General features: G+C 39.3%; 18 protein-coding genes across 37 annotated transcripts; 3 read left to right on the forward strand and 15 right to left on the reverse strand.

Annotated features, from left to right (window-relative positions):
* Positions 1 to 2823: 2823 nt before the first annotated feature.
* On the forward strand, positions 2824 to 5454 carry LOC121641405. The gene is made up of 3 exons (XM_041987513.1): positions 2824 to 2883; positions 3165 to 3354; positions 4170 to 5454. The coding sequence occupies exons 1-3, from the start codon at positions 2862 to 2864 to the stop codon at positions 5452 to 5454; spliced, it is 1497 nt and encodes a 498-aa protein (XP_041843447.1). The 5' UTR covers positions 2824 to 2861.
* Positions 5455 to 6228: 774 nt separating this feature from the next.
* myh14 (myosin, heavy chain 14, non-muscle) lies at positions 6229 to 34308 on the reverse strand. 4 transcript variants are annotated; one of them, XM_041987518.1, is made up of 45 exons: positions 34010 to 34308; positions 30985 to 31165; positions 29391 to 29597; positions 28419 to 28575; positions 27413 to 27440; positions 26425 to 26539; positions 25305 to 25316; positions 24131 to 24223; positions 23954 to 24017; positions 23490 to 23588; positions 23263 to 23406; positions 22946 to 23160; positions 22707 to 22859; positions 22390 to 22563; positions 22007 to 22180; positions 21772 to 21886; positions 21320 to 21388; positions 19890 to 20095; positions 19660 to 19781; positions 19408 to 19477; positions 19164 to 19324; positions 18046 to 18154; positions 17672 to 17803; positions 17353 to 17559; positions 17113 to 17250; positions 16869 to 16992; positions 16397 to 16568; positions 16088 to 16300; positions 15808 to 15952; positions 15527 to 15733; positions 15246 to 15350; positions 14881 to 15033; positions 14508 to 14756; positions 14284 to 14397; positions 14105 to 14203; positions 13807 to 14019; positions 13552 to 13713; positions 13334 to 13462; positions 13123 to 13211; positions 12913 to 13036; positions 12605 to 12813; positions 12308 to 12416; positions 11677 to 11849; positions 11425 to 11448; positions 6229 to 10198 (listed from the first exon to the last, which is right to left on the reverse strand). In XM_041987518.1, the coding sequence occupies exons 2-45, from the start codon at positions 31150 to 31152 to the stop codon at positions 10012 to 10014; spliced, it is 6132 nt and encodes a 2043-aa protein (XP_041843452.1). In that variant the 5' UTR covers positions 31153 to 31165; positions 34010 to 34308; the 3' UTR covers positions 6229 to 10011. The 4 variants fall into 4 exon arrangements, with proteins under 4 accessions (XP_041843452.1, XP_041843453.1, XP_041843454.1 ...); XM_041987519.1 differs by lacking the exon at positions 25305 to 25316; XM_041987520.1 differs by lacking the exon at positions 21320 to 21388.
* A 2272-nt stretch (positions 34309 to 36580) lies between these two features.
* Positions 36581 to 40853, reverse strand: kcnj14 (potassium inwardly rectifying channel subfamily J member 14). Its single transcript, XM_041988109.1, has 3 exons — positions 39792 to 40853; positions 38320 to 38637; positions 36581 to 38105 (listed from the first exon to the last, which is right to left on the reverse strand). Exons 1-3 carry the CDS (start codon positions 40851 to 40853, stop codon positions 37878 to 37880), a joined length of 1608 nt encoding a protein of 535 aa, XP_041844043.1. The 3' UTR covers positions 36581 to 37877.
* A 22995-nt stretch (positions 40854 to 63848) lies between these two features.
* LOC121641938 (urotensin-2 receptor) lies at positions 63849 to 66484 on the forward strand. Its single transcript, XM_041988337.1, has 2 exons — positions 63849 to 63893; positions 65222 to 66484. The coding sequence occupies exon 2, from the start codon at positions 65281 to 65283 to the stop codon at positions 66421 to 66423; it is 1143 nt and encodes a 380-aa protein (XP_041844271.1). The 5' UTR covers positions 63849 to 63893; positions 65222 to 65280; the 3' UTR covers positions 66424 to 66484.
* Positions 66485 to 76218: 9734 nt separating this feature from the next.
* On the forward strand, positions 76219 to 84681 carry khdc4 (KH domain containing 4, pre-mRNA splicing factor). Of its 3 annotated transcripts, none has more exons than XR_006010812.1 (14): positions 76219 to 76370; positions 76789 to 76972; positions 77458 to 77586; positions 77686 to 77765; positions 77857 to 77909; positions 77992 to 78170; positions 78632 to 78843; positions 78973 to 79033; positions 80057 to 80117; positions 80344 to 80648; positions 81995 to 82138; positions 82665 to 82746; positions 82864 to 82952; positions 83837 to 83888. XR_006010812.1 is itself a non-coding variant. In XM_041988213.1 (14 exons), exons 1-14 carry the CDS (start codon positions 76342 to 76344, stop codon positions 84061 to 84063), a joined length of 1863 nt encoding a protein of 620 aa, XP_041844147.1. In that variant the 5' UTR covers positions 76219 to 76341; the 3' UTR covers positions 84064 to 84681. The 3 variants fall into 3 exon arrangements, 2 of the variants coding, with proteins under 2 accessions (XP_041844147.1, XP_041844149.1); XM_041988213.1 differs by having other exon boundaries at positions 82637 to 82746; positions 83837 to 84681; XM_041988215.1 differs by lacking the exon at positions 83837 to 83888 and having other exon boundaries at positions 82864 to 83051.
* On the reverse strand, positions 84677 to 88581 carry LOC121641872 (NADH dehydrogenase [ubiquinone] flavoprotein 1, mitochondrial-like). The gene is made up of 10 exons (XM_041988216.1): positions 88357 to 88581; positions 87510 to 87592; positions 87270 to 87440; positions 86990 to 87173; positions 86718 to 86907; positions 86374 to 86586; positions 86119 to 86285; positions 85920 to 86001; positions 85177 to 85322; positions 84677 to 85068 (listed from the first exon to the last, which is right to left on the reverse strand). The coding sequence occupies exons 1-10, from the start codon at positions 88441 to 88443 to the stop codon at positions 84973 to 84975; spliced, it is 1419 nt and encodes a 472-aa protein (XP_041844150.1). The 5' UTR covers positions 88444 to 88581; the 3' UTR covers positions 84677 to 84972.
* A 914-nt stretch (positions 88582 to 89495) lies between these two features.
* zbtb7b (zinc finger and BTB domain containing 7B) lies at positions 89496 to 109800 on the reverse strand. Of its 4 annotated transcripts, XM_041988991.1 has the most exons (4): positions 109425 to 109798; positions 107739 to 107841; positions 92565 to 93640; positions 89496 to 92451 (listed from the first exon to the last, which is right to left on the reverse strand). In XM_041988991.1, exons 3-4 carry the CDS (start codon positions 93632 to 93634, stop codon positions 91836 to 91838), a joined length of 1686 nt encoding a protein of 561 aa, XP_041844925.1. In that variant the 5' UTR covers positions 93635 to 93640; positions 107739 to 107841; positions 109425 to 109798; the 3' UTR covers positions 89496 to 91835. The 4 variants fall into 4 exon arrangements, with proteins under 4 accessions (XP_041844925.1, XP_041844926.1, XP_041844927.1 ...); XM_041988992.1 differs by lacking the exon at positions 107739 to 107841 and having other exon boundaries at positions 109425 to 109800; XM_041988993.1 differs by lacking the exons at positions 107739 to 107841; positions 109425 to 109798 and adding an exon at positions 97315 to 97400.
* Positions 109801 to 114660: 4860 nt separating this feature from the next.
* Positions 114661 to 129990, reverse strand: LOC121642450 (potassium/sodium hyperpolarization-activated cyclic nucleotide-gated channel 1-like). Its single transcript, XM_041989199.1, has 9 exons — positions 127888 to 129990; positions 122564 to 122770; positions 122038 to 122251; positions 121731 to 121892; positions 120671 to 120889; positions 118838 to 118984; positions 118496 to 118736; positions 118129 to 118293; positions 114661 to 117953 (listed from the first exon to the last, which is right to left on the reverse strand). The coding sequence occupies exons 1-9, from the start codon at positions 128577 to 128579 to the stop codon at positions 115468 to 115470; spliced, it is 4533 nt and encodes a 1510-aa protein (XP_041845133.1). The 5' UTR covers positions 128580 to 129990; the 3' UTR covers positions 114661 to 115467.
* A 220-nt stretch (positions 129991 to 130210) lies between these two features.
* On the reverse strand, positions 130211 to 149408 carry pklr (pyruvate kinase L/R). 2 transcript variants are annotated; one of them, XM_041989203.1, is made up of 12 exons: positions 149324 to 149408; positions 143778 to 143942; positions 141599 to 141690; positions 141366 to 141497; positions 140620 to 140806; positions 137850 to 138123; positions 136994 to 137144; positions 136135 to 136287; positions 135846 to 136012; positions 134130 to 134196; positions 130814 to 130928; positions 130211 to 130720 (listed from the first exon to the last, which is right to left on the reverse strand). In XM_041989203.1, exons 2-12 carry the CDS (start codon positions 143914 to 143916, stop codon positions 130614 to 130616), a joined length of 1584 nt encoding a protein of 527 aa, XP_041845137.1. In that variant the 5' UTR covers positions 143917 to 143942; positions 149324 to 149408; the 3' UTR covers positions 130211 to 130613. The 2 variants fall into 2 exon arrangements, with proteins under 2 accessions (XP_041845137.1, XP_041845136.1); XM_041989202.1 differs by lacking the exon at positions 149324 to 149408 and adding an exon at positions 147192 to 147332.
* A 79-nt stretch (positions 149409 to 149487) lies between these two features.
* Positions 149488 to 158328, reverse strand: LOC121642451 (cytochrome P450 11B, mitochondrial). The gene is made up of 9 exons (XM_041989201.1): positions 157766 to 158328; positions 157507 to 157662; positions 155980 to 156194; positions 153772 to 153975; positions 153510 to 153691; positions 153203 to 153369; positions 151288 to 151366; positions 150977 to 151189; positions 149488 to 149752 (listed from the first exon to the last, which is right to left on the reverse strand). The coding sequence occupies exons 1-9, from the start codon at positions 158089 to 158091 to the stop codon at positions 149642 to 149644; spliced, it is 1653 nt and encodes a 550-aa protein (XP_041845135.1). The 5' UTR covers positions 158092 to 158328; the 3' UTR covers positions 149488 to 149641.
* A 1022-nt stretch (positions 158329 to 159350) lies between these two features.
* Positions 159351 to 162595, reverse strand: LOC121642453 (complexin-4-like). Its single transcript, XM_041989204.1, has 3 exons — positions 162310 to 162595; positions 161515 to 161598; positions 159351 to 159961 (listed from the first exon to the last, which is right to left on the reverse strand). The coding sequence occupies exons 1-3, from the start codon at positions 162547 to 162549 to the stop codon at positions 159749 to 159751; spliced, it is 537 nt and encodes a 178-aa protein (XP_041845138.1). The 5' UTR covers positions 162550 to 162595; the 3' UTR covers positions 159351 to 159748.
* Positions 162596 to 168762: 6167 nt separating this feature from the next.
* On the reverse strand, positions 168763 to 176767 carry clk2b (CDC-like kinase 2b). 2 transcript variants are annotated; one of them, XM_041986780.1, is made up of 12 exons: positions 176646 to 176767; positions 176039 to 176231; positions 174502 to 174592; positions 174355 to 174421; positions 174158 to 174274; positions 173901 to 174067; positions 171936 to 172030; positions 170497 to 170626; positions 170328 to 170410; positions 170175 to 170254; positions 169998 to 170088; positions 168763 to 169920 (listed from the first exon to the last, which is right to left on the reverse strand). In XM_041986780.1, exons 2-12 carry the CDS (start codon positions 176102 to 176104, stop codon positions 169738 to 169740), a joined length of 1170 nt encoding a protein of 389 aa, XP_041842714.1. In that variant the 5' UTR covers positions 176105 to 176231; positions 176646 to 176767; the 3' UTR covers positions 168763 to 169737. The 2 variants fall into 2 exon arrangements, with proteins under 2 accessions (XP_041842714.1, XP_041842713.1); XM_041986779.1 differs by having other exon boundaries at positions 174355 to 174433.
* An 89-nt stretch (positions 176768 to 176856) lies between these two features.
* Positions 176857 to 189271, reverse strand: LOC121640956 (meiotic recombination protein REC8 homolog). Of its 2 annotated transcripts, none has more exons than XM_041986778.1 (17): positions 189216 to 189271; positions 186836 to 186904; positions 186625 to 186767; positions 186473 to 186548; positions 186276 to 186396; positions 184818 to 184902; positions 183718 to 183785; positions 183552 to 183630; positions 183385 to 183463; positions 183136 to 183298; positions 182239 to 182440; positions 181743 to 181918; positions 181604 to 181646; positions 181409 to 181493; positions 181244 to 181333; positions 181045 to 181154; positions 176857 to 177201 (listed from the first exon to the last, which is right to left on the reverse strand). In XM_041986778.1, exons 1-17 carry the CDS (start codon positions 189269 to 189271, stop codon positions 177098 to 177100), a joined length of 1749 nt encoding a protein of 582 aa, XP_041842712.1. In that variant the 3' UTR covers positions 176857 to 177097. The 2 variants fall into 2 exon arrangements, with proteins under 2 accessions (XP_041842712.1, XP_041842711.1); XM_041986777.1 differs by having other exon boundaries at positions 183130 to 183298.
* Positions 189272 to 189749: 478 nt separating this feature from the next.
* On the reverse strand, positions 189750 to 207117 carry setdb1b (SET domain bifurcated histone lysine methyltransferase 1b). Its single transcript, XM_041988441.1, has 25 exons — positions 206995 to 207117; positions 203981 to 204184; positions 203733 to 203899; positions 203582 to 203625; positions 202605 to 202731; positions 202342 to 202512; positions 201978 to 202179; positions 201808 to 201881; positions 201509 to 201699; positions 199953 to 200082; positions 199512 to 199719; positions 197317 to 197424; positions 196585 to 196888; positions 196238 to 196499; positions 194534 to 194624; positions 194313 to 194429; positions 193982 to 194151; positions 193654 to 193878; positions 193154 to 193324; positions 192302 to 192432; positions 191602 to 191621; positions 191364 to 191491; positions 191009 to 191265; positions 190820 to 190908; positions 189750 to 189894 (listed from the first exon to the last, which is right to left on the reverse strand). The coding sequence occupies exons 1-25, from the start codon at positions 207009 to 207011 to the stop codon at positions 189777 to 189779; spliced, it is 3726 nt and encodes a 1241-aa protein (XP_041844375.1). The 5' UTR covers positions 207012 to 207117; the 3' UTR covers positions 189750 to 189776.
* Positions 207118 to 208149: 1032 nt separating this feature from the next.
* LOC121641406 (cortexin domain-containing 1-like) lies at positions 208150 to 208335 on the reverse strand. Its single transcript, XM_041987514.1, has one exon. It carries the CDS (start codon positions 208333 to 208335, stop codon positions 208150 to 208152), a length of 186 nt encoding a protein of 61 aa, XP_041843448.1.
* A 1160-nt stretch (positions 208336 to 209495) lies between these two features.
* On the reverse strand, positions 209496 to 221796 carry LOC121641325 (aryl hydrocarbon receptor nuclear translocator-like). Its single transcript, XM_041987396.1, is given in 22 exon segments — positions 209496 to 211206; positions 211291 to 211427; positions 211502 to 211684; positions 211833 to 212014; positions 213760 to 213941; positions 214459 to 214519; positions 214521 to 214547; positions 215006 to 215128; positions 215355 to 215506; positions 216088 to 216162; positions 216267 to 216401; positions 216689 to 216765; positions 216869 to 216954; positions 217090 to 217155; positions 217234 to 217336; positions 217459 to 217672; positions 218878 to 219091; positions 219719 to 219766; positions 219970 to 220020; positions 220515 to 220553; positions 220721 to 220814; positions 221475 to 221796. Coding segments are annotated over 22 exon segments (2370 nt in total). The 5' UTR covers positions 221512 to 221796; the 3' UTR covers positions 209496 to 211122.
* A 2072-nt stretch (positions 221797 to 223868) lies between these two features.
* cers2b (ceramide synthase 2b) lies at positions 223869 to 239038 on the reverse strand. Of its 3 annotated transcripts, none has more exons than XM_041988672.1 (11): positions 238529 to 239038; positions 232275 to 232448; positions 230832 to 230949; positions 230622 to 230740; positions 229200 to 229257; positions 228914 to 228964; positions 228150 to 228242; positions 227555 to 227683; positions 227079 to 227185; positions 226832 to 226985; positions 223869 to 225635 (listed from the first exon to the last, which is right to left on the reverse strand). In XM_041988672.1, exons 2-11 carry the CDS (start codon positions 232445 to 232447, stop codon positions 225483 to 225485), a joined length of 1155 nt encoding a protein of 384 aa, XP_041844606.1. In that variant the 5' UTR covers position 232448; positions 238529 to 239038; the 3' UTR covers positions 223869 to 225482. The 3 variants fall into 3 exon arrangements, with proteins under 3 accessions (XP_041844606.1, XP_041844605.1, XP_041844607.1); XM_041988671.1 differs by lacking the exon at positions 238529 to 239038 and adding an exon at positions 234696 to 235066; XM_041988673.1 differs by lacking the exon at positions 238529 to 239038 and adding an exon at positions 232692 to 233339.
* Positions 239039 to 240435: 1397 nt separating this feature from the next.
* On the reverse strand, positions 240436 to 264074 carry LOC121642158 (CUGBP Elav-like family member 3). Of its 7 annotated transcripts, XR_006010850.1 has the most exons (14): positions 263738 to 264074; positions 262735 to 262957; positions 261260 to 261342; positions 247616 to 247664; positions 246955 to 247083; positions 246767 to 246846; positions 246458 to 246613; positions 245927 to 246071; positions 245274 to 245600; positions 244512 to 244616; positions 244231 to 244374; positions 243890 to 244053; positions 243452 to 243550; positions 240436 to 241476 (listed from the first exon to the last, which is right to left on the reverse strand). XR_006010850.1 is itself a non-coding variant. In XM_041988669.1 (13 exons), the coding sequence occupies exons 2-13, from the start codon at positions 262877 to 262879 to the stop codon at positions 243926 to 243928; spliced, it is 1317 nt and encodes a 438-aa protein (XP_041844603.1). In that variant the 5' UTR covers positions 262880 to 262957; positions 263738 to 264074; the 3' UTR covers positions 240436 to 243925. The 7 variants fall into 7 exon arrangements, 5 of the variants coding, with proteins under 5 accessions (XP_041844603.1, XP_041844602.1, XP_041844601.1 ...); XR_006010849.1 differs by having other exon boundaries at positions 243452 to 244053; XM_041988669.1 differs by having other exon boundaries at positions 240436 to 244053; positions 244291 to 244374; positions 245274 to 245339; positions 245454 to 245600.
* Between the last annotated feature and the right edge of the window lie 1794 nt (positions 264075 to 265868).

Below are 265868 nucleotides of genomic sequence, written 5' to 3' on the forward strand. Positions count from 1 at the left end.
ATGTCACATAACCTTATTTATCTGTTTTAGTGGTGTTACATGTGTGCTATAGTTACTTGTCTCTATCAGATTTGAAAATATCCAGCTCAGTGTTTATCTTTGTCAATAGGACAGCCTATTCACCCACCTGCTGCTACAGATATGCAAAATTCAACATTTAGGAGGTGTGCTATTGCAATGTAAAGGTCAATTAAAGCCTCTAGCAACCGTCTTAGCTCTTCCCTCTGAGAATGTGATAATTGGGGCCAGAGTTTAAGCGGACCAATTAAGGGCTTGTTAACCGCTTCAACTGGTGCGTTTATGTTTCTCAGTGTTTAACAAGCTGCTTTTAGCATGGGACACAATGAAGATTTGCGCCCACACTTCCTCAAGCGGGTGACTTCTCAGATAATTGCTAGTTTCTTTTCATCACCTCTCATCGTGTCTCACTTCCTCCATCAATTTACCAATGTGGATTCCATTCATACTGCAAGAGAAAAGAGAATTCATACATTAGAAATGAGCACTGATGTTTCCTCACTTAATCTGTGCACACAGATCAACAATAAGTGCACACACACACATTTAAAAAATCTACTTGCCACACCTCCCACTGACGCAGCCCGCCTCCTCAGTCTTCACTGCAGCTTGTAGAGAGAAAGCTAAGACAAACAGCAGCCAGAAAGCAAAAAGGTAAGAGAGATTTTCTAATTGTTTTTAAATGTTAGAGAATATAATCTATGTGCAATAATAATAATTAACAATAATTATATGTCTTTCTGTAAGTACAGGTATGTTTATCTGACAGTAAGTTCAGCAAACAGATAAAAACATTTTTAAAATGTTATTAAAATTATGTGGGTTTTAATATGTCTAAATCAGTTTATTTGTAAAAGGAATGTAAATATCTAGACAAATGTGATTTTCCTTTTCCTTCTCTATCCTGTCTTTAACCTGATTTTTATATCTTCTATAAACAAATTCATGAAACAGGAATGTTTTTCTTACTTATAGTACAATAAATGTTTCTTTGAAATTATTTAACCTGAATGTTTTCAGCACAGAAAATATCTAAATTTCAACTTGTAAAACAAACAAATAAAAGATGGAGGAAAATTGTATATGAGCATTTTGACTACAAATTTCCACAAGAAGGAAAACATAGTCACATTTTTTATCAAATATGAAGGTGTGACTTGTTGTTTATATGCTTTTAACATAAATACACTTCATTTGCCATTTAGTAGAGCAGTGGTTGTCTGTGCTCTGTGTTCTCTGTGTCCAGTTTTCAGGTTTCTCTACACTTAGTCGTTTGATGGTTAGATGTAGACCTGGTGAGGCCTATAAGCCACAGTGTCTCACACTGACTGCTAAATGTAGAGAAGGATCAGTGATGATGAGACAATGCTTCAGCAAGGCTGGAATCAGACAGATGTGTCTTTGTGAAGGATGCATTAATAAAGCCACATATATATTATCCTAGAAAATCATTTACTTCCTTATGCTAAGACTGTGCCCCCCAACTTAGAGGATTACAGCAGGACAATCCTTCAGGCCATATGAAGGGGAATATGTGGCCTGGGGGAGATTAAGGTCTGGATGGAGGATCACCACATCAAGCAAACCTGAACAGTTAGATTTTTTTGTTTAAGCTGTAGTCTGTTTTATTTATTTGTTTGTTTGTTTGTTTATTTATTTTTCAGATGTATGTTTTTAAATGTTGTTGAGATTTTGATGATCCTCATTTTTTCACTTTAGGACTTGGTTTCAAAAGTTTGTGCTTTCAGGCTACCAAAACACTGCTACCATGTGAACAAAACAAAATAATAAAAACAAACAAAAAACCTAAGCAGATACACCTGAATGTGGACATGGTCTTAATTTTAACAATCACAGGCTCTGTACAGTGAAATATTTGTAGACCCTCTTTAAAGAGCCCAGGTTGGGAACCACGGTATTGAGCACTCACTGCTCAACTAGGAGGTAACAGAGCAAACAAAAAGCATCTGTTTAACTTTACAATATACCACATGATAATGTATTTTGTTTTAGAGGTGGAAATCCAGAACTACATGTTAAAAACATTTTGTGTGTTATGTTTACATTTTTAGCCTAGACAGATCTCAAGCTTTTAGGAAGGAAAGAACAAGAATATTATTTTCTTTTAAACCTACAAATATTTTATTTTTACGTGTAATTAACACATTTACTTTTCATAATATTACAATAATTTTCCCATCCTGCTTCCTGGTTCTTGAGGAGTAAATGTCCTTGAGAGAAAGCAGAGGAATTCCAAAGATTTTTATTCATCTGTCTTTGCTCTCCACTACAGATGTTCAAGAAAGCTCATAAGAGAGGTGAAGAGCTCAGTTAATATACAGAATTACTATTTTCGATGAATCTGCTGACTGTAGTTTTATCTGATCATTTGTACAGTGAACTGTTGAGAGTGATAGTAAACAATCTGATTATAAACCTTACAAATAGTAATAAATAAATAAAACGTTTTTGTTTTGATGTTTTTAAGAGGTAGATCAACAGATTACATGAACTGAAGGAAAGGTCTAAAAATGTATAAGTGCAATAATAATAATAATAATAATAAAACATTTTATTTGTATAGCACTTTATATTGCAGTAATCTCAAAGTGCTCACAGAAAAAAAAAATACTATTTAGCAGAAGGAAAAAAAAAAGGAAGGTTTTCAAATTTTGCTTAAAAACTTCTAAAGTCTGTGGACTTCTCGGGTGGTCTGGTAGGGTGTTCCACAGTCTTGGGGCAGCAGCTGAAAAGGCCTGATCACCCACGCTACGAAGCTTGGTTCTGGGAATTTGGAGCGTGTTTGTGTGAGGGGTGAGGAGTTCCTGTAGGTAAAGAGGGGCATGTCCATGAATGCACTGCTAGGTGAGGAGGGAGACCTTGTATTCTAGCCTGGGTGGGATGGGGAGCCAGTGAAGAGTGCAGCACTTTTCAAACTCGACTTTTATCAGTTAAAGCTTCTAAGTAAAAAGGACATTTATTTTTTGATCAGAGTTTTTGCAGTTGAACAGCCTTGGTAGATTGTAAAATCTAGAGATAGATTCTACATAGTGGTGTATCTTCTTATTTTATCTATTTATTCATGGTGAAGCACTTGATGCAATGAAAGTGCTGTATAAACCTGCTTACTTGCGTGCATTTCTCAGCCATGCGGCCATCCATTTCTGTCAGTCTTGAGCCTGGTCTGGACCGAGGTGTGCCCTGGGGTCGTGACCTCTACACCTTTGTGACTTCAGCAGCAGGTCATATGATGAGGACCCTGCAGAAACCCCGCAAGAACCGACCATCCAAGCGGCAGGTCAACCACCGTCGCTTCTTGCACAACATGATACAAAGGTGTGTTGGGTCATCAGCAAACACTGAGGTGGAAAATGTAATACACTTGGTTTCCTACAGTGTCTTGAAGTTCTTCCCAAACTGGGAATTAATACCAAGAAAAATATCAGAAGTTACAAGTCTTAAAATAAACCATAACAAGCCAGAAAAAATGGAGAAAGAGAGAGAGAGAGAGAGCAAGAGAGCCATTACTGTCACTTGACATTAGGCTATTGTGTTTTGTTTTTCTTTCTGTATTTTAAAGACTAATATGTTTACCTCATGAGGTTTCTAAACTGTACATATCATAGAATGAGGAATTAAATAAAACTGAATGCATTGGTGAAATTTTTAACTGGTTATTATAAAAAAAATGTTAACTTGCCCTCTGTCAGAGGTTGAGATGATCCCTGATATAGCCTTGTGTCCCTGGCTAGCAGCCTGTTAGCTTAGCATTAAGATAAGCTGCATGGACACTAGAAGAAAAGCATATAAAATGCCATTAATTCTACAATGTATCAAATTTAAAACTTTTTCAAACATATAATGTGCATATGTTTTATCACTTAATTTGAATACAGCTAGCTTAGTTGTTGTTGTTGTTTTTTTTTTTCTAGTTACTGCGGTAACGTAATCTAAACAGTCGCTATTTGTAGCATTTTGTCCACAGAACAGTGGCGCTTAAGTGAACATAGATCATTTTTCTAGAATGGGGCTACAAATCTTTTATTTGAGAATACTTTAGTTAAAATAGTTGTGAACGTTTTGATTTCTTAAAACAACTCCTTTGTTTGTCTCAGTGTGTTATCTTTTCTTTCATATGCCTCTGTCAACAGAAAATTTGCAGATATAGAAGCAGCGAACCACAGACTAGCATCGGCTCTTTATTTTAAGGAGGGAGACAAAACCACATCCCCTCTTTTATCACACGTGCCAGAGATACCTGACGCATCAAGTCACACAAGTCAACAAGATCCTGAGATCTCAACTCAACAGGATCATAAAGACACAGACGGCAAATCAAAGTCAAGAAACAACAGCTCCAGTGACTTAAATGAAACTGAGGACAGTGAGAAGCATCTCTATTTAAGACATCTTTGGAAACGTCACCCCAAATCACAGTCCTCCACTTCGACCACCTCAATAAGCAACCAAAGCAAAAGAAGACAGAAAAAGGAGAGAAGTCACAAGCTTGATGAATTCTTATTTATGAGCTCCCCAGAAGATAAAGACTATATTCACAAGGCAGAGCTCTTTCATTCTGAATATTACCTTAATGAAAGTCAACTTAAGCCAATCAGCAACCTCTTAAAAGAAATTCAGACACCTCTAAACAACTCTAGTCCCGTTTATCTAGGACAAAATGAGGACATCCTTCCTTCCTTTTCCCCAGAGCTCTCTTCATTGTCACTTGACTCCTGTGATTTCTCTGTTCAAATGCTGACGGACCTTTCAGTCTGCACACAGTCTCAGAAAGACACTGCTGAGGGTCAGCTGACTGACATAATGGACCTCTTCACTGCTGCCAATAAGGACTCAGAAAGTTGCTTGGATGTTGAAAAAGACGTAGAGTGCTACTTTGACAGTATTGGTGCATACCAAGGAGATGGCGGGCTTGAGGTCAGTGCTGATGATGATGTTACATTTGCCGTCTTGTCTCACAGCTTTACTGGGGTGGAGGATCTGCACTCTGAAGGAGATGAATATAGATGTGGATATGGATATAGTTGCTATGGAGATCAGGTACTTGCCACAAACTACTTACAGGGTAACCAGCGGAACTCACAGACACTAAGACAAAGTGAATACACAGCAGAAAAGCAATTTACTCATGTAAAACCAACACAAAGCACAAACACAAACCAGGATCAGCTTTTCGCCTCCATCAGTTATCACTGCAACATCACACAGCTGCAGACTAACCAGCACTCTCAGGAGGAAAGCCCATGCATGCTGGTGAACAGTGAAAACAACTTAAATTTTACACCATTCGAAGGCGTGGCTCAGTCATTCTCTGCTCCTCCTCACGACCCTGAGTACCGCCCCATTCCAACACCACCCGGTGAGGATGACTGGCTGTTCACTGATATCCTGAAGGACAGAAAATCACCTGGGTTCTAGATAAATATGGCTCATAATCGTAATGAAGTTTGCTACTTATTATATAAACAGATTTAAAGCAAATAATTGAGCCAAGAATAAGTCTGTTTAAAGAAAAAAAACAATTTGTTATTCTACCATTTTGTTTTATAGTAAATTGTTTTCCTTTCAAGATTTGATGTTTTATGTCACTGTGAATTAAATATTTAGTCTATGAGCTCTGCAATTATTGCATTCCACAGTGTCGTAACATTTTAACTAGAATTGCATTTAAATTAATATCTAAATGATTTTGTACAGTTGAAACATGTCAAACATTACATTCATAAAAACTTGTTTAAATTCAATTAAATGTCTTTACAGCTATTTGAAATGTATTTTTGAATAAGTAAAGGTATTTTAGGGTGTTTTTATTAAGGTGTATGACTGCAGTATAAAATGTTCACACTGGATATGATGTCATATAGCCATAATGTGACTCCAAGGAATAGAAATGCTTTGTGATAATGAAAACAGTTTTTTTTCTGGGGTGTGGACATTTCTTGAATAATTTCTGAGTCTGTCTCGAGTGTGTGTCTACTTGTTTTTCTGTCATGATGGCAACCAAAACCTGACTGCACATAATCATATGGTACTTTCTGCAAACATGGTGACTACAATTTTGCAGCCATGGATACAGAGTAATTTTTAACTATTAAGACTTGGTTTTAAGGTCAGGGTAAGGGTAAGGCGGAGTATCCCAACGGGCAATATACATATAATGCGTGTGTATAACAAAATACACAGACACAAAGATCAAAACCAATGACATATATTAAAGTTAACCCCAGTCAGATGTTTTATAATTACAGCATAATTAACAAAAGGAGAAGAAAAGAGGCTAAAACAATCAAACATATTTTCAAAATGTTTCAAGTTCAACAGTAGCCATAAACAAACAAGAGAAAAAAACGCCTCAGAGAAGCACCAGCCTAGTCTCTATGCTACAGGCAAACAGAACTCAATCATCCTCGTTCCAGCGATTCAATCTTCGTGTCACCAGATTTTTGGTCTATTGAACTAATTTGCCACATCTCAGACACTGATATGACAGTAAATTGTTAAAAGAAACACACTGTATCGTTATGACTTGAGATCTCAGCTCATCTGGCTTAAGGCTCTGTCAGCCTTTCTGAGATAAACTACCTGACAATGCAAATATGATGAACTGAAAAAGTCTGTCTGCTTTTATCTCAGTTGGTAGTGTGTAAAGTGCAGCTTTTTCACCATTCTGTAAAACAAACAAAAAAAACAAAAGAACAAAACACAACAGCTTTGCATACTGCCAAAATGAAGAATTACACATACGATACATACAAATAAAAACCCTCTAGGGTGGTAAATATGATGTCAGTAGTCGTTCTTGACCCAGATATTTTGAACTTTCTTCACCTGTCCCTGTGTTACATTGCCTGGCAGAAAGCATGGATATAATAAGATGAGTTGTGTACTACACACACTTGTTTAGTCAGTACAATGTACACCTGTTATCTAAACAGAAGGAAGTTTGGGGAGCAGTGATGGTAACCCTGATAACCGGAAACTACTGTCGCATTTATGCGTGTTATTCTAATGGTAGACATTAATCATTTTCCATAAGATATAGATATAAATTTATATCCAGAGTAAAAAAAAAAAAAAAAAACATTCAGAACAACTTTAGAAACATCATTTGTAATTTCAGCTTCACATTCTTTAGTTTTCATTGCTCCAATTGAAAGCTACAGTGTCAGTGACATTCTTTCAAACTGGGAAATCAGCTATTTGCCAAGAGCTTGATGTGAGGATCGCTGACACTATGTGTGATTAAACTCTAAACCAGGGCTACTCAATTCGGTCCTATGAGGGCCGCAATCCAGCAGGTTTTCCATGTATCCCTGCACCAACACACCTGAGTCAAATTAGGTGGCTCTAACAGCCAATCAGGTTCTACACAATAACTCATTAATTTGACTCAGGTGTGTTGGTGAAGGAATACATGGAAAACCTGCTGGATTGCAGCCCTCGTAGGACCGAATTGAGTAGCCCTGCTCTAAACTATAGCCAGCAGAATGTTTGTTTAGCTTAGGATAAAGACAGGCAGTAACTTTTTGAACAGCTGATGGTATATATATATAAGTAACCACTGCGGTTCTGCAGCTTTATTTTCCAAATGAATGAGTTACATCTGTTTAATGTGTGCAAAAAGGCAAAGGGCAAAGCTTGTTTTATGGTAAGTTATGTGCAAAAGCATTTTTTAGCCATAGGCAGTAGTAGGAGTTATTGCAAACTGTGCCTGGCCAAGTTAGTTTTGCACATAACCTGCCTATAAAACCTTCACTCTTTTTCCAGTTTAGCTTTTGTTAAGTTTAAAGATAAATATAAGTGTTGGAATGCTAATTTTAGAGAGCTAGGTCAGCTGTTTGTCTGTTTCCATTTGTTGATGCAAAGCTAAGCTTAAGGGCTGAATGTTTATATTCAGTGTAGAAGCATGGGGCTGGTATCAACCTTTACATCCAGCTCTCAGCAATACAGCTGGTAAGCATATTTCCCATAAGGTCAAACTATCCCTTCATGCAATGTCTGCCAGTTAGTTAAGACAACTCATTCTGAGTCTCCTGAAAAGGCTAAAACTTTTCACAGGCATACAAGTGCAGCAGAAGTTCACAAACAAACAACAAAAGACCCTCGTGTTAAAAAATAAAAATAAAAAAAATAAAAATATGTGCCAAAGAAAACAGAGACAGTGAAGAAACACATTTTTAAAACCAGGTTTTACAGCAGGGTCATCAAAGTGCCTGTGTTTGGTTGACGCCACACAGATAATGTAATTTGGAGTTCATAGCAAAGGTAAAAAAGAAAAAAAAAAAACAAGTGTGGTCTACTTGCCATTAGCTTCATAAAAAGTCTTTCATCAGTGCCGCCATGTTCATTTTATTTTATTTATCTAACACTACTAGTATTCGAAAAATGCTTCGAGCCCGTTTCTCAGTTATTCTACAGTTTTCTACACAGCTGTGAGCAGAGACTATGTTGATTCTACTCAGGTTATCCAGCAGACTCACCGGATGAGAATAAAAAACTCAACAAGCCTCTACTCACGCGATCTACTTTGTTCTACAGCTATTCTACGTTTACTACAAATTTAAGTCCCTTTTCTCATCCGTACGCCCACCATTTGGTTTAACACAAAAGCTTTGTTTGAGCAATAATTTACACAATGAATGAGTAAAATCAAAACAGCAGCGTACCAGATGCTTGTTAAAATATAATGTTTTGCTTTTATCAATTTAAGATAAAAAAAGATGACTTGCTTTGGATGAAAAGATAAACGAATACATTTCTCAGTGGGTTGTTTCTAGTTATGTTGCTGTCACAGACTGTTGTTACATTTTTTTCAAGCCAACAATATTTACTTGAGAAATCTACCATGAAAATGTAGCTGTGAGACCTGATGCTTTGATAGACCAAGCTGAGCTGTTCATGAATGTAACCCTGTTCAGTGTGACACCAGAACCAGCAGGAGCAGAAATAACCAGACTCACAAGCTTAACCCACGAGAGGAGACACAAAAACAAGAAGTGATCAATAACTTAAGTTCATGTTTGATATAAATTATACAAATTTCTGAAGCAAAATTTTAAGACTTAAGTTAAAGAAACTATCTATTACTAGCTGCTGTCTACTAACATGGTTTCATATCTATGTAAAAAAAGGATTTATCAGTTAACACAGCCTTAATGTTGAGTGTTTCTACAGGTTGTCTGGCTTCGTAACTGCGACTAGTGAGATGAAAATTAGAATTGCAATGCATCCCCGTTTCTCATCAAGAATTTAATCTCAGGATCAAGTGAATTTTGGTAATTAACCACCATTTATGTAATGCTAACATAGAAAATGTGCAGCTCTGTGTTTGTATTCTCTTACAGTTTTCCTTCTGTTTTCCAGATTATTCCAAGTTTCATGCATATTTAAAGAGTTATCTGACACACAAGTTAATTGTCCAGTCTAGTTGACCATGCCATGTTACATGAATATACATGGATTGTCGTAACACCTTCCATGAGTATTTTCACCCTCAGAAGCCCTTTGTGATATCAGATTTAGACATTCAACCATCATGAAAGGTGTTGAACATGGCTTCATTTGGAAATACATCCTAATGTAAAAGACGTGACTGTTTAAATTTATTTTCTGCTCTTTATTTACTGTACAGCATCATGAAATTAGCTGATAATTCACTTCCACTTAACAACGTATAGATGTAGTTTAGTATCTTAGACGGCTTTAGCAAGGTGTAATGTAGAAATTTCCAGTCTTTGAAATATTAAAAATAAAAATCAATTCAGAAGCCTTTGTAAAACCAATTTTATACGTTTCCTGTATTTGTTGAGAAAAATTAGGCAAATCTTCAACAGTTTTGCATCAGGAGGTTGCTTCATAATTATAGTGCCTGATGTTTGCATCCTATAAGTTTAGACTAAAATTTCTCTTGTTACGAGCTTGTCATCCATCACCCCTGAGTGGTCGAGGCTGTGTGATTGAGCCAGTGTGTGTGCGTCACTCCGTGTTGTTGACGCTGTAGGGTGGCGGAGGATCCAGACTTTGTTCTGAAGGAGTCAGGGTACCCGGGGGCCCAGAAGAGGGGGTGGGAGAGGCAGGGGGCTCCTCTGAATCTGAGTTCTCCAGCGAGAGGTCATCAACCAATGCCCTGCGTCCACGCATTGCCAGGGGCAACGGAGCCCGTCTAGACAGGACAAGGGAGAGAGTTACAGCATGTTCTGATGTGAACCAGCTGTGTGAAGCTAACATGAGAAACAGGGACAGCTAGTTTATATAATAAAGTTACTGCTGTTATTAACTATTCATTTATTATGGCTTCCTTTTTATTCTTCAGTGTACTTGAATGGGTGGTTTATAAGATGTTTGAAAATAGTAAAAAAAACAAAAAAAACAACAACAAACAAAGTTATCACAAGTTCCTAAATACTGTGACCCATTAGGGTAGTGTTTCACTTTGGAAAGAGCTAGCTTCTGTCAAAAAGATTCTAAAAAAAATTCATTGCCTATGTGCTTAAAATTACAGTATTGAGTGCTTTTATATCTTTCATTTCATTACATTATTTTTTTAATGTTAATTGTTATATTTGCTTCAGAGGTACTTTCTTATCATGGGACAGAACCAGGGATAAACAAAGCTGATCTACACTAAGCTAAATGACTGACAGAAGGGTATCTGTTATATAACTGTAACCAAAAAAACCAACACAACAAACATACAAAAAAAAAACAAAATCCCCCCCCAAAACTTAGAACTATGACCATAAAAAGAGCTCCAGATGTACAAAAGCAATAAAAACAATTGTAAAATGTCCAACCCAAAAACTACATTGATTATGTATTGCCTAGAAGCTTAAAGGAGCAGTGTGTAGGATTTCATGACATCTAGAATTAAAGTTTCAAACTGAAAACTTCCTCGAACTCTTTACTGTTCTAAGCATGTAGGACAGGTTTCTTTAATTGGGGTCCTCAAGGGCCACTACCCTGCAGGTTTTAAATGTTTCCCCGCTCTAACACACCCAATTCAAATAAAATTATTCTCCTTGTCTTCAAATTCTGCACAATGACCCCATTTATTTTATACAGGAGAAACAATGGTCGGTGCTGCAAATGTGAACAGCCAGAGACAAACCAGGTGGCTGATTTGTCCATTCTGGACGACTGCATGTCAATGCCTAATGGTTGACATGGAGAAACCTGTTGCATCTGTAGATATAAATGACTTGTTCTAAACTGAAAACAATGTTTTGCATTTTCATGTGATTTTACTTTAATAAAAACACAGTGATGGATATCATGTTGAGTTTCTGACAATAAAGCTTTCTAAGTATTACACACTGCTCCTTTAAAGGCTCCAGCCTTCTACACAGACCTACTTAAAGAATAAAAAATGTATCACACACAGCAACCTACTTCTCTGGTCTCCAGTCAGGGATGCTGGATGTTGGTGAGATGCAGACAGATGAGTAATGTGTCAGTGTTAGATGGATGCAAAAGGACATAACAAAAGAGCAGAACAAAACAAATTATATCATGTTAATGGGATGTTAAAAACAAAACAAAACAAAACAAGAAATGATGATCAAGTAAATACATACAGAAGAACCCCCGCACACACACACACACACACACACACACACATTGACAGCTTCACCGCATGCCTACCTGAGCTGGCTGCGGAGGGTGGTGATCTCTCGTGTCATACTTTGACTGCTATCTGAGATCTCCTCCAGCTCTCTCTGCAGCTTCCTCTTCTGAGCATTGGAGCGAGAGTTCTCCTCCTCTACCTCCTCCAGCTGCCTCTTCAACTGCTTCAGTCGCACCATCGACTTGTCCAGCTGTAGCAGTAAGAAGAAGGATGTGGGTGGAAAAGAGATTGAGGGGAGACATAAGAAAGAAGAGAAGAAGACAATAGAGGATGGATAGATATTTAAAAAGGTAGATTAGTCTAGGAACAAGAGGACTGATAGGGATCAGGAGTCAGATTAAACCTAGCAGATTATTACCGATGATGTTTTGGGAGGAGAGTTAGTGTCTCTGCTTTGGCTGTGAGGGATTTATTTTTTAGGGGGAGGGAGGGGAAAGCGAACTTCCACTGATGTCAGAACAGGATTAGGATTAGTTTGGACTAGGCTGGATAAGTCATTCATTTTAGGATGATTTGTCAACACTCTCTTTGTGCCTTAATGCACAATTAAAGCTGCCCCGACCTCCACTAAACGATCATTGTTTTTGCTCCATTCGCTGTTGGTCTCCTGAAAGATAAGTGTGACTGACCTGGCTGGTATGGTCTTACCTGTTCTCTGTACTGGTCTGCATGTCTCCTTTCGTCATCTGCCTGCATCAACACCTCCTTCAGTTTTTTCTCTGTCTTCCTCACTAGTTTGTTGGCAATAGCTCGTTCTCTGTTGGGACAGGCGAATCTGTTAACCACTACACCAAACAATTCAAGATCACGTACACCTATCAAGGTAAAATCTTAACCTCTAATCTTGTTTCTTTTGACACTCTGGACATTATATTTGACTAAAGTAAATGTAAATATAAATAAGGCACAGAAACATCTGAACTGATGTCTGTATGTTTTTCTCACTGTCTCTCCTGTTCCAGCTGTTCCTCCATTGAATCAATCTTAGCCTCCAGGGCGGCGACGCTGAGCCTGTGTTTGCCCCTCACTGCTCCCTCCAGTTCTCCCAGCCGGGTCTTGAGCTCCTTGTTCTGCTTCTCCAGCTGTTCTCGAGATGTCTCTGCCTTCTGAGCCAGAGTTCTTTCTCCTTGAAGCTGCACAGTCAAAGTCTCCACCTGCAACACAAGCAGAGCACTGGTAAGAGTGTGTGCTTGCATAAATGTGTGTTAAAACTGAAGTGTAAGGGCACTTATGCATGTGTCCATGTACCACACCTGCAAAGCTGTCTTCCTTTGTCTCTCTGCCAGCAGTTCAGAGTTAGTCTGCTCCTCTTCAAGCTCCTCTTCCAGTTGACTGACTCGTGCCTCCAACCTCCGTTTCTCTTCAAACAGTGCATTCCTGTGCAAACACACAACCTTCAGTAGTACCAACACAAACGGACAAGTGACAAAACTCTAATGATATAGAAGACATAAAGTACGAACTTTCCAGTGCTGCTGTTGACCATCTCATCCGCCAGCTCATCTCTCTCCTGCTGAGCCTGTCTCCTCTGCCTCTCTGACACAGACAGCTCCTGCACAAAGAAATCAGTGCAGACATAGAGGCCATGTGAACATGTACAGTTACTACAGGGGCAGTAGGATTATCGTAATATTTATAGAGGATTACTTTTAGAACAAGCATAAGCCCATGTACCTCAGTAAGGTGCAGCACCTCTGCTTCCAGTGTTTGTATTTTCTTCTCAGTGTCTTTCGACTGTGTGATCACCTCCTCCCGAGCCAACTTGGTTTCATCAAGCTCGCGCAGGATTTCTTTCATTTGACCCTGTAACAAATGAATAAGATATTTTAAACTCATGTCTGTTGACGAGAATAAAAATAAAAAATATGCATTTGTGTGGATTTCTGTTTTACCTGCAGCCTTCGTAGCTGCTTAACAGCTTCCTCTTTGCCACGGCTGGCTGCCTCCACCTGGGCTTCGGATTCCTGCAGTTCTGCTTCCAGCTGCTTCTTGGTCAACACAGCCTGAGACCGCTGAGTCCTTTCCTCCTCCAAATGGATCTCCAATTCCTTTACCTGGATTAGACATGAATAAAAAATTAAATGGGTGTAACTTTTACAAACATCAAAAGCCATGTCAGTGCTCTTCTCTGTCTTCTCCCTTTCTACCTGCTTGCTGAGAGCCCTCCTCTTCTCCTCTCCCTTCTCCTCATTGGTGCTGATCTCCCTCTCAAACTGAGCCTTGAGCGCCTGCAGGTTGACCTCCAGCCTCAGCCTGGAGTTCTCCGCCTCTGACAGCTCCTCCTCAAGCTCCTGTGTCTGAACTCTCAAGTTCTGTACTTCAGTTTCTAAGGTCCTCCGGGTACGCTCAAGCTCATGGACCTAATGCAGAAGAAGACACAAAACAGTGACTCACTGAAAGCTGAAAGTGATTAAAAAAAAGAAGTCAGAAAACTCAGATTCTTACATTTTTGCCAACATCATCCTGTTGGTTTACAAGCTGCTCCATTTCCAGACGGAGCTGCTTGTTGGTCCTCTCTAGCTCGTCTCTTTGGTCCTGGACTTCCTACATATGGCATTATAGAGGGTTAGCCATAAAATGACCAATGCCTAAAAAACATAGATGCATTCTCTCAAAGATTTTACCTGGAGGGATCGGGAAAGTGCTAGATATCTTGTCTCTTTCTCTCTGTTGTCTGCTTCTGCTCTGTCCTTCTCCTCTGCCAGACGAGCACTCACAGCCTTCTCCTCTGCCAGACACTGAGAGGATGATGGAAGAAAAGTTACAGACGTGGAAAATTGCCTCGGGAATATCGGCTCTGTATGATTTCTACAACCTGCGCGTAAGAGCTAACAGTTATGGCTCTCACCTGGTCAAATTTCTTCTGCCGCTTTTCAAGGGCTGTACAGTTCTGCCTCTCTCTTTGCAGGGCAATTGTCATGTCCTCTATTTCCTCCCTTAGTCGCTCCCTCTGCCTTTCCACTCTTTCCTTCTCTTCCTCCTTCTGTCGCTCTCTTTGGAGGGTGCTGTCCAGCTCCCTTTGGAGCTTCCTGCGTGTCTCCTCTCCAACTTCTACTGCCGTACTCACCTCCTCTGACTGCTTACGTAGCTCTGCAAGCTGTAGAAGTTGAGCAGAGGTCGAAGTGATAAATGTCATTGTTACATCTATTTTAATGATTTATATGGATCTATGTTAAAGGATATCTACCAAAACATAATGTAACATTTTTATTTCTATTTACCTGCTGGGTGTGTGTTTGAATCTGCCTGGTGAGCTCTTTAGCTCTTTCCTCCTCCTCCTCGAGTCTTTCCATCAATCCGTTCTTCTCCTCCTCCAGAGCTCGCACCCTTGAGGCCAAAGACATCTTCTGACGAGTTTCATCTTGCAGCAGCTCCTAATAGCAGAAAAAAAGGACAAAGGCCTCCGTGAAACAGACTGTCCATGTGTGGGTGTTTTTGAAACAGAAACTGGAGCAAAAAACCCTTTTCCTAAAAAAAAAAATACTATTTTCCTCATGATTTTATAGAATTGTGCCACTTTCACAGTAAAAGTTGTCAAAAAGTACCTGTACTTGAGTTAATTCAGCTGTTTATGTATTTTTCTTACCTTTGCATCATGCAGCTGACTCTCCAGGCTGCTGACTTCTTTAGCAAGGCGAAGAGATTTGTGGTCAGAGGAAGACAAATTGCTGGAGAGAGACTCAATCTCAGACTGAAAGAAATAGAGTTAAATATAAGAGTTAATTCCTTTCTAGAAAAGGACTTGAGACTATCTTTCCTTTACTGCAGTGTAAGAAGCATTTGTAAATACAAAAACATACAAATAGAAACAAAGGAAAGGAACCTAAATGTCATGTTTAATGTAGGGGAATTTGTGTCCATTTGCACCTGCAGCTTCTGCAACCTCTCCTCCCTGTCCTCCCGCTCTCTGTCAGCCTGGGTCAGTCTGGCGCTGAGCTCTTGCAGCTGACCCTCAGCCCTCTTACGACCTCTTTCGCTCTCTGTGCGGCTCGCTTGAAGGCTTTTAAGCTCAGAAGACAAATTCTGCCTCTCCTCCTCCAGCAAGACTTTGGCTTTCTCAAGGGACTGACGTGCCTAAAAGATACACGTGGTTGGTGATGGTTCATTTTTGGCTATGCATTTTTTGCTTGAATACATGTTTCCCCTACTCTCTTGCTGTTGTCAAGCTGCTCCTGAAGGTTGTCTATGGCAGCACTGTGTTTGATTCGGAGTTCTGATAGTTGGGCCTCGTGGCGACGGGTCTCATCTTCAACACATCTCTGAAGTTCACTTAATTCTGCCTCACGACGAGACCTGTGGAAATGTAGAAAGATTGAAATAAGTCAATAATTATTTCCCCATTAGTAAACAATTCAGTCCTGATCTTAGAACAATAACACAATATGCCAGAATTTCTATTTCATAGCCTGAATTTCAACCCATGTTTACCTTAGCTCCTGCTGTGCAGCTGTGGTGTCCAGTGTGTCCTCTAGCTCAGTTCTAAGAGCTTCCAACTCCTCGCCCAGATCTCGTCTCTGTTTCTCTGCTCTTTCCCTCATCCCTCGTTCATTCTCCACTTCCTCCTTCAGCTCAGACACTTGGGATAAGGCCTCCCTCAGTGCCTTCTGAGCTTCAGCACGGCGTGCACCTTCTTCCTCCAACCTGACGGAGTGAAAAACAAACACAAGAGAATGAAACAGGAGTATCAAAGGGTTATCACAGACTCTTATTTGTATAATACTTTCTACTGAGTCTCACCTGCCCTGCAAGGTTGTGATTTCCTTCTCCTTTTGAGCCAGAGTGCCCCTCAGCTCAGCAACCAGCATACCCAGGTCGGACAGCTGCTCCTGAGCCTCCAGCGACTCATTCTCCATCCTCCTTTTCCACTTTTCCTGTTCTAAGCGGCCCTGCTCCTCACGTTTCAGACGCTCTGCAAATGGTGATGGAGAGAAACTGATATTAACTTGACAATTACAAAGTGGTTAAGCCTTTTATTTTTTTTTTTTAATTAACAAAATAAATGTAATTTTGTAATAAACTTTAAACTAGAAACTAAAATCAGAGCCTCATTAGGGGAATTGTTTACTGTCATAATAAATCAAAACAATGCGTAGGGTAATATTTTTATATAAAATACGTTTTTCTTTTTAAATATAATTAAAAAAAAGTCTAAAGAGCAAATATTAAAGATGCTTCAAGATGCTTCCCTAAAGTCATGGAGAACGCTTACCCTCAAGGTCAGCAATGACAGCCTCCTGTTTGTTTTTAAGTTTATTGAGACTTTTTGTTTTCTCTTCCTCCTCAGTGAGTTGGTCGGTCACCTCACTTAGATGCTCCTCCAACAGTTTCTTCTCCTGCTCAGAGAAAAGCATGCAACACATAGAATATATGTGTTTAAGTCATATGTACAGTACAGCTACACTGCAACACACGTAGACACACAAACAATATCAAAGTTTATACGTGACGTCCACCTTGATGAGTCGGTCTCTCTGCTCCACGGCAGTCAGCAGATCTGTCTCAAGACTCTTCACTTTGGTCTCCAAGGTAACCTTCTCCAGCAGGAGGCGCTGTCTGGCACTTTCCTCTTCCTCTAGCTGCTCCTCCAGGTCCTGACAAAAAAAACCAAATGCACCAAAGGGACCAAATGTACATTCAGCCCCAATTTCAACTTCACATTACAAACCATTAAACTGTATATCTCTCCTCCTAACCTGTACATTCTGCTGCATTCTTTTCTTCTCATTGGTTAGCTGTAAACTCCTCTCCTCTTCCTCCTCCAGTCGACTCTCCAGCTCCCCCAGAACTTCCTCCAGCTCCTGCTTCCGGCTGGCCAACCTGGCTCTCATCTCCTCTGCCTCTGCAAACAGTTCTGCCTCCGCCTGCAGCTGGTCAGCCAGCACAGATTTTTCCTCCAAAAGCTAGAAAGTGTGAAAGAGTGAGGGAGGAGGAGTAAGGAGTGATACTCTAATTGAAATGCAAAGAGGTAGGTAGAGGAGGAAAGGCAGCAGAGCACGGATGGGGTTAATTTACCTGAACATGCTTCCTGTCCAGCTCGGTGTAGTCTTGTTCTGCTCGAGTGAGTTTATCCTTGGCCTTCTGGAGCTCGGCTTCTCTGACCTGGATCTCCTCATCCTGGCGGGTCACCTGCAGCAAGGGCTTCACCTGTTTGACAGAAATCAAAGGCCAGATTTTAAGTCTTTTTTGGGATTTTCACTATGCCGACCACACACCTTCTGTAAATATTCTTAGTCAGATCTCAGCACATATTTATATTTTTGCAACGAGAATAAACAAAGTTCAAGCAAAATATATTTCCAAAGTTTCTAAATATGCTTAAAAATATACCACTTAAAGAAGCCTGTGTTACTTATTTCATATTAATCTTGTGACGTGGTTGTGTGCACCTTGGTAAACAGCCGCCACCACTGCCAGTTCCTGAGCTTAAGGTAAGCAGCACAGTTCCTCTGCATCACCCTCAGAGCACTCAGCTGCTGCTGCTTCTTCATAAAGGCCCTGAGACAAAATAAAACAATCAGCAAACACACATGGCCATATCAAGGTAACATGTGACACATCTCAAAGCAGCAGAGAAAAATTAAATTAGTTTAATAAATGCATAATTACAGAAAATATTTTATTTCTTCAATATAATTGTAAAACTTTAATCACTTTTATTTCACATGCCTTCAAAAGCTTTAAAAATACCTTTTTATGCAGTTGCAACTCTGCCACTAACACATGTTGACAAAAGATTAAATATTAATAAGTCTTTAGGAGCAAAATACACAACTGCAACTTTTGCAGCAACAACGCAGCACTTATGGAGAAAACCACGTCTGTGCTATGTGGCATGTATGCTTTCATCTGTCCCTTTAAAAGATTTAGAAAAAGATTGCCAATTATTCAAGCAAGGTCCAGTTCATCTTTATTTTTGTTTTCTGTCTTATAAGTAAAATTCAATGTAAATATAAGAAATTCCAAAAAAAACAATGATGTGTCACTATTTATGCAAAACAGTACTGTGCATTTAATAATGCTGAATTCATTTTAGCCTGAGCACGAATGGTCAGTCAGTGCGGATTCTTCTAAGGTCGGTAATTACTATTTATAGAACAATGGATTTTATAGTGTCAGTGCCATAATATTACGGTTATTTGAAGGGAAAACAACCTTTTAATAACAAAAACAACACACCTAAAATGACCTAACATTAATACAGCATCCTTATGTTGACATTGTTTCTTAAGTAAAGCTGTGCTAGTAGCATCCTACCGCTTGTACATACATTTCATATGAGGATGTTAATCAACTGAATAAATGTCAACATAATTTCATAGCTGTAATACTTACAAGGCTATTTGCACTGAACATCTTAATGTTTTGTTTAGAAAGCCTTGAGAATAAAATGCCTGATGCCCATTATCTAAAAAAAATTAATCAGCCAGATTATTTGATATATTGATGGGTCTATCTTAACTCAGTCGATCTCTCTGCTAATGTTTGCTCTCAACCAAAGTCGTACTTGCGTGCAAGAAATCCTCTGGAAGCGCTCTGGAAGCGTATGATGGTGTCTGTGATCTTCAGGTCTCTTTCTTCCTCCAGATGACCCAGAACTCCAGCTCTGAAGAAGACTTTACTCTGACCCACCCTGAACAGGTTGTGATCCAGCTCAAGAGCTTTTATCTGAATGGGGAGAGTTAACAGCAGTTAATATCAGTCTCCATGATTGCACATCACATTATGAGTTTAGAGTTCTTTTTACCTACCATGAGCTCTGAAGCCTGTTTGCCATCCATGAAGGTACGTGGGATGGCATTAGGAGTGAGAATCTCATATCTGAAAGGAATAGGTTAGAATATACGTGTGTGTTTGAGTGAGGATTTGTAAAAAGGATTATTAGAAGATGTCAGCGATGTTTTTTAATTTTGTATCATGTGTGAGAAACAGAAAGAAGAAGAGAGAGAAAAAGCTAATGTGTTTAGCAAAAACTCATAAAAAAGGCAATCACAAACACACACCTCTGTCTGAACTCCTGGAATGCGATGCGGTTCGGGAAGCCTTGTCTGCAGATACGAATCCCCTCCAAAACACCGTTACACCTCAGCTGGTCCAGAACCAGGTGGGGGGACAGCTTTCCAGCCTGAGGAATACAGAAGAAGGCATTAAGCACAGGAGCAAACAAGAAAAACAAAACAGTCAGATATTATGTCAGCTTTACTTCAGGTTTCTTCTATTTCAGCCTTCTCACCCTCTTTTCATGGTTGGGGATAATGCAGCGCAGGAAGTTAGGGTTAGTGTTTCTGAGCGTGGCCATCAGCTTGGTGAGAGACTCTTTGTAGAGTTGACCAACAGTCCGAAACATTCCCTTCTTTGTCTTCAGTCCAGCTGCTCCAAAAGTGACTGGCCCACTATTCTCCCCTGATGACACCTGGTCCAGACCAATGATCCTGTCCACTGGATGAAAGCAGAAAACCAGGTATAAGTTTATTAGCAATTATCAGTAAGTTTAGGTTGGAGAGACATGATTGGAAATTTTATGTCGGAGTGTATTACATACTGATTGCCTGTCACATCAAGATTGTGAACAAAGAAGGATATCCATGGATTTGAAACTCAAATGGTTTTAAAGGCAGTACTAATAGCGTACTTTTGTGGACCCAGTAAAATACACACACAGGCTTTGTTGTTTGTAAAGCCTTTCAAGCTTAACCTGTTAGCTTTGGGCATGTTCAGACAGGCATGACTAGATGTTTGCCTGAAAAGGATATAACAGGATTTTTATTTTGTTCCTGATGTCACCTGTGTTGAGATTGCTACTTTAAATAATATAGAACTTAAAAGCAAGTAATACTGTCTCATAATGACTTGTTTATTGTGTCAATAGTTATACATATTTTAGTTCATTTAAGGTAGCAGAAGACAAAAAAACAAAAAAAAACTGTTTAGCATTTTTGTTTAAACACAGATTCTACACAACAGGTATTCTCTGCATCATCAGATGCAATTTTAGGTAAATAATCGCTTGACAGTTTTCTTTCATAATTATATTTCCTTTTTCAAATAACTTCAATTTCTCAGTCAACCAAATATTTACAAAAAAATGAGCACATCGATGCTATGGGTGTCTAAAGAAACACAAGTTTAGAAATAGAAATTGCCGGTAAATAGAGCTAATTCAGGATCACATTGCTGGCTGTGTGGTTTGTTTTGTTTATTTGTTTTTTCCAGGGATAATGCTATGTTAGTCAAAATCAGCCTGCTAGCCAGATAACTAATCTTTTTACTGTTATCCTTAGCCAGATGTTAAATTAGCTTTAATAAAACCTCCAGTTGTAGTTTGTAGCACTACTGCATAGACAGCTTTTATGTAATCCCGAACGTACCTTTGGTATGAGCATGCTGTTACCTTGACACTATTCTATTTCTACAAAATGAGGGAGTTATTTATCTTTATGAATGAAAAAAGCATCACGCAGTCACAGCACTGTTACTATAAGCCAAATCTTGTGGAAAGAGCAAGTAGAGAGCAGCACACCAACAGTATTATACAAAATGTATGATACTAAAATATAAATATCAACAAAAACAGAGACAAACATGACAAAAAAGTCACGCCACAATCACAAACGGAGCAGGGAGAAAACAAAAAAGTTATGGCTGGCAAGGAAAAAAACCTACTGTCAGAGCCATTAGTCTGTAGCGTGGCATAGGAGTCAAAGAAGTAGACACGAGGAAGAGTTTGAATATCTGATGCAGGAAGCAGAAGAGCACAGGGACCAAGATTTGAGGAAAGAACAGGAGGAAACCAAGTGGGCACCAAATTAGTGCAGAGGGAAGAGAAAGGCAGAGAAGAAAATGGGAAAACAGCAAACAGGAAGAAGACAAATGGAGGAAGAACAGAGGAAAGTAATAGCAGTGAGAGCAGCATGATAAAGAGGGAAAAACAAAAATGCAGTAAAGTTAATACAGTTTCACCTGAAAAAAAACAAACATCATATCAGACTTCTAAAGATGGAAATATTTTGCTTTTAAAGTTAAAGGTAAATAAAATCTTATTCATTGCCAAGTGATGAAAGTTGAAAAACTAAATGTAGAAAGCAGTGAGTGAAAGTCTGAGTGATTAATCTCACCCTCCTTCCACAGCTCAGACACAAAATGATCAGATGACTGATGGAGAAGAGACGCCACGTTGTCGTTCAGAGGATCCATGTTCTTCACTAACCACTCATCGGACTTGTAGTCCACCTGAGGTAGAGGAGGTCATGTGGTAGAGACCAAAGGTGAGATGTAACTTTACTCAAGATACTCGCAACATGGTTTGTTTTAACAGCAAAAAGGTGGATGAAGGGGAAAAGTAAGGGTTACCTTTCCAGCATAATGAATGATAGAGAAGTCAGCTTCTCCACGTGGCTGCTTTGATTTGAAAAATTTTGGATGGCTGCCTTGCTCAGCAGACAGTTTCTCCACAAATGAGCGGTCTGTAGCCCGGGGGAACCAGCACTCTTCATCCAGCAGGGCCAGAACACCAGGTGGGTGAGCCTGACAAGAACAGCGAAAGAATTATCGGGAAATCTGGGTTTCATCATTAAAAATAGCAAACAGAGAATGTGCTTCTTTCTTCAATGCATGCAATTAACCACAGCGAATCACATAAGGCATGACTCTACATTGGAGGGCACATTTCAGGTCTTAGCATCTACATTCTCATTAGTTGACAGATAAGAACATTTTTAGTGTGTAAAATGTACTGGTCTCTCAATGAGGTCAATGCAGGGTTGAAGATCCAGGCCAAAGTCAATAAAGTTCCATTCAATGCCCTCCCTCTGATACTCCTCCTGCTCCAGAATGAACATGGTGTGGTTGAAGAGCTGCTGCAGCTTCTCATTGGTGTAGTTGATGCATAGCTGCTCGAAGGAGTTTAGCTGTAGATGAGGGAGTTAGGAAAGCAAACAAAGATTCAATAGGTATAATACAACTATAGCAGAGCATGCATAGGCCTGTATTTACATAGATACCTGCCCACTCCACTACATTCCCCAAACAAACCATAATCACAAAAATTTACCTGGAATATCTCAAATCCAGCGATATCAAGGATGCCAATGAAGGAGGCTCCCTGTCTCTGTCTGCGGTCAAGAGCTCTGTTGATTCTGTGGACCAGCCATCTGAACAGACGCTCGTATGTTGCCTTGGACAAGGCCTCAATGGCAAAGTCAGCCTATATGAGTAGATATACACAGTTAACTAGACTGTAGAGTCACTTTACCTGTACGGGCACAGATGCCTTGCAGATAAAGATCATACTTGTTCTTTCGTCTGGGCCTTCTGCACATATTCTCGGCCCACTTTTATCCTTGGTGTGAGGATGGCACGGGTGAACTCCAGCACGTTGATGCCCAGCAGATGGCACAGTTTCTGAGCAGCTGTGTTATCAGGCATGGAGGCCTGGTCCTGGTTCTTCTCCTTCATAAAGGATATGTTTCCAAACTGGAGCACAGCAGAGATCACCTTCAGCATGGCTGAGGTGAGATAAGACAGGGAGATCAGAAGTGATTAATAGCAAGAAAGAAATATGATAATTAATTTTATCTTTTTCACTTTTCTTTAATCCTCTTTCTTACATAGTAATTCCTCGGGGGTGAAGCCCATTATAGCCATGGAGTCCATGGTCTGAGTGAAATTCTCTGAATCGCTCTGACCAGGAACAGGAATGGAGCCTCCACTGAGGAAACGATACTCATCAGCACTTCCAAGGAGCAAGTCCGCTAATGAAGATGAAACAGAGAGATTAAATCACACAAGATGAACATGCATTTTTAGTACAATATATTCTTTAGTATTTCCTCACCCCGGGTTTCTTCTGAGGCTCCACATAATAACTGGTAAAAGATATGAAAGGTCCGCTCATCCTTGGCCTGACGGGTGGCCCGGGACTTTTCAAGGAGGTCTGGATTTTAATAGTTATGGATATGGCCAGTTGAAAATGGCCTTCCTGTTGGGAAAGACCCTGTTGTACTAATTTCTTTGTCAGTTCAAAACAAGCATGCAGATCATCTAAACCTTTTTTTTTGTTTGTTTTAATTTAGTGCTTCTACATACAGGCTTTTGCAATCTACAAGCATAATCAATAATCAAAATGTTGGTTTTAGAAAGCACCAAACTAATGAAATTAACATCAAACTATTGTTGAAATATCTTTTCAGAAAACTACAGATGTTGTAAAAGCAAAAAAAGAGCTTAATTTGAGAATAAATGTGTATAGTTCTTTCAAAACGCTTTAGTAACATACAAAGGGGAAGAAAAAAAGGATACAGGTCTCAATGTTGGCACCAACAATGTATCCCGCCACATCAAAATTAATGCGGATGAATTTACCCTGACAAATAAGGAGAAGCGCTTTATATTTTAGGACATTTAAAGTTTGCAGTTATGATTAAAAACCCCTCCTTAAAAGATGGAGGTGACTCTTTGACCAGTGACAGAGCTTACAAATCTAGAGGAGTTGTCGTTCTTGACAGTCTTTGCATTGCCAAAGGTTTCCAGTATGGGGTTGGCCTGCAGCAACTGTCTCTCCAGTTCGCCCTGAGACACACAGGAGACATGTGATCAGCTTCCCAACACCACAGAGATGAAAACAACAGTAAAAGACCATAAGGCCCATCCACTAAAATGCACCATTTAAACTATTGATTTGTTACGTAAAACACACACACACACACCCAAAAAAAAATGCATGACTCATCACTAAAGAGTGATGGCATGAACTGATGCATTTTAAGGTCCCAAAAAAGCACCCAGAGCAATCATGTCATTCTCAGATTGAAGAACAAATGATTCTCAACATAAATAAGAAGAAATGCCTCATTTTTTGGGGGGCACTTAGAAATAAGAGCGTGGAAATAATTTCAGATATTATTTAGCTATATTCTATAAACTGTTATTTTAGAGTTTCAAATCAAAATTTGACTTATTATCTTAAAATGGGTATGTATGAAGACATTGTTGAGAACCACTTTTAAGCTGCAGCTGCATACTGGCTCATTCTAGCAAGCTGCAATGCATTACTGCAGTCGTCGCATTGCCAGTGCAGCAGCTGTCGATGCAGCAGCAGCCAGTGATCGGCACGAAAGGAGCTTGCTACAGAAGATGCTTATACTGTAAAAAAAAAAAAAGCTGTCAAGATATGCCGACCAACACAGATATACAGAGCAACAGGCCAACAAAACACAAAGCAAACAATGTGTGTACAGCACACATTGACAAAGCCAAATAGTAAAGTATATAAATTTCACCCGCACCCACTCACACACCCAAATCTGCAATCATTAAACTGTAGACACACATACATTGCAGTAATTAAAACCACATTTTCAACAGAATTCCTCCCAGTTCAGCATTTACGTGTGGCTCTCGAAAGTCATTTAGAAAAGGAAACAAACCCTAAACCCAACGAACCAGAAGAAGCCGACAAAACTTGACAAACTAGAAACCCAGAAAACCCGGAGCTTTCAAATGAAAGTCTGAAAGATGGAGGATATGATTTTCATTGTGTTTTAAAGAAAATCATATCAAGTACAGTAAATTCTACCAGGAAGGTTTTCATTCTACAGAATGTGATTCCCCACGAGTAAATCCCAAGATTTCTAAATACTTTCATACTCACATATTGCATACTCTGGCGAATTGTGGAAAAAAATAAATGAAGTATAGGAGGGGGAGAATATTTGGTGGATGGGTGATCATATGGATGAAATAAAAAGAAAACAAAAAGACAAATAAGACAACAATCACAGGAACAAAAAAACAAATAAACAAAAAAAGAGTACAAACAAGATAAAAATCAAATATACAGCACAAGGCTTGACCATTAATGAAGAACAACATCAGTAGTGGCAGTCTGAATGTTTTAGGTTACTCTGCTGAGTTAATCAGAATCACTGTAGGGTTCATTAGGCAGAAAATAGGACAGAAAAAAGCAAAGGGAAAGACAGGGCAGCAGGACAGAGTTAACTCACCCTGTTCACCAGAGTGCTGCCTCTTGTTAAGGACCTAGAGCCATCCATCTAAGCATGCAGAAAGAAGAGAATGAAGGGAAACAAGTGCAGGAAGGAAGGATGGTAAGAAAAAAGAGAGGAAATGTAGAAAAAGAAACCCCACTTTGAAGTAAACTACAGAAAGCTGCATGATATTTTAAGTATCAGCTAGTATAAAATGAACTGGAAAGTGATTATATATGAGAAGATCCTGCAGACTGTAGAAAACTGAAAATGAAAATTCCTTGTGGAGTTTTTGAGCTCCTTCTTAGAGCTATCCTTTTAATAAGCGGTGGAAAATGTTTCATTTCAGTCCAGCTAACCTTCACAAGAAGCTCAGGAATGCAGCAGAAAAGACAAGGAAGAAGACTGCAAGCTTCTTAAATATTTGTAAGAAGATCCACGAGGAAGAAAACACAAGGTGTCACTATTAGACCTGAAGGACATGTACAATGCTTTTTTGTCTATTTTTTAAGGAAACATTGGCTATAAACAATACTAGTCTTTGACTAACCTCACGGGTCACTTTAAGTCATCAATGAAAATCCTTAAACAAAAGTCAGTGATAGTCAAGCAATGGTTTTAACTTTTTTTTTTTTTTTTTTTTTTTTTCATTTTTTACCTTCTACACAAACAGTAAAAAGGAATGAGTCCTCAGTAAGTCAATAAAATATCTGGGCTCCTTCTACATTAATTTTCCAGCTGCCACACTCCCAGTCTTACTTCTGTGGTGTTCCAACAGTAACTTACCTGTACAGCTTCCTTGTTTCTACCCAAAGTGCCGCTTTTATGGGAGGAGGCAACATGAGCCAAATACTGGATTACTTTCTTTGTGTTCTCTGTTTTGCCAGCTCCAGACTCGCCTCTGGAATACACAATGGTACACAATAAATACTACTTTAGATCTAAATGGTTGACTTAAAAACATATGGTCTCAGTAATGGAAGTTGTTTATAATGTTATAGGGAGAGAACACACAAGAGCAAGTAGCCAAACACAGTCTTTAAAACAATAAACATGGAGCCCATGTGGTGCATGCAAAGCCACAGATCTAAACAGAAAGCAGGTGTGAAGGATGTAGTCTGTGTCAGTATTGTTGCTTTTGGTGAGGAATAAAGAAGAAAGGAGCAAAAATAGCAGCAGTAAAAGATCTAAAAGAAGCAGACTTCTTATTCCAAATACAACTTCAGACTGTTGTAAGATGGATTTAAAGAGGGATTCTTGACAATGCCAGGAAGATTATGGCAGGAAAACATGACTGGCAGGCCCACAGGCACGCATGAGGCAGACAAACTGTAAGACTGAAAGAGTGTTCCATTCATATTTCAGGTCTTTGCATTGACTTATAACTTAAAATATTTTTGTTATAAAGAGAACTCTGTCATAGGCTTTCATTAGTGCATTTACAGTGACAATAAAATATGTCCTAGATAGATTTCTCTAACTATCTCTATAGAAACGGCATTCATAAGTGAGCTCTTGTAACAAATATGTAAAAGCCTCAGAACAGATAAAAGTCTTAGTGCTAAAAATAAAGCATTTGCTTTCTGCAACATGGACATAAATATCTTGCACTTGTGAGAATCAAATAAACCCAAATGACAACAGATAGATGATAGGAGATCATGAGGACAACACACACTTCAATAATGTTAGCGTGAGCACACTAGAAATATTCCTCATGTTAACAACAAAGCATTCACATAGAAACACCAGAGCCCCCATTTGAGCTACTCACGTGCAGAGGATTGACTGATCTTCTCTGTCTGTGGAAGGGAAAAACATCATGAAATTAGATGGACAATAAAACGTTGTATAGATCTTTAACTCATTACAAATCATCAAAAAAATCTTATACAAGATCTATGAATCCAGCTAACATGTGATTCCTTAAATAATACACTGTACACACTGTAATACACAGTACTGCTGTACTGCTATCTCTCATATTGGCTCATATTACACTAAAGCTCTAACCCCCTAGCTGGGCATGAGAAACTATAGGAAGTCCCACAAGGACTCGTGCCTTAAATTTTGAGGGGTAATAAATATCATGTAAGTAAATAGAACTTCACCTGTGTTTACATCTCTTATTGTTCTATGATTAATGTTGTCCATTCACCAATTAGTACTATAGGTCAGAAGCTGGTTGCCAGTTGAACTGGTCTCTCCAGGTTGCAAAACCATGCAACTCTGGTAGTCAATAGGTGGACATTGTTTCTAACTCTGCTGGTATTTACCTTTCAGATTCCCACATGTTGTCTTCTCAAGAATTAATACTCGTTCTACAAGTTCATTCCCTGTAGTACACACCTACAACCTACCCCGAAGGTGCTCGGGGTGGTATTAATTACTACAGGCACAGACTGTCATCTGTCCTGTCTTATTATTTCAGGTAGACATTACACCATCAACTCTTAACTGCTTTTAAATGCTTGATGGGAATACTCATGGCATCATGACAGATAGGTTGCCCATTAAAATAATGAGTTCAATTCTTGGCACAAAATGCAGAGTTGTAAAATTGGCTCCAAGGTTTGCTGCAAGGAGTGGTGTACTCTGAAATCTCAGTTGTGAAAAATGCCGTCTTGCCCAGTTTTTTTTACACTTTTAAAGCTTCTTGATAACAGCCACAAGTCAAGAATACAGTCACAGATAATACTGAGCAGCACTCTGAGTTGATATGAGATCTGTAGATTAGCTACAGAGTCAATTAGTCACAAGTGACAGATAGTGTTGATTACCTTGAAGCATGCTGCGATAGGCCGCTTCTGATATGGCATAGATGTGTGGTGGCATCTCATGGCGTTTTTTGCCACGGTACATTTCAACAATGGACTCTGTGTAGATTGACAGGTTCTTGTAAGGGTTCACCACCACACAGAATAGCCCTGAATATGTCTGCAAAAGAACACAGGACAGAGAGGTTTGCACTGATTTCTGGCTCACTATGCTGTTTGGTAACTGGATCAGTAATACTGCATTCACATTTTGCTTCAGTAGTGTCTCTGGAATTCTTGTGAAGCCTGGACACTCAATAAATACTGAGAATATGTAATGCTAAATAAAATATTTTTAAGAGTTCTTAGCTGAGGAGAAATAGGACAGTATAGAAAGACAACGTACCATATTTCTGATTGGTCATATGTCTGCAGAGCATCAAAGTAAAGAAGTAAACAAAATGACTTGTCCATTCAGATTCAACTACTAATATATCTGCTTTTTTAGTCCATCCCAACTGTGTTGAAAGTCAGAAATGTCACTGACAAGCATAACCAGTGCTGTATTATCTTATATTGTCCGATGCCTGTCTGAGACATTGGAATAATCTAACCCTCTCTATCCCTCTCAATAATCATTCCATTAGTAGAAAGTTAAACATTAAATACATTTGACTTCCTTTACATTATTCTATTCAAACTGTACATCCAGTTATCAGCTGAGTTTCTTACACCCCGATCATATCTGGTGTTTTAACTTTTGTCCCGTTTTTCTGCAACAGAAACTAGAGACGTCCCCACTGCCACCATATGTGCTAACCAGTTTGTAAACTGAGTCCTCACATCTCTTATCACAGCATATCAGTTACACAGGAGATGCCATATGCATGTGCAACACATAATAACATCAGAGACTGCACACATGTGTGTTGTGATAGACTCAGTGTTATGCTGAATGCAGTCATCTCTACATGTCTTTGCTATTTCATCTCTTACATAGATTAGGCCGGAGAAGTATCTCTCCCTCAGGTTGTGCAGCACCGAGGCCTCATTGAGGCAGGTGAGGTCGGCCATGTCCTCAACTTTACTGAAGCGTGGCGGGTTCATCCGTTGCACCTCTTCCCTGGACAGAGTCAGCTTTCGCTGGCTGTCTGTGAGCTCTACCTCCACCTCATCACCGCGCTCTTCTCGAATACTGGCCGACTGAGAACAAGAGAGTAAACAAAGAAAAAGTTACAGATAGTGGCAGGGGGTCGTTTTCTCTATATTCTTTGACGTTAAAGAATCTTCATAATGATCATCATGTTTTCATTTACTCCAGTCAAAAAATTAGGTGGCAAAATACAGTGAATGGGATCACAACAATCTTCTGTAAAACACAGATAATTTGTCATTAATAGCTTTATATATCTTTAAAAAGAGTCTGTGTGGCAACTTCAGATCTTATTAGAGAAACTCTCCAGTCACCGCTTCTATTAAAAATGACTGACTAAAAATGATTCATGAAATGTGTATGAACTTACTTGTGTAAAGCAAGTTACATTTTAAATTCAACTCTGAGTAGAACAGAAGCTAAAGACCATGTATAAAGTGTATATATCAAACAAAATAGTGAACTATGTGACCTACACAGTATGTTTGTAAAAATATACTGTGTTCATACTGTGACAAAATAGATGGTGACAGAGAAGAGCAAGGAGGACCTCTTTTCTTCTGGGTTTTGCTGCACAAGAAGAAGTGAACTATGACTATGACCATGACACAGGACCCTGCTCTACTACACTTTATTCTCTCTGCTACTTGGCATGCACAACAAGTAAAATAAAAGTGTGTGTCTGCATGTGTGTGGGTGCATATTAGTCAGACAGAAGTACGAGCTCAGAATATGAAACTGTGTGATGATGGGAACCTTTCATTGTGTAATCTGTGTGTGTGTGTGTGTGTATTTGCCCAACAGCTCCATTCTCAGAACATGAGTGTAAAATGAAGTCAGTGTCTCTGTTACGGCCTCCTTAACATTGGGAGGCTGAAGGAGTGTATTGTTCTATTCATAGAGCTCTTTATGAAACCAGTCCAGCTGAGAGAGGGACTCTCAGAGACAGGACATCAAATTCATGTGTCACATCCTTAAATATGCATGCTGAAAACTTCACCAAGTACTTGAACAAATTACTTGAACAAATCAAAATCATAACAAGGGTTTTGTGATAGCTATGTGCCAGTAGGGAATCTGACAGGAGGACGAAAAGTTAAAGAAATGGGGCACTTTCATCTTCACATAAAAAGACAAAGCTGGTCACACACCCTATGCTGCTTTATGTCCCCAGTCTGACACACCTTTAGTTGAGGGAGCACACTTGGGGCTAATTATTTACAAGATGAGTAATACCCAGACATAAGAAAGTAAAAACACGAGGAAAGGTTGTAAAAACTCCCTTTAATCCCTGAAAAGTGTTTATTCTCACAACTCCTTTGTAAACAATTAAGACCTGATGCAACACATGAGAATAGAAGTGTCACTGCTGAGAAGGTGATAACAGATTAAAGTTGGATGTTTGTGATAAATCCGACGCTTCTCAGCATGACTCACCTCAAAGCCATGCTTCTCTGACGGCACCCACACCAGCCTCTTGGCTGCCCAGTCGGCCTGGCTAGCAGCGGAGAACACGGAGGAGCTGGAGTTTGGGGACCCAGATCCTCCGCCTGATGACAGGAAGCGGGTGACATCATTGGCACCGCGCCCTGTTGGCCTGGTCATGGTACTACTGGCACTGGATGAGGAGAGAAAACAAGAAGAAGCGATAAGAGGTGAACCCCAGTTTGAACCATTTCTGAGTGGCTGACATCCAGGACTGGTGGATGATGACACTGATGTGATTCTGTGTCAAGATATCACACACTTCATGCACACCCACTCATGCCTTTAGCAAGAGCTGTAGTAGCACGCAAGTAGCATGCAGGCCATATCCAGCTGAGGTTGTGCCGGGATGGCCTAATTGAGAGACACAGCAAATCAAGGGGAAGACAGAAATGGAAGACAGAGAGAGAGGTTTCTGGGTGCAAGGGTGGATGCACAGCGAGACACATCAATCGACTAAGTAAACTGACATGACAGTAGGGGAAGAAGGGGGTGGTGAGGAGCAAGGAAAGTCAGTGAGAAGAAAGGTTTAAAATGAACTGAGTCTATAGTTAAGCGATAGAAAATGAAACACTGTTTATCTGCAGGCCACTGAACCCTATAGAGGTAAACTTCCTAAAGAGGAATTCACAGAGGTCAAGTGGACAAAGTAGAGCCAAAATGCTGAGTCGCCTTTGGAGGCCAGTGTCCTGTGAGGGCAAGGTGTCAGTTGCTAAAAGTGTTTACAGCTTGGACACATGAAGGCACCACAGTCAGACTAACAGCAGCACTACAACAGGACGTTTCTATATTTGATTCGACAAGTAAGAATACTGCACAGCAATAATTCTGAGAAAGCTTCTCATGGTGATACATAGTCCTCTGTTATGATAAACTGAATATGGGTAAGTTTTGAGATTCAGTGGGACAAAAGGGGACATTTCTAGATGTCATTGTGTTCTCCTTCAACCTCTACTTTCTATAGACAAAACAATCAAATGAATAACAATATAATTATTGTATAATAGAAATGAGGATCATAAAAAATGATTAATTACAGTTCTTAAAAAAACCTTCTAAAGATTAGAATTATTTAAGCATATACACATATTAGCCACTACATCTTAAACTATTTTAGCGGACTGGAGAAGTAGCTCATACAAATTTGTGGTACCTTGAGGTGTGAACTGCATGTGGTTGAATGGTGAGCCAATAAGCTCTGGGGACAACACAAACTTCAACTTTGATCTGACAAGCAGTCTATTGTGCTGGCTTGTACAAGTGAATGTGCTATGAGGCATCTCAATACCTCTGCAGGTATGTCATCAGGCCTGATTCTTGCTATGAAGCTCAGTCTCAGTCTTTTCCTGTCTTTCTGTCTGTTCCCAACCTTGTTGTCAGCACACCTGTTAACTCCAATACAACTCTCTGGGTGTGGAGTAATCATGTTGACAAAAGAGTTGCCAACACCCAGCCAGTCAGCTTGGAAACTATGCAATCCCAGTGACATTAAAATGTGCATCTCTTTTTAAAAGTTATTGTTTTAGAATATGAGTCAATGACTTAAAAACAAAAAAAGGGGGGGGAAAGATGAACAGTGTGCTGATTCTTTTTCAGTTTCCGCGCTCTTCCAGTTGCGCTCAGATCAAAAACTGTTAGAGGCAAAAATCACAAAAATCAGATCTCAAATGCATAGTTAGTTCACATGTGCCCAGGCAGCCGGGCACCACAGTATTTAACAAATGTTAACCTAAAGGTAGGTTCTGTGAATATTATATAGTTATCACATCTTATGTCATGTACTTAAGGAGTGGAAACTCTTGTTTGCTACAAAATAAGCCCTATCAGGTTTGGGGTAATACTTCCTTTACAGGATAAATGAACAGTTTTCCCATTTCAGTAATGTGATTTATTGATAAATAAATGAATTTAAGGAATTGGTCTTCCTATGTCTTTATAACAGAAACAATTCAACAAAACTATTTTTGACATTTACACTGAAAGAATGTTTCAGTGCAGCTAAATTTGATCAGTTTTATCATCTGATGCTGCTTAGCCCCATCAATGCGATCTCAAGCAACACACATACACATGGCCTGCACACAGAGACCTCAGGTTGTCGCAGTACAGCGTGGACTAACCAGCAAACTCCTCCTGCAGCAGCTGGAGTTGCCAAAATCTGACTGCCCTCCTCCATAGCAACACCCTGAACACTAAGCAGCGGCCCACAGACAATACCTTCAGAGTGTGAACTGAGGTCATTCACTGCGGGGGTCTCTGTGTGTAATTAATGTGTGGGTGCCTGCGCGTGACTGTGCGTGTTTTCAACGGGTGGGGGAGATGGAAACGCCTTTTCCTCAGCTTTGATGTGAAGTGGCAGTGCATCGAGGGTGTTATTGAGGCATCTGCGTAGTTAAAGCAGACAGTGAGGGAAAGTGACATTATTAAGCCACTGGCTGTGAGAATTACAGCGCAGCTGCAGAGCCGTACAGATGCGGCGTGACCCCTATAAATATCCCGCATATTCAACCTGGAGCTCCAGCACAAAAACTGACGAACACAACCACGCCTTCAACCGAAGATATGATCCACCATATGAGCCACAGCCCTTTAATTGACTCTGTAAGCTGCATGTGGCACCCAGAAAAATCAGACATTTTCACATCGTCACTATTAATATTACTTAATTCTTCTTAGAATAACACATGATAAAAAATATGCCCATGCTTATTATCATTATATGGGTCCAAATCGTTTACAGTAAAACAGACTGTTTTTCAGCTATTTACTTCGATGTAAGCCTCTCACCGAAGGCGTTAAAAGATCAGGCCAACATAAACGTCTGTCGTCCCCCTAATGTTTCATGTTTAGACGTTAAGCCACCGCATATAGACTAACCAAGCGAGGCTGGCCAGCTTCGCTGAAATATGATACGTTAAAGGATATTGCACTGGTTATTTACGAGTTGGATTAGGTTAAAGGTAATTAGATGTCTCACCTTCAGGTTCTGCTCTGAGAAATGGATAAGGCTGTGTTGTGAGAAGAACCAGGATGAGTCTGTTTCTTGGATATTTTCCTGCCAGAGAGGTGTGTAGCCTACCGCATATGCGGCTTTTATCATTGCCTTGCTGTCTCAGTGAAGCCGCACACACTTCTCGGTGAGAATAAAGTAGAGAGCACTGAGGGCAAGACGACGGCTTCAGCTCCGAAACAGGGCTTCCTGCTAGCAGACCAATCAGGTACGACCAGACAGGTTTTAGTCAAACCTCAAAGAGAAACGACTCCAATCAAACCATGAAAGCGAGTCTCAGACCCGCCTCATGAATATCACGGAGGCTTTCCGCCCTAAAACGGGCATAGAACTGGTACTGTGACGAATCGCGGTAACGGTAGCGCAGACATCTGCGCCGTTGACCAATGATAATCATAAAGAGGCGGGGCTAAGTGTAACTGACATATCAAATAGCCAACCGGAGTGATGCAGCAGGTGCCGTGCGGCGCTCTCGCGCTAGAGTAGGGAGATTTGCGCGCCCTTTGTTTACCACTCTGTAGCGGCAAACGTCTGCAGACACCGATCTGGGATCAGATTCGTTTGACTTTACTTACCAACGGTACAGAACGTTTGGCTGGAATGATCTGACCCCAGACGCGTGATTCAGATCATCCTGTAAAATCCGACTGAATCCGAATATCTGCGGTGCCAGGGTTCCGACTTTTGATAAATGCTTAAATACTTACAACAATGTAAACATATAGAATCACGGATAATCTTCTAAATTGTTTATGTCATAATACCTAACGTGACATTTAAAGTATTTTTTATCGCATAAAAAACTCATAATAAATAAACTCACACTAGAATCTCTCTCTCTCTCTCTCTCTCTCTCTCTCTATATATATATATACATTCAAGGATCAATTCTATTTACTAAGCACACAATATAAAACTGTAGATGTAATCTGTACTACACTTTAAAAGTGAGTATGTGACACTTCGAGTTGGAAATTAACAGAACTTATTTCATTGAATGACTTTAACTCCAGACTGAGAGCACATGAGACAGCATCTTTAACTTGTAACTGTTTTCATAATTTGTTAGTAATTGTAATTGTTTATTTTAACTGTTAGTTGTTATAATTAATACTTTAGTTGTAACTGATACTTTTTGCTGCTTCTTGGCCAGGACTCCCTTGCCAAAGAGGTTTTTAATCTCAATGGGACTTCCTGGTTAAAAAGAGGTTAAATAAATAAATAAACAAACAAACAAACAAATAAATAAATAAAAAACTAACAGTCAAGAGAGTTGCCAGAAATATGAATAAACAAGCAAGCAGTGATTGCAATTACATCCCCTTGTTTTATTTGTTTTAACAACACAGTTGTGTTTTATTTGGAAGTGTTCTGTGCCTGAAGCCACACTGAAATTTCATGTTGATATTATATGATTACATGTTAAAATGGAGGGGTTTAATCTTCAGAATATGACATTGGAAAAGCAGTTTATATATATATGTGTGTGTGTGCGTGTGTGTGTGTGTATGTGGTGTGTGTGAAAGCAATCTTTTTCCTTTGGTTTAAAAAACACTATTAAAGTGATGGTGCATTGGACTCTCAAGTTACATTTCATGGAGGAAGGGTGAAATTACATGAGCCACCATGCAACCTATAAATAGAACATGGTGACCAGGAAGGACAAGTAAAAAGGGAGACAAAAATATAGTCCAGAATTAACATTAACTGTATTACATAGTATCAATTATTAACTCCACCTTTACTTCACTTGAGGTTACAGGGGTGTATCTCTGCAATGACATGTGTGAACTACTGCGACTGACACACTGAGGTTAACTTGTAAATCCAGAAACACCATTGTGCTGCTGCAGTTCTTCATCTGTGATATTGGCCTCCATATTTTACATTTGTGCAAAGTAAAAAGAACAACTTTCCAGGTTGTGCTTCAAACAGGCTGATTATCAGTAAACACTGAATGCTCAATATGTTGCACCCTTTACACTGATTTACATTTACTTTACCAAAACATACTGTAATTAAATAATTATATACGCAGGTGGTATGATGTATTGTAAATTATTACAAGATTTAAATGAACAAAACATTCCAAGTGCTTTTTAATCTAACTACAAATTGGAACTATTGAATAGTATAATACAGCTAAAAGCTTTTTATGTCATCAGTGAATGCATGCTGTGACCATTCACTTCCTTAAAAGTCTCACAGTCATTATTTGTGTATTCCGAATACATATTAAAGTGATCAAAAACAACACTCTGGCATGAAATGTGCACAATGAAAATACACTTTAAACATATTTAAACATGAAATAAACTGCTGTTAATGAAGAGAAAGTTAAAAAATCTCTGCTCTTTTATGAAGGCACCACCTGCAACGCTGTTTTTATATTTTTAGACAGAAACCATCTGTAATGCATTCAAATTAGTGTGTGTGTGTGTGTGTGTGTGGGGGGGGGGGGGGGGGGGGGGGTGGCTTACATGAGTTATTAAACAAAGAACAAAGGAAGAAGATTTTTTCTGTGAATTTCCAGCAATTTCCAGTTCTGTGATCGTCCACATGTAGAAGGATGGAAGACAGTTGTTTTACAGATGCAGACACAGCAAGTCACCCCAACAATAGCTAGACTAGACAGTCTTTCTCACTTCAGTTCAGCTGAGTCACATTGTTGTGATGTTGGAGGTGACTAAGTCTCTGGTGCATTTACAGAGTCAACAACAGCAATTCCTTCTGTTTCAGAGTCAGTCGCAAGGATTATCACACTTCCAAGACACTTAAAAGATTCCAGTGTTGGAGTTCAGTTAGTTCAAGAATCCAAAAGTTAAAGAGCAAAACAATATCACTTTTGGTTTTAGTGACATAAAACATGAACAGCCTATTGCAGATATAAGTGCATGAAAAATGCACAGCGATTACACAGCCAACATCATCCATCCTGCTGGGTACCTGCTGCACTATCCTTTGAACACCAAAGTCCACTCAACACAAAAAGTTACATTATATAAAGCTAATATTTAAAATACATGAACATTTACTAAGCCAAAAAAACAAGCATAAAGTATGTTACATGAAAAGAAACAGCTCAAAAACCGCTGCTAATTTTTAGCTGTTTCTACATGTTACGGTTGTTTTGCTTTGGCTCAAACAGGTCACCTGCTCTAATACTCAAATATACTCTGAACAGCCCCCCAGCATCACAGAAAGTGCATTATCCATACTTACCATAGGAAGATAAAACAATGGGGTGATAAGTCAACATCATAGTGGAAATTCTTTCCTGAGTAGCAACTACATTACTGTTCACTCAATACAGAAGCCACATCAAACAGAGTTAAAAAAAAGTCTCCAGATCACAAAGATGGAAGGGCAATTATAGTTTGCATCCACATGGTGGCGCTGCTGCCTTTCCTGGCAGACAGAAACTGGAGGCAGATGATCATGCTGTGGTAGTGATGGGCCAGATGCGAGACTTAACTGACAAGTTTTCAATGATTCTGAAAGACTGCCAGGTCCAATCAGACAACTAGGTCAGAGCAGTGACCCAACTCCCCAGCTTTTTCCTCTATCTGTCCATTTCCTCTCTCTGTTTTTGATCTGCACAGGACAACCTAACTAAATCTAAATAATTTCAAAAGTCTATTCGTTTGGCTTACTACCATACTGGATGTTCTTCCCTTTCTCATATTTCGACCCACACTGGTATATTCATGCCTTTACATAATTTTAAATCTCTTAGTCTGTTCATGTCCACCTGTTTAATAATCTTTTTCCCATTTGTCATTTAAAACTCCCTGTCAACTTCCTGTCTTCCTACGAACCCTTCTACTCTTCAGGTTCAGTTGTAGTGAAAATGCTTTGCCAGGGAAGGTCTTCGGGTTGGTGGAGAGGGACACTTGAGGTCTTGATCTGGCTCATCAGGTGAGACCAGCTGCAATGCCACTTCGTTCTCATAACAGAATGATGAGCGTGAGCTGTCAAAGTATGTCTGTTCAGCCAGGTCTTTAGCACTGCAAGAAGGTGTGTTTGGGACCTCATATGTCCGATGGAAAAATGAGTAATCCACCTGAAAAAAGGGCAGAGAAAGAACTTTTTAGCTGAATGCTCAAAATGTAAATACTAACCCTAACTACTAACCCTAAACAAAGACATTCATCATTATACATCCTTCCTATATGTATGCAACTGTAATGAATACTACTTTACATAAGACAGAATCAAGAGAAATAAATGATATATGCAGATAGATTAAAGGGATCATCTCATCCCTCCCTCCTGACCTGGTAGCAGTCTTTCCTCTCATACAGCACTGGTTCAAAGCGGTGTCCCCAAAGGATTTCAGAGGCCAGATAAGAGCTACGGCACTGTGTAGTCATTGCTGTTGCCTCCACCATACCCTCGAGTATGACCACCACCTCCAACTCAGAGTCATTCTCCAGGGTTTTTTGATCCATCTCGAAGAAAGGCGACTCTTCATTAATTTCATGGACAATTGTCACAGGAGAGACCAAAAAGATGCGGTCGGTGCCAGTGTCAAAACCCACGTTGATATCTGCATTGTCCAGTGGGAGGAACTCTCCTTCTGGTGTCACCCTGGGCTGAGAGCAAGTTGGGAGAAGATTGTTGTAATTCTGGATATAAAATATATTGGTATAGAAAAGTGTATGTGTCACTGTTTCCTTACAAGTGAAAATGAGAAAAGTTTTGTAAATTAACATTTTTATCCTGGCCTAAAAGCTTAGCATTTGGTCATTGTGTTGAGCTAAAATTAACATTCAAGTCTGTAGTCACACAAGCAATGCATAGGCTTATCACTCACTCAGCCCTTGCTATGGAGCAATATCCAGTCCTAGCATTTAGAATTGTATTTCTTTCATCCTCAGAACATTAATCCCATCTGCCCTGTTTGGACTTTGATATGGTCATGCTATTAAGAGAAATCAAATATTCTCTGTGCTCTGCAGACTTTGTGCTGTTTTTGGAAACATTTTGAACCTGAAGCTAAATAGAAGGGTTCATATATCTATATGCAAGAAACAATCATCTAACCCACATAGACACAGTTGACAAGGGGAAATGAGATGAGGAAGGACAACAGCTCTCAGTTAAATAATTGTAGGCAAGTTAATCCATGGTAAATCTTCCAAACCCCTGAGGGAAAATAAAACAAGCTCTCATTAACTACGGTCCACAGAATACAGGCCAGATGGTCTAAGCACTCTCTCTCTTTCTCTCTGCAATAAAATATTTTCCTCTGCCATTCTTTCCTAGTGGTAACCTTTTTTCATTTGGCACAAATGGGCTCAATATAAAGTCATAAAGATGTTTAAGTTGTAAATGAATGTTTGCTAATAATTTCACAGTTTGTATTTGTAAATCAAGTTTTGTCATCCTGTAAAAAAATCTGTCTGAGGAATTTAAGTTTGTGAATGTGTAGAAAAGAAATCACATGGATGTAAAAAAAAGATTTGTATACGTAAAAAAAAAAAACAGAAGTGCTTTTGCAAACATGTTTTCATGGATGCAAAGCAAAAAAAACTGCATGCAAGATTCATAATTAAGTTGCAGATGGCAATCTTTTGCCATCTCTATCTGATTGGATGATGACAAATCAAATTGTCCAATCAGAGAGCAGACAGCTTCCTGTGCTTCTGCAAAGCTACAGGCTTTTAAAGGGGAGTATATAGTACTTCAATTTTCTTTACAAATCTTTTGTCTTCCATTATGCTCATCAATCATGTCGTTCACTCACCTTTAGCAGTTGCGCTCTGACATGTGCCTCTACCAGGTGGCTCTTTCTTAGGTTTCCGACCCTCCACATCATGCAGAGCTTCCCATCTCTCAGTGCCACCACAGCTGTGTCCGAAAACACCAGTGTCTCGTTGCGCTTCTTGGGCTTAGCAATCTTTGCCATGACTGCCCCAATGATGAAGGCGTCAATAATGCAGCCCACAATGCACTGCAAAACGACCGCCAACACCGCCAGGGGACATTCTTCGGTCACGCTTCTGAATCCGTAACCGATGGATGTTTGTGTCTCCAAAGAGAAGAGGAAGGCTGCCATGAAGCTGTTCACCTGTAGGAAGCAAGGCTCTTTAACCACTGCCTCTCTATCAGACTCTCCTCCGGAGCCAGCTTCTCCTGATCCTGGAGAGGAACCTGAGCTGGGGGTAAGCCTGATGGAAAGGTCCCCATGCGCGGAGGCAATGAGCCAGAAGGCAAAACCAAAGAGAAGCCAGGAGAGAAGAAAGGAGAGGGTGAAGATGACCAGCATCCAGCGCCAGCGGATGTCCACACAGGTGGTGAAGAGGTCACTGAGGTACCGCTGGCCCCTCTCGCTCATGTTGACGAAGGTGACGTTGCAGCGTCCGTCCTTGCCCACAAAGCGTTGTCGGGGCCTGCGGCTAGAGCGTCTGTTGCGTGGGCGGCTGGTAGTGGAGGGGGAAGAGAATGAATCCTGGTCTGATGAAGAACGGCCTTCCCCTCTCCCTCCTGCACTACTGCCTTTAGTACTCCTTGGTCCCTGGTATTTTCTTTCTGCCCTCGCTCTGCCTTCTCCTCCTGCATCTCCCCCAGCTGGCTCTCCAATGGCACTCTGCCTCCGTGCATTGTTGGTGTTACTCTGAAGAGGTAGAGCTTTGCCGTTGAGAGCATGGGTCGGGGAGGGACTGGTTGGGGTCTCTGACCCCGTTGGGCTCCCTCCTGCCCTAGCAGTATCTGCAGCACTCTGTGCCAACCTCATGACCTCCTCCTCCTCAACTGGCCCATCCACCACGGCACTGAAGCGACGTTTCACACGTGCCGCTCCCATCATCTGCAGTTAAATCTCTGTAATTCTCAGTGCAGCTTAATGGTAATAAATACCTCTACACAGTCACTGAAGTAATGTGTAGTATTACCAACACAGTCCTTCCAATCTGTCTTAATAAGATAACTGTGGGTCCAACAAATCCTTCAAGGCCATTGGTAAGTCACTTCTTTCAGCGTCCACAATTAGTACTTCTGTTTTCAAGTACACTCTATTTGTTTTGTTATACATCACCCGGCAAAAATAAAATAGGCTTTAGATGCATTCATTAAGAACTTTGTCAATAGGAGCTCAAATAGTTTGATTCTACAACTCCTGTAGTGCAAGAATTCATTCAAGGGTTGATAGGACTGGACTGACCTCCACATACATCACAGGAGCATGCAGGATTGGTTGTGTTCAGTTCAAAACAATAAAAGGAAAATACTGAGGTCTTGAGCTTGTGCAGGCATCATTTGATCAACACTATAAACTGTACTGGAGCGGTAGAATGGAGATGGAGGTAGTTTCAGGACATTCGACTTAGAGCAAATCTTTTAAGTGCAATAAGAATACAAGACAGATGGGGAGAAACTAACATTAAATTTCATTAAACATGCAGTAAAAAACAAACAAAAATACAAACAAACAAAAAAAGCATGCAATATCTTACAACAAAAGTTCTCTCCAATTTCACAACCCCTTGGTATGTGCATGAAAGAGCAAAGAATACAGTAAGATCAAATTTTAGTTTCTATTAACCATTCAGAATTCAGCATGTCTTCAAATAATATCAAATACATTACACAAAGCTTAAGCAGTCTACTGACTTTAACTAATATAACTTGCTGTTATCCACATGAATCATGGAAAGGCCACTTCTGCTCTAAAAGAGGAGCCAAACTGAAAGAACCATGTCTTGTTTGTCACTTCTTGTTTCATCATGTTACTGCTTTAACAATTTCACAAGTTCTTTCTAAGTGTCTGCATATCTGTTTGGGAGCCATTGTGAACTTGTCTTGTATTCGGACTGCTTTATGGAAAATATTTCCTCCAACAACTCTCCTTTTAACAGTTACCTGCAACAGTTAGCGTCTCAAAGCAGCTATACCTCATTACAGCTGAGGCATCACTTATACCTGACAAAAAATAACAAGAGGGGAAGAAAACAGCATGGAAAGATTACTATGATCTATCTCTGAAGTGACTAATAATTTTTAGCCTGGCATCACTGTTTATATGGTGGGAAAAGGTAAGTACACAGGTCACCTGAGGAAGCTCTCTGCATCTGTTGGAAGTCAGGAGCCAAAGTTGATAAATCAGTACACCACCGAAGACGCATGGTTTAGCTACCCTTTTGGATTAAGTCTCTTAATCAGCATCCCCCACATGAGCCAGATCAGAAAGGGCTACTTGAGCATCAGAGAAAATTTCCCCTAAAATAAAAACAATCATAAAATACAGAAGAAATGTGAAAAATCACAGCATATAGAGCAATCTTTGAAGTGAAACACAAACCACTTTAAAATGAGCAAATATTCAAAATACAGACATTATTCTTAGAAAAATCAGATAAAATAATGAAAACAGATGCTTGTTGTGCTAGTATTTACCTTGTCAAATCATTTCCAGATCATCTTACAAAAGAATCCTGACAAAGTATAAAGAGTGTCATGAAATCATTTAGGAACCAGGGGATGGACAAAGTCCCTCAAATGCTGCATTATTGCAAATACAAAGAGAACAGCAAGACAAAAGGGAGCAGCTGCTGCTCTTTGCAAATGCAGAAAAAGACACTTCAACCAGCAACAAAAGAAAGAGACAGAAGGTTTACAACAAATGGAAATGGGGGAAGAGATCCCTCCGGAAGTGAGAAGTGACATAAGGATTCATTGTCACTTGTGTGTTGACTTCCCTTTCTGACACATTTTTGGAAAAATTATTAAAACTTCTTGATGTGGGGAGGAGGGAAGAATCACAGGAGAGGATAAAGATAAAGTCTGCTGGTTGTCTTGCTCCCTTTACTCAGGTGTAGATGTCTGCTTTGCATCCATTTGCTTTAGGGTCTACATCCATGCTGTGCTGCCAGTCTTGCAAAGAAATTTGGGTAAACAAAAAGAGAGAGATAATGTGAGAAAATTTTCAGAAATAGCAAAAATCCTGGAACAGAGGCTATGAGGCAACAATTATCTTACTTATATTTCTGTGTATATTTTGTGACAGACATTTTCTAATGTATACATAGAAGATTCTTGGTAATTTGAAACCTACCAGTAGCGATCTGTCTGTTTAGTGTCTGGCATGCAGTCCTTTGCTTGTTTCCTGTGGTCAGTTTTAACTTGAAGAATGAAAGTCCCCCATAACTTCATCCAGACACACCTGCACAGCCATACAGAATGGGAAGCAAAACACAGAAATACTTTAATCTCTTTAGTTCTGTATGTTTATGATTTAGGCCTGAATCATGAATTTGTAGTTTCAATGATGTTGGAATAGTATATGAAACATCCCAAAGGGCAATCTTTAGTACAGCTAATGTTCATTTGTCAATTATGGCATGTCTGACTTCCTATAAACTGGGCTCCCATTGAAGTTCAAAGGGAAAACCAAGTTGCTAAACAAGCCGAGCTATCATGAAGACACTACTCATCAATCCCACTTCCACAACGGCAGGTCGCTCTTTTTGGCCATGATACCAAGTGAACATGATAATTAATATTTGATTAATAGTGATTTAAGGGCATAGACATGAAGAGAAAGTGGTGGGATTTTCAGGCCGAGGCTGCAACAACAGTTCAGATGAAGGGCTGGGATAAACTGGAACTTTATTGGGGGTGAATAGGCGGTATGTCTTGCTGTGACTGTGGTGAAATGCCGTGGATTACAGCTGCACTCGTGACCCTGGTAATCTTTGCTAATCCACAGAAGACTTGCGTAACTACTATTATTGAAAGAAACGCACTCAGGTATGATATGTCATGGCGTGCACAGGGTTTAGGAAATCTTTGTAGGGGGGGAGGGGTGAAAGTCACGAAATCTAACCAATGTCACCCCACAGACATTAAGCAGTCTGATTAACACACTTGCACTAAAACAAGTCGCTTATCTGCTGATAACAAGTAAGTTACAGAGAGTGTTTTTGGCCAGAGCATATTTTTTCTCTCCAATGTATACTTCAATTTCATTTCATTTCACTTTCGATTAGAAACCACAGTTTAAACAGCACAAATCCAAACAAATTGTTTTACAGTAAATATACCAACAGAAATAAAATAACATTCCACAAAAACACAGTAAAAACTAATGAGCGAAATCAATAAAATAATAAATGTGTAAAATGCCGTTCCAGATTAAACTATAATATATAAACGCCAATAGATCAAAGTATCAAATTCCACTAAAATTGAGTGACACGAGAAGAAATTGTTCTTAAACAGGTTCTTGAAAGTTTCAAAGCTCTCAGCAGTTCTTATATGAACAGGTAAGCTGCTCCAAACATGAGATCAGTCACTGCAACGGCATGATGAACCTCAGCATTTAATCTGAGTATATAATGGTACAAAAGTTCCTTATGATAAAATGGAGACAAACCACACAAAACCAAGACAAAGCAAACAAATTTTAGAATTAATCCTGTAATACATTAGAAGCCACCAAGGAGAGGTAAAAACTAGTATTATATGATCACACTTAATTGTTCCTGTTAAAAGATGAATGGCTGCATATTTTGCCAGCTGATGAAGAAACAGCTGATCTCTGCCCACATATGAGGAATTACAAATAACTAAATATGTTAACAAACATTTGTTTTTCTAATCTCTGGCATGAATGTCCAGGATATGGCTTTACTTTGGCAAAATGGCACAACTAAAATGAGCCTATTTTGATAAATGAGCTGATCTGGTTAACACATTTTAAGGCTGATTGATTATTTGAACAGATGGCAGATGATATGAAACCATAAGCTTAAGACATTTATCAGGGTAATCTAATAGTTATCATACAATTAAAAAAATCTTTAGCTTTTATTTCTGTGGGCAGATAGATTTATATATAATTTGGAAAACAGTGGAAATTAATTCAGTCTTTACTAAAAATAGTTTAATTCTGATAACACCATCATCATATAGCGAGTAATGGACACACAGAACGATAACATGGCAGCATGGGTTTGCTGCATGATTGTTAGAATCAAACATGACCAAAAGCTACTAATGGAACAAGGATATTATTGATTTTTATTGCACAAAACTGATATGTAACTTCTAAGGCAGTCAGGTCATCTTTTACACTATGAAAACTTAATCTCAGAAGTGTGCAAATACAATAAAGCTGAAAGAACCAGTCCAGACTTCAGGATGAAATAAACCAAATAAATAAACAAACCTCCAGGTGCCAAAACATGGCAGCAGATGGCTCAAAAGCAGAGACTGATTTTCCATTTGAGACTAATGAAGCAAATATTATTGTTATTATGTTATTTTTAAATAATGAAAGAAAATTAAATGTTAAATTGATACCATTTTTTTTAACAGTATAACTCTTTTAAGGCCTTAAATTTCACAAGATTGTCTGTACTAGGTTTGTTTGCACAGTAAATGAACAAATATGAGGGGGCAGTCGTGACCTTGGTGCTTGCCAACGCACTACCAAATGAACAAGCTCACAGGTCTGCATTGTGTTACTGGACTGGCAACTGTGCTGGACAACTGACAAGAGTAGTTAAAGAAGGTGATGAGGGAAGATTATGTGTGTGTTTGTCTATGATTGTATGAACAACATGAGAGTGTGCGAGCCCTTGTGTTGCCACACCTTATCGTGTTGAGGTGGCAAATATCTCAAATTGCTCTTCATAAAAGAACATTCATGGAGGGGCATGTGAGAACCTTATTTATCTGAAGTCTTGCCTTATATGTGGGAGGCTGGGAGAAAGGGTCACATCATCACTGTCTTTAATAATGTTTGATGGTATAAAGAGACTCAACAAGAGATTATACACAGAGAAACTAATTGTATTAGGTTCACTGAACTAAGTAAAATCACCTTAAAGTTTATGTGTATGTGTGATAAGGCATAGATGCATGATGTTCTGTTTTTTAAAGCATAATTATAGAAATTCATCAATAATTAGTCAATCTATAAGAACATAAATGACAAATATAGTAAAGATGCACTTTTATTTCTTCAATTATAGTGCATGCAGGTACAAACAATCTCGAATTCCAACAGTCAGAGACTCTTAAAATAAGCTTCACATCTACAGTATCAAACAATTTAAAAAAAAACAATGCATCATCTCCTGCCCACTGCCCTCCCCCAGTTTTGGAGATATCATATTCAGATGACTGCAACAGCACCATATCTGGCTTAAACATTACTGCAATTCCATCAACATACAATATACGGACAAATTCTATACAACCATACCTCTTTAAGCCAGACAGCATACTGTACACCCAAACCGAACACGGTCACAACTCATTTCCACGAACACTGAACTCACACTCTGCTCCTACAAATCATTCACAGATTGACGGTATCACAGCCAGAACACATCTGCAGTCAAACCCGTCTCTTCTGCATATCACATTCCAGTACATATCAGCAAGAGCCATTACAAACACCCTCAGTCACATAACTCTATCACCCAATGTCTCCATCCTTTAGCTCCTGCAAATTCTAAATTAATTACCCAACAAAAGGACTCACCTACAAATTTTAACATTGACCTTTTAAATGTCCATTCTCTTTTAAACAACATTTTTTCTTTATTATCAGTGATCTGATATTAGAAAACAACATTAACTGAAATTTGGCTTGGCACTGACACACCTGTTATTCTCACTAAGGCTTACCCCCCAAATTTTATTTATTTTATGCTATTAGATCGAGCTTTTTATCACAACAAAATGTTGAATTTTACTTATCTGAAGCATTGTTTTTTACCTCAGGAACACTGGAGTGTTTTGTTCTGGCTCATGCAAAGATGCTTGGTTGAGCTGTCTTTTTTTTGTTTTGTTTTTTTATCCCAGTTAAAGCCAACAACCTGCTTTTTAGATCAAATTCCCACATCACTTTTAAAAACATTAAATTGTTTCTTTGAGTTTGAACTTCCAAACATAGTAAAATTTTCTCTTCAGACAGGGGCTTTCCCATCTGCCTTCAAAACAGCAGTGGTGGGGCCCCTTCTGAAGAAGAGTAAATTAGATCCAAACATTCTTGATTACAAGCGACCTGTATCCAACTTACAGTTTTTAAGTACAATTACAAAAAAAAAGTCTGTTTTTATTCAATTAAATGAGTTTTACACAAACACAATATTTTAGAAAAATATCACTCTGGTTTTAGGACAAACCACAGCACCGAGACAGTTCCTTTTAAAGAGTGTCAACGACCTCAAGTGTAGCTTGGATTCTCAGAAACTTTCAGTCCTGGTTCTACTGGATCTTATTGTCGCCTTTGATACAGTAGATTTTTAAAATCTGTCTAATAAACCCTTCTTCAAGGGGGAGAGAAGTCTGGTGGGCGTCTCAGGTACTGTTCTTAACTGGTTTTACTCTCACACAGATCGAGTATGGATACATTCTCATCAGAAATCCATAAAATCTAGTGTGGGGTTCCCAAAGGTTGAATTTTAGGCACAGTTCTGTTTAATTTGTATTTGCTGCAACTCAGGGAAGTCATCAGGAGGCATGTCATTGATTTTTACAGCTATGCTGATGATACACAGCTTTACATCACTGTAAAGGACAACTGGCCTAGAACCAGTTGTCCTTGTAAACTGTATTTTAGATATAAAGTCATGAATGGCAGAGAATTTCCTACAGATAAACCAGCCAAAACTTAAGTTTTAATTATCAGTCCTGAAGACAAAAGAGAGCTCATTTAACCAAAATTACTAAATTTTCATCCTTTTCTGCATGTGAGAAATCTAATGTCCTTTTTAACTTTGAGCGGGATTTTATTCCACACATTAGAAATGTCACAAAGACAGGATTTTATCATAGCATATATTTATCAGAGTCCACCCATTTCTCTCTCTTGCCAGCATGGAGGTGCTAATGCTTGTTTTTATTTCTAGTAAAATAAATTATGATAATGGCCTGCTCTCTGGTCTTCTTAAAAAGAATATTTTTAACCTACAATCAAACCAGAACTCTGACATGTGTTCTGGTGAGGACCAGAGGGTGGGAACACATCACACCAGTTTTAAAATCACTGCATTGTCTCCCCTTGCATTTCAGGATTGATCTTAAAGTTATTTTAGTAGTTTATAAATGTCTTAGCGGTCTTGGGCCTTCATATTTATCAAAAGTGCTTTTAAATTATGAGCCCTCAAGGACCTTGAGGTTTTAAAGAAGAGGCTCAAGACCTACCGTTTTTAGCTTAGCTTTTAACTCATTTTTAGTTAGTTTTGTCTTTCTCTTTTTTTATTCATTTGGTTTTTTTATTTTAGTACATTATTTTTATGAACTTTTTTATGTATATTTTTTTATTTCTGTTGCCCTTATCTGTTGTTATTGTTTTTAGCTTTATTGTTTAGCACGTGCACGCGAGTGTGATTGTGTTAAAGAGAGTCTACAATCAGGTGTTTTTCAATTGCTGTTATGTACTTTGGTGTGTGTGAAGGCTTGTTATTTATTTTTTATTTACAATTTTGTCTTTGCAAGGTGACGTTTTTACATGTATTTGTGGATGCAGCAACAAATTGTGTTCACTGACAATGATTTGCTGAAGTGTTCATAAACCCATGCAGCTATTCCCACAATAGCATTTTTGTGTAGTGCCATCTGAGAGGTGAAAGTGTTAATTTTCAGCCTTGCTCAATTAGATAACTTATTTTATTTTTTTAGTGAGCAAAAATTCGATTCTTTGCTGCTGCAGGTTGATAAATATTCTTAAATTGTATCTTTCCTGCAATTTTTCAAAGCTACACCGCATCCTATCTTGACTTCTGAGAGACTCCGCCTCTCTAGGATACTCTTTTTCAAACAAAGTCTAATGTTTTGGAGATGTGGACAAACTATTAGACTTTGTTTGAAAAAGAGTATCCTAGAGAGGCTGAGTCTCTCAGAAGTCAAGATAGGATGCGGTGTAGCATTGAAAAATTGCAGACTTAGACTAGGGCCATTAAATAAACAATGTGTAAGCTGAAAAGCATAAACCTATCCATGTACATTCATTTTAACCCCAAGTTTGTATTTTAAATACATAAGCCTAACCATTTTCTAAACAAAGTACAAAAGCAAAAGGTATGCAGAAAATATTGTGTGGGGTCCCAGATAGCAAAAAATGTTTGGCCCAAATATGGCCCACATCTTCACTTTTGTTTGGCCCATTTTTGACCTTGACTTATGTTGTTGACTTTCTGTGAGGGTGGCCACCAAAACTCCACCACCACATGTGGCTCACAAGGAAACTACTGCAGTCAATGTCCAAGCCAACTCCTCATATGCAGACAACTTCTGGCCCACACAACACTTTCCATAATCTGTGTCCATGCTGACAACTGATAGCAGAACCACATCTGGGGAACACAACACTAGCCAGTGCTGTAACTGAGCATTAAGTGCCAATAGTAATCCATATAAGGCCCAAACAGGTCTGCTATCTGGGATATTGGTCTTAAACTTGAGTGTTTATATGGCAGTCACAGCTGTTTTATTATTGCAGATGGACTTATATTCAATTCTCCAAAAGAACAACCTTTGAAATTACACTTCGGGTAGGTCAAATGCTGACTGATTAAAAGTTAGCTTGAGCTGGGAGGGGCTAACGACACACAAATCACAAAGAGGTCAAAAATGGCAAAAATCATTTATGAAGCAGCAGTGACACACATGTGAAAAGCAAAGACAAATACTACAATGAACAATCTCAATTTTTAACGTTTACTGTAACTCTGCCACAAAGAAGCTCAGCATCAACAAAACCAAGAGAGGCTCATACCACAGACTAATCCCATATTACTGAGACTGTCCACAAGTGGCAGCAAAACGTGTTTTTTTTGGGGGGGGGATTCATAAAAAACATTAGTCTCAGATGCATTTTACCAGATTTAGCTACCAGCTAATTTCCATCTGCGGTCACAGGGTAGGTAATATGTACATGGCTCAGAGGGTAGAGAGGTAGTCCTGTAACCCAAGGGTTGCCAGTTTGATCCCGGCCCATTAAGCTCATGTCGAGGTGTCCCTGAGCAAGACAGTGAACCCCAAACTGCTCCTGATGGGTCGTGGCAGAGCGCCTTGCATGGCAGCTCCTGCCATCTGTGTGTGTGAATGGGTGAATGTGATGTTTATGTAAAGCGCTTTGGCTAAAAGACCATTAACCATTTATTAAATGTAGATAAATGTTTACGAAGCTGAAAGCCTGCAGAACCATGACTGTTGTGACAAACAAATTGAAAACTCAAAGATCTACAGCATCCTGAGCAAGACATGATGAAATGTTGAATGTTGACCTTCTCACATGAAAAGCTCTCTTATGTGAGTGGACATCAAACAACAGCTATTATTTTTTACCTGTTACCTGTTGGAAACATAGTTTGATTGATGCCATTAACTCATGTTCTGCTCTCTACTTTGTTGACTTTACTGCTGCAACTCTCCTGCTTTTTTAAGCTTAATTGTAAAGCTGCAATGTTTTGCATATGGACCAACACATCAGTCCATATATCAAACACATTTTTGTATGACATTTAGCATCTAATATAACCTTTTAAATGTGTTGCTGACATGATGAAGAAAGAAGAAAGATCTAATTACTCAGTTTTTAACAGTTTGTATGTTGTCTTTGTGGGATTTTTCAAATAAATACAGAATTTGAATATTTTTATTGCAATTTCCCTCTTTACAATTATAACATTTTACAATTTCCCTTAATAACAATGAATAATTGTATTTTCCCCTTAGGATAAATAAAATATTTTTATTTAATTTAATTTGCAACTCGTTGCAGTATCATTTTAATTTTAGACATTGTCCTAAAATCTTTAGTTACAGGATTGCATCTGCAGCTGTAGGATCAGTTCAACACAGTCACCAAGGCTTGAGTCAAACTTGTTGCAAAGAGTTACAAAGGACTACATAAAACTGAAGTCAGTCTATTTTTATTACAGTTCTCACTCTTATATGAACTTATAAATTGGGTATAGCAACTTATTTGTTTAAATGACTGCAGCCATAACTCTCCAACTCAACACCGAGAGTACCTTCCTCTTCTCTGCTTCACAACAGGTCTCTCACTGAGGATTCTCTCCCACTCTGGCACCTCCCGCGTACTCTTTATATCCAGATTATCTGACCATATTAAGGTGTTATATGGACAGATTAGAGTTGGAGAGAATTTGATTTGAGTGTCATTGAAAACAGCACTGAATGAGCTTCATTCTGCACCGTCACATCATTGGTCTGTCACTTTGCTTGTTTTCATGCTTAAAAACAAACTGATAGATATGTTGTGAACAATACTTTCTACTCTGTACAGAGGACATGCACTTAGATAGATCTGCTGTTGTCATTGCAAAGTTGCCATTGCACCCTGACTCAGGATAATAAAGAACCAGGCCAGTGTGTACCTGACAGAAGAAGAACAATGTGTGGACAGCTGATGACGTGATCACTGATAACTATTTGTGTGTACAATGAGACCTTCATTTCTTGTGCTAAAAATGATTTGACAGATTCTTTCAGCCTGCATACTGGAAATACTGAACTGTCTTCTGTCATATATGCACCCTGATCAATCAGTTTTATAATAAAAGCCAGAAAGACAGTTAGACTTGAGATTCATTGCCTAAGGCTTTGCCCGGTATTAAATAATTTCAACTAGTTTCATTAATATTAATAGGCTGATGAATAGGAAGTTCTACAAACAGTATGTACACGTGTACAACACAGAACACTACAGCCAAAATGCAAACATGGAGAGGCCAATACCTCATATTGATCGGCTGAAGCCAGAAACCAGGCCACGTATTGGGTCTCTGTCTCTCACTGTCACATGGATCACAGTCAAAGCCATTCCCCCTCCATCTCTCTGTTTTTAAGCTTGGTTAATCTATTCAGCTTTTCTTCAAGGGGGCGATATTAATTATGTTTTGTGCTCACAAAGGGGCTTTTGCAAAATAAAAAGCAAAGCCTGAAAATATCAAATAAATGCGCAAACACATGAAATCACTGCAATAACTTTTCTTTATCTGACAGAGAGTACATATGTTACAGTAGCTACAGCAGACTGCAGAGGATCAGAGTACTAGACAGCGATTGATGCCAAATCCGACAAAATACGAGGTGATATGATTTAGTAGAGCATTGCTAGACTTGCAATGCTAAAAAAAAAACAAACAAATGCAACAGGATCCAGTAATGTTTTGGCTTTTTTGTTTTATTTAATTTATTCCATATAATCATAATTTTGTCTAAGCCTGGAAACATCAGAACTGTAATTGACTGTAACTGATTCAAACCTTTGTAAAGTTAATATTTGGTATGGCTAAGTTTGTGCTTTAACACAGCCTGAATTCTCTTTTTTTCTTGTAATTCCTTTATGTAGTCTTCAGGTATAAATCCCCAGGCTTTTTGAAAGATGATCCAAATATTTTCTTTGGATTTTGCTGTGTTTTGTTGTGCTTTCTGTCAAGAATGACTTCCTTTTCACACCACCATGGAGATCATTTCTGATGAGACTTCTGTGAACAGAGGATGGATCAACTAAAGGGCCAGATGTGGAATGTCTTTGCTGGATTTTTTTCCCTATTTCTTATGGATACAACTTTCAGATACTATTCACCTCTTGTAGATTTATTTTATTTAGTCCTTTTTACATCCACTTGCCCAGTTTCCGCAAATCTTTTTAAAGCTTTATGTGAATCCCCTTGTAGGTACAAAAAAAGCCATTTTGTCTGTTAAACTGTGGTATCATTCTAAAGACATGGGAATAAATCATGAGCCTGTGCAACAGACTGCTTGTAACAAAAAGATAAAATTTAAAATGGGTTCTTTGGTAAGTTGTCTGATGTGTTCAGGGACACACAGGTTGTGCTTTTTTATGCTTGAATAATTAATCAGTTGTGGCTTAACAAACAAAAAGAAACATAATTCTTAAAATGATCCAGTATAAGGACTGGACTTTTAATAATTAAAAAAAAACTTTGGAAAGACCTTTAGAAAGTCTGCAGAGGTGTTGTTCAAGAAAACTTCTAAAGATTACAAGAAATAATATGTCATTGGGTGAAATCTAAAGAAAATACTTGTAGCATTTACCAAAAATGCAGCTAAACAATCACCAGTTTAGGTACCAATCAGTAAATGTTATGGAAACACCTGTAAATGTAACCATATACCTTTATCCTGCACCACAGATCAGAACAAGACTATAACACGACTTTAAGCCCACAATAAACTGGGAGTGAATAAGTGAAAGAGAGGAGTATATATATATATATATATATATATATATATATATATATATATATATATATATATATATATACACACAGAAGAACTAATAGGGAGCAGGTGGAGCAAATTGGCTAATTAAACCAGGTGTACAAACAAACAGGAAGCAGAAAGCAAGACACAAGGAAAACTCTACAAAATAAAGCAGGAAACAAGACAGTAACTCAGCCACAGCTAAACTAACCCAAATCCAAACCAGAAACCCACAAGGCATGACAGCCATTTCAAAAATCGGACCAGACAAGGAATTTAGCCATTTCCTGATGAAGAACACACACATGCAATGACACACACTGTTTTCTGACAGTAAGCACAAGTGTGGAGGGATCTTGGCATTCAGCCTTATTCCATCTAATTGAAACTTTCCATTGCCATGCCTCCCTCAGCTGCGTGCAGTGACAGAGGTCTTTGTGTGATGACAACCAAATGTTAATCTGGGGAGTTAAGATGTGCGAGTTGCAAAACTCTGCATGACCCTTTTCTAATTAAAAAAATTCTCAGAACTCTGAAAAGCACACAGGCAGGACTGATATGCGGTTTAGACCGCATATCATTCAGTTTACACAGGGTGATCTTACCTCCAAAAATGACACAACAAAATGCATCTGCAAGTTATGTCTGGAGAACCTAGGTTTGAGTCCCTGGCGAGCCAACAGATGTGAACTATTGTGGACCCTTGAGCAAGGCCTTTAACCCCTCCCATCTGATCCCTGGGCACCTAAACATGGCAGCTCACTGCTCTCTAATACATCTAGAGATGGGTAAGATGCAGAGCTGAATTTCCCAATTAGGATTAATAAAGCAAATACAAAAAAAATTCTATGACATTAAATCCTTTTCCTTTTCTTTTTTTAAACAAAATATAATAGAAAAATATCTGCCTGTGCAGCACATGTTGCATAGTATGGGGGTGCAGGTGGTGCAACTGGTAACTAATTTGTATAAGGAATCACTAGAAAGTTTAAAAACTGAGAATATGTCAAATCTTCTAGACTTTCATATCAGTTTTGCTTTACCTGTGTTTAAACCTTTTTACAAAATAGCAATTTCCCCTTGTGATTAATAAAGTTTTTTATTTTCATTTACTTTAATTTTATTTCAATTAGATGCAGCATTTGGTTACTTGCCTGGTTTGTCTCTGTATTGGCCCTGTGATGGACTAGCAAACTGTTCACAATGTAAACTGCCTTTCACTTGACAGCAGCTGGGATAGATTCCAGCCCCTCCCTGCCCAAACCTGAATTGGATTAAACAGAAAATGGATAGATGGATTTATAGCTCCTTAAGCCTAAACTACTAGAATATGTTTAGGGAATACATTGTGGTTTGGGTTAACATATTCCCTTTCAGAGATTGTAATGAAGGTTATCTGCAGTTGTGTTAACCCAGTCAAATAATTTAACACCATCTTCTACTGTTAATGTCTGTCTGATGATATATTAATATGTTCAGATAATTTTCCATTTTCTGTATTATTTTGTGTTGGATTACACTGTAATATAGAGCATTTTTAGTTTTGTAGTAAGTGCAATCTGTGGGAAAACAAAATCCCAAAATGCTTGGCGCCACCTGCCACCACTGTTTCAAATGTGCTTGAAAATCTAAACATCCAATCGCAAAGGTCCCATAGCAAATCATCATCAAATCAACTGCCCTCATCCAATCCATTCAGAGCATACAACAAAACTAGAAATGAACAAATCACAATCAAATAATCACATGACCATGGCAACAGTAGTACAAAGATACACATGACAAAAGAAGAGGAAAGTGGACCAGACCAATGACGTCTGGCTGTGACGAAAAACATGCGTCAGACACTTGTTTGCTGGTTAGTTCCTGCTTTTGACATCCTGATTTGGAATCAAGACAAATGGGTTTGGGTTGAATTTCATGTTTTTGTCTGAAAATCTGCAGAAAGCAGAGCAGTGAAGTGAACATGACATTTATTTATTCCACCTCTTCTAAAAATCCTAAATGAAATTAGATTCTTAGTAAGAAAAGCTACTCTTTTTATTGCCATGTAGTACATTTAAAGACTGAATATAGAAATTGGAGATTACCAGCTAAACGTGGACAAAATATGGGTAAACTTAAAATAGAATCAGCTGGGTAAGAAACTGCTGAAATCTTATAATCCGGTCTGTCCTACCCGATGTGTCTCACTGAAAAATCCTAAGCTATGCTCTGCTATTTGATTTAAAGTTGCTTTATCCATCAACACTGACACAGCTGCAATAAATGTACCTAAACAAACTTGCCTGCGTTTAAAACTGCTAAAAGACATTCAGAATCTCAACATAGCCTGCCCTATCGTTGCTGAGAAGAATTACATCATTTTAAAATCCATTTTAAAATACAGCTGTGTTTTCTCTTAGGTCACAAGAACTCACAAAAACAAAAAAGGATTAAAGTCTAAATCATCATAGCACGCCAAGCCCTCTGGCCACCTTATCTGTCCAACACTCTCACATTGCTTCATTACTCTCTCAACACTGGCATCTTTATTTTCTCAATTCATGCTTTAGTCCTGCACAGCAGACTACGTAAAGTAAAGTTAATGCAATATGTCAGACTTTGCAGGTACGGCATTAAAGCATCTGAAAATAACAGTTTGGAGATACTTTTAGTAACAGAGACACGTTTTGCCTTGAAATGTCCAAATACTTGCTTAAAATTGAGAGAGAGAGAGAGAGAGAGAGAGAGAGAGAGAGAGAGAGAGAGAAACCACACATATAAGACCCATTTTGAGCCAACAACAACTGTACAAACCACAGTTCATAAGCAGGTAACAGGCCAGTTACACAGTGTTATACCTCAAAATTAGAAACCACAGAACTTCTGATGCTTTTCAGGTCGACTTTTTTAAGTTCAGCTACTTTCAGATCTTTAGCTAATGAGCTTCTTACAGACATACGCTGAATGACATAATATTAGGCCTAATAATAATAATAATAATAAGAAGAAGAAGAAGATGACAGAGTTTTGAATCTGCCTGTGAAGTGAAATTCAGCAGCACTTACCATCTGTTGGCATTTTCTCTTTGTCAAAAGCAGCATGAAGTCATTTTCTTTGTTTAACTTGTTGTTAAATTCGAGAAGAAAGGAAAAGAAACAAAATATATAAGAAGAAGGAAAGTACGGCGCGAGATAACCCGTACTGGCGTTCTGTTCGCGAGACCTCAGGTCGCGACAGAGCGCGCTCACGCTGAGGCGCTATATGTCCACAGTGAGAGGCTGGCACGCGCCTCTCCTTAGTGCCAGCGCTTGTCCCTCCAGTGTCTGATTAAGTGACGTTAAATAATTTTTTTTATCGATCGTTTATAGTCATTTTTAATTTAAATGTATTTCTTTTTGATTGTTGTTTCTACTAAAGATGTTTGTTTTTGTTTGTTTTGTTTTCTCTCGACAGGTTTTAATACTCCGTTTTTGACATTCTGAACTATCCTGTTCAGAATTAATACTTAAATACAGGATCTATTGTTAAATTAATATAATTTGAATTGATAAAAACTAATTTAAATAAACAGAATTTTAACACATGCATGCATAGCAAATACACCACAGGCTACTTTCAGTTATAGCCACTTTGAACCAATAAAACCAATTTGAATTTGGATGTGAACAGACAGGCAACAAAAGACTTTGCAGCCAGAGCACTGAGTTTGCATCTGTGAGAAACAGGAAGTGAGAGAGCGCACTGCTGTATGTATTTTGATTAATACTTAATCTGATTTAATCTCAGTGAAGGAGGTCAGAAGTGTCCTATGGTGTCATGAACTCATTCATATAGATATAGGGATCAGAAAAAAGATGACTGAGGTTATATGGCAAAGCCCAGTAATGCAGCAACCAATCAGTTGCCAGCCAACAGCGAACATGAAGATTGCTGTACATTTAACAGTTTCACAATGAAAACACTGATCCAGTTCATATGCTGCATATGCAACCAGTCAGTGTGTGCCATTTCAAATTGCATAAGTGTTGTGTAAAACATTGCTGTGATTGTAATTGACTTATGGAAAACTGTCTGGGAGGAGGGGGCAGAGAGAGAGAGAGAGATGTGTGAAAGCTTGATGATGTCAGAGGATGATCAGAAAGACAAACGTTTCAGAAAGAACAAAATGAGGTTCAGTAATACAAAACCTAATATAAAACCATATTGACCTTTGATCCCACCTATTTAAGCGGTGCATGTTTTCATGTTTCTTACTGATACTGTGCAATCCTGGTTTGTTTCGGTCCACTATATTTGATACAATACAGACTCAGCAGGTTGGGTAACAGAACAACCATAGAAAATAAATTAACAGGTCTTTGCAATTCTTTCTTTAATAACACACTATGGGACACCCTCAAAATGTCGAAAAATTGTGAGATGATAATGTTTTTATTTTAAATAACATCTAAACCTAACTGTGTATTTATTTCATGCTAAACTGGGACCAAAATTGAAAAGTTAAAGTGAATGCACAATATTGTATCCAATAGAACTTGAACTGTGTGTGTTTTTTAAGCACACACAGCAGTGTAACTTCACTGCCTGCCCCTCATTTACTACAATAGATGTGGAATGTCATATTTGTGACTGTCTCACTAAATGCAAAACTAGACTGCTGCTGGTGTGCAGGTTTAAAAACAAACGCTCTGATTTGATTGTGGTTTTATTGCAGTAACTTCATCATATTTATATGTACAGAGCAAGTTCTCAAAGGCAATCAGAGGTATAATTAGTCAGAAAATACTCCTACACTAAACTGTTATTATTATTATAACCTCCACCGGCGGAGGTGGAGGTTATATTTTTGGAGCTGTATGTCTGTTTGCCCGTCTGTGTGTTAGTAGCATAACTGAAAAAGTAATGGACAGATTTTTATTACATTTTCAGGAAATCTCAGAAATGGAATAAGGAAGAAGTGCTTAGACTTTGTGGGTCATCTGGATCACTGCCTGGATACAGGAATTTATTTTGACACTAGAACCGCCAAATTCCAATACTCTCTAGAACCAGCAGGGGTCATTTTGACACCATGATAAAGGTGGTGTTTACAGTCTTCTGCTTCTGTTAATTCTTTTACTAAGTTTTTGTCAGAGTTAGTTTGCCTGTCTGTCTGTCTGTTAGCAACATAACTCCAAAAGTTATGGACAGATTTTGATTAAATTTTTGAGGAATATTTTTAAGGATTCTTTACTATTGGGAGATAGGGATAATTTTGCCATTAACAGCTTCTAACTTATCAGATAATGTCCAGAATCACTGAAAAGAAACAAACAAACAAAAAAAAAACAATATGACATCAAGGTAGATGTTATAATGCAACATTGTTTGACCTGGATCATGTTGATATTCTGGTTCTGGTGGTCCAGAAAGTTCAAAATACAGAAGGTACTGGGTGGGCTGTTGGGCCTCTTGGGGTTTTTCTCAGATGAGTGACCCTATACACTCTGAGTGCTTCTAGTTAATCTTCTTTTTATCTGTTTGTGCCAAATACAAAATATCTAATTTTATTTGATTTTTTGTGGCTTAAAACAAAGTATGAGAAAAATACACATTTGGAGCAAAACTGCTAAATTGTCAGCCAACATTTCTACTGTTCTACCTTCAATCATGGCTTATCCTTCTTTCATAATTTTTTATTTAGCAGCATTTTGGAAATTCTATATCAAGTTAGCTTGAATTGTTATATATTTTTTAATGTTTCATAGAAAAAGAGTGGCAACATGAAAAGAATAATCATCCTTGATTTGGAGATTAAACTTTTGTGTCCCTGCTGAAATGCTAAAGAATTATTTCATTATTATTATATGGCTCAGGTGGGGATGCAGTACTGATTGTGAGCCACCAGTGGGCAGATTTAAACTAGTTTATGGATGCAGCAGAGAGCCTGAAGTTAAAAGGACTTGGATGCTTTCAATTCTAAACTGGTGGTTGGCTAATGAGACTGGGTGGAGATGCACAACTGGTTTTTGAGGTCATAATTACAAGCCAAATTTTTAAATTATCAGCTATGCAGATAGTTAAAGAAGTGCTTCACACCTATGTTGTTTTATGGCTTGAGAGGTGCTACACAGACAAAAGAGACAACACTAGCTCACACATCTATTTTTTGTACAGCTCCTTTAGACATAATGGAGTTTTTGAGAGCAGATTGTGTGAATTACATTAAAACTGCTTAATAAGCAGTAGTCCAGCTCCCTGCCTGATGGTTAGGTGCTTGCTGCTATGCTAACTCTCCACATGAACGGCTGATCTGATTTCTGTAGGTAGTGCAGCAAATGTAGGCTCATAAATAATATCTTCCAGATTGTATCATGGTCACACAAAGTGCAAATCTAATGCTCCGTGATTTCAGGGGTAAGTGCATATTGGTTCAGCGTGTGGTGTCTGCCCTCTGCTGACTTGCTTCAGGTGCCTCTACAGAGGACAAATCTGCTGCACAGTGCTCACTAAAACCAGACAAACCTTTTCATATTGAAACTGCTGAATCAGCTCAAGAACGAAGGGCCCACCAAACCTAAAAATGAGATCAGTAGATTTATATTTCTAAATCAAGTTACCGCAAGTTATTTAATTTAAATTACTGACTGTATTTTTCTTTAAACACGAAATACATATTAAAGGTTTAGTTTTCTTCACCTGAGAGTCCAGACATAAAATACATTTTGTTATATTTTATAAAAATCAAAAACGGACACAGATTTTTGTGAATTTTTCTTTAAAATATATAAACACGTATCAAATATCAGAAAAGTAGATTTTTCATTTAAGCTATTTCATTAAAGATTATTTTAACAACCCAGTAATACTTGAATCATCTCTCTCTGAAAGCAGGTAGGGCCATGTAAATGAAGGCTAATCTGGGCGCACATATATGCTAAACGTGGATCATGCAAAAATTCTTGGCTCTTTTTTGAGGCAACAAGAGAAATTTGATGTAAAGCTGCAAACGCACACAGGCAGGGGGAGTTGGAGGTGGGTTGTGGGGAATCAATAACTCATCACAAGCTGTGAATCAGCCTGGTCCAACAACCATTTGTCATATGCAAAAACTGTCCACCCATTTAATCAAGGCTACGATACTAAGGATGATCAACCTGCTGGCAATTTGTCAGTCAGTTTGCTCAGAAACAGTTAAGCTAATTAATGAAATGAATGAGGAAAGCAAGGACAGCCAGGAGGAGGTTAGGGAGCCGTTAAGATTTTACATGCAGGGTATTTATCATATTGTGACTGCCTGCTGATTGGACGTGTTACAGCCCCTTCATTTGAGTGTGTGTTGCAGAAATAAATAAAGATGTAGAAAATAGTGAAGAATGTTCTTGCAGGAATGTGTAAACGTGATCTCAGTCTCCATTTTGTTTTTACACACTCAGCCTCTTGTAAACTCACAGCCACACAGTAATTCTTCTGGTATCTTTCGATCTGATGATATCTGGAAACCTGAGAATGTAGCATGTGGTAGATAACATTTCCATGTGACAGGTTCACAATTACAATAATGAAATATGTCATTTCAGTGTAGTGGATAAACTTAGTTGTGCAGCTTTCACTGTCAGTGATTTTGATGAAGCAATGATCAAAATTATCAGTTGAATAATATATAAATATAATAAATAACATCATTAATCAGCTGCTCAGTATAATAATCTGTAGCATTTGAAAAAAATATTTATACTAATTATGTATTGTTTGATTGACTAAATTATTAATAATGAAAATAATCAGCATGTTATTTGGTAGCGAAAATAACAGAAATAAAAGAATACTGGCCGCATGTAGTTATTTATATTCTAGGTTAATAAACTATTATTATTATTCCTTAAAACCACCAAAAGATCCAAGTTGACATGTTCTAGTTTTTTAGTTGTAAAGTCATAGTAAAAGACAGGCAATCACAGCTGGCAGAAAGTATTTTTGCCTAAAAATGAAGTAAAATACTACAAACATATACATTGTATTTGTGGGGTTAGAATATGGTTAACAGTTACAATAATCAAATGCATGTATCACAGATGCTTGAATGTGGCAACAATCGCCCTCTGTCGTCTTTCTCAATGCTGTATTTTCAAGAACACACAAGAAAGCAAAGCAGTACACGAGACATTGTCTTTTCTCCCTTTCAGACCTCAAATATTTGCATATAAGATTGATGCTGCCAAATTACCAAATTAAAAAAAAGACAACCATAACACCCAGTCAAGGTCAGAACAACAGAACACTGCCCAGACCTCAGGTAGATTTAATTAGAAACAATATGGGGTGTCTCATAGCTGAGATTGATGCGTTCTGACAAATGCAAATAAATAGCACAGAGCTCACACCCTGTTCTTTCCCTCTTGCTCTTATTTTTGCCATGATTGCATGTTAAAGTTAAAGAATAATTCACTGCAATATTGCTCTTTTCTTCTTCCAAATTCTTGTCACTTTGATATTTAATTTCACTTCATTATAGGTTTTTTTGTCACCTTACCACTCCTACCCTATCCTCCTCCTCCAGCTCCATCCATAAGTCTTTATACCTGCTCATCTCCACGTACAAGGGAGTCTGGGCTTCTCATGCCTCCACAGCCTGGAGTCTCTCCTATTTTGGCATGCCTGTGCCAGGTATTTGTTGAAATTCCTCACACCCCGTGGGGATAGGTATGCCCCCCCCCCACCTTTTCCCCCATTCCTCTTTAGTCTTTACTGCCTGTCTCTGTCCATCTCATGTACACCAGCACATGTATGAAGCAGCCAATGTGAACTCCCCCCACTACCAACAAGAGGCGCTCAGCCTACACATTTTACTGGCTGCAGTCACAACTAAATCATTTCCAAGTTGTCCAGCCTCTTGAAGCTGGCAAACCACAGCTGTGGGTTCGACAACTGCAGAGCCAAAAACAACTCAGAGGATAGCAGGCAACTGTGAGTTGCTTTTGATAACTGCTGAAAGACCCGTTTATTCAGCGATGTTGTTAGAGTGTCTATCAGTTAAACTTTGCTCTGACATGGAAAAATGTTGATACAGGAGAGTATACTGGATAATTAATTTCCTCTACAGTTTGAACAACCCGATCACCATGTAAATCCCTCGTGGCGCTCTGAGATGCTGCGCATTTGAACTCGAGCTGTTGTGGTATTGACATTGGGTCAGAGTTGAAGTGCATTAGTTATTGCAGTGTGTCACGAAATGACAGCAAATACCAGTGATGCGCTGGCTCAGTTCTGTCTCTCTGGCCTTCCTACAGAAACTCAGTTCAACTTCAAGCTTACTGGAAGATTTAGTTTTGTATACAGTGATTACGTTTTCCTGAACAAAATCAGATACTCACAAAGAAAGACATGGCAAAGACCATTTGAGACTGATTTTGACTGACTTCCTCTGCTTTTGGAGTAATTCACTAAGATGCAAATCCAAAATATTTTGCTACCAGGCTTACATTTTGTGTTTAATAATTCTGGATGTTGATTAAAAAAAAGAGAGGGAGAATTAAGGGAGCATCAGATCATCTCTCTATCCTCTGTTGAAACATACAGGTCTCAGTGATGTACTGTTTTTAAAGGTAATTATCATTTAATCGCCACTTTTATTATTGTTTATATATATATATATATGTGTGTGTGTGTATTTGCTTTTATGTAAGTTGCCCTATAAAAAGTGAATCTACAGTGTTAAAACTAATAAACCTGCTCTCCTCTGTTATTAACCATCCAGGTTTCATAAATCGGCTGCAATAAATTGGTAGCTTTCAAAATTTAATGCAGCTGCCATACCTCTGACTTACACAGCATGTGATTATTTGCCAAAATATAATATTATGATACCATTTATGGTCAGGATATTGACTTTTATGGAAAGGTCTTGCAGTGGAATTTATGCTTGACCTAATATTGACACCATTATAAAGTCATCAAACTATGATCCAACATGTGGTTAATCCACCTTAATGTGACCATTAAATATAATAATTAAAAACAGACAATAATAATATTAACGTTTTGCATTCTTTCACCACTGCTCAGCTCTGCTGTGGACAATCTGACTCCGAATGCTTTTGTAGTCATAATTCAAATCAATGGAAATAAGCACACTGCAATTATTAGAAATATGTAGTATAAAACCTGCCAATTTCTTTTTAAACAGATTTCAACCACAGGTTGAATAAATTGCAAATCACTCCCCTGCAACAATAATTAGGATTACGTTTTGATCAGAAAAGAAAATAATTTAAATTATGTGAATGTTAAACTTTAAATGTGAGGGGGGAAAACAAACATTAACCTTGGGCAGTTAATATTAATATTCAGTTTGCAGGATAAGCCCCTCCACCCTTGTTCCATCCCACCCATTTGCCACTCACTCTCGCTCCTCGGGGTGGACTCAAGACACATCAGGGACTGAGCTGAGGACACAGAGTTGCGCTGAGAACTCAACAAGACGGACGGCTGAGATCACATGAAGATTTTCCCCTCCTAACTGCAGATAATCACCTCCTCCTGCTGCAGATGACGAGGTCGGTTGGATTTAAAGATGACGAGAGGAAGATTTCAAAATGGGAACTGACTTTTTCCACCCAACAAGTCCAAGGAATATTGTCCTTGTCAACATCCGGGATTAAATTATTCTAAAGTAAGATGCTGAATCATTAATTGACACATACATCAGAGTGGAGGCCTGAATACATGTTTTGTTTTTTGTTTGTTTTTTTTGTTTGTTTTGTTTGTTTGTTTTTTTCTCAGCACTGATTAGTATCCAGCACGGCCTTTGCGTGTAACTAAACCTTTCTTTCTTTTTTTTCTCCCCCTTGGGACAACTATCTCAATTGAAATCGCCGGCTGTGCTTTCACCCGTCAATTTAGTGTTTTTCTCTTAAAATAATAATTAATGTGAACAACAATGTCAGATGATCTTTAAGCCTTAATCTTAGCCATAACAGTTTTAATCGGGGTGTACAATGACATACATGTCATTCTTAAAATGCTGCGGTTTATGAAGTCATTTTAATTAGAATATTAAAATCATTTAAATTCCATTCGAAGCTAGATTAATGTAGCTGTAACAGGAGCCTATATGTGGGCGTGAAGCCCTGTAAGGCCAGTTCAACAGTAGCTCAACCCCAGTGCCGCCTGGTTCACAGGCCGTCTCTGTCCGGAGTCCCGACCCGGCTTTGATGTCGCTTCTGATGATCTCTTCTCTCTGATCTCCAGAAAATCATCAGTTCTAATGAAAATTCATTAAACTTGTCTCAGAAAATAAATAAACTGCTGAAACATTACTTTTTCCATTGAACGCAGCGCCAGACTTCGGTGCTTTCTGGTTATGATTCGGCAGATTTTCACGCACCGCTCCACATCCAAACCACTAGTGCGCAAAAGCGCACATGGCACGCACCAGTAATCTAAACAAAAACTTGGCACTTTATAACCGGCTTGTTCTTCCAACTTCCACAATATTTCTCCTCTGATGTCCTTCAACTTATTTTGCTGTTAAACTATTACCCAATTGTTGACCCTAAGGGGGAGGCTTCAGGCGAGATTTACGGTCTTTTATTTGAGACCCCCACTCTGAAAATCCAGTTATTTTACTAAAACCATAACAACGTCGCTGGACTGAAACTATAAAACTGAGATGGCTGCGCCAACTTGCGCAGGTTTCTGGTGAAACATAAACTATCCTGGTTAAACTGACATTTTTATTTAAACATGTTTATGTGACTTTATTTGCTTTGTCTGCTGTCACAATTTAAATACACATAAATCATCCTGCAGCCCCTTTAGATATACAAATAAGGTTTGACGCTTTGTTGTTCTTCAGTGTCAAATAAATAAAATCTCCTGAATCAGGAGAATACAAGGCTGTATGTAACAGAAAACTAACCCATATTATGTCTTCTACCTTTTGTCTCCTTCTACCCCAACACTCCCCTCTCTTCATTTTTATTTAAACATTATAAACAGTTTTACATTTCATCCTTCTCTGCCATCCTTCTAACCTAAAAATCTAGTTAACATTTTACATGATGGACCTCTCAGGTTCCTTGCCTCCACCCTCTCCATACACCGTCCCTATTCTCCCTAATTTCTCAGTGCCTTCCTCCTCTCCCTCCATCTCTCCATCACCTAGCTTAGCTTCCACAGCTCTCTTCTGCTCCTTCCTCTCACTCCTCTCCCTGCTGGGCATCACAGGAAACCTTTACACTTTGGGCCTCCTTCTGAGGCGCAGCAGAGGTAGGAGAAGACGTGGAGCAGGACCAGCCTGCTGCTTAACAAGAATACCCATACCATCCTGCCTTTCCAACACTACCTCCCCCTCCTCCTCCCCAACCTCCTCTCCCTCCTCTTCCTCTCTTCACCTCCAGGTGCTGAGTCTTGCTCTTGCAGACCTGCTCTACCTTTTCACTGCTCCGTTCATTGTGTATGACAGCCTGGCATCTGGATGGGCCTTTGGAGAGCTGGGTTGCCGCCTCCTTCTAAGTCTGGATCTCCTCACCATGCATGCCTCCATCTTTACCCTCACCGCCATGAGTCTGGACCGTTACCGGGCTGTGGCACATCCCCTGCATACCTCCTCCTCCAACTCTTCCAGTCTGTTGCGGGTAGGCTTGGCGTGGGGACTGGCAGTAGCTCTCAGCTTGCCCATGATGATCACCCTGCATCTGGAGGATGGGGAGAACCATGAAGGCCAGCTGTGTGTCCCGGCATGGGATGAGCAGAGCTCCAAGGCCTATCTGAGCGTGTTGTTCTGCACCAGCATTCTTGGTCCAGGGCTGGCCATTGGGGCACTTTATGCCACTCTTGGGCGGCTTTACTGGGTCTCACAGACCAGACCAGCCTGGGCCAGTGGAAACAACTCTGCTTGTCCTCCCCGCGCACCCAAACCCAAAGTCCTGCTACTCATTCTGGGTATTGTCCTGGCCTTTTGGGCATGCTTTCTCCCTTTCTGGATCTGGCAGCTGCTCCCACTTTACCAGCCTGACATGCTGAGGACAGTACCAGTGGGGACGCAGGTGACAGTGAATCGTATCCTCACAGGGCTGACTTATGGAAACTCTTGTGTCAATCCATTCTTCTACACGCTATTGACTGGAAAACGAAAACACAACCGGCAAGTGCCTACATCAGCAAATCACCTCTGCCGCAAAAGCAGTCCACCGCAGTAGTGTGTGTTTCTCTCTAACAGTAGAGACAATAAAGTGAGTGTGCATATATAAGTGCAATTAACACAATACACACATATGAGAAGGTACATGAATGCATTATGACTTGTATGCACCAAAGACCATTGACAAAGCCTTAGTCTGCAAACTGAGGAAGTATATTGAACAAATGTTAGCACTTTGTATAAATGCTTTGTAAAAGGACAATATTTCCTGTTTGGAGATTATAAGTAAAATGTATTTAAATTTTACCAGCATATAATGGCAATTTCTGTAAGATTTATTACTTGATGATGGCCAATGCAAAATATTCCAAACTGATGATAAATTATATTAAATAATGCAATAGCATCAGAGTTTACATTTAGATTAATTAGTTTTAATTATAATGTTTTTCTAATAATGGTTAAGTTATATATTGTCACCTTTACACAAATGGTTATTACAAAAATGAATTATTCCTATAATAGCGATGAGTGGTTTACTTCATATTATCATATAAAGAAAGCAGATTTTGTGCCATATGTTGTGCATGAACAAGCATTTCGAGTGAAACACTGATACACTTCTGCTTGTTTTCAGAGAAATCTCAAAGAAAATGTTTGTTTTAGAATAAATGGTTATGTCTAGGAAGGAGCTCAATGGGATATTTTTTATGAGATATTGTTTGTTGACTTAATGAATTATGTTTAAGCAGGTCCAAAGGCTTTTTGTTTTATTCTCCTGAACTCTGAGATATCTTTTGTAAAGGACTTTTCTTATTATGCATGTTGAGCTTGAAAATCTACTTGTTATTGTAATTCATGCAATGCTTTGCAAGGTTTTATCTGGTGTTAAAATGACATAGAATATAATATTGAATAAAGAGTATGCTTCTGTCATGTATTGTGTCATTGGATCTTTAACTACACAAGAGTAAGAATACACTCCTTAGCAAACACCTGAGAATGAAGTATATATATGAAAATAGTATTTTAGTTGCAGTCATACTTTTATTTGTGTGTCTGTGTCATCATGTCAGTGACTCAAGAGGGTCTTCCCCATTTGAAAAGGCCTGTCTCTGTCTGCCTAACTCAAAAGCTGCACCATACTGTAATACAAACCCTGCTGCTCTTTGACGTAGATGAGCAAATATTGTTGCATGACGGAGAGGAGTAAAGACAGGGATGGGATGATAGGACAAATGGGTTGGAATGGTTTTGCACAAGCCTGGTCAGGACGGAGTCTTACGTTTGAGGCCACAGGGTTTAAGACACTGACTACGTAATTATGCATTCCTTGGTTGAAGTCTGCTGGGGAATTATTCTCCCTTTTTTTCCTCTACATTGCATTAAACTACATTCTCATAAAATAAAATGTGGGGGTGTCACTTTCCTTAGAAAAACTAAGAAGCATGAGGAAAATCGACTAAATCACACAAGTAACAAGACAAGATGCAACAGCATAATAATTTTAGAGTTAAAGTATTACATAGAACAACACTGAGCAACGTGTTGCTGTTTTAAAATCTTCAAATGTTGGTAACACTTACTTTTCAAAGATGGCAGCATGTTTGAAATTTCACTGCTAAAAGTGAACTTTCCCTAAAAGCTGACTAAACTATCAAATTGTTCAAGACACCTGGAAAAAATTCAAGACAAGAAACGAACAAATAAAAATAAATAAATACATTAATGAAAAGGCAGAAATTTACACGTCAGAAAAAATGCCTTTCCAACAACAGGAGCGTTGTCCACTGTGGAAAGAACGTGACAGGAAGATGACTGCTCTGCACAGCTTTTAATTTTATCACTGGATTTAAGAACCTGAGACTACCTTGATAGAATAATATAGAATCACCACTCGATTTATCTTTGGCTTTATTGTTTTACAGATAAAGAAAAGCTCACAGATTACAGATTTTAAAAAAGGCTTGAGAATAAATGATTGAATGAATGAATGAATGAATAAAAAAAACTTTAATAAATGGCTCTTTTTAAACCAAGTGGAAAAAGAAACGAGAGAACTATTGTAAATTGCATTTAAGTCATCATAAGTCTAAACATACAAATTAGTAATAAGTTAAAAAGAGCACTTGTGGCTAACTGATAGGAAACATGGTCCAATAAGATGGCTGTCAGTTGGAAATTATGGAAATAATTGTAATATTTCTTTAGGACAGTAATTCAACTGAAACTGTGGCATAAGATGTTGGTTGTTTCCATGAAGTACAGAAAATAGAAAAACTGCAAAGGGGAAATTAACAGGTTGATCAAGAAAAAAAAAACAATGGAGACTTGATGAGAACAGAAAACATTAAAGCAATATATGAAACCAGAAAATACTCACAAAAGGAAAAATAAACAAACAGAAACAGTCAATGTTTGTGAGTGAAATGTAAGCAATCAACTAAAGGAAAATGATTTATATGCAGAAAAGCTAAAAGTAAACCAGCACAAACTGCTTCCTTAGGATAAACATAAAATCAATGATATGACCAGAAAACAAATCTTAGCTTTATGAGGGAAACAAGGAGCATCTCTGACAAGGTTAGTGGGAGATTTCACTGAAGTAGCAATAAAACCGCTGATGTTTTAGTCATAATGCACATTAGGTCTTTCTGGAGTGACCACCGTCCATAGTTTCACTTTAGGCTTTAGTGTTTCATTATTATTGGAATAACTGAAAGGTCTAAAAAATCAAGCTGTCCTTAAAGCCAGAGGAGCTGCAAGAAAACAGTAACTATTGTTATTTGTGTAATTTTTGGTTCAGTGTGTTCTTAATTTTTTCTGTATTTAAATAAAAAAAACATCATTAATTACAACCATTTTATTCCATTTGTCAGACATGATTTTTCTGACAAAACCATGTTCAAGTTCAGCTGGTAATTTTTTGCATCATATCTGTGTTTTTTTTTTCCTCTTCTATAAAATAAACCAGCTATATAAGCATCCTCTTAGAGTGGTGATTTTACATTTTGATGGTGTTTTTCTTACTCCACTCAAATCACACAGAAGGACCATTGAGCTCTACTAACTGTGGTTAACTGTGTTTTGACTAGAAATTCAATAACCTCTGGAGTATTTAATCTCCAGGTACTATATAATTTAAGTGATTTCCCCTTAAAATGTAAAATGAGACTTTAATTATGTTAACTTTAGGCTTGTGTGTACTTATTTTGCAGATTGGGTGCATACATGTTCTGAAAGATTATTACAGAAGAACTGAAAACTTAAGGGCTGCAGCAGAACCTGTGAAGTGGCGACAGGTTGAAGAGACCGATACCAAAGGCATTTGTCAAAGGAGTTTGTGGATTTCTTTGCAGTGTGATGCCATAATTCCTGTAGTCCATACTGCTTACCATGTGTTTCCATTTACTTGACTTGGTTACCTTTGAGCATAACGTTCCCACTGCAGTTATTACCCACAGCCATGTGCAGGCACACCACAGGGGGGGCTTCTGTTGTGAAGTTAATGCAATATCCATCCACCTTTCACAGACAGCTGAAACTCACACAGCACATTTGTCCATTTAAATGGAATTTTTTGCAGACAAAGAGCCAGCTACTTTTATAATCATGTGCCTTCATATGAGGCTTTGTGATTTTTGGACCCTTGGGTCATACCAGAATGACAGAAGATAGAGGGTGTATCTTATGTAAAGATTAAACTTATCCAAAAACCACACTTAGAAGTAATGTGAATATTAAAGCACAGAGAGAGTGTGTTGTTCAATTTACTGAGTCTGCATAGTGGAGAGGTTTTGGATGTCTATGTATTCTTAAGGCCATATATCAGATGATTAAGTTCTCCCTCAGGTCTACAAGGATGACTGAGTGTCTGATAAACTTCAAATACATAGTGTTTGGTCATCCCAACAAAATGAATGGAAAATGTAGTCTCAGCAGGCAGGCTGGCTATTCTATAAACTTTGTTATTTTTGGCTGATAGTTGCCAGCAGCAGCTGACCTGCTCCAATAATAACCTTTGTCCTCCCCTGCAACAGAAGCTTTTGATTTCATCCTGAGATTACAGGCAGCAGCTTCCTCTCAAGGCCACAGAGAAACGCAAGGACAAATATTTTCTTTAGAGAGCGTGGTTATGTTCTACCTGAGGATTTCATAACTCCAACACATGTCAGTTTCCTGGAACCGTCAACTGTCTTTCCATCCCAGCCCCCTCTCACCCCGCCCACCAGGCTCTCCTCCTGACCAGTGTTTGGGGCTGCTGCAGGTGCCCCTCCCCTGGGCAGCTCGCTCAGGAAAGCACCCCACTGCGTAGACGAGACGAGGCCACAGCCCGGGCTAAATTCATGCTGTGAGGTGTATAAGAGGCTCCCATTCTCCCTAGACATACACACACAAAAAAGATTCCCCTCGCACTCTGCGTTCCCTCCTCTAAAATTCAATCTCCCCATCTGTTTTTCTTCTCTCAATCACTTCTTGTCCCCTTTACACTTTCTTTCCTCTGCATGGTCTCACCTCAAGATTTAGTTATAACAAAAAGTCACACTCATAAGAATAACCAGTACTAGCCCAGACTTTCAACATCTGCAACATCAGAGCAGCTGGAATCAAAGACTTTCAAGTTTATGATGCCGCACGTATGATACTCACACCCACATAATAAAAAATCTGCTTGTAATTGCTGGTTTGACAGCAAACAATGAAACCCAGGTATTCACAGTGTGTTTTTGTTCAACCCCTGGAAAGCTGACCATGAGACGCCCTCCTCCCATCACATCCACTAATCTCGCACGTCCGTGTCAGCCGCCAGGATCAGGCGTGACCTGGGATTGAGTGCCTCGAAGGCCGGAGGTTATATCAACCAACATACACGATGCGGTTCACACTTGGGCTCTTACTACTGTCTGCCCTTCTTACTTCTTCTCCCTCTCCCTGTGGTTCAGCACTTTTCTGTGCTTTTCCTCTCACAGTGAACCTCCTGTAAATAGTCATCCCTGTCAACACAGGCGTCAAAGATCTGCTGACCTCTGACACCTCACTCATGGGAACCCCATGATTTGTTCGTACAGGAAGGTTATGTCTGAGGAGCAACATGAAGTTTTTCAAAAGAACTCACCAATGGAGCCAAAGTCTGAGAAAATTAATGTGCTACTCTTTGAAGAAAATATGTGTTACAATACGTATAGATGGGTGATAAATTGAGGGAAAAAACCCATATCAAGTTTTTCAGTGAGGCGTCAGTCCACTATGTGCCACCAGAAAAGTTTCAGTGTGTCTTGGGATTGATTTCAAAGTCTGTGAAACTCAGCTGAAGGAATGACAGCTTTTTCCCTCATTAAGGGGTTTTGACTGTCAGCACTGTCTCATACATCAGTCCCAAAGATCTGGTGACTTCCATCACAGCACGATTTACATCAGTTTCACATTCATCAAATCATTCTCAAAGACCTTTGTGCCCCACAGTTGGGCACACTTTTACAATTTAAGAGGCTGCTTCTGTAAGGACATTAATGTATCCTTATAGGATAAATTGCAGTGAACACTCCCTTTCAAGGTGAAAGTGGACCATGCCAGCAAAATACACCCCATAGAGCCACCAGATCCCCTCACTGTGAAGTCGAAGGCTCAGGTTTTTTCCTTGAATCTGTCAAGCACATGCAGTTCCACCTCTAAGCATGTTAAGATTTGTAGCTTTTCTTTGTCTTGGGTGATCAGGAACAGAATGTGCACTTTTTGGCAGACAAAACAAAATGCTGAAAGCATTGATTTAAGTGTAATTTTGGACCAAATAATTAATAAATTAGTCCATAGTGTAGCAAATAAAGAAAATAATAATAACAGTAAAGCTTGGTACAGAGTTGCAGTCCTTACTGTAACTCTGTACTAAGATTACTGTCCTTGTCTGGGTAGTCAGGGTCTTGCACTGCACCCTATGGTTGCAGTGTGGACCTGATCTGTCCTGACCTGGGTGGTCCCTGTGGTGACAACCTCTTTGGTCATGTGTGGGGTGACTCTTGATGTGGATGGACCCCTAGGTTATTGTTTCCTCACCTTCTCACCTGGTTCATCGTGCCCAGACATATGTCTGTTTATACTGTTATTTTTCTTAGTTACAGTTTGTTTTAGAGTGGGTGTCGAGGGGTGGGAGGTAGGGCTCTATGGCTGTGTGTGTGTTTGTGTGGCTATATGTCTATGTGTGTGTTTGAAAGAGAGTATGACTTGATGTGTGTGTGGGCTTTGATTTGTTTTGTAATAAACTTGGGTGTGTGATTCCTTGTGTTTTTAAGATGCAAAAACTGTTTTTATTATGCAAAGCCCTTTGTGCAGCTGTTATGCATGAAAAGTGCTTTGTAAATAAAGTTTGATTTGATTTGATTTAATTTGATACAACACAACTTTTACCACTGTACAATCAGGCTAACTTTGTGATGTTTGTGAAAAGGGGGAATTTGCAATCATCTTGGTTTATGTTCTTGGGTTTTTGTCATGTTTAGTTCTGTTTCCTGTTTTATTTTTGGAGTTTCTCCCTTGTGTGCTCTGTGTTGCTTTCTGTTTCCTGCTCATTAGTTCACCTGGTCTGATTTGCTCATTTACTTCACCTGTTCATAGTTAGTCATTGCCCATGTATATATACCCCTTGGTTTAATTTATTCCCTGCCAGTCCATTGTTGCTGTTAGAAGTGTTCATGCCATGTTTAGTTTATAGCCTGTTTTCCATGTTTCACAGTCTTTTTTTGTAGGTTAGTAGCGTATTAACACCTTTTATCTGCACTGGTCCACCTCCTGCGTCATCTGCCTGGACTGGGGTCCTCATGTCCATGGTTTCCTGACAGGATTTATTCAAAGAGTTTGGTCAAACAGACTTTTTTGCTTTGGAAGAATCCTGAGTGTTATGGCTAGAAATATTTAAGTGGCAGCCATTTCTTTTTCTTCACCTTTTAGAATAAGAAACACTTGACCATATTTTATGAAAGGAGGCATTTCTGTCTCATACTTCTTTATGACAACAACCTTTAAAGCAGGACTCAATTATTTTGCTACAGTTGTACTAAACACAGCCCAGTTTTCCTCTTCCAGGCGAGGTACCTAATCTGTCTTCGTGCTGATCTATTGAGGTCCGTGAATCATTGTCAGCCTGTACTGAAACTACATTACCGCATATGAAATCGCTCACTTCTGTTGCTCTTTTTTCTCTCTTTTATGAATTACCGTTCTTGCTGGTGTAGTAATAATTTGCATTTTGTCTTGTATCAATATTATAAATAAAATACAGCTTCCAATAAATAATAAAAATATATTAGGCAAAGTGTTTAATGTGGGTTTGACCTTGTTTTGAATAACTATAGTTTAACAATAGAGCCACATCACCGCGAAGTGTAAGGGTAGTCAGATTCTTGTTGAGTCTGGTTGTCTTTTCCTAAGTCCTTACAAATTTCTCCTAACATCTTTGCTCGACATCACATCAAAACATGTTCCAGCAAGGTCAAGAACAATATTAAAAGCTATAAGGGATTTAGAGTAGAGAATTAACTATAAACTGGTTTGGCCCAACAGGGAAGAAATATCAGTGTGGCTGAAATCTGTGTTGGAGGTTAAAGAGTGAACGCAGCGGCCTAACATGAAGGACACAGAATTAGAGTGCCACCTGCAGGTGAATCGAAAGGGCTAGGGCTAAATATTTGCAAGAGTGTCTTCATTAACTAGCAGAGCTTACTTCAAAAATTTATTTAAATCTGAACATTACTCTTTTTTTGTCTTTACAACTGTTACAGTTTCAATTTAATGTTTATTTTAAACTTAACATGAAAATCTGTCCTTATTTGATTGTCTGGCATTTCTTAGAAAACTCCAGTTACCAAACATAGAAGAGAGTTGATACCCACGGTTTTGAATCATATCAGCTCAGTCTATATAAGACAGTTTCTGGCTGTTTAGCCATTGTCTAAGCTGTAGATTATATTCCGAAAGCTGCTGCTCTTGATTGCAGTCGTGAATATTTTTTTCCATAAACTGGTATGTAGCACAGCTGACTAAACATGCAGAAGACATGAAGTTTGATTTGACATTTTAAACTTGTTTGCTTGGTCACCATTGTTGTGCTACAAACATGATGCCCTACACAAAGAGCTGCTTAAAAATGGCAGTGTTGAATCTACAGTATGTTACACAACATATTCTTCCACTTGTCTGTCTTTGCTTCAGCTAAACTTCCAGCTCGGGTGGCTCAGTAACTGACCCACCCCACTAGCCGTGTCCCTAGCAGGGAGGCCACCTCCCATCCCGATGGCTCAAAGCTGCAAAACAAGCTCAGCGCACCTGGCAGATGACAGATATCTTAAAGAAAGAGATTATTTAATGGTAGTTTTATAAGTTTTTAAAGAAGTTTGATAGTGATACACTGACAATGAATCAATGGTTGGTTAATCAAACTATTCAAAGTGTATCTTTAAACTGTAAAAGTACTATTACACAACAGACTGAGTGCAAATTATTACTTCAATTCTTAAAAACAACAACAAATAATAATAATCATAACATCAACAATGAACCATATCAGGAAACTAGAAATACAACACCTTTAAAACAACTCACTATCTCTTTATGTAGACATGGCCAATCTTAATCCTAATCAAATTCAAGAAAGCAAAGTTTTGAAGTCTGCTTTCAACACTTAGCTACACAGAACAAAAGAAATTCAACCAGGGCTGCTGGTTGTTCAATCTGTGGTCTATGTCGACCCCACACAACGTTCTCACCTTCCACAGTAAGGAAGCCATGTCTCTGAGCCCCTGGGTGTTCAGTAACTGTACACCTGCCAGAGTGACTCTAAGTAACCCAATATATCAGTACAGCAGGTATGATGCAGGTATGATGCTGAGGCCAACATCGAGCCACCTGTGTAGGATGTTGGCCTCTTCATGCGTCGGCCTCTGGGTCAAAGTCTGACTCTCCTCGCCTGCTGTTCTGAAGGCTCCTAACCAAACTTAGAAAGATTTGATATCCATTCACTTTGGAATGAATGAATGATCTAATAAATGAATGAAATAAAATTAATGAAACCCAGACATCCACAAGAAAATATAACAAACTAGTCTTTTTTGGATAATTTGACAAGTTGTTTGTACATTATTTTAAGCACTGTAACTGATAAGCTAAATCTGTGATCATTCATTTAATGTCTGAAGAACTTGACTAAAAATGCTTATTTTATTCATTTTTAGTCAATGTGCAGCTTCCACGGATGATGCAAATTGCTCTTCAATGTAGTTTTAAAGATATATTTATTTTTTATCTTACAATGAATAGATTAGAAAAATTAAAAAATATGCAGACACAAAATCTCGACCTGTTTGCATTTTTTTCGAAACTTTTCAAGAAGAAACAGAACAGCTTAAACTTACCTTGCTCATGATGCATGTCCGGCTGCTCAAGGTTGTTGTCTCCACTGGAAACTTTGATGCTGCCTCTTGAGAAATCCACCGAGTGTGGTAAGGAGGTGATGACATGCAGGACAGGTGAGGTAGCGGAATCGCTCTTGAATTTTTTTCTACACACGTGCTGGTGTCTGGCGCCACCTTGCGGTTTTCTTCTGGGTATGCAATGGTCCGCAGCGGAAGCAGACATGAGGTAAACGACAAGCTGGCAGTAACCAACGTCGCTAAGATCAATGACTATTTATTTATTTATTTATTTATTTATTCAGTTAGTTAGTTAGTTAGATAGTTAGTTAGTTAGTTAGTTACTTATTTGAGTTAGCTTTCCAATCTAAGCCCAATTCCAGTTGGTGGCGGTAATGCACCGCACCAAGACCTCGCTTGCCAACCTCCACCAAAAAAAAAAACAAAAAAAAAAAAACGTAGAAGAAGAAGAAGACGGCACCCAGCACCGCCTACTAAAGGAGCTATCCAGAATTTAAGGGATAATTCTCACATTTATTTTTACACTGAAAGGAGAATTTCTATTCGACGGAATTTTAATGTCATTTTGTGGAACACAAAATAGCGGGTAGGTGTCATAACGGACTGTATATGTATTTTTTATGGTTTTTAAGCCGTCGTGCATTCAGTTAGTTAGCTAGCTTGCTAATTTTAGCTTCTTATGTAATCATGGCGGTGTACTGTCGGGTTTATTTTGTTGTGGTTAATGTTAATTATCCTGTAGTTACACAAAAAACTATAATATTTCCAAATAATGCTCAAAGGCTCACATAAGTCTGCTTATGTTGGGGGAAAAAAACAACATCATCTGCTCAACAGTTTCTCTCATTAACCACTGTCCTTAATGTCAACAATAAGAGAGTCGGCTTCGCTGTAGCAAGTATTGATAAAAATGAAAGTTAAACCAGCAACAACACAGAGTTCTTCGACACCCTCCTTTCTTTAATTTGTCGTATTTCTCCTTTCCTGACTTGCTTCCCTCCTAGGCGCCGCAGCAAATGGGACCAGCCCGGCCCCGGGTCTGGCTCCAGTGGGATGGGGGAGGCTGAGTCTGCTCCTACCGGGGCTCTGGATGCTGCAGCTGCTGTGGCTGCAAAGATTAACGCTATGTTGGTGGCCAAGGGCAAACTCAAACCCTCACAGATAGGTATCCCGGGACCACCTGAGAAGGTAATGAGCTAAAGGATTGCTTGTAAACAATTATTTGCATTGGAATCACAGCATGTAATAAGGGTTATTGCATTATAAAAACTGAAAAGCCAGGACAGTGTGACCAACCCCTCTCATCATGTAGGTTTGAGGGTGTCATGAAGCAGCTGGCACAGGGGAGTTATTGAGCTGAGGGGAGGGGTTTTTGTGGATTGGGCATGCTTCTCACAGATGACATCAGACCTCATCAGATCTCATTGTAATGTACAGGAATTCTGCCAAAGTATTCAGATAATTTTTTGAAAATGTAATTGGTATAAAAGTTATTTGGATATACCAGTGCACAAATGTGAATGCTACAGAGTGTTTTTTGGAAATATGTTTACATCAGCTACATTTGTTTGTTTGATTAGTTTTTATTATGCATATCTTTTTAGATTGAAAAATTAAATAAATCTGAAATAGTTTACCAGCTGTACTTAACATTGTCACCCTCCATCTTTCAGGTTGTGGGTGTTGGGAAGCCTTCAGTGCCAACAAAAGCCAAAGATGACTTGGTGGTTGCTGAAGTTGAAATCAATGATGTCCCGATAACCTGTCGAAATCTCCTGACCCGCGGGCAAACACAGGATGAGGTCAGCGAGAATAAGAAAACATGTATTTTACAGATATAAGCACATCACCTGCCTTGTGGATTATTCTTTAATATGTTTTGTCATGTGACCTGTTTTCAGATCAGTAAAGTGAGCGGTGCTGCGGTTTCAACCAGAGGCCGTTACATGACTACAGAGGAGAAGGGCAAAGCACTTCCAGGGTGACGTTTCAATCATTTACTTTGAGTGACTGAGCATAAATTTAGTAGTTTGTCATGTTAACACCGCTGTGTGTCTGCTGTTTCCACACAGGGATCGACCTCTGTATTTGCATGTCCAAGGACAGACGAGGGAGCTTGTTGACAGTCAGTAGTTTTATAAAGTTATCATTTTGTTTTGAATATATGTTTAAAATTTGACTGATTGTCTATTTCTCTTTCCCTCCAGGAGCAGTCAATAGAATTAAGGAAATAATCACCAATGGCGTAGTAAAAGCTGCAACTGCTTCCTCATCCTCTTCATCTTTCTCCCCAAGTGGGGCTTCAGTCACAGTTTACCATCAGCAGAACCCACTTCCACCATCCTTGCCTCCTGTAACCAACCACAAACCTCATTTTCAGTCAGGGGTAACACTGTTCATCTGTTTAATATATTTTGCAAACAGTTTTTGTGTTGAATCAGTTTTACAGTTGCTTTAAGGCTGTTTTTAGAAAGTTTAAGATGCTTTCCAAAATAATATAAATTGAAGTTGCTTTAATCTTTGAACACAAGCATTGAGTTGTCAGATCTTTGTGTTACCAAGCAAACCCAACTTAAAGAAAAAAAAAGAATTGACGGCTTGTGAAACAAATGTTATGTTTGAACAAAGAGAATTTCACTTTCTTAATATCATTTGCATTAAGGTTTAAATCGCGTTGGCCTGAACATCTGGAGCAGTACTGTTGCTAATCTAAAGTAGACAGTCGGTTAGCATAAGTGTGTAGAGACATCTCTGCTGTTACCTGTGGTCAATCAGAAGGCAATTTCATTTTGCAGGTGGATGTAATAACACGCTGTATTGGCTGGATATGTTTTTCTCATTTCACAGATGCATTATGTTCAAGATAAAGTATTTGTGGGTCTGGAGCACGCTATCCCAGGATTTGTGGTCAAAGAGCGAGTTGAAGGCCCCGGCTGTTCATACCTTCAGCACATTCAGGCTGAGACTGGGGCCAAAGTCTTCCTCAGAGGAAAGGGATCAGGCTGTTTAGAACCTGCATCTGGGCGAGAGGCCTTTGAACCCATGTACATTTATATTAGGTGGGTCCTGTCCAATGGTTCAGAACATTTTAAGAAAGTGTTTTTTTATTTTTGCTGTTATGAATTAAGCCACCACCTGTAGCTTTTTTTGTCGCTGTGTAGACTCAATGCAAGCATTTTTCTCTGTAGTCATCCTAAACCAGAGGGACTTGCTGCAGCAAAAACCTTGTGTGAGAATCTACTGCAAACGGTGAGTAATTTCCTGTGACTAAAATAATATTTTGTCTGGTCTTTTTTTTTTTTTTTACTATAACTGATGTTTACTTAGATATGTACAGTTTTACTTAAGTTTTAATCCATTAATAATTGATTTTTTTTATTGGCCACCCTGACATAATAAATTCTGATATGATCCAAAATACATGCTAATGTTACAAATGGTGCACCGCACTGGTGACTAAAGATTTAAGATGTTTTCAGCAGGTTACTGCTATCTACTGAAAGAGGCTTGAAAAAAAAAGTAATCAGTACACATTCTCATGCTAATGAGGTGATATTTACTCTGGTTGAAGCTATTATCAGGATTTAATATGGGTGACATCCTGCTAGCTTGTTAAAGTTAGATAAAATCTATCTTTTTACCTGCAGATGTAACAGTAAAATATAAATACATGCAGGATAAAATTGGTTGTTTCCTAATGAATGTGTGCATCTGATTCTTCATGTGGCTTACAGCAGACAGGAAATTAGTAGGCGTAATAATTTAATTCTGCCTCTAGAGAGTGATGATGGTGGTGTTGTTTAATGGAAAATGCATATAAATATCAGTATTGGCCTGGATGAGTAGGAAAATAATTATATCAGACTCAAGCAGAAATCCAATATCATTCCTGTTTTTGTCAAATGGATGCAGAATATTTCTGACAACACTTAAACTACTGCCACTACAACTTAAGTGTGACAAAGCTTTCACTTCCTTGTGGCTTCTGCAGACATTCTGCTGAAGAAATCATTTGCATAGATCAGTAGCAAAACTGTAGATGTTGATGGAAATAAATATTCTTATTAGTCTGTCAGAGCAATAGGTATTTTGTGCAAACGGGCATCTTGAAATTACAACTTAATGGCTGGAATTCAAAAGAAGAATTACATGTACAAATTATGTTTATCTCAAAATAAAGAGATTAAAGAGATACAGTTTACCTTTACACCACTGTGGATTTGTTGTTGTTCTATTTCTAATAAGTTTTATGTGCAATGTCTCTTCTTCCAGGTCCATGCAGAGTATTCTCACTACCTTAATCAAATGAGCACTATGATGCCAACACAGCAAGGTACAAAACACCTTATACATTTTGTTGTTAAGACTGGCTGGGCATTATTTAACTATATCAGGAATGAAACATTAAAATTTGTGTAGGTGTTGCTGTTTTAAATGACCTGTTTCTTCTATGAAACAGTGTTTATATAACTACTTTCACTCTACAATGGTGGTGTTTCTGACAGCTTCGATGTTCTCAGAGCATCATATCTACACTTCTGCTCATTTTCCTTTTCCAGGTTTTGCACAGCCTCCAGTAGTGAATGGGATGCCTCCTCAGCCTACTTATTACCCCTCAGCTGGATACCAGCAAGGATACCCCATTCCTGTACCTCAACCTCAGGCCCAGCCTGTTCCTCCACCTTACAATGTACCACCTCCAATACCTCCAGTTGCCCCTGCGAGCGCTCCTTCTCCATACCCTCTACGCCCAGCCCCTGCCCCTGTTACTGCGCCAGCTCTTACCCCCGTTCCTGCCCCTGTTCCTGCTCCTTCTGTTACACCTGCGTCTGCTCCTGCTCCCACTCCCAACACTCTACCACAGGTAGGATTCACCAAACTCTTCCTCATCATTTATGTAATATGTATAGCTTCTACGTCTTGGTCAAATAATGGCATAAATTCTTCATCAAAATGATTTATATAATTTTTTAAAAAAGGAAAAGAATTTTTTTGCAAATGTTGGTTTTGTTCTTTTTTGGAAAACTTGTGAATATCTGTCTGGATTTTCTAAATGTTACCCAGAGGGAGCTATACTTTATATCTGGACTTACTGAAATGCTGCAGAATGAATTGGGGACAGATTAAACTCTTTCCTAATGATATTATTTAAAAAAATAAATATCTAAAATGCCAAACACTTTTGGCTTAGTCTCACAAGTCAAAAATCTTGATCTACCCCATTTTCTTTACATTTATTGCCAGCAACACAGGCAGTTTATTGAAATGTACAAACATTATGACCACCATTATTCTTCAACACAGCCTGAACCCTCCTAAACAGGTTTTCTTGTAAATTCTTTAAATAGTTTTTATTCTAAGTCCTCCAGACTACATGAAAAAAATATCTGCTTTGCTTCATTTTATGTCAAAATGATCCCAAATACTTGGCATATCTCAGCCTTTTCTCCCCATTTTTCTTGCTTAACAATGGCTTTGTCACTGCCACCCTTTCTATGGAGATCATTTCTTCTAGGCTTCAGTGAATATTAAATCAACTGTAAGTCCTCATATTTATATCTCTCGGGTTTGTGTCAGGTCTTTGCAGTGTATTTTTTTCTTATTTTTAAGGACATTACTTTCAGTTTTTATTTTGTGTTGTTTTTTTTTTTCTTCTTTTGTCCTTAACTCATTCTGTTTACTCAATTTTTTTTTTCAAGGACACACTGCACACCATGCTGAGATATGCCAAGTTTTCTACTAGCTCTTTGTGATTCACCTTGTTCATACTAAAATACTAATTCCTTCCTGTCAAACTGTTATCTTTGACATTTTATAAAGACAGAAGACAGGAATAAACGGTAAGCCTTTGAAACAGGCTGCTAGTTAAAAAGTATCTACAGATACAATTTAAAATTTCTTCTCTGTTGTCTGTAATATGCGTTAATGTATTATTTGGGTTTTTTTATGACTTCAACACAAAAACATTTCCACAAATGATCTGATTAAGGACTGGAATGAGAATGAGTGTAAAAGCAGCTGGTGTCCCAAGACAATCTTTCTAAGTCCCACAAAGTCTTAAGAACTCTTGAGACCACTTTGACATTTAGAAAGAGCATGGCTCATTGGAAGCTAAATATAAAATGAGTTGTGGTTTAAGACTGTTGTAGAGTACTGTATATGTTGTGAACATAAGCAAAGAAATAACAAGCTTCTGTTTTTGTTTTACAGACTATTGTTCCTGTACATTTCCCTTCGTCTGCTGCAGTGCCACCTAAAGCTCAACCACCTGCCACCCCAGCGATCCCACCACAGAAAAGACGCTTTACAGAGGAGGTACCAGACGAGAGGGACAGCGGCCTACTTGGATACCAGGTGATTAAAAAAAAAAAAAAACTCCTACATTTACAATCACTCATCATTCTCCTATTTTATTCGTTTTATCCTTCTTTAATTTGCTCCACTTTGGATATTTTTTCCTTTTGTATGTTTTTCTTTTTTTTTTTTTTTTTTTACCTAAGGGGCTGTTTCATCAAAACGTTTCCATCAGCCAATCATGTTTAAAGTCTTTCAACATACGTTCGATTCACCATCTGCAATTTTAAACTCAACCTTTCATCCTTCCTTCCCTCAAATGTTTTATGTACCTAGACTGAGATATGACCTGCTTTTCCTGGTGATGCTCACTTACAGTTTATCATTGCATTTCAGAGAAAGGTATTTTATCACATGAGCTTCAAGTAACTCATAATGGATGAGTGTAATCAGACTCTGGGAAATCTTCATAATGTTGCTGGGAAAGTTATAATAATTTACATTAGTTTCGCAGCAGGGCTGTCTGCTAATCAGGCCTGTGTGTTTTTCTGCTCATAGCATGGACCCATTCATATGACTAATTTAGGTGCAGGCTTCTCCATGGGTGGCCCAGAGACTTCAGGACCACCACCATCGAGTTCCTCTGGCCCGGCAAGTGAGAGGGACAGGTACATGGAGTTGATATTGTTTTGATTTTATCATTAAGATGAATTTGTATATGAGTCAGAAGTCATGGTTCGTTAACTATGTTTTTTTGTGTGTGTGTGTGTGTGTGTGTATGCCAGTCGGCAGCTAATGCCTCCACCACCATCCCTGCCTGTAAATGGAGTGAGACCCAAGATGGAAGAGAGGAAGGCACCACAAGGCGTTGTGGGTAAGGGTGTTATCCCTGTGGATTGACAAATCCTCACAGTTCACGACAGTGCACAGCGACCCTTTATGAGAATATCCTCGACTGATGTTCAGCCATAGTGTAAAGCTGCCAGAGAAAAATTTAAATGTGTAAACATTATACCAGAAAACTAGACTGTCTAAATTTTAGTGATGCAGCTGGGGATAGTTGGAGCAATGCTTGTGTCACATAGAGGCACATTTGACCTAAAAATAAAATAAAAATACGTGCAGTATTTCACATACTCAACCACTCAGCCTGAAACTGGCTGCATCTTATGATTCTTACAGGATTCTGCTGGAGTGACTTGAAATCTCCAGATAATGAAGTGGAGCTATGACATGACATTTTATGTGTATTTGTCAGTCACATGACAAGTCAAGTCCTCCTTACCTTCGAGTTGATGACATCATCAGTCTGGACTGTTTGTAGTTTTTCTCTTCTCGCTAACAAGAATCTCTCCTGTTTTTGTGTTTTTCTCTTCTTCTGTGTTTTTTTCTCTTCCATGTGTCTCTGGGGTGATGCTGGATACTGATTGGGGGTGGGGCACGATTCCACCTGTGACGCCATCCTGATGCTCGATTGAACGGCTCTATCACTGTCGCTCCCCACCAACCAATGTCTGCTTTCAAATGCCCCCCCCCCCCCACCCCCCCACAAAAAAAAATCTGCTCCACTGATATAAACTTTGATCTGAAACCATTAACTCTTTGTTTCTCCCAAAAAATGTTTGAAAAAATTAACTTGAACCTGATTTGAAACATGTTGTTGGTGTTGTTTTGTCTTTTTTTTTCCTCTCTCTTCTCTTCCCTCCATATGCGCTGCTCGTGTGTCTCCTCTGTTTGCTCCCCCTCTTCTTCTTTCAGAACCTGCAGTGAAAAGACTGAAAACAGGTTTGGTGGCGTACACCGGAGACTCTTCTGATGAAGAGGAGGACCACCCCACCTCCAAGGTCTCAGGGCCAGGTAACCCTGGGACAGTTCCTCCAACCTCCACCACTTCAGGGTGGGCACAGGGCTATCGCTGCCCAGCACCGCCACGTGCCAAAACACAACCACAACAGCAATCTATGCCTTTCTGGATGGCACCTTGAAAATATATTTAAAAATAAATCCAATGTCTCAGTGTTTTCCACAGAGTCTTAAAAAGATCACCCAAACTGAACCTGTTGTTTTCCACCACTAATTACGTGTTGATCACATGGATCATTCTTGAAAGCGATGTGTTGGTTTCAGGATTTAGTTCTTGGGTCCAAATGGAAACATTAATGGTTGGGACAACTTCAGTTTTTTTGTTTGTTTGTTTTTCCTGTATCCTATTATACTTTGGAGATGGAACATTTTCAGAACAGCTAACTTGATCCTATTTTATGGATAAAAGGTGATCAGAAGAGCAAAATTCTGCCTCCAATTTTATTTTAACTTAAAAAAAAATTACACCCAATATGGTTTTTCAATATGGTGTCTTTGTAAATAAATAAATAAAAATATCAGTGGGCAATATTGTTGTACATCACTTATCAGTTTTATTTTACTTTTGAGCACAATTTTTCCCTGCTGTTTGCACCCTTTTATTTTTCCTCCCGATCTCCTTGTCACCATTTTTCCTGATCCGTTCGCTCTTCTTTTTGTACAGATCATATTGGAGTTAAATGTAGTAAACCTGCTGAATTTATTTCATGGTTTTCTTAAATAAACTTAATTTATTGTTGTGTTTGAGTAGGTTTTATTACACTGTGAGTCATGCCATATTTTGCAAATAAGTCATTAGAAAACTGGATGTCAATTAGCAGTTACATCAGTACATCTGAAATATCAGAAATAAAAGATCCATTCACACACGGAAAAACAATTTAAATAAGGTTTTGCAGAGGCAATAAAATTAACTTCTGCAGGAAGCCTTGCTCTAAAAATATTTTAATATGTAAAACTGTTAAAGAAAAAATGGCGTAAGATATGTACTAATATTCTTGTGGAGGATTATTTGTCTGAAATGTACCACTTTAGAGCATCTCAATCAGTGGCTCTCTTTGGGGATTTTTCTTGTTATACTGAGCAATACGGCTCTCCATGACTGGCCGGAAGTGACGAATTAGACCCTGAACGCGGGGAGGAAAAAAAAGGGGGGGGTTACAATCCATATTAGTAATAGTATCTTTTTATTATTTAATTTTTTTTATTATTATTTTGAGTTCAGTGCATGTCACCTGCACAGGCCAGGCAGCTCCGTCCCCCAGAGCACAAATGGTATGTCCCTCAATCTGTTTGCTGAGCTCCCAAATCATGTCAATCTCTGAAACTGCTGCATCTCCTCGCACAAACCTCCACATCATTTTATCCATCCAGTCAACTCCTGAGGGATAGACCAACAACAGAAAAGGTCAATATTAAAGTAGAAAACTGACTACAGGTCTTTTCTCTTGCCATATATCCACATAGTTTAAAAAAAGTCTTCAAGTTTGGGAGATGTACAATCAAGTTTTTAATCCAAATATGTGAAACTAATATTAAACTATTTAGGAAACATTACTTTTATAATATAAAAATGATCTATATACAGTCAACTTCATTTCGTACATGCAGTATCATGTTGTATTATGCTTTGTAACAAATGCAGGCTAATACATACACCATTACTCCAAGTAAGACTCTTAAGGATTGCCTTCTCTAAACCAAGAGAAGAAAATACACATACTGTATTATAAGGACATTTTTAGGTAAATTACCTACTACCATTTCTAGCCAATCACATCCGCCAGAGTGATAGTAGAAATAAGAATAAATTATTTCTCCTTTATATTCATCAAATTAGCTTCAACATATCACCAGATCACAACTTACTTATTTACATGCTTTAAAGGCATTTTAAGATCTGGCCTGAGGAAAAAAGGTTCCTCCAAAAATGTAAAATCCTGTGAGTTTATCATAAAGTGTAAATGAAGTTCCTTACCTTCCCTGCAGGGGGTGCACTGACCACAGCTCTCATGCTTGTAAAACTCCACCAAACGTGCAATAGCTCGGATCACATCAGTCTTGAGGGAAAATACATCACCCCGTTTTTGTTTTATTATTATTATTATTATTATTATTATTTGTTTAATTGTAACTGAAAGTGCTGTACATGTTTGGTATTTCAGCCAGTTGTTTACCGATTTATCCATGACTATTACAGCTGCAGTTCCGAGGGCGGTTTCTGCACGAACCAGGTCATCAAAATCCATCAGAACATCTTCACACACGTGCTGAGGGATGATGGGAGTTGAGGACCCTCCTGGGATCACTCCTAATAAATTGTCCCAGCCGCCCCTCACTCCTCCTACACCAGTTACACAAGACCAGTAAGCAGAAGTTATGTCATCATAAGGTAAACAACGTCAACACAGAGGTGGACTGTAAGCACACACCTGCGTGCCTCTCTATTAACTCTCTCAGAGGAATAGACATCTCTTCTTCCACTGTACATGGGTTGTTCACATGTCCCGAGATGTTGAACAGCTTCGTCCCAGAGTTCCTCTCCCTCCCAAAGCAGGCAAACCAAGCCCCACCTCGACGACAGATTGCAGGCGCCACAGCAACTGTCTCCACATTGGACACTGTTGTTGGGCATCCAAACACGCCTTACAAAAGAGAAAGAGATGGGTGAACAACAGTGGATAACTAAAATGCCAAAGTTATGTCCCTGCTTCTTAAACCACAAATAAGGACTGTTGGAAAAAGGGTGTAGGGGACAGGGTAGCGTGTATTTCACCAATGTCTGCAGGAAAAGGTGGTTTGAGACGAGGTTTCCCTTGTTTGCCCTCAAGAGACTCAATGAGAGCGGTCTCCTCTCCACAGATGTAAGCTCCCGCTCCTCGCATCACAAACACATCAAAATTATACCCTGAGCCGCAGGCGTTCTTCCCTATCAGCCCTGCTTTGTAGGCCTCATTAATAGCCACCTATACCAAGAAAAGAAAGACAAACCATAACAAATAAACAACACACCGTAGAAAACACACTTTATCTGAGGACTGTTCCTACCTGAAGATTTGAAGACTCATTATAGAACTCTCCTCTGATGTAGATGTATGCAGCACGTGCACCCATGGCTGTTCCAGCCACCAGGCAGCCTTCTATCAGTTTATGGGGGTCATGACGCATTATCTCACGGTCTTTGCATGTCCCAGGCTCCCCCTCATCTGCATTCACTACCAGATACTTGGGCCTATCACACAAGAGATAACAGCATTGGTATGGACGGTGGAGCTGAAGATATCCTCCCAGACAGAGCAGATGTTTATTTTTTTGTTTTTTCTTTTACCTGCCATCACTTGGTTTGTTCATAAAGCTCCACTTCATACCAGTTGGAAATCCTGCGCCCCCTCTGCCCCGAAGACCGGAGATTTTCACTTCGTTTAGGATCCAGTCCTGCCCTTTCAGTATGATCTCCTTTGTCTTGTACCAGTCTCCTCTTTTTAGCGCTCCCTTGAGTCTGACGACAAACAAGTCTTATTTATTTATTTTTCAGTGGTAAAAAGGGTTTAAGAATAAAGTGTTTTACCTCCAGTCATGTCGACCATATAAGTTAGTAAATATCCGGTCTTGGTCATTCAAAGGACCAAACTTAGTCTTTTTGGGCATCACCTGGTAAAAGAAGAACAGAAAAGAAGAGCAATAGAAGAACATAAGAGCAACTGCTATAGTTTCAAGATTGAAAATGTTGTCCAATTCCTTGATGCACAATTTCAGCTGCTGAACAATTTAATCCCTCATATACTTTGTTCAATAATGCAGCAAATGTTTTTGGTGAGTAACAGGTCTGGACTGGACCCAGGTCAGTTCAGCATGATGACTCCATCCTGCTGAAATACTAGCAGATTGTCTTACTGAAATAAGCAAGGCCGTCTATGAAAATATGTCAACTGGATGGCAGCATTTGTTCCAAAATGTTGTTCAGAGATAATACTTTCATACCATCACTAATGCTGGCTTTTTTTTCTCTAAAAGGAAAATAATTTCAAACAGTTTTCAGCTTTGCTTCACTTCAAATTAATGAAACATACTTTAACAATCCCAGAGAAAACTTATGTCGCAGTTTTTGTTTGTTTTGTCCTGTTTATTTGTTATTAAAAGTCATAAATATTAAAAGTTTTTTTAAAGTTAGTCAAATAGGTTCTTGTTACAAATAACTATTGTTATTAGCCGGAATGGACTTAAGAAAGCCTCGTACGAATATACCAATGGCTTATTTATAAATTTCACTCAGTTTTGATTCAAATTGTTTAAATTGTTGGCATAACTATGATTGTTAAAGCCACAGTCAAGGTTAAATTTATTCAAATACCACATTTCCCACAACCCGTGCTGTTGAACTACAAACTGCATATTGTGTTTGAACGCAGGCCTACCTGCGGCTGTGCTGCAGTGCTGTAGGTCAGACGCGGAGGTACCTGCCGCACCACAGCGCCCCACAGCATCCGCGGAGGCAGCAGCATCCTGCACGGGCTGAACACCTCCAACTCACTCTAAAGGCGTCCAGACACCAAAACTGTTCACCTTGGGACCTCCGTTTGGCTTCTCATACGAGCTGATGAATATTTAGTTTCAGGTCAGTTGCTGCAGGAGTTGAAGTGCAGGCCGGTTGGTTCTGCTTAATTAAACTAAGAGGATTACGGAACAACATACGTCACATCCTGTTCCAGCAACACACGCGCGCACAGGAGCCGGACAGGTATCCAATCTTTTACGCACGCGCATATTTGCACAGCAAAGAGAAACAGCTGATAGCGTCAGGGCCACTGTGGATCATTTTCATACAGGACTATAAGGGATCCTTAATCTATGTAGATAATATTTACATTCGCCCAAGACCCTCAAACACAACTACATAAATAGGATTCATTTCATTATTCACATATATTTTTTTAATACTGGGGAATGTTTTCTTCTAGGTTAGAAAAATAAACTAATTAATTAATTAATTAATAAAACAAAAAGAAAAAAAAATCTTCCATGAAAACACATTGTTTCAGTAGTCACTAAAATACCTTCATATACAATTAAACTAAGAAATAATCGGGGAAGAAAGTACACACATATTAAAGTGTCAAGTTTCTTTCTAAAGTGAGCTGTTAGAAAGTTTACTTTTTCCCACAGGAAACTTCCGCTATCTTAAAAAGGAACAATCAGTTTAGATTAATATAAATTTAAGATGAATCTTGAAAGTTTTCTTGTAAAGTTTTATCAGTACAGAGGGCGACTGTGTCAAAGTAGCACATGTAGTCAAAAAAGAAGTGCACCTTTATCTCACCAGATGGTACAAGTTTTTCAACCATTCTATTTCATAGGTCTATGATATGTCATCAACATGTATTTATATTATATTTAATCTCCTCGTATACTTATTCAAGCATTTATTTGTTTGTTGATGAAATAGCATTACAAAAGTCATGATATTTGAGGTTAAGACTATTTTTGACATCTTAAAAACATCCACTTATATTGATATGCTACTAGATACCTAGCAAAACAACACAACACAGAAAAGGCAAGCTTATATCTTTATTTGTTTTCTTTACATTAACGAAACAAATCATGGGAAATTGAATTCTAATTTCTGAAAAGGTTTTCTAAAAACTGAAAGACAAAAATGTATCCCTGATAGTGGGGTCTCTACTCAGACCATATCCCATGTCCCTTCACCGAAGCCAAGAAAAACAAACAGCTCACATCGAAACATACACTTCACAGCTGGCATCAGTTAAATGTTATTCATTTATGAAGCTCTGACTGGGAGTACCAACACCCTTCATGCACAGGACCAACTGTCATACTGCCTTTCCAGTAAGACAGGTTCCAGCAAGGCCAGTAGTTTACTTTCATGACTCTTATTTACACGTAGGTTTACTTCATTTTATTTTTTTACAATACAAAATCTATAAAATCTAATATTTTGAAACTACTGGCATTACACTTGCATGAAGAATGTTCACCACCCTACAGCACCGGTTTCTTCCCATTTTACATTTTGTATAATCATTTAGTGCATTGCTCAAGATTTCCTGAGAATAGTTGCAGCATGAAAAACACAAACAAAAAAAACCTAAGGCAACTTCATCCCAATATATATTTGTATTTAACTCTGTACTAATATGCAAAAGGAAGAGTATGTACGAGAGTTTTACTTTTTTTAATCACAATCTAAAAAGATTAAGAGTAAGTTAATGGACAAGATACTGAAGAGAAGGAAAACGCTTGAAGCTCTCAAATCTCATAGTGCAAATAAACTGGAAAAAAAAAATTAAAGAAAGAAAAGAGCAGATAGTACACACAAGCCCAGACCAGTATGTCAGCTACATGGATTTCAGAAGAATTGGAAAAAACAAATACAACTGCTGTCATTTAAAGCCATTAATAGTTGCATAACACCCTGCTACAGGGCCATGGAAAACAGCATAAAATTTGAAGTTTTTGGTCAGAGATGGATATACTCAAGAGATAATGGCCCTTTTAGTCACAGCGGTGGCCGATCTTTAAGAACTGCCATGCAATAACGTGATACAGTACTATACATGTTGAGTTCACAACACAAAAGCATGCTGAAAAGTCATTTCATGTTCCATGAGAGTTACATTAAAGGTTTTAAACCTACTCATGTCTTTGCTCTGTTCCCCTCTTGCTACCCTGAAGTTTGGAATGTGCCTGTGTTATTGCAAAACCTGGTGGGTTAAATGTGCAAAGAATGCATTTGAGGAATAATGGTCAAAAGAAGACAATCACCCTGCAACAAGGTGCTCAGGTTGACGGCGATGTTGAGCTAAAAAATCTGCAGCATCACACAGCTTCTTGCAATTTTTGGATGACAAGTGGATTGTAATCTAAGTTCAACCCTGGATTTGGGCTTACTAAAGCAGAAGAGCCACAATAAATAAAAATAAATAAATAAATACAAAGAAATGGGGCACATCATTTCAACCATCTCATCACCTTGTTTTCTGTTTTAATTTATTTTTTCAAAACAAGGAATCCAAATGAGTGCACTGGAAAACCGAAGTCCACAGCTTCTGGGAAATAACAAAAAAAATTGTTTTCAACATTAATCAACATCATCTCATTGACCCAGACTTTGTCTCTTTTGGTCAGGCATTTAACACAGAGCTCTACAGCTCTGAGACACTCAGACATGGAAGCAGAGTCTCTCTCATGGCTATCAAAACAGTTGGGAAGAGTCTTTGTCAAACCCAACCTTGGCTACAATTCCCCTTCTTCGCTCCTCATTTTAGAATAAAATGCAGATCTTTGGTTAAAGCACCAAATCAAAGCAAAGATTCTAGCACTAAAACCAACAAAAACAAGTTAAGATTATTGCTTACAACACAGAACAAGTTTGATTAGTTAAGACTGCATTTCCACTGATAACCACCAGAGGACAGTGGGGACACAAATCATCTTGTAATAGGGAAAATTCATTCTAAATTGCACCGTAATGCATGTAAGTACAAAATATATACGTCTTCAAATATCCTTCCATTCTGCACCCCTGGATTTTAGTTTGCATAGTGAAAAGCATTCCAGTGACCACCCACTTGACACACACCAGCAAGGAAAAATAAGTCATTAGAGAGCTCAAACCCTAAATACTCAAAATCAAGAGCCAAACTAGAAACAAAATTGAAGGAAAATTTAAATAAAATGCCAACAATCAGAAAACAAACTTAAGATATCTCTGAAAACCCGTTTTCCTTTTTTTTTCTTTTTTAAAATTTTTTATATTAATTTTTTTAAGTGCTCTCTGTATGGGAGCAGCAGATCATGAGTCCAGCCACCTGAGTGAATTATTATTTTTTTTACTGTGGATACTTGACCACATAAATACAATCTCTGTTCACTATTCCCCTTCTTCCACTTCCTCGTCTCCAATTTCCTCTTCATCTGCCCATCTGTCGCATTGCAGAGCCGGTGACCGGGTTCTTCCTGGATCTTCTCCCTCCGTTTTTCGGCCTCCTCGCATTTCCAGACTTTGCAAGAAAAGCTCAGGGTAGGCAGCCAGCCTTTGAGGCCCAAGATGGGCCAGAGCCGGAAAAGCAAGAGAATGCTCCCTCTTTATGTCGCCTGAAAATATAAGTGAAGGGCCACCACCGGACCCACCTCCACCGTCCAGTACCATACGGGGGTGGAACACAGACGAATGGACCTGTAAAGACAGAGGACTGGACTGCTCCCTCTGGGCTTCGTCCCCTCGTTCATCCTCCAGCAGCTCCGGGCCACGCCTAGGACGGCGTGTCCGTAGCTCCAAGCAGCTGTGACCCTTGCGATGACGCTGGAGGTGGTCCTCTCGGGCAAAGGCCTTGTGGCAAAGTGGGCACTCAAAGGGCCTTGCTCCGCTGTGGAGGGACAGGTGGTTTTTGAGATCATATGAATGGAGAAACCGGGCGGGGCAGTGGGGGCAGGGGTAAGGGCGTTCGCCTGTATGTTTCCTCATGTGGATCTTCAACTTATCGTTGCTACAGAAAATAAAGAAAGAAAAAGATTTACAATCAAAGAAGTACAAGACAAATATAGAGACAGAATGAAAATATGATAAAACAAAATTTATACATTATGGAAGTTTTCATACCGTGTGAAGCGAACCCCACAGGCAGAACATTGGAATGGTTTCTCTCCAGTGTGCGTCCTCATGTGTCGTGGCAGTTTTCCTGCTCCATGGATGATTTTCTGACAGACAGGACACTGCTGAGGGGTCTGAGACTTTCTCTTCCTTCCTCCTCCTGCTAATGTCGTAGCTGCACCTCGATCAGCAACAGAGGTAGGTAGGGAGCTGCTCTCCATCAGCATAACATCAACACCTAAACCCTCCATCTCGTCATCCTCAGATATCTTGTCATTCAAGGGTTGCACAGGAGGTGGGTGGGCTATACGTGGGCGCACTTGTGGCCATTGAAGGAACCCTCCATTTATTGTGGCCCCTTTCCCTGGTTCCCTGACTGCCCTGGGATCCCCGTTCTGCCCATGTTTAGGGTGAGGCTCCTCTGGTTCAGGAGTAGGCGGTCGGGTAGAGGGCAAGGAGCGAAGGCTGTCAGATGCAGGTGAAGGGTGCGAGGTGGGAGAGGCAGGCAGCAGGTTCAACGGTGAGCAGTTAATGTGAACTGATCCAACTTTTTTCACCTTTTTTTTGTCCGTTTTTCTTCTGGAAGCTTTTTCTACCACGCTACCTTGTTCCACCATTCTCTCTGTAGCTCTGTGTTGGGCCCTCTGTTCCTCTGCCGTCTCTGCTTCTGCCTCCGCCGTCTCCCCGAGGATGTCCCTGCAGGCGTCAGCCACACACTGGATGCCCAGAAGCTGAGCTCCTCGTAGCACATCTCTCATTCCAGAGCTGGGGATGGTCAATGTGGCAGTATAGGCAAACTCCAGCAGGGCATCCAAGGCATCGGGTGCAACACAGTCCAGCTGGCAAACGCTAAAGCCTCCTCCACCCTCACCACCCCCTTCCTCTGTTCCAAACAAACGGCGGAAGTAAAGACTGACGGCAGCCATGACAGATCGGTGTGTGGGGTAACGAGCCCCACGGGAAGTAAGGGTAAGGTCACACAGGAGTCCTGTCCTCCTCTGGTCATTGAGGTGGGACAAGAGCTCGTTGCTATGCTCCGGGAAGGGGATCCCAATCAGACCGTCCTCTCCTGGAGACATTGCCACCTACATGACAGAAAGGATAGATTAGATACATGGAGGAACTGAGGGCAGAACAAATGACCTATGCCTGACTTAATTTTGAAAGGCTTGATTAGGAAGAAATGTTTTACATTTTCCTAAGAATTAAAGATCAGTATTGTCTTTATGTCTTTGTATTTTCTAGGAAAGTGAGATTATCCTTTCACTTTTTTTCTTTCTAAGAGCCATACTTAACTGGTCCAAAAGTAAATCTTCAATGGCGTGGCTAACATGAGGTGCTCCACATCACGTGAGGGACAATTTAAACAGGGCTTAACAACAACTACCCTATGATCCTGCCTTACTTTTCTCTCCAGATTACTAAGCGAATAGTAGGCGATTTAAACCGGTGATATGGGGGTTGGGTCATCGCAGAAGAACTGAGATGAAAAAGTGAAATCCAAAAGCAGAAAAATGTAGAAATATTCCAAGAGGTAGAAGAGATATAAACCCAACTAGCATATAATGACAATGTGGAAAGGACAGAGTTACACAATACTCTGTAGGTGCTGCAGCCAAAGGGCAGTAGGTTAATTCGTGGGAAACCTTTATAGCATTAGCCGATTGATTAAAATACCTGGAGAAGAGCGAAGAGGCTGACAGAGGAGGAAAGGAAGGAAGAAAAGCAAGCAAGGGAAAGGGATGAAGTGATAAAATTTAGAGGGTTAAAGGGGGAGTACCAGTGAAAGAAAGAGGAAGGAAAAACTTAGTATCTTTAATAGGCCTGAAATAAATGTACATCACACAGATGTTAAAAGGTGCAACAGGTGTCTCAGACATTTTCTTTTTAAAAAATCACTGAAGAACTTTACAAGCCAGGTTTCAACAAGCATTACAAGCGGTAAACCGCAAAGTGAGGACAAAAACTTCCTTTATGTGCCTTTGAGAGACCTGACAGTAATAAGACCCAACAACTCCCTTATTTGGATCCCTAAACTCGCACCTCACCCTGCCCACACTTTACCCGGACGACAATAGCTCTTACACACCTGAGCAAACCAGATTTTCCACAAACAACTCACCCGCCACGTACCCCCCACCTTCCCTTTCCCCTCCCTGCTCGTCATCTCCCTCCCATAGCAACTGGCAGCCCCCCTGGCCATCCAATAACAGTGTTCACACAGTGCCCAGAGGGCTCTGCACAACAACAGCACATCCACTTGACTAACCTGCTCCAAAATACACTCTATTAAACACACACACACCCCTACAAAACACATGCACTGCGTGTCAATCTGTGGCTCCCCCCACCCACCATTGTTCGATTAACCTGTTCTATGACGAACTTGTCAACGGCCTATTTATTAAATAAGACACAAACTCACTCCACCCATATAAGTAAAGTAATCAAATAAATATTTGTTCTCCATAAATACTTGTAGGTCAACTTTTGATTCTTTGACGCCCCTCAAAAACACGTCAAACCCTTTCTTTCTCATCTGAAGATGAAATGCAGAATCCAGAAGCCCAAAATGTGAATCCTACCTTTTCTGTCTTAATAGGCATGGGCACAGTCAGCTGGAGACGAGGTAGAGGCTGTCTCATGGCATCCATTTTTTTCCGTCTTTTTTCGAGTCTTCTTCACTTTCTCTCTCTGTCTTTCAAAACCACTTTTTCCCCCAATTTCCTTCTACCCTTAGATGTGTAAGTTAAAGGTCTGATCTCTATGTCTGAAGTCGAGGTTAAGCGTTCGTCCTTGGGGATGTCTACCTCTCTCGCACATTCTGACACTCACTCTCCTTCCTGTTGTATCAAAAGAGGGTGCACGGTGACGAAGAGAGATTTAGAGATACCCCTCCCCCCCAGGTCGCCTACGCGCCCCCTCTCTCCAAAACTTAACGGCGCATTTTCCGAACACTTTCCGATATAAGCACAACTTCCTCATTGTCCTCACCAGCAGGGCCAACAGGTGGTTGGATAGTAGTTGACTATGGCTGAGGCAGGACGGTGGGTGATGCAGATGAAAAAAAAAACCTCCAGTTTAAGACCACGCACATTACTTTAACTGGTTAGACAGGAAGGAAATCAGCACATGCAACCAAAACACAATTTTTAGTCAAATCAAAGAATATCAAAGATGAACAACCATGTAAGAACAAAAATCATATTGGCACTATGAGTCATTTTACACCCCAATTCAAGCATTCAGGTAGGTGCAATATGAGAGTTAAACCATATTATACTACACCTCTAAGACAAACTGGAGCAGAGAACTCATCTTTTGAAGGCATGTTAAATGCCTCCTTGTCATAAAATAACACCACAACCTCTGTAACAAATACTGACAACTATTTTTCCACGCCAAAGCATTTACGTAAGGGTTATTTCTTCAAACCAAGGCAACAAGGACGACATGCATCGAGGGACCCGCTGATACCGAAAAGTGAGGAAGTTGAGGAGCATGATTTCTTTCCTCTCAAAAAAGGTTGTTTCTTTTTTAATTCTTTAATCCCCAACATAGCAGAATGATTGTTTTGATAATACATAAGTACTTTGAGCAGTCAAACCATTTAAGGCACTCAAATGTAAAGATTAGGTCTTATCATTACAGACAGAATGACTTTGGGACGCATTTTAAGATGTCACCATGCCCTTAAAGTCATGGCAGCCATTTTTTTAAACTTTTCTAGCATTTAATAGACTCTTGAAAGCAATTTCATGAATAATCAATAGTCTAAATAATGTTTTTTACAGCCTCACATATTAGAAATGTACAATAATATCAGAGGAAACGCAATATAAGAGGAAATTCCCTGCTTGAGTGTTTATGGGGCAAAGTTTAAACGGATGACTTGACCTTGCATGTGTACATTGTGTCCCATTGTACATAGACATGATAACAGACCACAACAAAAATGAGGATGACAATCATGAGCAATCCGTATTAAATCCAGCCATATTTTATATATAAATAAACACCACAGGGTAGAATATAGCTACTAAAACCCCAAAAAGCAGATACTGAAGCAGAAGAGAAAAAAAGAGAAACAAATGGGTTTTAGGAGGAGCACACATTACTGCCGCACATTAAGTTTCCGGCACAGGGGAGCAGAAAAAAAAAAAAAGAAAACAAAATGGCATCATGGGTGGTTGGTGGTTCAAGCATGTTATTTTAGGTATACTCCTTAGAACACAGGCGTCTTCGGAAAATAACAAGATTGCAAAGAAGCTGCAGTGATTCCCATCAATTTTCTATCAGCCTGTGAGTCACTTAATACTGACACATCATGACATGCACAACCACACGCACTGTTCATATCCCCCCCGTCTCCTTCCTCATAACTTTGTTTCTCTTTTCTTTGCTTACCAAGGACATGCTTAAGTTGCTGAATCTTGCAACACATCAGCACTAAGGTTAAAACAGCCCACAGGCAGACACTACAAACACATTCGGTATTGCACACAAAATGTTTTAGTTTACAAGCAGCGATTCTTATAAATCTTAATTAATGTCATTCAAAGTTTATGCACAGGGCCCAGGATTAACTCGTTACACTCTGCCCAGATGTTTGCTGACAGTCTTAATCTTGACAGAGAAGCTAACATGTTAAAAAAATCTTCATTTTCAATATATAAACTTGCATTTGATGCTACATATGTCGAAACGTTATCTTTCCAACAATTATCTCTCATCTCTTTCTTCGTTTTTTTGCCCTCACCTCCCACTCTTTTGTCGACAGTGGAGGAATTAATCACCTCTGCAACTCTACGGTTTCCTCATCTCTTGCTTTCATTATGTGCACACTCTTCCTCTCTTTAAACAACAAATATCTTTTTGTTTCTTTAGAAGATGCCAATACCATTTAAAAATGTCTAAATAATTCCATTGTCATAGGTAACTGCCAGGGTCTTCTTAAACTGATACGGGGCTGCGAGGCCGAACCATAAAACAAAGCAAAAAATATAAGCACATTCAGGGGAGAATTCACAGCAGATTCATTTTCACTCAAGAGGAAATGGAAACTTAAAAGCTCCATTACTGACCGCTGCCACAATTCAGTACAGCTCCTCAAAAAAACAAAAAAGCAAAAACCCAAAACTGGCTTGTTTGAAGGAAACGAAAATTGACACTGCAGGACTGAACAAACCTGTGCACAAAGATTCATTCTCTAACCTAAAAACATATTCAAGTATTCATTGCCTATATTGAAATCCCACTGCATCCGCCACATGAGCGCGTTAACTGGAGCAACTGTTGGTATTGTTTTTATAGCTCCTATTTTCCATTAAAGGCTGTAACTTTTCCCAGTCCACCTCACTTATATCAGCCTCCAGCACTAAAGGGGAAAATATGACTTTATACTGTTCACACAAAACTGTGGCTGAGAGAGAGGAGAAATGCTCCAACAAATTCTGATGTCAGACGTTTTCCAAATTGCCTGTTCATGTGTGTGTTTGTAACCGTGTGTGTCTCTCTGCACATATGGTTGGTTGCATGTGTTGTGAAGGCTCTTTAAGCATGACTTCGATAAACTAAAAACAGAATTGTGGATGATTTTTAGACTTTTAAAAAGTCAGAGTTAAAACTAAAAGAGTAGTGAAATTATTAAAGGAGACTTGACAAAATTTTCCATAAGTTAAATGTTCTTTGGGGAAATACGTACATACAGTAGCAGCTCTATTACACTATAAAGCACACTGAAAACGATGACAAATGAAGTTAGCGTCCATCCTGTACAGTAAATGTCTGACTCAGACACTTAAACACATTCTTTTTAGACAAATGAAAGCCTGTATTCAGTATGAAATGCTTAACCACAACATAACAAATCATGACGATAAATATTCTCTGCCCCAAAAAAACAGCAAAGCAGCCAAACGCATGGAAAGAAAGATTCAAGCTCATACCGTTTCTCCTCCACACACTTGTCTTCCTCACACCACTTTCTCTTCTCTGTGTCACAGATTTTTATTGCTTAAGAAAAAAAAAGAAAAAAAAAAAAACATTTTACTCTCTTTACCCCTCACTTATTTGAGGTAGTGAGTGGTGTACTGGGACACCTTCTCTGAGGAAGAGTATGGGAGGAGGAAACTGGGGGATGAGAAGATGAGTGCACTTATGCCTGCCAAACCAAAGCTGCCACTACGACTCTCGCTCTAGCACAGAACTCTCATGCAACAATCTGTGAGAAAACCTTCACGTTTAAGCTTCAGTTGTGTCCAAACCACACTTGCACGCTTGCTAGAAACTAAACCAACACATGCAGGTCATTTCTGCTGGGTGATAAAACAAACTCTACTTGCAGCAGCTCCCTCCGGACTGCACATTTGCATCCCACCTGTAGATATAAAAAAAAAACCGATGCAACAAGGAAGAATTTGAATTGCCATTTGAATTTGTCAAAGACAAGACTTAAGACTGCATCTTGATAATTACAATGTCTGCACCCTGCAATGAGCAGCTGAAGAGGGATTTTTTTAAAAAAGTGAAGTCCAATGAACTGATGTTATTTAACAGAAGGTTTTCTATTTCTTTTTTCTTTTAATTCAAAAAAGTCCCTGCAACTAAATCCTCCTCTGTCTTTACTGTATTTGGGGCATTATGGTGTGTTAAATGTGACGCATGCGCGCAGTATGGCCTTAGTTCCAGAAACACATTACATTATTCATTTGCTTGGCAGAGCAGAGGCCCTTATCCCCTCGCCCTCCCATACCACAGCACTCCACTGTGAGCTGCAGCAGCAGCCAGTTTGCATGCCAGACCTGGACACCAATGTGCATCTGCTGGAGATTATCAGCTTATCAGCACATGGGGCAAGACATTTGGGTACACATATATGCTCTGGACCTTAATACCAATCAGGTTCTAACCTGAAGTGATGAAGGTTTTCACAGCTGACATCATTATTTAACACAAACTAAATCTAAACTTTCTAGCAAACGTCTTAAAATAATGATGCAAAAACATTCCATGAATAATTATATGGCTAATAAAAACTAACAAATTTTTCTTAATTTGTTCAATTATATTTACTCAGATACATTACATAACTGCAACTAGAATTTTATTTTTCCACTTTTAATAACACTGAATAATTTGGCTATAAGCCAACATTTCTACCAATTTCACTTTTTCTCTTTAATGCGGTCTTTAAAAAATATTTTCTTCTGCAGGATCTTGCACCATTTTTTTTTTTTTCTGTATATCATAAAGTGCTTTCATTGGTCATTATTTTTTCAATATTTCAATAGATTCCAAAAGTTGATTATTAAATTATTTTTATCTGAAACTTATGTTAAATTGCTTTTAAAAAAAATGCATGCCTCAAATACTAATTTTGATGGATAGAATACATTCAGTTTGTTTCATATTGTTATTCTCAGAAGTAATTTTACTTTAAAAAAATACAGAAGTTGGGAAATATGCTTAAATTGCACATTAAGCTTAATGACTTGCATTATTTTTGATGGATTTTCTTTCTTTCTTTAGTTTCTCACTTTGCAGAATTTATGTAACTGCTCCAAAACTAATTCTGTAGAGCAGCAAAACTATTAAACTACTAAAAATAGGAGCATATTGTCACACTTGTTATTTCTGGAATCAGAGTAAATTCTTGTTTTTCTGCTCGGTTTGCCACTGTGAAAGACAGAAGAAGTAGTAACAGGAAAGGAAATCAATCTGAGGTTGGAAAGAGGAAAATAGTCTGAGATTTGAGAAGAGACAACAATAAAAAAAATATGAGGGAGGTATGTTTTCTAAAAACATACATGTTCTTAGAAATCACACAAAAATAATTACTATGGGGGAGGAGAGACACATGAGTGAGTGAAAGAACAGGTAGTGGGTGTAGAGATACTTTGAAAGATAAAGCAGAGAAGAGGGGAGGTTAAGACAGGAAAATCTAGTCCCAGCCTCGAACAATCTGTGTTAGCGACGAGACATGAAACAAGAGTCGACAGAGTTAAGTTACAAGGGGAGAGTAAGGGGGAGACAGAGAGAGAGAGAGAGAGAGAGAGAGAGAGAGAGAAGGGAGAGAAGCCGTGACATGACGGCTGGGAAAGAAACAGCGATCGAGCAGGAGGTGAACACATGCACGCAGCCACAGGAAGTAGCAAGAGTCCTTGCAGGTGTATGTGTCTGTGTGCGAGTGGGTGCATGTGTGCAGATGTCGAAGGGAGCAATGTGGTAGCAGCCATCTCTATCATTAGCATCACCAAAAGGGAGTTTCATCATAAGATGGAGAACAAACACAGATGTGAGAGAGAAGGCATGCTGACAGAGTGGTTTCACACTTTACTCTCCCCCTCTTTCAGCTCCTTATCTGGTCAGCAGTTTCTTCCCCCAGCACTCCACAGCTGCGTGTGTTGTGAACACTGGAGCATCAAGGTGTGTGGGCGAAGTACTCACCACACCTTGCGTCAATTAATATGCAACAGCAGGAGAGAAACCAGATTTTTTTTTTTTACATGTGGTTTTAATGATGTTTTTACATCTGACGAACTCATTTAAACTGATGAAGATGTAGAACGACGACGTACGTTTGCAATGTGTGAACACAAAAAGGATCAAACGAAAGAGTGATCAAGCTTAGTTAAGCATACAGTATCTTTAAAGCATCTCTATAAAGATACTTACTGTAAATCAGTGGGAGTGTTTCAGAGTGTTGGTCCATGGTGTAAACCAGTGAAATGTGTATGTGTAATTGTGGAGAAGTTGAACAAGAAATTCAAGGTAAAAAGCTCACTCCAAACTTAAGTTTAAGTTAATTTACACAGTCTGAGCTAAATGAATAAGCTGTATATATATCTATATATCTATATCTATATATAGATATATAGATAGATATAGATATATATACAAGTTGTAAATGCATCATTTTCTAAAGAGAAACTGGGAATGATATTTTTATATTGGAATCTACTGGATTCATATTATCTCAAACAAGCCAGCTAAATGTTAAACTGCTAAAATTAAACATTAATGGTGTTTCACCTTAAAAGTGGGACGGGACAAATGCAGATCAACACTGGTCGGGTCTGCTGCACGTCACTACAGCTCAGAGGGATTTCGCTGCTGTCGGGCACAAACCTCCTATGTCTAAAACTGTTATTTTTCAAGAAATGACTAAAACTGTACGGTTTTTGCAATAATTGGCCATAATATCATCAAATTTGGTATTGTGTTTTACATCATACATCTTTGGTTAAATATTTGTAAAACTACAGAGAGACATAAAGGGTGACCAATAGTACTGATTTCTGAAGGAAAAACAAAATCACGAATTTTGGACCTAGGAGGTTTTTGCCCAACAGCCACAATTTGCTTCCTGCATATAAGATTCCAACCAAAAACTAAAATATTCTTATTATAAATACGTAACTGGAAGAATAGTTGGGACCCGTCTGAGCAGCATGCTGGTCAATGACCGCATCAGAGCTGTCTGGTCTCTCAATGCGTTCAGCTTTATATTATTTTCCAAATAGATTTCTCTTCACAACATAGTCTACTTATAACTTATAATTAACTTCTGAGTATGCATTACTATGATTGTAAATTAAATTATTACTGAATTTTACACTTTTTAAATTTTTTCTCTATACACGAAGCTAGGTTAGCAGCTAGCAATACAACTGCTTCTAGCCAGGCGCGTATAAACCAATTTGTTGGAAAGCATCAAAATCACTAATGTGAATGTTTGCAAACACATTCACAGTTTTTTCTATCCTGGTCCTCAGGATCTCCTGCCCTGCAGTTTGAGGTTTCCAGCTCCAGCACACCTGATTCAGATTAATTGACCTACTCATTAGGTTCTTTCCAAGCCTACAAATGAGCCATTCACTTGAATTAGGTGAGAGATCATTAAGATCCTCATGTTCACAATATCACCAACTTCTTATCCTTACTTATTTTTACAGTATCAGGCAAAATATTTCCCAGTTATTTTTTATTGTAAAACAACATTAGTAAGACTGGGGGTGAAGTGAAACATTAATTAAATCCAGTCATCATGTTTAAATAAAACACTTCCAGATTTATTGCAGCTAAATCGCACACCTACACAAAATGCGGCTGCAAAATAAATTCAGAGCTGAACTGAAAACACTTCAAATGATAAACTTAAAAAAAGGGCAAAAGGGTTATCTAGGTGCTTTTTTTCGCCCTCCAGTATTGTGTGTAAATATGACTAGACTACTGAGCGTGAAGTTAAGGTTCGGTAGTGTGGGTGTTGGTGTAGGTGGGGTGGTTTTGAAGAGGATGGGGTTAAAGAATTTGTATCTGCAGAATGATGTTAATACTTTAGTAATATGTAAAATTCTGTATATTTGAAATTGAATGAGTGAATTGTCTTTGTACCATTTTAGATTAAATATAGGGATTATATGAAAGCGACATAGCTTATATTTTTCACAAGCCCACTGTGCATATGTTCAATTGTGTGTCTTTTACTTTAAGTTGCCAGATCACTGGGAGAGTCTCAACAGCTGTTCTCATTCACAGATGTCCTCCCACTTTAAAAGGAAGATGTTGCAAAAGCAATGGACACAAACCCACACAGAGAAATGTCGCAAAACTAACTGATCCTGATCAGTTTCCTCTTCCTGTGCTCACTAAAGATGGTCGACCACTAAAACAGATGGAGAGATTAAAGTAAAACACATGCAATAACAGCTCAGAGGAAGATTAAGAGGAAAAAAATGTCATTCCTGTTTTATTATTGGATGGTAGAAACAAAAAGAAAGAAAACAAGAGATGACGGAAAGAAGTGTCACCCTCCAGACAAATCTGCTCAACTGCCCCCTACTGAAAAAGTGTTGTATCTTTAAATACTAATAAAGGTGATTTAATTTTTCCAAAAGGAATGACAAGTTTGGAATCCAAGCCTCAATCTGCTGGAGTTTCCCTTCAAAACGACACACATGAAAGGGGTCACTTGCAGCAGCAATGACTCCCTTTGCCTGCTCATGTTTGGGTGTTTATTCTCACTTTCCCTGAAGTGTTGTCTCACTGTACCTATTTATGATAACCGCCTGCTCACTATGCACAGAAAAAAAAATGCACTGTTACTAGAAAAGCTGAATCACTATCACTCCTTCACCCCGTGGTCTTTTCTCATGATTTTTTTCTCTTCTTCTTTTTCTGACTCTTTACAAGAAGAAGAGTCACGGCCACCTGCCAGTTGGTTAACATCACGGCGGCGTGGGCTGTGAGGCTGGTGGTCGAGAGCAAGGGAGGGCTGTCAAATGCTACAGAAACTCATGACTGAAAAGAGGAAATGGCAGATACACAACTTCCTCTATTGACACAGAGCGAGTGGGGGCAAGACTCAACTGTAGCTGCGGAATAGATTACGGACAATGTGTAGTCGCCCCTGTGCCATATTCAATATGGAGAAACAACTGATGAATATGGAAAAATGCAATTTGTTAAAAAAAATCAATGGCAATTATTCATTTTAAAATATGCGTTTTAAATAAAGGAAACTTGCCGTCACAAATTGTAAAGATCACATTAAGCTAAACCACTTAATGAGCCATTCTGACCCTTACACATAAGATGACACACCAGTGGGCAGTGAAGTGTAATTTCTCTGTATTAATGCATGAATGCTATTTAGAGAATCTAAAGATTTTCACAGAAGAAGTGACGCTGCACAGGAGCAAGGAAGCAATAGGCTGAGACACCTTCAAATATTAGGGGGCAAAAGAAAAAACACCTTTACTTCTTTCAACTCCCCTTCTCCCTCCCCCGTTCTCTCTCTTTCTCCCCACCTTCCTCCCACTCACTCGGTTTGTATGAAACTGAAAGACCGATGTCTGAAAAGGGGGAATTTGTATGGGCTCACATGCCCTAATTAAAACATTTCCTGGAACAGTGTGCATACATGTTTGTGTGTGTGGCTGTGCTCCTCGCCTGATAGACCACTCGATGTCACTTCCCTCTAACCACCAATTCAAGGACACATGGTAGTCACCAGTCTGGCAAACCCATGGTCACATGATTTGTCACGCCAGTTTGCCCACTACAGACATGCAAATTCCCACCAAAGTCACAGATAACATGTGCATTCCCTTTTTATATACATTTCAAACCTAACTTAAAAACCTAATTGCAAACTACAGCATGGGTCTGTATCATTTAATTATCAATTTGAGTCCTGACTGTGTTGTTTATTAATATTAGTTTTCAAAAGATTTTTTTAAGAATTTAATAAACACAATATCATTAATCTGCACATTGGCTTGTTGAAACGCTGCAATGGATCAAATAAACATGGCCAGAAATACTCCTCATATCTCAGTTTTTCAAATTGAGATAAGTATTCGTCTTTTTGCATCAGAAAATAAATCTAACTTTATTAGACAGATAAATAGCAACGATGGGGTATTCTTTAAAGCTGTTTGTTAAATTCTTGTGTCTGTGTTCAGTTTTTTCAGTGGGTTAAAGTCATCTTTGATAGTAGGAATATCAAAGACATCTCTTTCTTATGTGGTTTGCTTTATAAGAGTATTTTGATCAAATCTATAACTGCAATTTAGATTATGTCAAAAACCACAACCAAGGTATGTGATTGAGAAACAGCACTGGTAATTTTTATGTTATGTGGTATAAGATAAACAAATGAAACATCCCATTAGTGATATGTCATGCACTTATGAGCCTAAAGATCAATTATTGGGCTTTGGGTTAATTATATTCATGGTTAATTTACATTTTATACAATTTCTTGTTTATTTTTAATCCATGAAATCTTAAATGAGGCAGCAAATTGCTGCCAGAAGCTGAAGGAACAATTAATATTTAGTGTTTCCTTTATTTAGCCTATTTATTACTGCAATACTACAAACTCCTCAAAAGCCTTTTGGTGTTTATTATTCAACAAAAACCTTTAAATATCATCAGCTTGTTCTAGACACTGAAGGTTATTTTTGGCATCATTCCTGAGCCATCTTAAAAGGCCAGTTGGAGCTTTGGAGCTTCTGCAACCAACAAACCACAGAGGAGTTAACTTCCAGGTTGCCTATAAAATATTCAACTGCTTGACCACTTTATTCAGCTCATATTTTGTTCCAAGGACAGGGATGTCTTCAAGAGGCTCCTCCCACCCTCTGAAGACCAATGTTTACTGAGGTTTGGCCCCTACAAGGTTTTCGTGGTATAAACTGAGTCACAGGAGCAAAGAATATGTGATAGCCTTAATGAGGCCACACTTTATGGCTGATATCAGGCAGATTAGTGAAGCTCTATCCTAAGCAACTGTCATCACTTGTATGTGAATTGCTCCGTCTGAGAAATGAGTGTAAATGGATTTCTGATTATTTCTGTCTGATTAGGAATTAACTAAAGTTGTTTTTCTGTTTGAATGGAAATTAAAACAGGTTTATGGTTATTAAAACAATCAGCTTTACTTTGTTCTATAGTCCAGTTCATCTGCGTGCTGGGGTGTGATAAACTATTAGAATGACCTCGAGAATATCTCACAAGCTAAGACCAACAAGGTGAAAAAACAAGCAATGTTGCAACTTGGTGTTGAACTTTTTATGTTGTAGTTGTGCAGAAAATGTTCACTTCTGATCAGTGGGTGCAGCTTCAGGATGGGTTGATTACTATAAATGTAAAATACAACAAGGAGTTACGTTTTTAAAATTAAAATTACTCCACCTTTGGATCATTTGGCTGTTGTGCTGCTCTTTATTCACTCTGTCACTAACTTACCAGCCTGTGATTGAGTAGTCAGCTACATTTACTTTACTGACACATAATACACATCAGATAAGCTGCCTCTTAATATTGGAGAGGACATGTATTATAATTATTACAGTAATACACAGATAGCCTCCCTCACTGTGCTTGAAGCAGAGATGGGTTATATAAAAACAAAGTAATTAAGGTTTGTTCAAATTATTGCTACATTTATCAGGAGGTGCTTTTATTGTAGCATATGGTCAACACTGTATGGAAATTCAGAAAACATATATATATATATTTAAAAATGAACTATCTGTTCTTAAACTAGACCGGGGAATTTGTAGCCCTGTTTCTTCTTAATTACAGACTTTCTGCTCCATCATCAAGTGTGACTATTTGTAACAGTTGCAAAAGAAGACGTGATGCTTTTTGTTTTTTTGTCCCCGCTGCTGTTGTTTAGCTTTTTTGAACACGTAAAATGTTTGCAAAGTTATAAAGCCCAAAGCATTCAACACCTGAGAGGGATTATTCTTTCACAGGGAAGACGTTACACGTTACGCTACACCAGAAACAAGGAATGACCAGCAGCCTGGCAGTTCTTTATTTCTTACCAAAAAGCTGATCAGTGAAAGCAGACTCAAACTTTTCCCTTTCCTTAAAGCCTTAAAGCACAATTCTATAAAATATCCTAATTAGACATACTTTCATCTTCGTTCCTCTCATGCAATGAAACTCAAAAACTATAATTACACTTTGATACACAATGGCAGGTTTTAATCATTTAAAATAGTTCAGTCAAACATCTTGAAGCAGAAAGACTAAAGAAAAGGAAGATAAAGTGAATGACAATGAGGTGGATGTAATGTATTTTATGTATGTTTTTCAATGATAGAAAAAAAGACAATCAATGTTTTCAGTTAACGTGTTGTTAATGTGAGGTTACACGCACCTTCTCCAAAAAGTCCCATCTCTGTTCTAGTGATTTGTTTACTTAGTCAGGAATTAAACTCTGGAGATCCGAATCTCCTTTTTGAAACTTCACGTAATAATTTTTTTAATCAAAATTCTAAAATATTCCATACTTTCGTAAAAGACTTACAAATCTTTTTTGATTAACTTTTGGTTTTTTAAGAGCGTTGGTGCACATACTAAGGGGCAGACACAAGTTCTGATATAAGGAAAATGACCTCCTATGATCGATCACATGAACGACTGCTTATTCCATGCCTTTTACATGGATTGTGCATATATCATATATTAACAAGGGTAAAAAAAATTGTCTTCCATTGGACACACACCTTTAAACGGCTCCCCTTAGTTATGTGGAGATAACACTTTGTACTAATTTGTTTCAAGCCACTAAGGACAATCTCTGTCCTGCTGTACATAAACAGGCTTTGGACATTTTTAAAGAAAGTAGTGTTTACCAGAAAAAGACGAGTGACTTTTTCCTACCTCCAGTCCATAAACCCAAGAGACGATGGGCACTTGCTGTCTGTCTCTCTATCTGTGGTCCCTTCCTCTTTGGTCAATTAATCAGAAGTCAGAGGTCATAAACCTGATGGAGAAGGAAGTTTAGCTTCAGTTAAACTCATAAGAATAGCATAAGAATCCCACACTGTGCTGATACCAGGAAAACACCCTGACCCAATAACTGCAACACTTGTTTCATTTTTGTTTTGCAAAATGTTTTAAAGTTCGTTACAGTGCACGTGGAGAAACACACACCCGCACAATCTCATATGATGCACCACCCTAGTCTGGGGTGGCAGAGGGTTCTAGTGAAAGAACAGCAAAAGATTAAAAAAAAAAACACATACACAGAAATAGAAACCGACTGCTTCCTACTTTTAACTTCTTTGGAAAAGCCCTCCAACAGTAAGCTCAGTTGGGCAAGGCCACAAATACACAGATATTACACACACAGGGAAACAGATATTGACTTCACAAAGCAGGCCTGCACACAGCAGCCCAGGATGGAGGTCAAGTCAGGACAGTAGCAACGAGGGATGAAACACAGCTGCCTAATTATGTTGCACATACAGGGAGAACAAAGCTGGAATCAACAATTTATTTCAAAACCCTGATGGCTCTTCTATGTGTGTGGAGCCATCCCAGTTTGAGAAAGAATTGGAAATGCCCAGTCACATGATAATGGTGAGACAACACAAACAAGTTTCCTCCTCTTCAAACTTATCTGCCCTTAAGTCACAAGCTTACCCACAACTAAAGGTTGTATATGAGTTCCCAGCCTCCCACACTAGAGACAGAGATGCCCCCCACAAAAACTGAACCTACAATACCTGCATGAACTTCTAAAGAATTAACTAAACAAGCAGCGGCCAAGACGGGAAACCAAACCCAAGCCAGTTGAGCTTGTTAGGCCGGTCTGTCAGAGGGGAGAGTCGGCAACACATCTACCTCTGTAATGACGCACACCCACAAGCCCACTGGCTCGCAAGCCCTCCCCACCCATGATGCAGGCAGAATCCTTAACCTAACATTACAGTCTGAGCAGATCCCATTGTAGCACAGGACTGGGTCAGGATTAAAATAAAACACTGGGTGCGCCCTGGGGAGGATGATGATGATAATGATGATTAACAGACCACTGAAGGGAGATCATTTAGGTAGTACAAGAGGCTAAATCCAGCAGATCCACTGGACTGCGCGTCCATGAGTTGCGCAGAGGCAGGTGATGTGCGTGAGAGCAGGTTAGGTTTTGGATGTCAGCCGGTGTTCTCGGCTATAATTAGCAGCCCAGTCTCCAGAAACGCACCCGCCGACCCTGCTCTGTCGCGCTCGCTCACCTGGACGCAACGAGCGCACGTAGACATACCTAACAGTACACAGCACTTGCTGCCCAAAAGTTAAAATACAAATAAACATAAACAGTAACTGCTTAATTGCATGCTTTCAATAGACTAAAAGCGCTGACTAAATGTCGACGGAAAAGGCTCCTCGTGACGTGGATAGTCCTCCCGTGACCCCGGTCAGAACCGAGAAGGAGGGAGGAGGAGACACAAGAAGCTGAAACAAGCCGGTGCTGTCACGGCGAACAGAAATGTCGATGAAATTTCATTTCACCTATAAGTCCTGAAGTTTTGTGTCATTTTGAGAGCGGGCAGGTGAAGCAGTTACCTGAGTGCCAGTTTGTCACCTGCCCCGAACCGTCGCCTCCCACCTGTTCTGCCTCCACACTTCCTGGATTATTCCGTCCCACCCTGCTTACTTCTTCTACTTCTTAATTTCTTTTTTTTTTAATCTTTCAACCTCTTGTCTTCTTTGTGTGCGGGGGTCCACCGCTCCGGTCCTCAGTTCGACACACCGGGAGGGGGGTTATTCTTCATCAAGTTCTGCGTTTCTCTTGTTGGTCCTCTGCGATCCTCTCCCTGCAGACCGCCGGCTCTCTGGGCTGCTCTGACCCCCTGTGTACTGCCTCCGCTCGCCCACTCCGACTCCCAGCTCCTCCTATCTGAGAACCAGGAAGCGGCTTGCCCTACTTACACCCAGCCGCGGATTGGCTCTGGCTGGGCTGGAGAAGAGACCGCCGGGGTGGGCAGGGCAGGGCGGGGGAGGAGGGGGGATGACGGACGGGGTCTAACTGTGGTCCGATAGGCCGTCAGGAGTGTCTGTCGCGCACTCGGCGGTGGAGCAAGGAGGAAGGCTGGCAGCTTTGGAGACCCCGCTCCTCCCCCATCCTTCCCTCCTCTGGGCATCACTTCGCAGAGGTGGGTAGAACACAACGGGCAGTGAAAGCGGATTGAGGGATGGCCGCCTATTGCTTACCTGTCAAAGCATTTTCAGTCGAAACAGTTTTAATACTCTCCTCCCCCTCACTCATGACTCAGCAATACCCCCCAAGAAATCATCGGGATGCCCATGGATCCTGTGACCATGGATGGAGAAGTGGAAGTCGGCCAACAAGAGTCCCAAACTCGAGTTGGGCAGAGACTGGCACATCACTCAAGTTAAACGGAAACTAGTTTGATAAATTAAACTCGCACAGAGGATGTGTCACATCCAATGTGGTGGCGGCAAAAGGGCAACAGTCACAGGGACTTTCTTCAGTAGGCTTTGAGGTTTTCGTAAATCAGTTTAAAAAAAAAGTGCAGCCTGCTTGGAGCAACAGTAGTACGTTTAAACATGAGCATTTTTTTTCCAGGGAGAAAAGTTTGGTAACTACATGTTTTATGTTACTAAAAAGCAGCCTAATTTCCCTACAAAAGAAAGAAAGAAGAAGAAGAAAAGCTCATTTTTGAAGAGCACAGACCTATGCTGTCTGTTTGAAGTGGTCATGGGGATGGGAATCACCTCGCTCTTTCAAAGCTTCAATCTCATCCTGTAGCTCCTGGAGCGTGTGTGTTGGTGGGTTTTGTAGTGAGGCTGCAGGAAGTCTATATATAATTTTGCGGTGAACACAGCCAGCCCACCCATTACCACCCCACTCAACCTTAAATCTGTGCTAGTTATGTGGTTGAGCTACCAGAATAAGAAATTACACTCTGTTTGCATCGCAAGTGCACCTGTGTGAGCGCCGTTTTACAGAACTTTAAAAACCTCAAAAAATGCCGCAAGATAATTTAAGGGGTCGCATAAGTATGAAGGCTGGAAATAATAAATAAGTTTCTACACAAATGTATGCTTTTACTAATTTTATAATGTATTTTAATTCTACGTTTGAAACTCTGAAAGTAAAGCTTTTCTGTAGCTATAAAAAGTACAATGTTACAAAGTTACTGGGTCTGAGTGTGCAGAGGAGCGGCTCTACAGAATATATTTGTTAATTTTCGATTAGCATCCTACACTAACTGTTAATGTGCATGCAAATGATGTATGTTGATCACTGTTTTACAATTACTGTAAGATACTGTTGCCAGTCAACCACAAAATTACAGGGATGATCATACAGCATGAATTAACTGGAGCAAAATTCTTTTCCTCTGTAAAATATTTTTTTCTCTAGTTTATGAAGCTTAAACTATTCACAATTAAGTACTTTAATGTTTGACTTGAATATAGATCATAATTAGCCCATACTCGGACTCTACATTTTATAATGAAACTTTTTCACTTTTAGCTGTGCAGTCTTTCCAAGGAGACAGATTGAACTTGCAAAAGCATTTGCAAACTTTAAACCCAAGGCCATCAGCAAAATGTTTTAAAGCACAACAATTATGTTTGCTAGATTGTTGCCAATTCAGCACAGCAATATAATGAGGAATAAAAGTTATTATTTGCTTTCTGCCTTGCACGCTATATAGTTCCCAGCAGGTAAAGACTTTCCTCTGAGTCTATTTCAGAGCCACAGAGGCAGGCAGCAATTACAAGTCCTGTTTATCCCCCTACCTCTATTCATGGCTGGTAATCCAGGCAGGTCTGCCATCATAAACCTCTTCCACACAGTCTCTTGATTCCACAGTGACCTCTCCTCTTTACTTCACTAATTCCAGTGATTTTCACGACTTTACTGTTTTCTGATGTTTCTAGAGAATTACAAATTAAAGAAATGGAACTGCTGCTATAGTACCAATATCATTCTTCCGATTTTGCTTATTACATTATTAAGGTATCATCACCATCTAGTGGTTGCTGTACAACCTGCAAGCCTGAATCTCAAGTAAGTGTTGGCCTATCTGAGGCCTCCACAAATGAACTGCTCTTATCATGTATTGTGAAACCATGGCAAGTCATTCGAGGTACCTCATATGCACGTTTCCTTTACTTTGCATTGGTCCTTCCCGTAAGTGCTGAAAGTCCTTAAATGTGTACAGTTGCAAGGTATTAGTTCTTTTATGGGCATGTTTATGCTGCTTTGTGTGCTTTGCAGGGGAATTTCATGGTGCAAATCCTAACAAGTGTAAATCCAGTATGTTAATGGTGCTCTACTTGGAGATGCGCAAAGTAATTCTCCTGTATGCAGAGGAGCTGTTGAAAAACCCTTGGAGGCTAATGAGCAAAGAAAGAGAACAAAGAGAGACAGAATGCTACAGTCAGGAAAGGGGAAACAGGTGTATCACTGCAACTATAATCTGCTCCCATGAAGGTGGATGTTCATTTAGCTCCCCACATTTCCAAGCTTAACCTTGCATCTGAGTGTGTATGCCCTCTGCTGAGAAGTACAAGATTAGGGTTGGGGATCCAGGAGCAACAGCAGCACAAGTGAAGATCAGAGGTGGACAGTTCTCATTAACTGAAACAAGAAGCTGTTATATTGCACAGCAGTGTTGTGTTGAGTCATGAAACCTGTAATCCTCAGGGATCATGTGCAAGTTTAAATCTGAGTCATCAGGGTCATTGCCAAGTGTCAAGCAAAACTCAGTGCACTGAAATTTCATCCTGATTATCTGCTCAGAGTAAAATCAAAATATACCAATTACAAGTGATCTTAGTGAAAAAACACATTTGTGGGAGGACTTTTGTTTGCTGTCATTTATTAGACTGGATGATTCTGAAGTCTGAAGAAACAAAATATTGGTAATTTAACAATTTATTAATTCAGCACACAGGGGCCTCACTAGCATGTGTAACAGCTTGGTCACACACTGCTGTGGGATGGCATCCCATTCTTCAACCAGCATTTGTCCCAAGTCGGCCAAAGTGGTTGTGTTGGTCAGTCTGGCATGAACAGCACACTCAAGCTGATCCTACAATGTTCACTGGGGTTGAGGTTAGCCATTCCATCCTCTCATCTCCCAAATTCTGGAGATAGTCTAAGATAAACCCCACTCTGTGGGGGCGAGCGTTGCCAGCTTGGAGGATACATTTTGGTCTCAGACTGGAGATATGGGATTGCCACTGCTTGCAGAATCTCATCTTGATATCACTCTGCTTTGAAATTGCCTTCAATAATAACAAGCCTTGTCAATTTCAGTTGAATTAAGGCTCACAGAGAAGAGTTTTACCAAGTATTTAGGCTTTTTCAAAGATGCGAGAAAAATACATTTAAAGGACCCATATTTATTCTTTCCAAAGGCTTTTGCTTTTTGTTTTGCAGAGATTAGGCACCTTTTTTCTTTTAGGGATCAAGGTGCTTAAGACAACTAGCCCTTGATCTGGGGTTTTGGGGTTTATTCAGATGTTTATATGATCACCACTACTTGATCTTGAAAAGAAAAGATGTACATTCCTTCAGCAAAATGGAGGGTTGGACCCAAGGTAGAGGGCCAAGGAGAGAAATTAATAGAGCACAAAAAATGATAAATTATTGCTGTAAACTTGGTTTGGTTTGTAGCCAGATCTCTCTGAGATGTGTAGATGAAAGATGAGGGTACTCATCACATCATCCTGGCAACATTCCTGCTCACAGAGCCAAGTGGTCAGCAACGTCTTTCCAAAACAATGTCCTCATTAGTTTGGACTGTCCTCTATTGCTCTTTTTGTGCCATGTAAAAATTTCTAAGGTTTGTTGTTTTTTAAGATAACTACTGCGTAACGATAACATAACAGTTTGTCGTCGTCTCTCATTCAGTTTGGTGCAAAGATCCAGACGTTAGATTGTTTCAGTTTTCTTTTAACCACAAGGAAGGGCGTGGGCCTTCATTAAGAATGTAAAGAAAGAAAATGTCTTGTAGCTGCTTGATCAAGGGAGTTATACTATAATTATCTGTTATATTTTAGCTTAAATTTGATTTAAGTTGAAAGTTAAACTGTTTTATTCAACCTTAGCCTTACTGAAATAGAAATAATAAACTGTGCTGTTGGCTGCATGCTAGCAGAGAAATAAGCTTATGTCACACATAATGATATCTAAATCCACTTTATTCTTACATCCAGATGTACATAATCATCAATGTCACTTTCTTGTCAACATCCTCATCATCACAAGCATAACCTTCGTTGCCACACTCAAAATCATTATTTTGACTGAATTAGTAGCTTTTTTTTAGTCTTTTCAGAAGCTAAAGCTGTGATACATAAAAATAAACCATTTGGTCCTTAAATATATAGTCTAGGCAACATGGTATTAGGGGTTAAGACAGAAATGTCTTGTTGCTACCCACAAAAAACATCAAACATCATTGGAAATGGTGCTGAAACAGTGTCATAGATTGACAGAAGGAGGAGACCGCCAGTTGAACATGAGGATGATGGCAGCAAAGAGGAAAGTGTTTGGCAAACTGAGAGAAGGGAGTGAGTCTGCAAGTGTCAAAGAAACAGTTAGCGACCAGAGGTGTGAAATCAGATGAAAGGAAACTAGACAGACAAGAGATGAAAGACTAAAAAGCCAAAGGGTGAGGAAGCATACAACAGATCTACACAGAGGCACGTATTTACAATATGGGGAGCTGAGTGGAATGAAATAATTTGAGCCACAGTGCACAGTAGATCAGTATTGTGTGTCACACACACGCAAAAAACACAATTTACAGAAGCTGTCAAAGTGAACATGTAGGTTTTAAAATTGAATTGTTCAAAAACTAAACACCAAACACCTGGGACAATAAAACTACCAATGTATTTCTCCTAATAAATCAAATTCATATGTGTATCAATTTTACAGTGATTTTTTTTTCTGAAATGTTACATCATTATAATTATTTTTATTGTGATGAGAAAATATTACACTTCGGTGTAGAATGGGAGGCAAGAGGGAGTTAGTCTGGAAACCAGGAGGTGTCTGCTCTATTGCCTGTATTTTGATGTCACAGTGGACTTTCTTCCCAACAGCAACACAATTACTGTTTTTTTACATTAATAATCATTGTCACTTCATTGTTAATCAAGGTTACTTCCTGTCATGACTAAATAAAATGCTTCACAAGTATTGCTGTTTTCAATCACTTTAAACACCCCCAACCATTGCTTCCATCCAGTTTTTCTGTTTACAAACTGTATAGTGCCGCATGTTTCCCCTTCAGATTCCCTGCTTCCTCCGACAATCACTAACACAGATATGTATGTATACATTTGGATGTTTATTAGACTCTGCCACAGCAAGTGCCACCCACTCAATAGATCCATTAAGTCTATCTTCTTGATCAATGTCTTGCCTGGGAGTCACATGAATGACTGATATTCTAAGACAATCACATCCTAGAGTAAATGCAAACAAGATTATCTGTCCACATTAAACCATCCGTTGCCTGGTGCCAGCTCTCACATAAATCTGCAAATCCAGGTTCCGTTTATGGGCACTGGCTGTGAAACAAAGTACTTCTTGAAATGTTTTTCCCCTATATTCTTACATGTTTGCAGGCAGTTTGTGCCTCAATCCCTCTGAGTCTTTTCTGGTGAGTGACAGCTGAGGGTCCTTTTTCCCACCTTTAGGGGATGTGGAGTTGGCAGGGGTGGCTGCATGTGCTGTCTGGTTAGGTGTAGTGGTAGGTGCCTGAGATGTCTGGACAGGGACAGATGGTGTGTTGAGTTTCTGGGAGCTGGTAGGGGCAGTTGTTGAGGTTTGTTTTGGGGAGGGAACAGCGGCAGACTGAACATTATGAGAAGTGGTGGTGGTGATTGAGGAGATAGGAGGGGAAGAAGGGTTCGTGGAACCCTGGTTTGGTAATAGAGTTGTTGAAGATGAGGATGAGGATGAGGATGAGGATGCTGATGCGATTTGTTTGATATGGCTCAAACATGATGTGGGACTTTGAGTAAAGACTGCAGAGGTTTGCTTCACAGGATGAACAGAAAAAGTTACTTTAGGTGGAGAGCTGGTGCTAACAGGTGTCAGGGAAGGGGCAGAAGTTTGAACTGGGGCAAGTGGTGTAACTTGTTTTGGGACTTGGCTTGAGATGGGGCCTCTGAATGAGGTGGAGACAGGGGGCTGGAGACAAGGTGTTTGACTCTGGGATTTACTTGGGGAGATGCCAGACGTGGTAAGGACTGGAGATACAGACGATGTAGGAGTTAGTGTCTGGGTCGGAGTTACCATTGTGATGGTTTGAGTGGGAGTTTGGGAAGGAGTAGAAGGTCGGGTTCGAGTTGTCTGAGTGGGAGTTGGTATTGGTGAAGGGGCTGGAGTAAGGGCAGGACTGGAGCCAGACAACAGAGAAGCTGGTGGAAGTGTGTTGGATGTCTTGGATCTGGGGCTCTGGGTTGGGGAAGAGGTGACCAAAGAGGATGGAGGAGAAGAGGATGTAAGCGATGACTTGGGACAATAAGGTTGAGGTAGAGGAATTGGGGTAGAAACAGAGGATGAGGGGGGTGTGGAGGATGGAGAGGGAGAGGAAGAGCGAGGAGATGGTGTAAGGATCGGTTTGGGACGGGAAGTCGATAGTGGGCTTGCTCCTGCTGAAGGTGGGGTGGAACAGGGAGGAGGGGAGGAGGAGCGAGATGGGGTTGTTGGGATTGGCTTTGGGCGAGGTGTCTGGGAGAAAATGGCCGTAGGAGATGAAGGAGTTGGGACAGGTGATGGGGTGGCAGAAGACAGTGGAGTCTGCTTTGGAGGAGAGGAAGATGGCATAGATGCTGAGGAGGGCACATGTGCAAGTGTGGGTATAGAAACAGCAGGAGCTGTAGATTGTGAGAAAGTGGCTGTGTTTCCAGAGATAACCTGTGTTATCATGGGCTGAATAGGAATGGTGGCTTGTACTTGAGCAGTAAACGGTATATTTGTCACCAGCTGTAATGGAGGGTTGGAGGTGAGCATTCCTGCACTGCCTCCCCTAGCTAACTGCCCTGCCAGGAAAGGAGTCGCCAGCAAATTACCACCAGATGCCTTCCGATGGAGAGGAGGATGAGGCTGCACACCAGCCCAGGAACGGTGAGGCAGAGTAGGTTGTGAAGCTGACAGCAGCCTGGCCTCCTGGGTCAGCCTGCCTAATGCTGGCAGACCCTGACAGCTATTGCCACCATGACGTAACAATGCCTCTTTTGCACCCTGCGGACCAGTGTTGCCATCAGATGGGCAACTGAAAGAGGTGCTTGGGTTGGTGGTTGGTACCTTGTGGAGTGAAGGAGCTGGCCCTCCCCCTGTTGGGGTTCCAGGTGCTCCAGCAGTCATTGAGGGATGATCAGCTTGAAAGCGTGGGTTGTAATGGAGAGTCCTTCCTTGTTGTATGGAAGTTGGGACAGTAGAGGCTGGAGTGGATGGTGTTTTAGCAATCGGAGGTGATGTCACACCACTTAGAGGACCAATGGTTGAGGGGGAGGCAGGAAATCCTCCTCTTGGTGACAAACCACTCATTCCTCCCATCGCCATCATCCCAATGAGGGAGCTCACAGAGGGGCGAAGGGGCTGTAGCACAGGGGCACGAGGAGGAGAGAGAGGAAAGGAAGAGGATGGAGATGGGGAGATCAGAGGGGAAGGTAGGAAGAAAGCCCCTCCTAGAGCATGCTGCTGCTGCAGCTGCTGGAGCTGCTGTTGTTGCTGCTGCTGCTGATGCATGAGGGCAATGGCTACATTACTGGTGGCAGCTGCAGTCTGCAAGGGAGCATGAACCAGCGGTGCCCAGATGACAGGGCGTGGCCTAGGGGACACTGTGCCACTCCCTCCTATCACTCCACTTCTTCCTGCAGCAGCAGCCGCAATGGCGTCCTGCATGGCTGGCATGCTGTCATGTTTAACAATCTGCTGAACCAACATACTGTCACAGGAACCCAGACTGCCCGCTGTAAGGCCACCCCCAGCTCCTGGACCCCCCCCACCCCGGCCTCCACCACGACCCATACTGCCCCCCAGAGAACCCCCCTGGGAAGATTTCCTCAGGAGCATCGAGTTCTTTCTGCCTGTAAGGGAGAAAAATAAGAAAACATGACCACAAAAGACACAAAACCACTTAATTTCCAAAGACTATAGATGTGATAACAACTTTTAAAGACTGTGAGTATTTGAAAGTTTTGAGGCAGAAATAGGCACAAATAAGATGGTGGGACAAATTAAGCAATCAGAAACTTGTGTTACCAATACGGTCCAAACGGTCAACAGCAACTGTTTCAAAGGCACGACGCATCATTGGATGTTCCTCCAGAACCTCATTAAAGCTGTCCACACTGAGAGAGTACAAACGGCAATACGTGTCTGCACGGACGCTAGCTGTCCTCCGTCCACGAGTCAGCAAACAGATCTCTGATTATACGAAGAGAGATGATGGCAGTAGCAGAACAGGAAAAGAACACAATTAATCTATAGGTCAAACTAACCCCACACAGTGTGCTTACATAAAAGCAACCATAAAAAGAACTGCTTCCACTGTTTACTTCTGAAATGAGAAACTTAATGCCTAAAAACTTATGCCCTTTTGTCCCCTCAAAAAATTAAATGTCCTCACCTCCAAAGTAAGACCCATCACTCAGCTTGGTTTCCTTGTTGCCACGAGTCAGGACACTAACTCTTCCATGCTGGATAAAGTACATTTTGCGCCCAACGGTGCCTTCACGGATTATGAAGTCAGATGGCTGGAACACCTCAAAGCGGAGCTTGGTCAGCACAGCGGTCACAAAGTTGGGGTCAGCATTGGCAAAGAGCGGCATATTAGCCACCAGGCTCCGGCAGTTAAAGCTGACTATTTCCTAAATGAGAAGGCACAAAAGATGCAATGAGAAGGGAATGGAAGTCAAAGAGATTTACCAGAGGCAGGAGGACAGTGGGTGTTGGTGAAAATATTACGTACTTCTTTCAGAGGCTCACTAAGTTCTCCCAGGATGTTCTCCTCATCAAACATCTTTCCTTGGAAGCGATGCTCATAATACTCATGGATCTTTTGCCGCATATCTGCAGGAAGTTTATGGAAGGACATATACTGTTCCACCTGCTTGTACTGCAATAACAAAACACAAAAAACACATTCACTTTGAGAAGAAACAACATAAACTACATTTTCTTTTAAACACAATTTCCACAATTATTTTGGCTGAAAATTTGTTGAATTATTTGTTTAATCCACTGATTCTCAACTCTTTTTCTCCTTTTTAAAAACAACCTCTCTTTGAGACACTATTATATATTTTGTGATTGTGTCTTATATCACTCCATAATCTACCTTGTCACTTCTTCCAGTTATAGGAGAAAGTCAATATTTGCACTGAGAAGCAGAAATCATTAGACACCAAACCATCATGTACTCTGTGGGGTGTATTGTTGAAATGTGATTTTCACATCCACAAATGTAATTCGCTTGATATAGGATAAGCAGAAATGTGTGCACACACCATAAATGCTATTTTCATGACAATACTGGATGCTTTGAAAGGCACTCGATTATTCCACTAAAATCTGTACATTCAGTGATCATACACATGTTATCAGGGATATATGTACTGTAAATAAGAAGTGAGTTTTATTTAACTGTGCAGTCAACAAGTGAATTAAAGATTTTTTTCTCAACATTTACCCATAAGTGGCAACGTCCCAAAAAATAAAAAAAGCAGTTATTTCATAAACGTTTTGGTTTATGAAATAAGAGGCAGACAAGAGCAAGAGAGACCAGGGTCTACTGCACCAGTCAGGACCCCAGGTGCCATCTGTGCAAAGAAGTCCAAGAACAGTACAACATATCAGCAGGGTGTAAGTTGTCAGGAGAAATGGCATTTATGCAGCACCATAACCAAGTGGCTAGTTTAGTGAAACATTTGGGTTGGAAATCTTAAATTCACATGATAATGCCTCCAAAGATGGTGAAGAACGACAAAACTAAAAGCCTGTGAGACTCTCACATCCAGAATGACAAACTGGTAACAAACCAGTACATTGTGCCATTCTGTCAACAAATCACAAAGGAAGGCTGAGGTGATAGATGTCCTGAATGACTGAAACATCAGAGGCTGTTAAAGAATGTGAAAAAGAAATATTTAAAGATGTGGAGAGTGAAGGCGAAAGGTAGTTAGCACAGTAAGGTAAATGACCTCTAAACTGGGAGAGAGGTCCCAACAGATCCAAGAAACACCATCAGATATTTTTGTCCAGACAAAGGTCAGCCCTATATGATACTGTGTAGAACCATCAGGCTTTTAATTAGCTGGATGCCAGGCAACCTGGATACTCCTGTGATCATGACTCTTACAAGAAATCAGAAAAACATCAACATGAAAAATTTAGGGAAAATCCTGTTTTAAAATTTACATTACAATCTCTTCATACACTGGAAATAATGAACCAATTCGTACTCCTTAACAATGTAATCCTTAACAAAAACACCTGGAAAAAAATAATAAAGAAATTAAAAGAATAAAAACGTAATAAAAAGAAAGCCAAATATTAATTAGTTTTAGCCTTTAAGAGCTGAAGACTTACCATCTTTCTGAAGCATTTGCAATTTCAGAACTTTTGTGTTCAAGTACTTTGAACTCTGTCAAATTATAAAAAATGATTGGTCAATTAATGAAAACTAACAACATAACGCTCACAATAATGGTTAGTGGCAGAACCAGATGGATCATGTCTTCACTTTTGGAAATATATAGTGAAAGATGCTTATAACAACAGATGGATGAGAGTCATGTTTCACCTTCTCCTGATACTGTCGACGTGAAGAGTCCAGTGACTGTATGAGTGCGGTGGCGTGGCCGATGAACATGGCGTAGCAGGTGGCACCCACGATCATACTGAGCATGGTGAGCCAAACATCAGTCATCCCCTCTGGAGCCTGGGCACCATACCCAATACACAACATGTGGCTCATGGCTTTGAACAGAGCATAGGAGTATTGCACACCCCATGTGTCGTTCTGTGAGGGGGACACAGACAGAAACATGTTCAGAGTGGTAATTACTGAGGCACGTGGTTATTGAATGGTTCTTAAATTAGTCATGTTACAGGAGCTTTTTCCCCTCAGAGGCACTGAGACACAACTCCTCAGGAAATACAACTGAGATCATAACAACTTGCAGCAGAGCAATTTAACAATCAAAGCCTTCTCTGACTTCTAACAAAGCAAAACTCTGAAAGCACTCAGGCAATGAAAAGGTACTAAAAATACAAAGAACAATAAATGTGTGCACCCATTGTTTAACGTGTGAGTCCAATTATCCCAAGATGCTAGTGGTGGAGCGGATAAGGGACTTTCTCTGGGGAAAATCCTAGCATCAGTCTGCTTAGCAACAATCACTCATGGCAACCAGTGAGACATGAGTCAGCTGTTAATGCAAGTGTGCCTCTACATCCACGGAATAAGCTTTCCACTGTTTGCGTGCATTCACACCTCCACCTGATCTCAGTTGAGGTTTCTAATTAAAGAATTTTTTTCATCTTTATAATGACAATAGTCAATCTTATTCCAGCCAGACATGTTGCTGCATGAGCCAATTAACACAGATAAGGTGGAAAGCATGTCATATCTGATAAACAGCCACAGTGTACACACACAGACAAAACCAGCTTCTTTCAGAGTCTCTGCTCTGCCTTCATCTGAAATATTCTGCACACTGCTCAAAGCTCAGATAGTGCTTTGTGTGGATCATTCAGTGCAGCCTGAATGTCCTGTTTTTTGTTCATGTAACAATAAAATCTTCCACATTGACGCACTTAGAATAATGCTCTTGAATTAAAACTCCCAGATGGAGACTTACCACCATCAGGTTCTTAGAAACCCAGCAGTCAGGAGGGAAGTCCTGCAGCATGGGGACCAGAAACTGGAGACAGCCATCCCAGTGGCACAGCAGCAGCATCATACCAATCAGGTTTACAATCCTCACCATTGCACTGGCAAGGTCATAGGTCATATGGAAGATCTGAGGGGAAGTATTGTGGAGAAGAATGAAGAAGGGGGTCTAATAAGCATGTGGATTTAACCTAATTTCTTTAAAACATGGTCTATGACAAGAAATGTAATTTTGATAAGTCATGCCTGAAACAGCTTTTGTCTGTGCCTCTCACCTCCTCCCATTGGTGGATGTAGCGGATGAGCCTGGACAGGCGGAGCAGTCGAAGCAAGCTCAGGATTTTGGTAAAACGGACTATGCGCAGTGCCCTCGCAGTCCTGTAGACCTCTGAGTCCAGACTGTCCACCATCAGGAAGATGTAATCCACTGGGATAGATGACACAAAGTCCACAAGGAACCAGCTCTTCAGGTAGTTCTGGCGGATCGCCCTGAGTTGAGGAAGATGGAAAACTAGTGACACGCTTAATTTGGCAGTGTAGCTTTGTGGAAGTGAATCCAACATTTGCCTGGCATGAGACACCCCTGATCAATATCCAGCAGCTACACACTGGAGCTTGAACAAAGCTGTGCTACGTCACCTTTCCACATCTCAAATAAAAATTTGTTTGAGCAGACACCCAAGAGACGGCTAGAAGAGCAAATTTAAATATAGGGTAGCAGGTTTGCTGTGTTCATATTTTAGCCTGCACACAAATGCAGTACGCCAACGCAACAATGCACACACAAATGCTCCTACTGACCTGGGATCAAGCAATATCTCTGTGCTGTCTTCCTTGACAATGCCAGTTCTGAAGTTGAGAACCAAGTCAACCATAAAGAGAGTGTCAGAGACCACATTGAAGATGATCCAAGAAGGGGTGTTCTCATCTCGAAAGAAGGTGATGCCTACTGGCAGGACGATTAAGTTGCCCATCATCAACAGTAACATCAACAGGTCCCAGTAAAATCTAGAAAAATAAAGATGGAAAGTTACTCATCCTTTGTACTTTTTAAAGTCTAAATTAACTAAAAGTCTAAGATGTGTTCTTTAGATTGGTTGTACTTATATATTATTATGTTATTTTCATGTTTTTCTGTATTTTTAACTATTTTCTAGAGTTTCAAACAATACACTGTGATAGTCCTAACAGGTTTTTAGATTAATTATGATTTTCAGTCTAATACCAGCTGGCCCTGCAATGGTATTATCAGTGCTTGTTATTGGGCCGTAGTACCCATTCTTAGAGAGGTGGGTTGATGATTATCTCCATTTCACTTTCCTGTAATACCTTTGGTGAACCTCATAGTTGTAGTAGCAAAACTTTACCCCTTGAAAGTTGGAACTTGCACCTGCTCTAGTGTAAACTACTGCACTATAGCCAGAAGAAGTGTACTTCTAACTTTGTTGTGCTGAACGTATACGGAATAAATCTTTCTGTAATTCAAATGAAGTTTCAATAAAGTTAAAAGGCAAATATCTGAGCAGGAGCTCTCAAAGATTAAACATCTGGAGACAGGTTATCTTCCAGAAACGCTGGAACATTAATGCACATGGAGAGTGCAATCATTGGTTTCTTTTTTCAAAACCTACAATTTTTGTCAAACATGTAGTGGAAAAGTGAGTGTATTTTTCTGGATATGTATGTTGATGTGAATTTTTTCTCTAAATCAACTTCCTGCTAACTGTTAAAGCTTGACTATGATCAAGGGAATTGTGTAGTGGTGGAAATTAGTAGATCCACCAGGACTTTTTTATCCTTGCAAAATCCAGTGCCATCATGAAACACATCATTTCTCATAAAAATCAAACAAAGCTTAACTGAACTGGGAAAAAGAGACAACCAACAAGTGGCAGAGGGAGGCAAGTCATCAGTAACCTTGGGAGGTGTCATTAATCTGTATTTCATGCTGGAGGACATCACTCTGTGAGGTAGCCTATTTCCACCAAAAAGCTGGAAATCAGTCATGTCATTTAGATGCTGAAAGTGATTAAAGTATGACAGAAGAGCTGATCCAATCATCTTGAAACAATTCCTGTTGTCTCTGTTTTTCTCTCTTCTAATCCCCTTATCCATCTCCATTACTTGCTTATTCCCTGCTGCTCTTTCTCATCTATACATTCACTGTATCTTGAGAAACTACACTCAAGCCCTATAGTCAATAGCAATGAGCACTAATTTAGTAACACAATCTCATGGTGTGATGCTACCACCAGACTGATGAAGATTAAGCATGCATGACTCATCACTCTGCCATACACACACACTCGCCTCTCAGACTTTGTCACTTAAACTGACAGATGTATCACTTCATGAGCACTGGCAATAAATACAGGGATTATTTACTGCCACACACAAACAAACAATGCTTGCTGTAACAGAGATGGAGATTTATTTCTGACCTCGAGAACAGCCTTGTTGATTCTTATCATAGGGAACAAATCAGTAAATCACATCATGCCTCATGTTTTAATGTCTGCCAGCACTTTTCATATCTGTAGACAATGACATTGCTCTAAATATTTTGGGTTTTAGAGTGTTGCTCTATACATACATTTTCAAGCAAATTAGTTTGTTGAATGAGTTCATTGAGAAAATAAATGGCAAATTCATGGATAAAATAAAAAAAAAAAAATATATATATATATATATTTAAATAAATAAATAAATAAAAAATATCAGTTATCCCAGCTCTGCTCCACATCAGAAAACACAGTCGAATTTTAATGAAAAAATACTTTAACTATAGCTCAAAACTATTTTTACAGTATAGTTAACTTGTTCACAATGTCACTTAAGAAATTTACCCTCTCAACCCCTTAAATGATTTAAGTGACCGTTTGAGGCTTAAACATATTCTATTTTGTTTTGTAACAAAAACTAAAAACTAAAGAAATCTTGATAAATCTTAATAAAACCCTTACTGTGGTTCCACCTCCACCAGCAGTAAAATGCACCAGTTAAGGAGGAGTGCAACAAATCTTAAAGCGCAAAACCCCATCCACTGACTAAGATTTGTAATCCAATAAGTTATACAAAGCCTATCTACCTGAGGGAAAGTGGAGCCTCCAGCTTGCCCTCTGTATTAGAGGCAGTGCTGCTGGCACCATGACAAAATGCTAAAAGTCAAAGCAGACAACATCTGCATAAGGGCTGACACTGCAGGCAAAATAAAAAAAAGAACACTAGTGCAACATAACATAGCAAGACCACCTCCTCTGGCTCACTGATGGCTTGGAGCAAATAAATCAAGTTCCTAGAAAGTGATGCCACAACGCTGTGAAACCAAACATGATGAACATCTTAAAATCATTCAAGCAGATTCTCTCAAAGTTCACTGTTCACACAGGAGGCCACTTAAAGGAAGAGGACAAAGTGTCTTGAGCTAGTTGGATGTAAAGAATTTGTATTGTAGGTCATTCTGAGGCAGTGAAAGTTGCCTTAGGGAGCTCATAGATCCAAGATGGCACATTACTACCTTGGTCTCCTGGCTGTGGATGCCCCATTAACTTCATAACATGTCACTCATTTAAATTAAGCCATTTTACTTCTAACAGAACAAGTTTTATCTTCTAGTTCTGGCACTTTTATGTAAGTGTTTCCTATCTTCTTACTCCCACAACAGATTATAAAAGGTATAAAAATGACTCATTTGAAAGATATAGACAACTGACAAAGGTTTAAGTGAGAGTTAATCTAATCTGAACAGCTGTAATATTTTGATTTGCTGGATAACATCATATTATGACGCTGTACTTTGATCACCTTCTCTGGACTAGATATTGATGTCGTCTCTGATTTTGAAAGCTGACTCTAGCTGTGAACGAGGAAAACAAAACAAAAACATGGCAAATAAAAAATTTATATAAAGGAAAAAATATATATAGTCTGTCAGGTTAAGTACCTGACAAAACCATATTTCTGATCTCCTAACTTAAACTGGACTGTTGATGTGGTGCACCAGGCAGGCAGATGTGTGTGCACCTGCGTGTGGTGTGCACACATCAGCTACACGCAGGTACTCACTTATGCACATACACATAAGAATTGCAAATGCAATCAAAGCGGCTCTTTATGGCCTCATCAGTATTCCACTCTTAATATGAACAGGTGCTGGAGGATAACTGACCTGCATCTACCTGCTCTGCTGTTGTCAAACTACTAATTTTACTGTAATTGAGGCCAAGTGTCTCCTTAGTGGTCTGTGATTGGCTCCTTGTTTGCAGTTGGCCAGATGTCAGTTCCACTCATCATCCTGACAGACAAGAAGACAAACAAGCACAACGGCAACCGGCTACTGGATGTCGCTATATGTGTAAAGCCTGTGTACAGAAGTCTCAGATTTTCTTCCCCTCGTCTGCCCCTTGTTTTGTATTCCAATGGGTGCAGCAGCAACGTTTCGTTTTGTAATGAGGTGCAGAAAGTGCCAGCTTATCAGCAGATTAAATGATGACGCAAAATACACACTCACAGAGGCATACACATTAATACACATACACTAATAAGCCCGTGTCCTCAAGGTTGATGTCAGAAAAATACACTTTCAGGTGCTTTTGAGCTCATCCGTCGTCTCACAAAATTCTTCTTCAGGTGTCACTTCACTCTACAGGTGCTTAAATAAAAAGTTAGAGTAGTAAATTATGCATAAAGAATACTTAACTTGCATAATTTAAAACACAATCTGTTATAAAGAAAAATAGGAATCAGTTGTCATGCTCAAACAGCATAATCGGGATTATTAACGTCCTCCCGTAAAGATCAATAAGTGCAGGAGGACCTGAGATTTAAAGGGCTCATAAATCCATACACACCCCTTCATCTGTCCTTCCTTTCTTCTACTCACTGACCTCATTCATCATTTCACCTGTAAGCAGTTCCTTAAGCAGCACTTGGGAGTAATCCTCGCATTGACAGACAATATAAAAATGACAGTCTATGTGTGCCTGTGTGTGGCTGATGAGATAAAAGTGGGCCAGGAGCCTTGGGGAACAAGTCATCCATTGTGGCTGCAGTCTGTCTGGAGATTATGAATGTTGCCACTCCCTTTGCTGTCCACCTGCACATGTTGAGAGTGTGCAGCAAGCATGGTCTCTTGATGCTCAAGGAGCAGTCCTGTCTGTTATTACATAACTTATCAGTGACTGATACCTGTCTACAGTAGAATTTGTAAGGGTGCATTTAAACTAGCCTCAAATAGATGTTCATACAATTCTTTCACAGACTTATCTCTGTCTAAACAAAATGGGAGGCCAAATTTGCAAATTTAAGTCTCTCACTAACATGAAACCAAAAATTACCATCTATAAAGGTATCTTTTTTCTCCTTAAGATTGTTGTTCTCATGTAACAGAGAAATAGGAATTCATGTGTGAAGTTACCAGCAGGGAGTGATATGCTGGGTCCATCCTCTGCTCTCATAAAATCATATAACATTTAGTTTAATTGACATGGATGACATTTTAATCCTCCGGGCTAAATTTGTCCTCCTAATTTGCATCTCCTCGCCTCTTTTTCCTTTTAATTGTGAAACAGGTTTTTTCTGGAAAATAAAAAGCTGCAAATATCCACAGTACAGTTACTTTTGTTGCCATCTTCCCATTATTGAATTATGTCTGTCCTTCAGTCCTTGTCACTTTCCCACTATTTCAATAACCATCTCAGTCTTTATGTTCTTTCAAAAGACTTAATCTTTTTTATTCATCTGCTCCTGTTTCCCCCAGACACTAACATCCAACCTTCGCCTCACTTCTTTTACACTACTTGGCCCTAAGCAAAAGGCCTATATATTTAGCATATTGCGTGTCTTTCAGTTATCCTCCTCCAGCCATTTCAACCATTAACCACTGATGATGTTGCTGAATGCATGAACACATCATCTGTTTTCCTTCCTTCTCCTGTCTCTTCTTAAGTGTCTATCATTATCTTTCAAGTGCACTATTTAAAGTGAACTATTTCCAGGTATTTGAACCATTTTACTACCACAAAAAGCATTATCAGTCTTTCCTGTGCTACAAATGGCACTTATTTCACAAACCAACATTAGAGTAACAGGTTGCATGCTGTGGAGTGCGTGTAAAGACTGCGTACCTAAAGTCACTGTAAGGGTGTATGATCCACGCTCCTGCCGATTTCAGTCTTTCCTGCTCGAGAGCCACAGCTTTATGAGACCCGAACATGCGCAAGCTGAACTTGTTGACCCCAGGCTGAAGCATGGCTCCAAACTGTCTCTGGATGAAAGTGCTCTGGTTTGAGTTGCTGTAGTCCTCCCCGTCCAGCCCCATGCCAAACCCACCGAACCCAGAATGACCCACCATCTCAGGAGTCCCCGCTGCATTGGTATTGCAAGCCGTGGTGGTGGTTGTCTCTGCGCCTGTGGCCACCACCATAACTCCAGTCCCGGTGGACGAGGTGGAGGCTAGGGCTGTGCGGGCAAAGCCAACTGAGCGCGAGGGAGGGTGGGCTATGGCAGAGGAGGAGGACGGTGGCGGTAGGGGCACGGGGGTGGTCGGGGTGCCCGCTGTGCGAAAGGGAAGCCCATCCCTGGTTGATGAACTCATGATGGAGGGGCGGCGGCCGCGTCCACCTGAGGAGGTGGTGCTGTCTGCCCCGAAGGAACCCTTCTCTCCTTCCAGTGAGGCCTGGGACAGCCTGTAGCCCGGAGAAGGTAAGCTGCCCTTACTGCGTCTCTTCGAGTCCCCCCCATTACGTCTGGGCAGGCTGTCACCACCAGAGCCCCCGGCGCTTCCAGGGGTACCCACTCCTCCTACCACCCCATCCATCCCAACTCAGGGAAAAGGAGGGATGGGGGGAGCGGAGGGGGGTGTAACGTGTAGGCTGACTCCAACCCTCTCTGGAAAGAAGCTATTTAAAATTGTTGCTTTGTCTAAATTGTCCTACATAGGTCAGAATGTCACTGTCAGTGGTACTATACGAAAGAAAAAAAGGAGGGGGGAGTGTCCAGTCTCCATTCATTCTCCTGGAGCTGACAGCTCACACCTCCGCCGTCTCCCTGGCAATGTGGCCATCCTTACCTCAGTGCCCTTGGAAATGCCCCCATGCAGACATTGAATCCTTTGCCCTGCCGGTGTGACGCCAGCAGCCCCACTTTTCCTCCCCTTAAAGAGTCTCAATTGTCCTTACAGATGTTTCTGCATCATTCCTCCTTCCTCGTCCTTGAAACACTGCTCTCCGCCCGAGGCCCTCCCTCTCCTCTCCACAGCCGCCCTCAACGCTCCGACGCCGGTCATATTGGCACCGGTTTCCTGGTCTATTGTAGATAACAGCGCTTGACGCTCATTGGCCGTCGCTGTCCTGCTGTGTAGCCGTTATGTCCATACTCCTCACACTATTTTATTTTATTTTTTTCAACATGTATTATGTAAGATATGTTTGGGGCGGCATGTTGGTAAAATGGGGAGCAAACATCTGAGGATGAATGACAAGGACGCTTGATCAGAATGGATGCGTTGTCAATGGACATGAGGAACGCACATTATGGGCATACACTCCGAGGCGCACTGGCTCATTCTAACAGAACACCCAGAAACGCGCACACAAAAAACGGACCATCGGAGACAGACGCAGCGGCAGAGAGAACTCAAATTAACCTAAAATTTAGCCCATGCTGTCACGGAGTCCACGCCACGCTTTCATTTTCTGTATCCGAAAGGAAAAGCCACCTTTATAATGATGGAAGGCGCGCCGAAATACCGTTTCCCTCGTGAATCAAGCGCTCAGACAGAGACGGTGACAGCGGTGTTTCACAAACTAAAGCCAGAATCAATATGACGTTTCAAACATTGTGTTCTCTCAGCCGCCGGTATCATTCCCACTTCTGTCGACTTTCAATGACATTGTGTCCAGGTTTCAGCCGTGTCCTTTCTCCTTTTACTGTACCGAGGGAAGATGAAAGCTTCTACATGTATGACAGAAGAACTACTCCAATGTAAATCGATGCGCGCAGACGGATGATTAAAGGCTCCTCATAAAGAAAAGAATAAAACAACTTGTTGAGCATTTAAGATTCTTCACGGTCTGTTCAGAGCGGATAAAGTTACCGCTGAATTCACTCTTCTCCTAACTCCCTTCAGAGGTCGAGCAGGCACGTCCACAGAGGCGCACTCCGCATGCAAATGACATATTAAATAAATAAATGTGCATATAAAGGTCTGAATCTAATCGGCCTGTTACCATGGCATCCGCATCCTCATCATCCGTCCCCCAAGGCCGCAAGCCCGGGCGGCGCAAGACGCACGCATCTCACAGGTACGGGTAGCGCGTCATTCTTTCTCGCCAATGCAGTGAAGGAGCGCGTGATGTAGTGAGCGATGATGAAATTTATTTAAATTTGGGAAAAGGGGATGAGAAAACGAAACGAAAACGACAAAAAAGGAATACAGTAACCAAGTAATGTCATACTGTCATCATGGTTTATTGTAAATGGTGATATATTGTAACATGATGCACCTCTTTGTATAACTGCATTATTGCAATGGTTCTTTAGATTTACATATTACAGACAGATTGGTAATTGACATTGGCATTAAAATGAGGAAAAGAAACACACACACAAAAATAACTCCAGAAGAAAGGCAAGGATCTCTCATATAGAGGCTCATCATGAGATGTTATATGTCCCACACAGGAGCTCATTTGATTAATTTCTGTGAACAATTTAGAAGTGGTCATCTCAGTGGACAAAGGGGTTGTAGTCCAATACAGTCATCTTCATATCATGATTTTCAGGCTTTCATCACATTCATCCAATGTAAGACCCAGTGTGTCAGTCAGATTTAGTTGGAAAGGTCAAGTTGTTATGGGACATTCACTGCTCTCATGATGTTGGTGTGACCAGACCCGGGAATCCAACCTGTCACCACAATCACCATGTCGCCCGACTTAAAGAATCCTCTTGCTTTCCCTGTGGTATGCAGAGAAGAGTATGTGAGTAATAGTTTTATTTTTAGGCTAAAGGATGTGAACCATCAGAAGAATAGCACACACACACACTGACCTATGTCCATGCCAAAGTTGACCCTGTTGTCAACATCATCAGCCCAGACAGGAGCAGGCAGAGGGTGGAAGAGGGCGGGAAACACACCTCTTAACAGCTGGGACTGACGGGCCACCTGAAGGAGAGAACCCGTGTTTGTTTCAATACAGGAAAACAACCACTGATTTATTTGACCTTTCCTGTACCTTTTAAAAAAAATAATGTTTTTCAGTCAAAACTTTAACTTAAAAAAAGTTATGTGATGCCGGGGCTTCCTAAAAAGTGCTCATTGCAGGAAAAAAAATATTAAAACTTTTTTTAAAAATTGCACTACAGCTATCAACAGAATTGGGAAAAACAATACAGATGAGATAGTACAGTAACCATGCAGCAGAGATATGGTATGGCCCGTTGTTTTCCTGCTACACCTCTTAGTATCACTAGATGGGACATGAATCACCAAAGTGTTTAGTCTGTCAATAGGACCTAGCATGTTTTAACAATTTCACTGATATCTTGTTATAACATGATAATATATTGTTCAAACATGAAACATTTAACATTATCACGTGACAAGTTTTACTGTGAGAACATGAAACACATGCCAATAATGTATTAATGTGATCATCCTTAAATGAAGAAATGACGTGTGGACAGTAGATCAGAGAAATGGATAATTTACAAGATTTGATAAAGATCTACTGCTTGAGACTGTGGAACAATGAATAATCACATTATAATAAGATATAAAATGTATTACAACTTTTATCATATAATGTGTAGGTATGTAGGCTGTAATAACATGAAAAAAGTTTGTTATAACAATGAAAAATACTGTTAAAACACTCAAATATAACATTTTAACAAAAGAAACATGTTAGAACAATACAACTTTTATATTATAATTTTATATGGTCCTGTTTTTCTTTTGGTTGGGCAGCAGAAATGTGTTTCAGAGCAAAACTAAATGAACAAAATCCTAAATACAGCCAAGAGAATCCCATACTTTAGATATTTCTGTAAATGCCTCCAAGTGGCAGCAACAAACCTTAACATGTAGATGTTATAAAGTTTAGCACCACTAGACTTTGTTTTGCAGACTGTTGGATTTTCCTAACAAAGTTAATTTGGCATCCATCTTGCATCCTGTCTCTCCTCTGAGATTTCTCTGGGCAGTAGAAGTTATTCCGATGTTGATTCTTGTCTTATTGTCTTTTCCTTTGCCCTGTCAGTTTCTTTCTTTTCCTCACTTCCTTCGATAATGTTCTCTTGTGTTTCTTTGCTAAATCAGCTAGTATGTGCATATAAAACAAAGTTGCTTGATATCCAGTTGTTGGTGTGTGGCATGGTGTAAAGCAAAACACAGCTGTTACAATGAACCAGGCTGGTAGAAAAAAGGATGTTGCATGGTAATGATGGATCCAGGAATGTGCCAATGAATGTCAGTGTGGCATTAAAATGAGAAGCACAGAGTTTTAAGTTTGGAAATTTATTTAGTATTGCTATGAAGTATGTTCAAGATTTAGATGTTGAGCATATACATCAAAATGTCAGGTGCATGCCATAAATGGAAAATAAATGTTCGGAGTATTTTCTTTTCTTTTTTTCCTTTTTTTTATGAATCTGCACCATTATGCTGTAAAACATTACAATCTGTCATGAGATTGGTCTAGAAAGGGTCTGTGCCAAACATTTCCTCCTTTTGCTTCTAAGCTACTACAGTAGAATTTCCTCTACAGAGAAATCATTAATAAGAAACATCAGGCTATGAGCTACACTGAGTCTATTTTAGGTAGTGGATAACTTTTATTGAAGTGTACCTAACTGTCTTGTATGGTGAAATAATTGAGGGTACCCTGTTTGCTAAAATGTGATACCATGAAGTCTTGAGTGAGAATAGATTGGTTTGTTTTTTGTTTGAGTTTCAGTAACCTCTCTCTCTAAAGGGAAATAATTCATTGTTACTCAGAATTACTCTACCCACAGAGGGATTTCCCTTACTGGTTGTTTGATTTAAAGGTCTTGTAGATGCCACGGTGAGTCAAATACCTCAATTGCTGAAACTTTTCTCAATAAGTTCATGTCACAAACTCCTTTGTTGATGATGATTTAATAATGTTGTTCTGGACCTATTTAAAGGACAAATCCTTGAAATTTCAAGGAGTTTGTTCTCCTTTAAATTTCAAGGAGAATATATATATATATATATATATATTCTCTAACACAAAATATATCTAGGATCATTTCCCTCAGCTTCACCTAATAACCAAAATGAACCTTTTAACACTTTAAGACCAACAGGAGCATCGACGCACCGATTGTTAGGAGCAACTTTAAAAGGTTAAAGATAATAAATGAATAAATATTATGCCCAGACAAGTCATTTGTGTCCCTTGTAGAAACCTTCATGAGCTTTTCTTTGAAACTGACATTGGGTTTAAAAATATCAGCAGAGGAAAATTGATTTACATTTTCATGCTCTCAGAATGAAAAAAAAAATGATGATCTTTCTCTAATTTCACCAACCAAGGACAGAACATTGTATTAATTATTTTGTAAGAACTGCTAATCATCTGAAACAATGCCTACACCAAACATCTGAAGGGAGATCATTTGCTAAGATTATTTGGGTTAAGGCTTGTGTTATGGTAATTGACATTACTTCATGCAGATTTTCACTGTGTTTTGTTTATTCTAAGTCTGTAATCTTCCGCCTTCACAAACATCCTGAGTAATACATGAGGCCTCCCTCACAAATAATGACAAAACTTTGGCCTGATACAATGCAAGTGTTGTCACAAGTGGAGATAAGAGTAAAGAATCTAAATGTGCTTCTTTGACTGCGAGGCTGACTTCTGACTTTTCATGTGAACCATGTTGATGGACCTAATTTGAATAAACTTATTATTTCCTAAAAGTTTTCTTTGCTCAAAATTGTCTTCATGAATACAGAGAAAAGCCCTAAAAGCAGGGTTTCACTATACAGATTTCTCACTTCAGTCGTTTTATTTATTAATCTTTTTAGATTCAGAAATATACCAAACTACGAAGGGTTTATGATTTTTTTAAGCTTCAGTGTCATTCATCATGACCCATCTACAAATAGTTAATAAGTTGATAACATATTTCACCTCAGAGCAAAATTGCCTGAGAAGAACTTTACAACAAATAAGATCCTCTTACTCTGTGATTTTGATCAACATTTTAACTATTTACAATAAACTGACAGCAAGAATAAATACTGACAGAATAATACAATGTTCAGTTTTGGAAAGCAAGACAAATGCTTCATTCATTCATCACAGATAGTTTTGCTCTTTAGTGGAGCAGATTGTACCTGAGGGCTTCTGGTAACTGCAATGATTGGACATCGAGGACGGTACCTGGACAGGAGATGTGCTGACCTGGAAAGGAGAGGAGGATGGATGAAGAGGGAATGTAAATGATCAGTAATGAACAAAATTTCCAGTGATGGATGACAAAATGAAGGGAAATATGTTCATTTCAACTATATTCCATATACTTAAAATTACATATATTACATATAAAAATATAAAAAATGTGGATGACTCTGAGTGCTTATGTTTTCTGTGACTGTGTGCATGTGGGCCTGTGCCAGATGTAAATTTTATTTTACAGCAGGAAATAAACACAAAAACAAGACAAAGGCAGAATGAAGTACTAGAGACACATAAAACTTTACCCCAGAGGACATACAAGCAGATACGATATAAACTGCAATATTCAGTATGACAACATTGTTTTGTAATTAAACACTAACATCTGTTGCAGCAACCTTGATGAGGCTGCACACCGTTTGCAGAGAAAAAGAGAAGCAGTTTGCTTGGGACATGCATAGGAATTCATTTGTGTTTACATATATGCAACTAAATGTGCAACAGATTGTTGCATTTTGAATTTTCAGTATTTATTAAACATTTACCTTCATGATTTTTAATCTGTTTTACAACCTCTAAGCAGGTGTCTTAGTGAATGATTCATTTCAGGTAATTTTTAATTTATCCAGCACCAATTCACAATAAAACAGGGATCTCCAATTCTGGTCCTTGTGAGCTACTGTCCTGCAGGTTTTGGATTCTACCCTGATGCAACACACCTGACTCATATCACTGGGTCATTAACAGGCTTGTGCAGAGGTGTGTTGTAGTAGGAGACATCTAAAACTTGCAGGACAGTAGTTTACAAGGACCGGAGTTGGAGGCCCCTGCAATAAAATGTAATGTGCAATAAAACCAACAATCCCTTTTGAGCAAGATTTAAGTAACAAATACAAAGCACCTACTACACATTCACTGTAGTTTTCCACAAGGATTGGAAATTAGTGGGGAAAAAACTGCAAAAATGCATGAGGATTTGAAATGCATTGTTAAAGTTTCATGGTCAAAACATTGGGCAAATTGAAAAAAAAAAAAGGTGAGCTTGTTTTTATTCCATATACTGAGCCAATACTGAACTCTTGGACTCCACAAGGCTTCTGAAGGTGTCCTATTGTATCAGATACAAACCCACTGGTGGGAGCTCCTTTTGACCAAATGTTGTCCTGCTGAAAGTGGCAACTTCTATGCTACTACGGTGTTTGCAGCCCACAATGTGGCAAAGATATGAATGCCTAGGACAGGATTATGGAAACATTGTCCACCAACCTGACATGCAACAGGGTGTTATGTACTGGTTTCTGACACCTTTCTGTTATTGCCATCATTGGGTTTCAGAGTTTTGCAGTTCTTGTATGGCCCTGTTCTTGCTCTCCATCTTGCAGCTGTTCTTCCCTAAACCATCTTAGCATGACATACCTAGAAACCCCCAAAACACCTGCCATGTTGGAGAATCTCTGACATGGTTTCTTAACTTTCAAAGTCACACACATCCTTTTTCTACCATTGTTTCCTGCCCCCAACAAATCAGCTTTAAGTGACAGCACACACAGCGCCTAATAAACCCCCAATCTAACAAGTGTTAGAAGAAAATCAGATTTTTCAGTTAGTTGACCAAGACACATGCTCTTGTCTGGATGTTGGGTTGGTATATATACCTGCCGCTGGTGGTGAGGACTATGATGGCCCCAGCACAGCATTTGAAGGATGATTCAACAGCTCCAATGGCAGTGACTTCTGTGGGGTCAGAGGACAGAGGAGTGAGGCGGCGTAGCTCCTCAAACAGCTGCTGGTGGAAAATGGCCGCCTCAGCCTCCCTGCAGATCTGACAGAAAGCAGCAGAGACAGAAAGTGAGTGTGAGCAGCACACAGAAGACTGGTGGGTTATCAGAGGGCACTAAGTCAGTTGGAACAAAATGGATGGCATCTGTGCACAGAAACACGCACCGAGTGCATCATTGCAACTGCCTCCAAAGGAAACAGTCCCTTGGCAGTCTCTCCAGATAACATTACACAGTCGGCTCCATCCAGCACTGCATTGGCTACGTCACTGCTCTCAGCTCTGGTTGGCCGTGGGTGGGACACCATGCTCTCTAGCATCTGAAAACACATAAATTCATGTTAAGAATAATACAAAAGTTTCCACTAGAAAGAGACTTTATGAATAAATCAGTCAACATTAAACACTTTGGATCTTTATGTGTCCAAAGAGACAAAAGGGATGAAAGACATACAGAAACTAGACAGGAGATAATAGCTTTGAAGATGGATGAACAGTATTAGAAGATAAATGAGAGATCATTAAGAGTAAGACAGGTGATTATCTATTTCCTAGATCATTACTGGTGTGCTGGACATAAAGTAATATGAGTCAATAAGGAGGGCAGACTGCTGAAAACTGAGATATCTGGCTGAATCACCTCAGAGTCTATAGTTAGGAAGCTGCAGATAATACTGATTAGTGTTTGCGTGTGGGTGTTGTTTGTGAACAAATGCTGTCACTGCGAGTCAGGAGTGGTAGCATAAACAAGATACAGCGCTGTGACTTAACATGGCTGCAGGACTGTGTGTGCATATATTTGTGTTTCTGTGTGTGATAGTGTGAAACAGACTGTGTGTGAGTGCATTATGCAGGAGTGTAAGGTTAATGCTCGTCTGATAGATCTTAATGTAAGTTTTCATGAAGCCACTTGATTGATTAAAACTACAGTTAGGAGTCCACATTTGCCTATTTAATTACTTTGGTATCCCTTTATATGACTGCACTTGTGTGTGTGCGCGTGTGTGTGTGTGTGTGTGTTCTGACCTGTGTGGCACAGATGACTGGCTTCCCAGCAGAGTTGCAGCGCCCAATCATCATCTTCTGAGCAATGAAGACTTTCTCAGCAGGAATCTCAATTCCCAGGTCACCCCTGGCAACCATCACGCCATCACTCTCTGCTAGGATCTCCTCAAAACTGCCACACAGATTGGAACGAGCAGATGAAAGATTGAGTGTTTGAAGGTAAAAAGGACAGAGTAGAAGGAAGGCTCAAATACAAGTATGTGGACAAAAACAACAATATTGCTTGTTTTTGTGAATTGTCCAAAAATAGGTCTGGCTTGTACAAACTGCATCTGTAGGTTGAAAAATATTCAAAATAGCATTGAATCATCTTCTAAATCCCAAATTAGGGATGACATCCAGGAAGCAGAACGCTGATTTAGATGTAAGAAAACATGCAGCTGCATTAGATGTAAACAGGACTTGTCACGGCGAATGTTCACACACAGCATCCTTATTATGTAAAATTTAATCTTTATGATCCAATCTAAAAAAATTCCACTAAATTAAAACTGTAGTTAAGACGCAGTCAGCAGCCAGCGAGCAGGAGAAAACATGAGATAAGTAATGGAAGTATGACAGTGGTGATATAAACTGTGTCACATATTTTAGGTGGCAGCAATAACTTACACAGTCAACCACGGAGATTGCTTATCGTACGTGTCAAATCCAGAGCTGACAAATGTCACAGCTTCTCTCACAGCGGGCAGACCACCATCAGTGGTAGATTTATGAGTGTTGTCATGGCCTCATTATGACTCGCTGCCTGCAGCTACATTATGACTTAAAATAACACTGCCTAAACGGTTTTAATTGAGTGGTATTTTCCTTTACTCACTTCTGAACTCCTTGCCGACTCTCCACCTTGCTGATCACTTTGATATCTCGTCCATGTGGCCCCAGAGCTCGACGCACATTCTTCACATCCTGGGCCGAGCGGATGAAGCTGGCAAACACCATATCTACACCATGAGCCACCCCAAACCTCAGATCAGTCTCATCCTGCTCGCTGACAGCCTGCAGGCCAATAAGGTCCCGGCCAGGGAGGTTAACGCCTTTACGGCTGCAGAGCATCCCACCTGCTTCCACTAACGCATCCACCCAGTCTGAGCCTGCAGAGACCAGATAAGAAAAGGGATGGGAAGGTGGATCCTGTCAGAAAACTCCAATGGAGCCTTCACAAGTAAATTATTATGAGGCAAAAGAGATTCTTGACATAGTATAACAGCAACAAAACAAAGCACACTTCACGAAGCATGAAAATAATAGCAAATAGGGATATAAAGATAATTTTAGTTATAATAATAATAATAATAATAATAATAATAACAATAATAATAATAACAATAATAATAATGTGTGTGAGCTTAAATTGTTCAGTCTCAAGCATTTGGTGCAAAATGAGTATATTATTTATGCTTGTAAAATTTCATAGTAAAAAAGTAAAAGAGTGCCATGAAATGTTTTGTCTCCCCCAAATAATTTGAAGGGGCTGAAGCGCAAATAAATAGTAAAGATCAAGCTGATGTCTGGAGGGCTAAGAAAATGTCATGAGAGAACTGCTCATAAGACTGCTAGGATTAAAAACTAACAACCCTGCAGGCTAGACCTTCAGGAAGGTTTAGCACAGTCTAGAGCAAGCTGTGCACAGTTCTGCTGTGCAGCAACACCTAAACAAGCATGATCTTAATGAAAGAGAGCATAATTCAGCATTAAAAGTTTGCAAACCAGTATTTAAACCATCCTAATACAGTTTACAAACAAGCCCTGACATCTCCATCTGTTAAACATGGAGATGGATTGATTGCATTTGTTGGGGCTTATGATGCAGCCAATAGCACAAGGAGACTCTAATACACCTGCTGTATCATTACTAAAAACACCGGAGTTCACTCCTTATTAAGCAAACTCGATCACAGATGTGTATATTTAGATATCTGCCTCCAGCTAAAAAAAACTATTCAAACTTTTTTCTAAGCTCAGTTTGTCATCATTACACATTTATACACTCAAATGCCTCTTTTACAATGTCCTGCAAGCCTCCTTTTGGACATATAGTGCTTTAGTTATGACACAAATATTACACTGTTATATATGAAACATCAATGATTAATTCACTGAAATAATGTACTTGTGCAGACCATGTTTCAACCACCAGTGAAATATGATTTCAGATAAAAAGCTATTAAAAACTGGCAAAATCTCTCAAATGAATTAAATTATTACTGAAAATGTTGTTTGTTTGTTTGTTTTTTACTTTTGATGTTGTAAATGCATCCTCACTGATTAAAAAGTAGGTGAAAAAAAGTTCCTAAACAGAAATTACCATAAACCAAGAACCATTTTGAAAACAGTTTGCTTACTGGAGATGTATGTATATAGACTGATCCATCCATCCATCCATCCATCCATCCATCCATCCATCCATCCATATCCATCCATCCATCCATCCATCCATCCATCCATATCCATCCGTTCCATCCATCCATCCATCCATCCATCCATCCATCCATATCCATCCATCCATCCATCCATCCATCCATATCCATCCATCCATCCATCCATCCATCCATCCATCCATATCCATCCATCCATATCCATCCATCCATCCATCCATCCATATCTATCCATCCATCCATCCATCCTATCCATCCATCCATACATCCATATCCATCCATCCATCCATCCATCCATCCATCCATCCATCCATCCATATCCATCCATCCATCCATCCATCCCATCCGTCCATCCATCCATCCATATCCATCCATATCCATCCATCCATCCCATCCATCCATCCGTTCCATCCATCCATCCATCCATCCATCCATCCATCCATCCATATCTATCCATCCATCCATCCATCCATCCATATCCATCCATATCCATCCATCCATCCATCCATCCATCCATCCATCCATCCATATCCATCCATCCATCCATCCATATCTATCCATCCATCCATCCATCCATCCATCCATCCATATCCATCCATATCCATCCATCCATATCTATCCATCCATCCATCCATCCATCCATCCATCCATCCATATCCATCCATCCATCCATCCATCCCATCCGTCCATCCATCCATCCATATCCATCCATATCCATCCATCCATCCCATCCATCCATCCGTTCCATCCATCCCATCCATCCATCCATCCATCCATCCATCCATCCATCCATCCATATCCATCCATCCATCCATCCATCCATCCATCCATATCTATCCATCCATCCATCCATCCATCCATATCCATCCATATCCATCCATCCATCCATCCATATCCATCCATCCATCCATCCATCCATATCTATCCATCCATCCATCCATCCATCCATCCATCCATCCATCCATCCATCCATCCATATCCATCCATATCCATCCATCCATATCTATCCATCCATCCATCCATCCCATCCATCCATCCATCCATCCATCCATCCATCCATCCATCCATCCATCCATCCATCCATATCCATTCATTTTCTATACTGCTTATTCCAGTTTAGGGTCACAGAGGAGTAAAATCCATAGAATATAAAGACTGAAATAGAATGAAATACTAATTCTGGTTTGTTTAGAGCAACATGATCCATGTTACCTAGCTCTAATACTTTGAGTGCAATGAGGCCGTCATCAATGTAGATCCTTGCTCCCTTCTCGAGAACTTGAGGCAGGTTGGGATAGTCCACCCAGATAATCTGTCCATCTGTCTTGTCTTTGTCACTCTTGGCTGTCACGACTCGCACATGGTTACCCTTTACCAGCTCCACCTCCTCTTCCACTTTCTATGTAAAGACACACGAGTAAAAATCACAAAATGTCAGGAAAAAACACTGCAAACACATTTTTAGAGACAAGCAGCACTTTTTTGTTGACACATGTACTTGCAAACCCATGGATGGCATTATCATATTTACACCATCATCATGTCACTAAATATATAAAATGATCTAAAACAGAAGAGAGTTAGTGACACAGTTTTATCTTCCTGTGAACCTATTAAGCTGATTTTGGAGAAGACACAAGAAGGAAGGCTCAGTGTCGAGAATGCATGTCATGCAGAGCATTTTGTAAGCTAATCAAAGCATGAAGAGGGTGCCAACAGCTCGGAGGTATTTACTCAACAAAGCTGACGGAAAGCAACAGCATCACAGTGAATGAGACAATAAAATAATAATGAAAAATCAAAGTAGCACGCACCCACAGCTGTTGTTTTTCCAAGAAAAGCAACAACCTGTTACAAATCACGTAGCACACCAGGAGTCAACATAATTTCTGCACCTCTTACACCTGACTGCATGCATCTGCTTGATTAGACTGATAGATAGAGCACAACATATTCACCCCTTTCACTAAGCCAGTGCGGATCTCCGGGCCCTTCGTATCCAAAGCGATGGCCACCGGTCGATAGTACAAGGGGTCAGAGGTCATTGTCTCCACTGCCTCTCTGATGTTTTTGATGGTCTCACTGTGGTACTGTGTTGAAAGAACAGACACACTGAGTGAGTGAAAAACCAAAGCACGTTGGTATGTGAGAATGAGTACAGAGAGAAATGTATACAGTATGTTGTACATACTTCATGAGAGCCATGAGAGAAATTAAGACGAGCAATATTCATCCCAGCCTTGACCATCTCCTGGAGTTTGGGAACAGATCGAGATGCAGGACCTGAGAGAGAAAAATTGTAAAAGAGAGAACACGATTCATTAAAGCTGATTTGAGAATCATGTGATGCTTTTTACAGAATAAATGAAATGTTCGTCTCTGTTTTTAGCTTTTGGACGTTTGATAAGCCAAGAAACTTACATTAAATGTAAAACAAATTCTTAATACAACTCTGTTTGGCTGCTGTGTGAAATGTAAATATGTCATGATTAGCTAATTATTCAACCTCCATATTTGATTTGTTTCAGCACAAAGATAGCATATAAGTGTGAAAAAAAATTGTCTGAAAGTATTTGCTCATTTCGAATGTGATGCCAGCACCATGTTTCTGAGAGTTAAGACAGGAGAATGTTTACCACTGGGTTGCATCACCTCCTCCTTTGAAGCAGAAGCCCAGTTGCTTGATTTTTAAGAGGATATTTTCCCAGTCAGACGCCATGGTGATTCAGTGTCCCCTCACAGCAAGAACTGCTCCTGGTTCTAACCTCAGCTTTGTGTGTAAAGTTTGAATGTTTCTCTTGCCCCTGTGGGTTTTTCTGTGGATGCTGCTTTCCTCCCACAGACCAAAAACATGCATTTTGGACATTTCAGCTGAACCTAACTAGGCTTAAAGTTGTCTCTGCCAATGGCAAATTAAAGGGAATTTATGCTAGATGTCAAGGCCTGTGCGAAAACAAATTCATAATCCTCACAACTAAGTGAGTGAGAACTTGGCCCTTTTGCAGCTGGCTGTTAACATCCCAAATATTTGCAACCACACAGCCTGTGGATAGACAGTTCAGGCACCTAGTTTAATTTCCATGTAGAAAAACAGAATACTAGACAAATAAAATGAAGAGTAGAACAAAAAAGATGTTTGTTTTGATGAGACTCTTTGCAGGAGAATTCACATAACCCAGACGTATACAGTGTACTGTGGAATAATTACATGCCCACACATACTGGAAAAAATGGCACTTCACACAAAAAGCTGAGGCTGGAACCTCTGCAGGAACCCAAAAGACAGCATGTGTAGGATTGCGTCCACATCTGTAGAGTCCTAACTTTCTTATGGACGTAGACACAGAAACCAAAAATTCCCTATTATTAAGGACAATGTGCCTCATTCAAAACTGTTCTTATGAACAAATTTGCTCTTAAATCCTACCTCCGAGCATTTTACGAAAGTTGTGGGATTCACCAAAATCTTCGTATCTCAGGAATACTCTAACAAACACCTTAGTGCCAACACAGAATCAGCATTTGTGTTTTCTGTTTATTAAAAAATACAACAATAAAACTACAGTAAAGTCTTTGTTAGATTTTTAAATAACTTTTGGTGAAGTACAAAACGTTTTATTTAAGATAAATAGCAAGATATTTCAGATCCTTTCCAAATGTATCAGTTCCCATAAGGGAACATTTTTACTGTTTTTCTTCTATTTTATTAGTTCAAGAATAAGTCACAGTCCAGATGGATCTAATTCTATTGCTGGATTTCCTAACACCATCAGTGCAAAAGACACACACACAAACATGCCAGATGTTTTTCTCAACCACAAAATCATCACCCCATACATGTCCAAGTCCCCTGTGGCTCCCAGATCCACCTGCTGAATGTGGCCTTTAATGTTTAGAACTTACTACAACAGAGGCTTTTTATTATAATAATTAGTTTTTATTAAGAAATCAAGGTTATTTCCTGGTTGATAACACCAATCAGACTCACCTGGAGGATTCATCAGATGCACCTGCTAGACAGGCCAATCTTCATAGCTGTCAGTTAATTCATTTTCTCTTAAATTCTCTTATTCAAGAGATTAAATAACAAATTGCAGCCCAGCTTTAAAACAAAAGATGTTTGTCTGTTTGTCCACAAGCCACTCCTCCAGATGACTGAGGAGCACTTCAAGTTATTGTATTCTCTAATTAGTTTCTCTTTTTCTGAGCAGGAATTAACAGCAAGCTATCAAATGTACCACCACTGACAGTCAAACCCTGGCAACACCAGACCTGGCTGTCTTACAGGAAGCCCACGACGACATGTAACCGTTGCCAGACAACAAACTTGAAACTGAGACTCGCTGTCTGCTGTTGGCTGCAATACTCACCGATGGTGCAGATTATGCTGGTGTTTCTCGCTGTGATTGGCTCCTGGTCGATGTCCAGCAGACAGAGATGCTCCAGGAAGGTGTCAGCCATGCTGGCATCCAGCTGCTGGCGCTGAATGAAAGAGTCTGGCATAGTCATCACCTCTGAGTAGCGCCTGATGCGAGCTACAGTGACAGAAAAATGCTGTCAGTAGGGTGAAGTTACTAGTGAAACTCTTCTGCCCTCTGTCAGCAAAAGCACCAAAAAATATATGATAAATGCAGGAGTCACACAAAATTACACAACAGTCAGCCATTTTGTTCATTATTAACATGAAATCCAAACATCCCTGCTCTGAAAATATGTGCTGACTACCTCACAGAAGGCATTTGAAAACACACAAAGGCTAATAATATGGAGGGAATTTAATGGTTTTTAAGTTGGCATTTGAAAAGAAAATGAACAAGGCACATCTCCACAAGGCAACTGTTTAATTTAATTTAATTTAATTTATAACAGCCTATTTATTAAGTAATTGGTAAAAAAGGAGAAGATGTCTCTTTGTATTAAACCAAATATTTTCTCCATCTCTACTGGAGCAGGAAGTAGAGGAAAATAAGACATTGCTTTTGATGAGCATTTACACAGATGGTGGCTGCATGTCTGTTGTCAGCTTAGGAGCTGAAAGTCTTTTTCCATCCAAAAGCACAGGATGAAAGAAAATCTTCCAGAAGGATATTACAAGGGAACAGAGGAGAGAGCAAAACAGGACATTAACGCCCCTTTTTTTTATTTTTATAAAAATACAATTTCAGCACTGTTGCAGAGCATGTTGTAGTAGAGCAACGGTGCATTTAAAACAATGAAGCCATTAGACCATGAAGACAGTTATGACTCAACAGTTAAGGCTCTCAGTTGCTGATAGTAAGGTCAAATTTTAAGCCTCTGAAGGCCCCATGATGAGCCCTTGAGTAAAAGTATTTACACTGATCCACTAAAACATAATGACTACTGACAGTGAGTGAAATCTTTTAGAACACAACGTTAGCTGGAAAAACCTTCATCTTGGCATTCGTGTGGATGTAAACTCTGACACTTTCTACCAACCTTAACATTTTTGCAGACCAGTTACACCCTCAAATGGCTGTCACACTCCCCTACAGTGGCAACCCCCAGAATGACAGCAGTGGATGGTGCCAAAACCACTTCTGGTTCACAGAACATAAATAATATGATGGGTTCACTCTTACTCTAAAACCACCAGATGAGAGCTGCCTGGTATACAGGCATATTAATTACATAGTGTGAACACTGTAGTCCCTGGTGTCATTGGCTGTGGCTCTTATATAACACTAAGAACTTTTAATGGTCTAAGAATGTAAAATAAACCTGTGACCAACTTCAGCTAAAATCATGCCAACATGTGAGGCCGCTGCTATGACATGTTTACTAAACAGCCAACAGAAAAGCAGCATGACACACAAACAAATCTGACACATTTTGTGAACATAAAAAAAATGATTTAACATTTAAGTTAGAATTAGTGGAGGTAAATTGTGCAAAATGAAATGTTTGAGATTCCACTAAAGAAATGTTGGCTGGGTTTTGTCAGCAGATGTGTATGATGTGTCCTCCAGCTGTTATCTTGACTGCATCATGGAGATCACAGCTTATAATTCATTGTTCAGGCTATATAAATTATACACAATTTCATACCTGCGTTTATTGCCATGCTGTGAAGCGTGGTTTGTAAAAAAAACTTACTACTAAAGTCTCACTAAAAGACAGTTGTCACCTTTACACTCTGCTCTGGGTATCATGTTGTGACCTCATCGTCTAAACAAACAAGAATATGTGGAAAAATCTTCAGCTTTTTCTGTAATGCATGTGTGACAGATAAAGGCTTCTTCTCTATTGTGGTAAAAAGAAAAAATATTTATATAGCTAGTATACAGAACAACATTAGCATTCATGTACAGTCATGCCTCTGGTCCCCTGACAAAAACAAGCTCAAATATCATTTTTCTGTTAGCTCTGTTTTTTCTTTTTACCAACCTAAAGATAAATATCTGGCAGTCTGACAGTCAGATGATTAGAGTTTCTTCTGAGAAAACAGCTTCTGGCTGTAAATGAGCCTATGAAAGTTGTGTGAGTGAACCAAGATATTCTAGCTGTGGGTTTTAAAATCAAAAGATTGAGCAGAAAAAAGTTCAAATGTTTCATAGATCCAAGGAAAAATTCCTTGTTATCACAGTATTGATTTGCTTGATTAGAGTTAAGAATATATCTGCTCTTTGCTCACTACAATGACAAGCAAATACTACTAAACTATACTAGTGATTGCTTTCCAGTCCAGTTCAACCAGAGTTTGAACCAGGAAATGGAGCCCACATCTTTAATGCAGAGCAGCGTGGAGCTGGGCGGTGGGTTTTGATTTTGAACAATGGAGTCCATTTTGAAGGATGTCACAGTCAGTCAAGCCTGCAATTTCTGCCACCGCGGGGAGGACAGAGTAAAGGTGGTGAGGAAGAGCGTAGAGCCTGTTAGACAAGGTCAGTGCAAACAGCAAAACACTGAGTGAAAAGGTGAGGATGAAGAGGGGTGACATAGAGGAGATGTCAGGTAAAAAAAAGTAGGAATGGTTGTCTGTGGATCTGTGAAAAAATAATATTTTCTTTGCTTTTTACGATGACCACCTAACAAACTTGTCTAGTGTAATGTTTATTAGTTTTGGGAATAAGCTCAAGTCCTCTGGAGTGAAAGGACATCCAGTCATATAGGAGGACTGGCATATTCCCCAATGTCAGTGTTGACTGGAGGTTTTGCAACATAATTTCTGTATCTGTCAGTTTTTCCTCTTTCCAGTTGTGTCTTTTTCTCCTCTCTCTGCACCTCCTTGTGACCCAGTTCTGCTGCACTGCTGCACACATCATTGCAGGTCCCACTGGGATCCTCCTCCGACACTTCCCTCTGTGTGTACACATGGAAACACACACACTGATACCTGTTACTGGAAGGCTGACTATAAATAAATCAGGCTTTAGGTCAAAGACACTAAAGTTGCCAAATATCAGTCCATGCAAAGACATGATGACTGATAATAAAGGAGAATCTGGTGATGGGCGTGGCCACAACATATAAGGAGTGGCTGACTTGCAATTTATCACATTCTCAAATGAACACAGGTCATAGTGTCTGTCTGTGTATAACTGATCTGGGAACCAGAGATTTTCTCTGCCTTTCTACTCTGGACTGAATTTAAAAGCCTCTGTATGAACACTGACCATAAAAATCATAAAGAGCTTCCATCAGTCATGTAAAACATTCACTAAATGGTGGTCATTTCTGACTATTTAAAACTAATTAAAGTTGTCTGGAGTGACGGAAAACTAAGCTGCATTAACAACAAAAAAGAAAACCATCAGTTATCTTACCCATATTGAGTATTCCTTCCATTAAACAGTTCAGTTCCTCTCACTTTTTGCTAGCTAATTGTGTCTGGATTTCTTTGTCTTTATGCCTTCCCCAAAACTGTCAACTGGTCTTTTACTGTGAACAAGCCTCTTTCTCTCCTTTGTAGCTTCTGACCCCTCTGCTGCCCTCTCCCCTCTCATCTCTCCTCCCACTTTCGTCATTTGGAAATAGGTTGTCTAAACTCACTGAACCAACATGATACTAAAAATGGAAACACTTTTTTTGTCTACTGGCCTGTGCTGACACAATCTGGTGCACATTTGGATAAGGTTAGGGTTTTATAAAGCTGACTGTCAGGATGTTGCCTGCCAATTTTATCAATCGACGGAAGGACGGACAGACAGACAGACAGACAGACAGACAGACAGATAGATAGATAGATAGTACTTTTGTATAACTTGAAAATCTAATATTGAATATATTGCACAATTTACTAAATAACAGATGCAGCCACAAAATGTTGAGTAGTACATATATGGTCCCAGACAATATGCATGCTTTTAAAAGCAGCAGTTGTATGATCAAAAGGTTATAAAGGTAAGCAAGAGCAGCGTGAGGTATTCCCTCCAAGACAGCTGGCTTTGTGATAGTAATTTGAAGTGCATGTAAAATTATGTAAAATGTAATAATTAATTTAATTAACAACTATATCTTCTGTCTTTTTACTTTGTGTTGTGAATTCTTCTTCTTTTAATAAATCTAAACTGCCATTAGAAAACAAAAATAATACTTTAGTCTTCAGTGCCTGCTTGTGTAGTTTTCTCCTTTCACGTTTATACATTAGAAATACCTTTCATGAGTTAAAATAATTGATTTTAATAAAATAGTTTTAGGGTTTCAACATTGCAAAGTTTTAAAGCTGCAATCAATATATGATTCTTGAAGTAATTAACTGTGTAAAAGCTAAATACACACTTTTCAAATGTAGCTTATTCTCCCCTTTTTTATTATTTAAGTACATACCTGTGATTATATGCGGCTCATTACTACCACAGTGATAAGTAAAGACTATGAATAAGTCATTAATTAAACATTGTCCGGATGGCCAGCAGCACATTCACATGCTCATAATGATCTTAGTTTGTTTTTGTTTGTTTTTTTTTTTTAAGTCAAAAACTTTTTTTGCCAGGGTAGAAGTAACCATCACCAGCTGTTCACTTTAATGATCTACGACTGAGTCATTAGGCCTTAACAAAGATTTTCTTTATCATTCATATTTCCCCACAATGTATAAAACTTTTAATAAAATGTTAGGCTACTTTTTAGAAATCTTGTCGTTTAGAAAGTTGTCTTTGTCCTGCAGGTTTTGTATTCACAACATGCTGCTGCTTCATTGGAAAACTCCAAAAACACATACTGACTAAAATCTGTGAGACTGATCATGTCTGGTGTCATACTGTGTGTGCGCGAGACAAGGAGGCGACATATGGAGGAGAAAACTAGTTTCAGCCAGGTTTTGGAAGCAGCTTGGAGGTGCACTCTGCAGAGTTGAATCCATGCACAGTCACGCACAAGCTGACTGACAGAAGGCGTAAATCTTTAGCTAAGGGTGCAAACAGACCTTTGCTCCGGAGCTGAGTACTGAAAGTCAGACCTGCAGCTCTGTGAAGCACACACCCCGCATGAGACAGCAACGCCACGCGGTAATTAGCAAACGGATCAAAGGTCATCTTTACGCATGCAGAGTGCGCGTGCAATATTATCATATTCAAATTAAATTTGCACAATTAATACAAAATACGTCACCCCTTCTTTTGTAGAAATACCATGGGACTTTCTCCCATTTTTCTTCATTTTTTAAGGAAAAAAAAAATCCTTTGAATTCTGAAAGCAAACAGATTTTAAAAAGTAAACATAGACTGATCAATACGCTGAGGAGCGACAGGGTGGAAAGCAGGCACTAAGTAAACATTCTTGTTACACAACAGCAGGATACAACAAGAAGCAAAGACAAACTAGTTTAGAAAGAACGAACAGACACTGTAAAGTTTAGGTAGCAAAGTTTATATCTTCCCCGAGAGCCTTAATGGCTGAAGCAGTATAGATAATGAATTAATGAGCTTATATCTTTAGGAAAGGGAACATCACCAACCTGTTGGACACGGAGCAGGTCAAGACTGAAAGGTGAGCAGCACTGAGCAGGAATAAGAGCGGTTTTAATAAGACAATGTGTTTGTGTGTTTTAGCGCCATCTAATGGACAGAAGCAGTATCGCTGCTTTTGAAAGCTCGGTCACGATAAAGACAACAGATGAAGGAAAATAATCATTTATTTTACTCCATTATAACTGAATGCAAAGCATGACTTGCATAAAATTCTTATTGTTATAACTAGGATTTAACTAATTAAACCGAGCTTAAATTGCGTTATTCAACATATCAGTTATAATAACTCAATTCTCTTCTTTGTGTCAGAGCTTGGTGAAAGTGATCTTTGGTTGAGTCTCAGGCTGGAGGATGAGGGTAAGGGCAGTTTTGAGATCCTCTGAAGAAGGCACGTTGAGATGGAAGCTCAGCAGGATCTAAACACAGAGAAAGGAGCAGGGAGGGAGGCATGAGGGGAGAGGAGAAAAGAAGAGGAGAGCAGATTTTAGAGGCATAAAAGTCACACCTTTTCTTTTTTTAAGGGCATTTGTAACTTACTTGAGCATTTCCATTTCATGCTGCCTTATTCCTTTACTTTAATTCAAGGTAAAATGTTGTTTTCCTCAGCTTCTATTTAAGTTTTTCTCCTAGACTCCTCAAAGAAAAAAATTAACCTTGATTTCTTTTTCTCATCCTCTGACAATTGACATTGATATACCTCAACAACAGGCCTGAACCCTTAAATCAATTACAATTATTTGTACACTGATTAGTCTACTGGGCACAGGCTCAGGGGCCACAAGGTGTCAGGCTATGTTGGCATAATCTCAGAACTGTCCAAGACAGAGACACAACAACCTAAAAAGATCTAATTCAGGAGACATAAAAATTCAAGAAACAATCAAAATAATAAAGAAAAGAAAAGAATACCCAATGGCTTAAATGAGACCAGAGAAATCCCAGAAGATACTAAATTTACCTAAAGAGACAATGAATAACTTCAAATAGATATACAAAATGTCCCAATATGACAAGTAAGTCTAACACAGACACATAATAGTTGGTTAGAGATGTAAAATTGCATTATGAAACACTAAACAATCATGACATGGTTAATAAAAGATGAGAAAAAATACAAAACAATCAAAACAGGAACACAAAACTACATAAATGAGACATGTAAATTAAAACGCATGACTAAATTAAGTAGAAAAACAACCTTAAAGGATTGCAAAAAGACCACAGAGTGACACGATTTTACATAAAATATCTGTAAATTATGTGGTTAGATCCACACAACAACAATAACCAGCTTTTTAACTTTTTGTTTGTGGTTGTTTTGTGTCTTATTCAGGGGTGGTGTCATACTCTTTTGTGGGACAAATGGAAGACCTTTTTCACATGTAAGCAGTGGTCTGTTGTTTCTCAATAGCTGTATTTCCATGTCAAACTGCTGCCTAGCTCTATTGAAACTAGTTAAAACCAACTTTATCAGCTCAGCTAAACAATAAATACCCGTAGTGCTTTTGGAATCTGAATGCAGTCAATCTTGTAAAATCTTTTGTCTTTCCAGTCTCAGGAGTCAACATCAGCTCCTTTTTTTCTTTCCAATCTCTCCTTCATCCTTCTTTTCTTTTTTCTTACTGTCTGCTGTCACTCACATGCATGAGTAAAAGCTGCATCTCGTTCTCAGCAATCCTCCTCCCCACACACTGCCTCGCCCCAAAGCCGAATGCCAGCGAGCGAAAACCTGCCCCTTCTCCTCTCCGGCTGTCCTCCCTGCTGGTGCTCCACCGGCCAGGCTCGAAGCGCAGTGGATCCTCAAACACCTGGGCACTCCTTCCCATTGGATAAAGACAGGCCTGGACCAAAGTCTGTGGGGGGGAGTTGATGGACAAACAAGTAGAAGTCAGGTGTGGCTCTGTATGTACCAGAACATGTACAGAAAGAGAGCCACTGTGTGGACACTTACCCCTGCAGGTATGTGGTAATTCTGAAGAACAATATCTCTGACTGGATACCGCTGCACTGTAATCCCCACTGGATACAACCTGACAGAAACCAATACATGCTCAGTCTTTTTTATAGATGTTACCCCTGACTTATTACTCAGTTCCCAACACAAACTCATGATTAATGAATTCCTGATGATGAAAACTCTCAGAAAGCTGTTATCAAGCTCAGAGCACTGTTCTTTTCCATGCTCTACTGGTCTAAAGCAACAAGTTTATTTTTACTCCATCACTGCAGGGTTGTTTTTAAGTCACAGGTGCTGTTTTTGCTTTAAGTTACTTACTGAAAATGACTTCTTTCAATTATAAATCATATGAAAGCATTGGTTTGCTGAGCATTATGGTTTGGTTAGGTTAGGAGTCTGCAAGTCTATAATAATCTACTTCATGTGGCAAATGTTAAAATGCCTAAATTTCTCAAAAGCTTTTTGGAAATCTTTTTGCATTATTTCATTATTGCAACCACTTGTAAATTTAACATAGTCCTACACAACCCTTTAGCAGAGCAGAAGTGACTGAGCTGGTGTATTGGATTGCTGCTGTAGCGTGCTCATCCCCTGCCCCACAAGTGTTTTCTGGCACTTTCCAGGCCAACATAAGAATTTGTTCTTAATGTTTTTCCTGGTTAAAGAAAGGTTAAATTAACCCTGGACAGTGGTGTCCTTTACCTTTTACACAAAAGATAATAACTTCTTCTCAAAAATTATTACTCCTGCGTAAAGAAGGTAGGAAGTGGCTTCAGGGTCATCATTATATTACATGTTACATGTATGTAATGAAAAAAAAAAAAAAAAAAAAAAGAAAACCTTCAGACCAACATACTAAAGTTGGCTACTTACAAACTAAAAACCTGAATATATGTTGCAATGTTAGAGCTGGTAAAAAGGAGGAAGAAAAAGCTGTTTTCAAAAAATACCATTACGTAATGATGATGTTATGCAACTTCTTTTTCTTTTACATGCAATCTGCAATGACTAATACTTTTAAATAATTAGCTCTATTATTTAAAAAAACAAACCTCTAGATAGTCAACTAAATCAATTTGATTGTAAAACAGTAAAGAAATTGTGAAACTAAAGCTTCAAACATGGAAGATTATCTTCATTCTGGTAGAAAAATGTTTCTAAACACTTGACAGACCATTTGGAAACAACACTAATATATTTTTAGCATCCATCCATGATCTATAGCGCTTTGTCCAGTAAAGGGTCGGGAAGCTGGAGCATAACCCAGCATTGTAGCAGGTGAGAGGCAGGGACCACCAGTCCATTGCAGGTCCAGCATACAAGCAACCATTCACACTCTCTCCTAGGGAAAATTTAGACTGACCAATGAACCTAACATGCATGTCTTTGGACGGTGGGAGGAAGCCAGAGTACCTGGAGAGAACCCACACATACACGGAGAGATCACCCCAGCAGAGGCTCAAACCAGTGACCTTCTTACCGTGAGGCCACGGCGCTAACCACCACACCACAGTGCAGCGCACTTTTTCAACAAACATAAAAAAATATTGAATTACAAAAGACCTTAACAAAATATTTACAAAAATGTGTATTACATAATATCCGACAGCACATGAATCAGTTTTTCTGAAGATTTACAACTTGAGAGAGAAAAAACAAAGAAAATCACAAGAATTTGCCTTTAGTTTTTGAGCTTAAATTCAAGCCAACAGAGAGAAGAGGGGTTTTGAAAATGTTCTGTAATCAAAGAAAGCACACATGCGATATTTTCTCACAGTGAGACATGAGTTGCACTTTAAAGAGAGACAAGTGATCATGTGCTAAATGTGTTTGTAGGTGTACGCAAGTACAAAGTACTCAAGTAGGACTGAGAGATCTTCCACAGCAAAAGTGTAAAAAATGTCTGTACCTGAGAACCTCTTTGACTGTGCCTTTCAGGAGGGGTGCCCCCTGCAGGGCCTTCTGAGGGTCACCGCCCGCCTGTGCCCATGATGTCCTCACCTGCTGTCGAACCCTGTCCTGCACCTCAGGGTTGCGTCCTAGCTCAAACAGAGCAAACTGCAGGGGTACAGCTGTCTGTAGAGAGCATAGGATGAGAGGTGACACCGACTAGGCCAACAAGATAATCACACACATATACACACACACACACACATACACACACACACACACACACACACACACACACACACACACACACACACACACACACAGACCGTGTCAACTCCTCCAGCCATCAACTCAGTGATGTTGGCTTTTATAAGGTCCAAAGATAGCTTCCCTTTCTCCATGAGTTGGCCCAGAACTCCAGTGTATTTGCCTCCAGCTGGCCCAGCCACAGACCTTTGACCCTGGGAGGATGATAGTCGTTGGTAAGACTTCTGGATCCTCGCTTCAGCTAGAAGAAGCACAAATGAGAAGGAATTAGACTTATTAAAGACACTTAGATGAACCAGGACAACACCAAGTTTTTCCTACCATGACTGAAGATGTGGTCCCATGCTGTGGCATGCTGGGTCCACAGGGGAGCGCCGATGCGGACTAAAAGGCGAGGTGGAAGGTAGAGAAGAGGAGGGGTGGTTGTTAACATTCGCTCCACTGCCCAGATGAACTTCTGAGACTCCAGAGAGGGAGACGACGAAAAGAGGCCGATACGCTCTCCATAAAGCACATGGCAGCTGGCTGCAGAGGGGAGGAAAGGACCAAGGGTGGGAGGTTTGAATAGGTGAGGGTATTATACCCGAGAGAACAAACTAAAGCAAACACAAGCCCTTCAGAAAATAATGGGATCAGTGTTGACTTTATTTGAGTGGATTATGAGGCATTCAGACTCATGTTTTCAAATTGTAAACTCAAGATTTAATCTCTACACAGAAAACCATTTTTGTTTTCTGTGTGCATATGATTTCTCCAAAGAACAGCAACCTCCTCCCTCACATATCTATTGACTAGCAGACGTGCTTAGGTTACATTAACCCCACATCAGCCAGTAGGATAGAGTTTCTTGTGGTCCAATTCCTACTGTGGATTAGCACCTGGGTTTGTGTGCTGTGGTCCATAAAGATCAGAGCAACATGACTCAAAGTCATCAGCTTCACACTCACGTACACACAGAGGTGCATAGTGTGCTGAATCACACAAGGATTCACACTTGTGAATGTGGAACGATGCTGATAGACATGAAAGGAGCAGACCTGCAAAAGAAATGCTGCAGCTTTGATCATTTCTATTTTTAAAGAAGCATGCTCTCTTTGACCTCCCACATATTAGATGTGTTACTTGTAGATGTGCCTCGGTTTGGAATGAAGTTTGGTTCTCTTCCAAAGTAGGAATATTTCCTACTAGCTTAGATATGATATGTGTAAGGTGATGCTCATACAAATTGTGTAACTCTTCTGACGTCAGAAGTTGATACAGCCTACATCAGTATTTGTGACTCAAATTGTTAATATATAGGCTGAAGAAATAAGTCTGGACTTCAGGAAGAACCCTCCCCCTCTACAGCCTCTTTTCATCAGCGGGACTGAGGTGGAGAGGGCAGACAGCTACAGATTCCTAGGACTGCAGGTAACATCTGACCTGAGCTGGACTCGTAACACCACAGCCACAGTGAAAAAAGCCCAGAAAAGACTTTATTTCATTAGGCTGCTCAGGAAAGCTGGTCTGAACCATCGCCCTCTCACCCAGGCCTACAGAGGACTGATAGAGAGCATCCTCACCGCAGGGATCACTGTCTGGTGTGGAAACACCACACAGGCAGAGAGGAAGGCTCTGCAAAGAGTCATAAAGACTGCGGAGAGGATTATAGGCACAAAACTTCCTTCCATGGACTATATGTACGAGCAGCGCTGTCGAAAAAGAGCAGAGGGAATCATCAGAGACTCACTCCATCCCGCTCACCCTCTGCTCAGACACAAACACTGCGCGTACAACCTCAGACACAGCAGAGCGGACAGTATCAAAACTCGCAGGACTCGCTTTTTCAACAGCTTCTTCCCAGCCACAGTCAGAGTGATGTCAAAACAAAACTACTGAACTTATGCAAAATGCAAAATGTGAAAGACACTATCTCACTTTAATTACATGTGCATGTGCATGTGCAATATCTGACCTGCACTATCATCACCTGTGAAACAGGACGATGTCTTTTATATCTCCTCCTGTATAATGTGCAGTTCCTCTGATCAGTGTTCAGTTGCTTGAGAATTTCATGTGCAATATTCTCCCTCTCCCCCTACCCACTCCTCTATCTCACAATACCCTCTGCTCTTGTACAGCGCTGTATAGTGTACAAAAGCATGGCTACATACTATATTTTATATTTTTTTTGTATTTATACATTTTTTACTACAGTTTATTTTTCTAATGTGTACAGTGTTCACTTATTCTTGATTCATCTTTTCTCTCCTACTACTTAAACTGTGACTCCGAAGGAGCCCTGCACAAGAATTCCATTGTACCTTGACTTTTTTGGTTTTATGTACAAATGGCAAATAAAGAACTTTGACTTTGACTTTGAATTAAAGCCTATTGAAAGGGGAGAGAAATGGGGGATGGCGGTGGGGTCAGCTCAATCCATCCCCTCTCTCACTTTTTTGCACTTGGTGACCTCGGTGTAGATAAAATCAGTGTGAACTTCAGGACATAAAAAGCATAATAAACATAACGAAGAGGACGACTTCCAACCTTCCAGTGCAAAGCGGAAAAGGTCAGGACTGGGATCAATGGTAAGACCACGCTTGCCCTCCTCTCCTCTTCCCTCCTTCTCCACTCTCGCCTGCAGCATTCGACAGAAATCCTTCGCCACCTCATCAAGGAGAGGGAGAAAGCGCTTTACGGCGTCAGTCATCATCACCTCCTTGTTGAGCTGCAGACGGTCAGCTCTCCACTCCTCGCCATTCCTGTGGAGCAAAGATTTGCAACATAGCATTAAAATAGACCCATTTCTCTTTTGTATAGGAGATCTACAAAATTCAAATTTACCTGTAAGTGCCCCTCAAAAACATTAGTTTCTTTGTGATTATTTTGTTTTGTTTGTTTGAGAAGTATTTCCTGTTATAGTGACTACATGTGACACTAGCTATTATGATGGTGATTCATCTAAAACATGGTCTAAGACCTTTATTTTAAAGGTAAAACTATATTTCATAAGTGGAAAACATTCAAAATAGTTGCCAGTAATCCCAGCGAGTTCAAGGTCAGACAGTGTACTGTGCTCAGAGAAACTACAACAACAAACAAACACAAAAACAACTCTCAGACAAGTGTGGCTCGTTTGTAAGAGCTGACAGAAAATAATATGACAGGACATCTTAGGTTTGCAAAGTTGCACATTAACAAGCCACAAAACCTCTGAAACAATGTCCTTTAGACAAATGAGGCAGAAGTGAAAGTGTTCATTATACTCAGTGCCACATTTGAAGAAAACAAAACACAGCGTAAACACAGAGAAAAGGAGGGTCTAAAATATATTGCATCATATGAGGAAACTGATTTTTTGGCTTCATTCTGCATATCTTCCTCTGCATTTTGGATTAGCTTACTTGGACGCTTTCAGCAAATCATGTAAAATCTTATTGAGTAATCAGCTGGAGAAGCGCCATGGTGTTCTCACATGTTCAAACTTTTTCATCTCAACTGTCTACCTTTATTTTATTTATTTATTTATTTTATTTAAATTTTTTACCAAGTTATTTTTTATTTTATATTTTTATGTTTTACATTTATTTTATTAAAAAAGAGTCGGTTTGCACCATTACAAGGTGAACTAGCCACAATCAGACATAATCAGAGTTTGGATTCATGTGAAAGTATTCTGTTTATTTTATTAGAACTGTAGGAGCTGAAACTCGGGATACTTTAGTGTTTCATACCATGATTTTGATCAATTTGTAATGTTTCTTATGAGTTAGACAGTTCAATGGAGCAACACTAAGTTGCAGGATTTATTCTGATTTTGGCATCTTCTCTGCAATAAAAACATTACACAACAGCAGAAGGCTTTGGTACGCAGGTTAAATTAGGAAAAACATGCAGAATGTAGCAGTCTGCACTTCTTTTTCTACATTTTGCCTTATTTTTGCACAAACAAAGACGTTAGACTTTAGTTAAGTTTGTTTCAACTAATTAACTTTAATTATTTTGTCCCGAAAATTTAGCTTGTTATGTAAATCTCTACAATATGAGTTATTAAAACACGAAGGTGGCACTGACTTGAGGAAGATTCCCTTGCTGTGCTTCCGTATCTCTCGATGTGTTGCCCACGGCTGAAGGGTCATCCTTCGAGGGTGCAAGCCCTCCGACTTAAACAGTTCACTGATGTCAGATGGCAACAAGATGTTCACACTGCTTAGCGTTCCCACTGTTTCCCTTCACACGCACACACACACACACACAGAAAGGCTGGTGTGAGAGCAAAAGTACTTTCACATAAAGGTATTAGACAGAGTATTTACTGCACACCCCTCTCTACCTGTAGATGGGGCCGAGGGCATTGAAGGTCCTTTCCATGTGCTTGTGGAGGGTCTGGAAGCGATTTTCTCTCCAGAACTTCACCAGATTGATCCAGCCGTTTCTCCCCGTGTGAGGGATCTCCTCAAAGCTGCGCACCTGTCCATCCACACCCCTCTTTCTCACCTCCTTCATTGCTCCTTTACCTCCTTCTAACTTTCCATCCACCACAGTCCCTGCTGCTGCTGTCATGCAAAGACCCTTATAGGATGTGATTGCAAAATATCTGGACCCAGAAGCACCCTGTGCTCTGACACACACAGCCACTCCTGTGGACATGCTCCTCATGATCCAAACGAGATGTGTGGGTCGGTCTCATCCAGCTCAACACCTATAGCTGTTGTCTCTTAGGGACTGATTATTTCCCTCCTCCAACTCCAACCTCATACGAAGCCTTGGATGTGTGTTATCTGTCTGATGAACTGATAGGAGATGATGATTTATGAATCTGAATGTCGGAGTTCAAGAGAAAGACAACAAAGCCAGAATGTCAAGCTGATCCATCAAACATGAGATAGAGGATGAAACAAAATGAGTCCCAACTAGACAAAAAAAGATCTTTATTACAAGTTTCTTACAGAGCTAATAAACGATGTAAATACATAATCTATTTGTTGTTTGCAAAGGTCATTGATTTCTGCTTCATGTATAAAATCTTTCAAATGATAAACTTGAGACTATTTACACACCAACATTATAAAGCTTGTCACAAACAAAGCAGTGTGTGGAGCTTGGCTCATACACATTACTGGTACATGTACAGCCAGGTTTGGCTCAGTTACACAGTAGATGTGATACAAATGAGTCAGTGAACATTTCTTAAAGAAATAGCAAAACAGATTTGAAACAACAATACAAAATTAGCATGTCTTACTAATTAATCACATGTGTGACTGTTTAAACGTGACATGTGTTCCTGAGGTTCCTTACTTGTGAATAGATCAGTTGGATCTATATGATTTATAGAGCTGTAACAGCCCTAAAAACTAGCTTCACTAGCTTCTATTAAAAGACACAAGATGACTTTCCTTCTTCTTTATTTAGCAATAATAAGTTACACTATCATATAGAAGCTTCTTTTCCAGTGTTAGAAAATTAAAGTTAACGTGTATTTCAAACAAAAATAGTACAACATGTTTTCTATTTCATGTGATATAATTTCAGCTGGAGATACATCACCACTCAGAACAAAAACTTAACCTTGCCACAAATGCTTAACTTAAAGTCCCCATATTTTTCATTCATCAACAATATTTAATAAGTCGTTTATAAAATGCTTTTACAGCTAGACTCTACTGGCAGGTCCATTAAAGTTACCGTGTTGCAAGTGGCTTATTATTAACATCCCATCATAAGCCAATTCAATACTTTTTAATTAGATTTCACACAAGATCATAACTTTAACAATTTACTTTTTTTCTATAAACAAAATTTTAACATTTTAAATAAAAGATCATAAATAAAATGTAAGTCTTATCACCAACTGACAGGCCTGGAAAAATACTTATGTTCACACCTCTTTACTAGATTACTTTAGCTATTCTTTTGACATCCACCTCCCTGCAGGAATACAACTGTTGACCAGCTAGTTGCTCTTTAATATTCCAAGATGTAGAGTATATAGTTTTGTAGTGGCTACCCTGAATGTTCCCCTCAGACTTTAAGCTTATTCAGATCTCTGCTAAAAATCCCTCCTGCTCTCAATTTCATATCCAGATGCATCACTTAGTTTTGGTTTGCGCTGCCATTCTTTTTAACTTTGTTGTTAATTTATCCCAGCTGTTCCTTACTGGCTTGTTGTTTTAGTTGCAAATTATAAAGCACTTGAAGTAAAACAAAAGAAATGTTTTAAATCCCCATGCCATTATCTAGAAACTATGTTTAGACTGATTCTGTCTTAATTAAGCAGCTATCATGCAAATATACCACTTCCACATGGTGTTGATCACATGACTTTACAATTTGTTGGTGTAGGAGTGGGTGTCCTGGTTTTTGTCCCTGTGAGTGCTGCTGTGCTGAAACTGAGGCCTCGAAAGGCACTCAGCAGGTTGAAGCCGTCGTCCTTGGTTTTGGTTTCAGGATGAATCATCTTCGACAGCTCGTGGGGGAGTGACACTTTGCCTCCAACAGACCTCAGGCGGTTTTTGTCCTCAGGACACTGAAGCATGATGAACAAATAAGAAAAGGAAGAGGAGTAAAGGACAAAGGGATAAAAAAAAAACTAGATTGTCAAAAATAACTTAGCATTAGTATCTTCAACAGCAGGAAAAACCAGTAGAGAAATATCTGTAAAAATGAAGCTTTACTAATAAAATGGAATCTGAAAGTGTGTTGAAAAAATCTGCAAGTTATGATACGTTTGTGTTAAGTATTACAGCTTTGTAGAGGAATAAAGCCACAAAACCATTTCTAAATTCTTTAAGTGGATAACTTCTGAGTTATGGCCATCTTCAAAACAAACCCAGAAAATCTGCTTGACTCTGTGTTTTGTAATTCAAAGCCATTTACATATTTGATTTTTCTGTTTTAAGTAACGGTATAAACCCCCAGCTAGGCAGCTGCTTATCAGCTATATGTTGATTGAAATTGAATGAGCACTTAAGTTCACTGGTTTCTTCATCTGCTTGTGCAGTAGGCCTGTGTGGTGTGGACTTCATCATCTGCACCAGAAAACCCCTCTGTAGCGGGCCACTTGCTTCCCTGAGAGTCTATAACAGTGTGGACTGTACATTGTGCTAGCTTAGATTCACATATTTGCCTGTATCAACCTCACTTAAAAGGTGGCACAAACAGCACACTAGACAAAGAAGATGACAAGCACAACAACTTGCTTGTTCCGAGGAGATTCACTGTTATCTTCACTTAGTGAAGACAACATATATATGTGGGAATACATGGACACGGTAAACTCCTGGTAAGGAATGGTGCTAAAGCACAAGTCTCCTTATCTTTGCTTAAATAGATGGTTGATGAAGCAGCTGAAATACAGAATAAAAGCGTGAAACTGTAAATCGATTAAACACGGGAAGCTTTGCTTGAGCTGACTGAGGCTGCTGGATGAAAAGATGCCTGTGATCAATGTCTTTGATGAGGTTATTGATTAGAACCTGTTCCACAGGCCTCCCCATCTACCCAAAACCCTGAGGTGATTCTTCTGTTTCGAGTGAGATACAGACACATACAGAAGGTGCAGATAAGATCAACACAGGTATTGATCTTAAGTGAACATATGTAAACCAGCCAGTTTGGTTGCATTTCAATTCATGTTACGAAACAGTGGATTAATATAAATTTACTGATGATCGATTAAATGAGACGGAATCACATAACTCCACAGTGAGTTGGTTGTTACTGCACGGTGACAGAGAGGAGTTAATAATATGCACAGTATTAAGTTATCATCAGTCTCGAATAAACAGATTTCTTATATCATTTGAAGTCATTATAAAGTTTTACCACACAGTCCACATCAAATTGTCCCTGCACATGCAGAAACCATGAAGTAGTCTTTGTTTAAGTTTAATTCTCAATAAGGATATGATGTCTCAGGGTATCTTCCAAGATATATCAATATTGTATTTGTTACTGCAAACATGTAGATATAATTTATATGTAGATTTCACTTTGAAAGCATTGTATAATTTCAGATCACACAATGACGTCCACTGAAACTAGAGGAAATATGAGTTGTTATGATCTGTTGTGACACACCTCAGACAGCTGATATTTTCTCCTGAAGTGAGATCTCATGGCTGCTCTCTCTGCGTTCTTCTGAGCGTTCATTGCTTCCCGCAGCTTTCTATAAACACAGCACACAACCACAGACAAAATTCTGTTAAAACAACTCCCGCATCGCAGCACAGGTGAGGCGTTAATAAGTTAACTGAACCGCAGTATTGACTCATGACTTCCTGTTGAGGTGAATTTGGCACGTTAAAAAGCATGGACTCCTTTTGATGGTTGTACTGGCAATAAATGCTCGGCTGTTAAATATGGATTTATTCCTGTTGTCTGTATATAGAATTTGTACTGGATGTCACTGGATGAATGACATGGTATATTTATTTTGTGTTTCAATTATTTATTTGAGCATTTACATTTCATATTTGATTTTATGTAAACTTTACGTCATTTTTATGTATTTTTGAACATTTTGTACATGAAGTGTGCTGTAAATGTGCCGATGCTGGCTGCTGTCTTCTCCAGAATGTGCTAATAAAGGTGGCAGTTTTCATTTATTGAACTACAGCTTGTCTCTTACTCAAGTCCAGTGAAACTTTACAATATTTCTCAAAACTTTTTCCTTATTTACAAAATGCATATTAAATATAGCAGGTACTAGTTGTTGTATAGATTTAAGTTTTACTATGTTCATTATGTTGTTGTTCATTATGATAAATAAAACTCAAAACATTGAATAAATAATCTACTTGTTCTATGTATGCTAAGAAAGCCTAACTATTCTTGCCCCTACATCTTTGTCTCTACATGATGCACAGAATCTACTTGCCTCTTCTTTTCCAGCTCTGCCTGATACGAACGAATGACCGTTTGGTCTCTGGGATGTGCCACTCTGAGGGGAGGGGTCTTCCCCAACATGTTCCTTCTAACATGGCCTCCCCCGCCTCTGCTCCTCTTCCTCCTGTGTTTGGAACACAACTTCCTCTCCTTCACCCCTGACACACAGCTGGTTAATTTCCTAATGGGCGTCTTGAGCGACTTTTTTGCTTTCGCCACAGCCTCCATGATGTTTGCAGCTCTCAGGATGAGAGGGAATGACCACACCTCTATTTCCACAGCGCTTGACAGGTGAAAATATGTTTGCTTTCTCCTTCGCACATGTGTAACTCTGGCAGTCTCACATCTCACAGCGATAATTCAGGTTGAGACCTGTCAAGGACAAGGACGACAGACAAGGCTCAGACACACAGACTTAGTCTCACACCACTTGCATACACAAATGAAGTGCTTATCGTCTAAAGATGTTGAGCAGGCAACTAAAAGAGAAAGCTGTAACCCACACAAGGACAACAAGTGATAAATGTTACACTATACATACTAAAAAAAATTTTAAGTTATTTGTTTATTCACACACAGCAATAACTTTTCTCTTGTCTTCCAGTCCATAGATTTCTTACCAATGTGGTCTCAGTTGGAGAACTTCTAACAGCATGAAATCCTGATAAAGCACCCAGGCAGATGGCCTTCACCACCACCACCACCTGCAGACAATCCTTGAGGATGTAAAACAAAGTGGAGAAAACAAGAAAAAAAGCAGAAGAAGACTCCAGGGGCTATATCATGTGTCCTGTCCCTCACAGAATAAAATGACAGTATTCAGGTTTCAGCTTCTGCTTCACTCATTCCTTCATCAGGACTCCACACTTCACCACCCCCAACTCTTCTACACAGATTAGTGGGCTTAATGAGGAGAATCCCATTAGTGGTGACAGGGAATGCACCCGATGACTCACGTGTCTGTGATGAAGATTTACAGGCACTAGTTGATGTCATGTTGGGTGATACATGCAAGCATCACAGGTCTGAAATTAGAACCAACTGGGCTCCTGTATTCATGTTTCATTTTCTTGAGTCCCTCCAGTTTGGTATGAAAGTCAAAACCTACATAGATAAACTGTAATACTTTTCTGCTTGACTTTGCAAAGCAGTGGACTCTGAGTTATTGCTTTCCAGTATATGTACAGGTAGAAAGATGAGGAAAGATGTCAGAGAGCAATGTTTGAGAAATAAAAGTATTTTCAACTGAGTTGCAAGAGAGTTTAAAAAAGCATGCTTTTCTGCACAAGATCAAATGCCTGAAGTGTTCTAAAAAAACCTCTTTGTAACTGGAATTTTTGTACATTATTATCTGCACATTCAACATTAACATAAGGAGCAATTTTGTGCTCAAAATATTTTTTCTCCTGAAGTTGCAGATAGCTCAGTTGGGTGAGCAGGCCCCCATGTTGCAGCTAGAGTACTGACTACTAATACTACTACTGAGAACTATTTGCCTGTTGCCTGTTTTCTTGGACCAGAGGAGCACAGAAAAACAATGAAAAAAAAAAAAAAAAAGAAGAAAACTCATTATGTATATTTGTCTTAACAGTCTTTCTTTTTCTAATCAAGGTTTGTTTGTTTGTTCTTCTAATCATTTTTAAAAAAATGTGACAATATAAAGATCTACAGTTAGGGGTTTTCACTTTTCTTTTAATTTATTTATTTTTTATTATTTTAAACCTTATAGAGCCCAGTGTGACGTATTTGATGCATGCAGACATTTGGCATCACTTTATGGTAAAAAAAAAATCTGTTTGAACACAATCTGATTCTTGTATTCTGCTCCCTAATAGATACCAGGAAGCAGAAGATTACACTATAATAATTTTGACATATCACATGGTAATAAATGGCAAATATTAAAAAAAGAAAAATGTTAAGTTTTTTGTTACATATTGTTAAAGGGCTAAATAAAGATCTCATATTTTAAAAAAAATGTGACTTTTCTTACCATTTCTTTCTGTCAGGGACCTTAAATTGTTTAATAAGTTTTTGAAATTCTGAACATTTTTGGAGATTATTCACATAGAGTGCTTCCAAAATATTTATTTAAATAACAGGCTGAACTGCAAAAAAGATCTATTCAATGCCATTTCAACTTATGTGGAGTAACTTCATTATACAAAGACAGTTATACATCAGATAAAAGGTGTGTAGTTCTTGTGATAACAATAATCCACTTAAAAGATATTTTTTCTTAAAATATTGTCTAAATTGGGATTGATGTAGCCATGATAATACAGTTTCACATCAAGACTCAGTGCGGATGTGACAATCAAATGGAGTTATTTAATTAATTTGATGGTAAAAACATCTGTATGTGTTGTATTAGAAGAAAAAAATGTTTCCTGTTTGCTAACTGATTTGGATACTATGGAAGCATATTTTATTTCTAAGGCATATTTTAACACAGCAATACCAAATTACAATGCAGATAATCTATATGAAAACAATAAAGTGTATTACCAAATAAAAGAAGACAAGCAAAAACACACCAATAGACATCCACAGACCTTTGACCTTCATCAAAATAGAAATGGATGGAATGTGCAGACTTAATATAGCTTCATCGTCATGGAGCCTTTTAGATTTAACTGTGACTGTGGGACATGTAAGTGCAGTGTTCTGAGCAGCCTATGACATAAAAAGGGATCTATCCTTAGAGAGCTTCTGAATTAATCAAGGTTTTACATTAGATTTCAAAGATAACTGAGAGCCAAAGCAGAGAAACAGGAACTGGAGCGAAACATATCTTTTTATGAACGGAGGTCATGGAAGCGAGGAAATCTTTTGATTTTTATTTATTTTGATTATTATTTCACTCAGAAAATCCAGTTTATTCCCAGTTCTGTTTTATGCATGTGACAAAAAAATAATTTTTATAAGTCTTTCTCCATAACTTTTGTAAATAAAAAAAATCTTTTAGAAAAAAAACAAAAAAAACAAACATCTTATTCAGACATAATATTTGTCATCAGTTTCTGTGTCCTTTATCAAGACATGTCTCCGATAACATAACTAAGTTTTGATATGACTTTCCAGACTTATGGAGTAGTTGCAGTTACTGACAAATATATTATCATGCTCTTATATCTTTTTGTTTAAAAGTTCTGTACATCTAAGAAGGATCAGAAAGTGTATATACAACCCTAAGTAAAAACTGACCATAATGAGCAATGATATGCAGAAAATCTTCAGTTTGTAAACAAATATATGAGAAATACCATCTAAATTTTATGTGTTAAATGTTATTGCTCAGTCCAGGGATGCTTAAACAGGTTTTTGACACAGTAAGGCCATGTCTCTCTTAATAGCACTGAAAGTGCTCAACGACATCCTGCTGTCCTTGGATGCTAAAAACAATGTGTGCTGCTGGTAATGTTGGACCTAACTGCAGCATTTGACACAGTAGATCATTCCATCCTATTTTCATCGTAATTTTCCAGGTCTGTTGCTCATGGTTGTTCTGAAGCACCTTTTACTGCTGCATGTTTCAATGATGCATTGCATTTTATGCTCGTCAGCCTACTTTAATGCCCCAGTTGGCGCTGACAGCAGTTACACTCACCTCAACCATCCCGCTTTAAAGTCTCTGATACTCACTGCTGCCCAGGTATCACAGTTTGTTTTTTTAATGCTTTAACAAGATCCTCATTATAGACACGCCTATCTGACCACATGTTCAGTATAACAGATCTTGGATCAGGTAAGGGATAACTTGTGTAGGGATTTACATCAGAATGCAGAAGGAAGCTGAGGTGATCCTGCATCAGCAGCACAAGCACCAGTAAAAACTTTCACTTTGGTCCAAATCCAGCTTGAATAAGATTAAATAAAATACTCTTCCATTAAATGTAACTGCTGGGAGTTACCATCACTATGACAAACACATTAACCAATCCACATTTTTTTGTGAGCATGGGTGTAAGTGTGTGACATGTGCAGCTCATCTTTTCTGGTCTCTGACTGCATGCTTCTTCATGCACAAGAACATGTGAGTGTTTCTGTGTGTTTGAGGATGGGTGGTCTGACACATGATGGATGCCAATCCACCTGAGAATCCTTTAAGTGGCTCTGAGCCACTGGGCCTGCATGTAAGCTCTGGCTCATAAATACACACACACACACACGCACACACACACACACACACACACACGCACGCACAGAGAATATTAAACTTGTACCAACCTTCTAACCATAACAACAAATTGTTTAAATCCAAACCTTAAAGCACATAATAATATTACAATTCACTTACAGACTTCATGGAGGTTTGCTGTTTGCTAGTGAGTCCTGATTTACGTCCCTGCAACACAGCTCATACAAGTACACACTCACACACCACGAGCCAGCAAATCAACTTCAGCAGTCAGAGACGATGTTGAGGTCAAAGCCCGTTGAGGATTTCAGGAGAAAAAGTCAAACTCACTCATATTAAAGTGAATTACAAAAACATGTGATTACACACGTGCCTGCTGTGTGAGAAGTGCACATGCACACAAGCAAGCATGAAGACTCAACTCACAACTCAACTTATAGAAACTCAACTTATAGAAGATGTTGCATTTATTTAGCTTTAATTGCTTCATTTAGCTTTAGATATGAAAATGTATTGCTTTCTACTAATTCTATGTTTAATTATCAGCTGTATAACCATTAAGCACTATTACTTCAATACATAAAACATTTTATAGAATTGCTTTTATTAAAATCAAAATGAATGTTCAGAGATTTTCTGTACAGAAACACTGATATCTTCTTTGGGCCAAAGCTTAATGTACAAATTTAAAATGTAAAAGAGTATTTTCTGTGACCAGACAAAGTGAAACGTAACTATTCTTTTGGGAAATAATAGATGCTACACTGTTCAGATTAAAGAAGAAAGACACCATCCAACTTGTTATCAGCATTCAGTTCAAAATCCTGCATCTCTGATGGTAAGGGGGCTGCATTTATAACCAAGAAACTGGCAACTTACTCGTCTGAAATTCATCAACAGTGGAGAAAGCAACACATGCTTTCATTCAGATAATGTCTTTTTTCAGGAAAAGCTTTCCATATTTTAGCAAGATAATACTAAACTGTATTAGCTACTTTTACAGCAGCATGGCTTTGTAGTAAGAGTCCAGGTCGTGGACTGACCCGTCTGCAGTCCAGATCTTTAACCAACTGAAAACATTTGGCTCATCTTTAAATGTAAGCTACGAAAAATTAACCCAGGATTGTTGAGCGGATAGAATCCTGCATCAGAAAGGAAGAAGACAACATTCCTCTACCAAAGGTCCAGTAACTGGTCCGACATGTTATTGTTGTTGTTAAAAGAAGAGGACATGCTACTCTGAGGTAAACATGGCTCTGTCTCTGCTTTCTGAGACAGGTTGCTGCCATCAATGTTTATGATGAGCTTGTATGAAATGAGGTGCCTCACTTTCAACATCTGATCATTTTTCATGTTCTATTATGATTAAAATATTAGTTTAGGACAGTAGTTCACAACCTATTATTCTTGGGTACCCCTTCATGCAAATACTAAAAAGCCATGGACCCCCTGCCCCACCCCGGCTGAAACCATGCTTGGTTTTATGCTTTCAAAAGTGAGATTCTCACTATAAATAATTTATTCTGAAATAGTCATGTTCCTCAATAAAGCCTAAGTTAAACAACTTATAGCCTTATTTAAAAAAAAAAAAAATAGGGACAACACGTGGACATTAATCACAATGGCTCTGAATGTTCAAAGCATCGGGGAACCCCTGTGCTCTTTGGGGGACTTGACCCCAAGTTGGGAACCACTGGTTTAGGATATTTGCAAATAACTGAATTCTGCTTTTAAAAGTATTTTGCATCCCAGTTTACTGGAATATTGTCATTAAATACACATTTCAGAGATGTCCTGCCAACAGAATTTTAATTTTGGAAAATCCTTTGTGCTTTATTTGTCCACCTGAACAAAAAGTCGCTACAGACTGTAATTTAGCCCTTCTAGTCCTTCTAAAAAAATGTGTTGGAAAAATCACTCTGCTATCATTTCAGTTCCTGTTCATAAATAGCCTAAAATTGTGCTTGGCAAGCCAAAGAAAAAAGATAATACACACACAATCCACACCATCGTCAGAAACACACAAACGTCAATGTAAGGTCTCATTTAGTCAGAAACACATTAGTTTCTCTGAGCTCTGCCAAGGCTGCAGAGGAGAACTGGCCAGCACACACTCAGCCTTGTTCAGCCTTGTGACCGTGCTCTTTGCTGAGCTGCGTTCAATCAACATGCCAAAGTCGAGCTGCAAGTCAGAGGCATTTACATGTGTCACACACTGGGTCAGACTCAGTGATGAACTGAGGCCACAATCAAAACATGACAACTGAAGAAGTGAATTTTTTTAATAAATGACCAAAATACAAAATCTATTGAAAAAAAACGACAAATTACTATTACTACAATAACTATTATAAGGTGACTGTAGCACACGTATATCTTAGAGATACTCTTGAAACTTTAGTATTTCTAGAACATATCCTCTAAATTTTAGAGATACATTAAAAATCTGCTTTACTAATTTTTTTAAACATATTTTCCATCAGGACCACCATCTATCTACTGGGAGGTGGGGTGTCTAAACAGATCCAAACCTGTGGTTTTACCATATTTAACTTATTTCCTTCTACTCATGTATTAAGACAACATTTGCTTTTTTATGGGTACACTGTTTACAGTTCAGCTCATTTCCATACGAGTTATGGTTCTAGGTTCTAGGAGATTTTTTTCTGGACTAAAACATGGCTGGATTTCAGATGGCTTAGTAGTATGTTGCCGTTCTGTGAGTATTAGTTTAACAAGCAGGGATTTTAAGACTGTATGTTAAGAGAAAACATCCTGAATTTTGTATTTTCAGGATACTAAGACATAAATGATAAGCAAATAAAAGCTGGGACAGTAGAAAAGAAATAGAAAAATGTATGAAAACATGAACAGAAAAGACATTTTCTAAGTTCTTTTAGATAAAATGTTTGCTTAACATTTACATTTAAAATGCTTTAATATGGTCAAATTTCTTCCCTTCTTACTTTCAGTCGGCTCACTGCAGACGTTCAGACTTTTTCCAAGTATATTATCACTGTCAGACTTCAAAACCTGTTCTTTTCCTCTGCTGCTGTTAACAATCTTTCATTGTTTGATTAATGTAATCCACCTTTACCTTGTTTGAATTTCAAGATTTCTCTGTTTGTCTTCATTTATACATATCAAATAAATCAGGCCTGCTTTAAAGAGGCCACTCCTTATTTGAATAGAAAATACATGCAATTTGTTGTGATGATGCTAAAACTTGAAAACACTGTAGTATGGTCCAAATAAGCTTAAATAGATATTTGGGGTTATCTGCTCAGATCGCAGCTCTTCCTCCAGACATGAGTCCTTCCAGGCTGTTGGAGGGGCAGGAAGAAGGGGTGGCGCAGAGCAGAGGAAAGAGTGATACGCTTTGAGGGCTCGTACTCCAACATCCGCTCCAACAGATCAAAAAACAGGTGGTGCTCTGTCCCATGTGATAACAAGTACTTCTGGAAAGCCAATGAGCCAGTGAGAAGCTATTACTGAAATGGCAAATACAGTGGATGATTAAATGTTTGCACCTCACCTTAAGCGGTTTACATTTGGATTTAACAAAGCGTCCAGCCTTGGAAGACTCATTCCAGGCTAGACGACCGTGATGGAAATATTTCTGCTTTCTGAAGAGAGAGCGAGAAAAAAAAGATGCTGTCAGATATGTGTTTCAGTGTGTGTTATATAACAGGAAAAAAAGAGAGAGTGATACCTGCTTCTTTGAATCATTCTTTGAGGAATGGGTCCCTGTATTTTCTCCATCATGGCAAGATGTTCCTTATTGTCGTGAGTCTGTAAGTAAAAACAGAAGTGAAGACCAGGACAAAATGATCAAGCCAACCATTTGACATTCCATGCATGTAACCTGGAACAGAGTGAAGCCTTCGTAGTATTCAAACAGGATGCAGCCGATACTCCACACATCACAGGGCTGACTCCAACCTAATTCTGTAGGAGAAGGACGAGATTCATAACCATCCAAACAACACTGACAGCTCCCCGGTTCGTCCCCAAATTAAAGTTACATCTTTTACCCAGTATGACCTCTGGGGCTCGGTAGTGACGCGTAGAGATGATGACAGAGTGGTGTTCGTGGTCAAAGGTGGCGCTGCCAAAGTCAACCAGCCTCACTGTGGTGTCGTTTACTCTCTTTTCATTGCACTTCTACACAGAAAACAGATGGAAACACAGAAACTTACTCATCACTCAGATAATGTGTCATAAAGGATATGTCATTTATCATGTTAGTATTTCCATAATGAGTCTAAGGGAATAGCATGGGAACACACAAATATAACTACAGTGAAATCTGACAGTCTGACATGTTATCTGGCCAGCAGTTTTGACTCAACCCATTCATTCATTCCTGCCCTCCAGGGGTTGTTAGCTGGATTTATACAGCACATAATGGAAACACCCCAGAGGCTCTTATGTTTTCCTGCTCCACACACCCCACAGTGAACATTTTGTTCCTCAGTTCTGTATTTACTTAAAAGGATTTTATTCATTTAATTATTTCAATTGAAGCGAGTTTGTTTTAAGTATTCGTAAGTAATCACTAGACAGCATTTAGTGTGCTTTCAGTTGGAGAATCAGGTACTTTCCTAAAAGGCAACCTTGGCTAAAAGCCACTCAGAAGGATGCCATGAGAAGAGGAAAATTTTACCTTTGAAAAAAACAAAAAACAAAAAACTTAAAACAAACTGTAAATAATTAATAACAGTTTGTGTAGGCACTGTAGTTTTGATTTTTACATTGTTGTACTTTTGCATAAGACAGCTAACCAGCAGAACATGGATCACGTTACTAGATGGATGCTCTGAAGCTGACAAAGTGTAACTTCAAAATAAATAACTGCCTGATGCAAAAATATTGTTTTATCAATATCCTAAATTTTGCTCTTGTTAAAACTAGTAAGAAACATTTTTTCTCCAAACACACATCTCTTAATAATAGCCAATGTTGGGTTTTAGTTAACTAAAGACTAAATAAAAGACACTGAGGCCTGGACTGCGTCCCATCCATGGAGGGTGAAGTGCTGGACCACTGTTGCATTAGACATGTGTTGTTTGATTTGACTGTAAGCTTCTACCAAATCTTTTTAGTCAATTTTGTGACATTCAATCATGTATTACAAGTCAAAGATTTCACAACCAACAAATGCAAGAGCTAAGATGGATAATTTCAACTTAAAACATAAAAATAATAATAATAACAAAAAAAACTTTAGTCAAAAATACTACATATTGTCCCAGTGGGGTCAACAAACATAGCTTGCAGTCTTCTTAAATAAAAATGTACCTTACAAAAGGGAACACATGTGGTTGGCTTACAGTTCTGCTCAGACAAATTTACATCTGAATGGATAATAGCAAAGCAATCGCCGATGTTATTCTGTGGTGGTTAATCCCGTTTATTATACATCTTGGTATTCTGTCAGCCTGAAGCTTTCATGCCTTCAGTTGTTTCTGACCTTCTCAGCGTTGTATATGAGGGAGTAGTTGGAGTTGACAAAGAGGATGTTCTCAGGCTTCAGGTCGGTGTGAGTCAGCTTGTTGTCATGGAGAACTGCAGAGGAGACGGCATGATGGAGAGAGAAAGTAAACAGAGATCTATCAGGAGCCAACGCCCTCCTCTGTTCTTTGTCTATTTATTTATGTATTTGTGTATCTATATGATGTGTGTTAAACAGATTAGCATCCTGATAGATAAATTAGATGCCAGCAGATAATATAGTGGTAAATATACATTTGAGAAGTCATCCTGTCTAGTTTCATCTAACGGTAGTAAATCCTTGACAGTGTTGTAGCTTTACTATTTGCATAATTTTATGAAGCTGAATAAATCAGTGCTACTCAAAAGTTAATTTATAAACATCTCAATTAAATGTCATCCCACTTGAAAGTACAAGAAACATTTCCACTATTTGCTGAGTAAATATGTAGAATGATGAGCATGCTGGCAGCCCTATAAACTTGCTGTTTCTATAATCATGTGTTGGTGACAGTGTATATTTACTAAATGATTTTCAGTGTCCAGTTCATTGGTGAGCAATGATTACCTGGTACCTGGCATAGGCACTTTTTCAGATGCTACAAGGACCCACCTACAGCAGATGCTTATAAAATAACATCTATGCTACATTTGTTATACTCTAGCTGGTGTTGCTGTCTGCAGACACACAGGGCAACATGACACACACACATGACACACGCACACATTTAAATCTTTATATTTGATGGCAATGACATGTTTTAAGTTTAGGTTAAGGCTAAAGTTACACTGTTGTCAAACGGGTCTGTCTGCCACATCATGAAGGCCTGTTTACTACTCGCTTTCTGAAATCTACACAGACATCAGTAGGTACCACACACACATCAGACCTCAGGTACAGACCTCCGGAGGACAACCTTCTGGCAAATTGCTGTCCATTGAAGGATGTTTTCCAGTCACAAATTAGGTCAGTATACATGACACAGCAGCCACAACTGTAGAGTCCACAGATTACTTGGTACTTTATGTGAATCCTACTAGACTTGTGAAGCTGTGGATGTGCAACTGTGTGTGTGTGGGGGGGGGGGACCTCTGTCTGTTTCACAAAAAGCTCATTTAATACTTTCTTGTCACTTTGTCCTAAGGAGGCTAAATAATATAAATCATGTCAGTATAACGAGATATATTACTATTAATATTATTATGGTTGATAATTCAAATACGCCACAAAACCTAAATATGGTGGCCTGAAAGCCCAGTTGCAGGGCATCCATTTTCCATGCAGGAGAACGGAGTTCGAATCCCTCAGGAACGAATATTAACACCTTCCAGTTGGGTCCTTGGGCAAGACCCTAAAAGGGGTCACCTTCAGACCACCTTCAGTCCCCAAGTCTGTGTACTGTTACCTAAGTCATTAATTGAATGACAGCATAGTGCAAATACTCATGTTGGTGCTACATTAAAGTAAGTGGGATTTTCTGGAAATCTCAGATGTAAGTTAACATTTTGTTTTTCCTGTAGTAGTTTTAGTCCAAGTGGTGGACAGATCAACAAGACCTCTGCTCAGGTGTGAAGTCATCAAGTGTTTGTAAGCTGATGTATGAAAGAAAATCGTCATCCAGGCTCACGCACCTAATTTCAGTTGAACAGCATGTTGCCATAGCAACCACAGCTGAAACAACTCCCCAGCAGCCTCACAGACACCTGGACAGACTGTGAGATGTAACTGCTGTATAATTTTGAGAGCTATTTATAATAATCTGATTATTTTTCTGTATTGTATGATTTACAGGTAAAAGTCACCCACGAAATTATCTTGCTTGCTGTTTCATCAGCGGGACAGCTGTGGAAAATCCTGTTAATGACATCGTTGACACTGATCTGGTGGTTCAAAAAGGGGAGAAAAGCAGTGCTGCACAGTTAGTAGGATGTGTGTTGCACTCACAGCTGACAGCGTGGCAGATCTGCCTCGCCATGTGTCGGATCTGGTTAATTGGATAAGGCAGGAAGTTGTTTGATTTCAAGAAGTCGAAGGTGCTGAGAGACAGCAGCTCAAAAGAGATGCACACATGTCCGTAGTAGTTAAACCAGTCGAGCATCTGCACACAGTTACTGGTGGGGATGGAAGGAAAAGGGATCAGTGTGAAACACGTGAAATGATCATCATCCTTTCAACACTGATCAAAGTCAGAAAGCACTCACTGTTTGAGGTGCGGATCTCTCTCACTGATCTTCTCCAGCACATAGATTTCCAGTTTGGCTGCTTCTCTGTATTTCTCCTGGTTTTTAATGATCTTCAGAGCTACTCGTCCTCCACCTCTGTATGTTCAAATAATATCATTAAAACAAATAACACATACGTGCACATACACAGGCCTAACTTTAAGATGAAACATTACCTGCTGTGGTCGAAACACTGCACCACTTTCCCAAAGGTCCCCTCACCTAAAGTGTCGACTATCTCATCTGTAAGAAAGACTAAAAATCAAATAAAGCTGGATTGTTTAGAAGCAGCTACTTATTTCTCTAACTGTGCTGACACCTACATCTGTCCTCCAGGATGTCCCCGCTTTTGTAGATCAGGTGACCGTTTTCAGTGTCCCGCTTTTTGTTGCCTGCAGCCTCAGCGCTGCTCCGCTGTGAAGAAAGTCAGCCACGTTTATAGCAGGTGAGGGAAAAACTAAATCAGCTTGCCTCTCACTGTCATTATCCACCAAAAAAAAAAAAACACTGGTCTGACTGGGCCTGAAAGAGCAGAAGTCACTATCTAGACATAAACAGATGCAATCAAATTTATATTTGTGGGGAAAAAAAAATCCCATGGAAATTTTATTAATTATAAACTGAAATAGTAACTGTAATATTCTTGTTTGGAAAGTTCATGACTGATTCAAGAGGATAAATAGAATTGTCCCTTTCATACCTCTTCAATTCACACTTGCTAAAAATGAAGAACACTTTAACATTTTAATGGGATTTAAATCAATGTTTCAATTTAGCTACTTCCATAACTCTAAATCTCTAAAGGGAGTTTTCTCCTTTCCACTGTGAATGCTCACTGACAAATTGTAGTTTTGGTGTAATGTTCTATTTAGGCAGCAAACAAATTTTCATGATAAATCTGTTCCAGGTCCAATTTGAGAAATACTCTTCCTGATTGTGGACAGGTATACTGCGACTCTAACAGCTGGAAGAGTTATCAGAAGATGCTATGATTAACTTTTGGGGTTCTTGGAAACTTGTTTTTTTAATTAAATACTATGTCATGGGGCATTTCTTAGCAGTGCAGCTGATCCTGAATAAACTGGCACTGGTATAAAAAACTATGCAAGTTGTGGATCATTTCAATTTCAGTCTTAACTTTTCATTTAAAATCATTTGTTTTTCAAGTCCTTAAAATTAGAGATGAGCAGAGCAGACTCCACCTGCCACTGTGTAATGGTTATAATAATTTGTAACTAATCTGGAACCTCTTGTTCTAATTTTAGAGATGTGAAGGTGTGATGAATGTCTTTCTCACGCAAATGATCTGCTTTTTTAATCTCATAGAATTATGCTATTTATTTTAAGTTTAATGTAATATTTGTTTGTGTACACCACCTGTATCTGTTTGTGGTGTTTTCTTCTTCAAATGTTTTTTTTTGTATGCCATAGGGCATCTGTTTACACATGCTTATAAGTACACACATGCCTATAAGTACACAGACAGTTTCATGTCTTCCGACTTGTGCATCATTGATCCTTGGGATCTGAGCTTGTTCTAAAGGAGGTCAATAAGAGACTCTTTGGACGAGGTGAGGCTCTATTTTCATCCACATTCTGAGACTGTTATTAATATCAGAAGCTCAGCATGGGGGTAAGTGAGGAGACACTTAGGGCTGGACACAGGCCTCTAAATACACACAAAACTGAAGCTGACCTATATAAACAGATGCAATCTGCAAAAGGATGTTTGTTAGAAAGCAAACAAGTTTACAGACAAACAGCAAGAACTCATCTCCAGGTCAAAAGTAAATCATGCAGATGCAAGAGACAAAAAAAAGGTAGATGTAAAATCAGAGTAAATGCATGCATGCTACTCACAGACAGGCAGAGACTAATACAATCCAGAAAATCCTTAAACAGAGCAAACAGTTTTTTCTTCCCCATCACACAGAAGTGACGATCTGCTCAGAGAAGGGTCAAGTTTAAGTGGAGGAGAAGTGGATGGAGGGATGTTGCTTTGAGGTGAAGCAGAGGGGCAGCTAAAGCAGCAGAGACGTTAGAGTACAAGGAGCTGTTGAGAGAAAAATATACTGAGGACAGAACAATGAATATTAAAGTGACACAGAAAAAAATGGAGGTCATCGAATTGCGCTAAAGGAAAAAATAGTCCAAAGTGATATCAGCAGAAACCTGAAGTGAAGGAGGCACATGTACACATACCTGCCACAACAGTACTGACAAAGAAAAAACAAAACTGGAGAAGAATAAAGCAAAAATTACACAGCAGAAAAAGAGAAGAAGACAGCGACCGTACAGAAAAACACAGAAAGTGGCGGACAGAAATGAGACGACGGACACAGAGAGGGCGAGCTGAGACAGATGCTAAGAATAAACTTTGGTCACAACCCCCATGAGAAAATCCTCAGAGGAGAATCAAGATGTGTGAGGAGGGTTGGACAGATCCAGTTTCACTTAGCTTACTTACTCTCCTCCTTGCACCTCCTTAACCCTCCAGTATGTTTTGGCACACCTGTCCTGTTCTACATGCTGCAGATAGCTTTCAGCACAGTCATTTCTAGACAGGAACAACTCACACAGCTTTATAAAGTTTTCATTTTATTTAACAAATGTTGAAACTGAAGTTTAAAAGGTTTAAAACTATTTCAAATAAGACAATAAAAACAGATCTCAAAAAGGTCAATACAGCATATTTGTCACACCAGCAGCATGGAACAATGATGTGAAGTTACATGAAAACCTCAGTGAAATAGTTCTTATCGTTTCAAACATGTTGACAATACATGTATAAAAACACACTAATAGAATCACTCACAAAACATGTGACTTCTGAGGTTTAATAAGCATATTATTTGAACTTAATATCATTTAATTCTGAAAGTGAACATAGAAAACGATAGAAACATGAGCATGAGCTGGTTACGTAGCTTGATCCATTTCTTGGTAGTTGGATCCTGGAAATATCAAGATGTCCCCATAAGGCTCGTCCTGCTCCGCACGCATATTCCCAGCAGTTAAATTTACTAAATACAAACACACATGCACACATGTCCAGGTTAAGTTTAAAATATTCCAAATAAATGCAATAAAAACACAAAGATGTCCTAATATTAAAAATGAGGAACCATTACCGCCACCTTTAAAACATGTCAGTGGTTGTTTCAGATGAGGGAAAGTACATAATATGAGGTACAAATAGGCTGAAAACATCTATGTTTCACAGAGATGTTTTTATGTATCACAACTACAGGAGTTAACTTATGGAATACCTTAAGCGATGATATGAAATAATGCCAAAGGTATTAAATTTAAAAGGATTTTTAACAATCATATACTACATAAATAAGGAACAGAGGATGCCCCCCCCCCCCCCCCCCCCCTTTTTTTTTTTTTTTTTTTTTGGTAGTAGCTTCAGTTTTAGTTTTTTTATATTATTAGGATCCTATTGATTTTTTTTAATTAAAAATAGCATGATACAGCATGAGGGCAAGTATTTTTTTCTTTGACATTAAATGAGTACACGTCTACAGAAACTAGCTGTAGAAACGGCTGCTGCCTCAGTATGCCTGATCCTTGGATGGGTTGTACTGGAAACACAATTTCCCTGAGGAATTCCAAAGGGATTAATAAAGTATTCTGATTCTGAAGTATAACGAGGATAAGCCTTGTTAAGTTGTTTCTACTTCTACCTACTCCCTTTTTTTGGGCCAAAAGGGTATATGGAAAAACCTTGAAAATTAAATGATGTGTTTTGGTTTCTAAGTGATTTTATGCATAGATTTACAGTAGGTATATATGTAAATATGTATATATGTTTGTATTCATGGGTGCATTTACTGCATTGTTTCTTTATTGGGTTCGAAAAAGAATTAAATAACTAAAAGAAAAAAATTACGGTGCTGACTAAAAGCTTTTAGAGCCTTTACCCTTTACTGTCTGACCCAATAAATAATGAGCAGAAAATTAGATAGATAGATAGATAGATAGATAGATAGATAGATAGATAGATAGATAGATAGATAGATAGATAGATAGATAGATAGATAGATAGATAGATAGATAGATAGAGATAGAGCAAGGAAAAAAAGAATCACATATATGACAATAAAAAAAAACAAACAACAAAAAAAAGAGGGGGAAAAGAACAAAAATTGAAAACCAAACCATTTTCCATAACTGAAACCAGAACATTCTGCAGACCCCAGAATTCCACAAATTCCTCCAACCTGTTTGTGAGTTTAAAGAAATCAAATTCCACCCTGAGCTGAGCTGCCAGTAACCTGGTGAAAACCAGGAGAACCTCCTCTGACCCTTGACCTTTGATCCTATTCCTTCTGGTCTTCCAAATGGCTAACTTAGCCTCACCGAAAATGAAATTTAACAGTAAGTGAACAAATTTTTTGCATGCCGAGTACCGAGGACCAAAAACAAAATAACTGAAAGAGAACTGTTCTTCAAACCTTTGAACCAAACCCCTTAAAAGCTCAAACAAACCCATCAGCCGTGAACACTGAACAAAAAGATGGTGAACCGTTTCTAATTGGAAACAAAAGAGACACCCAGTCCCTGTGTTAGGATCAAGGTGTGCCAGGTAGCTGTTGGTGGCTATGGCCCCATGCACAACCCTCCACTGAAGGTCACCAGACCGTTTATCAATGGGGTGTTTGTACAGAGACCGCCAGCAGGCTTTAGGGGACGCCCCAGAGTCAAAAACCTCAGTCCACCTCGACCCCCTGACAGCCGCCAGAGAGCGTAGGTTTGAAACCTTCATGCTAATAAGGTAGACGGCCGTCTTTCCCAGCCCTTCAAACTCACCCAGCTCTGGTGTCTGAAAAGTCAGTAAAAGGTCTTGGTTCTCCTGCCACTGTTCTATGGCAGGAGAAACTACCAGAGAGGGAAAAACATACTCGTACTCATCATCCCACTGGTCAGACAGAGTGCGGTTCTCAGCAAACGCTCTCAGTGGTTCTGGTGAAGAAGCACAGACCTCTTGTACCAGCCTGCTAAGCAATCTGTCCGAGTGCATCCGCAGCAGACCGGCCAGACTAGAAACTGAGGACTTCAGGCGGTGGCCCAGGTTGACACAGCCTGCCTCCTTCATCTGGGACCGCAGAGTGACAGATGTGAGGATCGGAGAAGAAAACAGTTTGTTTCCAAGCAGGGGCTCTTCAAACAGCCAGAACCCAGGTGTACAGACAGGCTCCCGCTCGAAGGAAAAGACCTACCATGCCTGCAACACTGACAGGTAGAAAGGTGACAAGCCCGTCAGGTCCAGAGACTGTGGTTGGAGCAGGAACAAATGTTTGTCGTAGCCGAAGCCCCCCGCCTTCCTCAGCAACAAACAGGCGGTGTCCATCCACGGAGATCCAAAACTATAGAGCAGTCTCTGGGCTGTCTGTAGTCTGAAGGCTGTCATACAAGAGATGATGTCAATCAGGCCCTGTCCCCCCTCCCGGATCAGGACATACAGGACCACCGCTCTCAGCCAATGATGCCCAGACCAGAAAAAGTCCACAAGTGTTCTCTGTACGTCCTCAAGCAGGCCTTCCGGTGGTGGCAGCACAATCAGTTTGTGCCAAAGGGTCGAGGCAACCAAATTATTAGCCACTAGAACCCTACCCCTGTAGGACAGCTGGGGCAGCAGCCACCTCCAGTTGGCTAACCTAGCACACACTCTCTCCATGACACCCTCCCAATTTTTTTTCTGAAAACCCTCACTCCCCAAATAAACACCCAAATCCTTCAACCCCTGGTTCCCCCAACTGAGGTGTTCAGGTAGCATAGGAATGGGATTGTCAGCCCACTGTCCAACCAGTACAGCCTCACTCTTGCTCCAGATGACTTTGGCTGAATAAGCCCGAGCATACAAGTCCAGACTGCTCTTAAGACAATCCACATCCCCCTGATTCCAGACCTACCCCCTGATGTCGTCAGCATAGGCAGAAACAACCAGAGAGGGGCGGTGAGACAGCCCCGTCAACAAAAGACCTGATAACTCGGAGCGCAGACGGTGTAAAAGTGGTTCAATAGCGATGATGTACAGTTGTCCAGACAGCGGACATCCCTGTCTGATCCCTCTCTGAACCTTGACTGGACAGCTCAGCCCCCCACCCACTTTAATCAAACAAAAAACATCTTTATACATCATAGTCAGTAAGGAAACAAAACCATCCCCAAAACTAAATGGTCTTAAAGCGGAAAAAAGAAAACCATGATCAACTCGATCAAAAGCCTTCTCCTGATCCAGAGAAATAAAACCTACACTACCGTTCAAAAGTTTGGGGTCACTTCACCTTTGAATCCCATGGCAAAGTGACCCCAAACTTTTGAACGGTAGTGTACATCCAAACCGAACAGTTTACTAACGTCAAACAAGTCCCTCATCAGAAAAAGATTGTCCATAATTGATCTGTCCAGTATTCCATATGACTGGTCCCTGTAAATGATCGATCCCAAAATGTGCTTCAGATAGATAGATAGATGGATGGATGGATGGATGGATGGATGGATGGATGGATGGATAGATAGATGGATAGATAGATAGATAGATAGATAGATAGATAGATAGATAGATAGATAGATAGATAGATAGATAGATAGATAGATAGATAGATAGATAGATAGATAGATAGATAGATCAGACAATCACACAAAAAATAAAGTATCCCTTCATTAATACCATCCCTCCAGTCAAACATGACAGTGGCAGCAGCATTCTGTGGGAGTTGGGAGACTAGAGTAATCAGAATAGAGTTAAAAAAAAGTCTGATGTCATTACTCAGGGACTACATATTATTTCTACTTTCCTCCAATGTTGGTGATGTAAACACAGATTCAGCATAACTGAAAGGATGATTAAAACTTACCCAGCAGCCTCTGAAAGATGTTGCTGACAGCTCTGCGGTCGAGCTCTGGTGGTAAGAGCGAATGAAAAAGTACAGACTCCACTTGAAGCTCCGGTGACTCCGGCAACAGCCTCAACACATAAATAAATACTGTATGTCAACACCAAAACCTCAATAAAGACACAGTTTCCTCTTTTTTACAATGGCTAGAGAAAAACACCTGGGAAACTCTGCTGCTTCTATCTCAGTCGTCACATCCACAACCTCTGGGATGTCCTGCAGCATAGACACAGACCTGGAGACAGTGGACCTGCCAACACACACATGCACTTGCATGTAAGTGTCCATGCATCAACATAAACACTGATCTTTCCTTCATCCTCACCCCTCTCTCTCGGATGTAACTATGGGTGAGATTTCTCGTGACAGCTCCCTCTGGTCCGAGGTCTCCAGTGGCAGTATACCCTGATCTGAACACACACACATTAGAGGACTTTGAATTTCCCCTTTCTTACAAGGGTTACATGTCCAACCTGACCATCCCAAAATCTGTCTCTGATCTTACTGAACATCATTTTACCTGACAAATAAAGAATCTCTGGCTCCAGCATTTCTCTCTGGACCTGTGTTCACGCACAAATGTACAAAGCAAAGTGTGTAACCATGTCATTTACCTATCCTGAAGACAGTGTTAAAAAATAAATAAAAAAATAAAAAACCTCTTTGGGGCTCAGTTCAAGTCTCTGCTCCTCTCTGTCTGCCACCTCCATCATCTCCCTCTCCCTCTCAGAGTCACTGGACTCGGGCCCTCTTTCCCCAACCAGAAGGTCCACGCCTAAGACAGGCTTGATGGTGGAAACCCGTCTCCATAGAAACTGAATCTCCTCGGGCAAGACTGCAGGGGAAAAATTTGTTGGTGGTTTATTTTTGAAAAGGTTACTTGAGTCATGTCCTTTTAACAGAGCTGCAGCTGAACATGAGACATCATGTGGAAGATGTTAACACTTCACATCATTAATTTATTATTACAGCAATTTAGTGAAAGTGGCACAGGAAATCTGCTGTGCACACAAAGAAAACTACAGTCCAGCATTTGCTAGAACACTAGCAGCGCAAGAGAGGATGTGTAGGGCGAGCAGAGCCTTTAACAGGTGTTCTTGGGGGGGGGGGCTGGACGGATGCACTGCTTTGTTTTCTAACAGGTGTGTTACTAACAGCTGCAGGGGTTGTTGAGGAGCTCAGAAGCAGGATGGACCATGTGAGTGGAGGGCAGCGGGAGAAGTGGGCGTCTGGTCTCGGTCAGAGGGTTGTTGATCTGCCGCTGCTGCTCCTCCTGAGAGAGCTGTGTCTCCGAGTCAAAAAAGACCAGCTTCCTCCTCCTCCTCTTCTTCTTCACCTCCACCTCTGGAGGGAGATCCTGGTGGTGTGTGGGAAATCAGTTTAAATGTGGGAAACATTTTGGGTCTTTGTAAACTGTAGCTAAGGTTTTAAACCATCTTTTTAGATTTTTGAGTTTATATGCACTATTATTATGCAAGCAACTAATCAGACCGTACTATTATATAAAGTTGTATGTATCTTAGATCTGTGAGTTTTTAGGTGATATGTGTTTGTGTAATTAGAGACGATGGGGCCTAAAATGATGATTAATAGAAGACTTTAATGAATGAATGGGCCAAAAAATCTAATGTAACTGACACAAAAGGTCACAAATAGCAGATGGATTCAAATGACTGAACCTGTTGTAAATAGCCAACAGGAGTTCAGGAAGGTATAGAATTGAAAAAGTGGAAATTATTATTAATTATACAATATTTCACTATGTACAGTGATACTTTTTGTATTTCTTAATCATATTTCACTTTTTATATGTCGTTTTAACCATTTAACAAAAGGTTATTTACTAAACACACATTTGAGTTGAAGTGGTTTATATGCTACTACTAAAAATGAGCTTTTTGGACCTTTTCAGGTTATAAAAATACTAAAAACTTGTCACCTTCTGAAAGGTAACAGTATTTTCTTCAAGCTGTAAACAAACATCTTCCCATCACCTTCTTGCATTAAATATTGTGTGTTTTCAGTAGTCTTCACAAAAGATTGCACCTCTACCTCCAGACTTTGCAGGCGTCTTTCACGTTTCCTCTGTGCAGAAGGTGGCGAGGGGATGGCAGGCACAAAGACGGGGGTGAGCTCGACTCTGGGGGACATTTCTGCAGGCTTTTGTTGAGGCAGCAACATGGCATCCTCACTGGAGACGGTTGTTGGCTGCAATCTGACACAGGTAGAGCCATAGTCAGCTGATCAGAGTAAATGAGTTTGTGCAGGTGTCTCTGTATGCATGAGGGGAGGATAAGTTACTCAGTGGTGGATTCTGTAAGCTCCTTTGTCTTCTCTTTCTCCCTGGGTGCCAACTCTTCTCTTGGTAACTCTACACTTCCTGTTTGAAAATGTTAAGGAATAATAAAATTAACATTCAATTGCTGACCATATTTTTAGAAACAGAACCTCTTAGATTTGCCACCTACCTTCTGGAAAGTGATCAGTTTGGGCCAAGAGGAAGTCAATAACATCTGGACTGCTATCAATAAGGTCTTCACCCTCAAACTAGCAGTGAGAAAAAGAAAAGACAGACAAGATGGGCAAACAGTGAAATGTGTATGCTTTCACATTTGCTTCGTTCTGCAGTTGTACCTCTGTAGAGGGGATAGCAACAGGCTCCAGCTCTCTGAGAGTGATGGTGTCTGGAGATGCAGTTATGCCTGAGGAAAGCAGAACAGATGGCATTATTAAAATGCTGCTGTTTCTACGGTTACAGCAGGAGACGATAATCAAACATAAAAATTGTTTTCTTATCTACTGAGTGGACTCAGCTGCAGACTACCTTCTGACACCTTGACACCAACCTGCACTAATCAGAAGGATGTATTTGAAGATGTCTGCTCTGCTCAGCAACACATTTTTATTCTGCTCTGTACGTCTGGATAATTTAGCTGACAAACTACACAACTGCAGCCACAATTTCTTTATGTGTAATTAGGATAACCAACATTTTGAGTTTATATTTTCCTAATATAATCTACATTAGTGCCACAAAAAAGAATTTATACAACCATTTTAACAGAGGGACCACCTGAGGTGAGTTAACATATCTAAAGCTTAATTATGCCCCTGTAGTTTGTTCATCCATCTGTGAAATAGGCTGACCATGTTTCATTTATAGACAGGAATTTATTTATACATAATGTAAATCACAGACGCATAAACCAATTATGAGGCACTGATGTGGAGCTTTTACATCCAATTTAAATTCTGCCTGAGTCATAGATTATTGATGTCTCAAATATACCAATAAATTGGCAAAAATAAATAAAATGTTTATTTCTAAGGCAGACTGTTTGTTGTGGGTTAAACTGAAAGCCTTGAACATCACAGAGCTGTTCTCTCATTTTTTTTAGATGTTTATTAGCAAAGCTGAACGTACACTTTTTGCTCTTCAGGCTTATGATTAGCAACCTTGTTGTCAAATGGCTGCATGTTGAGAGGAGGGTTTTATTTGTCATGGAAAAGATCTTCTGATCATCATTATCTTCAATGGAATTTGTGTGTGTGTGTGTTTGTCATAACAGCTGAGATCTGTAATATCCGGTGATTTCCTTGCTTTTGCAACCTTGAATGGCTTTTTTCATTTCAAGTTTTCTTTGGATTTATGTTTTTGATAATGTATCTTATATTTTATCTGTGAAATGACCCAATAAAGCCCAGAAAAAAATGACAATGTGTAATAAAATTACCATTTTCCAGCTTAGCAGCAGGTGCTGCTGGGCTGGGAAGTTTGGGAAGTTGAGGAGAGGCTTCCTTCAGATACTCCTGATCCATCTGAGAGGAAAAAGAAGGGAAAACAAACCGGTTCAGTAAACTCACTTTCAATCGATCAATGTTTATTTATATAAAACCTTTTCAAGCAGATTGCATATCAAAGGGCTTAACCGAGCAAATAAACACACAAGATTAAAAAAAGCCTAAAAATAATAAAAAGTGATTACTAAAAACAAGACGTGGATAATTCAAATCTCAATAAAAATTACAAAATTTGGTAAAACCAGTTCAGATGAGTAAAATTTGATATAAACAGATGACAAAATTATAAATATGCCCTCTCATAGAGGTATGTTTTCAGCCCTAAAGACAGAGACCGGCAGCTGGTTCCACAAGAGAAGAACCTGAAAACTAAAGTGACCCAAGAAGCAACAAGTGAACCAGCAGATCTTGAGCAACGAGCTCTGATGTGATTGTAAGCAACCAGGAGATCTTTTATATGAGAGTGAGCAGTAGCATTTAGGGCTTTAAATGGAATGAGAACTGCATTCTGGACTTAACTAGGAGCCAGTGTAGGGAGGTCAAAATAGGGGTAATATTATCTCTCCGGAGTCCTCGCCAGTCAGCACACCAGCAGCAGAATTTTGGATCAGCTGAAAGTTACTGAGGGAGGTTTTTAGACAACCTGCCAAAATAGCATTACAGCTGTCCAGTCTAGACAATAAAGAAGCATAAAGCAGTTTTTTGCCATCATGAGAAAAGATGCATTGCAGAATTGGAAGAATGCCCTTTTCAATTCATCTTATGCATCCTTCCATTTTCTATACCGCTTAGTCCAGTTCAGGATCATGGCCAAGTTGAGTCTATCCCAGCAATTAGCAGGCGAGAGGCAGGTACAGGTGGCCAGAAGACAAACAACCACTCACACTCACTCCTAGGGAGAATTACCCAGACAGAACCCACACATACATGGGGAGAACATGCAAACTCCACACAGAAAGGCTGCTGTTCAAACCCCTCCCACAGCTGGGGCTGGATCCAGTGACCCTCTTGCTGTGAGGCAGCCGTGCGAACCACCTAACCACCACATCACCATGCAGCCCTGACTTGTTTTATGTGTCATTTAGATGATGAGTTCAGATCAAAAGTTACTCCTTGATTCTTCTCAGATGAAGTAGAGGCCATTGAAATGGCATCAGTGGTAACAAAAGTGTTTGAAATTGAGTCTCTGAGATGCTTAGGATCAAAACTATGAGCTCTGTTTTGTCTGAACTCTGAAAATGACTGGACTTCCTTTCTTTTATATCACAACGACGAAACTGTTGAGCAACTGATTTGTTTCACCAGGCCAAAGAGATTCATTTTAAGTACTCCAGTTTCAGCTTCCTTTACAATCACCCACTACCTGTTAATTAACTGTTCTTCTTTGTTACCTCTATCAGTGTACTGGGACTGGGCATGAGATCCTGCAGGTGCATCACTCCAAATAAAGGATCAGGAGCTCCTTCAACTTCCTCCATGAGAGACAGGGCATCTGGCAGGACCAGAGCTTGTCTGGAAGAAAAAAAGGAGGCTCAGAAGCAGGACACAGGAGTAAATGTCTTGCATACTTGTAAGCCAATGTTCTCACTTGCTGTGGTCATCCATGTCAATTTTCAAGAAGCTTCTCTGCTTCAATAGCTGGCCCACAACAGACTGAAGTTCCTCTAGAGGAAACACATGTTTAACACCAAAGCCAGCACTCGTATCTCTCCTTTTGTCTCCTTATTAATATTTTCTTACCCAGGAGAATAGCACATTGACGGTGGTAGACCAAGATGATGCCATACTGAAGCTGGGAGGAGAGGTAGAGGGAGAACCGAGGGCGTGGCAGACCTGGTTGTGGTGCAGGGACCCGCTCCAGCACATAGTCCATGATGTCATCACTGGATGGGCATCGGCTTTAGTAAAACAACTGAGAAACTCTGAGAAAACCTTTCAAATGACTACTAACCAGGTGCTTTTAACGTTGACCTTCAGGAAGTCCCGGCGAGGAACTTTGATGCCTTTTGTAGCAACCAGCCTGAAATGTGCACAGAGATGCTGTAGATTTTATTTTTTTTATTGTTTTTAGTGAAGATAAATCAGCTGAAAACGAGGAGAATTCATGACCTCTCAAACTGCACAAGTAACTCACAAACTACTTCTACTGTAGAATTTTTTGCTTGTTGGTTTGCGGGTAAGAATTTATGGTAAAAATACAAATCATATAGTGAAGTAATTCTTAATTTGTTGAATAAATGTGCACAAGCTGATGTAAGCTGCATCATGTTGTTCACCATGAACTATTAATAAACTCACTGTGGATATATGTGACTACTTCATACTTAACAGGTAATTAATTAAGGAACATGAATTCACTGTTACTTCCTAAATGCATTCAAATACCTCCAAAGTAGCTGGTTAAAAAAAAAAAAAAAAACATATTAAACTGTGACTTCTTATGGGGGATATAAGTCTGACATACAGCATGTTTTCATAATTATGTGTTTAAGGCTACATTTTTCAATTTATTTGGTCTGTGGTCCTTCTCATCAGTCTATTATTGAGAATCATAAAGATTTGTTTCTGCTGTTTTTCTTTTTTATTAGATTTTTTAATACCTTCATATTTGATATAACAGCCATAGTTCCTGTAACAAAGCAGCTAATTACAGGCATGAAACTGACATGCTTTTTTTTTGTTGTCATCATTAACTAAGAATTACTGAAAATTATGACATGTCCCCTTATTGTATAGTTTTACTATTTTTTCTTATCAATAAAGAATTTGGGCATTTTTATAGTACACAAAACACAGAACCTCATAAGGATATTAATAAAAACTATGCAAATGTATTGCAAAAGTGATATTCTACAGACACTGGATGAAAATGAATTAATTAAACACTACAGATTGCATGGTGCTCTTCATGAAATCTGACTCTCAAAACACTGGCAGGGAAGCTGAAGCATGTCTCAGCAGGCCAGAGGCTGGGTACACGCTGGACAGGTCGCCAGGGATCCACCAATCACAGCTCTTTGAAACGATGACTCACACCTAGCAACGGGGTCAACCACGCCTCCTCACAGGAGTTTCTGTCCATTCCTGCTCAGAGTTCTCTGAAAATCTTCAGGAATCACTCCTAAGATAAGACTCCTTGCTAGGAGTTTTTAGGCGAATATGGAAGCTCTTTGAGAAGATTCTGAGAATTTTTAGGCCGAGATCTTCTTTTAGAATAAACATGTCTGTGGTGCCCCTTGTGGCGCAAATTCTTAGCATCATCTTTAACTCTGGTGCATAAATTATTACGAAACAGTACCACATGTTTTTCAAATAAAATATTTTACTTCTACAGACATGCACATTGACGTTTTTCTGTATTTTAATCTTATTTAACTTTTACTCAGTGTATTAATTTTTCGATTTGATCAATGAAAATATTTATAAAATAATATCTTCTCATATTAATATAATATAAATTTTCTTTAAAACACCTGGATCATTTTCTTGTCCTGTCTATTACTGAGGCAAAGGTGGTAATTACAATGTATGTATATATACTATATCAAATGTATTTATTCTTCATAAGTGGCAGAGTATTGGTGACTCACTAATGTCCAATGAAGGTGCTAATGTACGATCCACACCCATGCATACATTTAAAAACAGCCTTTAAATGTGTGTCCTCTGTAGTGGACACCATGCATCGAAGGGTTAAATTGAGTTTTGGTTTAATTTCTATCATGTCCTCACAAAAAGCAAGTTAAGGCCACTGAGTTTCAGGTGGGAAATCTTTATTAAATGTACTGTTATCTCGTTTTGGGGGTTTTTTTTTTTGCATCTTTTATCTGTGAACTTGTTTTGGGTGCTCTGTGTCAGATCTGTACCGCGGGTGCACCTGCAGTTTCCCGCATGTTTAAACCGTATATCCAGAGAAATATATCTTCACGGAAAACATTTGGGGGAGGTCAGAAAAAAATCTTGTAAAACCCTTGATGAACTCGGTGGATCCACATTAGGCCGATGCCGTCATTATTTTGCGTCCATTATCAACATTTTCCATCATTCAAAGTTTAAATAAGCCACCTCGTCCTTGCACAGAATTAAAACGGAGTCTCAACATAAAGGCTGCAGAGGTTTGCCCATGGAAAGGGTTTTTGCGCATTTGTGGCGGGTTTGTTAGTTTTTACGCAGCCCTACAAAATAATCGTTTTGTTCAAGTCCAGTCACTCAAGAGAAAAATCCAGGAAAAACGTATTGTGAGCAAATGATGCTATTTCTTTTAAGATTTTCAGTTAGAGACGAACTGTTATAAAGCATCTAACCTCAGATGTCAGATAATGTTCACTCACCAGATTGTGGAAAAACATCCTGAATGACGCTTTAAGACAGCAGGGTAGTAAAACATGTTTAAAATATTTCAGAAAACTGAATAAAAATTCGTCGAAGACGCTGATTCAGCTGCAACTTCTGGTCCCAGTCTATGAGTCCACTGTGTGAAAGCTGGTAAATGTTTATTTTATTGGAAGAAAGCTGATTGGTGAGCCCCACCCCACTTGTTTCAAAGATAAATGTAGACTTTGATGAATATGAGATGAAAGGATTTTCATTCATTTCTTTAAAAACCTTACATTTAGTAAACAGTAAATGATAAGTGTATGCCAAAAGATGTGGATGGTGAATTAGAATATTAAAACTTGATGCGGAGTCAGGAGCTTCTGTTATTCAAGCAGTTTTTATTCAGCTGTAAAGAAAACATGTCATGGACAACAAAAAGATGATTCAGGAAACGTTTTGGAAAAGCAACAAAACAGTTGTAATAAAATTAATAGTTAAAAAAAATACTAAGCTACAGGGCTGAGGGTGTGTTTTTCTTAAAAGTTTCCAACAGATGTAGCACACGTCAAGATGGATCACAGTAGTCTTCCTCTGCACTCGGTGGATCCGCAGCAGCAGAGCAGCTCTTTACCCTCCACGCTGCCCACCTCGTAGTTGTAGTCCCAGGTCAGCTCCGTGCCGGCCCGGATCCGCCTGCACGACAACCCAAACAAGCAAGTAAGTGAAAGGATAAAAGCATCATCACAAGGCTACCATGGAGACGACATCACTATCATTAATGGCAGAGCGGATGGTTAAACTTCACGTTGACTTCTTATCTGCTTGAAGAATTCTAAGCGCAAATCATAAAACACTTCAGATGTAACTGAATGACATCTCTGCCTACTTAAAGAAAATATCTATTTTAATGAGAATATACAGACGATGCCGTCTCTATCAAACTAAATAGTGAGTCTAAACATGACACAACCACATCATCCGAGGCTGATATTTTCCAGTGGATGGGTGCAGTGAGGTTGACCCCCTGAGAGTTTACAAGCTGAACTCTGGCCTTGGATTTTTACTGTCCAACATCCTCATTTCTCTGCATACAAAATACATTTCATCTATGCAGCATCACATTCTAACACAATTCACACATTTTGGTAGATTTATTTGAAATAACAAAGACAAAATGTTCCTGTTTAGCTGATGTAGGACAAACTGCTGTATAATAAATGAAGTAATGTGTAGATATAAGTGTATAGTTTTACATTTTATACGTCTTAAAAGCAACATAATATTTCTTTTATTAACTAAATTTTCTAAACAAAAGAATGTGTGATACAACATGGTACAAAGTGGGTGTAACTGATGCAAATGTGTAGGAGATCTGTTATTCAATTTTTGAGACTCACTAAAATCTTTTTATCCTCAGCCTCTGAAGAAATAAACCTTCTGAGAAGTAAAACCTCCTGCTTTTATGGCCACATTTCGAGTCTGCCCTATATCTTAAAAAACTGTTCATGAATGTTCATGTTTACAACCAGGAAAAATAAGTTGAATTCATCTACTTTTACATTTTTAATGCACTTTTAACTCTTGAATTGATGCCAAATTTGACAGCAAACAAACTTACTTGCTGGCAAAGAACGCCACCCAGGGGAATCGTAAGTCATGCGTGTCCACAAACACATTCTGGACGAAAAGGTTCGGGCTGCAGCTGTGCTGTAACACAGAGACAAGCAGCAGATGACAACGTTAGAGAACAGACTGGCTGCTTCTAGGAGATAAAATAATAGTTTCTCTGCACATTTCAACATCTTACATTGAGGTAACGTCCAAGATTTCCTTCCAGCTTGGCATCAATGATGTAGCAGGATTCTTCACCATCGAAGAAGAGCCGGGTGTTCTTGGGAGCGTTTTCTCCACCTCCTCCACCTTGCCCCTGCTGTCCAGGTTTCCCCCCCTGACTCCCTGACCCTCCCATGCCTCCAGATGCTCCGGTTTTTACCATCATGCTGTGGCTATTTTTAAGGGCGATGCCTCGAGTGGATTTCACTGCCACCTGTTTTTTGGTCGTACCTGAGCCAGAGGCAGGAGGAGAAAAAAAAAGAACATAATGTGAAAATGGTCAGAAACGACAGAGTATAACCAGATGTTTCCCTCTCTCATCTCTTTACCTGGTATGACTTTCTCTTTCTCCTTGTTGTCTTCAGATCCTGAGCTGATGGTCTGAACATCGTCACTGTCAGAAAGAGTCATCACATCCTGCTTCTCCTGCTTCTTCACTGGTTCAGACTTTATTTGACTGCAAAACATTTTTAAAAAAAAATCAATGTTTAAGTAACATTTTTAATCACAGGTTCATATATTTAAACAATTATGAATAAAATCATTAATTATCAATTAACCACCGACCTCTTGTTGTCTCCAGTTTCCTGTCATGGAAAACAGTAAAGAAAGTTGAAATCATGACGCAAATCATCTAAACTAAGAGCCACCCTTATTTTGATACTCTTAAAAACATTCATATATCCATAATGTAAGGCTGAGAACATATCTGCTCTTTCACTTTGTGCTCGCTTGGACAACTGCTGTCAAATTTGTAGGATATAAACAAAAGTGGCAACAATACGTCGCAGAGATGTAGGGAATTTTGGTCAACAAGATTTTCCTTTTTTTGTGCAGAAAGTGGTAATATGTACAGTGCAACTGTGGAGTGTACAGCTGTAACTAGATGAAGCCTAGAAATAGTTACAGAAAACTTTCCATCATTTTTTACTGCCTTACAGTGACCTTACAGTCAGTCAAATCGGTCCCTACACTGCACCTACTGGTTGCTTGCATACTGTAGCTTGTAAACATGCAGCATTGCTTTCTGAGGTGCACAAATGACATTTCAAGCACAAAATGAACAAGGCAGCCACGATAATAGGAATAAGAAACCTTTATTAGTCCCTCAGTGGGTAATTGCTTAAATGTGCATGTGTAATTAGAAACAAATACATTCTATGCCTAAGGAGAATTTTTATCTTTAAGGAATTAACAATTTTAAGTAAAATCAAAACTTTTACAATAGAACTAAAATCCTATAAATGTATTTATTTTATTTACAGACCTTCTTCAGCCCCTGGCTTGTTAGCCACAAAGCCACTTTACTTTTCCCCGTCTCCTCTGGCATGGATGGTGGCTTCTCATCATCTGGTTCTCTGGTGGAGACGCTCAATCCATCTTTACTGTCCTGACTCCCTGAAGCCGCAAGGTGTGTGGTTATGTGCAAAGAAACAACAAAGAATTATCCAAACTAGCGATATATGGTTAATGGTGAGAAAAGGCTACAGTTAGTCTAACAGAAGTTGAGGGAGAAAAACAGAAATATGTATAGTATGTATTGGGACATTAAAATGAAAAAAACCTATTGATCAGGTTTGTAAATTTGTATTAGTTTCATATTTAACTGTTTAGCCATCGTAAGCTCCTTAAATCAGGTTTGCCAATTTGATCTTATCCAGTTAAGAAAAACTGTCATTTTATCTCAGATTATATAAAACATTTTTGCAAAGATCTCTGTAGAGCTTGCTTCTAAACTAGCATTTACTGCACTTCCACTATTTACCTTCCTTTCTCTGAGTCCCCCCCCAAAACACACCGCTGAATAATGTTTTTAGTCTTTAAAAATTCAGCTCAAAATCATTTCTAAAAGGCAGATCTCTGACAGCTTGTTTTGGGTTTTAATCCTCCCACTCTGCTGCTGGGGTTTAGAGATACAGAGCTAAAGCAGCAGCACGACTAATGTAATGGTGTAAACATAAACAAGTAAACACCTCTCAGCAAAGCCATTTATCAAGAGATAACCTGCTGAAACTAAAATGAACTCTGTGTGTGCTGATTTTTAAGATCTGGCCATTATTTAAACACACAAGAGTTTTTGGCAACAGTTAATTATTTGTGCTACATGACTGCAGCTTACCTTCCTTGTTGCCTTTGAGCTGCCCACGTGTGGTGTAACTCCTCCACACAGAGCTGGAGCTGAAGTAGTTGTCCTTCACAAAGGTATCATCAGAACTGTCGCTTTCATCTTCACTTTTCGAGTCTTTGTCGTCATCATCATTGCTGTCGTCTGATGAGCTTGAGCCTCGGGCTGCAAGACAAACAATAAACCGTGAAAAATTAAATGAAAATGTGTGAGCATCATGAGATCAAAAAGCAGAAAATGTTCATGTCTGATAGGTAGAAATGCACAGATGGCAATTTTCTTAGCTGATTGTGATTTTTTTTTAAGGATTTAAAAGATTGCCATTGAAAAAAATGTAGCATTCACTGATAATTCACTGAAAGAGAAATGAAATAGTTTTAACTCTTAAAAGAAAAAAAAAGCTCAGCATCAATCAAGTTAAAAATCAGCCAATTCTAATAATCAACCTATTGATAGTGATTAACTTGATCGAACACATTCAGATTTTTACTTACCCTTCTTGAGCTGTCGCCCCCCAGAGCTGCCCGATACTAGAGCTGATGGCTGGATTTTTATCCTGGACACATCCACGCCGCTTCCCTCACTGTCCGAACAGTGAGCCTCGCTTTCATAGCCCTCCTTGAAGTTTTCCACACTCTCTATGTGGTCCAGATTAGCAAAGTACTCGTCACCCATCTCTAGTCCTTCTTTGTCAGCAAAGTCATCTGTCAAGATTTTACCTGTTTAAACGGCAAGAAAAAAAAAAAAGTTAAAGGAGGAAGTCTTTAATGAAGGAGCCTGCCTGCACCCACTTTCATACATTTTTAGAAGTCTGGTCCTCACCAGCATAAATGCAGACAAATGAGCCCTTGGCCACATCATCCAGACACCGGATACCCCAGCCTTTGTTCTGCGTCTTAAAGAGTTGAAGACGGACCTGCAGGCCGTGCTGCACCAGCCGGTTAGTGCACATCTGAGCACAGCATTTGCACCTTTTATTACACTCGTAGATCCTGGAAAAGAGCAGGAGAGAAGAAACAAAAGGAGTAATGAAGAGCTAATCGCCTCTTAAATAGGAGTACAAAGCTTTCTGCTATACTCATCAGGAATTATCTTATCAGGAGATCTTTCTGAGATTCCAAGTGTGGATCATTATGTCTTTGTAGTATCTCACCCAGTGGGGAGGCACTCCTCTAATCGTTTATACGCGTATCCTGCATTTTGGTTGACCTGTGCCCCTGGTGTACAAGCTGTAGCCTGAAGTGTCAGCTGGTGACAAGAGCATTTAGACCTGCAATCAAGACATAAAGATATTGATGCCTCGTGACATAAAGTTAAAGTGTTTGGTATTAGACATAAAAAAATGTAGCTTCACAAAGAAACTGCTTCACAAACTTGTCTCGACAGCCATCAGTACAATCACAGCCAACCAGGAAGTCTGCACTAGTGTTGATAAATACTCCATCTTCAGGAATACGCTCTTTACCTTAACAAGAGGACAACATGAGCCATCAGTTAATCATCATGATCAAACAAAGAAATCTTTTTTTTCCCCAAAAAGGATTATTTTAACACCTAAACATTCAACATGCTTAATTTCTGCATCTATAAATCTGATCATTACTAAATGTATGGAAGGTCTTTTTAAACAGAATCTCATTAGAAAATGTATAATAGACACATCTGTCCACATCTCCTAAATAAAGTAACAATCCATAGCTATGTATTGATAGATGCTAAAGTATATCTAGGCTGTTTTTATCTGCAGAGCAGATTTCATGTGACATGATGGGAATAGAATAGAATAGAAATACTTTATTAATCCCTTTGGAGAGTCGTCAGGGAAATTTGGGTACCAGCAGCAATACAACACCAACAGTAAAACAGGATAAGCACAAGATATAATATATACAGGTATAAAGTAAAATAGAGGCAATAAGGTGCAAGAAAAGTATAAACAGAATGCAATAAATAATAATAAGATAAGTTAAATAAAATAATATAAACAAGCATTGCACACAGTAGAGGTGGTACAGATTCCCAGTTCACTATTGCACGTATAAGTTATAATGATAATAATTATAATAATAATAAGCCATGAAAAATAAAATATGTAAGTCATGACTACGTATACATGTTTTAAATTCTCTAATCATGTTATTTTTCAACATGTTGACCTTCTTATTTATATCAAAGTATAACCTTAACCATTGCTTTTAACTCCTAACCATAGCCATTTGAAGTTAAGAGAGTATAAAAGTTGGAAAAAATGTACAAGTGGTATGGGGGAAGTAGAAAACTGCAAGGACTGCGATAACAAGCAGGATGAGTCTACAGCCCTGTAGGACTCATCCATGTGTTTTTCAAGGGATGGGTGTTTCTACGGCAGCTATGTCCTGGCAGTAGTAACGGAGGTGAAAGAGGTCCATGTTAATGAGTACTTACACACATCAAGCCTGCATCGTGAAACTCCACACAATCGTACTGTTTTCATTCAGCTTGATGTGTGTAAACACACACCGATTCAGGGCTGAGCTTCTTCTGTTTCACATGTAAATTACTGAGGATGAACAGCACTGGGTTAATGTGGACATCTTTTGTTCCCCACTAAGATTAGGACTGGGTTGTTTTTCATGGAGTGGAGAACTGATCGTCTAAAGTCCTTTGCTCATTCCTGTTTGTCTCCCACGTGGTTTCAATAACATCTGTTATTAATCAGAGTAACAACCTGACTTGCAAGTGCTTTTTAATTACTAAAACAAATGATTTCTTCTGACACTATGAGAAATTGTGACGCTGTTTCCGACGGGAGAATAATCTACTGTAGAGGTTAAATAAGTTGCAAGATAAACATTGATTGGAAGATTTAAAATCGGTCTATCAGCTTTACGCAAATATTTTACATATTACCAATGCTATAATTACTTTCCAAGACTTGTAAATAGGCTGTATAATTTGTTCTCCCTTAAATCTTCAGAATCTCATCTAATCTCATCTGTCACGGTGATAATCTTGGAAACAACTAAATAAATAAATCAGTCTAATTTCTAAACAAAGTCAAAGTAATCTCTTTTTTAACAATCCCAGCGTAATACTTACTGTAAGCTACTTTAGGAGGCGGGGTGGTATCAATCTCATTGACACAGGAGAGTGGGATGTCCTCTTTTCCACCAGTGATGTCGTGAATATAATAAAAGGGCCTTTGTGGCTGGAAGGGCCGATCCACAAGCACATAGGGGTCTAAACAGAACATTTCTAAAAATATAAAGTCACAGCGGGTCTGGAAGAGGTAGTGCTGGATCTCTGACATGTTACGCAGGCAAAGTCCACATGGAGCCTTGTAGATCACATGGAAGGACATCTGAAATGTGGAGATGTAAGAAGGAGAAGTTAAAAAAGAAAACCATTCACATGGTGTTCCCAGTAGGGCTCCTGTTGGTGTTTACCTTGCGGTTGACTTTGCGTCGTCCTGTCATACGTCTAAAATCATACAGTAATGGTGTGAGGAGGGGGTTCTTCCCTCTGTGTGTGTCTGGTTTTACTGGTCGGACACGATTCAGACAAGCAGGCTGACATGTGTGTGCCAGGTAGAAAATGCGGTCTGTAGGGGCTCGGTATGAAGGCTGTTGAGGGATGGCGGCTATCGTGTGTTGCACAGGAGGAGGGGCAGGAACCACCTGTCTCTGATACGATTGTGTGAAAATGGGTGTAATGGGTGTAGGAGTATTTGGAGTAATCAACGTCCTTCCACTGTGGATAAAGAAAAAAAAATTTATTAATACTTACAACTGATATATATATATATATATATAAAATAAAAAGAAAACACATTAACAAAACATGCTGGCATCAATTTCAGAATGAGTATATAATTTTGAAGTAAGAATTCTAAATTTAGTATAAACAAAATAATGATTTCCACAACTTTTGGCATCATGTTCTGTCTGTTATACACTTCACCCAGGCTTCACTCTCAAGTATTTCAGTACTAAGAATGTAAGCATTTCAAGAATTTGCTGCTGTGTAAAGTATGTATTAATACGCAACTATGGACAAAGACAACAGATTCTCACTGCTCATTTGTAAACGAGACGACAGAATTTCTGTCTCTGGAATGAGCCTTCATTTAGTTTTTTATTCACACTTTACATATAAGGTCGTATAAAAGGTCCCCTCACCTTGAGAGGTTGCTGGAAATGTTGGCCTGCAGGACTTTAGAGGCATGTGTGCCTCCCACACCAGGTATAAATGGAGAAGTACTCTTCTTAGCCATTTGATGTTTATTCCTTTAAAACAGTAAAGAAAAATATGCATGAATTTGTAAGCCAATACACACCCCAAATCCCAGATACAGCAAATGGATATTTTGAGCTTCTTTACCCATTAGGTAACCGATTAAATAGAAAATGCACACACACACACCACACACAGAATTGTAAGATTGATCCACCATGTTGGGGGCGTAAGTATTCTGTTTACAGTAGTAAAGCAGACACAATCATCTTTTTCGTCTTTGTCTTATTTAGAATTTGTGACAATTATTTCTGTTGTCCTTTCCTTTTTGAAGGAAATTAACCAAAAGAGTTCATCCTACTTTTCCCGGCTTGGAGGCAATGCAAATGATAAACACATCAGAGAATAGTGGACTTCTGCAGAAGCTTTGCAGAGGATGTGGTTTAGATATAAAGGACAGTTTGTGCTTTATGTGTACAGAAGTAAAGATCCATGCATTTACAAAGGGGCAATGTCAGTTAGAAGAACAGGTTGTTGAGTGAACAGGATAGGTGGTGTTATAGACTGCATACCCTGAATTTTTGGCACTTCTTTTTTAAAAACTAGACCATCTGGCAAAGGATAAATTCTCTGACTTAACTGTAACTGTTCTCTATTTAACCTGTACATTGTGACATATCTTCAGATAACTGACATATGGGAGTAAGATGATGAGACTTGTGCTAAATTTTCTACATTTCATGCATGAACCAATCCAACCAATGCAATGAATGCTCTAGTTCTAGCCATTGAGAAGGAGAGATAAGCAGGTCGTGTCTTTCTCTTCCTAGGAAAATAAAAATTGTCCTGTAGCACATTTGTCAATGAGTCACATCTGTATACCCATGTATGCCCCACACTACACCACTGGGTAGTGCTTTCCAATATCATAATCAAAACACCAAGTTATGGAATATTATCGGGAAAAATGGTGCTTATTCCTCCTGCTGTGCCTCTGAGAATTAAAAAATCATGTGAAGTCCCAACACCTCACTAAATCTGTTTTCATTAATAAACATCAAAGATTTTTTAACAACAGTTTAGTTCAGACTTTTTTATCGTGCAATTGCAGTTTAGTTGTTCCACATGAGCCACTCTGCTAAAAGTGTCTCAGCTGAAGATGTGAGGAAGGCGGTTCGGGGAACCTCTGAAGCTCACAGGCAGCAAGATGTGATGCAGAAATAAGGCTCAGAAGACGCTGTTCACTCTTTACAGCCCAGTGGGAATAGGGATGTCATGATTACAGATTGTCTTGGATTAATGTCAAAGAAATAATCGCAATGTTTTATTATAACCATTAATACGTGTTAATTTCCTGACACTTTAAATGTCGAAAGTCACATGAACTCTTCTTGTAGGTTTTAAATGGGGCAATCAAAATTAACTCATCAATGCAAAGAGAATAATCTATTGAATAAATGTTTTTTTTTTTTTTTTTAACATAAACAACAAAGTTTTTATTTATGCCATAATAAAAATCTGACTCTCGGTAAAAGAAGATTAATTACTTAGAATCCATCTGAAACCACTTTACCTTCTTATTTAGGAAAATTCTGATAGTTTTCAAGCCTTACATTTAGAATTTTATCATCGGGTGTCCAGAAATAAAATTATTACTGGTGTTATCTTAAAAATATGAATTTGGCATCATCTCAGCGATAGAAGCTGATTTTGGATATGTAGGTGCCTTTTCACAGTAGTAAACAGAATCCACTAAAAACCATTTTATCCTCCTTTTTTATGAAGATTCTGACAGTTTTCATGCCTTACATTTAGAGGGTGGCCGCAGGATGACCCGTTTAATTTATCAGATAACTTTGTTTTAGTTACATGCACAAGTTGCGCTGATCTGCCGTTATGGCTCAGTAATGATCTTTTATGGAAAGTGACAAAACTGAAGAATCATTCCAAGCAATTAATAGTGGCTTTTAAGACCGTAGCTAATTGTTAAATTAAGTAATGGCAACATCCCTGATTGGGAATGGCAGAGGAGGCTTCTTGCTGTGTTGATATCAATACTGATATATGTATCCACAATATTCTGGCAGCATTTTAAACAGCGCTTAGTAGTGTCTGTACTGTGTTTATTAAATAAACTTACTCAACACGTGGAGGTTGTGGAGCTTGTGGAGCTTGTGGAGCTTGTGCAGGCGGAGGGGTTTGCTGGGGCTGCTGAGGTTGTGGGCGCTGTTGAACCAGAGGTGTCGTTGGAGGCTGACTGGGCGAGGCAGGCGGTGCTTTGACAGGAGACCCTCCGACATGTTCAACGCTAGTGTACTGAACTACAGGGCCTTTACTTCTTAATGCCCCTGGAAATTAATAAATAAATAAAATAGAAGTCTATATTTAATTACAACAAGAATAAATAAGTTGTTTCACATATGATTTTACCATAAACTTTGTTTTAAGTGTATTTGTAATTATTAAATATACGGTATGTAAAAAAAAAAAAAAACACTCATTATTTCTGCTTGAATATGACTATGTGACTACAGTGTTTTCCCGCGTGTGGATTTTGGACTGCAGGGGTGTGTTGTGTTACCCATGTTAGGTCTTGTCCTCTGCTGACCAGCCAGCTTCTTCTCCTGTGTGTTTGCTGTTGTCATTTTCAGATTGAACATGGGCTCTAACCGGGTGGATCCTCTGTAGATCCACTCACTCCTCTTATCATCCTGTTCAACACCAGGCAACACGAGAAATCCAGCCTGTCAGCTGCTGTGGATAACTACTATTCAGCACATTCATTCATGCTGGAATATCTTTTTACTGACAACCATATACTGTTTTACAACAAAAGTAGCACTTTGAAAACAAATATTTTAAATGCAGGTACAACCACTATAAAAACAAACAAATAAAACCCTTTCACAATGTATGTAGTAGCAAGTCCATCATCCGTGCTCTGTGTATGTAGCACGTCACTATGACAACATGTTACCCTGACCGAAGAATTCTCAATTAAAATTTGCGTGTATACCAGGATCTAGTGTTTCCACAGATGCTATGCTGGAGCTGTTTAAAATTCACATCTACTGCAAGAGAGGGCCCCAACCACCAGGCCTAGGACCGGTACCGGGCCATGGGTCATTTAATTGGGTTAGTCTTTATGTATTTTATTATGGAATTTGTCACCTCCGGCCGTGCTGCTGTAAACGGAGGAGAGAAAGCTTTCCAAAAGGCAGATCGCTGGCTAGAGCTTTTGAGTTATGAGAGCCACTCCAGAGATTTCTTTCAGAAAACAGTCACCACTGGCAGCAGATTTTAGTAACACAGAATGGGTCCCAAAACCTGCTTACCTGTGTGACATATTTAACCTGCTCAACAAGCTCAGCCTATCACTACAGGGGAAAATGATCAGTTTTCAAGCTGGCAGATAAGGTTGCTGCATTCAAAGCCAAACTGCTATTATGGAGGCAGCGAGTGAAGACAAGGACTTTTGAGATGTTTCACACATTGCCAGAGATTATGGGAGAGACAAAGCCCGGGCCCTTATTGATCCAGCTGGGAAATGATTACCTGTCCCCTCTTTCAAAAGAGCATTACTTCCTAATCACAAAAAACCCCAGATGGGAGAGTTCTGAACAAACCAGGTGAATCAACTTTAACCCGACTAGCAGATCGGCTGGTTGAGGTTGCAAATGATGGTAGCCTTAAAAATGTGTTTGAGACAACTTTAAACATCCTGTCATTCTGGATAAAGTTCAAGGCAGAACATCCAAATATTGCCACAAAAGCCCTCCTTCCTTTTCCAACACCATATCTTTGTGAGGCAGGGTTTTCTGCAGTGACAGCAACCAAAACAAGATCACGGAGTGGACTGGAAAACCAGCTCAGTGCTCCCACTGATCCTAATATATTACAACATAATTTGAGTTGATATGGTTTAGATGATAATGAAATGAAAACATGATTGTTTTTCATTCATTTTAACAGGCTTTGAACATGAATGTATGATCCATGGCTACCGAGTAAAAGCTACTGTATGCATGCCTGACTTTGTGTGCTGTTTCTATGGTTACAGGTGTCATTGTCTATTACAACATTAAAGGAAAGCGCTCCATACATATTAATGGCTTTTTAGTTTTTATACAGACATACCAAAAAGAGAATCTTGACCAAGCTGCCATCCACCTCCTCCACTTTGCTCTTCCACCAAGTTCCTTCCCACTCTGTCTTGATTATCTGGCCAACCTTTAGGAGCACCATTGGCCTACTGGGATAGGCAGAGATGTACTCCTCAATGAAGTCTCGGCAAGATGCATCCTCTATATCCTCCCAAGTGCGCTTTACTACAAGAACAGAAATAATCTTGTTCATTAACAGTTTCCCACAAATCTAGGTTAGTTTTCTATTTTCCCTTTATTTTGTTTTTACAACAGAAACAGAAATTCACCTACATGGTCTGCAAACTGGGTAGAGTTCAGGCAGTATCACATATGAAGCATAGCCGTCATCAAAGAAGATCAGAAATCTGAAACACACACACACACACACACACACAAAAACATTAATGAACTTACACAGGCTATCAGCATCTCAACACCCCTTCAGGTTTATATTTACTCACCTCATGCGGTTCTTGTTGTTGGGCATCTCTGCAACAATTCCTGCATAAAGCCAAACCAGGTTGCCATCTTTGTACTTGGCGACTACACGAGCCCCAACAAACAGGCTCTCCAGAGTGGGGTTATAGTCAAAAGCCACATGATTTCCAGACAGTAGACTTTTGCCTTTATCAAACTTCACTTTATACTTGAATACACCGTTGCCTGAATATCAGCAGAGAGTACGCAGCATTAAAGACACAGAATATGAAGGGAGAAAAACATAAACAATCCAGCAAGAGCAAAATATTTTACAAACTTGAAACACTTAATGTTTAAAATAATCTTTAATGTAACTCAAAAGAAATAATGAAGAAGAGTACATACCAACAGGGTTGATAGCAACTAAGTTGCCTCTGTGCCATGTCTTGGTGCGTTTCTTTCCTAAAATGTTCATTCCAACTTTGAGCTCATCTTCTTTTATGTTAGGGTTTGGCTGGGTCATGGCTTGAGATGGAGCTTGGGATACAAACACTGCTGGTCCTGAACTCTGAATGCCTGCAGGGCAAAAACAAAGAAGAAGAAAAACACATGAGTATCATTATAACTCCACACAAGTGTAATTCATGGACCTCAGTGTGTATGCTCACCTGACTGAGCTGAAGGCTGTGTTAAAGGTCGAACCAATGGAGCACCAGGTGAAGGCTTTGCAACAATTTGGACCAACTTCTGAACCTGCTGGGAGGTTTTCTGTAGAACTGTAGAGGCTTCTTTCAACTAGTGGTACAAATGAAGATCAAGAAATAAGATGTGGCAAAACCCCAACCCCAGCTTCGTGTGTACTTTACCTTGCGAGAGAAATAGCACAACTTATGAAGGATATTTCTTTTGGTTTTGATCAAATACACAAACTTAAATCAGGCTGGTAAATACAGTGAGGATTTATTTGAACACCCTGCTATTTTGCATATACTCCCACTTAGAAATCATGGAGGGGTCTGAAATTTTCATCGTAGGTGCATGTCCACTGTGAGAGACATAATCTAAAAAAAAATCCTGAAATCACAATGTATGATTTTTTAACAATTTATTTGTATGATACACTGAATGTCTTATATACTGCAAAAGCTGTTTTGAGTTTCATCTCAATATAAGTAAACCATCTCCCACTTGCTGTTTTTCCAAATGATTTTTTTTTTCATAAAATTTGAAGAAATAACATTATTAATTTAATTACTTATCATTTAAAATATGATCAATCTTTGATGACAAAGAGCAGCTTGGAAAAATTTTTAAATCCTGAGACTGTTCAGGCCTGGTGCTAACATCTGTCCACTGTAATCGGATCATAGGTGGACAGCATTAAATACAGACGTGAACAAACTCAGGACAAACTGCGGTATCAGATCAAGTTTCAGTAAAAGCTTAGTGTGAGTCAAAATACACTTAACTGGAACAAAGAATGCATCCTTTATGGTTGACATTGCATGGATGAGTCATAATAAATATTAGAAAATGACACACAAATTGCATTCATCACTGAACACACTTATCTAAAATGCAGACCAAGTCATCAAAAACATTATGGGGAGAAAAAGAAAAGAAAGATATATTTTGTTGCCCTCACCGCTGAGTCTTTGGCAGGAGTTAAAGTCTTCTTTGGAGGAACCACTGATGTTGCATAATAGAAGAAACAGAGATCAATAACAAACTCAGTGTTTCCATTTCACTGTAACCAGGAATGGTAAAGCCTCCTTTAGAGAAATACTGGGACTTACAACAGCCAACAGCAATGACGTCATCATCATCGTCATCATCTATCTCAATGACTTCAGAGGACAGAGCGCCTCCACCACCTCCCTCGTCCTCTGAACTGCTCTCACGGTAAACAAGACCGTTCCTTTGATAAGCTGCCTTTACCAGCTTCTCACACTCCATTACAGACCTACAGAAGAATGAAGAGGAAAGAAATGAGCCTCTGTGAACACATTTACATTTATAAGTAGAGAAAAACAAACTTTCTCACTGGTTGGCATCGTTGAGAAGCATTTCTGTCTTTGCTTCCTCCTCCTCTTTCTGCTCCACCCATTCCTTAAGCTCTGTCAACTGAGCCTTTTTCTTCTGCACAATCTCACTCTTTTCCACGGCTTCTTCAATCCACTTCTTCAGCTCATCCAGGGAGATACCAAACTCTTCCTCCAGACCCGGATCCGAGCTGTCCACCTCCATCCTACAGTGGGAACACATAAATAATGATGCTTTGTATGTCTCATGATTTTTCAAAGCATCACTCAATAGTTTACCTGTCATTTATCCATTTGTGGATACACCTGTGGCATCATATGGAACCAAGGTGCTGGCCCTATCAGGACTAAATCACCCAACAAAGTTAAACAATCTCTTTTTTTTTTTAATATTTCTTCCAATGATCCTGTTTGTCAAACACAAACCAATTATTTAACTTTTTCTGACCAAAATAGTTTTGCTTCGTTTAAAAGTCATTTTTCAAGAGCTGATCCCATTGAGTCAAATGTTGGCCAGAGACGCTTGGTGGCTCTGAGCTGCAAAACACAATAACAAAAACAAACACAAAAATAGAGAAAACACAGCAAACCATTTGGAAAATTCATGATTCACAAAAAATTAAAAATAAAAACCATTGTTTTTTTTGTTTTTGTTGTAATGTGCTGAAGTTTCTGAATTGCTGTTGTGTTTTTGAAATATTATGTTTATTTAAACTAAGCATTTTCTGAGTTGTCATCTGGAATAATGTTGCTTTTACTGAGTGGCATTCTGTTTTTCACCTTAGGGCTGCAGTACTAAAACCTATTACACTGCAAATAAGCAAAAAAAATAATAATGACTAATAATGACTCCAAATTCTCCCTAGGAGTGAGTGTGTGTGTGAGTGGTTGTTTGTCCCCTATGTGTTGGCCCTGTGATGGACTGATGACCTGTCCAGGGTGTACCCTGCCTCTCACCTGTTAATGCTGGGATAGGCTCCAGCTTACCCGCGACCCTTAATGGAATAAGCGGTTTAGAAAATGAATGAAAATGAATAATAATAATGTTAAAGTAACATTAAATTGTGGTTGGAAGTGTAAGATTAGTTGCATTAAGCAAGGTTAGGGCCATTTAGTTTTTGCAACCTCATAAAACAATAATGCATGTGCTGAAAAAATATTCCATCTTAAAATTGGGATTATATTTGTTTAAAGTCTGATCTGTTTTGCAGCGACATTTCTGTAAAGACTCATACATCTACAAATCAGTGTCAGAGGAATATCATTTCCAAACAACTAACTTTACTCTGTTTGTCGCACAGTAGAGGTTTGTAGTAAGGATGGGTGATACCAACATTTTTCTGTTAATACGATATCATTAGTTTATTATACTTTTTCATTGATACCAATATCGATTCATCTTGGCCCTTAAAAGAAAATCACGATTGTACAGTGTGCAATAATATCTTTATTGTAAGGGCAGTAATAAATATAAACTCAAGAACATCAGTAAAAAAAGAAAAGTTTTTAAAATAACAATTATACTGATGAGTAAACAAAAAAAGAACCAAATATTTTTTAATTGATAAAATAAACTACAGATTAATATAAGATCATTCAAATTTATCAAATAAAAAATCGAAAATGTGTATATTATAGGAATATGATAAAAATAAAACATTATGTGCAGTAACCTACACTAAACCAGGAAAATGTCAAAACAAAACTTTATCATCACTAACAGTAGCTAATTTCCTCCTTTTCCTTATCATAATTTAATTATATACTGCGTTATGGTTGACTCTCAGATGTTTAAGGTTTGTGGGGTTGATACAATACCTCTATGTATTCCCACACACATCATACATTGTGCCGTTGCTGTTCAGGTCCACACGTTACGCTACAGCCACTCACACTCTCCTACACTGTGCCATTTTACATATGACTTTGGCAGACAGAAGAAGTAGTTTCTGTTAACTGGGTATCATTTAGAGAAGATCCTGAAATTATAGTTCTTTCCACTGTATTCCTCTGTGATAGAATGCATTTCAGTAAAATATTGATATTCTAATGTGAGAATCTGTTCTAGAACATAAAAAGCTGGTATCTGTAGTATCGATATTTTGGTACTGATCCGCACATCACTAGATTTTTCCATTATTACACTAAAAATCTGCGACCCATCAGAATCTGTGACCGCAAAGACGAGCAAAGTCTTGGAAAAAAATGGTAATTAAGTCTCATTATAATTAAGTTCATTATAAGGCAGATACATTAAAGTCACACATTTTCATCAGAAACGGTGACATAGTCTGGACTCTTCTAACATAATATGTAAACCTCATAAATCTAAGAACACAGAGGTCACAATTTCTCATAGCTATCAGAATGTGAGACTTTACTGTACCTGCATTACAGTTAACTCACACCTAAATACAAGTATTTTCAAGACTTGCTAGTCTTCTAAGATGTATATGCAGAGAAATGCACACTATCGCCCCCCTGTGGTCACAGATTCTGATAGGTCACAGATTTTGGCGTAACACCATGTTTAACTCAGTACGTATCAATGTTTGCTTTGTTTACGGCATATGCGCTCCCAAAAAGAAACGTGGATACAAATGATTTGGACTTATTAGATAAATACCTAATATCTGCTTGGTAGATAACTGTTGAAATTTACTGTAAAAATGCATCATGAATGAATTAAACATTAGCCATCAACATGTTAGCACAAAATGGGAGATTGAGAAAATCCTAATCCAGTAAAATGAAATGGATTACTATCACATTTAATGTCATAATAAGTGCTAAAGTAAACTGGCTTCACCTAATTTGCATTTAATCCAAGCAAGGCAGCAAAGAGAAATCAAACCGAAGCTTGGTGCAAGTGAGGGCATGCTAGCTTATTAGCTTAGCATGAGCAAGAAAAATGTATCACATGCAGACTAACTTATGCATATAGCTGGAAGGCAAATACCATAATATGGCCTGGTGCTTTTTGAAAGAAACACTCTATTCTGCATTAACTACTCACCTCTCACTGTTCTCCATCCTGTCTGAACAAATGGTAAAAACTAGCTTGTTGCTAATGCTACCCGCTAGCTAGTAGCTACAATGGGGTCGGGGAGGTGCTAGCATCCCGGGGTGTCCGAAGTGGGCGGTGTTAGGTTGTTCTGTGAACAAAGCTCCGCCCATCGAAAGGTCTTTTTTATTTTTTATTTTTTATTTTATTTTTTTTAAACTGGAATTCAAGTACTAAGATATTAAAGCTTTATTTTGCAATGTGTCGAAAAGCATTTAAACCTTATAGTTTACAAATGTAAGAAAGTTTCTTATATTCTAAATATATATATATATATATATATATGATAATTCTAAATGTAATATTTAAAAAGTAATTTTACATATTTAACATGTTCTTTTACCAACTTTTAAAAATCTGCCTCTGGCTTCAAATTAAAAATCAAAAAGCCTTTTTAAAAATACAATAAAAATATCAGAAATAGGGTTATTATAAAATATGCTTCTTAATAGTCAAACCAGGTTCAATATGACTATAAAAAATAGTAAAGCCTCCCAAAAGCTTCCAAAATCCCTTTATGTGATAGAGCAATAAGTGAATTAATTGCAGGCTAATATGCAAAATCACCCAAAACTTAGTGCAACAGAACTTAGGGGAAATAACTGAGCATCTGTTTTACACAGAAAAATTCTAAAACATCTGCTCTCTATTAATGTAGAGGAAAGGGGACTGGCTTTGCTAATCTTTTGGTATGATGAGCTAATGGCAAAGTCTGAACATCTATTTTGTTTTGTGTTGTGTTTTCTGAAATATTGTTTATTAATTAATTGTTTTCTACAATGCTGATTACTGAATAGTTTGTCTTAAATGCTTCTACTGAATTGTTTGTCTTTTGCTAGTTTCTTCTCAAGTGTTCTGATCTGAAATATTTTTTTTACATTCTGTACCATTGAGTCATCACAAACATCAGCACTAAACATCATTAACTCTCCACATTGCACACTTACATCTCTGGAAGATGCAGCTTTTGCACAAAAATTCAGGGTTGCAGAAACTGCACAGAAATCAAAAATAAACTCTGAGTCTTCCTAATCACATTAGTATGTCACAAAAATATGTCATGTCTCAAATTCCACATAAGGAGATTGAAGTAGTCTCTGGTCTCCATCATTCCTCCGTTTGCTCCTCTTGGTATGCGGAAGCAGAAACAGCACTGTAAGGGTCCAGCACCAGCTGAGCACAGCGAATGATGGTTATCAACAAGAAGAAACAGAGAAGAAAGAAGAAGAAGAGGGCAAATCCAAGATCCACATCTACATCTAGCCTGGTTGCAGGGAGAGTTGGAGGATCCATGCTGGATGGGAAAAAGAAAAATCCACGAAAATGTATATGAGCACAACGCTCATCTGTAGCTTTCAAAAGAATTTGCTCCTCAAATGTATTTACTGCTTGTTTTCTCTCAGCTTTGATACATTCTCTCCTCCCAAAGAATAAAATGGACTCAAGGAGACATAGAGCCTCATTTGGCACCTGTGTCCTTTATCAATAGTTAAAAGGGAGTTTGGTAACGACCAGGCCGTTCCTGAGATTAGAACACCCCGGCATCTCTTCAGGAGACAAGACCTTTACAGAAGATGACACTTACCAGAGTCACAGGATCTCTCTTTGGTACACAGCGGAGACAGAGGATAACATGGCAGGATGCGTCTGCCTTGAAAGTGGTGTGCACAAAGATACTGTGCATAGCCTGTACTAAAACAGCTCATTGCACCTACACAAAGTTTGGATAACTTTATGATTCCAAAAGATAAATAAAATAAATAAATAAAAAAGAAAAAAAAAGTAGAAAAAAGCATTGTTTAGAAAGAGGATATGACACCTTAGTGGTAATCCAGTTGAGAGGGCTGGGAAACTGATCCTGACTTAAAAGAAAGGAAAGAAAAGTGCAGATTGTTTGTTTTCTGATGCTACCGACACACAAGGTAAAGGTAATTTAACAATGTGCAAAAATAAATAAATAAATTAATTAATAAAAGCATTAAATTGAACTAAAATAAAAGTCTTAACTAAGTGACATCATGAATTAGGACCAATGCTGCCACTCAAGTGCAACCCAGAGAGGACTCGGGACAGCCATCGTACAACATTATTTCCATTTGTTTTGACCCCCAGTTTGCAACTAAGAGAGGGACAGAGAAAACTGACTTTGAAAGATATTCACATACAAGTCTTTACCAATTCACGCAAATGGGAATGACAACAGAACCAGGCCAATCAAAGCTGGTTTTTGTTTCTCCAGATAAGAGCAACAATTCTAGCTCGGAACTCAATACATGAATGTTACTGCAACAGCCATGAATCTTACATGAGTGTGATTAGTTGAGTGCACAGCTAACACAACTGTCATTAACAGCAGGTATAAATGATTTTGTGATTAAGGATTAAATTACAGTGACACTGCAGTGTCCTTTCATGTACGTATGTGCAAGTTAAATTACAGCCCAACACCCTCATTGTTGACAATATAACAATTTAATATAAAAACCAAACATCTTTCTCTTGTTTAAAATTTCATAAACATATACAGTATATTTATATTTATATATGTGTGTTTCTAAGAGTGAAAAACATGGATACAGAGCAATCATAAAGGTTCTTTTTTTTTTAAACAAAGACAACACAATCACCAACATACCATCCTCTGGAAACTGGATATTTATCTAAATGGGTTACACACAATTACATAATCTGTCATCACAAATGTGTGAATCTTACACACAAACATTAGTTATCTGTAACTTTAACTTCCATACATTTAAAATTTTAGAAGCTCTACCTTTCATCTCACAATGTTCCCCTATAATGTCAAATCAATGAAAAACAGGCATTGTTGGCAAAGAACCCTTACAAGCAAGAAAAAAAACCCCAAAAAACAAACAAAACACTGATAAACTGTTTCTGGACATTTTTACTTGTTTTGCAAATTGTTCCATTTTTATCCTGAATACCCTTATCAAACCATAAAATACTAATTAAAGAGGAGAAATAGATAAAGAGGTCAACTGATAAAATACTTTAAAATCATATAAAAAAAAAGATCACTACTATATCTGTCCATTTTGAAACAAAAAAGGAAACAATGTCAAAAATGGCTTTAAAAGTACACAATTCTTCCTTATTATTGCTGATTTAATATTTCTTTTACAAAAGCAGTAGAAAAGCCTGCAACTACAGCATAAAGCGGGGGAAATTAATCCAAAGAAGGCAGAAACCTTACATCCTGAAGTTCATAATTATACTGTATGCAACAATTTTACATACATACATACATACATACATACATGCACACTGTATGTGTTTTGTAGGCAGAAAAAGATTCATTTGTATACATCATCAACGGGCACCAGTATGTAGCCATTGTAATAACGCGCATGTTGCAAATACATCAATCAAAAGGGGGAAAAAAATCTCAAGAGAAAACACTGAAAATATATATATTATATATATATATATATATATATATATATATAAATATATAGATATATATATATATATATATAGAGAGAGAGAGAGAGAGAGAGAGAGAACGTAGAAGTGCTTGATAAAAGTAAAAGATCAGTCATGCAGAGCGTGCAACAGCGGGGAATTTAAAACTCACTAAACATGTACATCCCTGCTTTTCCCTGAGAGTTTAAATCACCTGAGTGATTAATCTACATGGTAAAGGGTAAAACAGCTATGTAATATCCTAATGCCTGAGACAAAACACTGACATATAACAGAAGGCCTTGTTGTGTGTTTACTTCCTGTGTTTGTTTTTGTGCAGTCTGTTCAAGTGTAGTTGAGTGATTGTGCGCATTTTAACATTAATTTAGGCAGTGCTAGCTAGGGCATTTTCTTACAATGGCTGGAATATTGTGAAAATGATAATTTAGTCAGCAGCAATTTCTTGATTTTTCGCCTCATTACCTTTGTAATAAAATATCCCTTCATCTTTGAGTGGCTTGCAGTTGAGTCATTTAAGCCACGTTGTGCAAGGGAAGAATGCTACTCTCAGGAGCAGAGGATCTGAATAGAAGAAAAATGTTAGCAGAAGGAGGCAAGAAAACAAAAAAGACCAGCAGACGAGTATTGACCACATCACTCGTTATAAGGAGGGTACATGGGAATCTCAAAGTCCTCGTTGCTGAAGTTAGCAGGCTGATCCAACATAGACAGCACATCCTAAATCAGACAAAAGAAACACAGATTTGCTGTATCTGTAGACGGCAGGAGAGTAAACAAAACATGGTGAAATACAACACTCACAGGAAACATGTCTTGCTGGTTGCCCTGAGCATGGGGATGCTGCTCTGCATTATTCTGAGCATGCTGCTGGCCTTGCCACTGAGGCCACACTGCCTCTGCTGCTCGAGAGGGGAACTGGGCACCGGACTGAGAGCCATCTGAGACAGAGCACAGAGGAGTAAGGCTATATCTCAGCATGACAAAGAGACAGACATATCGGCACACAACCTACCATAACCATTGGTGTTAATGCTGGCACGTGCATTCATTTGTGGGTAATTTGTTGCATTGGTAGGGGCAGGAGCAGCACCTGTAGGCATCTGACTAAAAGTATTTGAAGAGCCACCTCCAAATCCTCCCATGGGAGGAAACTGAGGCGACATAGGTTTTGCTGCCTGTGGAGCCACCAGCTGGTAAAACAGAAAAACGTACTTTGATTTTTCTTATATAGAGGGTTGGATCGGTGACAGGCATAAACATGCATCATTGAAGAAAAGTTTAATTAATAAAAGAACAACAACAAAAACAAGCAAGATAAGACATCATCTTTCCAGTTTACCTGATTATTAATTGTGGTCTGGCTCCAGCCCATCCTCCAGTTGGTCCTCCATGACCATGGAGGGGGTTGCTAGTGCTGGATGTGGTAACTGACTGTGGGGTTCCGTTCTGACGAGACATCTGAGCCAGTATTTGGCCTGCTGAGTGCGTTGGCTGTGCCATCTGTGGATTCATGTTGACCTGTCTGCTGAGAGGATTATTATAAGTTAGAGCTCTGCTATCTAACCAACATGTGTGCTGGCCAAAATAAAATTAGAAGAGTTTGTTAGATCACCCTTTACTTTGATTACAAAATGCATTCATAATGTTTGTCTTGACCAATCTGTGACCAATTTGTGAAAATGTGCAATGCTCCCTGAAACACTCTTTCACCATGTGAGCCAAATAAGTTCCTGCATTGTCAACTTAAAATATCTCCATGCTATCAGAGGAGAAAAAAAAAACCAACAGACAATAAATTTTGCACATTGTATTAATCAGCTCCCTCATCCATCTGCTCTGTTTCTTTCTTAGGTCTCCTGGTAGGGTTTTGGAAATGTTTTCCCTCCCTCACCCTTTTAGTTTTTGTGACAGTGTAGAGGTGAATATTGCCAACTAATAGACTGGAGTGTGCCAAGTGACACATAACTGACTCTCCAGATGGATCAACTAAAATATCTGATGCTTATGACCAAGATCAACGTGAATGATTGAGCTTGTTTACATGGTCATCAAATCTGATATCTGGGAGTAATCAGGATAATTATAAGAATCTGATCTGATGCATTTACATGCACTTCTGAAATATGATATTCCAAAAATGTGTGTCTACATTGCCAGATTTATTTTAGAGAAAGTACACGCATAGTGACATCATTTCCTGTTAATTTCAAAACATCCGTTTTGTTGACACATGGTAGCACCAACTGTCCTTGCCATTAGTTGTCCAGATGTGGGAGCTAATAAGCCAGCAAAGTAGACTACGTGTGAATGCTTTACTTTGTTTATACTTCAAGAGGAGAAAACAACGGTTGCTTCGCCTACAAACAAGTATCCACCCCTGGTCTTTGAGTAAGAGTTTTTTCCGCTAAGCTCTTCATGAAAACTGTGAAAGCTGCAAAAGGAGAAAGTGGTGCGCAAATATTTTTACAGACACTCAATGGAAAGAGACCTTTAGAATGTCCTGAAGAGCATTTTATGAAACTGTGTTATCTGATGAAGGATGTCATGAGAAGGTGGCAGACCAACAGGGTTTTCATTTCTTGGAGCGTGCAAATCGTCTCCTCCTCATTCCAGAGATGACTCTTCGTTTGCCTCCCACTGCATGCACGGCTTCCACATTTATCTTTTTTCTGCTTGGATTGTGACTGCTTAGCTTCTGTCTTATTTAACCTCCTTTTTAACGTCTTTCTAATTTCCTCCATTAAAGGATTCTTTTGCACATGAGCAGATGAAAAACACAAAATAAATCAGATACGAATTTACATGCTCAAAGAAGTATTGGGGAGAAGTCTAGGTGTGTAAATCCCATTTCATAATCTGATAATGACAGATATCTGATAAAGGAAATCAGATTTGGCTATTTACATGATCACTTGTATAATCTGATAACTTCCGAAATCAGGTAATGATCAATTTTTTTTGGTGACCATGTAATCTTCATATAGCTAGCAATAATTGTTGCCATGTCAAGAGGGCATAAGAGCCTAATAAAGTTAGACCTCTGGGTAATGAGACAACAGCACTCACACTTAACTGATGATGACAGAGGGAAATTGAAAGATTTCAAATTCAAAGGGCCTCTGTTATATCCGTTTCATAAGGTCAGAAAACAGCCTTAACAATGGCAAAGGCAACAAGATGAAGCCTCTGCCATGTCTTGAGGTTTAAGGTGTTGCTTAAATGTAAACACATGCAAACATATGCAAACAACTACAGAAAAATACTGCCTACCTGTATGCATCACCTGATCGACCAGCAGGGAAGTTGTTGGCATAGATCTGAGTAGTTGGAGTAGAGGTGGAGGGTATACCCTTGGTCTGATCTGACCCTTGGAACAAGGAGGGGTAAAGCTCTGGCTTCTCTATGCTTTTGCTATGGTCCAATCCTGCTGTTGTCACTGGCTGCACTGGCATCTGCACACAACCAAAAATATAAAGTGTGGGATTATAATCAAACTTAAAAACCAAACACATTTAACTGTTAAAGTGGCTACTGGTTGAAATAAACAGCAAATATTCACACAGCTGGCCATGCACAATGAAGGTTCATTATGACTTGTTTATAGAAAGATTTATTAATTATTTATAATGGCTTCGGCTGATTTTACTGCACCACTTGGCATTTGCAGAATTGTGAAATTGGATATAAAAGTGCCTACCTTCATTTTGCTTAAAATTCCTCCAATTCTAAAATCTCTAAGTATAAATATACTAAATAGGAATGTGGTAATCAATTCAAATCTAAACTCCAGGCAGTCTGAAGGAAGCTCCAATAATGGAACTCTCCCAGTGTTTGGATCTGTTTTCCTGGTAGGCAAACAATCAACATCCTGCCACTGTTTTCATTACCATCATCAGCCAGTAAAACACCCAAGAGAAACATATAATCTGAGCTACAATCAAACTGTACATGTTTTGCTTGCACATGCACTGTCTAACCTGTGAGAGGGGAATTGTTTCCTGCCTCATACAGTCCATCTCTTGTCCACCTCCTCTAGGTCAGCCTGCTGCTGCAACTGCCTGAAAAAAGCAAGCAAAACATAAAGACAGTTCTGCACAAAATAGGCTAATTTCCATTTTATTGCCCTCCACTGCAGAGAGAAAACCCAAAAAACTCTTAACACAGAGCTCCACCCACCACCTGTCACCATGGCAACATAGGTGAGTACAGGAGAAGAGGATTTAAGCCTGTTAAACATACATTTTGCTAACATGCTACACCATCTATGTTAAAAGTTGATGTCTTAACTATATTTAATAGAAACCATAAGGAAAACGAGAACAGAAGGTCATGCTTCCTTTTTTTAAACTTCTATTCAAGCACAAAAGAAATGAAGAAAGGAGTCACCCAGAGTGGGCAATAGGAAACAAAAATCAGAAGGACTGTAGTTTGCTAGAAACAGCAGTAGTCTCCCATGAAGAAGCAGCCCCTGTTCTCCCATGCACAGGGAGGATAGTCGCTTCAGGCCTAGTCTCACCTGGTGGCTATCTGCCCTGGGCTGAGTACAACAGGATGGCCATTTGGGCTGCTCTGACCAAGAGAGGGGGCATCGAAGCCCCTGGGAGGAGATGGAGTGAGGGGGTCCTGGGTCGAGTTTCTACTGCCCCACAATCATTGACGGGTACAGAGGAGAAGTATTGGAAAAGAGTGATAAGTGTGTGGTTTATTAAAAGGGGTTGTGGTTGGGGTTTAAGAGGAACTGGGGACTGAAGGTAATGGTATGCATCCAGACAGAAGAATGTGTCACAGCAGTTACATTTCATAACTTCAGTTGTTTCATTAGGTCTTGTTTTTGACTGTGTAATCATGCAGGAAGTATTACTCACTTGACATTGACATTTGTACAGATAATATACTCAATCTCTTCTGAAAACGGGTTCTGGAAAGTGAAAGAGCTCGTTCTCATCCAGATCCATTCTCTCGATTTGGCGCGAAATCGAAACATCACAGACAGAACCTGGCCCTTCAGCTTTATGACCTAAGGATGCAGAGTGCAGAGGGCCAAAAAAATCATTTCCAACGATGAGCAGGTTTACATGCACACAAACTTAATCACACACAGAAATGCAGTGACTGGGAAGTATCAAGTTACATAACTAACTAAACTAAATGTTTAGGCTGAGAACTGATGGTACGGACATACTGTGGTTGGACAGAGAACAAGTTCCCTTACAACACGAGTTGCTTTGACTTTTAGGGTTAGTTTCAGTTTTACTATGACTTTGAATTACTTCACTTCATGTAAAAATCTGCAACTAATAGTTTTTTTTTTTTTTTTTTGCTACATACCAATTACAGACTATCCAAACTACTGTCATTTAGACTTATATACATTAAAGTAAATAAATGACAAAAACAAGCTTCCAAAGAAAATATCTTTAAATTTATCATGGCAAGGAGGCTTTCTTGTTACCGCGCAAGACAATGTAGCTATTAGGTGACATTTCATGCTAATAGAGTCAGTGTGGTTAGTTGTGGCTTCATAATACAAGTATGTCTACATATGAAACACTCCTGAAGATGCATCAAGTATCTTTCTTTTTTTTTTTAGTTATTTACCTGTTGGAAACTGTCTCTCAGTAAGCCTTGGTCCTCTGGGTGGGCAAACTCTAGAATATTCTTCCCCAATAATTCCTAAAAACCACAACAGAACAGTACAACAGAAATGATCCCACTGGACACTAATTCATGGCATAAAGAGGGTTGGGAGACGTCCAGTTTTCATCAGCTGTCTTTACCTGGGGCTGATAGCCAACAGCAGCCATGCAACGGTGGTCTAAAAAAGTGAACGTGCCCTGGCAGTTATGGCGTGAGATGAACTCTACTGGAACGCTGATACTGTTAATGTCTGTGTCACTTGGGCAACAAGTAACCTGGAGAAGAGAGTGAAAAAAAAAATACACAGGTTCAAAATAGTATGCATTGAAGAAGGCAAGCACAACCAAATACATTTACATTTAATGAGAATTAACAACACTGAGACTTTAACATCCACAATGTGCACCAATATGATTATTTCCCCTTTCTACGTGTTGAGTTTCATGCTGTTATCGCCACATAAATATTGACTAAAACAAAACATGTGTACAGAACTTATGAATTGTATAGTGATTTCAAAACATGCGGTTTTTACATCACAGCTGCCATCCATCCATCGTACCTGTAACCTTCCAATGGCAACTAGACAGTAGCGACTTCCCTGATTGTTGTCTGCTTCATCATCTGTTAACGATACACCTAGAACACAAACATAGACAATTACCATAAACTTTAACATGTTGTGGTTTCAGTTAGGTGAAGCAAGAATTAGCAGGTGGTTCTGTGAAGGTATTGGTTTTACCTGCAGGAGGCCAGGACTTGATGTATCCAGTACAGTGGACCACAACATACTGGGGTTCCCCTTCCTTGGCTGTACCCAAACCATTCCTGATTTATTTGAAAATAAAATAGCCCCCCCCCCCAAAATTATTAAGCATATTTATTTATTTATTAAGCGTATTTCCAACATTCGTCATTATTAATTCCAGCTTATTTTTAATTAAGAAAAGCTGTTTTTGTCACCTGTTTCTATTCCTAAGAAAACCGAGTCTATTCATCGATATGGTTCCACCGGACATGTGGCCACACCTGGAAACAGACCATCACATGAACCACATGTACATCCAAAAGAAGAAACTGAATAATTACCTCTGGTACAAGTCTCACCTCATTCTGCAAATGAATGATCGACGGGCTCCCATACTCATTCTAGCCGACGACTGCTGACTTTCCTTCTTTACTGTTCCAGTCTTCAGGTCCAACATCCTCCCTTTAAAAAGGAAAATAATACAGTGAATTTCAGACCACAGTTTTTTTTCCTTATTTGCATGTTTTTTACTTTTCCGCCTACTCAGTGATGCACTCCACTATACCTATTATACACTTTGATACCTGTGCTATTATTCTCTGCAGTGGAGAGCTGCTCCCTGAGTTTTTCTGTGTCATCCGGATGGAGCTGGTCATAAAGAGAGGAGCCAAGCCATTCAGACTGTGGCTGGTTGAGGACGGGCGTCAAGGAGTCAGACACATAAACAATGCGGCCAGTCTCACATGACACCACAAACAGGAAGCCATCAGCTGCTTCCAGGATGAGATGCTTGAGTTCCTATAGACAGACAGAAGTTAATAAAAAAAAAAAAAAAAAAAGATGAAAAGTCAATCAAATCTGTGTATTTGTTCAATATGTAAATATTTCAATGTGACAACGATTTCTTTTTCATCTAGAATATCCAGTTTTCAATGCATTGTGATATCTTATCGATCCCACTTATTTAGGGAGTGTGTAAACAGACATGTGCTGCATGTTGGTGTCAACATTCACTTGTTTTTACCCATTTGCAAAAAATGTTAGCAAGTGCTGTAAATGTATGGGAAGCTTAGTAACAATCATTCAAGACTCAAGGTCTATTCTGTCTGTTGTAAAACAATTTGTCAACCTCCCAGTAGACATCTGAAAATTACTAAATAAAAAAAAACAAAAAAAACTATCCAATCAGAGAGCAGACGGCTTCCCAACCTCCCGCACCCCTGCAGACTCTTAAAGAGGAGTAGTTTTAACATGGACAAAGGCGCGAGTATGTACGAGTTCTGAGCAGCATGTCTCCTGTGTGTGTTCTTTAAGTTACTACGTAAGGTTCACTCTATATGTCTGAGGAATGTCTACATCAGCAGAAACATCAGGAGGGAGCTCCCGAACGGAAAAGAGAAAGAAAGAAAAAAAAAAAGAGCCAACAGTTTATCGAATTCATTTAGTCTGATATTGTTAAAAACTTCATCACATTCATTTTGCCACAGAAACTGTCACACCCAGTGTCATTTAACAAACCACTGTGGTCACACCACCACCCGTCTTCTAAACTGATCTACTCCCCTTTAAGAGCCTGCAGCAGTGCAGAAGGACAGGAAGCTGTCTGCTCTCTGATTGGACAGTTTGATTTGTCACCATCCACAACTGGACAAAATTCACAACCAGAACTTCAGAGTCTCGCACAGTTTTGTGCTTTGCATCTGTGAACAGGTTTGTGTAAATAGAATTTTTTTTCCTCCCGCAAATACAAATCTTTTTTACAACTATGCAAATCCTTTTCTGCACATTTCCAAACTTGAATTTTTCAGGCAGACTGTTTTTACAGGTTGACAAACTTGATTTAAAGATGCAAACTCTGAAATTATGTGAAAACATTCATTTACAACTGCAAAATCTTTATGACTTAAGACTGAGCCCATACGTCATAAGCAGTACTGCCCTGTCAGCAATTACCAAGTACCCTGAAAGCCCTCGATTTTAACGTCTCCCCATGTTACTCATACCTGATCAGTAAGAAAGGAAGGTTTATATGATCCATCCGCATTGGTACTGCCACTTCCTCTAAGAGACTTCATATGAGACACTGCCATTCGTAGGATGGTTAATTTGTCTGGTTTTCGTGCTAGTGCGCTGCACGAAGGCACCATATCGGACAATTCTGTGATGTAGGCAGTCATCTTGTTCCGCCTTCGTCTTTCAATCTCACTGTGATTCTCCCTGGAGTGAGGAAACGAGGATGGAAGAGGTGGAGAGAAAACAAGGGGTTGAGATGAAGGAACACAGACAGGAAGGTGGACAACATGGAATAGAGTTTAAAGTTAATGTTGCAATGTAAGTTTGCAAATCAGGAAGAAGAGCAGGGAATGAAAAAAAAGTGAGAGAAGTAATGGTTATGTAAAACAATGTCTGATTCATAAAAAATGGGAGTGAGAAAGCAAGAAAGTCTGGTCTTTCAATTCCAGATTGTGTGATAAAAGAGAGCTGGTGCAGACAGCGAGAGAGAGAGAGAGACCCTTCAGTTGTCCTGGGAGGGGGAGACAAAATAGACAAAAGAGGACAGTTGCTCAAGGTGAAGGGATTACCAGTATAAAGGTCCCTTACTCACACACAGCAGTGCAGTTAGTGACACATAACACAGTGCTGGGTTTTTAAAGTTAACCAGCTGCCTTTTTGACAGGCACCAAAAGAGAGGCATAAAGCAGCAAAATGTATTGGAAATTTTGTGCTGTCAAAATGACAGTGTGCTGGATTCCCAGCAGGACAGGATAGTTTTCGGTCACTGCATTCAATATCAATATGAATACAAGCGGAAGAGGGAGCCTTTCTCAGTGGTACATGCCATACCTGGCTAGTTTTTCCTTATCTGCAAAACTCTGATCTTCTTCCAAAAACCTGGAAATGAAACCAGCCTACTAAAACACAGGCTCAAAAGTTACTAGAAAATTTAAAAAATGGAGTATAAGAGGGAAAAAAAACACAAACCAAGAAAGCCACCCAAAAATAAAAAAACTGAAGGGGGTAAGCACTGCATCAAGAATATCACAGCCCTTAAACTGCCTCCACACACATCCATTTCCACCACTTTATCTTCCTACCTGGCAAAGCGCTCTTTGTCATTGTTCGAGCCTCCTGTTTCATCATCACCTCTGACAAAGAACAAAGAAAATACTGTTATCTCAGCAGTCCAGACAATTCAAACATGAGGATTTTATCATGCTTTATTAAGCAGTTGTGACACATGTGCTGAAGCCCAGAACATTTTAAGACATTACCGAGAACTGTATGCTAGAACATGAATGTTAACATCAGTCAGACTGGATTTTGTGGTGCATCTACCCTGCCAACTTCTTGGTATAAAGTCCATACCACATCTGAACAAAGTGAATAAAGTTGGTAATTTCTAATCATGGTATAGAAGTGTGGACAACAGCTGATGCACTTTTCTCTGCGCTTTTCTGAATTTCCCTCACCAATTGTGTATTACTGACATCTAAATGGTAAAGAGTGTGCATTTATATAGCGCTGTCCTATACCTGAAACAATACCCAAAGAACTTTACATTACACATCACATTCACCTATTCACACACTGATGGCAGAGGCTGCCATGCAAAGCGCCACCCGGGGGGGGGGGTTAATACCTGAATAACTTGCTTCCTTCATCGTCATCAAAATCTGACCTGTAAGAGAGTAAAGTCAGATTATCACATAATCATCTGTAAAGATATCTTATGAAAACAAAAGTAAACCAGTTGCTAAATGCACGCGGTACTGTAATATCAGGCAAACAAAAACAAACAAAACAAAACAAAAAAATAATAATAAGGGGAGGGGGAAGAAAACTTACGTAGCTCGTCTTTTGTTGGTTCCTTTCGATACAACTGAACCACTACTTGTTTGGGTCCCACTCGCCCCCAATCCCAGATTTAGGTCTGTTAACTCTATTAATAAAACAGAGCAGAAGGAAGGCTAATGCAGCTGGGATGACAGGTGATTTGCCTTTTGTGCACTGGAAAAAGAAACTTCAGCTCTGGAGCTTGTACCGCATTGCATTACAACATGTAGCTGTCGAGTTTTATCACACAGTTATATGTGTGAAACATTAAATAAGATCCACACAATAAATAAATAAATAAACAAATAAATCAATAGGAAAAACCCCACTGGTATTCGTGATTTGAGTCTACAGATAGCTAGTGATCACGACACATAGCAAGCCTTACGGCTTACAGCAACATTACTTAAAATGTAACATCTGGACTGAATAACACGATCTCAGCTAACAGTCCACTTTTTAAAAGTAAGTTTCTCATCTCTGCTCTGGTGATTAAACAAAAATATCACCAGATGGCTTTTGTGACTGTAAACTAGGCACTTATTTAAACATAAATAGCTGCTAACAAGCTACCGCTTATGCAATAACCAGGTAGGCTCGGTGTCGCATTAGCTTTGCTGCTAAGCTAATTTAGCTCGTGCTGTCACGCTATCTTTAGAAGAGTCCACTTAAAAAAAAAAAAAAAACTCAAGAAAATACCAATAATCGACAAACGTCTACATAGTACTGTTGCTAAATCGTCAATGTGGCTTTTACTTAACTTTACCTGGATTTGAAGATGACATGTCCGTGTGGAATAACATAAACAAATAACTTCTGCAGTGAAAAAAATAACTCACTCTGCCCCTCCCCCTGACTAGCTAGCTTTAAGCTAACCAATCCGGATCTCCTGACGCGCTCTCACTCTTTGTTATAAATGCCCAAAGGCATGATTAATGTTACTCCAGGGCTAGCATATGGCTTCACACATAACCTTAACTAAATACCAATGTCAGTCACTGTCTGCTTTGCTGCTTTCTCCCCGTTTAAACCCCCCTGTCTAAGTAAGATGGCGTTTTGAGCTAAAAAGCTCGAGCGTATTCATTCCTCCTCTTACTATTGGACAGCAAGCAGCCCGATACAAGTGACGCAATTCACTAGGAAACCCAGATTTTCTCCCTACGTGCTTTTGGTAGTAGAGAAACACGCATGCTTGTCCACAGCTGGTTTACCTCCCAATAAATTTCTGCTGTAGAACACACATAGCTCGTGAACTTTTACGACTTTCTTCTTCTATAAAACATTGGAGAACATTATTGTATTGTTTTAGTTCATGACCCGATTAAAATACAGCACCCCATTTCCACCGACGGGTGCGGGTCCGGACACTACTCGTTACTGATGGTCAATCTAATCGATTTTTTTAGGTAAATAACTTTGGTTGTCAAATGAATGCCAGAAAAAGCCACTGTCAGTAAAATGTTCTTTACCTATTTTCATGTATGATTAAATTAGAACAGGTAAATGTAGCTATTCATGGTCATGTAAACAAATGTATTAGTTTTTACAATGTTATTAAAATATTAATAGATGTAAGTTTTTTGTGTTAAGCAAAAACAACCTATTGACATTACTTACTTTTTTTTACATGTTTATGGATTTTCTTGTGTGTAGTACCCACTGTAGTCCACCTTCATCATTTATATGGGATTCAGCGCCGGTCTTCTTGAGCCATTTTTATCAAGAGGAAAATTGGCTGATGGATTAGCAAGCCTGTTGAAGATCCTTATCCTGTCAATAGGTCCAGATCCAGTTCAACTTCATCTTTGATCACACATTAATTACCTTACTCTTTGATGTTGTATGATCAAGAGTTCATAGTTGCATCAATGATTGCAAACTGCTTGATCACTGAGCAACTCTGAACCATGACCCTGATCTTTAAAAATCCAAGAAAGACTGATAAGCATCCATAACCTTGTTTCCTGACAGCTTTGGAGAGCTTCTTAGATATAGGTATGATAATGTCACACCTAAAGAGCAATGGCTCAGTGGATAGAGTGGTCGTCCTGTAGCCCAAGGGTTGCCAGTTCGATCCTGGTCATGTTGAGGTGTCCCTGAGCAAGACACTGTTTCCCTAATTGCTCCTGATGGGTTAGTTAGCACCTTGCATGGCAGTTTCCGCCATCAGTGTATGAATGGGTTAATGTTACATACATGTAAAGGGCTTTGGATAAAAGCGCTATATAAGTACAGGCCATTTACCATTTACATTTAAAAGAGGCAATTTCCATTGTTACCTCTGAAGCAGTGAGTCTGATCATTGTGAACATTTTGGAACCTGTTACTTTATAGATTTGAATTGACTTTGAATGCAGAATTGAACCAATTTAATGTTAATTATCTGGATGTTAGTTCAGTTTACAAAAATTCCGTCAATAACTACGAAATATGGATTTTGCATTTTTTTAAGTAAAACATTTCTATGTTTACACAGTGGTTTCAGACTAGATCAAGTCATTTTTTTAAATAGGCTGAAAAAATCAGTTGCTACTACATCTCTCGGCTGGCCTGGGAACACCTCGGGATCCCTCCGGATGAGCTGGTGAATGTAGCCGGGGAGAGGGAAGTCTGGGTTTCCCTCCTTAGGCAGCTTTCCCCGCGACCCGACTCCGGATAAGCAGCAGAAAATGGATGGATGGAAAATCAATTGCGGTTTAAATGTAGCTGATTAAAGTTTCATAGAGTGTATATTTCAATGAAAATGTGTTGTAAACAGCAAATACAGCACTTAGATAGGTACAGTTATATACAGTTGACTTTGGACTACTGATGCTTTTAAGAAGCAAAAACAGTTTTTTTATTATGTGAAACACTTTGAGCTGCAATCCTGCATCAAGAGTGTTATATAAATAAAGTTTGATTGATTAATATTTTGATGTGAAAAAGACTAAACACGTTAGCACAATACTTAAATATGTTTACACACTTTTCCCAACATAAAATTGTACAAAAAAGGGGGTTGTAATTATTAGATGTACTCTAAGATTTAAAGACCACAGGTTTTCTGCTAAAGTAATAGAATTGGTGTATGGTAAAAAAAAAAAAAGCTTTATTTCTGTGTTGTGTGCGATGTCTTTGCAGACATTATATAGACACAAATAACCTCTAAATGCTTTTGTTGTGATTCATGATCCTTTATCATTAATAACAATGTTTAGGCATCCTTAAAACAAAACAAAACAAAAAAAAATACAAAATAAAAATATAACACTGTAGTTAGGACACAGTTGTTTCTTCTACATCATTGGGAAAGAAATGTTGCTGGTTGGTCGGGGTTAGTAAAAGAGAATGTGGTAGTGGAATGAGAGTGAGTTTGAGCAGAAGGTCATCCCAAAGAAGAGAAGCAAGTGTTGAATGAAACAGTGAGGAGACAGCATGGTTGTATCTTTGAGATGAAGAGCTACAATGTGAGGTGGCAACAGGAAAGAAAAGGAGAGGACATGAAGATGGAGAGCTCTCCGTATGCTACAGATAAGGCACTTGACGTACAAATACATAAAAGTGTGACAATAAGATAGAAACCGCTATCATTTCATGAATACATCAAAACCAAAGCAAGAGATTTCTTCCTAAAAACATCAAAAGATCATACCTGTAAACTGATTTCATACACGGAATCATACTTAAAATCATAAATTTAGAACATTTAAATTTGTAGCCAGGTTATTTAACATAACCTCAGCAATTAGGCAGCAAACTAGAGAAATCTGGCACACCCAATTCTTCTAAGAAAGTTTCCTGTATTTCCACACTGCAACCCAACTTTACAATAACTACACTGTGTCATCTCTTTTCAGTGGGTGGCATCATCAACACGAGGACTGAGCTTGAAAGACATTCATTTCTGGAAGTTCTGATTTCTCAGTCAGGCCTGTACTGAACACCCATCTCTATCTATTGCTTTCAGCTTTAACAGAAAGAAATGCACCTTTTCCAGGTGACATAACTCCAAAGGATATGGGCTTAGCTGGATTAAGACTGAACAGAAATAAAGCAACTTCTTGAAAAACTGAAATGATGATACCTTATAAATGACACAAGCCACACTAGAGAGCAGAGGCACAAAGTCCTACTGCGAAAAATGACTTCATATGTTTGTGCAAAGACGGTGCAACAGCTAGACAGTTGTGTCGTTGCATAGACAGAAAAAGAGGGAAAAAATGCCCCATTGTCTCACTTTCATCAAATTTCACTTTTTGTTCTTTTAGATAAAGAAAATAAAAAGAATAAAGCAGCACATTTTTAAAGCAGAGCTTTAAAAATGGCATTTAGCAGCTGTCCGCTGGCTCTAAGGCACACAGTTAAAGCATGAAAGCTGAAGTGAAAGCAGCATCACCTTCCTCCTGTTTCTCCTCCACTCTTTGCTCCTCTCCATTTTCTTCCCCATCTCACTGAAATTTTTTGGACTAACATCAAACAAAGGCGATGATACATTGTATCTGATGACGAAGCAAGAAGCAAAAAGCCATGTCGGGTAGCGTAGTGTCTATCATCTGTTGGATCTCTGTGCCCTCTAAAAGTGCAACTGAATATGTGTGTTTGTGTTAAAGTAACAGTGTCATTTTTTTTAAAAAGATACCCGCAGTTTTAGTTTTAGGGAATACTTGTCCTCTCCCTCCCACCCACATCCCTTCTTCTTTCCCTCTTTTTCATCCCTCCCTTGCAACTCTCCCTCTGAGGAATATGAGTCCTTCTCACTTTCTTTCATCCTGTTTCCTTAATTTCTTTCATTTCAATCTTTCTTGCTGTGGTTGTTGTTGTGGACTGTGTGACCATTTTGCACGGGTCCGTTTTTCTTTACATGCTTTTTATCCTCTGCCTCCTCTTCCTCCTCTTCTGATTCGTCTGTTTCATCTTTGTCGCTTCTGTCATCGTCAACTTTTTCCTGGAAAAACAAGAAGGAATGTGTTTAGAAAACCGTCATATACCAAGGAGGCTTTCAGCTCAGACTCCAGTGATGTGCTGATTTTAAAGTAGCTATGATCAGTGTTTTTCTTTGGTTGTTATTTTTACATCACATTTGATGAGAAAAGCTTGAGGTCGCAAATGTACAATTGCGGATCATATTACTATGAAGTTTCTCTCATTTCTAAGTGGCTCTGAGGTTCACTGTCACCACTTTTACACCCCTTTTAAACCCCACAACTCTAAATTTCTTCCCCAGCTTACACTTTTAGTGACTCTTCAAATGCTAATAGAGCTGAGTACTCCACATGTAAAAAAAAAAACTCTCTGAAGTCAAACACCTTTTAGCTTTAAAACATGGACTTAATTTACCAGCTTGTACTGAACTGACATACAAATGCATCCTTAATGTAGTAGGTACTATGGAATGCACACACACACACACAAAAATCTGTGCTACGTCACTGAGATGCCACACTGATGCATCAATCCAGTCACTTTTTTCTTTGTGTCCCACAATGCAAAAGCTACATCAGTTACAACAACAGTGGAAATGGCATCAACATTCCTAGTCAGTGTTGGATAGAAAAAAAGAAATACCAGAGAAACAAGCTCCAATCAGGGTTACATTTACTCTCAAGCCCTTTCCACACAAAGCTAACACTAGACGACAGAAAACTAGAGATGTTCTCATTTTGCCAGCATTGCTTGCTTTTGCTCCTTTATGCCAGCAGCTCACAATACATATGAAAATGTGACTTTCACATAAAAGAAAACTTGGACGTTGATTTGATTTTTTGACTTCCATCACAGCTATCATTGAGGTGAATTAAATCTGAAGTCTTCCTTTGGATCAGTATTTGACAAACAAAAAGGTAAAGCACAACAAAGACGCCAAGAGTCCTGCCTTGTTGAAGGAAGAGCAAAGGCTCCAGTAAAATGTCCACAACTGAAAAATCCATGAAGGGCCACAGTTATTCATTTTCTTTTGCAAGCTAAATGGGGCTGTATATGTTAGGGGCAAAGCCTCCCAAAGCAAACTGCAAGTGAGACAAATTATATTAAAGTGCAGTATATAGGTTTTTCGTATGATTTATTAAATTCAACTGTATATTCTCAAGAGAGTCCATGAACTCTGGATTCACAGAAAAAAGAAAAAAAAAAGTATATGCTTACATTGCTTTTGAGGAAGCGAACTGCTATGCGAATGATGAGAATGGCCCAGAAGATATGTAGACACTGCAGAATCATCAGCAGTCCGTTGAAAAAGTAATAGCCAAAGAATGGTTTATAGATAGTCACTGGGTAAACCCATGTACAGTAAATAATCCTGAAAACAAGAAAGAGAGGATAAAAGATGAGGTAAAGTGACTCAGAGCAGTAACATTCAGTAGCACAATGCTTAAGATGAGTGTGTGTGTACCAGAAAGGGAAGATAATCAGGCGCGTGATAATGAAGACTGCAGCAAATACAATGAAGATGTAGTTACAGGCGTTTCGCCAGCCAGCATAGTTGAACATCTTTGCAGACTGTAAGAGAGGAAAGAAATATTAAGACAAATTTATTTCATACTTTACTGACCAATGAAAAGTGTCAATTAACTTCTTTCAAAAAGTGCCCTTTGCTCCACAAGGTGGCAGTGTGTGATCAATGTCCTGCTATCAGAGGACGCAGTGCAATGATAAAGAAGCTAGAATCCATTATTCCCGCTTGTATGGATAAATAATATTAGCACACATGGTGTGAATATACCTATCCTTAACACTATGCGTCATGTTGGGTGTAACCTCGGTCTGGAGCACAGAAAAGCGGCTGTGAAGGTTCATGTAACTTGACTGAGGGCACATTAACTTGCTCAGCTCCTGTAAATAACTGCAAGAGGCCTTTGGGACATTTACCTCGAGGAAGTAATCAGAGGAGTCGTGCACCAGCATGATGAGAGTTCCAGCACGGATGTAGTTTACACACCAGGAGAAGCTGATGAGGAGGATAGTTGCTACGTGGTGAACTATTTGCTCCTTAAAGTCCTGAAGAAAATGAGATGGGGGAGGGAGGGAAAAACAATTTGCATATGCTGTGAAAAGAAAAAAATCAAACTGTGTGTTGCATGTTTTAAGTGAGTTTGTGCACATGGTGCTAAATCCTGCTTAACAAGTATCTAGGCTAAACTTTTTGTTAGGGGAACACAGTGTGCCTCTTTTGAAAGATTTTTCCCACTGTGCTCAGCTGACAAAGCTGAGCAAAGTCCAACAAATGCAGATAAACACTCAGAAAAATAGACATATAACAACAGTCTAATGTCCACCCGCAGTTCACAGATGTTGAGACTGATCAGATAATGAAAAAAAGAAGCATTCCTCATTAGTAAAGTAGATCATAATAACCACACAATAAGCATATTTTCCTTTACCATATCTGCAGGTACATAATGTTCCTCTTCAGCCACTCAATTGACTGGGAAGAGATAATAATTTCTGATATATGTTCACTTACTTTGCGTTTGACATCTGAAGCCACACTGAAGAGCAGAGAGCCATAGAAGCCAAGCTCAATCATATAGTACCAATACTGAGATGGCAGGAGAGTCTAAAGGAGAGGAGAGAGATCTTCAAATATTCTCTGAAGGATTTAATTGCACCTAAACCTAAAGATAATCATTTAATTACTACAGAAAACTGAGGGAGCCAGCACACACAGTCATTTCAGAGACAGAAACCTGTTTGTTTGCTGTTGTTAGGGCTTTGTAAAATTTAAATAACAAAAATGCATCCATTCTGTCAGGGACTCTGTCTTAGAGAGGTGTTGTTTGACTTAAGTAAGTGATCTTTCTTTCCTGTGTGAGGAAATGGTAGTGTGTATGAACGGCATGTCACTTAAAGTCTCATTTATAAGCATTTTAAGCTTAGGCCATTTATTTTTATGGCATGTAAATAACAGTTTGTATAAGGGGAAAAGCGCAGAGCAGGAGGTAATCTTCTCAATTTTCACAGTAAAAAGTCAAACTACATACTGATAACATGCAACAAGATTTGGCATGTAATCTTTTAATGAGGCAAGAGTGTCTATCAGCTAACTTAATACAGCAACAGTGTCGACTGCAGGTGTTATGGTTCTGAGTGAAACTCCACAAAAGATAATAACCAAACAACATGCTAAAGCAGGGGAAATTTCAGTGCCATCTAGAGCCTTTTTATGTGGGAACTGAATTTAATAAAGTGTGGAATTTGAATCTATTATACTCCATCCTAGAGACGTACCAGCACTGGGAAGCCTTGCCACATCTCCTTCAGGTCATACAGCCAAGGTTTCTGGAAGAGAAAACAAGATGAGTATGAGACAGCAGAACTCGAAAGGTGTATTTATATCAACTGACTCAGCACTGGGAGGAGCCGATGCGTCCTCTCCGACAGAGCAAAAGACAAAGTTATCGCTACCATGGAGACTGCCAAGTTACAAAAGCAAGGCAGGTGAGAGATGAGGATGTGTTCATCAAGAGGCAAGAGGAGAAGGAGGGGTGGTTAGGGTTAAATTGGCAGTACTCACATCGATGAGGGCGGCCAGGCCAGCAATGAAAGCAAGAAGGTAAAAGGTAAATCTCCAACTGCAAGAGAACACACACACATAGAAACACACTTTCTCCTCAGTCAATGGGGAAAAGTTGATAGATACATTTTCTACCAGCAGATGATTAATTGTATCACAAACTCGCTCAAAAACACTTGTTTAAGTTGGAGAGAAATACCAGGCAAAATTGTTTGAAAAAATCTGGTAAACTACGCTGAGAATGTCAAATGAGGACACAAAGGAGCAGCCAAACATGTTCCAACAGACAATGGAAGCTAAAAGACAGTATCCTCCCTGTTTTTATCCTGTCTCAGAGCTTACTGCTGATGTTCATACAGGTGAAGTGAGATTATTTCTGTGCAGTGACACAGAATGGTGGAAACACAGGAAGAGGAGACAGTGAAAGTGTGAGAGATACAGCAGTGGAGGAAGTAAGGGAAAGAGAGACAGAAAGTCTGTTGTCTGCACACAGACAAAAGATTGATTCAGAAGAAAAATGTCATTATGTTGCAACCAGCACAGTGAAAGACACACTATAACCAAGGAGTGACAAAACATGCAGTCACATGCACTCCTGCACACAAGCACACACTTCATATGCAGACCATCACCGCTGGCAAGCTACAATATAGTCTGCACCCACAACAGTCTGAAGGATTAATCCTACAAAATAAATAACATCACTCAAGTTTTAATGTATTTTTCTCTTGAACTTGCACATAAGAAGCTTTAATAATCTCTTTATCTCCTCGGACAGTGTCACCATTACTATAATTGCTGTAATGGGTCTGTGGCCGGAATTGACTCATGGACATAAATGTTGTGTAGCATGCTCTCAAACCATCAAGATACCAGGGGAAAATGGAATGTGATGGAATAATGAATTTATTTGTGCATGCATTTCAGGATACATCTGCCTGTGTATCAGTCCTCGTGATGCTAACAGTATCATGCTGTCTGCTGCTGCCTCTGGCACCATCTGTTGTACATATAAAGATATATATATATATATATATATATTTGGCTGATGCTATACGGTCTCAATAGCTTTCTCCTATCAGTTGATCACACTGTTGCCTTAATTCAGCTTCTGTCACTATAAAGGCTAACGCATAAAAATAACCAGGGACTGGTGACAGAGCCCCTGACACAGCCGAGGTCCTGTGGTAATGAGTATGTTGAAGGCTGAATTTGTGTTTGTGTGTGTGGAGAGCCTGTGCAAAAGGCATGGTAGTGACAGAGTGACATTGTAACGATTGCATGGTAAAAATAGAGAGCTACTTTTACACCAAGAAATGTGCTCATATAGCCAGAGGAACTCAAGGGTCAGCAGCTGTTTTGACTTGCCCTATAGCTTCACACCATCTAGGTTAAAAAGAGTGTGCACGTGGGTGAGTTTACCTGGCCTCTCGAAACTTTTTGAGCAAACTCGGTCTGTCCTGGTTCCTTCGTCTTCTGAACCATCGCTGCACTTGTCTTTCTGAGAGGCCAGTCTGCTTGCAAAGGCTTGCTACTGAAGACTGAGACCAGAGAAAACAGAAGGTAAGATTTTAGCATTCACTGGCAACACGCACAGCACTCTTTCATTGCATTAAGTGTGAGGAAATCTACCTGGGAAGGAGATTTGGAAATGTTACAGTAGTAGGACTCCAGTGTGGGGTTGTGTGGGGCTTTAAGCCGCACTGTCTCTTTCACCCCAAGTAGTGATGCCAGGGGTGTAGCCACTGTCCTATAAAGATTAAAAAGTGAGGAAATTTAGAATAAAATTAAGATAATAATTGGAATCAAGTTGTTCAATTCAGCTTTATTTCTATAGCCCCAATTCAAAACATGTCATCTTAGGGCACTTTGTAGAAAACCTATTCAAGCCAATTTATTGCCTTCTAATCAGTATTCATACAAACCAATTTATAATTAATAATAGCCTAGCTAAGGAAAACCAACAGATTGTATTGAAACTTGACTCGGCTCCAATCCCCCATCCTGAGCATGCAAGGGGCGACAATAGAAAGGAAAAACTCCCTTGTAACAGGAAGGAAAAATCTCTGGCAGAACTCAGCTGCCTGCATTAGTAAAAAGTTTTTCTTTAATTTTATAGATCAGTTCAATCAATTCAATGTAAGACAAACAAGATGGGCATCCATTGTCTCCCGGTAATGACATTTGTGTCTGTGTCTTCTTTTCTTTCTAAATAAGCAGCAATTTCAAGAGAGCATGATTATCCTGAAAGAGGAACTTTACAGCTCAGCAAAAACAACTTACAGCACATCCCTCTACAACAGAGATCTAGTGGAGTTACCAGTCAAGAATGGAGACTAAATTTCCAGTTTCTTCCAAATGGGCTTTAATTCAGATAATTTTTGGAACATTACAGTCTATGGTAATGTTGCTAAAGAGAAACTGAAGAAGAATGGATGCAGTATAGGATTCAGCCATGGAATCTTTATTTGTTTTTCCAATTAAAACTTAAACTGGATATAGATGACATCAACAGACATCATTATAAACATGTAGCCAGATATCAAAGGTTAGGATGGATGCTCAAAATGACAAAGAAAAGTTTGACACTAACTTCATTTGGCATAGCGAAGTTAGAGCAGCTGCCTCCTCCAGCTGCTATCATCTGTTTATAAATGTAAATATGTAATAACGCTCTTGTTTGCACAGTTTATCTTATCATGCTTCAGTTCCCAAACTTACTAACTGATACTAACTAAAATGGTGTCGAGAGACAGGACCTCTTGGTATTAGAAATAACCCATGCAGGAGATGACTGTAATGACTAACTTCCAAAAGAGGAGCTACTGGAAACAGAAATACTGTTCTGACATGCAAAACAATATGAATCACTTTACAAATCATAAAGCAGTACATAACATGGTAAATATGAAGTGATTGCTTAGAGAAGTAAGAAGATAACTGATAAGAAAAACTTAATGATAAATTAAAGGGAAGGCAGAAGCTTGAGAAAATAAAAAAAAAAGTGTAAAGACAGAAAAAAATACATGTTTGAATTAGACATAATACAGCAAAACCGAGTGAAAATGCTCTGACCTTTCAAAGATCTGACGGATAATGAGGAATACCAAGGCGATGGGAAGAGCCACCCATAAATCCCGGGCTTTTGCGTATACTCGTCCATCCCGATCCTCCAGGTCGGCCCAGCCGAGACCCTCTGGAAACCACAGCCGCTCCCGCCAGAACCATTCACCTACCTCTGACAACATCCTGAAACACCATACACAGGACTCAGCACCACTTTTATAGGTTTATTGGGCTGTAAAGATAAAGTCTCAAAACTAAGATACACATTTTATATACTACACACAAATGGTGACACGGTTACTGTAAAATCTGACTATACAAGCAGACGACATGCTGCTTTTGCAGGAATCCGTTATGCAGGCCTAGCTATGTTTAGGGAGTGTTTGGTGCCACGTAACTATGAGAGGGACGTAATGTTGTGCTCACTGGAAGGTTTTCTGTACATTTTTCCTAATGCATATAACAGAGCAGACCAAGCATGCAGGAAAGCTAAGAAGGCCCACAGGAGGATGGAGAAATCAGACCAACAACTTCTCCTTCATGCTTTCAAATTATAACACATCTGACAGCAGCTTTGAGTGCTGCTTTTTACTCAGAGGGTACAGAGAAGAACATTTCCGCTGCTAAGTTCAGGGAGTGGCAGAGAGAAGAATGAAAGAGAGAGGGGTTGGCAGTGAGGGAGAAGGAGAATCTGAGGGGTGTGAGTCATAAGTCATCCATAAAGTGCAGAGCAGCGTGGGCGCCCCTACATGCTCCATCTCCGGAGTCCCCCGCTCAGATCTACAGCAACAACCCTCCCAACTGCTGCAGCTGCAAATACCAAAACTGTAACCGCTTAACTTCCACTCCCATCCCCACCCTGCTACTCCCAGCTGATAATCAAGGATTCCCTCGTTGGCTCAGAGAGCCAGAAACATTTGTACAGCTCTCTGTCTCATCTCATGACTATCTTTAAAATGTATGCTCTAAAGGACTTTCATATTAGTATTGATAAAACTTTGCATCAAGGAAAGCAGTGTGGGAAAACTATTTTGATTTAACTGTAAGCATCTAGGAGTGTATGAGCAGTATTAGGGGTCACAAAAAAGAAAAAGGTATCCTAGCAGGGGTGTCAAACTCCGGTCCTCGGGGGCCGGTATCCTGCAGGTTTTCATTGTTTCCCTGATTTAACACACCTGAATAAAATCAAATGAATCCAACAGCTTCTTGTCAACTTCTTCACAATAACCCATTAATTTCAGTCAGGTGTGTTAGATCAGGGAAACAATGAAAACCTGCAGGATACTGGCACCAGCCCTCAAGGACTGGAGTTTGACGCCTGCGCTGTAGAGGTATAAGAAATAAAATGACCAGGGGATCAACACTCACAGCGCTTTATTCCCTCAGTGGTGTTGGCAAAATCTCTGATTCTGATTACTCATGCCAGGTTAGATATATGAATACTTTTGAGTGATGTTATACTTTAAACAAAACTGCAATAATGCAGAGAAATGCACTTCTAAAAAGAAGCTGGGGTGATTTTTTTTTAAAACCGATCATCTTTCCTGACCAGTAGTCTTGAGCTGAAAGTGCTCTATTAAACAAGGCTGGAGTAACTAGCCACTGAGTATTGTTTTGCTTAGTAATTGCTGCCTAAAAAGGTTCCTGACAAATGAAAAATCTGTGTTTTATTCTGTTTGTCAGTCTCAATTAGTGTTTAGTCAGCATTTTTTCCCTTTACTGTAATCAGGAAAGGATATGTGGCCTTTTGGAGATTAAAAAAGAACCAACTGAACATCTGGTGCTTGTCAGATTTACTGACACTGACAAGGAAGAATTGTGTTGAAGTTTTGTTTTTATTCTTCAGTGTTAAAAAAAACCTGCCTATCTGAATCAGTGCTTCATGTGTGACACCACACCACGCTCAACAGAAGGTGTCATGGTTGAGTGTGTCGGTTATTTTCCACATCATGTCATGTTAGTCATCATGGCCTGTTTCCTGTTGCAACAACTCGGCTGGCTGAGCACTGGGCTATCCCTTCTCTTTCTCTAAACCCCCTAATAAAGGTGGTTGTGGTGGTGGATGGGAAGGATGACATACTTTATCCAGTGGTTTTGCCAGCTCTTCCACCTCAGTAGCACCACATCCCATTTCTGCTGGAGCACAGAGCCAAATCTTGTAACAACTGCTGAATTAGCATGTGTGTCGACATGTCTGCCTCCATAAAAAGGCTATGTAATCTAATAAACAGATAAGTAAATGAGCTTCTGAGCACTAGTACATGAGGTTCAAAGGGCAGACTTGATTTGCTCTGTGAAAATGACTTCCTATAATAATGACTAACTTTAAACAAGCGTATTAGCTCTAATAAGATACAACATGATATACAAACACACACATAAGTAAGCACCAAATGAAAAAGTACAGAAATTTTCAAACAAATTCTTTACATTTAGCTGTGGTGCAGCAGTATGCTGTGCTGACTCATTTCTGGAAACAAGAGGATTATTTTTAGGGCTACTTGTTGAGATCATCCAGTGAATTCAGCATTTTAGAGCACTGTTCCCCTCAGCTACACTAACAGCACATGCCATTGGCTAACCAGATCATATGACCAGACTGACCATTTCAAAGGTCCAATAAAACTAAAGAAGGCCTCTAGCAGGGGAGGGATGAAGGAAGTTCTCTCTGTCTCAATCTCTTTTTGCTCTTCCTTACCATGATTACAAGCATGTGGTGATTGTAACTGTGAGCTCGCACCAAGCTGGTAGAAAATGGCCCCAGCTGTTACTGATGTTTCCTTTTAGTTCTACCCAAGTCCTGCACTTATGAACCAGTCTTTCAAAAAAAAAAAAGGATGAAATGGAGGCCTCAGAGGAAGACCTAAACAGATCAGACTGCAACCTGGTAGAGTCCAGGAATATTTGGAGAATGTAAACATGCTGCCACCATACAGAAGAGTTATTTCCCACTCACTCTTCAAGGATGAAAAGCATCATGTTTTTTTTTTCAATCACCCAGTGCTTCATTCATTAAGACGAAAAGACACGGGCCAGGGGAACATTAGTCATAAGACTAGCAATGTGTTCTGCCCATGAGTCACTAGTAACATACCATCTGTATTTGTAAATCTACCTAATTACTCACATCTATCCATATCATATCTACTGGCAGGTGAATCACTCAAACCACAGCCTTTAAAAATGACCAGCTGACTGACTTGGGAAGACCGGAGAGCATATATTGGAGACTGCTAGACATGGAAGATCAAAGCTTCAGGCTTTGATAATCAAGAGACGGCACAGCATATTTACTGAATACAAATATCACAATAAGTCGCATGACTGGGCAATCTGACAGTCAAAGACCCCAAATCAAATCACAGTCAGGCATTACTCCTCTTTATTCTGGGTTTATTAACAGTACAGTGCTGCATGATCCAAATGCTGTTGCTTTAGTGCTGTCATTTAAAAAACAGTACCGTTTCAGATTGCTGTGTCTGTGAACTGCTTGTAACTGACCTGATAAAAGCCTGATACTGAGTGAATTCATTTTTGGGTAATAACCTAAACTTTCATCTGTTAATGCAGTATAAATAGGTGGCACAGAGTACTCGTCATCTAGTTTACTTAATAATTTTTCTTAATAATTCTGTATTTATTCATGATTTATTTTAGGTGTTTAGTGTCAGCCAAAAGATGGAAACAAGATTAAAGTATTTCACACTCAAACTGTTAATAAAACCGTAGATATTTTCCTTTGCTGATTTGATGGGGGGACCTTGCAAAACAGATGTCATAAAGCATTAAAAGCCTGTTATGGATCATACAAATTGCACATTTAAATCAATTTTATTAGAGGGATTAGTTCCACTCTGCAATTACAATAATGGGTCACTTTTTCCAATAGAGCTGATCGCTATGAAAGCATGTACTTTTAAATATTAACTCATATGCAGCTATTTTGATAGCTATTCAAGTTGACATGCACTTGTTCAAGCTTCTAAAACATTAATATTTAATGATTTCTCAATTATTTATAGCAACAAAAAACATCTGAGTATTAGATTGATTTTCAGTCAAAGCTATTTTATTTTAATATTCATTTTAATTTTAATTTTTAATGACATTTTACAGATATTTCTGTCTGTTTTTTTTTATTAAACAAATAAAGAACTACTGCTAAACTGATACTGACATCAGTTCATCATCAGCATGATGTGGAATAAATGGAGTATGTCAGCCTTCTGCTCAGTTTGTTGTGGTCCAACATCTGCTGCCACAGTTTCCATATCACAGTGAAAACCAGGGAAACCTAAATGGATATACTGTGGGATGAAGTGGCAGCTCCGGAGACTGGCATGCTTTCTGTACATGGTTCGTTAGCTGTAACTCAGGTCATGCCTTGGGCATTTTGAGCCAGAGGGGTTTGATAATGAACCATACACATCCTTCACATTTCAGACATTCTTTGGGGAAGTAATTGACAGAAAACATTGATAATTTAGTTTTCTTTTCTTGGTTTTGGTTTTGGTCAAATCAAAGGCAGCTGTGATTAAAATGACACTGGAATCCCTATGTGTAAAACTATATTAGTAAATGGGAAATAGTGTCAAATCACCCCAAGGCAGAAAGAGGATTTAATGAGCTGCTTCATCACCAGTCTGCTATGTTGTCGGTAAGGATCACAAGAAAGCCAACTTTAGTACCTTTGGCACTGATCTGTGACACTGATGAATTATTAATGGGAAGAGTCATTCAGCAAATCAGTGTGAAAGGCCAATTCAGGAGATGTGAGGATAATATTGTCATGCTAATATTCTTCTCATCACTGGATGCAGACCTATTCTGTGCTTTGAGTAAGAACAGTGGTTGGTGGCAATTAGTTTATCCATTCTGAAAGAAATTCCAAAGTCAAAAAAGTGAATTACTGATTACTCACCCAGACGACCTGAAGAGACTTAACAGAAAAGAGATGCAATCACTGACAAATGATCTCTGAAGTTATTATCTGACATTAGGTTAATGTATGTTTTCTCCTTTTAAACTCTTGCACAATATGTGGAACCAGTATTTTTAACCTGGATGCAAAACTCTTGTCAGTGTGATTATTTCTCTTCCCAATGAATCACTTACAATTTGTTTATCACATAGGAGAGAGGCAAACAATAATCTAAACAGGCAGACCACTAATTCTGCATGCTGAAGTCTACCTGAACAAGATACTGTACCTCCAATTGGCTGTGGTGTGTTGTCAGTCTTAATACATATACTAGACAAAGAACTGCTGTATTTAACAAAAATGTGTGTAAATTGGTTAATACCCTTTGGCTGCTTGATATGATTTTACAGGGGCTATGTAAACTGCTTTCTATCAACAAAAATGTGAAAAAGGAGAAACGGACTATTTTCTAGGGTTCAAACTGCATGCTTCCCCAATCCAAATTATTCAACGTAATACAAACAAAGGCAAATATTACATCAATTATTAATATATGTCGCTAAGATACAAAGCTGTATGCGTAAACAAATATTTGCCTATTGTCATGTCCCATATTTGCATAGGTTTGAGTATGAATGAACGTTCTAGTAATTTTAAATAAACAAAGTACCATTGCAAGTAATAATGATGATAATAATAATAGCAATAATAATAATAATAATAAATATAATAATAAACAAACATATATAGACTTCTGGTTGTTATGGCAGCAACACAGTAATGCTTTTAGAGACCTTATTTCGAGTTAATTTACTCTTATTTACCAATCTACCATGTTTTGTTGACACAGTTCAGATTAGCCTCAATGTAACTAGCGCAAGGGGAAAGTAGGAGACTACTCATTGAAAACCACGATGGCCTATAAGAATAATCCCAAACTAAAATCACTGTATTAAAAAAGAAAGAAATAAACAACAGAGAAATAAATTATCATAAAAAATCTTTTCAGCAGGAACATTGCTGTACCGCTGTGACCCTTGTATGCTAGCTTAAGTGATAATGTGGCTCTGCTTGCGGCTAGCTGGTAAACTTTCCCGCAAAGACCGAACATTCAGCCACACGTTAAACAATGAAGACGGAAAGCTATCGGTGGACTTTCACATTATGTTCACACACCGCATCGTATTTTTTCCCGCTAAAAAGCTGAAAGCGGCCTGTTATATTAAATTAACAGATTGCTACATGAATGCGTAATGACGTCTGAGCTGAGGATGCGAGGCGTGCATCTGCCGCAAACGCTCTAAACGAACAACGTTTACTTACAAATTGAAACGGTACTTACTTTGTTGTTTTTCCTCGTAAAGAATCGTACAAAGTGGCCTTTGTAACAAAATATAAATAAATAAAATAAAATCTGAGCTTCTGTCTTCCTTTAGCGATATAGTCCTTTTAACCAGGTAGAAAACCTAACGGTCCCGTTGTGTGGCCAGACCGCTGGTTGAGCTCAGAGGGGCGCAGCTAGTCCAGGTCCGGGCTGATTTTTACATGTTTCCATGAAGAGCAAAGTGGGTAGTCCTTTAGGGAAAACAAGTGGATTTGAGGAAAACTGAAAAGCAGTTACAGATGGGATGCTATGTGAGATACCGCAATGCCTCCGTTGGATTTTCCTCTAAAAAAAACAACAAAAAAAAACAAAAAAACAAAAACGCTCAGGCTGCCCAGCCTCTCGTCCCGTCCTAGCAAATTTCACCCCCTTTCTTAAGCGGAGTCGGCTCGGCGGGGTCTGTGTGGGCGTATGGCCGGACAGAGTCACAGGTCGGGCCGGCTAGAGAGGGGACCGAGAGTCAGACAGAGAGGGAGGAGTGAGGGGATAACGGAGAGGGAGTTACGCAGATGACGTCCGAGCACACGAGACTAGAAAGCGTTGGGCTGATACACGCGCGCGCGCACACACACACACACACAAATCCGCTTTCTGTTTATGTTTGTAGGGAAGCTATACTTCAAATCTTTGCACCAATGACAGCTTTTACTCATTGATGTCAATGTATAACCTTTGACCTCACTATTGTTTGTTTATGGAGCATAAGTTGTTGACTTTGAATTTCCATCTTAAATATAGATCTTTTTGCCATAAATTATACATTCCATTTTCCTAGTCGTCCTTTATTTACGTATTTGATTCATTGTAATAGGCAATAGCATGATTACCACTGAATCTAAAACATTTGGTCACTTGACATACAAAACTGTACTCTCAATGTTTGCCTTTGCAGATTAACATTATTTCTTTTTCAGTTGCCCTTCTCACAGCCAAAGTTACTGTGACCTTTGCCCTGTGAAAGAACCATGACTGGGGTTACAGGTTTACACACAGCCTTCAATGACTTAACCAACATTACAAGACTTTTGTTTAAACATATAGTAATAGTTTGCACATGTAAGGCAGGCTCAGTAGGAGAAGGTCAGTAAGTCTGCTGCTACATGTAAACGTAATGCTGTCTGGAAGCTCCGACTGTGCTGAATGATAAAATTATAGGTCAACCTGTAAGTGAACAAGAAGGTGAAAGTGGACAGTTTTGTGACACATCTGGAAGGAGTCATCAATAACTGAGATTATTCAAAACTCCAACGCTGTAGTTAATAAAAGAGTTATTCCAATGAAAATGCTTCACTCTGATTGGATCTGTCTACCTAAGTTCAAAGATGTTAAACTAAGTCAATATTGTAGATTTTAAATTGTGCTCTGTTTTTGTTTCTCTCAAAAATACAGCCACAGTCTGAACAGTGTGATTTAATTCTTCAACTGCTTTCAAACAGAGCAATTAAAAAGCTCCAGTTATATTCTTGTCTTCCACACATTTAATGCATCGTGCTATTTTGATACAGTCTTGTGGTTATCAAGTTCAGTAATATAGTTTCCACCTTGAAATTTCCCAAAGGAAGAATTTGCTAGAATTGTGTTCTCACAGAGGTTAAATAAATAAAAAATAAACAAAATAAATAAATAAAAAGTATTTATTAAGCTGACAAACAGTAGCTGTCTCCCACAATGGAGTAAAGGAAAAAATATGGATTTTCTCTTAGATGGACTCCAGTTGCGCCTCCTTCTGGCCAAAAGATGTAGCTTTGTGTGTTCGGTGTTCAGTTGACACACATCCTGGTGTTTGAGTTAAATGTTCAGTTTTAACTGATTCTCTCACTCCAGACAAGCATACCAACACATACACACTTAATGAATCACATTACTGCATTTAGTATGATACATTTTATTTTAACTTAAAAAGAGAGTGGATCAAAAAACAGGATTCAATAAATTAGAAATAAATATAATTGCTGTAATAATCAATAGATACATTATAATTACTTGATTGCAAGAGTCTGACAGAAACAGGCCCTCAAAGTTTTTCTCTAGAAAATTCTAAAATCAAAATATTGCATCCTACTCAAACCCATTCTCCCAATAAACAAAATAATAGTTAAATTAGTAAATAAATAAAAAATAGTCAAATATTAAAACCTCCCATTATAAGTGCAACCCCCCCCCCCCTCCCCCATGTTTCACCTAAAATCTAAGTAAAAATTTAAAATAGGTTTGTGATTTCCCATTTTACAATTTGGAATGTAATATCCTTTTATGATGATGATGTCACTAGTGGTAATAATAATAATAATAATAATAATAATAATAGTTATGTCGCTGTGTTCTGCTCAGTGTTTTATCTAAAGTAGTTTTCTTTTTGCATTTTTTTCTGTTTTTTAAACGCTGCTCTTTGTAAACTAAACTATTTACAGGTCATTAGGATCTTCTCCAAAGTCTCTCTAATCTACTCATTTAGTAGTCTTTTTTGTATTTTCTGTCTTTTTTTTTATTATGAAACATCGGTCCCTCTATATTTGTCATGTAATAGACACGTTATAGACATATTAAAGTCTATTGAAGTGATATATCAGCAGTTTTCGTCAGTAGCCTCCCTACAGACGTCGTCTCAGTTGTTTGAACTGTATTAAAAACCCTGTTCCACACTGACTGGACAAACCAAGCTCTTCTTTCTATACGTAAGTTATTTGTGTGAACTGTGTGTATATGTGTGTGCGTGTCAACAGGCATGTTTGTGCACTTTATGTACATATCAGCTTTGTACCATTTAAGGTTCAGTATTGAGAGTGCATGTATCTTTGTGTGCGTCAGTGTGTGTGGCAGCACTCCGCAGACGCTCATAGGTAGCAGACAGTCTGAAAGCACAATGAACCCTGGGATTCCACCTCAGCTGGACTCTGAGAGGTCACCTGTGAAGGGAGGGAGAGTTTGAGGGAAGAGAAGAGAGGGACAGAGAAGAAGAGATGACCTGTTATAAGAGTTATGAATGAAGTAGAGCTTTGTGTGGATGTCTGATTTTCACATTTTGCCAAATATGTCCCTTCTATAAAAAAAATACTCTTCTGTCGGCATGACTGGAACTATTGTCACTTTTCCTGTATCAAACTGTACCTTTAGTCGCTCCTAGCTTTTCTTTGTTTCAGTTCAAAGTCATCATTCACAGTTGTTAGGTTCTTTTAACAGCAGTAAATCATGGTGCTTGAACACATTCACACACAGTGTCTGGATCATGCAACTCAATACAGTGAAAATTATTTTTCTACGTGTTAGTGTATTAGCTGAAGTGTGTGCTTGGATGTAAGCATGTGTGTGTTTGTTAAGCTTTGGGCAGATGCGTCTATGTGTGTCCTTATGAGCATATGCTGCACTCATGTGCCTCAAATCATGGCAAGCAAACACTACTACCAACATGCAGAACTTTCTGGCATTTGCAGTATAGAAATTCTGGGTGATAGTTTAATTGAGATAAATGTAGTAACAGCACGTCAAGGGGATTTAAATAGTTATTTTGTAGGTCTAAACTGTTGTATTATACTGCCTTTCTATCCACAAGGATTTGTTATGTAAAAGTTTGTCTGGAAATAGAAGCAGAATGCTTTATTTATAACATGTGCTGCCATTTGACAGTGCCTCCACACACTGACCTGACAGCAGCTTCACATTTTTCTTCTCTTTAGAAAAGGTGAGGGTTTGTGGAGGAGTAACTTTCCCTCACCATAAAGTCATCTTATGCTCTCTTTGTTGTTTTTCTCCCAGAATTCCTATAGTTGAAGGCTGTTCTCCAATAAGCAAGAGGCATTTGTTTTTCCACCATGACAACCTCATACACTTTACCTCAAAACACGAGCTAGAAAGAGGAGGTTGAAATGAGATAAACAGAGAAAACATTTCAAAGCGAGAGAACAGGAAGAAAAAGGAAGAAGATTAGAGGAGGAGCATGGAAGAGGTGGTGAGAGAGAGAAGGAGGAAACACCATATAAGCAGTGATAGAAGATGTAAAAAAGACCAAGAGAGAAAATGAAGGAGCCAAAAACTAAAATGCTACATGACAGTGTGAACAAATTACAGTCCATGTTAATGAACTCAGCCTATCAGAGTACAGCTCAACAAAATGCATGCTCGCCAATAAATACAGAGTGCTTTTGCCTGTAAGACTTGATAACCTTATCTTGCTCCTCTAGCCTGTATACCCCATGCTTTGGATCAGTTTGTGGCCATATTTTCAGTCCTGCATACCATGCTTGTAAACATGTCATGTCCTCATGTCCATCAAGACCTGCCAAGTATGCATAACATCTATAACGGTTAGTTTTTCCATCTGAAGGATTTCATGATTTTTGAATTATTGCTCTACATTTCTCCACCAGTCCACAATATAAACCTCAGGGATACCTTTCTGTACAGACACCAATACAACAAGGATTTATTCAGTCCTGCATTACACACTTACAGTGTAACACAGACACATACGCACACATAGATGCCCACGCTCACTATTTTACCCAAACCATTTGTTCAAATAATAATGACACCAAACAGAACACTACAGAAACTGATCAAAAACAAAGCCGCAAAAAATAACGAGCGTTACTACAGAATTTATCAAATTACTATGCAGTGATTAAGTGTATCAAATATCCAATCGAATCAGTTGATTCAGAGTGCAGTCCTGGCTATAGATAGTTATTGATCAGTATGTGCACAGGTCAATACAAAATAAAGTCACAATGCACCAAACACAGTCTGTGATCACTACAGCAACAGGTCATGCAGGTCAACGCATGGCTGGTTGCTCGAGGTGACAGAACAAAAATTGCCAAGGGCAACCAACACAGGCAATCAATCGCCACAGCAACCCAAACACAGGCCAACCAATCAACTTACAACAATGCGAGAGGAAGGGGGGATCAGAGCTTTATCGGTCACTAGGCAACCATTGCCATAGCGATGGGGTCCTCGTGAATTATGTTTGGACGGAAGGATCTTGGGTGAGGTAAGTTGTTGTTTCAGGAAAAGATCAAAACAGCAGGAAAGAAAATAAATAAGATTGTGAAAGAAAATAAAAAGGAAAACAATATTTTAGTATTTTCACTTGTCCTGATATGATTTAAGTTGTTTTCATGAGTAACCCAATGCATATTCACTGCAAAGTCAGTTTTTTCTGTTAACTTCTTACCATCAGTTAGCTTTGTATTTTCAAATGTTAAATTACTTTGTCCATGTTCTGTCACTAACCCAATTTTATCCATCTACTTCCCTAATATACTATGACACACTTCTTTTCATATCGGGTGACTCATTTCCTCCTCACTACAACCTCACCTCTACATATTTGTTCTTTCTCCTCTCAGTGGTCACTTAGTATGGACGGTTGGCATCTTTGGGCCTTTTGAGCTGCACTTTAAGTCTTTTCATGCCAATCTGGAAACCATTCATGGCCTGGATGGCGGCCTGAGCACTGGCTGGGTTGTCAAAACTCACAAATCCTGAAAGAGATATATAACAAATATAAAATCATTATTTTTTTAACTCTCTTCTTACTTTAAATGCAGACGACACACTATTCTGTCCTCTACATTACAGTCTGTCTTTCCACTTGTCCTTGCTTTAAAACACCTACTCTTGCCCTTCCCTCCCTGTTTCTTCCCGTCTGTGTGTCTCACCGAAACATTTGCTCTGGTTGGTGGCACGGTCCACAAACACCTTAGCTGATATGACATTGCCAAAGGGCAGGAACATCTGCAGCATCTCAGAGTCACTGAACTCCTGAGGCAGGTGGTAGATGAAGATGTTGCACCCCTCTGGACCTAACACGCACACACGTAAGTATATTAGGCAGAAGGTGATAAATTATCTCATACTGTGAGAACTTGGTGATAAACAACTTTAAATAAGATCACTGGAGAGAGGGGTGTGGCCCCAGTCAGGAAGAAAGTCACATCACCTTCTCTTTGCTGCTGTTGCTGGGGCTGCTGGTGTTGCTGGGCAACCAGTGTTGGCTGCTGGGGAAACGGCTGCCCAACCAATCCGTAGGCAGCGGGGTACGCGGCTATTGGAAGAAGCAGAGAATAGCAACATCTGATTGGCTGAAAACAACAGGTGGCAACATAAGCGTGTCCAATAGAGTCACTTCCTTTAAAGTGAAATGTCTCCTGTTGAAGGTGAAAACTATTAAGTGTAACAACAGAGCGGAGCGAGCGTCTAAACAAAGACACTGTTGATCTTAGTCTGGTGTATGCACATTACATCACCCCTTCAGTCCATGGTTATGAGCCACGTATACAGATGGTATCTCAGTGAAATCAGATAAATCATAAAATTAATTATCCTTAGAAATTCATCCTTGAAAGTCAGAGCAGACACACCGTTTCCCTTGCTCACATTAAACATCTTCATTTAACCTTCTGACTGAACTGTCTGCCGCTTTGCACAGATATATGCATTACGAAAAACTTAATATCTCAACTGTCCACAAAGTAAATTTCAGTGCAACATACAACAATAGTGAATATAATATTTACACTTATATATGTATATATATATATATATATATATATATATATATATATAAGTGTACACACACACACACACACACACACACAAAGATTGTGTTGTTTGATATATGAGGAGGAGACTAATATCTCCACATAATGAACCCAGATCAACATGACAGCTGGTTAGTGTTTTAATCTGTTCAAACACCAACCTGTGTAGTGTTGCATGCCTGCGTAGGCTTGCTGTAGTGGATCCAAAGCTGCTGCTGGACTCTGGGCTGGAAAAATTAATTTAAACAAGTGAGAATGGAAAATATAAGTATATGATAATAATATCTGTTCAATTTGTCTATTGTCCATGTTGCATTCTTGTACATGTATATATTGTATACCTTGATATGGGTGAACGCCATTGGTGTATAGTGTTTCAGTTTGTTGTCCATTAGTTGGAGCTGGCACATTACTGTAACCATTCACTCCTATTGGCGGAGGGAGTGCTGGCACAGGTGTTGCTGCGATAGCGGGTGGGGTGTTTGTACCTACAAGCATAGATTACACAAAAAAGATTTTAAAAAAAGTCTATTTTTACTATTCCTTCTCAAAATTATAAATTATGTATTATTTATGTATTTAGTCAAAAACAACTGATGCAAAATCCTATAAATAAAAACAATTAGAGACTCTAAACCTGCACTTCTGTTTTGACGATGTGCATTAAATAGGTAAGAACCTATACACGTTCACCTAATGTTTTATGTAAGGTTGAAAATTACAACTATAGTATATTCTACTGTGTACAGTTCGTCCCATCTACAACAATTCAAGTGTGTGGTTGAGTATGAAAGACATGTGTGTGTAAACATACCCGAGGATGGTGTGATGGGTGTAATGGGTGTGGCAATGATTCCGTTGGCATTGAGTGCTGCCATCTGCTGCATCTGTACGGCGGCAACTGTTGCCACAGGAGACAAGTACGCTGACTGGGCAACTAGGGCCTGCTGCTGGACAAGCTGTAGATGAGGAAGGAAACAGAAAGAGGAAAGGGATGGAGAAAAAGAAAGGGGAGGGGGTTCAATTGATATGGGAAAAGAGAAAGAGAGAAGAGGAAGAAAAATGGAAGGAAGGGCCAGGGAGAGGGAGTGATGGAGGAACAGATGAATAGAGATCTAATTACAAGGCCATTATGTCCCGAGTCAGTGGGTTAATGGTTGTGTGTTGCGGGAAAGCTAATGCCAGATGACGTATGTTCTGTTGTCTCAGTAATAACATTAGCCCCAATTAGACCACTGATAGCCTCTTCAAACTTATTACATCCTTTCATAAGCACAGCACTCTCCTTACAAACTTGGTGTGTACATGTGAGTGCAGTACAGTGAGCATTTGTGTTTGTGCTTGCCTGTGCATTGACCGCCTGTGTGTAGGCATTGTAGGCAGGAAAGTTGAGGGTCATAGGGCTGAAGATGCCGAGTTGGGAGGCCACCTGCTGCATCCTTCTCAGCCCTCGTTCCTTCTCTGTGTCAGCAAACTTCACCACCAGACTTGATGATGCTCCCTGTGAGCAGAAAGGAGGATGGAGGAAAGTTTTAATTGCAGTTACAATTTATCCGTTCAGTTTTTATTAAATTAGTCCTTCATTTCAGCCCATAGATGTATGTTTATGCAAATATGTGTTTTATATATGTGTAACTATATGCATGCAACTCACAGGCATTGTGCGACTCCCATGCAAGCTGTTGATGGCAGCTTGAGCTTCGGCATGTCCTTGGAATTTAACAAAAGCACATCCTGCAACAAAACAGGGTTATTATATTAGAATGTACTACTAAATAAAACAAAGTAGCTTGTGATCTTTTATTTGAGTGTGCTTGAGCATATCCATTTTATGCAGTTTACCTTTGCTTGTGCCATCTGGACCTCTCAAAACAGTGCACTCGTCTATGCTGCCAAAGGGCTCAAACAGCCTTCTTACATCCTCATCACTCTGTTGCTTTCCCAGCATGCCCACAAACAACTTTCTGTCCTCTAAGAGACCAAAAAGGTGTGGAAGAAGGAAAAAAAAAGAGAGAGGCTGAAATCAACTTTTTATTTCCCCTAACTGGTAACATTTTTGTGCCACTTTAGTCTGGGGTTTCAAAAATATTTATCTATGGATGCTACAGTTTTTGTCCACCAGGGAGCAGTGTTGACTACAGACTGGTCATAAGAGAGAGATCTGAGTGTTTGTGTACAAATAAAGGTATTTAGTAAAAGCAAGTCCAAGAATCAGCCAAGCACCCCACTGAGTATTTTCCATTTCTGTTTGACCCCACTTGACACCTTTTATCTGTCACACTCAATTTGCAGTTTAAACAAATTCAATTAATGGACATTTTTGCACTGTGAGGACTTTTTGCACAGCACTCACAACATGCAAAAATGTTCAGGGCAATGACTTTAGTTGTGATGGTTAATGTTAGAGTGAGGGTCAAGGGAAATACTTATGTCAATGTCCTAACAAAGACAGAAAGACACCCTGTGTATGTGTGTGTTTTGTTTGTGCATGTTTGTGGCTTACCTCCTCGGCCCTCGCTGTCAGCTGGTTTCACCTGGATTGGACGATTCATCTGAGAGACAAATGAGGACAAAGATATTCAACATCAAATAGTCTCTTTCATATATCTTGTCATCATAGTGAATTCAGTTACTGTATGCTAAATTTATTTATGACAGTCTCCATTTTTCTAAGAAAAATGAGCATTCATAAGAAGCAAGTTTGTTCTACTGATATATTTTGAACTGCAGGCTTTTGTTGAGGCAATTTATTAAAAATTTTTTTAACAAGAATCATCAAATGAGTTATAAGAAGAAATGGTGTGGGTGTGTCAGTGTGTTTATTAGTCACTAATGAATCAAGATTAACAGGTGACATTAGTGTCTGGAGTCTCGCTAAGGCTGCTTTCTTTTGTGTCAAACGCACACAACCTAACTACCTCTGATTTCTGACTAACACGTAGACACACACACACATGAATACACATACACACAGGAGAGTGCTGGGGGGGATTGAGAAGTGACAAGATTAAGAGTGCGGGCCAGCTGATCTGGATTACAGAAGAACTACGGATTAGATGAGGGACAAGAGTAGGCTGAGACAGACACGGGTGGGGGGTGGGGGGTAATTTAGTGGGGTGAAATGACAAGTGTGTAAAGAGAACAGGCGCAGTCAGCTAAAAATAAAAGGATGAAGAAAGAGAGTCAGAGGCCTGGGGGACCCCAACTGACTTCGACTGTTTGAAAGGGCAGGTGGAAGGCCAAGAGGAACCCGGGGAGTAAATGGAAACACTGGAAAAAGAAGTATTACATGAATAGCAAGACAGAAAGGAGACTTGAGAGAGGAGGGATGAAAGCAGAGCTGCCCCTGAGAGATGACTCAAAAAGAAGAGAAAGAGAAAGAGGGGGAGGAGGGAGTATGGGGTGTGATTCAGTCGTGACTTATTCTGTCTAAAAAATGTCACGACCACAGAGCCAAATACAAAAGTGTTGATACATCTTAGCAAACATGCTGAAAGTTCCTCTAATTCACATACTCTGTAGGTTTGTCTCACACATACTTGAAAGCACACATAGCCACAAAAACATACTACACACACAGTGCTTAGTCATAGCAGTGAGGCAAAGAGACAGTGTTAACGCCAAGGGGGTGGGGTGGGAGAGAGGGATGGCTGCAGAGTGATGGCGGTGAAAACAGGGAAGAAGCACAAGGAAGAGAGAGAAGAAATGGAAAAACAGGAAAGTCACATCAGCGTAAAAACCAAAGAAAAAGTATTGTTGAGTGGATTCATATATTTTCTAATCATGTTTTTGGAAATGATGCAAAAATCATATTGTCGTAATTTATAATAAAAAGAGTCAAATTTAATAAATGCCTAACTGCCAGTAAAATTTTGATTATAACTGGATGATACATACTTGACATCTAAAGAGTGTTATTGCGAGACGAGGAAGGGTCATAAGAGAAAGAGGACAGGAGGCAACTGAGAGGAGGAGAATAGAGAGGGATAAGTAAGGATGAGAAGGAGGAATGGATAAAGGTCCCAGTGGGGTGTTAAGGCAATGTAATGAAGCTGGTAATTGAGGGGAGGGCAGAGCAGAGAGCGACTGATCCATACATTTGATTAATCAGCTCTTAGCTGTCACCACAAAGTTATTGATCTAAGGCAAGGCCATTACATACACTAAGACACAAACACGAGCAAATGCAACCACATCTGCACACACTCTCCTATAAAACATGTGCTCACACGTAGCCTAGAAGAGTAAGGAATGATATATGCTTTTTAACCTCTTCACAAGCTGTCAGCATAAACATACTGTAAACCTAAAGAAAAAAATCACTCACTCTGCCCCAAGAATCTCCTGTACCATCCACCCATCCATCCATCCATCCATCCATCCATCATATCTGAGTCATGATGTTATTGCTGCCCATCCATGATGTCATCCATCCATCTTGTGCTATCAGCTCATTGATTAGTCCCGTCTTGTACATTGATTTCAGATTCTGTTGTAGAGCAGGCTGATTGTGGCAAGATTTGTGTCCACTAACCTTTTCTCTATCCTTGCATCCATCCATCACCTCTCCCATTTCTTCCTTCATTAGGCCTAATCGAGCTCATCCTTGTGCACGTAAAACAGACTCAACAGAAAGCCCTAAGGCTTTTTTGAATGGCAGCTTATCAGTCTGAGCATGTGTGTGCATGTAATGTGTTCTGACATTTCAATCTGAACCGCATAATATGAATTTCACAAATTAATGTATTGAGAAAGATGAGAGGGAGAATCAAAAGAGATGGGGAGAAGCTGCAGGTAAGAGGTACACACTGTTGTTTCACAGACAGCACAATGGCATCGGAAAATTGGCATGGCAACCAGCTCGTTGTCATGGCAATTGTATGACGGCACACTGAGTAGGTAAACAAGGATGCTGGTTGTCAAGGGTGACTGCTATGCTCTTTGGGTAAACAAAGATTTACTGCTAGAGAATGGTTTGCTGGCTTTCTACTACCTTCAAAGACATCACTCTAAAACATTGTAAAAATAATTAAATGAGCACTGAGTACCAGAAAAAAATGCATGAGAACAGGATAATGACCAGTGAAGGAAATTTATGAGAAAAAATAAGAGATGTGAGCAGGGAACAGAAATAGGAAGGAATAAATATGAAAGAGAAGGTGAAGAAACTGAATCCATATCAGAATGATTATAATTCCCTTGAGCCTGAGAGAAATTGCAGAGTATAGTATCCCTGGTAGTCATACAGACTGTACTTCATTCTGTTTTTGTCTCTCTCCTTTATTCCAACAAACATGAATGGCCACACGCTCCTTTCAAGTCGAATTATCCTCTAATTACTCACGTTCCAATTAAGACTTAATTAACAGTAACCATCTGCAAACGTGTTCATATACGAGGAGCTGGTTTCACACTGGAGAGTGGTTTGATCCATCCTGCTGCATTCTAAGAAGGCTTTGCTGAGTTTCTACATCTCTGAGGAAAGTGAAGTCACATGTAAGTCAATGCATGAAGGCATACATGTGATATATGACGGGAGTGTGAGCTCGCATGAGCACCCGCACTCAGTGGAGGCACGTCCAAGCATGCATGCATGACCAAATCCTGCATGTAAATACAGGTCCATTTGCATGCTGTGGTGACAACACAAATATACACACAGTACATGTCACTTATCTGTGCACACACTCATACAGTGACTCAGAGTTACACACAACACTTTTCTCCTCTCCTACGGCAGCCGCCCTTTTGCTCGCACTGAAACAAACACATACTACACACATACAGTTAATCTTACTCCCAGCAGTAATGCAGAGAGGATTGTACCAGGATTAGAGGATATTAAATCCTTGGATTATCCAATCAAATCGTATTTTACCCCCCTCCCCCACTTCCACAAAATCAGTGGAACAAACCATTGCACCATGCTGTGAGGGACAGGGGCAGTGTATCTTTGTAAATGTGTGTGGAACAAGGATTAATACAGTGATGAATCATTATTATAATTTCAGTCTTTTTTTTTTTTGTTTTGTTTTGTTTTTTTTGCCATCAAAACATTATTTGACACAATTTGACACAAAAAGGAAATGTTCATCCAAATAGTCAAAAAACTGATTACAGTTACAGCATGACAATATACAACCATGTTAGTGTGCATGTGTGCGAACAGTCAGAAACATTCACCCTCTCTCTTGATATTACTCTTCTTCACACACATGCATGCCCACGATATACATACACACTCCCATCCTTGTCAATATCCCTCTGGAACACTCCATCCTCACAATTTCAGATGTCCATTTTCTGGAGCTCAAGAAAGGAAAACTATTTTTATCCCTTCTCCACAATCTAGCATTATCCCTGCCTCTTTCTCTATCCTAGATTCCCCTCTTTCCACTCTCAGCTCCATAATCCCTACATACTGCTTGATGACGCGGACATCGCAGCATTTTTTTTCTTTTTAAAGTCCTTTTCTGGTTCTTTTATCTCCATTACTGTTTATATTCCATTCACTTCATATGCATCACCCTCATTACTGTGCCAAAAAATTATGTTGATTTGACAAAACCACAAGTGAGCCGGATAGCTGTAGAGTTTTACTAATATTCGTGCCTTTCAAGAACATTGTAAAAAAAACAACAACAACAACTCATTCATCATTCTTTTATTTATTTTCTATAGCGCTTTTTCCAATTTTGGGTTAAGGGGAAGCTGGATGCTATCCCAGCAATTAGCAGGCGAGAGGCAAGGTATACCCTGGACAGGTCGACAGTCCATCACAGAAAAACAACTCTTTTTTTCATAAATAGTTCTACTTGTTTTAAATTTTGATTTAGACCAAAACTGTGTCATGGTCATGCTGTACTTGTTTATGCTAGAGCTAAGTAATCCTAATTATTTAATAATATTTCTAATAAAATTTCTTGGTGATGATGTGTCCACAATTTACATACAGCTGAAGGTGTTTTTAGAAGGCAGTGACATACATTAACAATCACTTTATTCACCAAGCCATACTGGATAAATGTACTGGAATTTAAATATATACAGCAGGAGTGAAATCAACCATTCAGTTAGCATGGCATTATTGTGCTGATATTTTGACAAGAAATTTCCACTATAATTACAGGAGAATTTTATGCATGATAAATAAATAGAGTATAATACTAAAAAACAAAAAAAAACAAAAAAAAAAAACACAACTGTGGAATATTTAATTCCAGCTGAAGGCATATGTTTTACCTCTACACTTTCATCTAATAAAACAATTAGAAGTGCTGCACAAAGCTGTTAACTTTATATCGTGAGGATAAATTTATTGCAGTTTTGGTAAAAAATCATTATAACCATAATTACTGATAATTAAGTCCACAAAAGATGAGCTTTTATGAATTTCAATATGTTAATGTTTCAGAATTGACGAACACCTTGTAAATGTAATATGCTGCCTCCCCGATGAAATTGAGTTAGCGCCTCTAATTCACAGCTGGATAAAGACATTTAAATGTGGGAAACACAGAGTGAGTGGTAAGGTGGAGCAGCTTAGCAGCACACCTCCACTCCTCTGTGCTATTATCTCTTTTTACCACCACGTTAGGCTTTGCATCCCTCTGGTTGCCAAGCAACCTAGCATTTTGCTCAGCTCCGTTGCCTGGTAACGGAGGCCTGCAACCATAATGCAAGCTCCTGGGCAGCCCATCCCCCTGCTCTCATCCTTCCTTTCTCTGTCTTTCTCATTCCATTCTTCACACCTGAGAAGTCTGCCCTCCATCTCCTCCACTCAATATGTTATCTGGTAGTTAACCCTTCATCAGCCTCTCTGGAGGAGCATGGATTAGTAACATATTCTCTGTTTTTCTCTGCCTTTTTCTCTTTATCAGCCCCCATAGTAAGGCATCAAATCATGCATAAAGCAGAACTAACCACACTGTTGATCCCTAGAATATTATTCCATTTTTGTCAAACCCCAAAGAGAACATTTTGCATGCAGCAGTGGAGCACTCACTGAAATTTGATCCTTTGGATTTAGTCCAACATAATCCAACAGCACTATAGCGGATAACCATTAGACCTATGCACTTGGACCTTCTTTCTATTTTAGGGAGTGTAAGTCCTTTGGGAAATGAGCTGGTGAATTAAAAAGGATGCTTAAAGCCATACAAATTCATGATTGCAGAAATCTCATATTCGCTGAGATTACATTCAATACAGAGCCTGTCACACATTTGTGAGTGCTCAGATAGTTACAGTGTTCAGCAGGATTCCATGAAATTTAAAAGACAAATGTGCAAATAGATTGTATATTTATCTGACATCATAAATGAACAGAAAAAGCCCTGACATTGATTTACATATTACATTAAAATAAATTTATGATTACTTTTTATTATTTTATCCTAAATTACTTTCTTCAATGTCAGTGGATCAATTTAAAATTTTGAAAAAGTCATTTAAAGCTCTAGTCTTTCAATGGATGGCATTTACGGTTTAGTTCCAAGATAGCATCTTAAAATCAACCTGAACCCTTAAATTAGTTAAACAGTGCTGATCTTTGTTTTGTTCGAGCATGTAAATTCTTTAAATCTGATTTGTCATCATAATATTTTTTAATAAATGAGGAAAAGTTACTAGGAATAGGAAAAAGAGAATATCTTTTAGATTATTTAATGAAAAAATAAACCCTAGGAAGACACTTTTAAACTCACTCATGTAGTTCATGATTACATGAGTGTAAAGCATAAAGGTAGTATCTGAAATTTATCAATTAGAAAATAAACTAACTTTATGTAAATAGTAATAAAATATTCATATTTAAACTTCAAATATCATCACATAAAAAATGACTGTAGACAATCTTATGAGTAGATAAAGTGTTTAAAAAAAACTGATCAAAACAATTAACTTTCCTGTCACATAAAATCATGCTCACAGTCGGAGCTGTTGCCCTATTATGATAGTCTTGAGTAGTTGAGCAAATTATTATAAGATGTGACCTGTGTCAGTGTAATCTGTGTATTTAAAGCTCAATCTTGGCAGGTTAAACATCAGGTTGAAGTGTGGTTAGAGAGGAGACCTCAGAGTGGAGGTCACACCCCAGGTGCATCTGAAGCCTGGTTATCCCTTTGCCTACCTAATCACATACATACACATATATGCAGAGACACACCAGTGGCCCCCTCTGACAGATGTCTCTGTTTAAATTGACAGAAGTACGGCCTGACTCCCTCCCACTCCTCCACCACCCACAGAAAAGCCTTTCTTCTTCACACCACCCGTCTGCCCCTTCCTCCATGCTCATTATGGAAAACTTTTGTCTTGTTTCCTCCTTCTTTCAAACCAGACCTTCTCTACTCCTCCCCTGTCTCACCCTACCCCCTCCCTGCCCGTACACCCCTATTCATGCCAAACCTCTTCATAGCCCTCCTCCACATATCCTAACCCCACTTTTCATTCACACAAATTCACACATTTATTCAGCCCCCCTCACACAGGCCTGTTCTATACATCCATCTCTGTAGACACATACATATTACATGCCACACGGCGTCTGGACTGAAGGCTGAAGGTTGCAATTTGGTAATTATATGTGCAAAATTAAAATCTGCCAAGTCACACTGGTTTATGCTATGGAAATGAAAAAGTGAATGTGTGGTAAATAGTCTGAAAAAAGGTTGATATTTGCTATTTGATCAAGCACTAGTCATCAGGGACACATCTAAGTCATCCAAGTCCCATCCAAGCACAGACACTTGGATCTAGTTATCAATTAAGGCCATCGTGCGTGTGTTTTTTTAAAATGATTTTTGGCACTTTTATTTAAGTGAAAGACATTCCCACGGTGCTTTCTACAGTGTGTGTGTGTGTGTGTGAGAGAGAAATGTTTAATATCTATCTTCAGCAAACACGAGGATTTGAATAGACAAGCTTTGATTTCCAAGTTCATTAAAAGTGTGGATCTGATGGGAGAAAGTATCCTGTGTGTGATGTGGTGTCACTCAAGGCTTGAGTTGTGCAATTTACCAACAAAGCATGCATCAGATTAAATAATGAAGACTAATAGTTGCAGCTAAACAGCATTTTTTTTCTATGACTGTGGAAAACAGACCCAGCAGAAGCTGGCTGCATTTACAAAACAGATGGTGTGTGATATGGACTCAGCTCAATTTTAGGCTACTGCTTTGGCAGTGAACAATCACACAACTGGTAATCATGTGTCCACACAAGTATAATGGTCAGTGGCCAATACATAAATGTTGTATGTGTGTCTTTGTGTGTATATGTGTGAAAGAGAGAGAGAGAGAGAGAGAGAGAGAGGGAGAGAGAGAGAGAACAAGGCCTTAAAGAGGCAGACACTCTCCAGGGTCAGGCTTTTATGAGGCTATGATTAGATTCTACCTCAATTTTGTGGTGAAGTATAAGGAAGGCACTTTTTCTCTCTGCATGTTGCATGCATAAATATACCCCCATTCATAGCCACACACACGCATGTGGAGCAAAGATTTTGGCTTTAAATAAATACACTAGATCCCCCCCTTGTCTTCGCTGTACACAACCCTACATAAACACCCTCTGCTTTCAATACCCACTCTGTATCACTCCTTCTGGCTTCTCCTCTTTCTGTCTTCTTCAACACACACAACACACACAACACACTCACACTCAAATCTACACCTGTCCCTCTACTCCCTTCCCGTCCCACACACAGTAAAGATAAAAATAGAGAAACAGCACAAGGGAGGGGGGGAGCGATACACATCACAAACCCCATCAGGAGGGGAGAGATAGAGGCAGAGGAGGAAGAGACGGAGGGAACATAAAGACAGGGAGAGAGGGAACTGGGGTCTGTTCTAAATCGAAATTGCAGCAGTAAGCAGTGAAGGGGAATAGTAAACAGTGCTGCTGACCACATAAATATGCGAAATTAGCCTACAAAGTCGCCCTAGTGGATAATTGCTCATCATAGCTTTGCCCCATAGGGAGGCTGTCTGCCAGGCTTCTTAGACTCTACATGGAAACACACATACAGCACACACAACATACACACATCCTAAGTGAATCTGATAAAACATGAACTACATGTACTAGATGATGGACATATGCAGAGATAATGCCTATCTGCCCAGTCTCATAACAGCACTGACACACTAAAGGACCAAGAAATTAAGTGGGCAACAATTGTATTGATGTGATATTAGAAGCATTTATTTATATTTGTTTGTCTGTCTTTAAAGTTAAAGTGGTACAAGAGGTATCAACAGCATCACCACAGCTGCTGTTTCTGCCCCTCCAGCTGTGTCCATATGAGGTCCATATAAAGAATAGCCTTTTTAGCCCAGGACATAAATACATGCAAATCCTCTCTTAGATCCAGCCCGAATAAAATGCGTAACAGCTCTAGTCACATTTGCAGCAGTAACCCTGGGAATACAGTATTTCAATTTATCGGCCTCATAGGACTGTCAGAAAATATGCATTTAATCAATATCACAACTATAAACTTTGATTATTTTTTAAATAAGTGTATTGATCCTTTGCTGTATCACCTATTGTTAACTACTTGTCCTGTGGCATTTCTTCTGCCTTTTTAATAATTCATGGCCATACAGTGTGTCACAAGAAGTATAATGTGTGTAAGTGTGTGTGTGTGTGTGTGTCTGCTTAGTTTTGGCTCTAATCAAAAAATAGGGAGCAGAGTGCTGCCTGGAGAGCAGTGAAGCATGACAACACACACCTGGTAAGCTGCTTATCACACTTTAATTTCACCTACACTGAGATGCCAGCGTGACCAAAAAGATGTGTGTGTTTGTGAGTGTACTCATGTGTACAAGCGTGTACACGCATGTGTGTGTAAAAACAGTTGTGGTTGAAGTAGCACAAAGATGAAGGGGGCGATAAACACAAAGAGAAGAGGGTGCAGATTAAATGGAGAGAGAGATATCAACAACAAAGAACAAAAGAACAGATAAGGGGAAAGATATGGGAGGCAACACAGCAGCAGTAAGGCAGGGAGAGACTAGAGAGAGAGCAGAGGGAGATGTGAGGTTAAAAATCGAAGCAAGATGGGAAGGAAGCATTGCTTGATGAATAGTGCAAGAGAGGAAGGAAGAATTAAGACATTATTGTGAATGGTTATTAAGTTTTGTAATAGAATAAGCATGATTGTGTATATGTACTTTATGACAAGTGTGCGTGAACATGAAATCTTTCTGAGTTTGAGCAGAGGAAATCTGTACAAAGTGAAAGGATAAAATATCACTAAATCTGATTTATTTAGTTCAGTCATATTTTTAATTTTTTACAAGAGCTGAAATTTAAAAGGGAGAAGAAAAGTAACAGAATTCATGGAAACATTGTCCTTCTATTAAATACACTATGCAAGATTATTGAATTACTTGGGATGGTAAGCAAATGTCAAAGGAAGCCATGTTCTCCTGGATGGAAGTTTTACAGCTCTGACAGCAACCTCCCCAATCCCACCTCCCACCCAAGGAATTGAATGCTGAAGGCTAAACCCTGACCTCTGACCTCACACACGTTCTACCACTCTACTGCAACCATCTCTTCTCCACTGATGACACACACACACACACACATACACACACCCTGCCATTAGCACCTTTACCCCTTGATAGCACATATTTCAGTAGTGAATTATGGATATACAGTAGACATCTGATTATTGTGACAGCTTGAGCTTCTACATGTATATCACATGGCCCCTCTGACAGAGGCAAATGAGATGCTTTAGATCTGTCCTGTTCCATCAGTGATCACTACTGGACATATCTTTAATTAAACCACGGCAGGACAAAAAATACTGTTGTGGGGGCAGTTTTATTCTATCCCATTCTTAAAACAAATGCATGCATATCTGAATGAATCTTCAGGTGTAAATTAATATTAATACACAACATCTAAACATTAGCTTTTTTATATAGTGAGAATTTCAGCATGAGATTGAACATGAAACATCAGCAAGCTATAATGCAACTCGATTGTGGGTTTACTGTTACATTCCTGCTACTGTGACATATCGTTTAAGTCTTGCTCTCCTCCTGTCGCACTCCTTCTATGCTTCTCTTTCTGAGTCCAAATTAAACACAAGGCGCAGGACACTCTGATAAGGCCATCTGTTCATCTCCCTCTCACTCTCAATCCCTCTGTACTTTTTCTCATTTTCCACTCTGACACTCTGTTGCCCCTGCTAAAGCTACCAAGGACATTTGAGATATAGTTTCTCTGCATGTCTCTATGTGTTTTCCTGTTTTTTTTTTTTGTTTTTTTTTTTATCATTACTTTGCTGTCTTGATTAAACAGTTGAAATAGCATTTAATTCCATCAGTAAGTGACATACAGGAGTTGTAACACCTTTTTTTAACACCAAATCTTTAATTGCTTGACCATAGATGTAGGAGAAACACGTCTGCATAATTGTGATGCTACAAATCCATTAAAGTTGTATGAGGATCCTGACATTTTTCTAGTTATATGCAAGCTATTTTCAAGCAAGACTACCACACACATACACATGCACACAACTGAGTTCTTTTGTCCCTCCGGTGAGCCCAGAATCTGACTATGAAAATAAGTTTGTGATAAACTCATCACACAGCTTCAGAAATAAAACCAGGGAAGACAAGCAAAGAGGGGGTAGAGGGAGGAGATGGGGAGCTGAAATGGTCAAAAGGGTCAACTAATCAAGAGGAAGGGAAATGAGATGAGGGGTAAAGGAACTGCTGGGGGAGGATGGAGGCAGGAGATGGAGAGAGTGTGACTAGTATCGAGAGCAAGACTTAGAAGGGTTACCATTAAATGACTGTGAAATGAGAATCTGAGGAGGAAGCGCGAGTGTGCAGTAAGAGAAAAAATTAGTAAAAGACAGTGGGAAGGGAAGAAGTGGGGGCTGTGAGAGATGAAGGATGCCATGAAATAAAAGTGTTGGGGGATGTGAGAAGAACATTCTGTAATACATTACTGGTGCAAGGAAACCAGAAGATATGAGGGGACAAGAGGAACACGGGACATATGGGATTTGAAGAAAAAAAAAGAAAAAAAAAGAAATATATCTGGAATGAAAACACATATGGAGAAATGGGTAAAATAAAACTAAGAATACAAGAAAGATGGAAACGTGTTTCAAAGGAAGTGAAAAGAATGTGATATTGGTTAGAAGTGTAAAACAGAATGTAAAATTCTGAAAAGTCATTTCTAAATCTTGTCAAAAGGAGGCAAGAAGAGGGGAAGGAGAACAGGGAATAGAAAAGATAAAGATAGGAAGCTGAAAGTGTCTGCAGAGTTAAATGTGAGGATGCCATGTGTGTGGGTGACGCACTACGTGGTGACACATTATTTATACTTCTACAAAAATGATATCACACTCTATCAACCTCAAACAAAAATCAACACAGCAAACTGATTAACAGTGTTTTAATAGTAATGACTTGTAATTGCTTTAAGGTAGAAGCATTGACAAGGAACTATGAACCCCCTTACTTTTAATTACAAACCAAGTCACTTTACTACTGTAATAAATGTACACACACACACACACAAAAGTGTCTTCATAAAATCAGTTTTCATATTTTGGTTAGCACGTCACCCTGGCTCAAACTACACAGAAGAAATTATTTTAGATTTAGGGAAAGAAAAACATGCAGAGAGAGTCTTGCTTTTCATTAACAGTGTAGGCTGATTGAAAAGCCAATACATGATAACCACACCCTTGTTTTAGCACTAGTTATTCTCTGGGGAGCACTGTTTCTGATTGTTGCATGCTGGCTCCTGCTAATGACTATCCTGCCTGCAAATGTTTCCTCTGTGCGTCTACAATATTTATCTCAGTTTATCTAGAAATATGATGTTACTCCGCATCTGCAAAGCAGACATACAGTATGTAAAATTGTTACTGAAGTCATTAGTGGGAGAAGGCAAAGTTAACCCCATTGAAAAGAGTTATAAGCATAAGTCAAAACACAGAAAAAAAAAGATAGAACAAACAGTGGAGAGGTAATTTATGTGGAGAGATCAAACTTCTTAGCAGTGCCTAATTGGATTAATGTCATTATGAACACACTAGACTTTTTGTTTTTAGGTAAGTGTTTATGTGCAAATACAGAGGCATTCTCCAAATGCATGAAAAAGCCTGTATGATTTCCATATGTATGTATGCAGGGATTTGTGCATGCATGTGTCAGAACATTTCCCTTCCCCCAATGCCCTTTCTGCAGGCTCTCCTTCAACAATTTTCTCACAGAGATCTTATCAACACTTCAGCTTGTATAGAAGGTACAGGAACTCTGATCAGTTCCAAAGCAACACAGAGAGAATGAGATACAGAAATGTTTAGAGATGGTTGAGGCACATTAACTGTTCTGTTACAACTGCTACAAGTCAGGTCTGGAAAAATGTCATATCACATAAGCATTGTAGTTTTACATCATTATATCAGTGTTGGACAATTTTGCACATAACCTGCGATGTATGAAACAGGATAAAAATGTTCCAGAACAAATAATACAAAACCCTGCAATGGAAACCAGGTCAGGGAGAGGGAAAGGGAAAGAGGGAAAGATAGAGAGGTAAAGCCTATGAGACAGACGCCACTTTTGCACAGTGCCCCTTCCATAATGAACAGTGTCCTACCCTAGCACAGTCATAGCGCACAATCCCTCACTAAAGAGACTTGAGGGAGCCTGGGATGAGACAAAGGGAATGGTCACATTAATTACACACACTCTCTAGACAGGAGCTATCACCGGAGGCTAACAGAGGGAACGACAGGGAGATGGAGAGAGAGAGAGAAAGATAGAGAAATGGAGATGCTAATGCTTGTGGAGTACCCTATGTGTCTCCAGCGGGAGGGAGTGTTTGTCCTTAGCAGCAAGACGCCTGCCGGCTGCTGAGTTATGTCACAACGTCACTAATGGGAGCTGAACTCCAATCACACAGACACAATGATGTGAGGCAACACGTGTGTGTGTGTGTGTGCACACAAGGTAAATCAGTATCTACATTTACTGGTGAAGGGGTGGGCTCAGTGATAAGAATGTATATGCAAAATTGTTTGTATTGTTGAATAAGTGTGAAGTGTGTAATGTCTGGGGGCGTGTGTGAGTTTATTATGTGTGAGTTTGTTATGTGCATTTACCCCTGGTAGGGTTTTCTGCTCATGAAGAGCGCTCTGGGCTTTCAGGGCTGACTCTCTTGCACAGTACGTCAGAAACGCACATCCTGTCAGACAGACAGAGGAAGACAAAAAGAAAGAGAGGAGAAACAGAAAAGGTCAGTAAATGGTCCTGAAATTTGTCATTGCCTGTGTCTTTCTCTTTATTGTCCCTCTCTAAACACACACACATTTTTAAACACACAATGTCACAAACCACTGAGATGTTTCTTCTTCTTTTGCCTTCTCTGATTATTTCGTTGCCTACTCGAATTATGACTAGGATAACGGTGCAGGACTATTAAAATAGAAATAATCATGCACTACAGTAACTAATCTTGTCAATATCATAATGATGTACTTTAGAGCAGAGAAGGACACTCCACAGCACGGCACATTTCAGAACGGCACGGCACGAGTCAGCACACATGACAGTACCACAGACGTTTGCGTGGGGCCTTACAGGTTTGCCTCTGTCAGCTTCCTGTCCTGTTCCAACCACTATGCATGCCTCACGATCACTCCAAATACACTCCCTGTTTCCCTATGTGCTGTACCTGTGTTTGAGTGTGTGAGGGAGGGGTGGATAGTAGAGCTGGCTGGCCAGAGCTGTTTACTACACCTGTCACCAGCACTAAGACAACAAGATTAGTAGCAGGTTAGTGTTCCCTGTGACATCTCACACAGACCACAGAAATTAGTTCACGTCAACTGTAAATCTGAGGAGCTGATGATGACTCGACATTATGTCAGAAGAAGAAAAATAAAAAGTTCAGATTGGTAAGACTCACACAGGGACACATGAAAGTACTCAAAACACACACAGACACACATGCATCTTATAGTCCATCTCATTGCTTTTAAGAGGGGTTTACTGTGACTGTGGGGATTCTCGAAACAACAGATTCTTTCCCTTGTGTCACCCAGGCTTACAGGCCCATTACACTGATTGGAGCATACAGAATAATCTGGTTCATGTAACACACAGGACCCCTAGTTACTGTATGTGTGTGTGTTAGTTGGAGAGAGGGTAACGTCTTATCTTCAGTTTATTAGAATATAAAGTTATTTAACACTTCCTAAAACAAATAAAAAATTCTTTGGAGGACAAACCATTTATTATAGACCCCGATCATTACACGTTTATTTTCTTTTAGACTATAAATGTCATTTTTACTAAACTCAGTAAATTGCTACATAAAAGCATTTAGGTTTTGTGTACGTACATTGAGTTTGCTTGCCTGTCTTTGCAATTTTGCACGGCAGCGTTAACAGGAGATAAAGACAAGAGGTGCTGTGACAGTTTCCATGGATACATGTGGCAGTCGGTAAAGAAAAATCCACCCATCTATCTGTCTTACTGTCACATGTCTATCTATCCAGTACTGTACCTAGCCATCTGTCTCTCTCTCTTTCTGTCATTTTGTCTGTTCAAGCTGTGCTAGGATGGGTGGACTTACCTTTGTGCATCCCAGTGTATTTGTCCTTAATCACGGTTAGCTCATAGATCTTGCCAAATTGCTCAAAAATGGGTTTGAGGTCCTTCTCTTCCAGATTCCGGGGAATCTGCCCTACAAATAACTTGATGGCGTCTGCCTCCTTCATCAGTACAATGTGGAGATGTGCAGGGGTAAACGGATAAGGAGCAGGTATCCCTGGGGACCAGCTGAGACTGGATGAATCCTTGGGTCATAAAAAGAAAAAGAGAAATCAAAGAAGATGAAAAAAAAAAATCAAAAACATATTCATCAAAAAATATTCTCATCATTATTTATTAATGTGGTATTAAGTAAAAAGTACCTTTTGTGGTTTTGTAGTATTTGTAATATTACCATATGGGTTTGTTTTGATAAGCTATTGATTTAGTTTAGTATGGTATCAACCTATTTGTTGTTGTAAGGTAATATTTATAGTGAAATATATTATCTGAATATAAATAGAAAACTTAACACTTAGTCTAAAAAATAAAAGTATTTGCATGATTATTTTGAATATTTATTGTCCAGACTGATGACAAAAGACTCCATTAGCTTCTGGGAAAATAATTATGCAAATGTTAATTAGCCAATCAAAAAACAATAATGGCACTTATTTCCAATTAATTATATACATAAAGAAAATATATGTAAGCAAGGATTACCTTTTAGCAGATAAATAGTTATCATGTTCCCTATAAATAAAGAAATAGAAGAAACACTGTGGTTGGGGCTAAATCATTGCAATAGAGCAGTTTCTTTGTTTAGGCAGCTGTAGGTTACAGCTTACACACGGATGTCATGGGGCTCCCTTGCTCTTTGTCCGATTCCCTCTCAATGTACACACACACACACACACACACACACACACACACACACACACACACACACACACACACACACAAATATGTATACACACACACACATATAGGCGCAAGAACGAAACGACACATTGAAATATACAGACCACACACATTAAAGTTCTTACCGTTGATAAATAAAGCCTAAGCAGCCCGTGCAGATAAGAAATTAGGATGCTTTCAGTTGGGTCCCCGTTATCCTCTCCGCGCTGTCTCTCCGTCCCGTCCGCCTGCCTCTCCTCTCTGGATACCGCTCTTTGTGCCTGCCGTACTCTCCCTTCTACTCGGTGTACAGATACTACAGTCTTGGGTGTGTTTTTACAAAATAAATAAAATATATATATTTATATAAACACCCGTGTTCCCGGTCTCCAGGTCTGGAGGTGACGGAGGAGAGTCCTGGCAGGTGACAGCTTATCACTACTGCTGGAATGAAATTTCACCAACTTCTCGACTTTAAAAATCCAAAGGAGACGAACCAGTTCACCTTCACGAATCCCACTTTTAAATCCTATTTTATTTACAAAGTGATAACTGGCTAACCAGCAGCATAAATTTTGGCTAATTTTCAAGTATTTAAACTTGATTGTTTTCGCGTAAACAGCCTCTTTCACCCTTGCCGTTACAGTTCCAACCGCTGAAGAAGCTGGTTTTACAAATTGCTCTCGTTATTTACTGTTTCTAGTGGCGTCTTACCCCTCCAACGGCTGTATGGGTTTTCACGTCCTATAGATACCGGTGTCTCTCTACTCTCTGCGTACCCCTCCCCCGTCTCTCACCAAAGCGGTTGCTAGCCTGTGACGTAACTCTAAGGGACCATCAATTACCATGTTCGTCGTGTTTAGACGAAAAAAATTAATGGTATTCGAAAAATTCTAACAACTGTCTTATAAACTAAAAGCATACATTCATATTGCTTTAATGGCGACAATGAGACATTTTAGAAAATTTTGAAATATTTTTTTAATCCTCACAGCTTGAGTGGTGACTTGCGTGTGGTAACTAGTCAGACAGTGCCTGGGCGACACGGTGAGCTGAGCCGCCTATTGTTCTCGCCGCGAGCCCTGGCCTTGGTGCTGAAACGATGCTTCTTGACGTGAAGCCGAAGCGCGCCGCCGCCGACGAGCACGCGGTCACGACTACTACAGCTGTTCACGCCCGAGCCCGAAATCATGCTCACACCCACACAAAGCAAAATGTGTGACAGAGGGTAGAGAGATAGCTCGGGGATGGAGTTGGCCTACTTTGAGGGTTGTACTTCGGTAGACACAGAGCTATAATTGCTAAAGCCTATGTTAAAACAACGGGTCTTATACCTAAACAAACTAAAAACACAGCCAGGTTTTATAGGCTCTCTTTGGACCTATACTATGTGGGCGCCCTAAGTCTTTGAGAGAGAGAGTGAAGGAGTCACGGGGTTCATGGTAATTTACTCCGAAAAGTCACCATCTGCCAGCCTTGCCTGGTGGCCCTAGACTCAGCACCGTCCACCATAGCTACACCCCTTCAACACACTGGCTTGCGTGTAAAGGCCTAGCCTGTATAATCACGTCACATGGGGATTCCTACAAATCGGAACCAGTCAGACACGCAACGCCCGCTGGGCCCTGAGGATGTGAATAATGTGCTGGCATCACGTCACTGGACCTGTAAAGCTTCCCTACACGAAGAAGAAGTGACAACTCACGCATATAGTCTACCTGGCATGAAGGCAAGAAGAAAAAAACTGGAAGAAATGGTTTTTTTTTTCATTCAAGAAAGGCATGTAAGCTAAAGATGCAGCTCCTTAATTTTAGCAGAAGAAGCTTTGACTTGTCAACAGTAACATAACTATTTTTTGAATAGATTTTCTTACTGCATCTAACTGCTCATAATAATGATTAAAAAGAAATAGTATCCTTAGAATAGATTAACAAATTCAAGATATTACTTTACCACTGATTAATGGGAAGGCTTTAGAAATTCCAGGAACTTTATATTAAAATATTGGACTAGTAATTTAAGTATTAATATAACCTATGTAAAAGTTCATACAAACTTGATCTAGACATCACTTAAACTTTTTTTTGTTTTGTATAAGCCAGAAGCTGAATCCTCACATGAAAAACGCTTCCTAAAATAGATAATTTCATAAACAATGGCCTTGTGCCTTTTGGGTTCCGCAATGTTAACTGAGGAGCAAGAATGTGCTAAAATAGCTGAGTTGATTTTATTGTACCTATTTATTTAAACAAAAGCTATAAAAATATTTCAACTGAC

Source organism: Melanotaenia boesemani, chromosome 6 (assembly GCF_017639745.1).
Source record: "Melanotaenia boesemani isolate fMelBoe1 chromosome 6, fMelBoe1.pri, whole genome shotgun sequence".
In the NCBI taxonomy this organism is placed as follows: Eukaryota; Metazoa; Chordata; class Actinopteri; order Atheriniformes; family Melanotaeniidae; genus Melanotaenia; species Melanotaenia boesemani.

Coding starts and splice junctions, on each gene's coding strand:
- LOC121641405 (XM_041987513.1), top strand. CDS start 2,862: ATGTCCATGAATGCACTGCTAG. Junction 2,884..3,164: donor GTCCATGAATGCACTGCTAG/GTGAGGAGGGAG, acceptor TGCATTTCTCAG/CCATGCGGCCATCCATTTCT. Junction 3,355..4,169: donor TTGCACAACATGATACAAAG/GTGTGTTGGGTC, acceptor CTCTGTCAACAG/AAAATTTGCAGATATAGAAG.
- myh14 (XM_041987518.1), bottom strand. CDS start 31,152: ATGACCAGGCCAACAGGGCGCGGTGCCAATGATGTCACCCGCTTCCTG. Junction 24,018..24,130: donor ACGACAACTCCTCTAGATTT/GTAAGCTCTGTC, acceptor CTTATTTGTCAG/GGTAAATTCATCCGCATTAA. Junction 19,478..19,659: donor TTCCAGGAGTTCAGACAGAG/GTGTGTGTTTGT, acceptor TATTCCTTTCAG/ATATGAGATTCTCACTCCTA.
- kcnj14 (XM_041988109.1), bottom strand. CDS start 40,853: ATGATGGGAGCGGCACGTGTGAAACGTCGCTTCAGTGCCGTGGTGGAT. Junction 38,638..39,791: donor TCAGAGCGCAACTGCTAAAG/GTGAGTGAACGA, acceptor ACTTGCTCTCAG/CCCAGGGTGACACCAGAAGG. Junction 38,106..38,319: donor AGAGGAAAGACTGCTACCAG/GTCAGGAGGGAG, acceptor CCCTTTTTTCAG/GTGGATTACTCATTTTTCCA.
- LOC121641938 (XM_041988337.1), top strand. CDS start 65,281: ATGATGGACCTCTCAGGTTCCTTGCCTCCACCCTCTCCATACACCGTC.
- khdc4 (XM_041988213.1), top strand. CDS start 76,342: ATGTCATTTTGTGGAACACAAAATAGCGG. Junction 82,747..82,863: donor CCGGCAAGTGAGAGGGACAG/GTACATGGAGTT, acceptor TGTGTATGCCAG/TCGGCAGCTAATGCCTCCAC. Junction 82,953..83,836: donor GGCACCACAAGGCGTTGTGG/GTAAGGGTGTTA, acceptor TTCTTCTTTCAG/AACCTGCAGTGAAAAGACTG.
- LOC121641872 (XM_041988216.1), bottom strand. CDS start 88,443: ATGCTGCTGCCTCCGCGGATGCTGTGGGGCGCTGTGGTGCGGCAGGTA. Junction 87,593..88,356: donor GCACTGCAGCACAGCCGCAG/GTAGGCCTGCGT, acceptor TTCTTTTACCAG/GTGATGCCCAAAAAGACTAA. Junction 85,323..85,919: donor GTGCACCCCCTGCAGGGAAG/GTAAGGAACTTC, acceptor TCTATCCCTCAG/GAGTTGACTGGATGGATAAA.
- zbtb7b (XM_041988989.1), bottom strand. CDS start 95,209: ATGGATGCCATGAGACAGCCTCTACCTCGTCTCCAGCTGACTGTGCCC. Junction 93,641..95,140: donor TGCCTATTAAGACAGAAAAG/GTAGGATTCACA, acceptor TCTGTCATGTAG/GTGGCAATGTCTCCAGGAGA. Junction 92,452..92,564: donor TGTGGGGTTCGCTTCACACG/GTATGAAAACTT, acceptor TATTTTCTGTAG/CAACGATAAGTTGAAGATCC.
- LOC121642450 (XM_041989199.1), bottom strand. CDS start 128,579: ATGGATGGGGTGGTAGGAGGAGTGGGTACCCCTGGAAGCGCCGGGGGC. Junction 120,890..121,730: donor TTTCTAAGAACCTGATGGTG/GTAAGTCTCCAT, acceptor TCCCCCTCACAG/AACGACACATGGGGTGTGCA. Junction 118,294..118,495: donor TGATGGGTCTTACTTTGGAG/GTGAGGACATTT, acceptor TCGTATAATCAG/AGATCTGTTTGCTGACTCGT.
- pklr (XM_041989202.1), bottom strand. CDS start 147,213: ATGGAAGGAATACTCAATATGG. Junction 140,807..141,365: donor GCACTGGCTTAGTGAAAGGG/GTGAATATGTTG, acceptor GTCTTTACATAG/AAAGTGGAAGAGGAGGTGGA. Junction 130,929..134,129: donor CAGTTACCAGAAGCCCTCAG/GTACAATCTGCT, acceptor TCTCTCCTTCAG/GTGGCCCGTCAGTCCCAGCT.
- LOC121642451 (XM_041989201.1), bottom strand. CDS start 158,091: ATGAGGAGCATGTCCACAGGAGTGGCTGTGTGTGTCAGAGCACAGGGT. Junction 153,370..153,509: donor TGGCTGGAGGAGTTGACACG/GTCTGTGTGTGT, acceptor TGCTCTCTACAG/ACAGCTGTACCCCTGCAGTT. Junction 151,190..151,287: donor ATTACCACATACCTGCAGGG/GTAAGTGTCCAC, acceptor TCCCCCCCACAG/ACTTTGGTCCAGGCCTGTCT.
- LOC121642453 (XM_041989204.1), bottom strand. CDS start 162,549: ATGGAGGCTGTGGCGAAAGCAAAAAAGTCGCTCAAGACGCCCATTAGG. Junction 161,599..162,309: donor AGCTGGAAAAGAAGAGGCAA/GTAGATTCTGTG, acceptor GTTTATAGAAAG/CTGCGGGAAGCAATGAACGC. Junction 159,962..161,514: donor GAAAATATCAGCTGTCTGAG/GTGTGTCACAAC, acceptor ATCATGCTTCAG/TGTCCTGAGGACAAAAACCG.
- clk2b (XM_041986779.1), bottom strand. CDS start 176,104: ATGGGGAAGAAAAAACTGTTTGCTCTGTTTAAGGATTTTCTGGATTGT. Junction 174,593..176,038: donor GTATTAGTCTCTGCCTGTCT/GTGAGTAGCATG, acceptor CTTTCTTCACAG/CGGAGCAGCGCTGAGGCTGC. Junction 170,255..170,327: donor AAGGCTTCACTCTGTTCCAG/GTTACATGCATG, acceptor TTTTACTTACAG/ACTCACGACAATAAGGAACA.
- LOC121640956 (XM_041986777.1), bottom strand. CDS start 189,271: ATGTTTTACTACCCTGCTGTCTTAAAGCGTCATTCAGGATGTTTTTCC. Junction 183,464..183,551: donor AACTGATCACTTTCCAGAAG/GTAGGTGGCAAA, acceptor ATTTTCAAACAG/GAAGTGTAGAGTTACCAAGA. Junction 181,155..181,243: donor GAAGCAGCAGAGTTTCCCAG/GTGTTTTTCTCT, acceptor TTATGTGTTGAG/GCTGTTGCCGGAGTCACCGG.
- setdb1b (XM_041988441.1), bottom strand. Junction 202,180..202,341: donor AGTTGCTATCAACCCTGTTG/GTATGTACTCTT, acceptor GCTGATATTCAG/GCAACGGTGTATTCAAGTAT. Junction 191,622..192,301: donor CAAGCCAGGGGCTGAAGAAG/GTCTGTAAATAA, acceptor TTTCCATGACAG/GAAACTGGAGACAACAAGAG.
- LOC121641406 (XM_041987514.1), bottom strand. CDS start 208,335: ATGGATCCTCCAACTCTCCCTGCAACCAGGCTAGATGTAGATGTGGAT.
- cers2b (XM_041988671.1), bottom strand. Junction 230,950..232,274: donor ATCCGTCAGATCTTTGAAAG/GTCAGAGCATTT, acceptor TAATCTTTATAG/GACAGTGGCTACACCCCTGG. Junction 228,243..228,913: donor GGCAAGGCTTCCCAGTGCTG/GTACGTCTCTAG, acceptor CCTCTCCTTTAG/ACTCTCCTGCCATCTCAGTA.
- LOC121642158 (XM_041988667.1), bottom strand. CDS start 262,879: ATGAAGGAGGCAGACGCCATCAAGTTATTTGTAGGGCAGATTCCCCGG. Junction 246,614..246,766: donor ATGGGAGTCGCACAATGCCT/GTGAGTTGCATG, acceptor TTCTGCTCACAG/GGAGCATCATCAAGTCTGGT. Junction 246,072..246,457: donor CACAGGCGGTCAATGCACAG/GCAAGCACAAAC, acceptor CCTCATCTACAG/CTTGTCCAGCAGCAGGCCCT.